The sequence below is a fragment of the Takifugu rubripes genome, chromosome 22 (assembly GCF_901000725.2).
Source record: "Takifugu rubripes chromosome 22, fTakRub1.2, whole genome shotgun sequence".
Taxonomy (NCBI): Eukaryota; Metazoa; Chordata; class Actinopteri; order Tetraodontiformes; family Tetraodontidae; genus Takifugu; species Takifugu rubripes.
The window spans coordinates 6,632,782-6,917,591 of record NC_042306.1 but is presented as its reverse complement, the minus strand read 5'-3'; the positions used below and the strand labels follow the sequence as shown (position 1 = coordinate 6,917,591).

Here is a 284,810-nt window from a genome sequence, read left to right as displayed (position 1 = left end):
TCCACCAGCTCCATATGAAACAAGGATGGTGCCTGGGACTGTGCTCTGGAGATAGGGCATACATGAATGAAGAAAAATATCACCAACTCATGAAAGGTTCATCTGAATTAGTCTGCAAGATAACTACAATTTAACTCCAAGAACCCTTATTTTCATGCAAGACTGCAATTCCAAATATACAGTCACAACACCCTAAGTTAAAAGACAACGGGTAAAGGTTCTGGAGTGGCTAAGTCAAAGCTTAGATCTCAATCCAATCTAAAATTTGTGGATGGATTTAAAAAGAGCTCTTTACTCCACAAGTAAGATTGAGCTGTTTGTGAGGAATAATGTAGAAAAACAGCAGATGATCAGATGTTTCATCCTAACTGAGACAGATCCACACGGACACAATGCTCTAAAATGCAACCAAAGGTGCATCTAACAAATACTGACCAGGAGGGGGTTAATATTTATGCACTCTAGAGCACTGGAAGGTCATGAGTTCAGAAGAGTCTTGATGTAGACTGTTCCAGAGCACATGTGTCAAACTCAGTCCTCGAGGGCCACGATCCTGCCGGGTTTTCTGTCCTACCAGGCTGAAAATGCATTCAGTGAGATGGAAAACCCGGCAGGATCGTGGCCCTTGAGGACTGAGCTTGACATGCCTGTTCCAGAGTGATGAGCACATCAGGTTAAGAAAAGAGGTGGATGAAATGATGCACCCATAATGCCTAATGCCTGCTTGTACAAGCTTGTGGGGCAGTGATATGATCTAGGGTTACTGCAGTTGGTCAGGTCTAAGCAGTGGCGGGCCGTGCATTTCACACCTAGGCCTTCAGTAGTGCTCTGTCTGAATCAATCCAACCCTCAATAACCATTTTATGGCTATAAAACTTCCAACTACAACTGCGACACACATAAAAAAAAATCATCAAAAATGACCTGATAAAATTGCAATATTATTGTGGCGAGTTAGGGTTTTAGGTTGCGGAAGAACTCAGACACAGACTTCCGCCAGCTTATTCTGCAGTTCAACTGCAGAAAAGCGTCACTTTATTAAACACGGAACTGAAGACACATGAACGAAGGAAGGTCTTCAATCACACACATTACCTGGCTTATGGTGTGCAAGTGCAAACAGTAATTAAACAGTAATTAAATACATCAACAACCAGAACTCAATAAATAGAACACTAACATTTAAAGTTGCAAAAGATAACATTTACACCGACCAAAAACAGGGTTAACACAACCTGAACCCACAGACACACTGCCACAAAGCATGCTGGGAATTTCCCACACTGACCCTCCCCAACACGCTAAATTATTTAGGAACATAGCAACATTTTAGTATAATAATCAGGATTTTTGATTTTACTCACCAAAAGTCCTGATTATTTGTACACAAAATCCACCCTCCTTTCTTTCCTCAAGAAGATTTCAATTACTCTGTTGTGCAGATTATCCGTGCGTTTCAGTTCCATCAAGAAGTCCTTTTCTATCGCCATCGAAGCTAATGCTGGAAGTCGAGCCTCTCCTGTCGTATTTCTGGCATAAGTTTTAATTCGCTTTAGGGCTGAGAATGTCCGTTCAACAGAAGCAGTAGACACGGGGATGGTCACCGCCAAACACAGTCTATCAGTCTTTTTAAGATTTCCCTATTTTTCTTCACCTTTTCGCTGTGGAGCTACGTTTCCCTGCGCACTTGCTCGCTCAGCTGTAGATCCATTCTGGTTTCCCCAAAAGTTTTGGAAAGCACAGTTGCTTGTAAGTGTCCGGCAGTGCTTTGATGCCTCGTTGCTGCCTTGGTTAGGCAAGCCAAATTTACAAATTCAGTGTGGCTCCAAACACCATGTCGATCAGTGGCAAGTAACAAGCACTCCCAGCAATACAATTTGCAGCGTTCCTCGGAGCCTGTGAGCCAGGAGTACCGCTCGTAGTTAGCGGACTGAAAGTGGCGGACAAATCCTTTTCCCAGTTGTGACAGGCTTGCTAGCTTCGGAGTTGCCCGAAATTGCTTAACGATGTCAAGCTTTTCTTGAAAAGTCCGTCTCGAAAATGGCTTTGACAGTAAATCAGCGACTAAATCCATTTCTTCATCTACTTCAGCCATTGTGGGTTGACAAAACAGCTATTAAATCAACACAACAATATCTTTGCTTGTGCAGCTCCCTACAGATGCAGTTTGCAAGCTCTGGCTCGTACACTCTCTGACTATCCAATCAAAGCGCGTGAATACGCTGACGTTTCCTACGCCTGCTAGAAGGCCTTGGGGTCGCCAACTCAAAATCTGATTGGTTGAAGCAACAGTTTGATCGACATTTTTTTTATGCTACAGGGCCTGCAGAACTGATTGTGAAGGCCTCCAGGCAGATTTCTCTTACCCTGGCAACAAATAGTGGCTGAAATGTGATTGGTTAAATGCTTGTCTGGAAGCAGCGCAACCAGGGGGCTGGCAATGAAAGGAAGCGGACAGACCATTTGGAATTATTTAATACCTATGGAATTATTTAACACATATTCATGGACAAAATATTATTTGACTGATGTTAATTATATTTTGAAAATATAATTAACATCAGTCTGTGATTCAGATATATTTAGGCCAGCAGAGAAGGCCTTGCAGGCCCTGACAGCCCACCACTGGGTCTAAGTTCAGCAACGATTGAGGTCACATGAGTAACTTTTGATCAAAATCTCTCCTTCAACTCACACATTAAATTAGTCTCTAGAAGTGCCTTTTTTCACTTGAGGAACATCACAAAGATCAGGAAACTGCTGACGCGGCATGATGCTGAAAAGTTAGTCCATGCATTTGTTACTTCCAGGCTGGACTACTGTAACTCTTTGTTATCAGGGTGTCCAAACAACTCTTTAAGAAGCCTCCAGTTGATCCAAAATGCTGCAGCCAGAGTTCTGACAGGTATTGACAAAAGAGATCACATTACTCCTGTACTGGCGTCGCTTCATTGGCTGCCCGTCAAATTTAGAATAATTTTTAAAACCCTTCTTTTGACCTACAAGGTCCTCAGAGGCCTAGCTCCATCCTACCTGGAGGAGCTAGTGATACCTTATCAGCCCAATAGACCGCTCCGCTCTCAGAATGCTGGTCTACTTGTGGTTCCCAGAGTTTCCAGGAGTAGAATGGGGGGCCGAGCATTTAGCTACCAGGCCCCCCTGCTATGGAACCAGCTCCCTGTCCAGGTACGGGAGGCTGACTCCATCGCTACTTTTAAGATCAGACTCAAAACCTACCTCTTTGAAAAAGCTTATTGTTACTAATTCAGTAGTTCCAGTTACTATCATAGACAGACAAATTATCATACTTAGGGGGTCGTCTAATCGTTAGGTCACATCTTAGTTATGCTGTTATAGGCCAAGGCTGCCGGGGTCCGGAAACATGATCACCTGACAGGCCTCTGTCACTCCACTGGGTCATGGTTTCCTCTCCTCTCCTCTCCTTTCCTCTCCTCATCAAGCAGACTAGTTATGCTGATTCTTGTGTAGTTTTTCTGCTTCTCTTCCCCCCCCCCCCTCTGTTTATTTACAGGTATCGCTGCCCTCGGAGCTGCATAATGACCTCCGGCCCCGCTGAAGTGATTGTGCATCATATTTTTTGTGTGTGTTTCTGTGCTCTGTGCCTCTCCTCTCCTCTCCTCTCCTCTCCTCTCCTCTCCTCTCCTCTCCCCCTCCTTCTCCTTTTCCTCTCCCTCTCCTCTTCTTTCCTCTCCTCTTTCCCCTCCTCCTCCTTCTCCTTCTCCTCTCCTCTACCTCCCCTTCACTCTACTTCTCCTCTCCTCTACCCCTCTCCTCTCCTCTCCTACCTATCCTATCCTCTACCTGTCCTCCCCCTTCTCCTCTCTCTTTACCCAGCCGGCCATCAGCAGGAGGGTCCCCCTACATGAGCCTGGTCCTGCTCAAGGTTTCTTCCTGTTAAAGGGGAGTTTTTCCTTGCCACTGTTGCTTGTCTGGGGTCAGGCCCTGGGATTCTGGAAAGCGCCTTGAAACAATTTTGATTGTATAAGACGCTATATAAATAAAGATTGATTGATTGATTGAATATAATGAATGACCAGTGGCCTAATGTACAAAAACGTTGTGTACACACTTTTCCACATTGGTGTGGAAGAGTCAAACCTCAACAGGTTAGTGGGACAGAATGAGCCACTGAAGGGCTGTCACATCCAAACAGACAAACTCAATAGGTTCAAATGGGAAACCACAAAGAACCTCTAGCACCAAACCCAAATCCATCCATCCATCCATCCATTCTCTACTGCTTATCCGGGGTCGGGTCGCGGGGGCAGCAGCCTAAGGAGAGAAGCCCAGACTTCCCTCTCCCCAGCTACCTCAAACCCAACCCAAATCCCATCAGGGAATGTTTGGCTTAATTTCAGGCATTAACCTGGGGACTCCCTTTAGGACTCGCATGGTAAGAGGGTGAGCACCTGGTGTCACTCTATTAAACCTGACAGGCAGAACATGACAAAAAACTTCAGAGCCAAAAAGGTTGTCAACAGCTCCAAAAAGTTGATGTGGAGTCTACATTGCACCAAAGTCCACAACCCTCTCAGATGGAACCTATTTCCAACCTGAGGAAGAAAAACTGTTGACTGGGGATCATAGAATTTCTTTGTAGATTTACACAAAATTCTAGTGCTTGGATGTGCATCAGTGTTTGTGGCAGCGGCAAAGCTGCCTGCTCCCTGGAGCTCACAACGAGAACCCAATCGTCCAGATAAGCTAGTATGCGAACATGTCCGTCTTTGTGCTTCTTTCTCAGCTCAAACTTAGTCTGGATGGCATCGGGTGACTGGCCAAACAAGCCACCTATTGACACAGGTTCATCCAAATAGATAGCCTGGTCTCTCTCTCTGCAACATCATACAGGGTTAGCCACAGGTGCCTATGTGCCACGACCATGGAAGCCATCCCTTTCTGCACAGCGGGATGTGATCCATCGAGATCCTAACCTCATTAAGGAGAGGGACCAATGGATTAGTCGAAGACATAATCTCTCTGAGTTCTGCTGGAGAGCTGGATATGTCTAGACCAGGGGTGGGGAACCCCCGGCCTCCGGGCCATATACGGCCTACGAGACCATTTCTACCGGCCCGCAACGCAATAAGATTTTTATATTTTATATGTGCACTTATACAGTGGGATCGTTCGCTAAACTCTGCGAGCTGCGAGTAGCAGCGGTAGCGTATTTTTGCCTTTCGTATCCTGAAATTTCTTTCGTAACAAGAGGAAATATTTCCCCGTTTTCTGAGATAAAACTTTTCTGAGATTATGTTAGGTCCGAGTCAAGGTCAGGGTCAGTGAACACAGCATGTGATGTACGTAGTGGGCTGGACTGATTGACACGGACGAAAAATGCATAGCGAAACACGGTAAACTCGACGAGTTGAAAGGACAGATGAGTTTGGATATAATTAACGCTGTTCGTCGGAGTTTGGAGGCTCAACAAGCAGCTTTTGCACGACCATGTACCGACAGAGAGAATATTACGCGTGCAAGTTTTGTGGTGAGTGAATTAATAGCCACGAAGCTGAAACCTCACGCCGAAGGAGAGTTCGTGAAGGAGTGCCTCGTAGCCGCCGCTGAGGCACTTGTGCCGGACAAAGTAAAATTGTTTCAAAGCGTGAATTTTTTTTCGTGAATAACTATTGAACTAAGACATACAGTATATTGTTATGATTCCAGTGGCTAACGGTATGTTTTTATGGTCAAGGAATCTAAATATGTAGTCAAAGTATATGTGGGACTAATATTTATGGTGGAAATCACAATATGCCAGGAATTTTTGCGCTTGGCGGAGGTCTGCGCTCTCCGAGTGCTTTCTAGTTGTTATTATTATTGTCTTTATCTTTCTTTCTTTTAATTTATTTTCTTGATTATCTTGTTGTATTGCAGTTTTTGTGAGTAGAGGCCTCGAACAGGCCCTTACAGGTCTCTTGCCTCAACTCTGCACCTCTTTTTTTATTGTTTTGTATGATCATGAAAACATATTTTACTTGTTTGTCATTTTATTCTGTTTTTTTCGTGATTTTATATGCATGTGTGCTAAATAAATAATTCAAACTCAAATGCAGCAATCATGAGACTTAGTAACACAGTGGTTATAGACTTTTTTTTGCATCCCTAGGTATGTGTTCATAATAGTATGGCCCTCGGAGGACTTTATAAAAATTGAAATGGCCCTCGATATGAAAAAGGTTCCCCACCCCTGGTCTAGACCATGCTGACTGTTGGATCAAAATATTTTCGAATATGTCACTGTCGATCCACGTGTTCTTTGAATAAAGACTTTAAGGAGAAAAATGCCAATTTCAAAATGTATTTAGCAAATAAAATCAATTCAAGATACAAATATTACGGAGCTCTGGGCCAGTTCAAAAGCCTACAATAACAAAGTCAATTGTCAGGGCATAAAGTCTGACAGCCTAACTATCCCTTGACCCAGTCTTTTATAGAAACAAATAGGAAAATCACTGATCCTAATCCAGTCCGATGTTGTCCACTTTAAGCCTGACCGTTTCGCCAGATTAAAATTATCTAAACAACGGTGATGTCAAGGAAGGGTCAACTGACTGCGTATCTTTATTACACTTGGTAATGATTGTATTATCCCTAACATCTAAACTAATTCTAAAGTAAAACAGAAACATATACAAAAAAGCAGACAATTCTCTTCATGACGGAGCTCAAAGTACGAGATGTGCTTGCTTGCGACCGGTAGATTTTCTCCAGCTGTGAGGCGGAGAACCTGCAGTGCTTTGATGGGAGTACTGCAGAGCCACTGACACTTTATTATGGGGCGGGGCAAAATACGAGGTCAAGGACACCTCTATGAGTGGAATATTGACCAGACTGGCCTTCTCTTCTCCGTCCAACTCCAAAAACTGCCCACAGCCAGGCACTGTGGTGCAGGTGGACAGTGGTTTGTGCCATGTTGATAGTTCTGGTTCTGGATAGTTCTGGTCTTCAAGTCAGTGAACTTAGGCACGTTTAGAGGGGAGGGAAAGTCCCATGAATTGTGACAGTTTTTGAGCATAAGAACTGAATAATCATAATAATGATCATTGCCTTAAAAAGTGTGAATATAGGTTTTTTCAGCAGGCCAAAATGTGTTGTACCAAGTGAATTGACTGAAAGGGAACCATTGATAATATCAAAAAGGGAATTCTTGAGAGTGATATAATAATTAGTGATAAACAGATCAACAATTAACACACCCACTCTTTGCAATTGCATGAGAGGATACAAAAGTTAACAATAATGGCAGCAGCGATACTATTAGAAGAATAGGACTGGCTCCTCAGCCACTTTAGATTCCCAAGGACAGTCCTCCAGGAATTGTGCGCAGAGCTGAGGCCACACTCTATAAAGGCACCATTACAAGATTTGTTTGTTTAAAGAGAAAGCATTTTCTCAGAATCATTCACAATGTATCTTTGTTGCGCAAATGCAATTAACCAGAATGTTGCAAGGTGTGCTTGACCCACATACGATTCATGGTCGCAATGGGCTAAAAACTGGCACAGTACAGGATGGGTAGCTTATTGGTAACTGAATCATTTAAATGTCCTAAAATTATCATCCCTGACAGGTGCTGAGTGACTTAATGTTTTATGCCTCTACAACAGATGCCACAACAAGCCCCTTAATGTCGCCTTGTTTAAATTATTTATCATTAATCGCACGTGTAAGGTGGTAAAGTGACTTGAGTTTCTATGGCGCACAACTGCATTCATTTACAATAGTGCGTGATCCGTGATAGTGGTGTGTCAAATTCTCAAATGATTTCATTTTGTGCAGAATATAAGATGTCTTCTGTTTCATGGCTTGTTTCCATTGTCCGGTCACGCAGTGAGGGGAATCCCACCCCATTTCTACTCATTTGCATATGTACTTGAGGGTGTGGTGAGGGAAGAGACTGATATTCAAATATGCACTTAATTCCATACTGATTGGGAAGCAACTGTGCTTGGATTTAAATGCACATGCACAGTTTTATACATCTGAATTTGTTTGTGCATAAATATTTTCCTAGATTTCAGATTTAAGTATGAAATCCAAGCATGTCTTTTTAAATGTGGCCTGGTTTGCTGAATTTCTGTGTACCGTATTTTCACGACTATAAGGTGCACCTAAAACACTGAGATTTTCTCAAAAATCAACGGTGTGCCTTATAATATGGTATGCCTTGTGTGTGGACTGAGTTCCAAAATCTGCTGTGCGCCTTTGGTGGGTGCACTACGGTAAACGTCCGCCAATCGATTAGCGGCACACCTACGCGTACGGATCCCCTAAAATGGTGCCGGTCAATCGAGACGCGTATGAATGAGGCTTACTTTAAACTGCACGCCATCGAATATGCGGCTGAAAATGGCAATCGAGCAATCTTAGTGTTTTCGCTTTATGAGGAGGCGGCATCTCTCCATACGCGCAAGGACAACTGTTGCTCAGCGGCTGCCAGCGGATTACCAGGAGAGGGTGGCCGTCTTCTGCACCTACTGCCGCGACAAGATAACCGCGCCCAGCCACATCACCAACATGGATGAGATCCCTCTGACTTTTGACATCCCTTTGACCCACAAAGTGGAGAAAAAGGGACCAGCACGGTGGCGATACGCACAACGGGGCACGAGAAGTCGTCGTTCACCGTGGTTCTCGGCTGCCACGGAAACGGACAGAGCGCTGGATGACGGAAGGCAAACACTCCTTCACAAGGACTACGAGGCAGCGGCGGGCAAGTTATGCCACCATATGCGGGTGGATTGTAGATGCATGGGCTATGATACCGTCTTCATGAATTTTAAGAGCTTTCACAAAATCAACGTTGAACCGGAACCGGTCGGTAAGTCCGATTCAGATGATTATAAGAGGAATTCGGGATGTTGGACATTGAAATAGTGCAGCTGTTTAATTCAGATACAGAAGATGAAAATTTTGATGGTTTTGTGGCAGAAGAATGAACATTTTGTTCAATAAATGTGTCGAAACTCACTGTTTTACTTCCATTGTCATTTTTTACTGTATGTTTCAGCATGCACTTAATAATACGGTGCGCCTTATGTATGTTTCAAATACAGAAATAGCACCCATAACTGAGACTGCGCCTTTTAATACAGTGCGCCTTATGGTCGTGGAAATACGGTATATTTAAAGCAACAAAAGGAAAAATCATCAAAGGGGCTGAATAGTTTTTATAGACACTGTATTAGTCTATCACACACAAAAAAAAACAGAGAAACGGTGGAACACAAGAATTCCATATCATGTATTGTTATGTGTGACTGTGAAAACAGCAATTTTGTGCATGACTGCCACCAACTGACATGGAGTGCACATTAAAAACTTTGTCTCTCAGCCAATTCAAAGTAAAATTCCTCTGTTCCATTGCAACAACCCAAAAAAACCAGTAATGCCATAATCTGCAGAAATAAAGGATTCTTTTTAAACTAGGGACATTTAACATTTCCTCTGGAAAATTTAGGGTTAGTATTGCATATGGCATGCACACACACAAACTACACACGCACAGCAATTCTCACAATGGAAAGCATTTACTTTAGTGGAGTGCTGCAAAGACATTGTAAAAATAAATGCATCCATAGTTAATTAAGAGTCAGTTTGAGCATAATACTTACTAATCAGTAACAAGCAGCATTGTACCCACAAGGCATCTAGACATCCAAACCACTGGAATGAACAAGACTCCACTGCGATGTGACAACTATGGATTCTGACAGAGAAAGTATATGGGTGGATGAATGGCTCTAGATCTTGGTAAATAAATACATTTTAGCATTGTTTGTTGTTGGTATGGGAAAGACAGCAATAAACAGAGACATGCTGCACAACCTTAGTAATTTGACAATGCACTGTAATTACCAGCTTGATTATGTAGGACTCTAACCGTAACACTCTCTTATCACTAATGGATCACTAATATCACTAATTATAAAATCCAACATAAGCACAGCAATCTGTTGCGGTTTTGACGTTTCATAAATTATTTCCTAACTCCTAAAATAATGCCATATACAGGGGATATTATATTTACACAGTCAAACAAAGCTTCTAAACAAACAAAGCTTCTAAACAAAGCCGTTTACAAGACAAAACGGTGGAAGCCACAAGCAAACCTTGTCCAGGTGATAAATGCAAATTCAAAATTAAAAATAACTGTGTGCGTGTGAGCGTGTGCGCGCTGCTGATGGTGCAATGCTAAAGCACCCTCCAAAGCAGCAGCAAGAGCCGAGACATAGATGTATGCTGTATCTGTGTTTCGTCCTGGTGAAAAGCTCTAGAGCAGCTCAGAAGCTGTACCTACTGTAAAAGAAGCACCGCATAAATTATGTATTATGTATCATTTTTACGAATACGCGTTGGCTGGGAGAGTGTAACGAACAATAGCCGTTTTCCACATGACTGGAAACAGGGGAAAAACGGGTCACGAGTGGCCTCGGGGATTGCAGGCCCGATAACACACAGCTGGGATTGTCTGTGGTTCTTACCTTGTCTTGCAGGTGAAGATAACAACGGCTACTCTCGCTCCTGCTATACCGTTAGATCGGTACTTCGCTTCGGCCTAATTGCATCCTGTTGGCCGCCAGCAGCGTCGCTGTCAGTCTTCTGATTGCAAGACAGGAAAATAAGTGCTTCTTATCAGTACTTCACAATAAAAGTCGAAAAACGACTATGCCTGATTATCTGAAACACACGCACTCACTATTTCGGATTAGCAACAAAATCTAAATGGTTTAGGAACCCACTAACATAACAATATGTCCATTCATCTTTTACTACCATTCCTATATCTCCCCAACTAGAATGGTTGTAACATCATACATGTGTTTTGAAGGCCGAAACAGATATTTTCCGGTTATGTTACCTCAATGATGCTAACTTTGACGAACAAAACCAACTGTCGTGTCGACATTAAAACCGTTGATAAATAGATTCAGTCGAACTGGAGTAAATTCTACTTTGCTGCATTTCCCACTAAGAACGTGAACTATTGTCCTGACTAGATGTGTAGCATAGACATTAATTATTTTAATAAACCCGGAAAATGTCTCAATCGTATAAAGAAGAATGGGAAGGACCGTTTATTAAAGGGCCAGCGCAGTCTAGACCAACGGATGGATGGATGGATGGATGGATGGATGGATGGATGGATGGATGGATGGATGGATGGAAAAAATCAGCATGGCTTCACATTACTTTTACACTTTCTATATTCACCTGGCCTGATTACTGGGGGGGTCCCATATACAAAGAATGTTGTCTGTGCGGCCTGCTTTCCCCCACTGTTGCTAGGTAACAGTGTGGGGGGTTGCCCATGTGACAATACCTCTTGCTGTCTGTGGTTCTATATGAAATAACACCATCATTCAGAGGAAAACATAACATGCAGTTATATTGACATCACTTGTACTTTGCCTTTATCTATGTACCACAAACTGATGGATTTCTCCAAACTAGTTGGGCTGCTACATATCAATTCACTGTTGCAACACAGCTTCTTCTGTCTATAAGAGTTACGTTGACACAACGTGGCACTAGATATAATTGTGCACGTCTTTATGTGGACTTCTACCCACATTTCAACAAAGACAGGAGCCACACAAAAAAGTAAACAAAAGGCCAAGGCTGCCATAGTTGTAATGATTGTAGGTATCTCTTGCAAGAAAAACCATGCGATGAGATATAAAGTATGCAATTTATTTGGCCTCAAAAATAATGTTGCATTTGTTTGACCTGAACGTAATTGTAATCAGATACAAAATATGAGTCAGATACGCGCCGTAATTCTTAAAAAAAAGGGTTATGTTTCTTAACACTGATATTCTCTGTGATTCATCCATCTTCACTGATGAATACGTAAGTAAGTAAGAAAGCAAGTAAAGGAAGCAGCAATAAGACAAAGCCAACCCACATCCATCAAGTAGCTCTGGAGCTTTTGCACTGTTAGCAAACACGATGGGAAAATGGAAGCAGAGAGACATACCTATTTGATTGCGGGAAAAAGCAAAAAAAGACCTTATGGGAAGGGACAAGATAACATATTTATCAGGGGATGCACTTGTGATGAGATAAATCTCTCTGTACTCTAGCGCCGTTACCAATCGATTGCGCTATGTTTGATCGGCAATGTCTGGTTCTGGTTTACGTTAACAAGAATCGATTAAATGAAACTGATGACTGTTAGAATTGGTGGCCCTGAACTTTTTGATAGGAAGATAACGGTTTATTATTATTATTATTAGTAGTAGTAGTAGTAGTAGTAGTAGTAGTAGTAGTAGTAGCAGTAGCAGTAGCAGTAGTAGTACCGTATTGGCCCGAATATAAGACGGTGTTTTTTGCGTTGAAACAAGACTGAAAAAGTGGGGGTCGTCTTACATTCGCGGTCTAGACATTATACCCATTCACAACGCTAGATGGCGCCATATATATTTAAAGCGAATGCTGAACTTAACGTCCCAGGCCAAAGCGAACCCCTGTCACGAAGAAGAAAAATAAAAATAGTGGTAGCACGAAGAAGAAAAGTAAAAAATAGCGATAAGAAAGAAAAGAGAAGAAAATAAGAGAAGAGATAACAGAAAATAGAGAAATGTAGCGACAATCTGGAGAAAAGTGGGTCGAATATATAATCATTTGTTTCAGATGTACTGTAATTATTTTCTGTATAAAAATTACATTTGGTGCTCAAAAAGTCTTTTTTCAAACTTGAGTCTTGAAAAAGAGGGGGTCGTCTTATAATCAGGGTCGTCTTATATTCGGGCCAATACGGTAGTAGTTGTTGTTATATTTTTTTCCATGTGGTACACATCCTACCCACTCCGAAATAGTCTCGAAAAACAAAAATAAATAAAAACAATGACCCTAAATAAATCTAAACTAAACAGTTCACTTTTATCAGCCAGACCGGAATTGTTAATAAATTAGTAATAATTAATAAATGCAGAAAACCAAGAAACAAAATAAGAACAACAACATTCAGACGAAGAAGAAACTTAGAATCAAGGACTTTTTTTGAGCATGCATACAATAGCTCCTTTTCATTACCGAGCTTGACATGAATGGAACTCCAGATACAGCTTAATCGACACAGTGTAATTAATTTAAGTAATTTCAATACAAATATAACAAAGCCGCTCAAACTAATTTTTAAGATGGTTAATATTAGTCAAGAGATGAACTACACAGGGATGTTTTTGGATTGTATTTTTACAGTCAGTACAGAGCATATTTTTAGAACTGCAATGCAACAGTTGTCTCTAATCAAGCGTCAAAAAATGAAATAGAAAAAGAACAAGTGGAGAGGACAATCAGAAGCCCTATTGGTTGATTTGTTGTGATTGCGCAGGCACAAAGCACAGAGGTGGTTTACAAATGTGGTAGTTTAATGACCATCCACAAGAGGGCAGAAAATGCTCCTCCAGTCTGTCCTCCAGTCTGAAAGACTTGTCTGAATAGTGGCCATATGGATTGGACTCATGAGATTCACGATGTGAACATGACTCATGCTTTGACTTAGTTTTATACACTTTGTTAGATTTTAATTCAATAGTTTCCAAATCTTCACTGTCATTGTAATGTTTTAACAATAATTTAACAACAATTAACAATCAACAAAACAAATAACAAGTAACAATTTTCTATATAATTTGTAGGAGTATGGTAATAAAAGGCCACAAAACTTTATCCTTCACTATTCTTCCTTGATTTGCATTTTTTCTTTATTCTATATCTTCATGTCAGATTGTTTTTACATGAACATGTCTGTATACGTCAGGAACGGTTAGAGCAAGACTTTGATTATCAGAGAAAGAATGTTTTTCCTGGATGTTTCCTCACACCAGGACAGGGAGGACGTTTTGGTGAAATTCTACACCTCAGGGTTTGGTCAAAGTCTGAATGTGTCCTGATCAGATATCTTGCATTTTTCCATTTCTCACACATCATGTAGAATACCTCATAAAGCAGGACTGCATAAAATACATAAATGAACAATTTTAAGGCTGAATAACATGAATTTTGATTTCTGATAGAGTAATGATTCCTCCCACAAAAGCTTTGCATGTTTGAACAGAAACATTGATACTCACTGAGTTGGTGGGAGTATTGCATTCCTTTGTCATGTCATGGGTACCTCCTGGTACCATGGCAACCATCTCAGTTTGTAGTTCTTGCACTACACATGTGTATAGAGAACATAATAATTATTTATTCTCCATTATTTTCTCATTTTGTATTTGACTGAAAATATAAAGCTAAATACTGAAACAGCATATTTTCAGCATTTAGGTTAGCAGTAAAATGAACATGTCGTTCCTTCAACTACAGTGTCTGTAAAAATGCGTGTTTCAGTAAGGAGGGTATGATTATAATAATTTAAATGAATAAAACTAGGTGTAAATGTATCAAATGTCTAATCATAAAGAAATGCCATAATTTCAATATAGGTGTATGGGGAACCTTAAAAAAAGGTGCTGCGAGGATTCATTGGCCACTGAAAACTGGAACAATGACATATGACAAATCTATCAACCCAGGAAAAAAAGAAAATTTGCCTCAAGATAATTTCTAATTACCACAAATCCCTCAACAGTATTTTCAGGATTATTATAATAATTAGTACCAGTAGTAGTAATAGTCACTTAGACATATGATGGGGACGAGTGTTTTTTCTTTCTCTCTATTAGACCCCATCCCACTACACTGCTTAGGGATATTTTTCCATTTATTAGCATGGTCTTGTACCACAGGTTTTAAGGTAGTTGTAATTAAAAACTTGCAGTTGATGCAGAAGAGTTAACTAACTCCAACCTCCTGCCATCTCTTATTGTCAAATAGCTTCAAGAAAGTGGTTGCCTAGCAATTATGTGATGACCTCCAAAGCAATAGACCTTTTTTGGGATTTTCAGTCAGGATTTAGAGCTCATCATAGTATAGAAACAGCCCTCATGAAAGTCATTAAACACCCTCTTACAACATCAGATAAAGGACTGATGTCTGTTCTTTCCTGTTAACCCTCAGTGCTGCTTTTGACATAGTTGTCCCTCACATTCTCTTAATAAGAATGGAAAAAATACTTGGTATAAAAAGCTCTGCCTTAAACTGGTATAGATCTTAACTATCAGTCTTGTCTCAATTTGTCCACATTAACAGGGCCTGGACGACCAGAAATTTCCTACATTTGAACTCAGATAAAACTGAAATCACATTATGGCCAAAACAGCTAAGGAACATGCCAGGTGGCATTAACCTGTCTCCCAGTACTACTGTAAGGAACCTTGGTCTCTGTTCAATCAGGATTTGTCTTTAGATACCCATATTAAGCAAGTCTCAAAGTCTACATTTTAGTCGCTTTTTTATCACCTGCACATCATTAAAGTTAGGAACTTCCTGTACCAAAGTGATGCAGAAAGATTAGTCAATGCGTCTATTTCCTCCAGGCTGGATGATTGTAATTCAGTTTTATTAGGCTGCCCAAAGAAGTTGTTATAGTCTCTACAACTGGTCCAGAATGCAGCTGCTCAGGTGTTGACTAAAACCAGGAGAAGAGATCACATTAGTCCAACTGCTCAAGGCCCAGAGGCTAAAGGCCCAGACTCCTGGTGCAGAGCCTGTGTTGGAGGTTTTTTTTGTTTGTTTTTTTCAAGACTTGAAGGATACCTTCATACTGTATATTGCTGAAATTAATGTTGATGTTCTCTGTAGATGTAGCATCTACTGCACATCTGTCCATTCCAGGCAGAGGATTCCTCACCTGTGGCATTCAGGTTTCTTCTTTGTCAGTAACTGCATTTTGTTGCTCTGTACCTGTACATGTGCAATAACAATAAAGTTGAATCTAATCTAATCTAATCTAAAGGGTTTAAAGATTTTCCTGACCCAGTTTGAGAGTGCACGACTGTGCAGCTTGTAATGCCCTCTGAAGCAAACAACGTTCCGTTCCGTTCCGTTCCGTTCCGTTCCGTTTTCTCCTGCTTATCTGGATCCGGGTCGTGGGGGCAGCAGCTTCAGGAGGGATGCCCCCAGACAGCCCTCTCCCCGGCTATTTCCATCAGCTCCTCCGGGGGGACCCTCTGGGGGCAAACAACGTGATTTTGAGATCTAAATACAATAAACTTGAACTTGAATTTGACATCCTCTTTGTTGAGCCTTTCTGACCACATAAATCCATGAAAATGTAATGTTGAGATTATAAGAAATATTATATATATTCTCTATGAGAACTGTATAAGAATGTTTTTTGTTTGTTTGTGGACTCATGACATCAGCAGCAGTATGATGAGAATCTCCACAATGGCGCAAAGACATCACTTGGCATTGTTTAGGGTGGGTGGAGATTTAATGAGAACCACATGTTTCTCTCTAATGCAATAGGTCACATCCTGGACATCAAGGGATGGCTTTTAAGGTTTTATAAGGCTTTTAATTTTCGCTTCAACTCATCTGGAGAGGACATTACTTTAGTATGTGTTACATTTAAAGCAGAGAAATTCAAACAGTAAAAAACTTCATCAGCGGGTGGGAACAGATGTGGGAGGGATCAGCAGCCAAAATGAGGCGGAACCCTAAACAGTGCCCCAATATGCTGCTCTCAAGTAACATGACATGAACACTCAAGTAAGCCTCAGAGCAACATTTTCCCACAGCTGCTTTCCCAGTGTCTCAACAAGGTTGGACACCATTTAAATACGAAAAAACATCACGGCAAAGACTTACAGATGGCTTTGAAATGGATACTTCATCTGGGAATATATCTGTCTACTTTGATCATCAGTACTGCAGGTAAGATCAGATAGACAAATAGATGACAGACAGACAGACAGACAGACAGACAGACAGACAGACAGACAGACAGACAGACAGACAGACAGACAGACAGACAGATAGATAATAAATTTAAACAATCCTCTTTCTTTGCTTGTATCAGATCTTTGGATTGTTGCATGTATGTCCACTCAGTAATGTTTCTCAACAAGCTGAGTTTTCACTGAGTAATAAAGGATCAACTCGTAACTACCAAGCCCATGCCCTGAATAACAGAGTGCTATTTAACCCCTTCACGACATCACCGTTCCACTTATTTTTGTTTTTTATTTCAAACACATTCATTGTGAAGTTTATAAGCCTTAAATATTTCCTCATTTTTAATGTATTATTTTCTATTAGCCCTGTCTTTAACCAATGCTTTTACTTACCCCAATCTCAGTCAAGCTGTGACAAAATTTTAAATTTATATTTTACATTTTCCCAGAATGCTCTATTCTGTTCAAATTAAATGGTCTGAGATGTTAATAATGAAGATTTTTATGTAATGATTGTGGATGAGTTCTTTTACCTCTGTTGAGACAGAACACTTATTTCAATGAATGATTTGGTTTACAACATTTCATGAAAAAGTGTGTTTTTAAACAACCAAATTTGTTTTTGTTCAGAATGCAGAAAAGTCTACTGAAATAGAGATGTACAGTCCAAATAGATGATTAAATAGCAGCTATCACTGTAGTCTGTTCTGGAGAAAGAGTTCCATGAGGAGTAATATGCTGAAATCTCAGATTAGAAGATTTAATCCAGAAGAAATTTAGCTAGTACTGCAAATAGGTTATAGTTTAAGCTTTGTGAGACAGAATGTTAAGTTCTTGGTCAAGTTAAAGTGTAATTGTTTTTCTGGTTACAGACTTATTCCATGTGCTTCACCACATCCTTTAAGTTTTCACAAAAACTCATGTTATTGTTGTGTGTTTCCTGGCCATGCAGTGGTGACTCACATTTAGTTTGAAATACTGTCACACCACAGTGATAAATTGTCACACCCCTCCTGGGCTACCACCTTATCGTGGTGGAGGGGTTTGCGTGTCCCAATGATCCTAGGAGCTCCGTTGTCTGGGGCTATATGCCCCTGATAGGGCCACCCATGGCAAACAGGTCCTAGGTGAGGGATCAGACAAAGCGTAGCCCAGGACCCCCTAATGAAGATAACATTGGTCTCATTGGTCTCCCTTGCCCAGATGCTGGTCACCGGGGCCCCCTCCTGGAGCCAGGCCTGGGGGTGGGGCACGTTGGCGAGCGCCTGGTGGCCGGACCTCTGCCCATGAAGTCTGGCCGGGCACAGCCCGAAAAGACAACATGGGACCCCATTCCCGTGGGCTTACCACCTGCAGGAGGGGCCAAAGGGGTCGGGTGCATTGTGTTTTGGGTAGCGGCCGAAGGCAGGGATCTTGGTGGTCTGATCCCCGACTGCATAAACTGGCTCTAGGGACATGGAATGTCACCTCTCTGGTGGGAAGGGAGCCTGAGTTGGTCCGCGAGGTTGAGAAGTTCTGACTAGATATAGTTGGCCTCACCTCGACGCACAGCAAGGGCTTTGGAACCAGTCTTCTCAAGAGGGGTTGGACTCTCTACCACTCTGGAGTTGCCGATGGTGAGAGGCGAAAGGCAGGGGTGGCAATTCTAGTTGCTCCCCAGCTCAGTGCCTGTATATTGGAGTTTACCCCAGTGGATGAGAGGGTAGCCTCCCGTCGCCTTCGGGTGGGGGGACGGATCCTGAGCCTATGGCCCAAACAGCAGTTCAGCGTATCCACCCTTTTTGGAGTCCTTAGAGGGAGTGCTGGAGAGTGCTCCTTCTGGGGGCTCCCTCGTCCTCCTGGGTGACATCAATGTTCACGTTGGCAATGACAGTGTGACCTGGAGAGGTGTGATTGGGAAGAACGGCCCCCCTGATCTGAACCCGAGTAGTGTTTTGTTATTGGACTTCTGTGCTCGTCTCAGATTGTCCATAACAAACACCTTGTTCAGGCATAAAGGTGTCCACATGTGCACTTGGCACCAGGACGCCTTAGGCCGCAGATCGATGATCAACTTTGTGGTTGTGTCATCGGATTTACGGCTGCATGTTCTGGACACTCGGGTGAAGAGAAGGGCGGAGCATTTGCTGTGGTTAATTAAAAGAAAGAAAAAAACAAGATTTTCAAAGGGTTTTAAACTGTTTGAGCGGCTGACGTATGAACAAAATGTTTAATTTCCAGATTTGAACTTGGCACCAAAGGCTGAGAATGTGCAATGGATGTCTTTAGACTTCAAAACTGTCCTCATCTGGTCCCCATCTCCATCCAAATACAGTTACACAGTCAGCTACTTCTAGTAAGTACACACACCCACACGTACACACATCCTTGAACCTCTATCTTTGTAAGGACTTTCATAATGCATTACTGAGCGCCTCACCCTATACCCTAACTGTCTCCACTAATCCCTTGGTGACCCTAACTCCAGCTTTAAAACCAACTCTTAACTCTCAATGTGTTCTTTGAAGTTGTAAGGACCACCCAAAATGTCCTCACTTCTCATAAATGTTCTCGCTTTTGCTAATATAATGACAATTGTGGCACTCACTATGTAGCACGTACAAGAACAAATGCACACACTCACACATACCCAAATATTCATTTCTGATTCACTGTCTAAGATTGTTATTTTATGCTGCTTGTACAAATACATACAATACAAATAGACATAAGCATTCAAAGTTGTAATATCTGAATATGAAAATCATGTTTTTCTGGATTGTTCTTACTACTGCAAGCGATGAAAGGTATTATGAGGACACTCCTGACTGCATCAGATTATCAGAATCAGAATGTGATCTGACCCACTGCCTTCAACCCTTGGACAGGTAGGCACCTTACTTCTGTCACTCAACTTTCTAGACAACATACAATAGGCTACCTATAGAATAATGGTTGAATGAAAAACAATTGACAAAAAAAAATTAAAATGAAATGATGACAACAAGAGGCTTAGCAGAGAAGCATGCAGCAGAAGCTCTTTATTATGCTGGAAACCTGGAATCAAGAATAAGTGAATTCCTGAAAGTCTGTTGGAAGATGTGAATGCGGCACCACAGACAACCCCTGATGAACCATCACTGAACCCTCTTAGCCAAATCATTACAAAGAATTAGACAAAAGTGCCAAATGGAGAAAGTGGCTGATATATATATTATGCATACTTCTCAGTCTTGTTCTCGAGCTCTTGTGAAACCTCATCTATCCCCATCCAAGGAGGATACTGCTCCAACTATAAGTTTAAAACCTATGAAGTACACCCAATTTTTCCAGAAGTGTACACAGGTGTGACTTGTGTGGACTTAAGTTAGCTAGTTATACCACAATGCATTTCACCTCAACCAGCAGCTGCAGCAGCAATGGTGGATAGTGTGTACCAGGGACATCGAAATATGGACTCCAGAAGCACTCCTACATACTGTGAATTTAAGAAATTACTAATTTTTTTTGGTCAATGCAGATGTCTACTTGGTAGGTGGAGAAAATTAATGTTCAGCTTGTTCAATGCAGAACACCCCCGCTGTCCATTGCCTTAATTAAATACCGTATAATCACACCCCCTTAATAACTTGATATATATAATTTTGTAACAGAACCTACTATGCCCGCATTCAAACTGAGCCTGAGACCATGGACAATGAAGACAACCTGGAGGAACTACCTCATACAATTTCACCATCCTTTAACCCCTACAGAGAGAGTAAGAATCAGCATATACACAAATAACTCATAACTCTTATAATGTTATTTTCTAATATGTGTATATATATATTGTGTGTGTGTGATATTAAGAACTATTATGAAAAGGATTTTAAAAAAGCAGCTAAAAGGCAATTTAGCCTTTCTAACATTACTTTATATATGACTATAACTATATCTATAACTGAGCCGATATCACCTTTGAAACTTTTCGATCCCCCCCCCCCCAAAACTGAGATTTTTCATTTTACTTTACATTTATTGTATTAAGTAGATGCCATTAGAAATGCATGTTGATCAAGCTCCCACACTTTTTATAAATTAACTGCAAGCAGATAATGTATGCACAAACAGCAAGATATGTCAAGAATGTCATGGACAAGTTCAAAGTAGAATAAATACATTGTAATTACAAAGTGACTATAAAATGTAGATTTTCAGAAAACTGTTTAGTCCCTTTCTCCATAGTATGTTTATGTTGCTGGTAAAAGTATTTGGATAGTAATGAAATCAGGGAAAACTATTTGTTTCTATAAAATCAGCAAGAATTGCACTTACTTTTCTATATAAAATCTAACAACAAAAATATCGGGTCAAACTTTCAAACAATACTATCTGGCCCTCACTTGCTTATAAAGGAATCACACAAAGAGTTTGCTAACTTGTGAAAATAAATTGTTTATTTTCTTAGAACATATACAAATACAGGGTGGACAGTAACATGACAGGGTGGACCTCGGGCATAGCAGGGTGGACAAATTTTGAAAGGTCATTGAATGGCTTCATTTTGCAATAAATCTAAAAGAAATTATATATATATATATATAAAAAAAAAAAGTACCAGAGGTCCTTTTCCATATCGGGGGAAATTAGCAGGTGAACAGATTGGATTTGATCCATTCTACTGGCACGCAGTAAAAGACCAGAAATAAGCCATTAATGTGGCTTTCTAGCGTTAAACTCTGTACATCATTCTGCACAGTGAAAGTCAAGCATTCAAATGTAGAACAAGACAAAAAAAACTTGTTTTAAGGGGGGATGATTTGAAAAAACAGAATATCACTGAACCTCACTGAGACACATCTCCAAACAGTCTCCATTACTGCAGAGAACCGGCTCAATTCTGTAGTTGCAGACGCCTCAATCTGTACAGAGTGTGTGTTCAGAGCCTGTGGTTCTCGTCTTAGGCAGTCATGATACTAACAGATGTGTTGGATTGCAATACCTCTCATGTGTCACTGCTAATCCGCGTGTTCACTAAATGAAGACTACAAGAAGGAAAATGCCAATTTCAAAATGGATTTAGCAAATAGAATAAATTCAAGATACAAATATTACAGAGCTCCGGGCCAGTTCATAACCCTACAATAACAGAGTCAATTGCCAGGGAATGAAGTCTGACAACCTAACTATCCCTTGACCCAGTCTTTTATAGAAACACATATGTAAATTATTGATGCTAATTCAGTCCAATCCAGTCCTTCTTCTTGGATGACCTCGTCTTCTTCGTCCCGCCTCTTCCAGTCCCATTGGATGCTTACACAGTACTTGTCTGTGTAGATTCTCAATCATCCAGGTCATTGTATCCAAGGTAGTTTTCTATGTCAACTGGACTGGGTTTCTTCTCTTGAAGATATTTCACCTTCTATCCAGAAGGCTTCTTCAGTTCTGCAATCACTGGGGAGAGAGCTTGAAAATATATAGCCGCTGTGGACCATCTGCATGCTAATGATCTGGGTGGTCACCTGAGAGTCGTTAGCAGGGTCGTTGGTCGGGTCGTTCACCTAGTTTCTGTTAAGGTGTCTCCCCTTTGTCTGCTGGATCACATGGTGGTGAGTGGTAGTGAGTGGAAAGTGGACTGCTGAATCCTGACCCGAAGAGGTGGCGAGTCTGTGTTGTGCTATTCTTCTGTGGAGAGGTTGTTTGGTTTCCCCAATGTAGTTCCTTGCATTTCTCCTGGCACTGTATAGCATAAACAACATTACTTTGTTTGGGTCTTGGTGTCTTGTCCTTTGGGTGTACTAACCTCTGTCTGAGAGTGTTGCTGGGTTTGAACTGAACCCAGCTTGAACTGAACTGGTTTTGGTGAAGGCCCAGTCTGGGTAGCCGCATGTTTTGAGAGCTGTCTTAATGTGGTCCTGTTCCTTCTTTCTGCCTTGGGATGTGGTGGGTATATCTCTGGCCCGGTGTTGGAGAGTTGGAGTTGGAGAAACCAAACAACCTCTCCACAGATGGCACAACACAGACGCACCACCTCTTCGGGTCAGGATTCAGCAGTCCACTTACACTTAAAGGAGAGTGGGCACTCCTTTGAGGACAGCCAAGTATGGATACTGGCCAGAGAAGACCGCTGGTTTGAAAGGGGTGTCAAGGAAGCTATCCATGTCAAATTGGAAAAACCATCCTTAAACAGAGGTGGTGGCCTGAGGCACTTCCTATCACCCACATACAATGCAGTCCTCCACTCCTTCCAACAGCAAAACAAACATTCACACCCAGTGACTCACCACCATGTGATCCAGCAGACAAAGGGGAGACACCTCAACAGAAACTAGGTGAACGACCCTGCTAACGACTCTCAGGTGACCACCCAGATCATTAGCATGCAGATGGTCCACAGGGGCTATATATTTTCAAGCTCTCTCCCCAGCGATTTCAGAACTGAAGAAGCCTTCTGGATAGAAGGCGAAACGTCTTCAAGAGAAGAAACCCAGTCCAGTTGACATAGAAAACTACCTTGGATACACAGTCCTTGTTCTCTGTTGTCTCCCAAATGGCCAGTTCAAAGTTCACCTTGCAGAGGAACTTATCAACACCAGTAAACTATGCTGTCACGTTTTACGATGGGGGTTTAACACTTTCCGTCTGACTGTCTCCTCCTGCCTCCAACTGTCTAAACAACAATCATGTCAAGGAAGGGTCAACTGACCTTTATTACACTTACTAAAGATTCTACCATTCCTAACTTCTAAAGTGCTTCTAACTGAAAACAGAAAAATATTTTAGAACACATGGTAACAAGATAAACACAAATTCTCTTCAAATGTCTTCCCAGAGAGTTGGCCAATGGAACTTGGTATGCTTCCTGGGTATGCTTCATTGTCACAACTTACAACACACCACTCTCCAGTGTGCTTTGCCTCAACCATTTCTGGTCTTCTAGGATTATCTGGTGTCTTTCCACATGTTGGGGACTTACAGATGAAACAGAAATATTGGCTAGAGTGACATCTTGAAGGTTCAAACAGGGACAGTCCAAAACACCTTCCTCCCTTTTACACAGACATGAAATATAATTTGGCCAGGTATCGGACTGATAGCTTGGTGGATTTTCATAGTGCCTTTTGTGGCAGGTATTGCAGGTACCTCAGTCTTGGATTCAATATTCCTCTCTGGGATGTAGAACAGCTCGACAGATGTGTCCAGGCTTTTCAGTTTGTCCTACAAGCTCTGGGTATCAGGAATGTCTCCTCCATAGGCTACAATCTGGTCTGCTGATCTCTTGAGGGCCCCACCAACACCATCTGGTGCCCCCTTGTCATGACTAGCCTCAAAGAAATTCCACATTATTTTTTTGAAGCCATACTTGTAGGGTTCTGTTGAGAGGTAGAAGAAATATCCCTTTTGTGGGTACTGTATTGCAGGCTCATCTCCTTTTCATCCCATACCTCGAATAAGACAATTCAAAATGTTCCCTTAAACACGTTAATTGGGAGTCCCGGTTATCTTGGCTTGCCTGATCAATGAGGCTTGTGGATATATTTTTATTAGGTATAGCATGTACTGTTATAAAATGTCTGTAACAGCTGTTGTAATACATGTAACATTATCAGCATGTGGCCTAAACTAAGCAAATGTCCTTCCTTTCATGAACCATGTCCACACTGTCATGGATGGCTTGCTGACAGGGTGGACAATGACAGGGTGGACATTTTTGGCTAATGTTAGCATTTAATGAGCACATGGCGAACCTTCACTTAGCAACATGATTCAATTAGCAAGCAGACTGTACTGTTTAACACATATATTTTGAATTTCTGAAAGGTTTTTATACTAATTGATATTTCACTATGACAGAGCGGACAAGTTAAGCTTGACAACATCTAATTGCACAGCTAATATGATGAAAGTTACAAAAGAGAACTGTAAATACTTAGTCTGCAACTAGCCACTGTTTCAGTCTCCAGTGAAGAAAATCAATCAATCAATCAGGGTCCGGTGATTTTTTTAAAGCAATGTTTTAATTACTGCCACCTAAAGAAGAATTGATCTGATAAAGAATAGTGCTGCTTATCATTGGTAAAACATCCTTCAACAGGTGTGTTGGGATGGGATCTAAAAGACATGTGGTGGTCTTGGATTTCTGAATTAGCAAAGACACTTCTGAAAAATATACAGGGGTGAAGAAGTTTAAGAGCTCGTCAGAGACCCCATATGTTCCTACAGTCAGCACATCTGGTGACGGTCCAGCAGCTGCTGGGATGGCTTGATTAGCTTTTTCTCTGATAGCTAGAACTTTATCAGTGAAAAAGCTCATGAATTCTTCACCACTAAGGGAGGAAGGGATATGTGGATCTGTGGAACACTGGATGGACTTGGTCAATTTTGCCACAATGCTGAAAAGAAATCTGGGATTATTCTGCAATTAAAGAAGAAAAATAAGTTGTCCTAGTCTTACGGTTGGGATATCACTGACAACATCAACGGGTTTCTTAAAGGGGCAGTTAGTCCAAAATGACAGGTTAGACAGTTTAATTATTCTGCTATATTTTCATGATGACTAAATGATTCTGATGACACTAAAAGGTACTTTATAGTCATCTTGAGTCAACTATATCACTATTACACTACTATATGTATAACTGCATGTGATATAATAGCTTTACAGACTAAGAATGCTCACAGTCTTTAGTTATATTTACTGACTGGATAAATTTCCTTTGGCTGGTCACTGGTAAAATTCCAGTATTAGCATCCCTGTTACGTTGAGTACAATGAGATGATTTGGGATTTGGCATAAAAACTGCCCCCCAAACCCACACTTGTACATTTTTGTGTCTTGTCACTCTTCTCCGTAAGTTTAAGCACGGGCCTCTATATTACAGGTAATATCAGTGCTGTGACATTCACTGTGAAGAATGTAAATGAGACCACAGTCCTTGTCAACATCACGGACCCTCTTACCAGCATTTACGAGCAAGGGGAGCAGCTTACCATAAGAGACATTTTAAAGAAAGACCTCCAGTATAAGATCAGCTATTACAAAACTGGAAGTACAGGGAAGGTAATGTGTTCAGCCTTTCAATATCTTAACTGCAACATTTAACATGCTACTATATCAAACAGAATGTAATGCATTTAGTAATGGGTCTGTTTGCTGTATGTTTATCTTTACTGTTTTATCTTTACTCTCCTCCCTCCCATCTTCTCCTCCTGTCTTTGCTCCTTCCTTAACTCTACTTAATTCCTTGTGTTACGGAACAGTTAGGGAGGCCAGGAACCAGACACAGAGTGCAAACAAAAGGTTCTTCATTCACAAAGTATCCAAGGCGACTGAACAAAGTAACAACAAAACTCTGAAAAAGTAACAACTGAAAGGGCGAACAAAAAAAATCACCATCAAAATGGGAAAAACCAACGGGAAAAGAAACAACAGAAAGAAGTGACAAAGCACTGAACAAACTCACTGGGCGAAGGAATAAATGATGCAAAGGGCTAGTAATCATAGGGAGCGTGAGCTTGGTTCAAAAAACACGAACAACAATCCGGCACCGGATGCTAGGAGGGGCGGACTTAGGAAGGTGCTCCTTTATGCACAACGAGCCGCAGGTGCGCTGGAGGCGCAGCGGTCTTCAGAGATCGGCCCGCCCCCGGATGCCGTGCAGAAACCGAACCACAACAGGCGTCCTACCTGGCTTATCCGGGAACCTTCGATAAAAGTCCCACAGCAGTTGCGGGTCCAGGATGAGGGAGCGCCCAATCCAGGAGCGCTCCTCTGGGCCGTACCCCTCCCAGTCGAATAAGTACTGGAACCCCCTCCCCCGCCTGCATACGTCCAGAATCCTGTTGACCGTGTAGGCCGGATGGCCTTCAATGAGACGTGGGGGGGCGGTGGTGGCACAGGAGGCTGGTGGGGGCTTTCAGTTACTGGTTTGAGGAGGGAGACGTGGAACACTGGCTGGACGTTCAGGGAGGCTGGGAGACGGAGTCGAACTGTACTGGGATTGATAATTTTGTCCACGGGATAGGGGCCGATACCTGGGGGCAAGTTTTCTGGACTCCGTCTGGAGGGGGAGGTCACAGGACGAGAGCCACACTTGCTGGCCCACCTGGTAGTTGGGGGCCGGTGCTCGGCGGCGGTCCACCAGACGCCGGTTGCGATCCGCTGTCCTCCCCAGTGCGGCCCGGGTCTCCCGCCACACTCGTGTGATCCGGTGGAACTGGGCGCGGACAGAGCTCGGGAACAACGGAGGTTGGTAACCATGGTTAACCATAAACGATGACAGACCAGTAGCTGAGCTGATGAGGGAGTTGTGGGCGTATTCTATCCAGGGTAAGTGTGAGGCCCAGGAGGACGGGAGGTGGGAGGCCACACAGTGCAGAGAAGACTCCAGACTCTGGTTCGCTCGCTCCGTCTGCCCATTGGACTGAGGATGAAGTAACCGGAAGTGAGGCTGGAGGTGGTTCCCAGGGCCCGGCAGAACGCCTTCCACACCTGCGAGGTGAACTGTGGTCCGCGGTCGGACACGATATCCTGGGGGATTCCATGTAAACGGAAAACATGCTGAATCAGGAGGTTTGACGTCTCCAAGGCGGTGGGAAGTTTGGGGAGGGTGCACGCAGCGACAAAGGTCCGAACGTCTGCTGCCATGGATGGCCACCAGAAGCGCTGCTGGAAGAGGGCCAGTGTGCAGTGAACTCCTGGATGGCAGGCTATCCGGTAGGTGTGCCCCCATGTGAGCACTGACGACCGGGCGGACTGCGGGACAAACAGCCGGCCCGGCGGGCAACCTTCTGGGACCGACTGTCCCTGGAGAGCTCCCCGTACTTCCGCCTCCACCTGCCAGTGGACCTCGCCCAACACACACTCTGGATCAAGGATGGTCTCCTTGGAGGGCTCCCTCTCCTCCAAGGAGAACTGGGGGGAGAGTGCATATGGCTTCGTATTCCGTGAGCCAGGGCGGTAAGTGATGGTGAAGCGGAATCTGCCTAGGAACAAGGCCCAGCAGGCCTGTCGGGAGTTCAGGCGGCGAGCAGTGCGCAGGTAAGCGAGGTTTTTGTGGTCCGTCCACACGATGAAAGGTTGAGTCCCTCCCTCCAGCCAGTGCCTCCACTCCTGCAGAGCCAGGACCACCACCAGGAGTTCCCGGTTCCCCACGTCGTAGTTTGCTTCCGCTGGAGAAAGACGGCGCGAGAAGAAGGCGCAGGGGTGAAGCTTGTTGTCGGTGGGATGGCGCTGGGAGGGGAGAGGACGGCCCCTACTCCAGAGTCCGAGGCATCAACCTCGACCACGAACTGCCGCTCAGGATCTAGGTGTGTAAGGACCAGGGCGTGGACAAACATGTTTTTTAGTCTTTCGAAAGCCTGTTGTTCCACCGGAGACCAGACGAAAGGGAGCTTGGGGGACGTGAGACACGTGAGTGGGGCTGCAAGGTGGCTGTAGCTTTGTATGAATCTTTGATAGAAGTTGGCAAAGCCCAGAAACCGCTGAAGCTGCTTTAGAGTAGTGGGAAGGCTTTCAAGTAGTGGGAAGGGGACAGTCCTTAACTGCTGCCACCTTGGAGGGATCTGCATGAAGCTGTCTCTTTTCGACCACGAAACCCAGAAAACTAATGGACGACACATGGAACTCACATTCCTCCGCTTTCGCATACAACCTGTTCTCCGGTAATCTCAACACTTCTCGTACGTGTCCGGCATGTTCTTCCATCGACCTGGGGGGAGAAAAAAAAAAATAAAAAAAAAATCAGTATATCGTCCAGGTATACGAAAACGGACTTAGTAAGCAAGTCCCACAGTACGTCATTGACCAAGCACTGGAACACGGCGGGAGCATTAGTCAATCCAAAGGGCATCACTAAATATTCAAAATGGCCTAATGGGGTGTTGAATGGTGTTTTCCACTCATCCCCCTCCCTGATTCTGATGAGGTGGTAGGGGTTCCTCAGGTCCAATTTTGTGAACACCGTAGCTGTGTGTAGGGAGCTGAAGGCTGAGTCAATCAAAGGGAGAGGGTACTTGTTTTTCACAGTGATGTCGTTCAGTACGGTATAGTCAATACATGGGCGCAAGGATTTGTCTTTCTTTTCCACAAAGAAAAATCCTGCCCCTACGGGAGACGAGGAGGGGCGAATGAGACCAGCTGCCACTGACTCAGTGATGTATTTTTCCATGGCCTCCGCTCTGGCTTGGCCAGGTGAAAAAGTCTCTTGGTGGGGAGAGTGGCGCCGGGAAGCAAGTCTATGGCGCAGTCGTAAGGTCTGTGGGGAGGTAACGAGGAGGCGGCGGCTTTACTGAAAACCTGCTGCGGGTCATGGTAGTCGGGAGGAACATTAGTTAACATTAGTCTCCTCGGGTGCTGGAGACGGGACTGTGGCTCTGGCTGGCAGAGCTGACTTAAGGCAGTGGGCGTGGCAATGGTTACTCCAGTTGCGGATGGTGGCTATGGACCAATCTATGTAGGGATTGTGGAGCTTAAGCCATGGGATTCCCAGAATGACGGAGTTCAGAGGAGTGGTAATGACATACAGCTCTAGGTGCTCATGGTGGTTGCTGGAGAGGGTTAATCTCAGGGGTTCCGCTTTGCACGTTACTAGCACTAGCAGCTTGCCATCGACTGAGTGCACCTCTTTTGGGGTTGACAGTTCATAGGTGGGGATGCCATGAGAGTTAACAAAGTCTTTGTCAATGAAATTTTCATCAGCACCAGAATCAACTAGCACTTCAGTAGGAACTGAGTGTTCCTGGAGATAGATTGTACCTTGGACTTGGACCCTCGATGTGGAGGAGGAAGAGATACAGCTCAACTTAGTCCCTCCTAGAACTGGTGAAGCCCGCCTTTTGGGTACCTCGGGACAGCGGGAAACAGTGTCTCCGCTGCGCACAGTAGAGACACAGCTGGTCCCACATGCGGCGTTGTCTCTCCGCTGGCGTGAGGCCTGTGATTCCTAACTGCGTGGGCTCGTCTGCTGGTGACGGCGGTCGTTGCTCCTCGGCGTCGTGGATGGCTTCAGGAGATCTCGGGGTGGAGTCAGGTGAGTAAAACTGGGTGCTGGTACGTGCTCTGCATCCCCTGCCGCTCTCTAGCCCTCTCCCTGATCCTATCATCTATGCGGATGGCTAAATCGATGAGGGAGTTGAGAATTGCACTCATCACGAACCGCCAATTCATCCTTTAGTTCCCCCGCCAACCCTTTGAAAAATATGGCCTGCAAAGCTGGATCTCCCCACCCACTCTGCACCGCTAAAATGCAAAAATTTACGACGGAATCGGAAGCAGAATAATTCCCTTGTCGTAGGTCTAGCAGCTGGTTTACAGCCTGCCTTCCCTTTACCTGCCTTCCCAAAAACCTGTTTCATCTACTCTATGAATCTGGGGTAGTCGTTCATTAGTTCCCGATGTTGTGTGGAGCTACGGACCAGGCGGTGGCCTGTCTGGTGAGTAAACTCATAACAAAGGCTATTTTTGCTTGCGGGGTGGATTAAGTGAGAGGCTGCTGAGCGAACACTAACTGGCACTGGTGCAGAAACTGGGAGCATGTCCCTAAATCTCCTGAGTACCTGCCTGGTATGGGGATATAGGGCTCACATGGCTGTGGAGCTGGGTTGATCGGCGGACCGTCGACTGGGCGTGACTCGGCGGTGTTTGGGGTGCGGGGAAGTTGTTCGTCCAGAGCCGCCACCTGTCCGCTGAGTTGGGAGACGCCGGCCGTTATTTGCTGCATGTGCTCCGATAGTTGGCGAAGGGCCGACTCCACCTGGTTCACTCGCGCCGCTTGCGCGGAAAGTGTCTGCTTCCACGTTACGGAACGGTTAAGGGGGCCAGGACCCAGATGCAGAGTGCAAACAAAAGGTTCTTTATTCACAAAGTATCCAAGGCGATTGAACAAAGTAACAACAAAACTCTGAAAAAGTAACAACTGAAAGGGCGAACGAAAAATTACCATCAAAATGGGAAAAACCGACGGGAAAAGAAACAACAGAAAGAAGTGACAAAGCACTGAACAAACTCACTGGGCGAAGGAATAAATGATGCAAAGGGATCGTAATGAGGGGGAGCTCGAGCTTGGTTCAAAAAACACGAACAACAATCCGGCACCGGATGCTAGGAGGGGCGGGCTTAAGTAGATGCTCGTTTATGCGTAACGAGCCGCAGGTGCGCTGGGGGCTCAGCGCTCTTCAGAGATCGGCCCGCCCCCGGATGCCGTGCCGAAACCGAACCACAACACCTTGTGTCTCCCCTGTGTCTAACTGTCCCTGCTCCCCTCCTAGTATATTTAAACCCTCTTCTCCTTCTCTCCTGTCTCAGTTTGTATTTCGTCAGAGTATCCTCATGTCGTGTCCAGTCTGATGAATATTGTTTGGGTTATTGACCTGCCTCTTTTAATCTGCTAGATTGGATTTGTTTCTCCTTTTAGACTGTTTACTGATGTGAACTCTGTTAAGTAAAATTTTAATACTGTTCCATCATTTATTTTGTATTCTATATATTTTCTATTGCACGTCAGCCTGGACAGGCCTACATTAAAGTAATGTAGTTTATGCATTATTATTAGTTAATGTATGTTTTTAAAATGGTATATTTTCTATTTTTGCTTTATTATATTCTTAACGGATCTCTGAAAATAATCAACCAACAGCATCTGTTCCCACTCACTAAATCTAAAATGTTATATTGTAAAGAAAAAAAGCCATTATTATGGATTGAGTTCTGTCCTTGATTTTGTAGATTGTAGCATTTAGAGGTGCAGTAGAGGTTGATGGTTGAATGGTTAAATTCAATATTTCTAGAGAGGCAGATTTGAAAACTTAAATACATGGTTTGTATTGTATAAATTAGCTGACCATCAACATTTTGGGTTTTATGTCAGTACAAATGATACCTTTTTCAACTGTTCTATGATTTAGAAAGATATCATATCCAACACCAGTGAGGCTGTGGTGCCCGATCTAGATCCTGGGCAGAGTTACTGTTTCATGGTGGCAGCATACATCCCCTCCAGACCTAAAGCCAGCCGGCATGGAGCCTTAAGTGGACAGTCCTGTATACGCAGAAAAACAGGTACACTTTTAGCTTTGTATAAAAATATGTGTGTGTGTGTGTGTGTGTGTGTGTGTGTGTGTGTGTGTGTGTGTGTGTGTGTGTGTGTGTGTGTGTGTGTGTGGAGATCATACGTATTTTCTTATTCCTTTTTTCAACACTGCTTTTCTCTGTCCACCCAGAGTTAAGTCCTGAAGCATGGATTGCCATTGTGCTGACTGCCATCACCATCATCATCATTGTAGTAATTGTCCTCTACTGTAAATGCTGCCGAGGAACAAATCAAAATCTCCAAATGACTCAGTCATCTGCACCACTTTAGTGTCTGTCTGTCTGTCTGTCTGTCTGCGTTTTACTGTATGGCATTGTGTTAGTCAGGGGCGCCCTCTGCTTGGCCAGGCATTCTCTTTGCTGCATGCCCTTAGAACAGGTACAGCATGGGTACAACTACAGATCATTTAATATTATACTAATGTGATATAACTAATTTTAAATTAAGTACTTTTAAGGTTTGTCTCCTGTCATTAGTTCTTCTAACATGTTTTTAGTTAAAGTGATAATGCATATTTATCTTCTGACATGACTCAAAATCACTTATTCAAAATAGCTATAACACTAACTGCAGCCTTTAAATATCAAAATTGTAATGTCTGATAAGTTGGTCATAATTTTAAATCACAGGGTGTTAGAGCATGAGCTGCTTCAGATAATAGAGACTAAAGTCAGGAATTCAGCTTTCTACTCTTTTACTGCTATTACTTCTTAAGTAACAGGAATCTACAACTACCTTGTGATTAATCTAACTAAAATATTTCATCCTTTCACAGTGCAAAGACTCAGGTGGGTTCATTCAGTTACCAGTTAGCGGGGGAGGGGGGCACCAATTAAATTAAATAAATAATTATGTTAGGGGCACAAGGAAATAAACATAAAACTAAACATAAAATTGCCTAAATAAAACCATCCAGAAAATTGGTGGCTTCATCAAAGAGGACAGTGTTGCAGTTACTCTAGATAAATCAATATTGAAATAGTCTGTAGAGAACATACTCAGATGCATACATTGTTTTTCTGAAGCAGTAATTCATTATTAAAATTACTCTAGTTGCATTTAATTATGGTTTAATGTTCTCAAAATGTGACAGTGTACAGTATAGAGCAGGGTTTCACAGTGTTTTCATGCAATCATGGCTACATATTAAACAGTATTTAAGAGGTAGGAGTTAACAGAAGCTTATGGGACAGTAAGAACCAATGTTCTTTCACGTACACATTAAATAGAATATACTGTATGCATGTTTCACATAAACTAGACAATTGATGTTGAGGAATTATTGATACAGTGAATATATAATATACATGAATTAAATAAATGTGCACAATCAGCACAAAGACTTAAAATCGTTACCAAAGGAAAGTGACAGCATTTCCACTCTACAGTTCCACTGAATCTGTTTCCACATAAATGCCACTTCATAGACTGCAGCAGTGGCGTTTGTTTCTCATGAAGTTGGTAACTGTATTAAATTAAAGCTGACAGTCATGAACAAGTTAGTTTGCTGGATTAAATCAGTTCACAGTAGGACTGAATGCCAATGTACATACACATTTTCTTTTTCTTTTCTTTCATGGAAAATGGACAGAAGGAAATTATGCAGCTTTGTGTTAAGGGTCTTTGAATATCGACTATTTTATGGCAGCATAATGAGGAGATGATTAAGCCAAATTTATATATATATATATATATAGGAAGGTGATGATATGTTACCTTCTTCACCATTGCAAATATGACTTCAGTGATGTCATAAGAGAGACTGTTATTGCAGCATACTGTTTAAAATTCATCTACCGGTACTTTAGTTTGAATTATGACAACATTTAGTCCAAAAATAGAATTTTTAATTTTATGTATTGTGGTCTTCACTCATGTTTGAAGAGGATGGTGATGTTAATGATGACCTCATTATGCAGAATAAAGTGATGCAACAAATGATCTGGCATAAAAACCACACAGTATTGCTGCAAACTGAGGGACAGAGCTCTATCTAATGCTCTGCACACTGCCAGAGATGATGGAGCAAATCATTTGAATCGGCATTTATGATAAAATATGCATTCGTGCTGTTACAGTTGGAAGATAGCAAAAGCATTACAGTGCTTATAGCTCTCTTCTAAAGGAAAATTTTTACCAGAATCTAAAAAGAGACCTCTGTCAAAGATTTCAATGTTGTTGTATCTTGCATCAACCTTAACCCTTCTGTTAAGCCTAAAACTACAGATTGACAAGACAGCCTTAAAACCACAAAAGCACTATGTAAGTATGCTCTTTATACAGTCATGTAGGAAATAGTTTCTATATGACACTGTTTCCTCAGAGGTATACATTAATATTGTGAATTGGCTCATTTTATCAGATCTCACCAGAATGCCTTTCATTATTTGCAGTTAAAATCCCACATCTCTGAAGAAATTTAGAGAGATTTTTTTAAAATGAAATTTTTATGTTTCACACGCGCCATTTCCCCCACAACAAACAGTTGGGATTCTGATCATGTATCCCACCACAATGACAACCTCTTTTTATTTTGCTATTTTTCTTTTCTTGTCATCCTCTACACATCTTTAATGGGAGTTGCCCTCATGGGAATCCTTGAGCTGTGATAAGCTCTTCTGAAAGAGTTGACGGGAGAAAAATCACTTCAAATCGATGTTCTGAGTCTGGGACTGACCCGGCTCCTTGGCCTAAAATAATGGACAGGATGAAAATAAAGCACATTAAAATGAAAATACCTGTAAATGTTATCTCCTATCCTCCCCCCTCTCCTCTCCTCTCTTCTCCTTTTTTCCTTTCCTTTCCTTTCCTTTCCTTTCCTTTCCTTTCCTTTCCTTTCCTTTTCTTCCTAGTTCTCCAGACCTTTTTCTGTTTTCTGCCCAATCAACCCTATAAACTTTTGTTCATAGCAGATTGTCTTGTTCTTTTTCTTTGAGATATTTTACAGTTTATTTCCAACAGTATTTTGCCATTGTCTGATGAAATAATTTTGCTTATCCACTCAGCTTACTAATATAAACCTTCCGCTATAAACTCTCACCTTTTCAGTGAGAGTTTGAAAAATTTGTATATCAGATCAATACCGAGATATAGTCTCACAGCTTTTTTCAGCACTGTGCACAATAAAGATAATTTAGTCAAGCGACACCAAACTGTATTATGTGTTATGAGATAATCTTTGAACTGAAATCGGATTTGATCTTTTGGCCAGTTTGCATAAAAGGATTATTTCATGGATATTTGGGGACAGGTAAGGTATTTGGCCAGCAGGCCTTTCCCTTTTCACATTTCTTTCTGTTTCACATTTCAGTGGGTTGGATATTACTAATGAATACCTGAATCACCACTTGTGTTTAGTATAATTTTTTAGAAAAGGTAGCCAGGATAGAAGCCTGAAATGTGTGAATATAATCTAATTTAATACGTGTTGATTCCAACTTACCCTGAGTGAAGGCCGTGGAGGCCTCACTGGTCGAATTGGTCGAACAGGTTCAGGTACCGGGCATGCCTGCCTTCTTTCCAGAGGCTCTAGATCATCAGCCACATCAGGGCAGCCAATGTACCCTCCGGCCCCAAATACTGAACCCAGATCCCCTTCTAACAAGTTGTGACTGATGGGAGCATTAGATGTATTAAGGTCTTGGGTTGGAGGTATGGAACTGACATCCATGTGGATGCTGTCAGCAGTATTGGTGTTTGCCCTGTTAGAGTTGCAGATACTGCTATCAAGTCCAAGTCCCAGATGGTCCTTTGAATCCACTTCACTGTCTGAGCTATTACTGGTGGAACTGACACTAACCTTTGATTCCACAACACATTGGTTATTATTTGCTTCAGGAAAAATGTCTTTACTCACGAATTCCAGAACTTCCTGGTTGTCATGGTGTCCCAAACTCAAGACTTCCTTATAATTTTCACAGACTTCTCGGTTGCTGTCACTATGTGAAATGAGAACTTCTGGATTTTCAGCGATGCTGAAATCCTGAAATTCGCTATTAATGTGGCTATCTAAATCGAGCACTTCCTGATTTTCAGGAGAGCAGTTACCGGGTTCAGTTAGTTTATCAATCGTATTATTATCATAAGGTCCCACCACCTCCGGGTTGTCATAACTGCAGAGATCTAATATCTCTTGGTTTTCATAGATTAATTCTACATTGTCCGAACTTGCCATAACTTCCCGATTTCCGTTGCCAAACAAATCCAGCAATTCCTGATCACTTTGGCTACAATTTTCATTCATGTGTTGATCTTTAGGGTTTTGAGCTTCTAGTACTTCCAGTACTCTGTCAAAGGTGCAAATATCCATTTTTTCCAGGTCATTGTGTCCATACAGTTCCAGATCCTCTTGATTTTCTGGCTCAGGGCTAAGCTTAAAGCCATAAGGGTCAGAGTCTTGAGTCATCTCTGTGGAGGTGGTATCAAACACATATGGATGTGGAGAATATGAAAAATCATCTGCATCTGGTTGAGAGGGAGAAGGTTCTGAAACAAAGACTATCTCATTCCCAGAAAATTGTGGGATGAGTTCTTCTTCATCGGGATCTAAGAGTGTGTGATGAGAATGTTCTGGACTGAGTTTAAAACCATATGGATCAAATGATGAATTGGTGGTTTGTTCATAATTCAAATCAATGGTTAGCTCACTGTCCAGCTCACAGCCCGTTTTGATAAAGAGGGTTTCAGACTGTAGTGAGTTTTGAGGAACTGCAGAGTTATCCAGTTCCTCCTCCACATTACAAACCCATTTTGCTCCATTACTGGAATCAGTATCATGTGTTTGTTCGAAGTTGGTCATCCAGGACGGTTCATTGATGACTGGTTCACTGAGAACAGAAACACCACTGAGATCTAGGAGTAGAAAAAAGTTACCAATAATTTAAAAAAAAAATCAGAGGTCAGAATTTGTGGAAGACTATCTGTCAACAACAATTTTTTTGGTGCTCATTTTATTTTTGTAATCCATCTATGTTTGAAAGTGTGAAGCAAAGCAATAATAGAGAAGAAGAGATGAGAAATATACACAGCTGATTGCATTTCATAATGTGTTGTATTGAATTGGAGTCTAATTGGGGCTTGTATGTGCAAGGCAATAACACAAATATTTTGACCCTTATGAAAACAACAATCTTAGTTTCACTGATAAAAATAATGTTGAATATGAGGAAGCCCCTGCATGTCACTCAGACACCAATACATGTAAATAACACTCAATTGCATGTAGAAGGAGGCACAATCTGTTCGGTCTCTCAATTTAAAGTAAAACTATTGTATTATTTGTGTGAAATATTAAAAAACAGATGTGTTTACCTTGTTCTTTCCCTTTGGCATTTCCATCTGTGGATGCCAGACTTTGTTCTTCAATGTCAGATGGAAGGGAGATGGCACTAAGGTCTAACTCATATCCATTAGGGTCTGACTCTACAGAATACTGACCCTGGGACCTCCACTGGTAAATGGGATGTCCTCCAAGTTCCTCTGATGAGCTCTGAATGGGTTTAAATCCATGCGACTCTTCGACTGCACCAATGGTATCCAGGTCCTCGCGGCTGTAGCTGATCTCAATATCACTGTCTTCATCAGGAAATTCAGACTCAAAACACTGTGTTCCTGTTGAGGCTCTGTTTTCAGCACAGGACACACTGGTGTCACCTTCATCACCATTGTTAGCTACTCCTTCATTAGTATGGATGTTCAACGTGGGGAACAAGATGTCTGCTGCAAAAGGATCACTGCCTTTAAATGGATCTGAAGCAAATCCATCTGTAAAACATGGCACATAAACTTTGATTCATTTCCAAGACAGAGATTCCAAGAGAAAAAACAAAGTAACCCATAACCATATTTGTTATAAATGTTTCAGCGATAGTAGCAATATAAGCAGGAGAACCACATAGTATTTAATCAAATTAAAAACAATAAAATGTAAATTGTATGTATCTAATTATATTTATTAGAAATTAAGGATAAAGGATGAAATTTGGATGAGGTTGCTTATATGGAAGAATCACACGTTTTCACTCCCTGTGCTTCAAGACCTGATCGGTGAGAATCAGAAAACACTGTTTTTGCTAAAACAGAACTGCTGATGATGAAGTGCCTACCATTCAGTGCTGTGTAAATTCCGACTGTTACATTCTGTTGCGAGCTTTCAGACTACAGACTGTGCAGCATGTGCTATGAAGGAGGACTGCACAATGGATTTGGAGGATACTGCTACTGTCCCTTGCTACATAAGTACATGCAATGGCAATGGAGTTCCCTCAAAACACTTCAAGAAGCATCGTTCTTAGAGTTATGAAATTAGGGTTACCCACTATACCCTCTTTCTATGGATGGCAACAAAATGTGAGGGAAAAAGTGTATATTAGTGTAATTTTGTGATGATTAGACAGCATCTGACCAATGTATCATTACTTGACCAGTAGGAAAGACAATCAGAGTCAAATCCCATAAAGGTCAACATACCAGGCCAATAAAGCCAATTCTTATTCTGATTCTGGGGCTTAGCCTATCACAGCTGCCTTTGGGCCAGGATACAGAAGCTCAGAGCATGGGGGTCCTTTTGAATCATTTTTTAAAAAAAATTCTAAATAATCACTTATAACACCATCCAATAAAAATAAACAAGAATGTTTTGGATTAAGCTGAGTTGGATTTGGAATGGTTGCACCATCACTACACATAAAGTGTGACAAGAGTTCAGCATATAAACGTCTGTGTTTCGTATTACCCACCAGATGAGTCCGTTTTAGGAAACAAGTCTTCATGGAAGATGTCATCTACAATAAATAAATACATTTCTCTTAAACTAAAAGCTTATTTGGGGGGAAAGGTAGTTTATACTTTGAATTTAATACATACGTTCATTCTGGCAGTGGGGAAAGGGGTCAGCCTGGTAGAAGTCCATGTGGCTGAGAGGATTTGCATTAGTGATGGATTTTTCTTTTACCCCCTCTGTTCCTACTTCATTCGTGAGCTCCCTCTCCTCTGGATCGTCTTCTATGTATGACCTGTCCATCTGGTAAACAAGTTAAACTTTACTGTTGATCAGAATTTCACTCTTTCAGTCAGACACCCAGAAGGTCAGGGATCTTAAGAGACCTATATTGATAGGCACACGCAGTGGTAGATCAAACAAATTATTTAAAAATTGTACTCAAAATTATTTGGTTATTTCACATTCCACAAAGATATTATCACAAATCAATTCAGTGAAAATATGTAAGCATCACTTTATTGGGATGGTGTAATGAGATACCTTAGATGAACTGGACCCACTGTCATCCGCTTCTTCTCTGGTACTTGCCAAGTTGTTTCCAAAAGATGATGCTCTCTGAGAGTCACATCATGAACACAGAGAAAAGACTGAGAATTCCGGTAATTTTTTGAAACTTCAAATGTGGAGTATAATTAACAAAATGTATGGTGAATATATGCTGAACATTCCAAATTAGTCTGGAAATGCATTGCTATTGCTTAAACATTATTCAGCATAAAGGAAACTCCTCAAAACTGCCCAAAGAGACAGACTTAACCATTTACATCAGTCTTACATTTAACTCAGAGAAAAATAATGTTTTCAAAATGCATGCTCATTACCCCAAAGTACTTTCTGATCAGTTGTTGACAGACAGAAGAAATGTTATATCTTTTACATTGTGTTTCTGTGATTTCTTTATGTTTTCTATTTATCCCAAGAGGAGAATTATTCTGTCATAGTAAAGATAGCAGTAGATGTTCTATTATAGGGATCAAAACTCAAATTGTAATTCCCAGTCAAAGCTTTTGCCTCCATCCAGTGTCTACTTGAGGTTTCTGAGGTGCATCTATCCAACTTTAATTTATTTCTAATCAAGACCAAAATCCCAGCAGTCATCTGATGCACATGTTTTTGGATTGAAGAAAGTAGAACATGAAAACTCTCAGCTGAATGGCCTGAGCTATAGTCAAACCCAAAACATTGCTGTTATGTGATTGTACTAACCACTGTACTATCCTATTACCAACTAAATTGATTGATAATAAATTGATTTGATCCATATTAACTTGATATGAGAAGTTTCAAGAAATTATTCACAATTTCACCAAATAATTACCATGATTAGATCAGCATATGCTGGCAGTGACTGGCTTCTTCCCCATGGCCTTATAGGAAGTGAATCATCCTCAGTGGTGTCTGCAGGTGATGCCGACTCATCCAGTTGGCTGTCTGGTGTAACTGCACCTCTCGACAGAGAGCACAGTGTGCGCTCCTCCTACAGAGGAGACATGTCACACCAAACCATTTATGGTTTAAAAGTGGCAGTACCAAGTTATAATGCAGACAATACACACAAAAGTCACCCTCACGGTCTATATACACCTGTACTGTAAATCAAACAGATAACAGGTAGAACGGAGAAACAATTAGCAACCCCATTAAGGAATTATTTTGCAGGTGGTGACTGGAGACTATTTCCTCTCCTTTTGCTTTTTGCCTGATCCTTGCCAAGTTTTGTATTTTTCTAGAGCCCTTGCCAGTACTGGTAGCATGAGGTAGCATGATTTGCAGGAGGTAGCATGATTTGCAGGAGGTCCTCAGGTCCTGCAGTTCCTCCATGGTGGCACTTCTATACGGTATAGGCCATGGCTAGAAGATTTGCAGTACACCAAGAGAGATGGAGAAAGCCACGGGAATGCAAGGAGGAATGAGAAGAGCCAACAAAATGACTTCCATTCTTGTATACGTTTCTGCCCAAACTGTCAGAAACAAAATACCACATGAGCCCAATGCACACAAAAGGCAGCAGTGCACACAACTTGGCACTGTGCCACGTCAAATTGGCAGATTCACCAATGATGCCCTGTTGCAGGTTTGCACTGATGACATATGACAGATGTTCGAGTGACATCTGTGAATGTTTTCTTGCCTGCATCATCCAATAGATTCGCAATGGGTTAGTTATGGTTTGTGTTATATTGTTGAAGGTTCACACAGGCCTCAACATGTTAGCCAGAGATACCCCGACTACTGTTAGAGACCAGGATGAGATCACAGTGGTGCAGTAGCACCCTGGGTTCCTTATGGTATATGGATATGCATGGAGTCATTTGGTTGTAGTGTGGTTCTGTTTGCTCTGTATGCAGGCACCTGGAGACCCTGAAAATCACTAAGCCACGTTATGACCTGCCTTGAGGAAATTTGGATCAGCATGCGATCTCATTTTGTGATGCAATTGTGATTTCCAATGATCACTTACAATATATTTTTGTTTACTTTTAATTTGTTTTGTGATGTCTTTCTGGATTCTATTCATTTCTATGTTAATTTTTCTGTTCTGATACATTTATGTTTTCTTCCTGTCTAGGCTTGACTTTGTCTTCTCTGTCTCTGAATTCTTGCTGCCTGAACTGTCCTAATGTCCATTACCCATGTCTTATTGGTTCTCTCTACTCTCTCTCTCTTTTGCTGTAAATCTTTGCTTTGATTCTCCCCCCCCCCCCCTTCTGTATCCATTTACAGGTATCGCCGCCATCAGAGCTGTATACTGACCTCCGACCCTGCTGACCCACTCAACCAGCAGCTTATTCAATTCAATTTAATTCAATATAATGTATTTTTGTATGTATTTCTATGCTCTATGCCTCTCCTCTCCTCTCCTCTCCTCTCCTCTCCTCTCCTCTCCTCTCCTCTCCTCTCCTCTCCTCTCCTCTCCTCTCCTCTCCTCTCCTCTCCTCTCCTCTCCTCTCCTCTCCTCTCCTCTCCGCTCCTCTCCTACCTATTCTATCCTCTACCTGTCCTCCCCCTTCTCTTCTCTCTCTACCCAGCTGGCCATCAGCAGGAGGGTCCCCCTACATGAGCCTGGTCCTGCTCAGGGTTTCTTCCTGTTAAAGGGGAGTTTTTCCTTGCCACTGTTGCTTGTCTGGGGTTAGGCCCTGGGATTCTGGAAAGCGCCTTGAAACAATTCTGATTGTAAAAGACACTATATAAATAAATAAAGATTGATTGATTGATTGATTGATTGATTGATTGATTGATTGATTGATTGATTGATTGATTGATTGATTGATTGATTGATTGATTGATTGATTGATTGATTGATTGATTGCTTCTCTCTCTCTCACACACACCTGCAGGATCTCCTCATAGGACTCTCTAATAGATTCTTGCAGAGGATCATTCCTTTCTCCAGCCTCGTCCACTTTCCTCTTGGCCTGCTTCACCTCTTCTCTGAGTTTTTTCAGCCTCCACCTTGCTCTGGCAAGTTCCCGCTCATACTCCTCCACTTGGCTCTCCTTTTGCATCTCATCAGCCTGCAGAGACAGAATCTGGAATGACAAGGCAGAGAGGGTGACGATGATGTATCCTGACTTCTACAGTTTAGTGACACATATATAGACATGTTTTGGGTATGTAATCAAACTTTAGTCGATTTCTAATATTTCCAACAGTTTCTCAATTCTCACTATCTGAATTCTTATCACAAAAAGCCACAAAATCTTGTGCACTAAGCACACAAGAAAAAAAAGAACAGAGCAAAATGTGGAAAAAAAGGGGTTATCAAACTACACACCCTGTAGTGGACCATAAAATTGTCAAAAGGATGTGCAATGTCAATAATGATTGCTGAGTTTGATTAGAAATATTTCACAATACATATTTAAGTCCTACAATTAATTAAATGTAGGTAAATGTAAAAGCTTTGAGATGCACAGAGGGTGGATCAGCACCTGTTGACTTTCATTATAGCATAATTGTCTAATTGTCTTTATTTGCTGTATCAGTTTCTCCTTTTGTGTCTCCATTTTAACCAGTGTCTCCTCCAGATCTAGTCGGTCTGATTGCTGCTCCTGGAGGTCCAGTTTCTCCATTGCCAGTGCATTCCCCAGCTCCTACATTCACACACAAAAGTCAAACTGTCATATGTATGTTACACATTATTCTCCTACTCAAACCAGACACACAAATGTTCACTTACAAAAACGTATTAATATTCACACTCATACATGAGACATCACACAAAATAAAAGACGTTACATTCATAATTTAATAAAACAAAGTATGTTCTACTTTCTGTGTGTTTGTCTATCTGTGTGGCTGGCTGTCAGTGGATATTTTAATTTCATTTATTATTATTTTTCAGCCAGGTTTTAGTTTCCACTTAAGAAATTAATTTGTTCAGACGAGCATTTCATAAAATTGTTCAGTTTGACAGTGCACATCTCTTTTATACAGGTAAATGGAGTTCTATGTCTAAATGATGTCGGACATTGACTTTATCTTCTATACAAACCATGTCAAAAATTAAATACTGTGTCAAGGCGACACCACTATATATTTTTATTGGTGGTCTTTCTTGCTACTTTGCATCCTGCTATAAAAGATGCAAAAATACAAAACATATATAAGAAGATAAGGTCATTGTCAAACATAGGTTTAAATAAAATCATTATGTTTCTGTTTGACTTTGTGAGATAAATTATTTCCACCATTCTGAGATCTACATTTATCTATCTCTATGTATCATTGTCTATCTTTATCAAAAATCTTTTCATAAGCTTTCCAATAAAATGTTATTTACCAGGATTTTAGTGTGCCTTTTTGTGTCATTTCACTCTGCCCAGATCAGCACAAAGCAGTAAATTAAAAAAAACACTAACTGGGTATGAGTTCCTAATTTCTCTGGGTGTACACAAGCTTTTAAATTCTTCCACAGATTAGTATTGCAACTCGACCTGGTTTGGTGTTTGGGATCAGTCCAGACCATTCAAGTCCGGAGCATCATTCAAGCTTTGTTTCCTTATAGCAACGTGACATCACAGAAATCATCATGGGAAATGTAGTTTATTCTAAACTGAACTTACATTAATTTGATTTATGTCATTATATTACATTATATTACCATCCAAAAAGAAAAAAAACACAGACATATTTTAAAGCCAAACATAACACACAAAGACAGACACACCAGTGCTAGATGCTGTGGTCTTCTTACTCTGATCTCGGCGGCTTTGGTGATGACCCTTTCATCTGTTTCCACAGCATCAGTTTCCTTTGAAGAAGACCAGCATAGAAAACAGGAGTGTTTAAGAAAGGATGAGAGAGAGCGCTCATTCTTCCAGTCTGCCTTTCCTCCATTTTGTCCTCCTTCCCACATTCCCTCTATTTTTTCCTGCTGCACTGCTGGTTCCTCCATTGCTGATTTCACTAGCTGTCGCTATACTGCAGAGGAGGCGGAGCTGCTTCTATCGTGCATGTACGTGTATTGTGTGTACATGGTGTGCATGGATGTGTGTTAAGTGATGCATCAAGCCCCGGTGTACCAATGAGAGAACAGATGGAGAGGGATGACTCAGATTTTCATTCAACCACAGGAGCATTTATTCTTCTCTAGCAATTTTTTCACAAACCTCTCACTACCGTCCTTGTCACTGTCTTAAAAAACAATATCATGATTCAATTTATGAAATATTTAAACAGGGCTTTTATTTTACAAATTAACTCGGAAACAATTAAATATAGTCAATTAGGAAATAATGCCCCCACATTGCTACCTCAGCTTCCATAAATTATCCCATAAATCTCATACTGTCCGTCCGTCCGTCCATATGTATGTATGTATGTATGTATGTGTGTGTGTGTGTGTGTGTTTGTTTGTTTGTTTTACTGTATATGGCATAAACTATTATTCTCGTTGGGTTTTAATTCCTCCTGTTTCTTTTACATATTTTGTTTTACATTAGGTTCATAATAGGTTCATTTATACACACACACATTTCATTATTTTCATATATATATATATGTCTGTGTGTGTGTGTGTGTGTGTGTGTGTGTGTGTGTGTGTAGGAGCCTAAATACTTTTTCAGTTAATTAATGTTTAAATAATTTCATTTTGTCATGATAAAATTAGTTGCTGTTGAATCTGAGAAAAACGTTTACTTACATTATTTACAAGGGAACAGTTCATATTAATAAGTTATTATTTCATTTATTTGACTCAAATGTGTGTGGAGGATTTTATTTTAAAATTGCGTAAATGCCCTTTAATTACATTTCCGGTCGTTTACATATAAAAGACTGCGTATCATGCAGCGTGGGGTAGTTGTCATGGAGTTGAGCCACAGTTTCTCTCTCGCGCGCTCACTCACTCACTCGCTAGCTAAGTTTTTGCCTTTTAACATTGATTTCCAAGCCAACAGAATTTGTTTGTTTTTTTTGTTTGTCATGCTGGATCTTTTGTATCCTGTTCATTTTTTTGAATAAAACATGAAAACCAAGAAGTCGTTTGGAGTGCTTTTTGTGGACGAGGTGAACGAGAAGAGAGGAGAGCGTCAGGCTCATGGCTTCAACTATTAGGAACCTACTATATAGGTCCCTCCACTTCTTTTCATCCCTTCACTTCTACAACAGATACAGTTTAACATATTTTACAAAAGCTGCATTTAGAAGATTAGGTACAGGAGAATCTTGTGGAATAGAGTAAATAAACTGGAAACATTGATTTAGCAATGGAAAAAAAAGTAATACTAATAATGACCTAAAGGGTGCATAGGTAATGTAAGAAAGTATGGTTTAAAGCACAAAACCCATTTGAACTTAATCAGAGTATCTCATAATAATGGAGCAAAGGAATTAAACCTAAATAGCCTCTTGAGGTTTTTACAACAGCCTAGTAAAAAGCTGTCAGTTTGTCACATCAAAAGCAAGTGGATTCAACTGAATTACAGTGATCATGAAAATATAGGAATTGAGTCAAGTCAATACCTTTCATATTTTGGATTGAAGAATATTAACCACTTACAAATAATCACTGTGGTGTTTATGAGTTAGCATATTGGAACCATTGCAAATAAAGTATAACTACAATATAAGCCATTAGAAGTATGAATAATTTCATAATACCATCAATAATACCATCTGTTAAAATTCTGAAGCTAAAGCTAAAGTTTCATGTAATCAGGGTAGCTAGGGATCTTGGAGTGTATCCCACAGAAACAGGAATTGGATTATGGACTGGTCATGAGTCACATTAGAGTCCCTGATCAACTGATTGGTTTTGCCTTTTGCTGCAGGAAAAACATACAAACACCAATTAGATGGCCCGGAGTTCGGTACAAAGTTGAGATTGTTTTGCTTAAGATCAGAGGATTTTATTGAGATCTTGTTAATTACAGAAAAATCCAACTTAGGTTTGAAGATACAGTTCCAACAATGGTGGAGGAATTTCTGCCAGAGAGGTTCATTTTACAGCTCAACATTCACTCCTTTCTACTCAGAAGGTAAATATTTGTAAAAATGTTGCTAAGTTGTTTCCTGCAGTTTATGCTACTGTAAGGTTGTTGATTTTCAGTCAAATCGTATATTCTGAAGATTTCATGGCTTTTCTATTCATGTGGTACTAATTATTTGGACCTTTGCTGTGTGAAGTGACATTCAAGTAAACATCCCCCAGTTTTACGTTGATGCCCCATACTGTATATAGGGGAGAAAATTCCTATAGCAAAGATTCTGCAGTCAAAAATGAAGATATATCTATGAAAATATTCTACAGTTTCTTCTAAGTAATCTAAAGATTTCAGATTGAGTATCAACTCATTACATGCATTTGATGCAATATGCTGCAGCGCAATAATTTTGGGCTCTGGTGCTCTTGCATTACTGCAGTGCATGTGCTCCAATATATCCAGGAAAGAAGATTTGATCTTAAAAATGGGAATTTGAATAGAATGCTTTTTGTGTGGTCATTTGAATTGCATACCTGAGTAAGACAAGGAGTGTGAAACCACATAATGTTCATGGTGACAGCAAAACACTCACAGCAACATCCAATGGACACATCAAGTTCTCAAATTACCTTCTTTTTAAAAAAAAGGAACCCTTGTATCTTTGCAGGTTATTAAATCAAGTGAAATTTTAGTCTCTCGTCTCATCTTAACTATTTTATCCCCTTTGGGTCATGGGGAGGAACACAATGGGTGAAGGCAGGGTTCACTCCTGGATGACTCTCCAGTTCATCACAGGGCCCTATATGAGCACCTGTGGGTTCAGTACCTTCCTTATGGGTACCTGGGCAATGCTCTGAAGGTGTTCTGACACCTTCCATGTTTTGTCTGCACTGGGGCCCAAGAACTATCTGTTTTTCAGCAAAGTTCCCAATAGAGTGAGCCACTCTAAAATTTTAGTATCTGCATTTACAGACTGATGGCCAATGTCCATTGGGTTTAAATTATTTGAAATATTCTTTTATTACAAACTTGAGTCAGTTCTTGGTTTAGAGGTAGAGCTGTCACTGAGATCACTCAGTCAAAGTTCAAATAACATAAACATGCAGAATACTTGGCACAGGTAAGAAAAAGGTTTAAAAAATCCAACAGACACATGATTTCAAACTGAATCATGAAGACCAAAACAGAATTTAACATGTCAAGTTGGACTTTAATTTAGAATTCTGCAATTTAAAGTTCCTCTCCATAAAGAAATAAATATTTTTGTCCTTTATTACCTCTCAATAAGGCTTTTTGCCAGTTGAATAAAGCAGAAGACTACAGTTGGAAGCAACCACCGTGGTATAAAGATGTACGGTAATGTAGTCCAGTGCGGCTAAATTTTCACTAATATTCCCATAAAGTCCCATACTGTATATTCACAGACAACATATGACAATGGTATTCAGGAACAAACATGTCTCTGAATGGCATGAATCCATTGCTATTCAGAGTCACTGCAGATCATGTTCACCTTTGTGCTCCTCAGCTGAGCCTTTAGCAACTAGTGTCATATTGATGAAGAAAAAACAAATGTGAGTGTGTGCAATGTATACCATTTGCTGTAAGCATGTATACATTTAAAAAAGTGAGTTCAGATCTTTTTTATGCCGGCAGCATTGTTGGTTCCCGTTCAGAATCTGGTCATCTGATGTCCAGTGATGAAAATGTCAACGGGAGCAGTTTGTGTTTCAGTGTTTTTCAGGATCCCACATTGGCAGTCTGTCCACCAACACCTTATGGTTGACACCCACACTGGCCACAAGACCACCTTTATTGACTGGTGTTCCACTAAAGTCAATGTCCTCTCCCTTTAATGTTGTCATTTGCCCTCCTGCAATAACAACAATCATCATAGTTACATGTATAATATGATTAATCCTGAATAATATATTAGTACTGAATGAAGAATGATTTCAAGGTGTACCTGATAAAATTGAAACAATTATCTGGATCATTTATCATTTGAATAGAAATTGATACATGAAATGAATCTACAATTAGGTAAAATAAAGACTTTCTTTTCAATGTGGACCTTAAAACACAAAAAACTACGAAATGTGCACATCAAAATATGAAATGGTAAGCTGTTGCTTTACCCAGGGCACTCAGTAATGCTGCACCAGCACAAATATCCCATTTTTTGATAAAGGTAACGTGGATATAAACATCAGCTTGGTCTACAGACTTTTCTTCATGTGAAGGCATCTCCAAAAGTGACAGAACTTTATATCCTGAGACAAGAATGAAGACCATGGTCAGAAAAGTGACACCACATACTGTAATTTTCCCATGGAATTCTTAATATACTCAAGAGTCACCATGAAACATGTTTAGTTGACCTGGAGAAAAAAGCCTCAGAGAGAGGACCAGTAACTAAGGACCATCTCTGCATTATTCAGACAGAATGACATCAAAGCATAATGCTGCTCCACTGTCAACACAAGTGTTATTCTTTTAATTCTATAGCCATCACTACTAACACACTGCAAACAATAAATTAACAATAAGTGAGTTGTTGCATTTTTGATGTAGATATCTTGAGAATTCCATAAAACCTGTCTACAGACACTTGAGAGCTCTTTACTTACCTGCCCCACCTGCTGGGATGACAGTTGTGTTCCCAAAAGCCTCCTGGATGAAGGTGCTCACCTTTCCAGAGTGGGAACGTGAAACAATTACCTTTGGAGGGTTAACGCTGTATGATGAGCGGCTGCGCATATTTGATCCATGACCTACAAATGCCCAGGCTGGGTAGGAACATATAAGTTCAGCAGATAGTTATTTTTCACTATTTTCATTATTTAAAAAAAATCTACACCATGTATCCCATGTCATATTTGCACAATAAAATTTGTACAATATTAGTTTATTTTTAAGCGGACTCCAAATATGATTTACGGAAAATATAAAAAAATAAGAAAAAGGTTTTAGGTGAGAAAAGGGATCGTTCATGAATTAATAGTCAAAATTGCATGTTTATCAGGCTGACCTTGACTCAGAACCAATCATAGAGTCTAAAAATGTAGGTCGATGACTTCAAATCACAATTGATTAGCACTGGAGTCATTCAGTCAGAAAGAAATATAATTTTAATGGTTGTACAGCTTCTTGCCTGAAGGCAGCAGGGATGGGCTGTAGCCATCCCCCATATCATGAAAATGGATGGATGGATGATTGTTCATCTTAAGAAAATGAGGCAATGAGAACGCACATAAAAACTTTTCCCCTCACATACAAACTCTCTCTTACCAGTGAATCCAGTAAAGGGCTGATGTATCACCCCAATTACAGGTTTACCATTAACAGCCACACAGACCATCGTCGTGACGTACTTTACCAGTTTCTCTGTTAGGAAAAACAATAAAGAGGAACCAAAATGGCAGACACCAAACTGCTGCTGGGCACTCTTGACGGTTCTTTAAACATTACATTGTCATGACCTGCACAACATTTAACATGACAGTTCATCATTGAGGATCAGAATATTTCATTATTCAGATGCATTAATATTTAGAAATTGATGTACAGTGAACTTCAGCGGCTACACACCTGTGTATTCCTGTGTAGCATCCAGGGGGTCAATCCACACAGTGACACTGTTGACAGGAACCAGTTTGCCTCCCTCTATCTTATCAAGAATGTCAGCTGGGATATCCTGGCTCCAGGTGATTTTGTCCACTGTGTTATCATACTCCTCACTGTATACCTGGAAACAAACACTCATGCACACTAAAATGTACTCCTGCACTGAATTGAACAGAAACAGATTATAAAGCTGCTCTCTTCTCGCACAAAAAACCCTTTGAAATTATTCGATCTTATAGAGACTCACTGTAATATCAGGAAAGGTGTTTTTTAATAGGTTAAACATCTTCCTATGAGACTGCAGGTCACCCATGGTCAGAAGCTCAGTGGCTCCCTCCTTCGTCTTCCCCTTTGACTTCTCCTTCAATCCATCTTCTTCTTGAATTGTCTTCACCTGGACAAACAATCTGTGTTATAATCTTCGGACCAAAAACACATTGTGGAAAAATGAAGAGAAATCCTTTAACACAATCTAATTTAACGCTGCAGTTAGAAGCAACTCAATGAAAATGGTAATAAGCCATGGTTTTTATTTGAATATAAATATGTTTAATTTAAAAAGAGCACCTCTTTGCCACCCAGAACTGCAGCCTCCACAGAGACAGCCAGCAGTTCTCTTAGGTCTACATCTCTCCTCTGTCTATAGATACAAAGAAAACAGACAAAAGACAAAATCCAGAAAATAATTATAAGCTAGTGGCACAAATAAGTTATTACTAATGATGAATATGAAAATGACTACTGCAGACCTGCAAAAATAAGCTGACACACACAGTCAATCTTACAGTCAGTCCGAAAAGAGTTAGTTATAACCGTTCAATATTAGTATTGGCATTATATCTAATCATAAATTGGACATTTTGACTGAACACTATGTATGTAGGTTGTACCAGTGAGAATAAATAGTTCGGTCTGACCTGAAAGTCGCCAAGCGGCTGGAGATGACACCGGCGTACAGGTGGTAGATGACACCGACTCCAAGCAGGCAGAACACCGCCACACCAAGCGGTGACAGACGGATGCCCATTGGCGCCATTGAAGTAAAAAAAAAAAAAAAACTCCTTTACTTTCCTGTTGGTAAGCACAAGAATTCAGCCGAGGAGAGCTAAAACGAACGACGTGTCAGCCAAAGTCAACAAAAAAATCTAGAAAAATTAACCAGCTCTCTCCCTTTACAATAATCACAACCTACACATCGAACACGTCACCTTTAAAATACCAGAGCAGCAGCTCGCCTGGTACATCATAAAATCGACTAGTTGGGATCAGAAAAGAACACATCGGCGTTGGGTTCCGTCAGCGTTTATCAACGTATGGCGCTGATATTCAATGAACCAACCACCATATGAATTCAGAAATATACAGATTAACAACCTCTGACAATTTCCCTCTACTAGATTCCTCGAAAAAAGAAGACAGCGTAGAGGAAACTGAACAATCAAACCACTGTTCCTTCGTTCCCTCAACGTGACGTCTACGGCTTGTTTCTCTTCCGGGTCAACACTGAGGAGACAACATGGCTGTGTCCGAAACCACCCCCTATACCCTACATAGTGCACTCAATAGTGTGGACGCCATTTTAAAATAGTGTCCGAATTGTTAGTGTGCATCGCTGTACCCTATGTAGTGCACTCAATGTATCCCACAATGCACTGCGAAAAGTAGTGTACAAGCGAGCGCCCAAACTCGGAAAATGTATGCCATCAGCCATTACGCTATCACGTGATACGGTAAAGGCTGATGGGATATAATTTTAACGTAATTTCCACTGTGCGGTTGGATATATGAAATTTTTGGAAATAAGATTTTTTTTTCAGGAGGGTCCAATATGATCATTAATATGTAAAAAAAATAAATAAATAAAAATCAATCAATCTTTACTGATCCCCCCGCCCCTCACTTAAAATTGTTCTTTGGAATCGTCTGTTCCTCACCAGGCTACAGAATATCAGTAAAAGAATATTTACAAAGATGAAAAGTAGCTCTGGATCCATTTTTTGATGACAAATTAATGGACCTGGCCACTTTTCCCGGCGACCGGTTCATAATTATTATGCGACACCATCGCTGTTTCCGAAACCACACACTCGTTCCCTATTCACTACTCACTACATGGGGGACATGGATTGAGTGAACTACGTAGCGCACTCAATTCAAAGTTAGCTTTCGGACACTACGGCGCACGTGAAATGACGTAATGTTGTCGCATAATAATAACGAACCGGTCGCCGGGAAAAGTGGCCATTTAATTATTATTAAATATTATTAAATATTATTAAAATATTAATGTCAATAATAATAACATAACACTTCCTTATTATCTAAAATAATTAGTGTCCAGTGAAGGAAATGGGCATCAGAGGGCAGGCCCAACGAAGGGCAGTAAAAGAGCTCGCTGCTACAGCAGAGCAAAGCAGTCACTGGCTGTGGTTGAAACGGAGGGACTTATTGTGGGCGGCCAAGTGATCATGTGGTGCCATTGTGCAACACACACACCCAGGTTTGATCAGCCTGTGGTGGGCCAACCTTGGTGGAGGGTGTCTTGTGTTTAAATGGCTGAAACACCTAATGATGCCAAGGCACACAACTGATGATGTGTCGAGCTGGTGACACCACAGAATCATGAGTGCCAATCCTGCTCCATCCAAGTCTTCTTCACTTACCATGAATAGGTCGGGACTCTAACACCTAGTCCTATAGAGAAGTTCGCGCCATGACATGATGGTACATTCTCAAGTATATATATATAAGTAATAAAGGAATTTTACATCACAAAATGACAATTTTTGCTCTAAGATCCAAATGTCAAACTGTAAGTGAGGGAGGGGGGTAAACATTTGATGGTAGATTGATTTCCACATTTATGTTGTTATTTTAAGATGATCATATTGCATCCCTAGTGAAAACAATTGTAAACTACACATTGGGTTCTTGTTTCCGAGAAATTTAATCTAATTTATTAAACAGCACAGTGAAAATTGCCTTTAACACAACAACTTTGTTTTACCTACAGAACGGGCACCCATCACATTATTGTGAACGGTCAACGGTGGCCAAACTCATCGATGTCCTGAACTCACCGTTTGACCATGGCTGGGGTCTGGAAGTGGAGGTTTTAGTCTATCTTTTCTGGCTGGCAAGCGCAACCTCCTATCGTGTGGTGTCAAGGGGATTTTCAATTCCACGGTCCACAGTCTATGACATTGTTCACGGGATGTCAGACAAAGTTCTGTCCCTGAAAAATCGGACCATCAAATTTCCGAGTCTAATAGTCTAAGGGGATTTTCAATTCCACGGTCCACAGTCTATGACATTGTTCATGGGATGTCAGACAAAGTTCTGTCCCTGAAAAATCGGACCATCAAATTTCCGCGTCTAATAGACATTCCAAATATTGCTGCTGGATTTCAGCGCATGTCCGGATCACCGGCTCTTCAAAATGTGGTGGGCAGCATTGACGGGTGCCACATTAGAATCAAGTCCCCAGGTGCACATGCTCACTGTTATTTTAACAGGAAGCTTTTCTACTCCATCCAGCTGCAAGCAGTGTGTGACCCCCAGGGCCTTTTTATAGACATTTCTACTGGCTACCCAGGCTCAGTCCATGACGCGCGAGTCCTGAGAAACAGCCCTCTGTATGTTCAGGGACTGTACCCACCTGAGGGATATTGTATAGTTGGGGATGGTGGCTATCCCTGTATGTCCAGGCCTATAGCATGATGTCTGTTGAACCTAGCTGCCATCATAAAGTCTTTTTTTCTGGCAGGTTCCCCTTAATTTGAATCATTTTTGTGTTCCATTTTTGTAAATAGTTATTAAAAAATCCCAATAGGATAAATGCAATTTCTTTATATGTGTTTGTGTGTTTATGTAAATAGTTTTCTTTTCAAAATCAAAAACTGTATCAATTAAATTTAAACTTTGAATAAAGCATTTGTTATCAACCATACGATGCCAAGAAAGCAATCTTTGATGGAAGTTAACTTGATTTAAACAATTTAACATATTCTTTTTTACATTTTATCTACCAGTTTCTGTAACAGATTTAAAAGTGTCTCCTCCCTGGCTTCCTCTCTTGTTGCCCTTTCCTCGGCCCTCTCCAGCAGCTCCAGAACCCTATCGCACCGCTGGCGCTTGCGTGGTGCCGGCCCTGGTTCCTCCTCCTGTCCCTGACTCTCCATCAGGTCTATCTGAATATGGGGAGCCTGACTCAGAAAAGGAATGGCTCTCCCCCCAGGCTGAGGCAATGAGGCATGGGGGCCGAATCGAGGGCCTGCCACCTATCGCTTCATCCATGAGAGGGAACTATTTCCACTTGTCAGCAGTGACCTCCCCAGATTTAGTGCCAGATCCTGACAGTGGTCTCTGAAGCTCCTACAAATAGGGAATAAGCGAATAATTCAAACAGTAATACAACATTTCCTATAAGTATTAGTCTGTCACATTTAGACTAAATTTAAAGCAATTATTACAAACCTTGTAGGTTTTTTTTAAAGGTTCTCCCACTTGCTGCTCGTGCTGGAGTCAGCATTCCATTCAGGCCAATTTCCCTCAGCACAACTCTACAAATTGGAACAAGGACATAAACAAATTGCAGAAGTCCATCAGTTTAGTTTCTGGATTGTGATCACACCAGATTCCAAGTTACAGCAATAAAATACAGTCATTAATAACATTTTGCCACCACCCACTCCCATCCTGCTGCAGCAGAAAACCTCTTCCCGGAGAAGAGGTGGTCCTTCTCCATCCGGCATCGGATCATCTTACTAATGTCATCATCACTCCCTTAAGAAATCAATTCAAGCCATTAGTCTGCGTTATATTAATATCACTCCTACAGTACCTTAAATTTGCATTTGAAATGCACCGACTCTAGCAAGGTAGAATTAAAGCGGTACGTAATCTAATAAAATGTTTATAGTCGCGCATAAATAAATAAAGGCAAAAACATATTTAAAATGGAGGCCGCAATGTTCCGCTAAAGTGAAAGAATTATACGCTCTAGTAAGATACGTGAAACAAATAGCACATAATAATAATAATAATAACATAATAATACATACATTTGTACGTCATATCTCCTCGTTTACCCGCCATTGACAGATTATCACGTGATACCGTAAAGGCTGATGGGATATATTACCGAGTTTGGGTGCATCGGTCTAATCTACTTCAATCGATTATATTTTGGTTTGATTACTGATGCCTTCAACGAACGTCATTTCTGGGAAGCGTTTCTCGAGTCTTACACAATTGTACTTGAATGGACTGAACAAATTAGCTCTCTGATTAGATACCCGTAAGTAAATCAAGACTGAGAGCACAAGGAAGGATTCTTGACCTTGTAGGAAGTCTGATTCAGTGTTTTAGTGAATCTCTCATGCATTGTATCAGCGGTCCGTGTGTCAGCCAGGTATCTAGTTATCTATCAGTGACCGTTGCCGCAGGTACTTTCATATGACCATTTAAAAAAAATAATCTCTCAGCTGTTCTTCATTCGAAAAAATGACAAGCAGCAGCAAATTCCTGCTTCATCGACTGGTAGTTGCTTGTTATCGCAATCTAAGCTCACATCTGAGATGCAGTGCCAGACCTTGTCCGGAGATCCAGCCGTGCACAGCTCAACTTAGACTCCTGAGCTCCTCCCCCAGTCTCTGCATGGTTCATCCTCAGAACACAGGTATCTGTCATCAGAGCTCAGACTCAATAGGCTTCTTCATGTGACTGCATGTATCTACTGTCATCTGTTGACTTGGGTTTACTGGACCGTACTGATGTGTAAGGGAATCGTGTGTCCTGTAGCAGAACAGCAGCCTGTCCAGGTTCTGTTCCAGCCTCCCACACAATGTCATCTAGGATATGCTGCTTTTAACTAATTCAAGGATGTATGCATGGAAAGTTGATTATTTATTGTTGTTTTGTGTATACTGTATGCTTCACCTTCTGTATCGTGCTGTTTTGTAACGTGTTCTAAAATACTAACTACCCATTTTGAGATCCATGAATCCACCCATCATATATCAGAGCCTGTACGACACACTCTTAGAATTGGTTGTATACCTAATATTTTTACGTTATTTTCTAGTGTTTCTGTATTTTATATTAGAAAATCCTTCTATGAAGCAAACCCATCGTTTACAATGCTATTCTCTGTGTTTTAGGTCCCAACAGTCTGTCATTCAGGAGTCATTCTTGTGGTGAACTGAGATCAGATCATGTGGGAGAGAAGGTCACTCTGTGTGGATGGGTCCAGTACCTCAGGTTTCACTCATCAAACACTGTTTCGCAATGAATTCAGTCACAGGAGTTTAAAACAAAACAAAACCCTCCACCACATTTTAACCCACAATTGTTGGGAAAAAAAAGCATGGAATCAATATATTGATTTCTTTTTTAAATTTGTCATTCTGGCATATTATGGAGAATTTTTGATTGTTTTTTCCCCCAGTGTTACTTAAGAGAACCACATTTGAAAAAAGTTGGTTAGATTGTGTAATTTATGTGTTGCTGTTGCTGGATTTATATGACCTTTTGGTTGGTTGTCTCAGTTCCAAAACTCAGTGGGTGATTTAGAGCTTCTTTCAGTCAGTGTTTTGAACTGGTGGTTTTTGTCATGGCTGATTTTAGTGAACAATTTCTTCCTCAACAGACAGGAGCTGTTCGTCATCCTGCGTGATTTCAGCGGAATGACACAAGTTGTAATCCCTCAGAAGGAAGTAAGCCACATTTCAGCTGCTGCATTCTTACTGGTAAATATGTTTATGTTGTTGATTTTCTGAAATGTTTGTGTGTACCCAGTCTGCTTGGCATTTGAAATCAACACTGTGTGACCTCACAGTAGAGTCTGTCATCAAGGTCACAGGAACTGTCAGATGCCGACCAGAAGGACAGGAGAACAAGGTCTGTTTTTTGTTGTTGCAAGAACATTTAACATTGTTAAATCACACCTTAACTAGGAAGCAAAGCTATGATTGCATTGCATTTGATAGAAAAGGTTTGTTAGCAGTGTTGCTATCTGTCACAATATAGCTCTTGATATGTTGTGGCTTTAAGAAGCCTGCCAAGTTTTTCATGTAAAAAAAAAAAAGAGAGACCAAGAGAACATGTCGAGGATTTTCTTCAGTTAACACAAAGTCAAAATGCTGCTTTTAAGAGTTTAATAAGTCAGTCAGAACACATGCAACAACAGCATGCAGAGAGATCTTTGCCCAATGTAATAAACATGTCCCTTTTATAATGCTTAGTGACTACACCTTTCTCTCAGTACTTTTCCATCTACTTACTTCATCATCACAAGGTTAGCATGATAAACTGTAGCATTTTGAAGGTTGCTGACTTGCACATCTTCATCATTTTTTAAGGAGTCTTTGTTCTACAACTCGTGACACCTCGTACACCTGCACAAGCATCATCAAATGAACTTGCTTGACCTTACTGGTTTAAATGATCTATGCTAAACAAAAATAATTTCTTTTACAGACATGTCAACATGTCAGAACTTTTTCTGGTTGTAATTTAAACAGTTTCATTGGATACAGGGGGTATTCGTTTGAGGAGTGGAATTTCCCTCCCATCTCTGTTTTACCATTGTGTCTATGTGCGAAACACGTGTCCTAGAGGCTCAAAAAGTGCTTTAAAACTTTGTCGGAGACATTGCCATAACTTTGCCGGAGGCATTGCCATAACATTGCCAACATGTCCCCTCACTTCGGCCATTAACTTCAATATTAAATGCAGCAAGGAAAATTGTTCATAACAGAAAAAACTTAGTTTTGAACTCACCGTTTCTCTGAAACACAAGAACTTGGCATTAATTGGAGGGGGGTGAGGATTTTTTTTTATTCCCTCCATATACAGCAATTTACTTCAGAATTAAACCCCAAAATCTCTTGCTCTTCATCTCTTGTGATTTGCTCACTTGAGTCATGTCCACACAAACCAGCTGATGCCAACAGGAGAGATTGAAATTCTGGCGGAGAGCGTCGAGGTGTACAACCTGTGTCAGAAGCTGCCTTTTGAGATAAAAGATTTTGTCAAAGTAGGTTATTTTATATCACATACACACAATGATTAAAGTTTTCTTAGTCCTACCAAATAATGTTTGTGGTTGTACAGAAATCGGAGGCGTTGCGAATGCAGTATCGGTACCTTGATCTAAGGTCATCTCAAATGCAGAGAAACCTCAGGCTGAGATCTCAGGTGGTGATGAAGATGAGAGAGTTCCTCTGTAATATGCATGGTAAGTTTTAATGCCAATTATTAAACAGTCTTACAGCTATCAAATTTGGGTTTTATGAAATTGTCACATGAAAACTCATTTTGATATGTTTTCAGTGCAGTGAATAAAAACAAATATAAACGCCACTATTCTCTCTTTATGTTCACTTTGGCAGGTTTTGTCGATATTGAAACTCCAACATTGTTCAAAAGAACTCCAGGGGTAAGCAGAACCCTTACTCAAACTGATATACGTTAACGAGTAACTGGCTTTCTCTGAATATGATTGAATTCTGTGAACTTCCAGGATTTTCAAGAATAAGCTAGTTTTGCGTGTTGCTCATCAGTTTCCCTCACTAAAGAAGATATTTGTCAAATTTCAAACCCATGACATGAAAGGAATTTGTGTTTCAGGGTGCCAAAGAGTTTGTGGTTCCATCCAGAGAGCCAGGCAGGTTTTACTGTCTGCCTCAGAGTCCACAACAGTTCAAGCAGCTTCTAATGGTAGCTGGCATTGACAGGTGGGGAACAGTCTCTCTAAAATGAAACAGTTGAAATCATGGACATGTATCCATAGACTGATTTACCAGTATATTCTGACAGCACCTTCCCTTCTGGAGCAGTCACATCAGGTTTGCCTTTATTGAGGTGTTTGTATTGAACATAATTGTTTTCTCAAATAACATGCCATTTAACAATTTATTACAAAAAAATGCAGCCAGAGTTCTGACAGGTATTGACAAAAGAGATCACATAACTCCTGTACTGGCGTCGCTTCATTGGCTGCCCGTTAAATTTAGAATAATTTTTAAAACCCTTCTTTTGACCTACAAGGTCCTCAGAGGCCTAGCTCCATCCTTCCTGGAGGAGCTAGTGATACCTTATCAGCCCAATAGACCGCTCCGCTCTCAGAATGCTGGTCTACTTGTGGTTCCCAGAGTTCCTAGGAGTAGAATGGGGGGCCGAGCATTTAGCTACCAGGCCCCCCTGCTATGGAACCAGCTCCCTGTCCAGGTACGGGAGGCTGACTCCATCGCTCCTTTTAAGATCAGACTCAAAACCTACCTCTTTGAAAAAGCTTATTGTTACTAATTCAGTAGTTCCAGTTACTATCATAGACAGACACATTATCATACTTAGGGGGTCGTCTAATCGTTAGGTTAACATCTTAGCTATGCTGTTATAGGCCAAGGCTGCCGGGGTCCGGAAACATGATCACCTGACAGGCCTCTGTCACTCCACTGGGTCATGGTTTCCTCTCCTCCCCTCTCCTTTCCTCTTCTCATCAAGCAGACTAGTTATGCTGATTCTTGTGTAGTTTTTCTGCTCCCCCCTATTTATTTACAGGTATCGCCGCCCTCGGAGCTGCATAATGACCTCCGGCCCCGCTGAAGTGATTGTATATCATATTTTTTGTGTGTGTTTCTGTGCTCTGTGCCTCTCCTCTCCTCTCCTTTCCTCTCCTCTCCTCTCCCCCTCCTTCTCCTTCTCCTTTTCCTCTCCCTCTCCTCTCCCTTCCTCTCCTCTTTCCCCTCCTTCTCCTTCTCCTCTCCTCTACCTCCCCATCACTCTACTTCTCCTCTCCTCTACCCCTCTCCTCTCCTCTCCTCTCCTCTCCTCTCCTCTCCTCTCCTCTCCTCTCCTCTCCTCTCCTCTCCTCTCCTCTCCTACCTATCCTATCCTCTACCTGTCCTCCCCCTTCTCCTCTCTCTTTACCCAGCCGGCCATCAGCAGGAGGGTCCCCCTACATGAGCCTGGTCCTGCTCAAGGTTTCGTCCTGTTAAAGGGTAGTTTTTCGTTGCCACTGTTGCTTGTCGGGGGTCATGCCCTGGGATTCTGGAAAGCGCCTTGAAACAATTTTGATTGTATAAGACGCTATATAAATAAAGATTGATTTGATTTTGAATTGATTACATTAATCTGTCAGTTAGTTAGTGTAAAGTTTGATGGTTGTCACGGTATTAGTATAATGTTCTTAGTTTTTCTGTGGTTGAAGAGTGGATAACGTCCAATTGCAGGAGCAGCAGGCTACAGCCTCTAAATCTGGCTTCATCGGTTGTTATTTATTTAATTCTGTTTCAGATATTTCCAGATTGCTCGGTGCTACAGAGATGAGGGTTCCAAACCGGACCGGCAGCCCGAGTTCACTCAGGTGACACAAACACAAATTGTATTTTTGCCTTTGTGGTTATGATTGTACATTATGAAGCATATGATTATTGATGACAGCTTTGGTACTAGGGTGAAGAAAGCGACTAAAGAAGAATTTATTAGCTGAAGACAATTGCTCTGTGTACCTAATATGGTGCCTTTCTTGTCATTTATGACCACGTAAAGAACCTTACATTACCTTCCCCCACTCGTACCACTAGTAATAGCGCTGGTATACTGCTTAAGTTAAAAAGAACTTAATGAGTGGTAGAAGCAAATTTGCATCTATACTCAAAGTATTTGGTCATCCTTGTGTGACGAGATCTTTCTTTCTTTCTTTCTTTCTTTCTTTCTTTCTTTCTTTCTTTCTTTGTTTCTTTCTTTCTTTCTTTCTTTCTTTCTTTCTTTCTGGTGCAGGAGAACATTTTTATGTATTAGATGGGTCGCTTCCACAGTAATACGTTTTGGGGCTTCATCATGAAGATGCGTAAACAAAATACCTTGCAAGACTACATTTATTATAATGAAAATAATGGGTTTTTATTTGTTTTAGCGAAAAAATAAATAAAGCCTAAATTTAAGTTTTTATTTATTTAACAGATTTCCAATATATTCCGATATATCTGACAGGTGGTCTCATAAATGCATTAAGCAAAGGCCTGACTTTGAACTGATATTTTTTTTGTCATGTTTTGGCTTTTTGTGCTGGCTGGATGTTTGGTTGCATTCTTGACAGAGTTGCTCTCATTGTCTGTAGGTAGACATTGAAATGTCTTTTGTAGAGCAGACGGGCATTATGTCCCTTGTGGAGGGTTTGCTCCAGCACTCCTGGCCTGCAGAATTGGGTCCTATTCATCTTCCTTTCAACACCATGACATTTGAAGAGGCCATGAGGGATTATGGGGTGGATAAACCAGATACCAGATTTGCTATGAAGGTGAGGAATGCAGTGGTTTGAAAGTGCAACAAAACTGTTTACTCTCCTTCCTTCTTGAATTGACTGCAAATTTTACAGTTTTCAGCTTTGCATCATACAATGGTCTTGGTTAAATTTTATAACACAAAATGGTCTATATTATCCCTGAATTTGCTTCCTGTGTCTGTGTGTCCATCCAGCTCATCGACCTTAGTGATATCTTCATGTCCACAGATGTACCGTTCCTCAGGTCAGCACTCAGCCAACCAGGAGGCTATGTTCAGGCAATTTGTGTCCCCAGTGGGGTGGTAAGAACATTTAAAGAGAAAGCCTAAAGCGGCTCTTTATGAGATGGATTATTTTTTCACCTGCTTTGGCACCCAACAGAAACATTTGTCTGGGAACCATCTGAACAAGCTCAAAGAGATGGCAATGACTCAGTTTGGACAAGTAGGTTTTTGATTTGTTCCCTTCTATTTTAGCTGTGTGGATTATATAAAATCTGTGTAAAAGTAATCTCCAGTAAGTTATGCCATTTTTCATGATCTAGAGCTTAGGCCTCTTTTTAAATCAAATCAAATCAATCTTTATTTATATAGCGTCTTTAAGAATCAAAATTGTTTCAAGGCGCTTTTCAGATTCCCAGGGCCTAACCCCAGACAAGCAACAGTGGCAAGGTGATGGCCGGCTGGGAGAAGGAGAAGAGGGAGAATGAGAGGGAGAATGAGAGGGAGAGGGAGAAGGAGAAGGAGAAGGAGAGGGAGGAGAGGACAGGACAGGACGGGCACAGAGAACAGCAACACATACAAAAATACACTATTTATACAGCGGGGCTGGAGGTCATCATGCAGCTCTGAAGGCGGTGATACCTGTAAGTGAATACAGAAGGGGGGGGGGAGAAGCAGAAAAACTACACAAGAATCAGCATAACTAGCCTGCTTGATGAGGAGGCGGAAAGGAGAGGAGAGGAAACCATGACCCAGTGGGGTGACAGAGGCCTGTCAGGTGATCATGATTCCGGACCCTGGCAGCCTTGGCCTATAACAGCATAGCTAAGATGTGACCTAACGATTAGACGACCCCCTAAGTATGATAATTTGTCTATCTATGATAGTAACTGGAACTACAGAATTAGTAACAATAAGCTTTTTCAAAGAGGAAGGTTTTAAGTCTGATCTTAAAAGGAGCGATGGAGTCAGCCTCCCGTACCTGGACAGGGAGCTGGTTCCATAGCAGGGGGGCCTGGTAGCTAAATGCTCGGCCCCCCATTCTACTCCTAAAAACTCTGGGAACCAGAAGTAGACCAGCATTCTGAGAGTGGAGCGGTCTATTGGTTCTGGTAAGGTATCACTAGCTCCTCCAGGTAGGATGGAGCTAGGCCTCTGAGGACCTTGTAGGTCAAAAGAAGGGTTTTAAAAATTATTCTAAATTTAACGGGCAGCCAATGAAGAGACGCCATTACAAGAGTTATGTGATCTCTTTTGTCAATACCTGTCAGAACTCTGGCTGCAGCCTTTTGGATCAGCTGGAGGCTTCTTAAAGAGTTGTTTGGACACCCTGATAATAAAGAATTACAATAGTCCAGCCTGGAAGTAACAAATGCATGGACTAACTTTTCAGCATCATGCCGCGTCAGTAGCTTCCTGATCTTTGTGATGTTTCTTAAGTGAAAAAAGGCACTTCTAGAGACTGTTTTAATGTGTGAGTTGAAGGAGAAAGTTTGGTCAAAAGTTACTCTTAGATTCCTCACAGAGAGACTAGATGTTAATGAGATACCATCTAGAGTGATCATGTGATCTAATCTATCCCTGAGAGGTTCAGGACCAAACACCATGACCTCAGTTTTTCCTGAGTTAAGGAGGAGGAAATTTGAAGACATCCAGGACTTTATGTCTTTAAGACAGGTCTGAAGCTTCACTAACGTCTCTGTCTCCTCTGGTTTCATGGATAATTAAAGCTGAGTGTCATCAGCATAACAATGAAAATTTATCCCATGCTGCCGAATAATGTTCCCTAAGGGAAGCATGTACAATGTGAAGAGGATTGGTCCAAGTACAGAACCTTGAGGAACTCCGTGGCTAACCCTACTGTATGAGGAGGGAACACCATGGACATGGGCAAACTGTTATCTATCACATAAATATGATCTAAACCAGTCTAGTGCTGTCCCTTTAATCCCAATCACATGTTCCAGTCTATGTAACAGGATGCTGTGATCAGCTGTATCAAAAGCAGCACTGAGGTCCAGCAGAACCAGCATAGAGACCAGTTCTTCTGTGCTTTGATAAGCTCTAAAGCCTGACTGAAATATCTCAAACAGGCTGTTTCTCTGCAGGTGCTGCAGTAACTGAGTCACCACCACCTTCTCAAGAACTTTAGAGATAAAACGAAGGTTGGATATTGGCCTATAATTTGCTAATACATCAGGATCCAGTGATGTTTCTTTTAAGCAATGGCTTAATCACTGCCACCTTGTAGGACCGGGGTACATAACCTGTCACTAAAGAACCATTGATCTGGTCCAGGATAGAACTGCCAGTGGTAAAACATCCTTCAACAGGTGTGTTGGGATGGGATCTAAAAGACACGTGGTGGTCTTGGATTTCTGAATGAGCGATGACGCCTCAGAAAAATATATAGGGCTGAAGGAGTTTAAGGGCTCGTTGGAGAACCTGTATGTTCCCACAGTCAGCACGTCTGGTGATGGTCCAGTTGTAGGGCTGGCCTGGTTAGCTTTTTCTCTGATAGCTAGAACTTTATCAGTGAATAAGCTCATGAAGTCTTCACTACTAAGGGAAGAGGGGATATGTGGATCTAAAACACTGTGACTCTTGGTTAATTTGGCCACAGTGCTGAAAAGAAACCTGGGGTTGTTATTATTATCCTCAATTAAAGAAGAAAAATAAGATGTTCTAGCCTTGCGGATGGCCTTTTTGTAAACTAATAGACAGTCTTTCCAGGCTACATGATAGCTGTCTATTTTACAAGAATGTCACTTCTTTTCTCGTCTTTGCACTTTCTGCTTGAGGGTCCTGATATGTGAATTATACCAGGGGCACACCTCCTCTGATTTACTATTTTCTTTTTCAGGGGGGCAACAGAATCAAGCGTGATTCTCAGTTAGGTTGCTGCACCATCAGCAATAGAGTCAACCTCAGCAGGGCTAAGATTATAATGATTGATCACTGGGGAAACACACAGTGGTCCTGGGATTAGCACAGGGATCGTTTCTTCTGAGGGAACACTGACACATGTTCTACCTCAACACCATAAGTCAGAACCAGATCTAGGGTGTGGTTGAAGTTATGAGTTGGTTGGTTTATCTGCTGGAGGAAACCAACTGACTCAAGTAATGAAATGAAGCCATTTCTAAAGCTGTCATTTACAACGTCTGCATGGATATTAAAGTCTCCAATGATAATGACTTTGTCTGTTCTAAGGACCAAGTCAGATAAGAAATGCCTATAGACAACTGAGACTTCTTCGAAGGTTTAGTTTGTCTCTTTGTGTCTCATTGTTTGCTACTCAGGAGCTGAGCCTGGTGCAAGTCAGAGAAAATGGGACACTAAACTCTCCCCTGAAAAAGTTGATTTCTCCAAAAACTACAGCGGAGTTGTTGCAGAGGACTGGCTCCAGACCAGGAGACCTTCTGCTAATAGCAGCTGGGTCCTTACACACTGTGGTGAGAGATTACGTTAGATGAATTCAGATCATTGCTATCTTAGCTCTGCCCCCTAACTCTGCCGTGCCCTCAGCGGACATTGCTGGGTCATCTCCGTCTACAGTCCGCAGAACTGTTGGAATGTTGTGGCGTTTCAGTACGAGATCCTTCAGTCTTTCACTTTCTGTGGGTGGTAGACTTCCCTCTGTTTCTGACCAGTGAACATGAGCCAGAAAATCTGGAGTCAGCCCATCATCCATTTACTGCTCCCCTGCCGGAGGACACACATTTACTGTACACCGAACCACAGAAGGTAGTCACTTCAGCTCTGTTCTTATTATGCTGGTCACATATCATGGAAGTGTTCTGTCGCATTAAGGTTCGGGGCCAACATTATGATCTGGTGCTGAATGGCTGTGAGGTGGGAGGTGGATCCATTCGAATCCACAAGGCATCAGAGCAGCGTTATGTCCTGAAGAACATCCTAAAGGTCAGTTTGTAGGAGATAAAGTACCACCTTGTATCAATCAGTGGGGCCAAGTCTTACAACATGGTTCTGCAGGAGGATCCCACACTTCTGACGCACCTGCTGGAGGCCCTGGATTCAGGAGCACCACCTCACGGAGGCATCGCTTTGGGTGAGCTTAACTCGATCAAGATAATTATGTTTGACAGCAATCTCAGATGAGAAGATCAGACGACTTATTAAAGGATTTGAATCTTCAGGAGGGCTGCCATGTTGCTCTGGTGACATCAAAAATCCCTGCTATTGTGACTTTTTTTCACCTTACTACACACTAGTGAGCACGTCAATCAATCACTTTTTTGGCATCAGATAATATAAAATTGATGGCAAAAATTAAAATCATATATTTGAATTCTATTTGAAATCTTAGTGTTGCCTTTTTTGACTGATTTGTCTGTTTTAGAAAAGCATTTTGCTGTTACACATTGTGGCTCTCATATTTGGTGCTCTGCAAGGATAAGTTTTTGACTAAATTTATTTTCTGTTTGTCCGTTGACTCAGCTGAATTATGCAAAAACACAATGTCCAGTTGCCAGTCCACAGATTCATAGAACAATATTGTTTGGTTTTTACAATATTTTTTAGTTTGAGGTGCTTGTTCCCAATGTGCTTTTTGACAACCAATTTACAGAATGCAGAGAGATTTTGGCTAGATTAGCTGTTAGCTCAGATGAACAGCCCACTGAGAACCAGAACCCTGAAAGAAAGGACGTTGGTATTCAGCACAGTGATCAAGCCATCTGCAGGGCAGATTAAGTGTGCTGTCCTGCCATTAATCCCAGCTGCTCTCATTACTCCTTTGTACTCTTAAGGTTTGGATAGACTGCTCTCCATCATGGTTGCAAGTCAAAGTATCCGTGATGTGATTGCCTTCCCGAAGTCATTCCGTGGCCATGACCTGATGAGCTCCGCCCCCGACTTGATATCAGAGGAGGAGCTGAAGTCCTATCACATTTCTGTCATATGGCCAATGGAGTAAGGAAGGAGTTTGAGGAGGCTGAATGAAGACACCATCAGAAGGTGAAGATGCCTTCAAATGTTTCTATAAATTGAAGGAAAAACAGAGACAGAAGAAATGAAGCTGCATTTTTTTTTAGTGTTGCTGCTAAATGTAAACCAAAATTTGCAGTAAGGTAAAATGAACCCATCAAAAAATAAATGGGGGTCCCAATTCCAGTATGAATAGTAGCCTTATGTGTGTAATATTTCAAATGCCTTGCACCATTTTAAGTCAAGTAATGTTGGTGTACATTTATTTTATGCCAGTCACATAAAGAACAAAGAGCTAATGTCAGTCTTTTTTGATAAATAGCTGTGTCCAGTTTACACACATGTTCGATCTGCTGTGGATTTTAATAGTATTTTTAATTCTGGAATTAATATTCTGTTAGACATTTTAGACCACACGGAGAGATCAACACACCATGCAGCATGGTGGTCCCTTGTGATAATCATTTGGATTTTGCACCACCATTACATGATTGGGTTTAATATGGAATTTTAAAGTTAGGCTGCATGATCAAAATAGAAGGAAACATTTTGAAAGTTTAAAATTGTTTATTAACTGTATTAACACACTTGGAATCATGAACACTTTACCAGGGTAGCCCACCAGGGATCAATGAAGTACTGTATCTTATGCAACGTTAACATTAACATTTGTCCTTGCCTGCATATCATAACTCATGTAAAAACAAAATTCAGTTTTTAAAGGAATCTGAGATGCTGTTCAGTGTTTCTTAACAAGCCATCTGGAAACCCCTTCAGTGTGGCTGAACTTTTACTTTTACAGACTTGTCATTAAGATTTACATCAAAATGAAATGATGATGCAATGGCTCAGTGCACAACAGGAATAATGACAATTGTATTTACAAAAGTATAAATATACATACAAAAACAAAAGAACTTTGAATAAAAGATATATAAATATATATTGCGCAGTCCAAAACCTGAGCCAGTGCCTCACAACAATAAGGCACAGAGGTCCTAATAAGAGCAATCCCGTGTAGGTGGGTGCGGTGTGGAGGGGGGAATGTCAGGGTGTGTTGAGCAGTCTTGTGGCAGAACCGGGCTGTTCTGCTCTGTAGGCTGAGGAACCTCCTCCCAGAGGCCAGCAGCGAGAACAGTCCATGGTGGGGGTGGGAGGAGTCTGTGGTGATGTTTTTGGCCCTTGTCAGACAGCATTTTTTAGCATTGTCCTGGATGGGAGGAAGTGAAGTCCCAATGATTTTCTCCGCTGTCCTCACCACCCTCTGCAGGGACTTCCAGTTAGAGGCGCTACAGGCCCCTGACCAGACAGAGATGCAACTGGTCAGTGAGCTCTCCATAGTTCTCCTGTAGAAGGTCGTGAGAATGGGAGCAGCAGTGGACTCAGGACACAGCCCTGGGGGAAGCCGGGCTCAAGGATATGACATTTGAGACCCTTTTTCCAACCTTCACACACTGAGGTCTGTTAGTGAGGAAATCAAGCAGCCAGTTACACAGGTGGTTGCTGAAACGAAGGGGGGCAGTTTACGTATCATGCTGTGGGATAATAGTATTCCTAAAGTCCAGGAACAGCATCCGCACATGTGCATTTTTCCAGTCCAGATGCTGTAGGCTCTGATGAAGTGCAGAGAAGATGGCATCCTCTGTGGAATGGTTGGGCGATAAGCAAACTGGTATGGTCAACTGTTGAGGGGAGTCTGGAGATGATGCGGTCCTGTACCAGCCTCGCAAACACTTCATGATGGGTGTGAGTGCTACCGGGTGGCAATCATTAGGGAGGAGGTTGTGTTATTTTTTTGGTACCGGTATGATTGTGGCAGTCTTAAAACAGGATGGCACCACAGCCTGGTGCAGTGAGCTGTTGATGTCTGTGAGCACCCCAGCCATTTGGTCAGCACATTCCTTGAGCACCTTTCCTGGTATGTTGTCTGGACCCACTGCTTTCCGGATGTTAACCTTTCTCAGGGTTCTCCGGACGTCAGCTGGGTCCATGCAGATCTGAGCAAGGAACAGATTTTTTTTCCGATGGTGTTGTTTTGCACCTCAAACCTACCAAAGAAGTTGTTTATTTAGTTGAGGAAGCTGATGTTGTCCATTGGAGGGAGGGTGAGGCTTTATAGTCAGTGATTACGTGGATGCCCAGCCACATTCGTCTGGTGTTAGTGGGATCACTGTGGAATCCTGCACTTTTTGCCCATTTGCGTGCTTTGCAGGCTAATGGCCCGGTTCAGGTTGGCTGTAGCTGTTTTCAATGCCTCCATATCACAGGACTTGAAAGCGGTATTCCTTGTTTTCAGCCCGCATTCACCTCACTGGTCATCCAGGGTTTCTCATTGGCCCGTGTGTAGATGTTTTTGATAATTGTAACATCCTCCATGCATTTTTGGATGTACCCAGACACAGACTCAGCATACTCTTGGATGTCTACAGCAGCTGTCTTGAACATGTCCCAGTCTGTGTGCTTGAAACAGTCCTGCAGTGCTTCCACATACGGTCAGAGGGGTTTGAATTCTTTCCGCAGTATCTGAAATTATTATTTAAAAATTGCATTTTGTAATTACTACTTTTATTTGTATTATATCTAAATTTGTGATGACTGGGAACCTTTAAGCTTAAAAAGGGAGGCAAATAACTTTTAACAGGACTGAAGGCCACATGTCCAACTGTCACTGCTTAAACTTTGTCACGCTCGGGGTTAGCTGACCCTCCTACATGTCAAAAAGCTGGGATTTTGTTTTCCTCTTGTTAAAAAAAGAGCCTATTATTCAAATGTACATTTGAATGAACTATTTCAAACTGAGACTTCATATATAAATATTGTTTTAAATGGACATAATAATGGACATAAATGTGATCTGATGATGTTATGAGTCATGGGTATGGCCTCTATAGCACTTGTTGCTGTGGATCAGACCCACTCATCATTCAGAAGGACTTTTGGTCAACTCTTCCTGATCGAACTGGTCCCTGACGTGGCCCTCCCTCCCTCCCTCCCTCCCTCCCTTCCTTCCTTCCTTCCTTCCTTCCTTCCTTCCTTCCTTCCTTCCTTCCTTCCTTCCTTCCTTCCTTCCTTCCTTCCTTGTCACAGTTTAAAATAGTTTCTAGGCGCTTTACAGAATCCCAGGGCCTGACCCCCAACAAGCAACAGTGGCAAGGAAAAACTCCCCTTTAACAGGAAGAAACCTTGAGCAGGACCAGGCTCATATAGGGGGACCCTCCTGCTGATGGTCGGCTAGGTAGAGAGAGAGGAGAAGGGAGAGGACAGGTAGAGGAGAGAATAGGTAGGTAGAGGATAAAATAGGTAGAACATACAGAAATACATTATATTAATTAAAATAAGCTGCCGGTAGAGTCGAGTTGAGTGGGTCAGCATGCAGCTCTGGAGGCAGCGATACCTGTAGATGAATACAGGGGGGAGAGAAGCAGAAAAACTACACAAGAAATAACGCTGGTCTACTTGGTGAGGAGAGGAGAGGACGCCATGACCCAGTGGGGTGAGAGAGGCCTGTCAGGTGATCATGTCTCTGGACCCCGGCAGCCTCGGCCTATAGCAGCGTAACTAAAATGTTAACATAATAATTTGACGACCCCATCAGTATGATAATTTGTCCGTCTATGATAGTAACTGGAACTACAGAATTAGTGATAATAAGCTTTTTCAAAGAGATAGGTGTTAAGTCTAATCTTAAAAGTAGAGATGGAGTCAGCCTCCCGTACCTGGACAGGGAGCTGGTTCCACAGCAGGGAGGCCTGGTAGCTAAATGCTCAGCCCCCCATTCTACCCCTAGAGACTCTGGGGACCACAAGTAGACCAGCATTCTGAGAACCGAGCAGTCTATTTGGATGATAAGGTGTCACTAGCTCCTCCAGGTAGGATGGAGCTAGGCCTCTGAGGACCGTGGTAAAAAAAGAACCGAGCTTTCCCAAACAAAATAATGTTCATGCATGGCAATGCACCATCTCATGCTGCAAGGAATACTTCTGCATCATTGGCTGCTATGGGCATAAAAGAAGAAAAACTCATGGTGTGGCCCCCAATTTCCCCTGATCTCAACCCTATTGAGAACCTTTGGAGCGTCCTTATGCAAGAAGTGTATGAGGGCGGGAGGTAGTTCACATCCAAACAGCAGCTGTGGGAGGCTATTCTAACATCTTGCAAAGAAGTTCAAGCAGAAATCCACCAAAATCTCATAAGTTCAATGGACGCAAGAACTGTGAAGCTCCTATCAAATAAGGGGTCCTATTTTAAAATATAGCTTGCCCTTTTAGGATGTTTTTGATTGAAATAGCTTTGGATTTCAGTAAATATGACCTAATTCTTCTAATTTAACAAATGACAATTTTCAGTTCTTGACAACAATAAAATGTTTTGAAACTCTGTTGTGCGTAATAATTTGGAACAGCAATTCAGTTTTTATTTAAAAAAAAAAAAAAACTTATTGGGAAGTTTGTTCAATAACATTTGAATTGTACTCAAACAGCTGGTAATTTGGAAATGATGATCAATCAATCAATCTTTATTTATATAGCGTCTTTTACAATCAGAATTGTTTCAAGGCGCTTTCCAGAATCCCAGGGCCTAACCCCAGACAAGCAACAGTGGCAAGGAAAAACTCCCCTTTAACAGGAAGAAACCTTGAACATGACTGTCATTTATATTGACACTTTAGGAAAATCAGAGAAAAATATAATTTACATAATTTGGAATGTGGTGTAAATGAGTAATAAAATAATGCAGACACATTTCCCTTGCTCCTGTGACACTGTTCATCAATTGTTTTTTGCCTCCTGTTAGTTTTTCCGTATGGAGGTAAAAATAAAAGTGCAGATACATTTTGTTTGACTGCTGATTTAATGTGATATAACCATTTCTATCTGTACAATAAAGTCTTTCTTTGACACTGAAATGACTTCTGTAACATCACATGACTGACCATACACTTTAGACTATAAGAAACATTTTTAATTCTCAAATCCAGCCCCTCACCAGATTAACTGGCCTACATATCTCAACATTCATTCAATTGTCCGTCACATTGAGCTTCATTTCAAACGCAGGTCTTGAATGTAGAAAAACAATATGTATCATTAAAAAAATGAAACAACAGTCAACTAAAGGAAATGAGTGTAATTGTGCAATTTCAAGCTTGGATTTGCTTTAAACATCTGCGCATGGAGTCATTCAGCATTAGAAAGCTAAGGTTCTAACATGCACATGGTTTTGCCTTTTGTTCCCACCTAGCCCCTGAAATGCTTTATAATGGTGATGGTTCTTCTCAAGTAACACAGGGACCTGAACAATTACAAAAACAAATTACCGGTACTTCATTTTTAATATTAACTGAAACTGCTATTTCTGGAGGGAATGATTGACTTTGTTCATTTCTCATCAATATAAAGACAGTGAAGTCAGCATTCTACTCAAGACTTTTTTTCCCACACCTGAAGCTGCTGAAACATTCTCTGTTGGAGTGTAACAAGTCATTCTTATACGTGCACCAGAGAGCACAGATTTTCTAAACGTCATAAAGCAACAATGTCAAAGTTTGTAGTTTCATTCTGCTTTTGTGATTGTCATCTGGTTCCTTATGTGCAGTAAAATTCAGAGAAAACAAACCCAACCCAATCCAAACAGTCTGGAACCTTCCAGAGTTCATCTGTTCTCTCCTTTCACTGAACATACGTTGACTGCTTAATCCCAACCAGCGATCAAACACAGACTGATCAGAACTCCCATAAGAAAAATGGACTGACTGAATTACATTGAGCAGTGTGAGACTATTTGGATCCACAATGTTTGGAATAGACAGAAAATGAAGGAATAGATTAGAATCATACAGCAGATTACCGACAAAGTGCAAAAACACAGATGAAAAGAAATTTGAATAAACAGGAGACATAATAAGAAAAGACCTGGTGTGTGAATTTTGGTCAACACCTGCAACCAGTACAGATAATTTGACAAAGTAGAAGGAAACACACTGGAATATCCTCTCTCCATTAAATATGGTAATGGCTGGCAATTTCAAAGGTTAACAGTTCCAAACAATATAAGTGCTATTGACATGAAAGTTGATGTGGGAATTAAGTATACATTTAAGGGCCATCAGAAAAGTTAGCTATTTAAGCGTCAATCTCAATGTTTCCTCATATTGGAAACTACAGAATACTGACCGTGAGAGCTTTATTCTCTCTGCTCTCTAGGTCTGGAGTGTAATAGCAACCCCCTCCCCGCTGACATTTACTGAGATCAGAAGAAAACCCACAACAAAAGTTGAGCCCCCGAATTTACCGGTATGTTGAGGTGAGAGAGAGCAGAGACATTACAAAAGTCTCACTGTTAAAATTGTTAATTATTAGTAAGTTATACTCATCACTAAAACATGAAGTCACATTAAAAGAGGAAAACAAAACATCTGCAGCCAGTGTGGAGTTCCATTAATGTCTCACGGGACTTTCTGTGTGACAAGCGCAGTCCAGGTGATTAAAAGGCATGGCAAGATGTTCAGGTCGACAGGTATAAAAACATCAAATATAGTTCCTGTCTTCTGCTGATGTGGTGTGGTACCACGCCGAAGGTGTGAGGAGTACAAAACCAGCCTGCATATTAAAAGCATCTGAAAAAAAAAAAACCCTTTTACTTCAATCAAGCATAGGTCTATGATATATATATATACGGTAATCAGGTATACAATAGAGTCATTTTTACTCACCAGCTTTAAATATGTGACAGACAGGTGATCCAACTTTCAATTTAAAATAGGAATTAAAAAAAACAATATCAATCACGCTTCCGAGTTTTCAGTCGAGGACAAAAAACAAGAATCACGTTGGCCTGATATTTTGGCATTGATCTGACTCATTCACACATAAATAAGTGGTCATAGCATCCACAATATCATTTCCACAGTTTATCCACACAGGGCTACTGTGGTGTGTCTGAACAGTCATCCCAGCTGCTGTCCAGTTTGTGCACAGTACATTTTATCTGTTTGGAAGGAGTGTATGATGTTTATAGTCACACTGGATCCATCCTCTTGTCTCATTTCCCCTCTATCATGTGTTTTTCTTCACGGTCAAGCAGTTCAACATACATTGAATTGATAGCATCAGAATGATTGTGTTTTTCTATTGTCTTACTGTTAAGGTTGTCTGTGTGTAACTGTAAAGTGTGTGAGGTGCAGGCAGCTCTGTGACTCAAAGCTCATGTTCAAGAGTGATGGGAACAAAAAGAATGGCTTTGTTGGAGGTTTATCATATGAACACCAATGCTCTGAAAGGCCACAAAGGCTAAAGAGTCATCAAGGTGGAAGGAGTCCCATCTCTTTACTGGAAAAAAAGGGCTTTTTCACAGCCCATCAACAGGACAGGTCATTTATCAGGAACGACTGGAAGTGTGACAGTAACGGCTAAAAGTCACAGACTTAGAAAAAAGAAGCTTTAGGGTAACCTCCTGTAAGGGTTAGCTAGTATTCACTGTCCATTCTTAACTAAGGTTTTGAAATGAATTCATCAGTTTTAAAAGATCCTATGTAGGCTAGTTTCCCACTTCTCAAGTTCGGTAAAAGTGATCGCCAGCTCCTGGCTGTTATTTAAGACAAGAGATTTCTGGCTCTACAGAGTGGTTCTGCTATAAAGCCTATGCTTTACAGAGAGGGAATTTGAAAGAAAAAATAATTCACTTTTTTTGCCTCTGAAAGCTAAAAGCCCAACTCGCTGGGTAATTCCTTGGTTAGGAGGCAGAGTTTCCTCCTTTGAATAAATTCTGGACCCAGGCGATGGGCGTGGCCTGATGTCAGGAGTCATCATCAGTGTCCTCAATCAAAATTTTGGTGTCACGTGTTTTTGATCTGGAGAAAAGAAAGGAAAATAGTGTTAGAGGTGACATCTTCAGACCGATTTCGACAATGTTTTCTATCTGGACTCAAAACATATCATTTGAAAAAAAGACAAACAAAAATATTTTTGATACAATTTGACACTTTTTTTTCCTCAAACAAGCAAAACAAAGAGCATGGAAACTGAAGCTCCAGCCCGCTACGATCTTTTTCATGAGAACTTGTATAAATAACAAAAAAAATGGCACAACTATTGTTGTTGTTGTTACCATCATCATCTGTAGTTTCTCATGACTAAATGAAGTCAACATGTTGCTGGAAATCAAAACAAATCTAGTCTGTAAGAAAAGTCACACCTAAAATTATTCAAATTGACCAAGTGTGTTCGTTGGTGATCTCTGATTAAGAATTAATTTTGAAGTTAAAGCAAAGTTCTTTAGCAAAGAGACATAAAAAATGTATTCAGGCTGACTTGAAACGCTTATAATGCCCCTCCTGGGCTACCACCTTATCGTGGTGGAGGGGTTTGCGTGTCCCAATGATCCTAGGAGCTCCGTTGTCTGGGGCTATATGCCCCTGGTAGGGCCACCCATGGCAAACAGGTCCTAGGTGAGGGATCAGACAAAGCGTAGCCCAGGACCCCCTAACGAAGATAAATAACATTGGTCTCAAGTTCCCCTTGCCCGGATGCGGGTCACCGGGGCCCCCTCCTGGAGCCAGGCCTGAGGGTGGGGCACATTGGCGAGCGCCTGGTGGCTGGACCTCTGCCCATGGAGTCCGGCCGGGCACAGCCCGAAGAGACAACATGGGACCCCCTTCCCGTGGGCTTACCACCTGCAGGAGGGGCCAAAGGGGTCAGGTGCATTGTGTTTTGGGTAGCGGCCTAAGGCAGGGATCTTGGTGGTCTGATCCCCGACTGCATAAACTGGCTCTAGGGACATGGAATGTCACCTCTCTGGTGGGAAGGGAGCCTGAGTTGGTGCGCGAGGTTGAGAAGTTCTGACTAGATATAGTTGGCCTCACCTCGACGCACAGCAAGGGCTTTGGAACCAGTCTTCTCAAGAGGGGTTGGACTCTCTACCACTCTGGAGTTGCCGATGGTGAGAGCCGTTGCTCCCCAGCTCAGTGCCTGTATATTGGAGTTTACCCCGGTGGATGAGAGGGTAGCCTCCCTTCGCCTTCGGGTGGGGGGACGGATCCTGACTGTTGTTTGTGCCTATGGCCCAAGCAGCAGTTCAGCGTATCCTCCCTTTTTGGAGTCCTTAGATGGAGTGCTGGAGAGTGCTCCTTCTGGGGGCTCCCTTGTCCTCCTGGGTGACTTCAATGCTCACATTGGCAATGACAGTGTGACCTGGAGAGGTGTGTTTGGGAAGAACGGCCCCCCTGATCTGAACCCGAGTGGTGTTTTGTTATTGGATTTCTGTGCTCGTCTCAGATTGTCCATAACAAACACCTTGTTCAGGCATAAAGGCGTCCACGTGCACTTGGCACCAGGACACCTTAGGCCGCAGATTGATGATTGACTTTGTGGTTGTGTCATCGGATTTGCGGCCGTGTGTTCTGGACACTCGGGTGAAGAGAGGGGCGGAGCTGTCAACTGATCACCACCTGGTGGTGAGTTGGCTCCGATGGTGGGAAAGGATGCCGGACAGACCCGGCAGGCCAAAACGTGTTGTGAGGGTCTGCTGGGAACGCCTGGCAGAGTCACTTGTCAGGAGTTTCAACTCACACCTCCGGGAGAGCTTTGACCGTGTCCCGGGGGGGGCGGGGGACATTGAGTCAGCTGTTCCATGTTCCGTGCCTCCATTGTTGAGGCGGTTGACCGGTGCTGTGGCCGCAAGGTGGTTGGTGCCTGTTGTGGCGGCAATGCTCGAACCCGCTGGTGGACACCAGCGGTGAGGGATGCCGTCAAGCTGAAGAAGGAGTCGTATCGGGCCTTACTGGCCTGTGCGACTCCTGAGGCAGCAGATAGGTACCAGCCAAGCGGAGTGCAGCTACGGCTGTTGCCGAGGCAAAGACCCGGGCATGGGAAGAGTTCGGTGAGGCCATGGAGAACGACTTTCGGACGGCCTCGAAAAGGTTCTGGACCACCATCAGGCGTCTGAGGAGGGGGAAGTAGTGCACTGTCAACACTGTGTATAGTGGTGATGGTGTGCTGCTGACCTCAACTCGGGATGTTCATTGTGGATCGGTGGAGGAATACTTTGAGGATCTCCTCAATCCCACCAACACGCCTTCCAGTGAGGAAGTAAGGCCTGAGGACCTGGGGATAGGCTCTCATATCTCCGGGGCTGAAGTTGCCGAGGTAGTCAAAAAACTCCTCGTGGCAAGGCCCCGGGGGTGGATGAGATCTGCCTGGAGTTCCTTAAGGCTCTGGATGTTGTAGGGCTGTCGTGGTTGACTTGACTCTGCAACATCGCGTGGACATCGGGGGCAGTGCCGCTGGATTGGCAGACCCAAGTGGTAATCTTTTTAAGAAGGGGGACCGGAGGGTGTGTTTCAACTATAGGGGGATCACACTCCTCAGCCTCCCTGGTAAGGTCTATTCAGGGGTACTGGAGAGGAGGGTCCGCCGGATAGTCGAACCTGGATTCAGGAGGAGCAATGTGGTTTTCATCCTGGGCGTGGAACGGTCCACATGTGTTTTGTGGACTTGGAGAAGGCATTCTACCGTGTCCCTCGGGGGGTCCTGTGGGGGGTCCTCCGAGAGTATGGGGTGTCGGGCCCGCTGATACGGGCCATCCGCTCCCTGTACGATCGGTGTCAGAGTTTGGTCCGCATTGCTGGCAGTAAGTCGAACTCGTTTCCGGTGAGGGTTGGTCTCCGCCAGGGCTGCCCTTTGTCACCGATTCTGTTCATAATTTTTATGGACAGAATTTCTAGGTGCAGTCATGGTGTTGAGGGGGTCCAGTTTGGTGACCTCAGGATCAGGTCTCTGCTTTTTGCAGATGATGTGGTCCTGTTGGTGTCATCGGCCCATGACCTCCAACTATCACTGGATCGATTCGCCGCCGCATGTGAAGCGGCTGGGATAAAAATCAGCACCTCCAAATCCGAGGCCATGGTTCTCAACCGGAAAAAGGTGGAGTGCCTTCTCCGGGTCAAGGAGGAGATCCTGCCCCAAGTGGAGGAGTTCAAGTACCTCGGGGTCTTGTTCACGAATCAGGGAAGAATGGAGCAGAAGATTGACAGGCGGATCGGTGCGGCGTCCGCAGTAATGAGGACTCTGCACCGGTCCGTAGTGGTGAAGAGAGAGCTGAGCCAAAAGGCGAAGCTCTCGATTTACCGGTCAATCTTCGTTTCTACCCTCACCTATGGTCATGAGCTTTGGGTAATGACTGAAAGAACAAGATCATGGGTACGAGCGGCCGAAATGAGCTTCCTCCGTAGGGTGGCTGGGCTCTCCCTTAGAGATAGGGTGAGAAGCTCTGCCATCCAGGAGGAGCTCGGAGTAGAGCCGCTGCTCCTCCGCGTTGAGAGGAGCCAGATGAGGTGGCTCGGGCATCTAGTTAGGATGCCCCTGGACGCCTCCCTGGTGAGGTGTTCAGGGCATGTCCCTCCGGTAGGAGACCCCCAGGAAGACCCAGGACACATTGGAGAGACTATGTCTCTCGACTGGCCTGGGAACGCCTGGGGATCCCTCCGGATGAGCTGGAAGAGGTAGCTGGGGAGAGGGAAGTCTGGGCTTCTCTTCTTAGGCTGCTGCCCCGCGACCCGACCCCGGATAAGCGGTAGAGGATGGATGGATGGACGCTTATAATGAGGGTTTAGGAGTACACTGCAGACCACCACTGGGGTTTCACTTCTGCAGAGCTTCTATTTAATTTCTGCCATGCAGATTCTCAGAGAAAGTTTAAATAACATACAAAATGTGAAACAGCCAAAGTAGGGAGATGCTAAAATACCAGTGATTCATTTAGATGGAACCGACTGAATTTGTTAGCAGTAAAGTTGCATCCCAAATATGAGCTAAACTGGCGTGGTAAATGTGGTGTATTGATTACTGTTGGATCGCAATACCTCTCGTGTGTCACTGCTAATCCACGTGTTCTTTGAATAAAGACTTCAAGAATGTATTTAGCAAAAAGAACCAATTCCAGATACAAATATTACAGAGCTCCGGGCCAGTTCATAACCCTAAAATAACAGAGTCAATTGCCAGGGCATGAAGTCTGACAACCTAACCATCCCATGACCCAGTCTTTTATAGAAACCCATATATAAATTATTTATGCTAATTCAGTCCAATCCAGTCCTTTTTCTTGAATGACCTCGTCTTCTTCTTCCATACCCATTGGATGCTGGTACAGTCCTTGTTCTCCGTTGTTTTCCCAAATGGCCAGATCAAAGTTCACCTTCTTCCGGCAGATAAGCTTATCAAGACCACTCTGCTGTGCAGTTTTACGATGTATGTTTAACATCTTCAGCCTGACTTCCTCCTGCGATTACAACTGTACAACAATCCTGTCAAGGAAGGGTCACTGATCTTTATTACACTTGCTAATGATTCTACCATTCCTAACTTCTAAAGTACTTCTAAGAGAAGACAGAAACATATGATAGAACACATGATGACAAGATAAACACAAATTCTCTTTAATACCAACCACATATTGAAACTGTTTATTTGGACTGTGTTATCCATTTCGATGAGAGCTCTGTGAGAGTTGTATATAGCGTGCATGCGCATTGCACTTTCCGCCTGGTAGTTGATTGAGTAAACGAAGAAGCAGCACGTCGGTGTCCTGTCTTATCAATACATATCATTGGCGACGAGGATAAATTCTCGTTTTCTTAATGGGGAAGGAGAGACACACGGTGTCAGTACTAGTGAGTACAATGGCCCTGTTTGGAGTAATGGGCGAGTTTAAGCCGGAAAAGGACCCGTGGTCGGCGGACGTGGAGCGGCTAGAACAGTTTTTGTAAGCTAATGACATAGCCGAAGGAAAGAAAGTGGCGACGCTGCTGAGTGTAATGGGCGCAACTACGTACGGACTTTTAAGAAACTTAGCGCAGCCCAATAAGCCAAAAGACAAGACGTTTGAGGAGATAGTGACTGTTTTAAAGGGACATTTTGAGCCAAAGCCGCTGTTGGTAGCAGAAAGGTTCCACTTCAACCGGTGCACCCAAAAAGCTAACCAGCCAGTTGCACAATACGTGGTGGAGTTGAAGCAGTGTGCCGCCAACTGTGAGTTTGGCGCTAACCTGGACGCATCACTACGAGATTGGTTCGTCAGTGGAATGCAGAATGAAGCCTGCCAGAGGAGACTGCTCTCCAAAAATGATCTCACATTTGCCAAAGCATGTGACAACATGGAGACAGCCGACAGAGAGCAACGTCAGTTGAGAGGGATGAAGAGCGAGACTGCGGGAGCTGCCAGTGCCAGCGTCCACAAGGTGAAGCTGCAAGGAGCCAGGAGCTGCTACAAGCGCAAAGGAAAAAAAATCACCATGCAAATGATTGCCATTTCAAAGAGACTAAATGCATTATTGTGAAAAGATAGGACACATCAAAAGGCATGTTGTTCCAAGGCAAGTGCAGAGCGCACACAATCAAGAGGAACTGGTCAGCTAAAGAAAAACACAAAATATGTGACAGCTGAAGAAGATTCAGATCTTGAAATGTTCACTGTTTTGACTGTCAAGTAAAGATGCTAATACCTACAAAGCAACATTCTCATTCAATGATGTAGACTTAGAGATGGAAATTGATACTGGGGCCAGGAAGAGTGTAATTTCCGAGGTAACATACAGGAGGCAGTTTTCACACATGCCATTGGAAAAAGCTAAGGTTAAACTCAGAGCTTACAACGGAGGTCACATACCTATTTTAGGACAGATCACAGCGATAGTGGGCTATCAGGGCCAGTCAGCTGTTTTGCCACTTATTGCCACATTATGTGGTAGAGATTGGTTAAGACAAATTAAGCTGAACTGGGCAGAGATCAAGTATCTAAATGAACCCAAGTGTAGCTCACTTGAGGAGATGCTCAGTAAATATTCTGAGGTGTTTAATAATGAGTTAGGGACACTCAAAGACATTAAAGCCTCAATCATAGTCAAAGCTGATGTGCCTCCTAGATTTTGCAAACACAGGCCCCTCCTCTTTGCAATGAAGGAAAGAGTTAATAAAGAGCTCAAAAGGCTGGAGGAAGCTAACATTATTTCTCCAGTTAAGTATAGTGAGTGGGCAGCACCGATAGTCCCGGTGGAAAAAAAGGATAAGTCACTTCGCCTGTGTGGCGAGTAGAAGGTGTCAGTTAACCAGGCACTTGAAACAGACAGTTACCCCTTACCACATTTAGAGGAGTTTTTAGCAACCCTTAGTGGGGGTAAGATCTTCTCTAAGATGTACTTAGCATCAGCTTATCAGCAACTTTTGCTAGATGATGACTCAAGGAAATACACAACCATTAACACCCACAGGGGACTGTTTGTGTATAATAGGCTTCCTTTTGGTATCAGCTCTACCCCTTCCATCTTCCAGAGCAGGCATGTCAAACTCAGTCCTCGAGGGCCACGATCCTGCCGGGTCTTCTATTCCACTGAATGCATTTTCAGCCACCCTAACCCTAACCCTAACCCTAACCCTAACCCTAACCCACTTTGCCACTCACCTTGGCATGTGATGCTTCTGCATATGGCATTGGAGCAGTGATTCAGCACACCATGCCCAATGGAGAAGAGACCAGTTGCTTATGCTTCCCGCACATTGTCTCCAGCAGAGAAAAAATATTATCAAATATATAAGGAAGCTCTTGGACTGATTTATAGTGTTAAGAAATTTCACCAGTATTTATGGAGTAGACACTTTACTTTAGTGACTGACCATCGCCCCCTGTTGACACTTTTTGGCGAGCACAAGGGTCTACCTACACTGGCTACAGCACGCATTCAACTGTGGGCAATTATATTGTCAGCCTATGACTACAACATTGTCTACTGGAAGTCAGAAGAACACAGTAATGCTGATGGACTCTCCCGTTGCCCTTTACCTGAAACCAGCGACATAGGAACTGCAGCAGCATCAGCAACAGTTCACTCACTGTTGGCAGAGCATCTGCAAGAGGCACTGCTTAACGCTACACAAGTTGCCCGGATGACATGCACTGACAGTGAGCACGCTCGGGTCTACAGGTATGTTATGGAGGGCTGGCCAAGTCAAGTAGAGGGACATTTAACAGTGTTTTTCACAAAAAGAAATGACTTAAGCACCGAGCAAGGTTGTGTCCTATGGAGTCCTTGTACCCCAACAAATGAGAAATGCAGTATTAAAAGAAATTCACTCAGGACACCAATGCATAGTGAAAACCAAAGCTCTTGCTCGCAAGTTTGTGTGGTGGCCAGGGCTCGATTCAGATAAATCTTTATCAATCAATCTTTATTTATATAGCATCTTTTACAATCAAAATTGTTTCAAGGCGCTTTCCAGAATCCCAGGGCCTAACCCCCAACAAGCAACAGTGGCAAGAAAAAACTCCCCTTTAACAGGAAGAAACCTTGAGCAGGACCAGGCTCATGTAGGGGGACCCTCCTGCTGATGGCCGGCTGGGTAGAGAGAGAGAGGAGAGGGGGTAGGACAGGTATCCTGCAAAAGGATTCACATTGACTTTGCCGGACCTTTCCTTAACATGTTCATGATTGTGGTGAATTCTTATACTAAATGGTTGGAAGTGTTTCGTATGTCACAGATCACATCCCAGGCTACAGTTTCTAGGCTGAAAAGACTGTGTGCCTCCTATGGATTGCCTGAACAAATTGTGACAGACAATGCCACCACTTTCACTTCGAAAGAGTTCCAGACCTTTGTTAAGCAGAACGGGATTCTGCACACAACGAGTGCACCAGGTCACCCGGCGACAAATGGTCTGGCGGAGAGATATGTCCAGACATTCAAGACGGGTATGAAAAAACTTGCTAACACACTTGATGAGCTGTGACCCTGTTCCTGTTGCAGTATCGGACAACACCTAACTGCACAACGGGACAGTCCCCTGCTGATCTGTTTTTACACAGGCACGTCCACACAAGGCTGGATTTCCTGAAGCCTCGTGCCACAGCTGAGTCAGGTACAGTGGTTACTGACTCTCAGGTTGATCAGTTTGGTGGTAAGGATGGTGGGGGGTTACAGGGCATTGTTGACTCCACCATACAGTTACCAGAGCCCCCGGAGCCTGAAACTGTGGCTCTGAGGCGCTCAACACGAGTGAGTAAACCACCCGAGAGATACAGGCCTTGAGTCTGTAAACCTACACTGTATACATGATGATGTTCATTGTTTTCCTAATACAGAACACTCATCCTCTATGATGTTAAAGACATAAGGCCAAAATGTTATTTGAGTTTAATGGAAGCTAAATGTTATATCGTGGCATCTGAGAGTTGTTCATTGACTTAAAACAAAGGAAAAAGAAAATTTATGTTATGGTTTTTTCTTTGGTTACTCCCCAGTGATGAGTGAATTTGTTATGTTGGACTTACTTTTGTTGATTGTATTCTCAGCTAAAAATGGGGATAATGTGGTGTATTGATTACCACATAGATAGTATTGAAACTGTTTATTTGGACTGTTGGATCTGTGTTATCCATTTCGATATAAGCTCTGTGAGAGTTGTATATAGCGCGCATGCGCATTGCAATTTCCACCTGGTAGTTGTTTGAGTAAACGAAGAAGCAGCGCGTCGGTGTCCTGTCTTATCAATACATATCAGTAACCCTACAGATTTGTGGATAGTGAACTCACTGAGAGGCGAGCCGTGGCCTACGGAGGCTCATGCTGTAGGTTCTCTTCCAGCTTTTCTTGCCCTGGCGGTTCCTGACTCCATCCTCTTGATCCATCATCTGCTCCAGCAGAGTCTGGTCGTCAGCATTGAGTGGAGCCACACTGATGTCCCTGACTGCCCTGAACTCACCACAGTTGTTCAGGTGCTCATTTTCCAATCGGAAGAAGTTCCAGACAAACCGCCTCGAAGAAAGAGAAAAATATACATTTGGAAATTAATTAATTTAGTACTCCTAATAAGATTTCCTTTTTTTTTTTTTTAATTCCAGCCTAGTTTAAAGTATTGCATTTTTCCATTCATAGTTACTGATCCGTGACTTCTTTACTTATTAAACTATCCTGACTTTCAAAACAACAGTGAAAAATTACTGTACTGTCTATAACCTCAAGATTAATAAGTCTTGAAATGCAGTTGTTCATTTTTTAAACTTTGTTTTAAATCACTCAAGCAAAAAAGCAAGCACCTAATGAGCTCATGAATGACTAAGATTGGAGTACTAATGTCTGAGTGACAAAAACACAACAAATGATATAAATTAACTGCTGAAGTGCTGAAGTACCTGAAGACCTCCATGGGGGCCAGTAAAGTTGCCAGTATGTCTGCCATACCATGAAACTTCACCACTGTGCTCAGGGTGATAGTCAGCGTCCATGAAAACCGTAACAGCACATCCTCCACAATGGCGCTGTAGTAATAGGCCTGCAGGCACACAGAAAGATCTGTTCAAACGGTGTCGTCAGATAGCCTGGTTACATCAAGGTACATTTTCCCCCCAAGACCTTATGTGGATAGACAATCTCCTCTCTCAGAAAGGTGTTCTCCCCTGCATTACGGTCGAACAGACCCCAATCCATCTTCAGATCCCAAATCAAGGTGTAGCATGAACTGACTATGAGACAGCTGATGTATAGGTAGAAGAAAATCTGGGCATCAGCACGGGATTCACCTGAGGAAGACAGCAAACCCAAATGTAGTTTAACCGGCTGATATAGCATCACATTTATAGATTTAACATTAACCTGTAAGCCATTTTTGTGTTTCTCTCAATGTCATTTTTATTTCAAAATCTATTAATATTTTAATGTTTGATCTCTGGCATTTATCTCTGAGCAAAGAAATAATTTATTTGTAAAGGAAAATATGTTTACTATTGTGCATGAGAATGAGTCCTTTGAATGAAATCTGAATTCTGTGATCGACTAATTTCAGGGATTTAGGTCATTGCACCTGTCACAGTTGACTTGCTGCAGAAGTGTAAATTACCTAAGTGTTTGAAATGATCTGGAAGCCTTTCCAGCTTCATCTAAACCAAGAGATCTTGTTTGAAAGCGCTTTTTGGGAAGGCATTGATAATACTGTGCTTTCTAAGTAGTTCTAGTCCACACATCCAAATTCTTGCATTTTAAAAGGTCATTATTTCAAGGGTTCATGTGCTTCTTTCACAACCACGATGAGATTTTTATTGATATTCTAAATAAAGACATGAAAACATAATTTAATCATATTGTATTGTATTTGCTTAATATTTTTGTTTATTTATTTATGGTGGTGCATATGTTTCTAAATCATGGAGTAAGTCTTCAAAATCAAGTCAAAACAAAACAATACAACAGGTGTACTTTACATTAACTGCATATACATTCTAAGGAAACATTCTAATCATGTAATACAGTATTTACCTTTATGTGTGTTGTAAAGGGCAGCGAAGGTGACAACAAAGAAGGAAGTTGAGTATTTCCCAGCATTGACCAGGTGAGGGAAGGCCCGCTTGGAGTCACGATAACGTCGCAGGCATTGGATGAATCGAAACCAGGCAGGGAGACATTGGATCACTGCACGGACCCCATAGGAGTAGGAATTACAAACGTCTCTACCTGCAAAAGTACACAAACACACAAGTTTGCAGTCAACTTTGTTGGCCCTTTAGAATGACTTTGATTCATTCCTTGTTATTTTGCACAGTCTAACAAATACATATTCACCACATGCTCAGGCCATTGCAGTACAGGTGTTATATCACAGGAGTATAAGTACAGTAGTTACTGTATATTACAGATGTTTTGCTTTCTTCACTATAATCCACCTTTCATCATGGGGTGGGTTTTACAGTTTCATGTATTGATTCCCACCTGAACTGCTAATAAGACCGTCATGTTTTTTCCAGTCCAGTTCAAAGCTGTAGAAACATATCATGTATTCAAGGTCCATGAGAACAACCCCCAAAGAATTCAGCTGGTCTGCCAACCAAAAGTCTGCAAAGCCAACGCGATGAAATGGGGCTGTCACCACTCGAAACTAGAAGAGAAGGTACAAACAGTGACCCTGCAAGACTCTTGACAAACATCTAGAACAGATTGTTCACAACACAAAATTCATATTGGTCTTTGAAAAAACTGTAAACCACACATCAGATGTAAGTAGGTGATGTTACCAGAAGTTTGAGCAGCCAGAAGCGGGATTTGTAATAGCAAGTCTTGAAGGGATTGATGAGGAAGAGGAGAAACAGGCCATATAAGGCCAGAGGATTAGCCTGCATGGGTACCAGGATGCTATCACTGAAGAGGCAGGACAGCAGGCTGACACACCACAACACACCCAACAGACCTGCAATCTACACAAACACATTCCTGTAAAACAGATATTTTTCAAACAGAAAAAAACAAGGATTTCAACTCTCATTTAGAAACCATTATTATTCTACACAAAGCTGTAATGAGTGTATAGGTGTATGGGAGAAAGTGTCTCCACACCACAATCTTCCCAAAGTCACAGGGCACACAGAAATATACAGAGCTCTTACAGTCCAAGCATTCACTGGCTGTGTGGTAAGCATTACTGACATAAGTAAACCATCTTTTTCTAACTGCAGACATGATCAAAAACAGCAACAGCAGCTATTAAAGTTACTAATGATCTTCTTATAGCTTCAGTTCATGGACTGGTTTCTATGATGGTTCAGTTGGACCTCAGTGCTGCTTTTGATACAGTTGATCACAGAATCCTGTTACAGAGACTGGAACATATGATTGGGATTAAAGAGACAGTCCTAGACTGGTTTAGATCGTATTTATCAGATACAGTAGATACCAGTTTGCTCATGTCTTCATACAGTAGGGTTAGCCATGGAGTTCCACAAGGTTCTGTACTTGGACTAATCATTTTCACCTTGTACATGCTTCCCTTAGGAAACATTATTCAGCAGCATGGAATAAATTTTCATTGTTATGCTGACGACACTCTGATATATCGATCCATGAAACCAGAGGAGACAGAGCAGTTAGTGAAGCTTCAGACCTGTCTTAAAGACATAAAGTCTTGGATGTCTTCAAATTTCCTTCTCCTTAATTCAGGAAAAACTGAGGTCATGGTATTTGGTCCTGAACCTCTAAGGGATAGATTAGATCACATTATCACTCTGGCTGGTATCTCCTTAGCCTCTAGTCTCTCTGTGAGGGATCTTGGAGTAACTTTTGAACAAAATCTGTCCTTTAACTAACACATCAAAATAGTCTCTAGAAGTGCCTTTCTTCACCTCATAACCATCGCATGAAAAGTTAGTCCATGCATTTGTTACTTCCAGGCTGGACTATTGTAATTCTTTATTATTTATTAACTCTTTAAGAAGCCTCCAGATGATCCAAAATTCTGCAGCCAGAGTTCTGACAGGTATTGACAAAAGAGATCACATAACTCCTGTAATGGCGTCTCTTCATTGGCTGGCCATTAAATTTAAAATAATTTTTAAAATTCTTCTTGTGACCTATAAGGTCCTCAGCGGCCAAGTGCCATCCTACCTGGAGGAGCTAATGACGCCTTATCATCCCAACAGAACGCTCCGCTCTCAGAATGCTGGTTTACTTGTGGTCCCCAGAGTCTTTAAAGGTAGAACGGGGGGCCGTGCATTTAGCCACCAGGCCCCCCTGCTGTGGAACCAGCTCACTGTCCAGGTACGGGAGGCTGACTCCGTCTCTACTTTTAAGATTAGACTTAAAACCTTCCTCTTTGAAAAAGAGGTCACTAATTCTGTAGTTGCAGTTACTATCCAGGACAGACAAATTATCATAATTAGGGGGTCGTCAAATTATTAGGTTAACATCTTAGTTATGCTGCTATAGGCTGAGGCTGCCGGGGTCCAGAAACATGATCACCTGACAGGCCTCTGTCACCCCACTGGGTCAGTCTCCTCATCACTGATCTCCAAGTAGATAAATTATGATGTTATTTCTTGTGTAGTTTCTCTGCTTCTCCCCCCGCCCCTGTTCTCTGTATCCATCTACAGCTCTATATATATTATCACCAGTCTGTCCAGAGGAGTGTACAGACCTCAAAGAGATGTTGGTGGGACAGGTTATTTCTGGGGTTGAGTTCAAATATGAGCACGTGGTTAACTCCTGCTTGTCTCCAGCCATATGTGTTGATGCCTAAAAGACATTAAAAAATTTGCCTACATTTAAAAAGATTAACTGGTTTGAATCAAGAGACCAACATTCACATCCCTCCGTCCCAGAAAGAATATTTATGTTGTTGGCCTTTATGGCAAAATACATGCTAGGCAATGTACATTCTAGAGCCAAAATCCTATATTTCAAATTTTCTTTTACAATGACTTTCATGCCTGAGGATCAGGTGACGGGGAGGGCAATCTGTGAATTATTTCCAGAAAACAATTACTGTTATGTCTCTTTGCTTGTCTTTTTGTGAGTAGTTTGAGCCTGTATTCCTCTACCTAATTCTAGAGGTTGTGAATCACTGAGCAAATGCAAAATACATTCCATACAAACTTTTTTAATGTTGGGCTGAACTTGCAAATAGGAAAATCATTACAAATACCAACAAAGATAAAGACAATGTGTTTATGTAAACATACCCAACAGAAAGAGGAATTCTATTAACAGGAACCCTCCTCTGTAGATTCTGATCATAGGCCAAACATCCTCACTACGGATCATCACAGCTCCTGGTGAAAGAGACAAACTGCTTAATTATTATTGCTGTTGTAAGTATTTTACAACAGCAATAATAATAATAATAATAATAATATTATAGTTGTTGTTATCACTTGAAACATTTTTAATTATTAAGGGTTTCAAAAGTCTAATTAAAATGGTGTATAATTTATTAATTCTTAAAATTAAAAGATAAATATTGTGGCATATAAGTGTTAAAGACCAAGACCAAGATGGCGCCGCACGAGTGGCAGCTTGTTACAGTAGCTCCGAGCATGTTTACATGTTTTAGTGTGCTTTTATTCTTTTTTCGTGCATCCTTTTGTACCAGTAGTCTTTTTATTTTTATTTTTTTTATTTTAGTACTTTTCTGTATTGTGCACCACAGGCTACCGCTGTAACGTGCAATTTCCCCGATGTGGGATCAATAAAGTTTTTTTATCCTTATCCTTATAAAACTGTGATTTATTTTTTTCTTCTGTAAAACTAAATGTGTTCTTTCGTGTTCTGAAATTTTCCAGGAAGCCAAAAAATAGTCATGATGATTAAACACTTTGAATTTGTATTGTGTGTTTAACCTGTAATAACCACTGTGACAAGTAGGACGAGGAATACGCCACAGTAAAGCCCAACTCTGAAGGTGGTCCAAGCAGGAGCTGGCTGAAGTAGAAAAGAAACATAGCCAAAGTTAAAACTGGAGAAAAGAGCATACTAAAACCTGGCATATGCTCAAATCCTGAAAAGTATGTATGCACAAAAACAATTCAGATGTCTGAATCAAAGCACATTTGCTTTGTACCTCCCAATCAGCATGGACTTGGGTACACATATTTGAGTATCAGTCTCCTCCCTCACCACACCCTCAAATACATATGCAAATAAGTAGAAACAGGGTGGGATTCCACTCTCTGCATGATCGAATAACGGAAACAAGCCATTAGTCCCGAAGGCAAGAAGAGGAACTTTACCAAATGAGAGTTTGAAACAATTGTCAATGAGGTTGAGGCACAAAAAATATTCTGTTTGTCACACTGCCTTCTGATATTAATAATAAATGGAAGACAAGTTATATTCTGTACAAAGTTAAATCAGTTTCCATTTGGAAAATAGACACACCACTAACATGAATCATGTCACACTATTGTATGGGAATGCAAACTACATTTTTATGTACGCCTGTTCCAACTGTATATGGGAATTTGTTATACTTGGATGACATTTGGATAGTTCTATCCCACACAGCCGGCATGACTAAGCTCAGTGTCGACTGGCTCAATCCCAATCAGTCAGCCAGCTCTCACTTAAATGGCCCCATATCTAGGAAACCCAGTGTGGTCAGCACCTGTATGGGCACAAGCAGGACTTGGCTCTTCACTGTGTCACACTCCAAGTGTAGCTGCAGTTAATGCTGCACTAAAAGTGTCAATGTTGCCACTGTTGTTAACGATGTTTTAGGCACCATTTCATACACCTTTTATATCCATTCGCAAAGACCTGGAAGACCTTGTTAATTAGTCATCTGTTTATCACTAATGTCAATAGCACTCTGAGGAATGCCCTTTTTGACATTAACAGTTTCCCAGCATCAACACTTAGGGTTGCCAACCATGAAGTTGGCACGCAGCACTGCACATTTGCAGTTATTTCACTTTTAATAATGCTGACGATGAGTGTGGAAAAGTTTTTGTGCGTATATACTCTTTGTACATGGGCCCCAGGACAGGGATGTGGAAACAAGGTTCGCCATTTTATTAGCAAGACTAAAGACATAATAGTTATAATATAGAGTAAATCCTCCCTCCTTAAACTACCTGCTTCAAAACAACAATGTGTCCAAAGAAATTAACTTTAACATAATGCAATTTTTTTAATGCAAATAAATGTAATATTTTATGGCCAACTAAGCTCATCTGAACCCAAAAACAAATTTTTTCTATTCACACGCTCCAGGCATTTTCCTTAAAAAGCTATTATTTTCATATTCTACTTTAATACTAACAATACTACTACTGAGGCAGCAAGGTACCTTTGAGAAAGATAATGAACCCCCAAATGCTCTGCCAGCTTAGTCTGACACTTTTCTTAATGTGTGCTTGTCAAAGTGTGCATTGTATGTTCATTTGTACTGCATGCACTGCGGGTATAGAAACAGTAGTATTTCCTCTGGAGATTGTTCTTCTCCTTCTTACTCTTATATTGGAAGTGTCTTTTGATTTACTTGTTTAATTATGTTAAAAAGAAAACTGTGGGAGACAAAATGTTTTTTGCATTGGAAAATTCATTTTTAAAAAACCAAAAACAATAAAATCTGCCATTGTTTCAACTGTATTGAAACTATTTTACAGTGTATACGTGTGGACAACCTGTGCAGCTCCCAATGGAGGTACTCTGAGCCTCTTCATGGCTCTTTGTCTGTCACCACCTTCCAGTTCAGTTGTGACCAGTGCCTGAAAGAAATTAGTGTCTCATAAACACTTGATTACTACTACTAATACTACTTAGACAATTGCATAGAATAACTATGTTTTACCTCAGTCTCAGATATGAGCTGTGTGATCTTTTTGCAGGTATAAAATGGAGCCACTTCAACATGGGCAACTCTCCAGTCAGCCCCCCTTGATGTTTCCAAAATCTTATCATGCTTCTTCAGAATCTTCCTGAAACCTGTGAAATTCAGGTTCTAAATACACAAAGGCAATATATTTAATTCCAGGACTAAAGTTGTCCGAATGTGTGTCAAAGCAAACAATGTAAATCCATAATATGATTCCTGAATATTTTGTTTTTGGAAAAATGCATATTATCAGCATACTATTGTTCACCTGGTAGTTCTGCAGCAGTATGAGACTGAGGTAGAACTCAGAGAAGGCCAACTGCAGGTCCTTGATGTTTCTGTGTTTGCATCGTTCCTGTTGGGACAAAGCAAATACTGTCCTCCTCCTCCTCAGGCCACGCCCATTTGCCCAGCTCTCCCTCTGGGCGTCCAGAGAGGATTGTAGTTCATTCTGCAGTGTAGCAAACCGCCGCTGAGCTTCAGCCAGCTTTTCTGGTTAGGAAGAGGACAAAAACAATGAAAACGATATGTACAGGATAATAAAGCGCAAAACAGTATTATTTTTTTGTTTTAATTTTGAAAATAAGTATAAATAATATGGATAATTCCTTACTTAGCCACGCAAGAACAATATGGTGTAAACTGATCATCATCAACATTTGCAAAACTTACAAAATTACAGAAATTACACAATTGTTTGTGTGGCTCAATGAAGGGGAAGTATTACCGCTTCATGATACTTTAAATTGGTCATTATTGCAGTCAATCTACTTGCATATCCACAGAAAAGTACTGACTGCAACCAAAGTGCAAATCATGTGAAAGTACCTCCTGTGACAGAAAACTATTCCATTTTATTAAAAAGCTGAAAATTGAAAGAATTTTACAGTTTTCACATGAAAAAGTTCTGGTGTAGACTCATGCATTTGTTGCAGTCATTACCAGAATAGAAAGTGTTGATCTTGGCCAGTTCTTTTTCACATGTCTGGAAGAACTTCTCTTCAAATTTGGCATAGTACCTCTTCACTGTATCTTCATCTGTGACTAAAAAAAATAAAAACACAAATATTCCAGAATAATCCAAAAAAAAAATTAATAAGACGTTATACAGTATCAGTACCTCTCAGAGATGCACACTGACCTCAAGCCACACTAACACGATTCAGCTTTAGGTTAACATAATATACAGTATTTGCAGGTTTGATGTACAGTATGTCTTTGCTTGTCCCCCCCTCTCCACACTGCCCTGGCTCCCTTTTCATCTCCTCTTCCCATCAGGCCATCAGTATAAGGCTTCCACAAAAAATCCTTAATGTTTCTTTCTATTAAAAGACTGATTTGAATGAAAGTATGCAGTAGTGGCTGGAAAAATCACTAATATTTAATGAAAAAAAAGACAATAGCCCCTTAAAGTAATATATAATACAAATATACAAATTTGCCTCAATTTAACACCTTAATTTCTTTTTTAGGTCAAATGAGCTATAGTTTTACAGAATGCAATCTTTTAATTTCCATAAATTTGGATTATGTTCTGTATGGCTTCCTCGATTTTGGTAAAATTAAATTGAAGAATTTGAGGTGAAAACAAGTCTGTCTAACCACTAAAATGTACATTGTCATTGTCACATCAACAACATGCTATCCACAGCTGGGCAGGTGGTTTTGAGTCAGCCACTGCAGACTTGGTGATTCAATTTTCCAGGCCAACTGCTTTTGGGCAAGATGCCAAATTCACTAAAGTAGTGTGTGTGTGTGTGTGTGTGTGTGTGTGTGTGTGTGTGTGTGTGTGTGTGTGTGTGTGTGTTGGGTGAGGCAATCTCCTTATCTCTAAAGTGGAACTTCTCTTTGTCTGCCTATGATGATTATCGCCATGATCATGATGAGATGTCTTTCTCTCTCTTTATATGCTATACATTCCCATCTGCTAGTTGATGTTTCTTTTACCTCCATTTCCTATACAGTGATCCCTCGCTATATCGCGTTTCATCTTTCACGGCTTCGCTGCTTCACGGATTTTTTTTGCGAGTCGTTCATTGCAGTTCTCAAATATAATCGAAGGTGGCATATCCGTTTATAAAAATCTTCTTGCTCAGAAAAAGAAAGAGCGCCAACAACTACCCAAAACAATGTTCTCTCGGAGAAAGACTCCTGCGCCTTCAGTAGAAACAGACGCTACAGCGGAGCGGAGTCAGGACGAAGAGGCACAACTGGGACTGTGAAATACGCGAGTGACAATGTTTCCAACCTTGTATTACTATATTAAAATTATTGTTTTAAACAAATTTTGGGCTTTAAAACAGGTTTTGATTTTTGGTTTCATTCTATAGTTCAGTATTGCATTGTAAAATAATAATAAAAAATAAAGCTGACTACTTCACGGATTTCACTTTTCGCGTGTTATTTTTGGAACGCAACTCCCGCGATAAACGAGGGATCACTGTATTCACACGTATGCATACTGTGCCTATGACAAATCAAACAGCATTTAACAGCAAATAGTGGGGCAAAGAAAGAAACAGCATAAAAGATGTAATTACTGCTAGTAGTCAAGCTAAACAGAATACCAAAAGCATATACATTATATAATAGTTAATATATTTAAATCAAATAAAACAGATGGAACTACTGTCAGGATCCAGACTTTACTGCCACCTTTAAATAGAACCTCTAAGAGAATCTGACTTGTAATTTATAACAATGTAAGGACATCAACAAAACATGGGTTAACAGGCTATAATCTACAGTGATGTTTGTGACATAGAAGTCCACATCATCTGAACTGTGCCATCGCATATATCATTAGTGGGCTCCTGTTAAGTCACAACTCATATCTTATAATACATAATGTCAAAACTGTTAATGTTTAAATGAGAGATGGGATACCCATCATGGAGGAAAATAAATAGTAGAGCCGTTTCACAAAAAAATAGTGTGTTGATTGAAACCAGTGTCTAATGTGAACTAATATTGTTCACACATTCATAACATTATTCAATAAAGCAGTTGTACATCCATTTCCTACCTGCAAACCTTTATGATTTAGGGAAATGTTTCAATGTATCGCTAAAAAACAGTAGTCTATGACACATTGTTAGTCATGCTGTTTTCCACCACTTTGAGAAGACAAAAGGGCCTATCATTACACGATCATAAACAAGGTCTCTGATAACTGGTTTTGAAGCCAGTTTAAGACTTTCTGACACTGTTAGTTTAATTCCTGCTATGGTTGTTAGTGTATCTTTAGACAAAGACTCCTAACTAAGCAATAATAGTAAGAAACAAGAGAGGAACCAATTCAGGGATGTCACCAAGGGTTTCTTGACTGAAGTGAAAGGAAAAGTCATGTGCTTTCAAACTCAAATCAGATCACTGTGTTCAAGGATTAGAATCTAAATTTGATTTAACAAACCAAGTTACAAAAACTTGACAGATGTTTATCCGGTACAGTTAGGAAGATTGTTTGGAGTACTGTTTTTAAAAAAAATATATATATAAATATTATTTCTAACAGGTAAAATTCACCATTTGGCCCTCATTCTATATAACATAGAAATGATCCTAGACCACTACTATATGTGCCATTTTTTCTGTGTATATCACATATATTATTAATGTTAATATGTGTGGCGTTATATTACCTTCTATAGATGGAGCCTGGTCCTGGGCTGCATACAGCATCTCTTTGAAAGCCTGAAGACATTGAGCAGAAATTATGAAATTATTTAAGTATCATGATGGTTGAATGGTCTCAGAAATTTCACTACCATACCATAACCCATGCACACAATTTGTTTCCCATTAATTATAAAGTCTGGCAGAATCAGAGTCACATATTGAAAAACAATCCATCTCAACAACTGTGATACACAAACACAATGAAACATTCAGCAGTTAGACTAAATTAACTAGGAGTTTAACACACCACTTCCATGCTTTCAGTCTGATGATGGGTAGCTGTAATGCATAACAGGTTAAATTGCAAAAATATAGAATTGTTTTAAAAAGGGCATTTCAATACTCAATGATGTAATGTCTTTAGGAATGTACTTAATAATTACTTTAAAATATTTTTTAGATGTATAAAAGTGCAGAGATTACAGAGTAATCCAACAGACACTTTATTTTATCTACAAAATTAAATGAAAATTTAGATTCAGTGGCTGGGAGGGGAAAACTGGTCACAGCTGACAGAACACTGAATGGAGAAAACCTGATGCAGGTAGGAATCCTAATGTTATCCCAAATATCTCTGGACAGACCTGTCCAAGCTGTTCACTGAAGGTCCCCATTGAACCTCACAGCGTCTGAGATGATCTACAGAGAAGAATTGCAGAATATCCTTAAATCCAGAAGATGTCTGCGATGGCCCTTGCTGTGAGCCTATGGTGTTCTGCCCAAGAAAGGTGGAGGCTAAACTGCTGCCAGAGGTCCACTAATATCTAGGTGAAGCTTATTAATACTTATATGAACGCATAAAGAAATAGGTTTTTCATTAACAATGTACAAATTTAAAATATAGTGCATTAAGTGAAGAGTGTTTGGATTAAAATTTTAAAATAAGGCTGCAACACAATGCCAAAAAGTGAAACAGGTTGGAAACTTTGACTGGATTGTAACACAACTACTGCAGAACTGCCCATCTGTCACCCATCCAGCCCTAATGTGCTGACAGAAAATACACTGTTGGAGTATGTGCATTGTATTATGTATTGTCCTCATTATGTGAGTAAACAACCCAAAAGAATGACATATTATATTTTAACACCCATAATAACTGCATCACTGCTGAATAGTCAAAAAACAAAGCTTTGCAAGGAACAAACATGATCATTTATGATCATTTTGTCACTATTGATGAAACACATCATGGGCATGTTAAAAGCAAGTGAAGCAAAGTTCTTGGCGAAAAACCCTGACAAAGGTGAAACATAATGCTTTTCAAAACATGTCCCATAACATGCCAGCATATTTTCGGTGTACATTAGATGGAAATCTTCCTATATCATAGTGACACATCCTGCCATGACCTCAGTGTGTCGCAAACACTGGAGCTGCTGTGAGCTGCCGGTTGAGGTATAAACACAAATGATGATGACACATTGCTGATGTTTTGCTGAGGGTGATTCATATGACCAGTTAAAAACAGGCACCACAAGTGAGCAGGTAGATAACTGAAGGCAGTGCCTCACTAAAGTAAGAAGTTACATCAGTCTTTACAGAAATGTCAAACAATAAGTACAATGCAATCAGACCGAACCTTTAAAATCCGGGCTAGGACTTTCTGAAGTCAAAACATAAAGTGCAGAATATGAGGCCTCGTGCCACCAAAGTCTCTTTGTTGGTTTCACATTCAATGCTAAAATAACAGCATTAACTCATTTAAGTTCTACTTACTTTGAGCAACACATTAACAGAAAACTGAAGTACTTAAGTAACTGCAATGTTGTCTTGTTGTTTAGAACTTGAAAAGCCCTTATTAATATGTTTTTCTTGTTAGTGAAGCAGAAAGACAAACACTGTCAGATTAACACATTTCCTGGGGGTATAACAATAGCAAGGGCTGTTTTAGATGCAATTTACAGGATGTGACAGTCATAGAAAGTATACGTATAAGGTGTCACATAGAGGGGACAGTGCCAACAAGTGAAATGCAGAAAATTCAGTTATCATAGCCGATATGCCATTGCTTAACCACATATTTAACCTCAATGTTGCAGTCTCCAGGGGAAAGCATGATCTTTAGCTCAGCTCAGTGTGGCTCTGTAAAGTTCACAGGCCTGGCTGAACCTGGCCTGACATCTTCACAGCACTGAAAGTAACTGGACCTGAAATCAGATTTACAGCTATGAAAAACAACGAAGTTTCATCTGGACTGCAGGAATAAAAAGGAAAGACCTATGACAGCACAAATAAATAAAGGGGTGGCCAACCAGTCAAAGCCTAAGAGCCACATTTTTTACTAAGTTACCGCAACGAGCCACATCATACACATGGGCACACATGAACGTCCCCTCATCCCTTCCTCACACACACAGACCTCTGCTTAGCCAGATTTATTGTAAATGTCACACACCAACATGATAATGACAGAATTTGACTTCTAAAGACCACAGGCCAGTCACAGTCCACAAACAAAAATATAATAATTAATTCTTTATTTTTTTTCTCTTACTATGCATGTTGCTTAGTGGGACTTCTGGAATTCCTTGCTTTGAGCAATCCTCTTCAAATCTGGCTTGTATTCAGTTGTTGCCACGCGAAGCAATTCTTTCACATGGGTGTCACAACAGATCGATGCTTTGATTTTACGTGTTTCAGGGTAGAAAACACAGACTCGCAGACGTATGTTGACCCAAATATTGACAGTATCTTAAGCACAGCCCGTTTGACATTGGGGTATTTTTCCATTGGCACACTTTTCCAGAACTCAATGGCCCCTTCCCTTAAAGCAGGTTTCAGTTGGTCCTCCTCACAAAGATCGATAATCTCCAACTCAGCTGCAGCCTCATCTGTGACTAGCGGGGCTTTCAAACAGTGCGGCTCCACATTAAATGGGTCAACGAGGAATGCAATTTGTGGCCTTTTCAGTTGTAGATCACGGAACCGGGTCACGAAGCTTTCGTGCAGGTTTTCTCGTTTGGCTGTGCATTTTTTCCCTGCCATTTTGAAGGCGAACTTGACACTAATTGCTTACTCAAAAGATCTTGTCCCTATTGAGAAATTTTGCGGTATTTTCATCTAACGCACATGCGGGTTGGCAAAAGTACCAAGCGAAGCGAACACGCACATTAAAAAACACAAACCCAAACTTCGATATGAACGTTAGAGGCGCATGAAACCAGGCAAAGAGCGGGAGCCGCGGGCTGGCCAGGCCTGGTGTAGAAAGTGTGTGAACACTGTATGATCCACTGATTTGAGAAGCACACTGCAGACTACACTCACTGATAGGCTCACTTAGTGTATGTGCTTATGTCCATGCTTGATGGGTCTTAAACTTTTTTCTTTGTAACACACACTCAGGCATAAATATATGCACGCACGCACGCACACACACACACACACACACATTAATAATAATATTGCGCTTCTCACAGTGCAATGAATAAACCACATACAAGGCGAATCTAAGGAGGATGTGAGAATCAACCTGGGTTTTTATCAGCTGAGCTCCGACTGGCATGCCAGTAGCTAGTAGCCACTAGTAGCTAATTTCCATCAGAAAAAAGAACTTCTGGTGGATTCTGGAGACCCACTGATAAGTTCATTGGCCTGTGCAACAATGGAAAGATGGTGAGGTCAGAGAGCATCATCATTTTGCTTGTTTTTTTCTTTTACTTAACTATTGCTGTATTGTGTGCTTCTTAAGAGATCTATCAGGATCACCTCCAATCTGCTCCTGCAGAAAAACCCAATACGAATGTCACCAAATAGTAATTCAAGGGGTGTAGCTGCATGAAAAAAAAGCCTGCACCCACTTGCTAATTCTGACCTATATAAAAATAATAGCGAAACTTTTGCTGTGTGAAAACATATACCGGTAGTACCAATAAAAGTTCCAACCAATTCAAACATGCCAATGATACTGCCAAAAAAATGTGAATGATCCCAGGGTGTTTTCTGATTAATTTTTATGTTAATCAAGCCGCTACAGAGAAGATAGCTGAAATGTCCCCGTCAATAAAAATCAATCGGACAAAGGGTACAGATTAAGTAATTAACACCAGGTCTTTGTCTAACAGTGACTGTCCAGAATCAGCATGATTGTACCTGTGAGATTCCATCTACCTCAATACTGCATTTTCTGAATAGAAATTACAGCATCAATCAATCTAGAAGAAAGCAACAAACCTGTGACAGGATGTTTTACAAGATAAACCCTTTATAAAAGCAGAAATCGATTTATTGCTCTTTTTTAAAAGGCAATATAAAAAAAACATCCAGGCTAACCACGTTCTTAATGGTCTGAGCATGTAAATAACCAGTTTACTTTAGAACATTTATTATTTAATTTTACAACAAAATTTTACAACGGAACATTAATTAAATTTACAGAAATATTACAATAAACATTTTACAATAGATTTTTTTTTTTTTTTTTACTATCATCGCTTTACGTCCAACTGTACAGAACATAAAAACTAACTTAGGAGTTGCTAAACTGTGCTGGTCACTGTTATCATTTCTTCCGCTTCGAACATCAAAACATCCAAAGCGAGGTGCTAAAAACGTCGAACTCAAATGTCCTTTGCGACGCAAAACCATATTTACATCATGGTAGACTGTCATCGTTATGTCAAATTTCAACCAATTTGAACACTGGTCCTACTTAATATTATACGGCTTTGTCGGTTTGGCAAGGCTAACTAACATTAGGGCTATACATGCTAACGTTGGCAGGTGACGACGTTAACTCAGCTAAGAGACAGCACAGCTAATACACAGCAGGACCCAAAGCCCGCTACCATAACAGACAAGGCAGCTAGGTGACTTAGCTGACAACGCAGGCATTTGCCGGCTCAAAAAATGATGACTCAGTCAGATTCCTTGTCTATATAGACGGCCAAAAACACCCTGCTCTCGTCGGTATAACAGACACTTTTTTGCTAATCGAGTTTGGAGGCTATGAACCGTGGCTTTGTTGCTTCTGCAGCTTCATAATCAACGAAGAGACAAATCCCAAGCAAATAAACGGTCTAATATTGTATAAAGATAAGTAAGTAAGACATGATCAAATATATTCAGGTGATTTCGAGTACACAAGCGTCCTAAAAGCAACCATTTAGCCCATCAACCAGCTAACTGGATGTTTACTACAAAGCTTACCTCGTATTGAATGTACTGCTTTCTCCACTCCGGGGTGATGTGAGCAGAGAGATGCTCCGTGAATTTCATGTTGACAGCTTAGAGGTCGTCTCTGCCCTTCTGTCACCTGGCGATATCAGGTTAAAAAAAAATAAAAGGTTGATTTTTGTCGCACTTCACGAACCTGTACACAGCGAAAATTACGATGACAGATGACCTATTTGTCTTCACGGTAACCTAGCCAACTACCGGCACACATCTACTTCGTTTGACTGTAGAGTCGGCCAAAGTCCAACAGAGTCATATGTTGGCTGTTCGATTCGGTGGAGACCGTAGCATATGACGTAAATAACAGCAAGCTTTAGACAAACAAGCCGCAGCTGGCGTTAGCTCTTTCTGCTATCTTTCACCGTCCTCCTCTCACTCTCCGCCTGCATCCTGCTGCCTCCAGGGACAGTGGGAAATAACAAAACCCGTGAAGGTGACGCGAAAATAAACGTTTACGAAGCGGCTGTCGCATAAACATTGTGTTTCTGCCAGAAGTTAATCTCAAAGGAGGGGCATATCCACTGTGTTGTTTTCTTTGGTCTCTGGTGGGTTTTCATTCAACTTTGAAAAAGAAAAAAATGTTTTTCGTTAAGCGAGGGGTCAAATGGCATATAAAATACATTAGAATTCCTTTTGGGTTTGGTCCAGCCAATTAAAGGCAGGCAGGCAGGCAGGCAGGCAGGCAGGCAGGCAGGCAGGCAGGCAGGCAGGCAGGCAGGCAGGCAGGCAGGCAGGCAGGCAGGCAGGCAGGCAGGCAGGCAGGCAGGCAGGCAGGCAGGCAGGCAGGCAGATAGATAGATAAGATAGACGGTGTGGTGTACTGTATTTACTTTACACTGGTATAAAATGTTTTCTTGGTGCTAGTTCTAAATCTAAATCAAACAGATCGATATTTTCCACAAAACACTTAGTGTTACAGGACTTTACTCCATTGAACATCTCACCTCACTCAACCTCTGCCAGTTTCCAATATTATAACTTAACTTCCCCATAATTGTACGGAATTCCCATTTATGTATTCTGGTAATGGGTTAATCTCACCATTCATGATAGGATCATGAAAGGTTTGTAAACATTTGATTAACATCAAAAAGCTCGATATTGCATTGTCAACTACGGTTGAAGCTAGATATTGCAACCAAGCGCATCTTCACTGTAACCCTTATGTAGTTACAACTATTGGGCATTATTATTTAGAATACGGAATATTCAGGTCAACATATGTAGTTTTAATTAAAATGTTACTCAGGTCTAAATGTGAGTCATTTATTTTTATTCAGTTAAAATTAGTGTGATAGCAACAGAATGAAGTAATTTCAGGTTTCTGTTGGTTTAGTGTACTATGTCAAAGGAATTATGTAGTAGGGGAAGGACCTGAGAAGGGTCTCTGGGATTTGAGGCAAACAGTCAAACATATCAGCAGTTTAGCTTCTATGAATTATAGGATATTCCCAAAGAACATGTTAGAAAATGTTAGATAATAACCCTTTATTGTCATAGTAAAATTGGATGGAGGGTCCGTCCTGCAGTTTCGGCCACTCTTCCACTGTGAATTAGCCTCACCTGTATGCTTATTGAGGATGGGAGAAAAGGAGGGCATTAGGTTTGTTGGTAGGAATCAACTCCAATTAATCTTCTTGTCGAGGGAGTTCTCAACCCTATGCCACTGTGCTGCCCTTCAGTTGTACATATTTAGTTATTTAGTTGCCACAGCGACAGACCTAGTCTCTCCAGCATGAACTGGGTCTGCCTTGGGGCCTTCTCCCAGTGGGACATGCCTGGAACACCTCCATAGGGAGGAGTCCAGGAGACAGCCAAAACAAATGTCCATACCACTGCAGCTGACTCCTCTCGACATGAAGGAGCAGTGGCTCTACTCCAAGCTCCTACCAACTGACTGAGCTTCTCACCCCATCTCTAAGGGAGCGCCCAGCCACCCAGCGGAGGAAACTCAATTTGGCCGCTTGTATCTGTGATCTTCACTTTTTGGTCATTACTCAAAGTTCACGACCATAGGTGAAAGTAGGAGCGTAGATTGACCAGTAAATCGAGAGCTTTGCTATGCAGCTAAGCTTTCTCTCTTTACCATAACAGTCCGGTACACCAACCACATAACTGCAGAGGATCCACCAATCCACCTGTCAATCTCACGCACTAGCTTTTCTTCACTTGTGAACAAGTCCCTGAGATACCTGAACTCCTCCAGATGAGGCAGGACTTCTCCACCAACCTGGAAAGGGTAAACCACCCTTTTCCGGTCGAGAACCATGGCCTCAGATTTGGAGGTACTAATTCTCATCCCAGCTGCTTCGCACTCAACTGCAAACCAGCCAAGTACATGCTGGAGATCCTGATTTGAGAAAGATGATAGGACAACATCATCAGCAAAAAGCAGAGATGAAATCCTGTCGCTCCCAAACTGGACTCCCTCAGGCCCCTGGCTATACCTAGAAATTCTGTCCATAAAGATTATGAACAGAACTGGTGACAAAGGACAGCCCTATCGAACGCCATCATGCACTGAAAACAGTCTGATTTACTGTCGGCAATGCAAACCAAACTCCTGCTTCAGTCACACAAAAACCGAACCAACCCCCCCATCCCTCCATCACACGCACACGCAGAACATCCTGAAGGACACAGTTGAATGCCTTTTCCAGATCAACAAAACACATGTCGACTGGTTGGGCAAACTCCCATGAACCCTCAAGCACCCTAATACAGAGCTGGTTCAGTGGTCCACAGCCAGGACCACATTGTTCCATTTGAATCCAGAGTTCGACTATTGGCCAAATTCTCCTTTCTGGTACCCTGGCGTAGACCTATCCAGGGAGGCTGAGAAGTGTGATCTCCTTAGAGTTGGAACACACCCTCTGGTCTCACATTTTAAAACGAAGTACCACCACCCTGGTCTGCCAGCAGCACTGTTTCCGAATGCCACATGATGTTGCAGAGGAGTGTCAGCCAGGACAGTACTACAACAACCAGGAACTTCAGGTACTCAGGGCAGATCTCATCCACCCCTGACGCCTTACCACCGAAAGGTGTCACGAGACATTGACACGTGAAGTTGTAGAACAAAGACTCCTTAGAAAATAATGAAGATGTACGAGTCAGCAACCTTCAAAATGCTACAGTTTATCATGCTAACCTTGTGACGATGAAGTAAGCAGATGAAAAAGTACTGAGAGAAAGGCGTAGTTGCTAAGCATTATAAAAGGGACATGTTTGTTACATTGGACAGAGATCTCTCTGCATGCTGTTCTTACATGTGTTCCGACTGACTTATTAAACTCTTAAAGCAGCATTCTGACTTTGTGTTAAGTGTTGGATTGCAATACCTCTCGTGTGTCACTGCCAATCCGCGTGTTCTTTAAATGAAGACTTCAAGTAAACAAATGCCAATTTCAAAATGTATTTACAATAAAATTATTTCAAGATACAAATATTACAGAGCTCTGGGCCAGTTCATAACCCTACAAACAACAGAGTCAATTGTCAAGGCATGAAGTCTGACCGCCTAACTATCCCTTGGCCCAGTCTTTTATAGAACAATATATGTAAATTATTGATGCTAATTCAGTCCAATCCAGTCCTTCTTCTTGGATGACCTCATCTTCTTCGTCCCGCCTCATTTGGTGTTGGTGCAGTCCTTCTTCTCCATTATCTTCCCAGATAGCCAGGTCAGAGGTCATTCCTGCCGAGGAACTTATCAACACCAGTAAACTATTCTGTCACGTTTTACGATGGGGGTCTACCACTTTCCTTCTGACTGTCTCCTCCTGGCTCCAACTGTCTAAACAACATTCATGTCAAGGAAGGGTCAACTGACTGCTTATCTTTATTCCACTGATTAAACATTCTACTATTCCTAACTTCTAAAGTGCTTATAACAGAAAACAGAAACATATGGTACAACACATGCTAATAAAATAAAGACAATTCTCTTCATAAGTGACTGAAAAAAATCCTCGACAATGGTCAATTCCCCAATCCTCGACCTTCGGCCCAGGGTTTCCTGTGCCATGTATACTAATTATGCATGAACATGGTGTTTGTGGGGTTGTTTTTTTCTCTTTTCTCTTTTGTCTATTGCTTGTCTAGTAGTTATTTGTTATTTGTCTGCCATGTCTGCCATCGGTGCGGCATCCGCAGTAATGCGGACTCTGCACCGGTCCGTTGTGGTGAAGAGAGAGCTGAGCCAAAAGGCGAAGCTCTCGATTTACCGGTCAATCTTCGTTCCTACCCTCACCTATGGTCATGAGCTTTGGGTAATGACCGAAAGAACAAGATCATGGGTACAAGCGGCCGAAATGAGCTTCCTCCGTAGGGTGGCTGGGCTCTCCCTTAGAGATAGGGTGAGAAGCTCTGCCATCCAGGAGGAGCTCGGAGTAGAGCCGCTGCTCCTCCGCTTTGAGAGGAGCCAGATGAGGTGGCTTGGGCATCTAGTTAGGATGCCTCCTGGACACCTCCCTGGTGAGGTGTTCAGGGCATGTCCCTCCGGTAGGAGGCCCCCGGGAAGACCCAGGACACGTTAGAGAGACTATGTCTCTCAACTGGTCTGGGAACGCCTGGGGACCCCCCCGGAGGAGCTGGTAGAAGTAGCTGGGGAGAGGGAAGTCTGGGCCTCTATGCTTAGGCTGCTGCCCCCGGACCTAACTCTGGATAAGCGGTAGAGGATGGATGGTTGTCTGCCATGTTATAATTGTCTGTCAGGCAGCAGACAAGAACCCAAGAGCGACACCAGAGTTTGGTTGAACACAGCTTTATTATCAGGAACAGAAGGCAGACAGGATATACCAGGGAACAGGCAGAACAGAGTCGTCAGGAGCAGGGAGGGTCGGAACTAGGAAAACAGGCAGGCAGGAAAACGCTGGAGAGTCATGTGGAAACACAGAGGACAATCTAGCAGGGAGGCAGCGAAGCGCAGGGAACTAAAAGGGCTCGTAATTACTGATTCCCCCCTAAGGTGCGCGGAGTGAGCGAGGACACAAGGGCGAGTTCGCCCGCAGCTGTGACAATTGTCTATAATTTAATAGGTTCCCCAGTCAGGTTCAAGATTAATTTATAAAATAAATTCTGAATATTCATCATGGTACAGCATGGGTTTGTCAGACCCATCCTGGACGAAAAAAAACTGTCTGACATATGGGGCATTCAGATGCTGTTTCTGCCTGCCTCACTGCTGGACAGAACAAGGGAGGGAAAAAAACAAAACAAAAAACAACATATTCATCTTTGATGCTCAGGCTTGAACTCTCAGCTCAGCACTTGTCTGGGGGCAGCCTCCTCAATCAATCTTTATTTTTATGGCATTTTTCCTAAAGTTTTGTAACACAAAGTGCCTCACAGAGGTAAAAACAATAAAGAAAAACAAGGAAACAATTTAGGAAATATAAGTTATTTATGGGGTTAATAAAGTATTTCTTCTTCTTCAAGTCATTAGGACAATAAAGAACAGATAATGCCATCCAAGACGTCCACCTGATAGACATAAATCAGAAAGACATTGTAATTATTATATATGTTATTTAACAAGACAGACACCTCTCATATGATTGCTGAACAGTGATTTCATATATCGAGTTTGTTCTTCTTGTCAGTGACTCAATAACTGTGATTAGACTGTAGAACAGCAGCAATGTATCCATCAGCTGACTAAAATACAAAAGCTGAGCTAAGTGAAAACACATTATGCAATATGGCAAACACAAAGTCATATTAAATGAAAGACTAGCAGTTAAACCAAATAGAGGACAGTTGTCAAACTTATCCTTAATTATTATACAACAAAAGGAGTGCAACAGTGTGATGACTGCTGTGTGTACTTTATTTTCCTGAGAGGCAAGATGCTCACACCAGAATGTACTTCAGAACATTTATTCAAACACTTGTAGGCTGGAGTGTGGGCACATTGTTCCAAAGATAAAGTTGGACACTGTGTATTCAGCAATCAAGTGCTTTGTCACATCCATTTGAAGGTTAACATGTTTGTTAATGTCTCAAAAATCACAATATTGGAGTTCATTATTTTATCAATATCATTTAATGCATAATTACGGTACACTTTGTGTTTGACAAAGCCATTATCACAACACTGGTACCAACCTAAATCCCTTTCAGGGACAACTGGGTTCTAGAAGACCTTCCAGCTCTCATTTGTATGGCTGCTTAAAACTGACTAGAAAACTCTATAATTCAAGTACATTTACATTCCTCTGTAATCTCAAAAAATATGAATGTGCTTGTTTTTAATTATTAATGGATTATGTCGACTTGTTAGAGGTGAACGGATTTCATAGCCATACCCACGAAAAGTTTACGAAAGGTAGCTTCATGGAATTTCTGCACCTTATTCATTTTTAAGTGGTTGAAACTGCCTCTGTGTTACCTGGCTGCTCTTTCCATGGAGGTTCTTGAGTTGGTACACACTCACTACTCCACTGCTGTCTCCTACCAAGACACAGTCTGTCTGTGTTGAGAACAGCAGGTTCTTCATGTCCACTGTGGGGGCAGCAGGGTGTATTATAACTGGCTCCAGACTGAAGATCACACAGAGGATCCACAAACACAGTTAGTCTGGGTAAAACAGAGCAACCGACCAACTACACACAGTACCAGCATAAGCCAACTCACATGTTCAAACTCAGGTCCCAGATCTCCAGTTGTCTATTGCTGACAACACCAAACAATGTGGCATGTCTTGGGGACCATTTAATGTCTTCCACAGCACCATGGATGCAAATGAATGTCAACAGAGGATGAAGGTGGTTCTGCTTCCATAGTTGGACTGTACAGTCAGAGGAGCAACTCAGGAATACATCAAGGCTGAATGGAGACCAAGTTACCACATTCACAGCACACTGAGAATGACAAAGTAACGCTGTCAATAAATACTCCATATACTTTATACTGTTAAAGTTAAATGTTTTCAATATTTGTCTTTTGCAAATGATTATTTATTACATTACTTATCTCACAAATGTTTGAGTTATAAGATAATGCCATCACAAGTTTCATTTAAGATCTGTTCAGCACTATTTATTTGTTTTTTAAAACATCTGGAGTTGAGATGCATTAATCACTGTACTACTTGCTACCAGTCTTTCCTGGGACGTTTTTAATGTCTCTCCAGCAGTCTTCTCACCTTTTTATTTCTGTGATTCTGCTCTATTTTTGGCTTTACCCTCTTGCTGCTGTGAATTCAGTCCACCCATAGGGAAACTGTTTTGTCTTTAATAAAGACCCATCTTTGATTAAAATGTTTTATGTGCTGCATTTGTGTGTGTCAAGCCATGACACTGAGGTGAATCAACTAACACAAAATAGGTGCAAATGTGACCATGAATGGGTGTTCCATGTTGACCTGGCGATTTCCCCACGAGGGAAAAAGCAGCTAGAAGTTGGATGGATGTTTTAGCTTTGGAAAACTGAGGTAAAAATAAGCTGTTTTTAAATAGCACAGGCAATTATAACCACCAAGAGAATGAATCATTCCTAAAAAAAAAAAAAAAAAGAAAATCAGGAAGCTTTTTTCCAGAGCTTTTCAAAACAGGGAAACGTGTTGATACACAACACTGGGCTACATTTTGTTGCTCCTTTGTCTACATTCTTTCTTATTGCCTTTACCTATGCCTTGTTCATACTTCCCGGCTACATCTGGATTAAAATATGTAACATCTGGATCTATTATTTTCAGTTGATGTGAAGAACTTTAATTTTAAAGATTTTCTTGAATAAAGGTTGAATAAAGAGTTTGTGAATACTGAAGTAAATTAATTTTATCTGTGATTTAATTCTAAATACAGGATCATCTTTTAGAAAAATGTGGTATGAAAATAGTACATTAACAGCTAATAAACATTTAAACAACATTTAAAGCTAAAAAAAAAAAAGTCAAGACAATGAACTGTAATTAAGAGGGAATAAGTGTCTGGTTAAATCTGTCCAAGATGCACAACAGTAAATTATTTAACTGTAAATCATGGTCTGAAAACTTGAGGACCCTCTAATGAATAAAACAAAATCATGAATTCTAAGAAGTGTTGCATCTAACACAATCAATGTGAGTTAAGAGAAAATGATATTAAACATACATGTTAAGTCCTGAATGTAGTAGTTAAATCAATAAATGTCATTTTCTATGTCATTTTGTATGTTAACACTTACCAAGTGACTCCTGTAAGTCTCCAGGAAGTGTTGAGTGTTAGAACAGGAACACTTATGGATGAGCCCATCCCATGTGCCAATAAGGTAGATATTAGAGTCCTGGGAAATATAACACAGCCCAGTTACCAAGTGCTATTTGTCACAGTAAATGTATTTAAGTTTGGACATTCCATAAAATAAACTGTGTATATAACCTAGATAGGCCACAAAAATTATTCACCCTGCGTGTTTTACAGCTTTTTGAGCACATGTGAAATTCAAGACCCACAGGCCACATCTGGCCTTCAATGCAATAGTATCTTACATCAGCTTTTCAGCTAATTAAGCTTTACCAGGATTTGTTACAAAACGACATTGCACGACATGAAACGACATGATCTGACGTTCCCTTTACCTATAAAATTCTTGAGACAGTGATGGTGACTCAGTTACTTATCAACTACTGAAAAACAGTCTGTTCAAATATTTCACTCAGGTTTTAGGCCTTATCGCAGTATAGAAACTGCACTTGTTAAACTGTACTATGGATAGTCTCAGAGCATCAGACAATGGACTGGTTTCTGGTTCTGCTCGACTGTTCAACTGAAGTGTGTCACTGGGATTAGGCTGGTTCCAAACATATTGATGAAGAAGCCTTGATCTAGTTCAAAGAGTTCTGACAGGATTTTGCAGGAGATCACATGACTCCCATACTGCTTCTCTTCATTGGCTGCCCATAACATTCCAAATACTCCTACAGTGCCAAATTCCATCATGCTGGATCAAGAATGCTGACAGCTCCATATCATTCCAAATACCCACTCCACCCTCAGAGTGCTGGTTTACTTAGGATTAAATCTTAAAAGAATAGTCAGTAATTCTATACCTACACTCATTATAATGGCTAAGCAACAGGATCATCTAACTTTTCTATAAGCCTTGGCTTGTAATAATAATAATAATGCTTACTTCCTTGGTTCATAGTTGCGCATCCACCTTTTCACATTAATAAGTCAGTGTTACTTGTCAAAATTACCATAACAATTTCCTTCCTCTTCCTTTCCATCCTCTCCCTCTGTCTTCATCATGCAACTATCATGCTGTATAGATGAACACTAACCCCACACTGGTCCCACTGTTTTACATACAGTAAAACGATTAAATATGCTGAATGGTGGACGGTGGGAGGTCAGTCTGTTGGGAACTGGGCTGAGAAGCTAAGAGTTCTTAGAGCCCCAGTTCAGAAGATGGAAGATGTTCTGTCAGTAGAGGAAGGTGCCAGAACACCTTCAGAGCACTGCTGAGGTACCCTTGAGCAAGGTACTGAACCCAAAAATGCTTATATAGGGCCCTGCAATGAACTGGCGACTCATCCAGGTGTGGACCGGACCTTTGCCTATTGTGTATCCTCCCTGTGACCCCAAAAGGGATAAAGTGGTCAAGAGGATGAGATGAGATTTGCTGAATGTGGTTGAATGGACAATGTACAGTATGTTGCTGGTTCTCTCCATTTTCTCCCAGCAAAAGTACAGAGCAGCCCTCTCATCAGCCAAGTTTCACCTCTTCAAGTCACCTCTTCAAGTTTCACCTCTTCAAGATCAAAATGTGATTCCTATAGAATCACATTTTGATCCTTGGTAGTCAAAGTCTGTCATAAGACACATATCATTTCTATATGCCTTATGATCCAGGAACTACTGTACACTTAGATTTTATTTCCTTATTTATTGCCCAATGAGGGACCCCCCCACTGAATTGATTTCTGTCTAGAGGAGAAATTTCATCAAACAAAAGGACACATTTCACTTTAGCCCACCAGCATTTCAACATGCATAACTATGGAAACAAACTGAATTACATGGCTCTTGGGGGTGATTAGGACACTCAACTTTCCTCACTACAATTCTGTGGCCATTTGAAGAGGGTTATTTCAAGTGTAAAGTACTTTTCAACAAATAACTTACAACTGGATGGAAATCAAAGGTCAGACCTGGAGTCAGTGATGTCAGAACACAATTTTGTTCACTTTTATCTCCTGTTGTATTCCCAGTAGACTTTTGTGTGTGCAGGACCCTACTGAGCTTCATGAGTTCTGTCACAAAACACACAGCTGCTTTCAAAAGTGAAGTGTCATTTTCAACATAACTACACTTCTTTCATCTGTTTTAAAAATACATGCACAGGTGAACAGTTAAAGTACGGTAAGAAAATAAGATGAGTTAGAACTGAGAGGCTCTAGTACCAACGCAGTCCAGACTACTGCTGCCCTGACTCCACCTGCTGGTTCTGCCATCAGCAGCCACAGAGAACAGAGAGTCTACACAGTCCTTTGTGGAAAAGTCCAAATTCTGATGGCACCACTTCAGCTGCCCTACTGGGCCCATGTGCCTGTTGGGAGATTCACTGGGAGATACACGCATGCGAACACACGCACACACAGAGACAGAGTTAAAATCAGGCTGACACAAGAGGCTACCCAAAATTTGCTTCTAGCACAAACAAAAGTCATCTCATGATGCTATAACCTTTAGGGTATCTTACAGCATTTTGTTTTTGGCCACTGATTCTGACTTGGAGAGCATGAAACCTTCCTTCAAGTGTCTCCTTGGTGTCAGTGGCCAGTAGATATACAGATATACATCCACACAAGTTTTTAAATATGTTACATCTGATAAGCTTCTTGAGCCATAATAGAGTTGCAATTGATCCCTATTCTTCTTCATTTCCTTTCAGCATTGATTTGTGAGAACAGAAGACACCGTAAGAAGATGACCAGTTTTATTGATTTCCTGTATGCTGTGCCTTTGTATTTTTCCAGGTAACATTGGGGTGGTGGAAATTGTGTCAAATAGGAATAAATAAAACAACAAAAATCTGGAAAAAAGCTATTACTGGCTTGTGGTTTATAACACAAGCATGATACTTACCTAGTGCTATAGACACATGACTTTATATCTTGGTTGTGAATATTGTAGATTGCTATAGTGCCATCTAGCATCCCTACAGCCAGCTGACTAGGATTGTTGAAGGAGAAATCTAGGGATGTCACTACACCGTCACACTGGATGATTCGATTGGGAAACTGAAGACAAAACAAATAGCAAATTTTGCATCAGACAACTGGGCTACCAGATTCTATAAGCTAAGGAGGAAATGTTAAAATCTCATATAAAAGTTAAAACATAAACATACTTTAGTGTTTTTGATGGACCAGCAGCACACCAGGCCTGGTTTATGGTGAGTGAAGTCAAAATTGCCATAACCCACTGCCAAAAGATCCTAAAAGAGACATTGTGAAAGAAATTGTAACAGAGTAACAATGATCAGCAGTCTGGAAATGTTCAATATCATTTGTAAGATTTGTACACCTTCCATATTTTGTCTGCACCAGGGCTTGAATTGAGCCCTCCAGTTCTCAGCCCATTCCCCTATAGACTGAGCTGCCATCACCAAATTCATTATAATTTTTTATGATCAAAGTTATGCCTCTTCCTAGTTTGTCCCAGATGTTCATTAATTTGCACATAGAGAAAAAAGATCAACTGAAGATGCAGCCCTCTATACTGTACTGAGCCATTTGTAAAATAGTTAGACCTTTTAGAAATGATGTAGTCTGCCACTTCACCACTGAAAGCTTGTCTATGTGGTGTTTAATGATGGCAATTCAGCTGCAGACTTAATACTCCTTAGTAGGATTCTAAAACCGCAGACACTGACAATATTAGTGTCGACTGCTTTCTTTTGAGGACATTGCTTAGCCCAGTTGAATCCCAGTTGAAGTAGCACATTTATAGGCCATGAACTATTGCCTGTCCTGCACAATTATTGTAAATATGTTACTGCTTTCTTGTCTTTGGGTTCTTTTTATGCTATGGGTGATAAAAAAAAAAAATCAGGACACACTTTTAAAAAAAATGTATGTCATGGGCTGTCAGAACTATAATCCAAATCCATAAAGCACTTTTCACTGATAACGTGAAAACAGACCTTTTCAGTTCATTGTCGATTTTGTGGTTTAGTTTAAACTTTAAAGTTTGTTTTTCCTTTAAAAGAGTTGCACCGTATCAAATGGACTAAATTTCATTCTTCGAGGTCTAGCGGAGAGGAAACAAACTGATGAAGATAGTCACCTTTCATCTGAGATGAGGTGACACATCTATTAGTTTCTTTCAACAGTCCGGTAGACGTCAAAGAACTACTAGAACCAAGATGAATGACAACCTTTATACATTTTTCTTTTTAAAAAAACCCCGAATTATTTAACTGTCTCAGGGAAAGAAGGTCTAAAGTAGAAGAAAACATAGTGGGAGTGAAGGAGTTGAGAGGAGTTGAGGTGTTATTAGATGAGAGTGTATTTGTGTTACTGGGTTTTTCTTGTTCCATGCCATGGTGGTGACACAGCATCCTCTAATCAGCTCACAGTTGAAAACCCAAAGAAGCTTGGCAGCAGGAGGCTCAGGGCTCTCAAAATCCTCTGTCCCCTCTGCCACCTCCACCTTCTCCACCTCTTCCATCTCAATGTCTTGATCTGATAAAATCAGTTTTACTGTCCAATAAAACACTGCAGCATGATTCTTGAAGATATATGTATGTTTGATTTTACCTTTGATAATGGGCAGCAATCTGGAGGAAGCAAACTTGGATTGGAAGGTGTTTGCAAGGATAATCCTTTCCATTAATTTTAAGCAGTTCTGGAAACTCCCTGATGACATAATTGATTGCAGTTCCAACTCAGGGGTCAAAATGGATCCAATCTCTTCCCCAATGGCCGTTGAACTAGTAGCACTTACTAAAGACAAATACAAAAAATCTTACAAATTTACACAAGGAAATTGAAGTGGACCAAAATAAATGCTGACTTTAAGCACAGAACAAAATCAAACCGTCACCAATATGTTTTACCTTCTATAGAAATCAAAGCCACTAAAACTGTCCTGTACCTGTACTAGCAGATCTTGATGCTGAAAGACCCCTCTCTGCAGCTTTAATAGATTCCACAGCAGCCCATTTTGGGTTTACACTGGCCAAACTTTCATGCTGCTCAGCGCTCAACGCATTATATGGGTTGACAGCTGCAGACGAGGAAAAGATGTTAACTCAATGACTGCTAGTTTAATGTAAGATCTTTAGCAATATTATCGAGTGTGCAAAATTGTTTGCTAATGTTGAGGAGTTGCTCTTGGTTATTACCAAATGAAATATGACTTTTATAGTTTATTAAATTAAATTATTGATCATTATGAATTCATAATAGAGGTAAGAACCTATAAATGGGGTCAATAACAAAAAATTTGTCCTGAAATGGATGATTGTTCATCTAAACATTGACATTTAACAGAAATAAGGAACAGTGAGTGACAAATGACATTTGCCTGGCATTGATCAGTGGGGGACCAGAAAAACAAAGCACTGCTCTCAAGTGAAGACTCTGGCCTCAGTTGGAGTTAAATGTGCCTAATTTTGCTCCTTTATTGTAAGTGGTCACACTTGAAAAGCTTGCTTCTTAGACTTTTGATGACCATGCAATGATGCCAAACACTTAGTTTACATGGTCATTGCTTTCAAGCGTAGTATAGTATAGTATAGTATAGTATAGTATAGTATAGTATAGTATAGTATAGTATAGTATAGTATAGTAACCTTTTATCACAGTTTAAAGGGTCTTTATGTATGGGACTGGTATAGTGAAAAGTATTACAATTACCTAAAATATATTTTTGTATTTAACTTGCTAACTTTAAGCACTGACCGTATGTGGTTACAAGATAAATGAATGAAACAACCTTAAGACAGTTGACTCCAAATCAAATCTTGAGACTTACCTGAATCTACGAAAACCACGCAGTCAGTCTGGACCTGCTTATTCTTTACTGGTCCTTTCAATGTCTGTACTGATTCACTGACATACTTGTCAGTGCCACTGCTGCTGTTGCAAACCTCAGCATAATGACTGTTGCACTCTCTGTGAGAACATCAGCCAGTTAAAACCTAGACAGAAGACATTTCTAGAACTTTGTAAATAATAAAATTGATTCCATGATCTCCGGCTTTGCCAATATCTATCACTGAGGTAATAGTGGCTAAATAAATGCTCTAAACAAAGTATTTACCCGTTCTGTTTAGCCCTTTTACCTTTCAATCAAGGTCATCTAAAAAAAAAAAAACATTATCCCTAATATGAAAACTTTTATAATCCATTTTACATATTAATGATACTAGTAATCTCTGAAAGGAGGGAATAAAAAGTGTAGACATAATAGATGGTGTCATAAACATTTCAGCTGTCATTTTCTTAAAATCACTCACAGAACACCTGGTGCATCATCAGAATCCACAGACACACAGGCGCTGCGTATATCTAGCACTGTAATACAGTCTGTCTCTGTGATATTCACGTAAATCTTCTCTTTTAACATGTCTTCTGTCACATCTTCTATCACTGTGTCTGTGTTCTGCCCCAGACCTGTCAACAAAACAAACTCTTAGTAGATTCACTATGCATGATGGTTGGAAGGGGAAGAAGTTTGTGAGCCTTTGCTTTTCAAGTTTTCTGCAACCTCTTTATTAGCAAAAATTATAATAAACAAATATATAGATAAATGGGATTAACCTTGGAAATATGTGGGAATGGGTCGTTTTGAAAGTGGACCATCAGTCATTAGGCTGGTGGATGCCAGTATTGACAGGTTGCTTCCTGCTGACCTGCAAGACAAATTAATTTAAAAATATTGGGAAAAAAATTATGATTATGTTCATGTTCAAAAGCTATTTCAGCAGTTCCGAGGCAGAGAATTCTGCTGCAGAAACTGACTCACAAATGAGTAACTTGCAGAACCACAAGATACTTTATATAGATAAACCCTGATTGACTGAAGCCCTTGTAGAAAATATAAAATATACCACCAATACTGCGACATTTAGTCAATTTGTAGATTTACAGTAAATGACGAACAATGAACAAGACAAACGGATGGGGATCGTTATAATGGGGATCATGATTAATGGAGTGATTCGCAGTGCTCACCGGGAGAAAGGTATGGAGCAGATGCTGTCTCCCGACGTCTCGGACGCTGCTCCCACAGATATCTCATCCAGGAACCTGGAAAACTTGTGGCATTGAACTGCAGCAGCTGAGTGCCTCACTGGGTACAGTGGTTGAGGAGTGATGTCATTTCCATCCTTATCAAATACCTGCAAACATATATTAGATTTCTTCTTCAGATAATTGTAAGGTTAACAATTGGAATTTAAACAATTCCCTTCTTGATATGAGGAAGTTAGACAATTAATCCTGTTGTTGAAATTATTTTTTAATAAAGCAAAGGAAAAAAATATTTTGTATTAATTGGGAACTATTCAAACATAACCCAAAGAAATGTGGTAGTAATTTTGAAAACAGTACAAGTACAGAATATTATGTTAGCTATTTTTAAATTTTGAGGAAAAAACACTAGATGCTTCAGTTTTTGCTACTACCCTGAGGGGTCTCCACAGGGAATTACTGGAAACCCTGTCCTCAACATCCTGAGTTTTCTCACACTAAATAATTATAATGTATTTCTCTTTGGTCTTCCTCTAGACCTCCTGTCTGGTACCAATATATTTGCTGTCCCTTCCCTAAACATGTCCAAACCATCTCAGTCTGACCACTCTGACTTTATCTCTATACATCTAACATGTTCTGTCCATCTGATGTACACATTCTTGATCCTCTTCATCCTCATCACTCCCAAAGAGAACCCCAACATCTTCATCACTGCCACCTCCATTTCTGCCTCCTGTCTTCTACTTGGTGTGTCAGTTTCTAAACAATGGGTGGGTAATCCAGTCTTTGGGGTCCAGATTCAAGCCAGTTTTGTGTCTTACCAGGCAGAAAATCCTTTCACCAAGGGAAATGGGACAGCAGGTCCACCATTGTCTACCTGCTGTAAACCATACAGCATCTCTAGTGCCACTACCATTTTCTACAGTTTAATTATTGCAGACACTTCTATCACACTACTTACCTGAAACTAGTCTTCCAACTTGGTTTCATACACCTCTAAACCTCTTTTTGAACTCTTCATTGCTCTGGACTGTTGACCCTACCTAAAATCCTTCCTCTGCTTGATCTCACCTCCCTGTAACCTCGCCATTCCACCTGGATCCCTCTCATTGACTCACCCATTGTGTTTTGCCTCAGCTAACTTCTATTCTGCACCTTTCTAGGGCCAACTTGCTACATTGTCCTTCACCTAGTGCTTACTAAATCATATCATCTGCAAACATCAGACTGCATGGAGATTCCTGTCTAATCTCACAGTAGCAAAACTTCTGCTGACATTCTGTAGGTCAAGACCATTGGTCTTTGTTAAACAGAACACTGGCTTTTGCGCTGGAACCTGCCTTGACCATACAATTTAGGAGAAAAGTGAACTGTCTAATCTGAGAAATCAAATGAAAAAATGGCAGTAAAACAGACAGATGGGGCTTTTCCCAGGTGAAGATCTTTTTCAACGGATGTTATCTCCTTTTATTCCCTAAATAAGTACTTTAATGTAAAGAATTCAGGAAAGACAAGTATCACGTTATATAAACTTTCTCCAGCAGATGGCGCCCATTTTATTACAGTTGTATCAGCTGATGTCTTGGAGTACGACAGGATTGATCAATTTCCTCCCTGAAAAATTATACTTGATCTGACTAATTGGCATTAATTGATACTAGTACAAAACTCAACAATGAACTAAGTGATTCCACAAAAACTGTGAGTGCCGAGTTCCTCTACTTGTGAGGCATTCATGTATCTCCAGGACATTATTTCACAACACTGTTTGCTCTTCCTGCATTTTGCATTTTAGATGTTACTTTCACGTCTGTATATCCTCCTACGGAGTAGGAAATACCATGACTAACATGTTTTGTGTAACTCACATTTAATGCAGAGGCACATAGAATCGTGTCTTTTGTGTTCAATATTTTACCTTTCTTGGTTTTGTTTTTCTTTTCATAGTTGCTGACTGGTTGACGTTAATTAATACAAATGACACAGATGGCAGTGGTAATACAGTGGCGGGGTAAAAAAATGAATCAAAGCGCTTTTGACCTTTGATCATTTAAAGCTAATCAGCAAAACTTATTTCATCCAATGAAACTCGCAACATAGACAAAGCGCTTGTGCGAGACCTACCCGCACGGCTTGCTGGCTCACGGATTGCGTCACGCTCTTATCCATAAGTGTACTTGCTCTTTCCAGATTCCTGAAACTTTTGTTTGCAGTGCCGATCATGGAGCGTCTTGTACTCTGGTGGAGACCTGACACCGAAACGTTGACAACCCGAGAGGACTTGGAGTGGACACGTAAAGATGTGAAAGAGACTGCATGGGTGTTAATATTGGTCAGCAAGTGAAGTGACGTCCTGTTAATCATATTCCATTTAATCTGGTGGTGGTGTTTTCTTTATTTTCATCGGTCAACATTCCCAACAACCGCTCCGAGCTTTTTTGTTTCGTTTCTCTGTTACCATAGCAACGCCAAACTAAGCGCGCTTGCTTGAAAGCACGTTAGACAAAAACCATAACAATAAAGCTTCCCCAATTTGTCTTTATGTAGTACCACAGCCAGATCATCATAATATTGTGGTCATTTGTTTAAGACTGCAATGGCATAACTGGAATTATTACCAGCCGTTAATTCTAAGAGATGTTGGATCAATATTCTCGAGTGTGTCACTGCCGATCCGCGTGTTCAATGAATGAAGACTGAGGAAAAAAATGCCGATTTCAAAATGTATTTAGCAAATAGAATCCATTCAAGATACAAATATTACAGAGCTCCGGGCCAGTTCAAAACTCTACAACAAAGTCAATTGTCAAGGCATGAAGTCTGACAGCCTAACTATCCCTTGACCCAGTCTTTTATAGAAACAAATAGGCAAATGATTGATGCTAATCCACTCCTATGTTGTCCTCTGATTGAATGACCTCATCTTCTCCTTCCAGTCCCATTGGATGATGGAACGGTCTTTGTTCTATGTTGTTTTTGAACTCCAACCTAGCAAGAAAGCATTTTTGAAGAAAAGAGCCAAATGTTTGTCATATGGCAAGGTTCACATTCTTCTTGCAGACAAAACATCAACACCGCTAAACTATGCCGTCCGGTTTTACGATGGGGCATTTAACACTTTCAGCCTGACCATCTCCACTGACTACAGTCATCCAAACAACAATCATGTCATGGAAGGGTCAACAGACTACTTAACTTTATTACACTTACTAATGATATACTATCCCTAACATCTAAACTAATTCTAATAATAAATAAAAAACAGAAACATATGAAAAAGAAAATTCCCTTCAGTTATCAGCTACTGGAATGACTGATTGCTTTAGAATTATGCACATGTGATCCAATACAGTTAAATCTAAAGTCCAGTGTTAATAGACACTTTAGTGACGCTGCACTTTTTAAAAGTCAATTGAATGAACATTTGTGGTGTTAGCTCAGTCTGATGGGGACTGGGCTAAATCAAGGGTGCTTGTTTCATGCCACAGGGCAGATAAAACATTAAAGGTGTCAGAACACCTTCAGGGTGCTGTCGAGGTGCCCTTAAGCTAGGTACTGAACCCACTGGGCCCTGCAATGAACTGGTGACTCATCCAAGGGTGGACCCTGCCTTATTAGATATTACATTCACAACAGAGAATAACTCTTTAGAACCAGTTCATAGTGTGAGGTAAAGCTACCAGTGTGATGTGGTGGATGGGGAACCTACCAGATTTTCACAACGCACCTAAAACACTGAGATTTTCTCAAAAATCGACGGTGCGCCTTGTATGTGGACTGAGTTCCAAAATCTGCTGTGTGCCTTTGTTAGGTGCGCACTACGGTAAACGCTCCGCCCATTGATTAGCGGCACACCTATGCGTAAGGACCCCCTAAAATGGCGCCGGTCAAGCGACACGCATATGAGCCTTACTTTAAACTACAGGCCATCGAATATGCGGCTGAAAATGGCAATCGAGCAGCTGCAAGACATTTTAATGTAAATGAGTCCATGGTCAGAAAGTGGAGAAAACAAGAAAGTGAACGAAAGTGAGGAAGACGAGTTTCCGCGGGAACAAAGCAAGGTGGCCCGAGCTAGAAGACTGAGTAGAACGGTTGGTTGTGGAACAGCAAAGAACTGGAAGGGGTGTCTCTACTGTCACCATTCGACAAAAGGCCAAAGTGATTGCTGAAGAAATAGACATTGAGCACTTCCAAAGAGGTCCGTCTTGGTGTTTTCGCTTTATGAGGAGGTGGCATCTCTTCATACGCGCAAGGACAACTGTTGCACAGCAGCTTCCCGCAGATTACTAGGAGAGGGTGGCCATCTTCCGCACCTACCGCAGCGACAAGATAACCGCGCCCAGCCACATCTATGAGGCAGCGGCGGGCAGGTTATGCCACCATATGCGGGTGGATTGTAGATGCATGGGCTATGATACCGTCTTCATGTATTGTAAGAGCTTTCACAAAAGCTGGCATCAATGTTGAAGCGGAACCAGTCGGTGAGTCTGATTCAGATGACAAAGAAGAGGAATTCGGGATGTTGGACATTGAAATAGCGCAGCTGTTTAATTCAGATACAGAACATGAAAACTTTGATGGTTTTGTGGCAGAAGAATGAATATTTTGTTCAATAAATGTGTCGAAACTCACTGTTTTACTTCTGTTTTTTACTGTATGTTTTAGTATGTGCCTAATAATACGGTGCGCCTTATGTATGTTTTAAATACAGATATAGCACCCATAACTGAGAGTGCGCCTTTTATTGCAGTGCGCCTTATAGTCGTGAAAATACGGTACTCAAAAAATGTCAGATGTAGACAACCAAACTTGAATGAGGGGACATTTAAAGTTACAGACAAAGACTTAAAAAATCTACAGTAAATCATTCCTTCTGGGAAGTTAATTACTGTAAAAATCAGTCTTTATAGTAAACAGTAATTGATAATATACTGTAGAAATCACAGTAGGAAACATAATACTGTAGAAATTCACAGTATACCCTATTCTACTGTAGTAAATCAAAGTAACATTACCACTACTACAGTTATCTGCAAGTGTGCTATACACAAAAACACGGATTCAGTATCTAATGGAAACAGAAGAGCCGATGGATTAAATTGAACTAAAGTGTGAAGGAAGAAAATATTGCCAAGTAATCATAAATATGCATACGAGTTATGTAGTAAAAGTATTTACTTGTGTTCACTCAGATGCAGCAGTAGCAAAAGCATTAGTAAGAGATAAAGTCATAGATTCAGAATCCCACAGAGAATCTAGAGTGACAATAGTCAATGTGTCAGTAATGTAATTTCACTTATAGCTGAACAAATGCAGGTTGAACTAAATCATTTTGTATATCATACACAATATACAAGGCTGATAGAAAGATAGAGACTCTACAAATGGACAATGATATAAAGTATTTAGATATCCTAACCCTAGAAGATAAATTGGCGTAAACAGAGTGGTTGCATTGCGTGTGCAACAGAGACCACAATTAGGCACCTCACCAATTAAACTTAACCCAGACCTGGAAGTATTAATGGGCATACTCAAAATGTACAAGCCCAATCAGATATTTAACGCTGCACTATGTAACAAATGAAATCAAATGAAATCAACCTTTATTTATATAGCGTGTTTTACAATAAAAAAAACACGTATCCTCAGGAGCGGCTGGAACGACGCAGCCCTCCGGGAGGTGTTCATCCAGGGACTCACTGAGGAACTCAAAGATGAGTTAGCTGCTCGGGAGGAGTCTGGGGACCTGGAGATGCTAATCTGCCTAGCGATCCGGCTGGACAACCGGTTGCAGAAGACACACTGGCAGAGGATTAGTGGACTCCCGGTGAGGAGTTTGGGGAGTTCGTCCTGGTGGAGTGGAGCTGCAACCAAACCGTCAACACTGGTCCCTGATTCACCTCATGAGGACATCGCCGGCAAACCAATGCAGCTGGGACAAACCCAACTCTCCTACACGGAGCGGAAGCATCAGCTGTTGATGAAGGCGTACCTGTATTGTGGCCATGCTGGCCACTTCCTCGCTGATTGCCCGTCCCGGCCCATTTAACACTGCCAGACATGCTCCTCTGGGGCCAGAAATCTGTCTCTGCATCATTCCTCATGGACTATGGCGCAGAAGACAGTTTCATCTGCAAGGACTTGGCCATGCAAGCCCGCATTCCTTGGTCTCAAAGGAGAAGTCCTGGCAAAGATCATGCACCAGACCAAATCCATCACCCTCATCGTCTCCAGGAACCATCGCGAGCAAATCTGCCTGTTCCTTATCCCAGCATCCTCTTCCTCTGGGGTTCTCAGAGCTCCGTGGCTGACACGCCACAACCCCCAGATCAATTGGTCGACCGGGAGACTGGTGAGCTGGAGTGGACCCTGTCATACCAACTGTCTTCGCTCTGCTATCACCCCCACGCCTGGTGGCTCGGACCATGCCCAGGAGAGCCCAGACCTCTCTCTGGTCCCAGCGGAGTACCACGACCTGGGCGCAGCATTCAGTAAACAGCGCGTGATCTCCCTTCCGCCCCATCGCCCGTAGGACTGTGCCATTGATTTACTTCCCGGGCCACCTTGCTGTCGAGCTGCCTGTACAACCTTTCGAGGGCGGAACAGGAGGCCATGGAAAACTACATTGGAGAGTCCCTGGCGTCCGGGTTGATTCGGCCATCTTCCTCCCCGGTAGGAGCCGTTTTCTTTGTGCAGAAGAAAGACGGCTGCGTCACTGCATTCACTAGGGGTCCATCAATGAGATCACTGTCAGGAACAAGTATCTGCTGCCCCTCCTCGATGCTGCAATTGCCCCGCTCCACCGAGCCCAGATCTTCTCTAAGCTCAACCTCTTCTATCATCTGGTGCTGATCCGAGAGTGGGGGCGAATGGAAGACAGCCTTCAATACCCCGTTTTGAGTATCTGGTCATGCCTTTTGGACTCACCAACACTCCCGCCGTCTTCCAGTCGTTCGTGAATGATGCCCTCTACGACATGCTGAACAAATTCCTTTTTGTCACGTTCAGCATGTCCGCCTTGTCCTCCAGCGGCTCCTGGAGAACAGACTGTTTGTGAAGGCAGAGAAGTGCGAGTTCCACACCTCCACCATCTCCTTCCTGGTGTTCATTGTGGTGCGGGGACAGCTCCCCCTGGATCCGGCCAAGGTGAAGGCAGTGATGAAGTGGCCGACTCCCTCCTCCCCTAAAGAGCAGCAACAGTTCCTGGGCTTTACAAATTTCTACCACCACTTCATCCAGGACTACAGCAAGGTGACTGCCCTGCTCACTAAACTCACCTCCACACTGCAGGCTTTCCGCTGGACCCCCAAGGCCGAAGCCGCATTCAGCCAGTTGAAGGGCCTGTTCTCATCTGCCTTTTCATCCTGGCTGTGGTCCAAGTGCTCCTGGCATGGAGGCACTGGCTGGAGTGTGCCGCTCAACCGTTCCTGGTGTGGACCGACCATAAGAATCTCACCTACCTCCGGAACGCCAAGAGGCTTAACTCCCAGCAGGCTCGGTGGGCCCTGTTCCTGTGATGGCTTCGGTTCACACTCACATACCGCCCTGGCTCACACAACCTGAAGCCGGAGGCCCTGTTACGTCAGTTTGCCTCCGATCCTGTTGACGCGTAGCCAGACCCCATCTTACCCTGTTGTAAAATATCGCAAATTGCATTTTATGCTATAGCTATTTTAATTAAAGTAGAGTAGTTTCATGGATAATGTGAGAAGGATCAACTGGGGTAAACGGGGAAACTTTATGTGAGCTTGTTTGTGAAGAGAACAGAATAACAATGTGTGATATCTGTTTGGGTTAGGGCTCTCAAGGCTGTGCACCTGTGTGCAGGCTGAGGGCCGCTTCGATATAGCCAAAATATGTGCAACGTGACTGAGCTGATGTAAACTATGTGACCATGGAAACGCCTTTTACTGTGTCTTGTGCTGAGTTTAATAAAATAACCAACTCTGGTGGGGGGGGGGAGTCTCTCTCCAGGACAGCGCGATCAGCGGACGTGTCTGTGACGGAGCGGAGCTCCCCTTGTACAAGGCTGAAAAGCAACGTTGGCTTCTGGTCTCAATTTGTGGTGAACTTGGTTCGTGCGCCTGTCTGAGTACACTTCTGAAGATTTCGACGTCACCCCCTTCCTACATCCTGTGGGCTGCATCCTGGCAGGTAGGAGAATAGAGTCCAGGAGGCCCAGCAATCAGCCCCGGATCCAGGTGGGGGTCCACCGAACCCGCTGTTCGTCCCGGAGGTGGTGCGTTCCGATTTTATGCAGTGGGCCCACGCCTCAAAGATGACCTGCCACCCGGGACTCAACCGCACACTACAGTTCCTCCAGAAGTGGTTCTGGTGGCCCTCCATGACCCAAGACACCAGGGACTACATACTACATCCCCGTGTGTGCCAGGGGAAAATCCTTCCACCAGCCGCCTGCTGGCCTTCTCCATCCCATGGAGATCTCTCGACGCCCATGGTCGCACATCGCGGTGGACTTTGTCACGGGCCTTCCTCCCAGGGCCTTCCTCCTCCGAGGGTCAGCATGTCATACTGACCGTGGTCGACAGCTTTTCAATAGCAGCACACTTCATTCCCCTCCCAAAGCTCCTGTCAGTAGCAGAGACCAGGGAGCTCCTGGCCCACCTCCACGGGATCCCAAGAGACATCATGTCTGACCGAGGTCCACAGTTCTGCTCTCAAGTGTGGAAGGCCTTCTGCTTGGCGCTGGGAGCTTCGGCCAGCCTGACGTTGGGGTACCATCCACAGCCCAAAGGGCAGGCGGAAAAGACCAACCAGAGCCTGGAGGACGCCCTGAGTCGTGTGGTGGCCCAGAATCCTGACATGGGTAGAGTACGCCCACAACTCCTTGGTCTTGGCATCCACAGGACTGTCCCCCTTCATGGCATCTCTGGGGTACTAACACCTTTGTTCGAGGTCCAGGAGGACGAGGTGGTGGCACCCTCGGTACAGGCCAACCTACGCCGGTGCAGGAGGGTTTGGAGGCTGGTCTGCACTGCACTCTTGTGGGCCTCCCACCACTCACAACGGCACTGGACTCCAGCTCCGACCAATCTGCTGGTTCAGAAAGTCTGGCTGGCCCCCTGAAAAAGAAAAATGCCCCCCTGAAAAAGAAAATAGTAAATCAGAGGAGGTGTGCCCTCTGGTATAATTCATATATCAGGACCCTCAAGCAGAAAGCGTGCAAGACTAGAAATGAAGTGGCATTCTTGTAAAATAGATAGCTATCATGTAGCCTGGAAAGACTGTCTATTAGTTTACAAAAAGGCCCTCTGCAAGGCTAGAAGAGCTTATTTTTCTTCTTTAATTAAGGAAAATAAGAACAAACCCAGGTTTCTTTTCAGCACTGTGGCCAAATTAACCAAGAGTCACAGTGTTTTAGATCCATGTATCCCTTCTTCCCTTAGTGGTGAAGACTTCATGAGCTTCTTCACTGATAAAGTTCTAGCTATCAGAGAAAAGCTAACCAGGCCATCCCAACAACAGGACCATCACCAGATGTGCTGACTGTGGGAACATACAGGTTCTCCAACGAGCCCTTAAACTCCTTCAGCCCTATATATTTTTTTGAGGCGTCATCGCTCATTCAGAAATCCAAGACCACCACGTGTCTTTTAGACCCGATCCCAACACACCTGTTGAAGGATGTTTTACCATTGATAGGCAGTTCTATCCTGGACCAGATCAATGGTTCTTTAGTGACAGGTTATGTACCCCGGTCCTACAAGGTGGCAGTGATTAAGCCATTGCTTAAAAAAACATCACTGGATCCTGATGTATTAGCAAATTATAGGCCAATATCCAACCTTCTTTTTATCTCTAAAGTTCTTGAGAAGGTGGTGGTGACTCAGTTACTGGAGCACCTGCAGAGAAACAGCCTTTTTGAGATGTTTCAGTCAGGCTTTAGAGCTCATCACAGTACAGAAACAGCAATTTTTAAAAGTTACTAATGATCCTCTTATAGCTTCAGATCATGGATTGGTCTCTATGCTGGTTCTGCTGGACCTCAGTGGTGCTTTTGATACAGTTGATCACAGCATCCTATTACAGAGACTGGAGCATATGATTGGGATTAAAGGGACAGCACTAGACTGGTTTAGATCATATTTATCTGATAGATACCAGTTTGCTCATGTCCATGGTGTTCCCTCCTCATACAGTTTTGATCAAAATCTCTCCTTCAACTCACACATTAAATTAGTCTCTAGAAGTGCCTTTTTTCACTTGAGGAACATCTCAAAGATCAGGAAGCTACTGATGCAGCCTGACGCTGAAAAGTTAGTCCATGCATTTGTTACTTCCAGGCTGGACTACTGTAACTCCTTATTATCAGGGTGTCCAAACAACTCTTTAAGAAGCCTCCAGTTGATCCAAAATGCTGCAGCCAGAGTTCTGACAGGTATTGACAAAAGAGATCACATTACTCCTGTACTGGTGTCGCTTCATTGGCTGCCCGTTAAATTTAGAATAACTTTTAAAACCCTTCTTCTGACCTACAAGGTCCTCAGAGGCCTAGCTCCATCCTACCTGGAGGAGCTAGTGATACCCTATCAGCCCAATAGACCGCTCCGCTCTCAGAATGCTGGTCTACTTGTGGTTCCCAGAGTTTCTAGGAGTAGAATGGGGGGCCGAGCATTTAGCTACCAGGCCCCCCTGCTTTGGAACCAGCTCCCTGTCCAGGTACGGGAGGCTGACTCCATCGCTACTTTTAAGATCAGACTCAAATCCTACCTCTTTGAAAAAGCTTACTGTTACTAATTCAGTAGTTCCAGCTACTATCATAGACAGACAAATTATCATACTTAGGGGGTCGTCTAATCGTTAGGTCACATCTTAGTTATGCTGTTATAGGCCAAGGCTGCCGGGGTCCGGAAACATGATCACCTGACAGGCCTCTGTCACACACAATCAAAATTGTTTCAAGGCGCTTTCCAGAATCCCAGGGCCTGACCCCAGACAAGCAACAGTGGCAAGGAAAAACTCCCCTTTAACAGGAAGAAACCTTGAGCAGGACCAGGCTCATGTAGGGGGACCCTCCTGCTGATGGCTGGCTGGGTAAAGAGAGAGGAGAAGGGGGAGGACAGGTAGAGGATAGGATAGGTAGGAGAGGAGAGGAGAGGAGAGGGGTAGAGGAGAGGAGAGGAGAAGTAGAGTGAAGGGGAGGTAGAGGAGAGGAGAAGGAGGAGGAGGGGAAAGAGGAGAGGAAAGGAGAGGAGAGGGAGAGGAAAAGGAGAAGGAGGGGGAGAGGAGAGGAGAGGAGAGGGAGAGGAGAGGCACAGAGCAGAGAAACACACACAAACAATATGATGTACAATCACTTCAGCGGGGCCGGAGGTCATCATGCAGCTCCGAGGGCGGCGATACCTGTAAATAAATAGGGGGGGAGAAGCAGAAAAACTACACAAGAATCAGCATAACTAGTCTGCTTGATGAGGAGAGGAAAGGAGAAGAAAGGAGAGGAGAGGAGAGGAGAGGAGAGGAGAGGAGAGGAGAGGAGAGGAAACCATGACCCAGTGGAGTGACAGAGGCCTGTCAGGTGATCATGTTTCCGGACCCCGGCAGCCTTGGCCTATAACAGCATAACTAAGATGTGACCTAACGATTAGACGACCCCCTAAGTATGATAATTTGTCTGTCTATGATAGTAGCTGGAACTACTGAATTAGTAACAGTAAGCTTTTTCAAAGAGGTAGGTTTTGAGTCTGATCTTAAAAGTAGCGATGGAGTCAGCCTCCCGTACCTGGACAGGGAGCTGGTTCCATAGCAGGGGGGCCTGGTAGCTAAATGCTCGGCCCCCCATTCTACTCCTGGAAACTCTGGGAACCACAAGTAGACCAGCATTCTGAGAGCGGAGCGGTCTATTGGGCTGATAAGGTATCACTAGCTCCTCCAGGTAGGATGGAGCTAGGCCTCTGAGGACCTTGTAGGTCAAAAGAAGGGTTTTAAAAATTATTCTAAATTTAACGGGCAGCCAATGAAGCGACGCCAGTACAGGAGTAATGTGATCTCTTTTGTCAATACCTGTCAGAACTCTGGCTGCAGCATTTTGGATCAACTGGAGGCTTCTTAAAGAGTTGTTTGGACACCCTGATAATAAAGAGTTACAGTAGTCCAGCCTGGAAGTAACAAATGCATGGACTAACTTTTCAGCATCATGCCGCGTCAGCAGTTTCCTGATCTTTGTGATGTTCCTCAAGTGAAAAAAGGCACTTCTAGAGACTAATTTAATGTGTGAGTTGAAGGAGAGATTTTGATCAAAAGTTACTCCTAGATTCCTCACAGAGAGACTAGATGTTAATGAGATACCATCTAGAGTGATCATGTGATCTAATCTATCCCTGAGAGATTCAGGACCAAACACCATGACCTCAGTTTTTCCTGGGTTAAGGAGGAGGAATTTGAAGACATCCAGGACTTTATGTCTTTAAGACAGGTCTGGAGCTTCACTAACTTCTCTGTCTCCTCGGGTTTCATGGATAAATAGAGCTGAGTGTCATCAGCATAACAATGAAAATTTATCCCATGCTGCCGAATAATGTTCCCTAAGGGAAGCATGTACAGTGTGAAGAGGATTGGTCCGAGTACAGAACCTTGAGGAACTCCATGGCTACCCTACTGTATGAGGAGGGAACACCATGGACATGAGCAAACTGGTATCTATCAGATAAGTATGATCTAAACCAGTCTAGTGCTGTCCCTTTAATCCCAATCACATGTTCCAGTCTCTGTAACAGGATGCTGTGATCAACTGTATCAAAAGCAGCACTGAGGTCCAGCAGAACCAGCATAGAGACCAGTCCATGATCGGAAGCTGTGAGAAGATCATTAGTGACTTTAAGAAGTGCTGTTTCTGTGCTGTGGTGAGCTCTAAAGTCTGACTGAAACATCTCAAACAGGCTGTTCCTCTGCAGGTGCTCCAGTAACTGAGTCACCACCACCTTCTCTAGAACTTTAGAGATAAAAGGAAGGTTGGATATTGGCCTATAATTTGCTAAAACATCAGGATCCAGTGATGGTTTTTTAAGCAACGGCTTAATCACTGCCACCTTGTAGGACCGGGGTACATAACCTGTCACTAAAGAACCATTGATCTGGTCCAGGATAGAACTGCCTATCAATGGTAAAACATCCTTCAACAGGTGTGTTGGGATGGGATCTAAAAGACACGTGGTGGTCTTGGATTTCTGAATGAGCGATGACGCCTCAGAAAAATATAGGGCTGAAGGAGCTTAAGGGCTCCTTGGAGACCCTGTATGTTCCAAGTCGGCACATCTGGTGATGGTCCAGTTGTTGGGATGGCCTGGTTAGCTTTCTCTCTGATAGCTAGAACTTTATCAGTGAAGAAGCTCATGAAGTCTTGACCACTCAGGGAAGAAGGGATACGTGGATCTAAAACACTGTGACTCTTAGTTAATTTGGCCACAGTGCTGAAAAGAAACCTGGGGTTGCTCTTATTTTCCTCAATCAAAGAAGAAAAATAAGCTGTTCTAGCCTTGCGAAGGGCCTTTTTGTAAACCAATAGACAGTCTTTCCAGGCTACATGGTAGCTGTCTATTTTACAAGAATGCCACTTCCTTTCCAGTCTTCGCACTTTCTGCTTGAGGGTCCTGATATGTGAATTATACCAGGGGGCACACCTCCTCTGATTTACTATTTTCTTTTTCAGGAGGGCAACAGAATCAAGCGTGATTCTCAGTGAGGTTGCTGCACCTTCAGCAATAGAGTCAACCTCAGCAGGGCTAAGATTATAATGACTGATCCCTGGGGAAACACACGGTGGTCCTGGGATCAGCACAGGGATCACTTCCTTAAACTTAGCTACAGCATTATCTGAAAGACATCTGCTATAGTAAGACTTTGTTCTGAGCATAGAAGAATCCTTAATCATAAATGTAAAAGTGATCAGAGAATGGTCTGACAGGACTGGGTTCTGAGGGAACACTGACACATGTTCTACCTCAACACCATAAGTCAGAACTAGATCTAGGGTGTGGTTAAAGCTATGAGTTGGTTGGTTTATCTGCTGGAGGAAACCAACTGACTCAAGTAATGAAATGAAGCCATTTCTAAAGCTGTCATTTATAACGTCCATATGGATATTAAAGTCTCCAATGATAATGACTTTTTCCGTTCTAAGGACCAAGTCAGATAAGAAATCAGAGAACTCAGACAGGAACTCTGAATGTGGCCCAGCAGGGGGCCGATATACAACTACAAACAGAAGTGGCTTTTCTGTCCTCCAGTTCAGATGAGTGATGCCAAGAGTCAGGCTTTCAAATGAACTGAAGCTATGTTTTGGTCTGGGATTAATTAATAACTTGGAGTGATAGATTGCTGCCACTCCCCCTCCTCGACCAGTAACACGTGGAATATGATAATTAAGATGGGTAGGAGGAGTAGATTCATTTAAGCTCACATACTCCTCCTCCTGAAGCCAGGTCTCAGTAAGACAAAATAAATCAATGTGATGATCCGCTATCAGGTTGTGCACTAACAGGGATTTACACAAAAGAGATCTAATATTTAACAGTCCACACTTAATTGTGATATTAGTTTCTCCAACTTGTGCTTCAGTATTAATTTTAATAAGATTTTGGTGATTGACCGCTCCCCTGCTCTGTGCTTGGTGAACTTTTAACCGTGGAACAGAGACTACCTCTATAGTGTTAAATATGTTATTGTTGGTGGATGAGGGTTCTAAGGAAGCAGCAGAGAGGTGTGTAAGACTACAACTCTGCATCCTGGTCTGGACCCTGGATTGTCAGGTCACTTTGGGTCTAATAAAATTAGCCAGATTACTAGAAATGAGAGAAGCACCATCTCGTGTGGGATGGACACCGTCTCTCCTAATCAGACCAGGTTTTCCCCAAAAGGTGCTCCAATTGTCTATAAAGGCCACCTGGTTTTCGGGGCGACGAAGCGATGACATGCGGCTAAACATCTCATCGCTGGCCAGATTGGGGAGGGGACCAGAGAATGCTACGGAGTCCGACATCGTTTTTGCGTAGTTACACACTGACTCCAAGTTAATTTTAGTGACCTCCGACTGACGAAGCCGGGTGTCGTTGGCTCCGATGTGAGTAATAACTTTACCAAATTTACGATTACGTCTCGCCAGCAGCCATAAATTTGCTTCTATGTCGCCCGCTCTGGCCCCCGGAATGCACCTAACTATGGTCGCTGGAGTCGGCTTCACGTGGCGCAAAACAGAGTCGCCAATTACCAGGGTCGGTTTCTCAGCGGGTGTGTCGCCGAGTGGGGAAAAGCGGTTAGGCACGGGAAGCGGTTGGTGGTGCACCGTGGGCCTTTGTTTGGGGCTACGCTTCCTACGAACCGTCACCCAGCCGCCCTGGCTAGCCGGCTGCTCGGCTGCTGCCGGGGCACGCTAGCTGTAGCTACGCTAGGCGGCTCCGCAGCAGCTAGCTTCTCCTGGCTACTTGACGCAACTCCAGCTAACTCCAAACTGCGGAACCGCGTCTCAAGCTCGCTAAGTCTCGCCTCCATAGCCATAAATAAACTACACTTTCTGCACCTATTCCCTTCACTAAGGGAGGCAGAGGAGTAACTAAACAGTTCGCACGCTGAACAGACAAAGACACCGGGTGAAACAGACGGTGAGGCCATGCTAACGCTAGTGATCGGCGAAGCCCTGTATTTGTTTAATATGGGTTGTTTCTCACTGTTGATATCAGGTGACTAGAATGTCCCAAGTGTTCAAAATTTTAAGTAAAGTGAATACAACACACCAAGTGTTCAATATTAAGTGAATACAACACACCAAGTGTTCAATATTAAGTGAATACGGCACCCCGTGCACAATGCAACCAACGAACGATAGAGGAGACAGGAAGTGACACAATACTCACGCAACCAATCCGTGACAGGACGATAGGGGGTCATGCTCCTCGGAGGCAAATGGTTTCCTCTCCTCTCCTCTCCTCTCCTCTCCTCTCCTCTCCTCTCCTCTCCTCTCCTCTCCTCATCACCAAGTAGACTAGTGATGTTATTTCTTGTGTGTGAATCAACAAAAGACACAGACACAGGTAACCTTGCAAGGGAGAGCGAGCAGCAGTTCACTCTGGAACACCCTCTGTTGCTCTGCTGCTCCTCTGCAGACCTCCTTCCTTTATTCACATCAGCTCATTATCCATGTGGAATTTTCACCTCCTCCCAAGATGCTTTTAAGGTTTCAGATAACAATCTCGCAGTGAATCTGGTGCTCTGGACAAGTGTACTAAATCAAGAGAGGTGAAAAACACTCTGTTTCTTCTTCATGCACTTAGGTAATAAACATACAAATGCACTTAAATGATAACAATGTAATACACTCTTCTACGCTGGAGTTGCTCAGGGTGAGAGATGGAGAGCGGGGGTGGGCTTTTTGCTTGCCCCCAGACTCTCTAGTCCAATGTAGGGGTTCTCGTGGTTGAGCGAAAGGGTTGCTTCCCTGCGCCTTCGGGTCGGGGAACAGGTTCTGACGGTTGTTTGTGCGTATGCACGAAAAAATAGTTCAGAGTACCCGCCCTTTTTGGAGGATCTAGGACGGATGCTGGACAGTGTCCCAACTGGGGACTCCATCGTGCTGCTGGGAGACTTCAACGCTCACGTGGGTAATGACAGCGTGACCTGGAAAGGCGTGATTGGGAGGAACGGTCCGCCCGATCAGAACCAGAGTGGTGTTCAGTTATTGGACTTCTGTGCTAGTCGCAGTTTGGCCATAACTAACACCATGTTCGAAAATAAGGTTGTTCATCGGTGCTCTTGGCACCATGACAGCCTGGGCCGTAGGTCAATGATTGACTTTATAGTCGTGTCAGCTTATCTGCGGCCATATGTTTTGGACACTCGGGTGAAGAGAGGAGCAGAGCTGTCAACTGATCACTACCTGGTGGTGGATCAGGTGGAGGGGGAAGCCACCGCGCGGACCTGGCAGGCCCAAATGCTTAGTGAGGGTCTGTTGGGAACGCTTGGTGGAGGAACCCATCAGGCTGGTCAACTGGTTCAACTCCCACCTCCGACAGACTTTTGATCACGTTCCGAGGGCGGTAGGGGACATTGAGTCGGAATAGGCCATGTTCCGCTCCGCTATTGTTGAGGCGGGAGTCGCGAGCTGTGGCTGCAAGGCCGCTGGTGCTGGTCGTGGCGGTAATCCCCGTACCCAATGGTGGACGCCAGAGGTGAGGGGAGCCGTCAGGCTGAAGAAAGAGGCCTACAGGTCATGGCTGGTCTGTGGGTCTCCGGAAGCAGCTGACCAGTACAGGTTGGCTAAGCGGGTTCGGGCGCGACAGTCGCGGAGGCAAAAACTCAGGCATGGGAGGAGTTTGGTGAGGCTATGGAGGAAGACTTTCGGTCTGCTCTAAGAAGATTCTGGCAAACTGTCCGGCGCCTTAGGCAGGCGGCAACTCGCCCATACCGTGTTAGGTGTGCGTGGGGAGCTGCTGACGTCTCCTGGGGCAATTATCCAGCGGTGGAAGGAATACTTCCAGGAGCTCCTCAATCTTATCAACACGTATCCTCAAGGTGGAACAGAGTCGGATGACCAGGAGGTGGACCATCCAATTTCCAGAGTGGAAGTTGCTGAGGTAGTGAAACAGCTGCCCGGCAGCGGAGCTCAGGGAGCAGATGAGATCTGCCCGGGGTATCTTAACACTAGAAGTCCCAGAGAGAGGCCATTTGTCCTTTTTACCTAGAAAACCCACAAGAGGGCCAATTGGCCCCAAGTCCCCCCTGTGGACACTCATTTTGTTATGGAAATGTGGCTGTTAGTGGCACACGGCCGGAGCCACTTGAACCTGTGTGGGGGAGGGGACATACCTTACAGCTCAGGAGGTTCTTTTGAGAGCAAGCTTTAGTTGTGAGATGGATAAATACCTCAGTGAACATAGCCATAAAGACTTAAACTGGACTATGAGCTGTATGCAGTGAAAAGGATCAACAGGAAGGAAGGGATCAACACACTGACATTTATTGTTAAAAAAACAAAACATATTTACAAAGAATGAAAAAGCAACTTTTTCCCAGTTTTGGTGTGGAGGGTTGTTGCAGAAGTAATTGTTATTTTTGTGCTAAAAATAGTAAAAAAAAAAAAAAGAAACCCAAGCATATTTACAAAGAATGAAAAACCATGCATTATGAGTGAAATACATTTGAGCAGTCACTCACAATCCTGGCACTGCCATTGCTCCTTTCGGCATTTCCCACATGTAAATCGGTAGCAGTCAACACAGCGCACAGTTGCATTATTGTCCTTACATTTAATTTTAGCCTGACACTTGGCTCTTTTTCCTAGTTGTGGTGTGGAGGGTTGTTGCCGAAATAATTTTTCCTTTTGGGCCTTTTTCTTACCCACGTGGGTTTGAGCCAACTCTCTTGCAAGCTCCAGCAGGAAATCCACCCGTCTCTCCTGCCTCCCGGTGCATAACTGATAGAGCATGTGTGCATTCAGTGCTGCCATATCTATCATGTTATAGAACACTGCTACTGGCCAGCGCCGTGTTCCCGCGCGGACAGTGTACTCTCGCACCATCTGGTCCATGACATCGACACCGCACTTTGTTGTGTTGTAGAGTGTGATGGTGTTTGGCTTCTTTTTGGTGGTATCCTGTGTCTGAATCATGCTGTGCATGCTGCTGAGAACATATACTGTACAGTCTTCTTCCGCTTGGGTGCATACACAGTCAGTGTGGCACCAGTGGTTGAAAATACTTGGGTGGTAAATTCATTGCGGTGCATGTGTCTAGTTGACAATGGAATTTCTTGGCGAATCTTGTTGACTGTGCCGAGGATGGTTGTATTCCGGCTAAGTAGTCGTTTTGCAAGTGACAGTGATGTAAAGAAATTGTCCGTGGTAACATTTCTGCCCTCGTCCAGGAATGGTTCCATCAGCCTCATGACTACACTCTCAGACACTCTCTCCCCACGAGGCCAAGTGGGGTCCTTGCCAAGATATGGGAGGATATTGCAGACGTATTTGGTTTTCAAGTCACACGCCACCCAAAACTTGATCCCAAACTTGTCTGGTTTAGATGCAATGTACTGTAGGAAACAGCAGCGAGTCTTGGACGGGAAAAGTTGTTTGTCGATGGTGATGTGTCGACCAGGGATGTAGGATGTGATGCAGTTGGTGACAAACAATCCCCATATGTTCGAAATTGCAGCAAACTTATCGGTCTGTGCTCGCTCGCTGCGGGTGTCTCTGTCATCAAAGCGCAGGTGATGCATGATGTTTTGGAAACGCCCTCGGGACATGGTTTCGATGATATGTGGGCTTCCCAGGTTTTTCGACCAGCAGTCACGGAGTGATGGCACCCTGAAGATTGCCCGCATGATGGTGATGGAAATAAATGCCATTAGTTCAGGGAGGCCCATGAACCAATCCACATGCTCCGTTTGCTTTGCATGTTGAACTGTACAGTCTTGAATGATACCAAGCATGTCCAGAGTGATGAAACACAGGAAGCTCTGAAGACGACTTGTGATTGACCTCCTGGCCTTAGCTGTTGGCTCTCCATCTGCGTTGTATGGCGATGGCGGGGTGAAATGTGGACCCGTTCCCACCTGTTCTTCATGCCATACTGTGCCGTCTTTTGCAGTCTCTGTCACATCACAAGGCCCAAAACGCGCAGCATTAGGTCTGTCTTTAATGCCTGCTGTTACTTCAACTTTATCCAAATCCCAGAGAGACACTTGTCTCCCTAAAATTCCTCTAAAGTCTCCCATTGCCAGCTGCATGCTCTGTGTTAAACTAAAAAGGCCACTTGCCGCCTCCCTCTGCGGGTGGGGGCATCTTACCCACTAAACAATTAATGTGTGTAATAGCAAATGGAACATATACTGGTTCCTGTTTTTTAAATGTAGTTTGTTGGGAGATTTTAGGGCGAACCACCTGACATTCCTCTCTAAATTCATTTTTTCCTAACTTATCTCCGACCTCTTCCTGTCCATTTGATCCTGCTAACCTGTCTCCAAAGTTCCCACACTGTCTCACGTAACTCCTGCAGTTCTTCATCTCTGTCCACATCCAACTGACCACTGTTAATAGTCAAAACTGGCAATTGATATGGGGGTGGGGAAGAGGTAGTAGGTAATGATGGATAAAGAGTGGTGTTAAGTCTCAGTGTATGGTTTGGATCTTCTAATGGAGGCTTCTCGACATTAGGCACTCGTGTAACCCCCCTAGATCTGCAATTGTGCACTGCTGCACATGCCACAGCCACAACATGTATCCTTCGACGCTTATCTTCTAACTCCTTACCCTGTTTTTGCCATGATTTTCCTGCTATCAAACCTAATTTTGGATTATCCAAATGATCTTGTAATCTAGTGTGAATTTCTGACTCCCACTTACACAATGCTTCAGCTAAATTAACCTTCACCTCTGGAGGGGGAAGTATCTTTTGCTTATGAGCTTCATTCCACAACTTTTTTTTATTGCATCCAATTCTCTCTCCGTCCTCTTCTTTCATGCCACTCACCACCTGATCAAGAGTCCACTTCCACTGTTCTTCCACAGACTGGGGATAGGGAGAACATTCTCCCTGATCCCAACACGCTTTGCCACATTCTAGTTCCATCTTTAAATATGCTCCCAAGTGAGATTGAATGTGAATGACTCCAACGGTCAACTCAATGCCTCAGTGAAACAAGCTTCTAGATCAAACTTCGTTGATCCGGTTCCACTCTGGCAGTTAATTCCCAAGGACAAAGAGCCTTTTAATTCACGTTCACTCCATCACTTTTCCAACCCACACAAAAACACAAATCTCGGGCGTCGGGAGTGTCCGTCCCGTCAAATGCGTCCAAGTCCCAACCCAAATCTTTTTTATATACAGTGCACTGTAAAACCTAACCACAACCAAGGAGGACATACTTAGAGACAGACACACCTGCATTAGCGTTCTGGAGACCCAGCACTGAGTGGTAGAACACAAGGAGGTATGTGAACCACATGGACACGCACAAGTCGTTGAAAAAATGACCCACTGCATAACTGAGCCGTCGGAAGACGGACAGAGATCTCTAAATGTCCGACATCCTTTTCGTCTTCCACACTCTTAAAAAGTCGTACCGTGTTTGGAGAGTTACATTGATAGGTGAACATTAGCTTTGTTGACTGTTTCCTCCTCAAAATGTGCACTTCCCCTTCTCAAAGCCGCCTTAGGAGATCATGCGTGTCTGCTTCGGGTCTTTTATGTCATCTTTACTCTCTCAATCACCTGACTGTGACAATGAGTCAACTCGAGGCGGAAACGAGGAAGCTCACTGACGTTTCCCGCAAGCCTGGGACAGAACAACAAAGTTGTTTCTCACACTCCCATCGAGATACATTTACATATATTTTTTTGAATAATCTTCCTAAACCTGCGTAAAACTTCTTTTTCTTGCGTTTCACTGGAACGTCTTATCAATGATGAAATTCAGTCCGATGCCTCAGCTCGACGGTTACGATAACATCTGGCCTGCATTTGTTACTTCCAGGCTGGACTACTGTAACTCTTTATTATCAGGGTGTCCAAACAACTCTTTAAGAAGCCTCCAGTTGATCCAAAATGCTGCAGCCAGAGTTCTGACAGGTATTGACAAAAGAGATCACATTACTCCTGTAATGGCGTCGCTTCATTGGCTGCCCGTTAAATTTAGAATAATTTTTAAAACCCTTCTTTTGACCTACAAGGTCCTCAGAGGCCTAGCTCCATCCTACCTGGAGGAGCTAGTGATACATTACCAGCCCAATAGATCGCTCCGCTCTCAGAATGCTGGTCTACTTGTGGTTCCGAGTTTCTAGGAGTAGAATGGGGGGCCGAGCATTTAGCTACCAGGCCCCCCTGCTATGGAACCAGCTCCCTGTCGAGGTACAGGAGGCTGATTCCATCGCTACTTTTAAGATTAGGCTTAAAACCTACCTCTTTGAAAAAGCTTATTGTTGCTAATTCTGTAGTTCCAGTTACTATTATAGATAGACAAATTATCATACTTAGGGGTCGTCTAATCATTAGGTTAACATCTTAGCTATGCTGTTATAGGCCAAGGCTGCCGGGGTCCGGAAACATGATCACCTGACAGGCCTCTGTCACCCCACTGGGTCATGGTTTCCTCTTCTCTCCTCATCAAGCAGACTAGTTATGCTGATTCTTGTGTAGTTTTCCTGCTTCTCTTCCCCCGCTTTTGTATTCATTTCCAGGTATCGCCGCCTTCGGAGCTGCATGATGACCATGATGACCTCGCTGTATAAATAGTGTATTTTTGTATGTGTTTCTGTGCTCTGTGCCTGTCCTTTCCTCTCATCTCCTCCCTCTCCTCTCTCTCTACCCAGCCGGCCATCAGCAGGAGGGTCCCCCTACATGAGCCTGGTCCTACTCAAGGTTTCTTCCTGTTAAAGGGGAGTTTTTCCTTGCCACTGTTGCTTGTCTGGGGTTAGGCCCTGGGATTCTGGAAAGCGCCTTGAAACATTTTGATTGTAAAAGACGCTATATAAAGATTGATTTGATTTCTGAATCAAAACTGACCTACAGACAGCAGAAGATGACATGCCAAAGACAAAGTGAAAGAGACGTACAATATATTTGACATATTTGTATTTTTCATCTATGTAGCTACGGTTTGACAAGGGAATTTTTTTTTCAGTTCTGGATTTAGAAATTAAATCTTTAACCAATGCAAATAATATAATTTCATTATCAATCATTATTGCAGCTATATGATAGTAATACAATCAATATCATAGCTCCTGCTGCAAACACTGGAACTGTCAAAAACCAATACACAGCACACCATTTTTTGAGTAAACATAACATTTAGCACTAAAAACTGAATATTTTTATTTATTCACATTATGGTGAAGAAAAATCCCTCAATAGCATATTACATCACAAAACCGTGTCTTCTTGAACTGGAGTGCCGTTTTAATTTGTTTACATTTCTTAATAATGTAGAATTATTTATTTACAAATAACAATTTTCTTGTTTTAGTAATAGCTGGAGGACAGACACATTTATGTTCTACAACATGCTTTTGTGCGTCCTGCATTTTCTTGTTAAATGTAAAAATACTACACAACAGCAAAGTAACACACACCACAGTAACAATTGACAAGAAAGAAATAATGGATCACAAAAAATGTGCAAAAATATAAAGTAGTGTGTCCTGATTATTTAAATAATCACACCTATGTTTTATCTAAGGCGCAATCACTAATTCACCTTTATGCATTAACGTCTATGTAAAGCTGTTTTCTAGCAATTCATGCTATGTTGAAGGGAACATCTCATTCCCCTTCATCAATCTACACACAACAGCAATATACAATGGCTTATAAGACAGTGCTTGACAAATAAACAATATTACGATGACACAGGTACATTGAACATGACAGCTCAAAAGCCCTGATTGTTGCAGTTAAAGCAGATGCAAAGAAATAGCATTAAGGACTACGATATAGCAAAAGCACAAGAATAAGAAAAAGGTATAATACATCTTGTCAAGTCCACTTTTTCAGTGGACATATTATAGGACCAGGTACAAGGAACTTAGGTACAACCCATAGAGTATAGTGGATCATTTTACAAACGCTCTCTCACCAATCCAACCTTAATTATATGAAGATTTGTTTCTGTAGTGTGGAATCTGTACCTTCCAGAACAGTCTGTATATAGAGAATAGAAGCAAAGTCATAAATTAGTTCCTGTGCTCTTTCCTGTTTAATAGATACCCAACATAAATAACATAAGCGCTGACAAATGAAGTTATCTGAGATACGTATATTGGGCCACAAATTAACCTTTTTGCCCTAAAGGTGATGCATTAGAAGAAGGAAAAATAAGAAAACATAAGGATCTAGGGGAGTTTGTCAAGGGCCAAACTGCAGCATTTGTGGGGTGTTCCTGGACTGCAGTGTTAAGTATCTATCAAAAGTGGTCCAAGGAACATGGCAAACCATCAATATGATCTGGAGCAGTCACAGCTCTCTGATAAGCTTAGGACGCATAGTCCATTCTAACACAAAAGCTGTTGAGCCTCAGGTTTCTGCAGATATTGATGATCGTTCTAAAAGATCCGTGTATTTTTTAGATGCATCGCTGCAGACCAGTTTTACTTTATATCACATGGATGGCCTGGGAGCTTGTGAGTTACTTATCTGTGGAAAACATAGTACTAGGAGCATCAGCCCTAGCCATTTGGCACCATAGGCAAGTTATATAGTTATTACTGTTTTAATTTATGTATTTTTTGGTTGGCTATGAAGCACTGCCCCCACCAGCAAATGGCACACCTCCACCTAGAGCCAGTCCTGGGAACCGGGATGTATTAAAGTAAGCTAAGTAAGATAGTGTTATGCTTTGGGCCACATTCAACCGGGAAACTATTGGTTCTTCCATCCATGTGAATGTTTCTTTGACACTAACCACCTACAGTAAATAAGTTCCGTTGCAGACCATGTTCACCCTTAATGGAAACAATATTCCCTGATGTCAGTGGCTTCTTTAAGAAGGATAATGTGCCCTACCACAAAGCAAAAGTGGTTCAGAAATGAGATTGTTGGTTTGAGAATTGGCAATTACATGTGTCTATATTTACAAATGGACATATACAGTAGATATCATATATAAGACTGACAGACAACCAGACAGATATCTCACATTTTATGAACAGTCGTAAAATAGCTGCTCATCTGGTCTAAAGCCATAAGCAGTTGCTGGGCGTCCAAATAATGAACTGGTCTGGTCGAACACATCATTGCCGTCACTGAAAAAACAAAGCCGGTAAAAGACACACATCAGAATAGAAGACTATATTCAACTTCAGCAGTGATTAGTACAAGTTCCCTGTAACATCTTTTAGAGAATGTTCATTAAACACAAATGAAAAATCTCCTTAAAAACTACATTATCAATAACAGGGACAATATTGCCAAAGGAACTACTACCATTTTGGCAGAGAGTAGGAAGATTGTGTTTTGTGTCTTTTATTATCAACGTATGGAATTCTGCCACCTACGGTGTTGGAAGGAGTAGGCTTTTAAAAGAAGTTTAAAAAAATATTTTTTTTTGGTTAAAATTGTATTATCCAAAAAATAAAAAATACAACTGATACATGTTGTGTGTCCCTAATAAAAATAGAATTTAAGTCAACAAAATGAATAAGAATCAAGTTGTATGAATTCCTGGTTTAGGGTTTTTGACCAAAAACCAGCTAATACAGAACGACTTTGGCAAATTTCCTAAGAAGAGTTCCGATTGCCTCATCTCTATGGTTTATATTCCATGCATACTTTATCTATATAGGAGCATTCTGCAGCACACAAATATTCTGGAAAACATGAAAAGTCCTACACCCCAACTAGATACCTGTGTCCTCATGGAAAGGGGTTGGGGATATTTATTCCCCCAGAAATTTCAGTGGAAACCCAATCAATATTTTCAAAATCCTGGAAAAATGGAAAAAAAAGTTCCTGTGGTGCAAAAAAGGTATTAAGGACTCAAAGACAAGCTTTTAACTCACCCTCTATGATGCAAGTCCCCATTTTGAGGCAGAATGTCACTGAAGAAATCAGGGCTGACAGATCCATCTGCTGGAGTGATTCCATCTAAAAACAAACATAAATGGTTATCCACCTCAATCCATTTGGATTAATACCAATCCACACAGATGGGCTTCAACTACACAATAATACTACCTACAGTTTGACCTTTATATCATTTATGAGTTCAAATAACAGTTCAGCACATCTGCAGACATAAGTATTTGAAACTATGAAAGTAGAGTGCTTATACATGTGTTATTCATATCTCTGTGGACCCCTGAGATACAATAAGAAGAAAGAGCACTTCAGAAATGGTGAGAAACTGGAAATACACTGTTAAATAATAAAGCTGACAATGCTCTTTATGGGCTAACACATGCATACCTGCACTGTAGAAAAGATCAATTCTATCATCGTTATCATACGGATAAGGATCTGACTCATCCACCTGCCGATTTTCAACCATTTCCAACCACTGATTGTTATGCAAACGAAACTTCTCTCTTTGAATTTTACTGCCCCACTCCTCATCATATTCCTGAAAGATAAAGTAACAGAAGATTGTCGTGATGAAATACACAGCATACATTATTGTATAAGTACTTTCACAACACTAAAACTGACATGTTTGTGGCGGTGCAGAAACTGACAGTATGTTGTCTTCATGTGTCCCAGTGTACATATATGGAGACTCATGATGCCATCTGCTTTTCATTTTGCTCAATGCACTCTGTGGGAATTTTATTTGAGTAGGAAGACCTAGTTACATGGAAGCAATCATGGTTCTCTGATTTGAAACTTATATCCATTTGTCTAATTTTCAAATCCACTTGATAGAGGATAAACTTTAGGTTTACAGTAAATATGAAAAACATGCTCAAATATGATGCTTTTATATTGTTCTCCAAATTGTGTTCCACTTACACCAATAATATCCAGTGTGTTGTCACACACTTTTCTGATCTCTGCATTCTTGTCATGCATCAGATCTATCAGGTAGGCTGGAGCCTCTAGACAAAACTACTAAGGAGAAGAATTTCTAAAAAAAAAAATCAGGATCAAGAATTAAGAAGCAATATTAATACAGCTGTCTCTTGGGATGGCAGCACGTGGCAATTTAGGCAGCATGATGGTAAGGATACGGGTCTCTTTGACGATGACATCTCTTGTAGCTTGATGAAACACCATTTGATAAAAAACGTACACAATCTGACATACAAACTCATCATCTTCCTGTTGGGCTAAAACACAAGAAACAACAGTTACAATTCCTTCATGAGATGTGTAATCTTTTAACAGTCAACGAGTTCAAACTGTGTGTGGATATTATTACGTTTAAATATTGATTGCTCCATTATGATTAGCTACTGTACATAATACACGGTTTCCTTTGGTTGTTTAACTCTGTTTAGCATTTTTACAAACTATAATTAGCACAAGGTGTTTCAAAGGTTTGCAATATTCTGTTTTACCTGCCTGTAGACTCATCCTAACACATAAATAACCTTAACCATTGCAATGCAAGATGACCGACTTAACAGAAATCTCATCATTCTTTTGGAAACAGTAGTAATTTGAGGTAAAATAAACCCTTTATAATTGCACAAAAAAATAAGATAAACTATACTATACCTAAAAGAAGAAATTTTATACCTGCCCAACTTGAGGAAAGGGATTTGTGCAGCACTATGGTTTATGAAAGCATCACAATTTGCTCCTAAAATTTTGTGCAAATAAGCCTATCGCATTAAACATAGCCCACATGCAGTTGAATTCACACACACACACACACACACCCACACGTGTCAATCAGAATATGCTAAACAGAACTCCAGGGAAACGTCACCATTGAGCAGCTCAATAAGAGCAGGGATAATGCCAGATTTTGCCAACATAGTTGCGCAAGTTTTGTCCATCGAAACTGTTCCGATCATTATCACCACTTCCAGCATGAGGTCATCCTCTGCTGAGCCTGAAATACACACAGTATTGCAACAATTCAAATCTCACCAGCAGGAAAATGCAGGACATAACCAGAGTACCCAACAGAAACATGAGAAATAGACATTCTGATTGATGGATGGATCAATCATCTCTCTCTCTCATTTATTGTTTTACACAATGGTAAAATTAGGACCCATATGAGTATCACACAGTAGCTCAGTGAAATACTTTTATATACATACAGTGAAAGACTATTCTATCTAAATACTATTAACAGCAATACCTGGTTTGAGTTTGTCTTTGAGGTATGGTACGAGGTTGTATTCCTTTAGCACCAACTCCCATTCCAGGTCAGGAATGGTAAGGTTGGCCAGTGTCCCCAGACACTCAAGAACCCACATGTCCTCTTTTTCTATAGAAAGCTCTGCTGCCAGATCACCAATATAATCCTGAGGAAAAAAATCCGCCACAGTGCAATAGTAGATATTAATATTACGACATCGACTAAATTAATGCAATGAACATAATGGTAACTATATTTCATCATCTAATTCATCCACTTTAAACCTACTGATGTACTTTTAGAGTGGAGATCAAGTAAAGCGTGTAAAATAATCTGGGTACCTTTTAGGGTTTTTTCCTCCCTTTCTACATCACACATCCATACAGTGTCACATCAAAACAGAATGTTTTGTCTTGCTTGAGATGAATCAGTAATAGCTTGGAAACAAATAATGTTTTAATCAACTGGTAAGAAGGCCTATTTATTAATTTGAATAATGCTTGTTTCTACAATTTATTCTCCATTGCGGGCAGTGTTAACTCAGTCTGTAGGAGACTGGGATGGGGTGTGATAAAATTTGAGGTGTGCTGGTAGCAAGAGGATATCTTCAAAGCAATGCCAAGGTATCCTTGAACAAAGAGGGTCCTGCGATGAGCTGGGGTCCCATCCATAGGCGCACCCTTCTATCGCTCATATGCTACCTGGGATAGGCTCCAGCAACCTCCCTCTGACCCCGCAAGGGAAATGTAACTCACTATGAACAGTGCTTTGGTGGGTCCTTCATGCTGTGAAATGTTTCTGATGATCTTCATAAGTAAGAAGGCTTTTGTCTTCAAAGCTCTCTTCATGAGCATCTTTAACCTATTTCCTACACAATAAAATAAAACAGAATATACATTAAATCAGAATTTTCACTGTTACTAAAACCCAATAGATTTAAAGTTAGCAATCAAAATAGTAAACATAGCAGATACCTTCACACATTTTTTGTGCATTCTTCTTATTTGCAGCCAGGTTAATGCAGATGCAGAGCTCAAGTTCAATCTCTTCCTCGCTGTGCTCAAACAGCATTTGCATTAACTAAACACAAAAAGCACTTGCATTGGTGAAACACAACAACCTAGAATCAGTTCATTGTATGAATTATGTACCTGTTGTATGAAATCAGTGTATCCGAACATGGCCTTAAAGCAGTCATCAATGCTAATGTGATACACAATTTGCATGGCTATCTGATGGTTGTTCTCATCACCTGTAGGCCAACAAAGATGAAATTCAAACATATTTAGCAAGAATAGAAGTGAGAGACAATAGTGATGTGGTTTTATGTTACCGATCAGTGCAACTAATTTCGGCAGTAATCCAACTTCGACCATCTTGGCTCTCAATCCAGAATCAAAAGAGAGGTTAAGCAGTAAACGTAGAATCAAGTTTAACAGGTCTTCATGGTCACAGGGAACGAGATGAGCTAATCGTTCCACAGTGTTGAGTTCAGCCTGTTGAGCAAAGAAAGGACAGAATTAGACATCACTGGCCTAATTACAAAAGAAAGAAATGGTTATTATTCAATTTGTGAGAAAGCAACCATAGCCAAATATTTACTGCAACCTAAAAAATGTAATGGTGGCTCAAACTAAAGCAGTATTACCGGTAAGTATGAAGGCTGGAACAGTTTATCTACATACCCAACAATTTCAACTTTAAGTCAAGAAAATGTGCAACAAGAAAATAAGTAATGAGAAAATAAGTAATCTGTAGTAGTGAAGCCTATTTCCATCTCAACCCCTCACCATGTCATTCTTGTTCTCCAGGAAGACAGAAAGTTTTTTCAGGAACGAGACCACCAGCACCAACAACTCCTCATCATCTCGTTCTAGTATTTTGACAAGAAGGCCAACAATGTTTTTATTTCTCATCTTTAGTTCCGTTCTTGTGTCCTCAGCAAGGTTCAACAGGAGGTAAAGAGATACTTCAAAGAAAATGAGAAGAAAGTGTAGAGAAATGTAAAACTCCCAAAAAATACTAGTTCAGAAATGTTTAAATTAAACATTAAGACAAAAGTGCCCAAGTCAAAATTACCAAAAATATTAGATGAAATGCTCACATCATTGTGCAAAATGTTGCCTGTGAATTTTATATACCGGTACTCATTTTATCCAAGGTGGTTTTCTTTGGCAACTGGACTGTATTTCTTCTCTTTGAAGACATTTCACCTTCTATCCAGAAGGCTTTTTCAGTTCTGAATTCGTTGGGGACAGAGCTTGAAAATATAGCACTTGTGGGCCATTAGTATGCTGATGATCTGGGTGCTCACCTGAGAGTCATTGGTAGGGTCTTTCACCTAGTTTCAGTTGAGGTGTCTCCCCTTTGTCTGTTGGCTCACATGGTGGTGAGTCACCAGGTCTCCTGAAATGGTGTGAACATTTGGTTTGTTGTTGGAAGGAGTGGAGGACTGCATTGTATGTGGGTGATACGAAGTGCCTTGGCCCACCACCTCTGTTTAAGGATGTTTTTTTCAAACCAGCAGTCTACTCTGGCCAGTACCCGTACTTGGCTGTCCTCAAAAGAGTGCCCAATCTCCTTTAAGTGTAAGTGGACTGCTGAGTCCTGAACTGAAGGGGTGGCACATCTGTGTTGTGCCAGTCCTCCACTCCTTCCAACAACAAACCAAATGTTCACACCATTTCAGGAGACCTGGTGACTCACCACCATGTGAGCCAGCAGACAAAGGAGAGACAACTCAACTGAAACTAGGTGAAAGACCCCACCAACGATCCTGCCAGATCATCAGCATGCTGATGGTCCACAAGGGCTATATTTTCAAGCTCTGTCCCCAGCAAGTTCAGAACTGAAGAAACCTTCTGGATAAAAGGCAAAATGTCTTCAAAAGAGAAGAAAAACATTCCAGTTGCCAAAGAAAACTACCTTGGATAACTATGACCAAGATGATTGAGAATCTACACAGACATACTCATTTTAGGCATTACAGTATGTTGTGTGTTTGAGAGTATACCTCTGAGAAGCTGCTCCTGTTTAGCTAAAAGACCTTTGTATTTTTTCAGAGCCAAATCTTGGTCTTTCCTCAGTGAGCTGTTATCTGGAGCGGATTCACGTACACGAAAATGTGTTAAGGCTCATATTTCACATGCCATTTGCATATTTCACATGCCATTTGCATGTGAAATACGTAAAAGATATGTAAAAGTAAAAGAACAAGTGATCAGAAATGTAAATAACAAAAGGATATAAGCCTTGTTTTTCCTGTGCAACTCCTCCTGCCACAAATCATGTCTCTTCAGTTCATGTTCCACCACACTCATGCACAAAGCACCAACTTTATAATGGCTCACGACTCCATGAAACTGAGAAAAACTACAGGAAAGCACAATGATGTAAAAGTACAAAATATAAAGACATTGCAAGCAAGTGTTTACCTGGAAAAACAGAAAAAGATGTAAATGATGATAGTTGCCAGCTCTATACTCTGTTTCCATTCTTCACGCAAGACTCTTGCCAAGGCTCCTAAGGCTGCCTCTGTATACACAGACACACAACATTTCAAAATTATTGACATTATTGATAGGGAAACTGACAAAGGCTGTGATTCGAGGCAACTGGGGGATCGAAACCGCATATGGCATAGTTTTTGTTTTTAATTCCAAACTTACAGTATGTTCATCACATCATCACCCAACATAATTTTTTTCACGTGTCACAGACAATTACCATACTCAAATAAAGCAATATAAATACACTTTAAATTATCTACTCTTGCCCTGTGGTAACTCTTATTTCTAAAAAATATGAAACTGCTAATAAAAGGTTTACTCCAGATTTTTATATATTTACTGCCAATGCAGCTTAGTGCAATACTGTAAGCGCAGGAGGTTATTTTGCAATTTTAGTCTAGATTTTGTTGAAATAATATTTCAAAATATTTTACAAAAAAAGACATTGTCTAACATAGCATATACAATGTTATTCAAAAACATATCTTAACTTCATTATGAAACCAGACAAAAAGGTACTAAGCTGGCAGAACAAGATTAGAACTGCATCTACTGCTTGTCTAAAGCACTATTAATAGGACCATAAATTAGCTTGTTTATGTGGGTATTTCAAAGTTTAAATTATATTCCCCAACAACAGTAAAAAAAATACCATTGTGTAAAAGCTCTTCCAGGTTATCAGGATTGCGAGCAAGTTGCAGAATAAGAGCAGAACCCCTGATCTTCTCTGGGATATCTTCATAGAGCAATTCAACATATTCATCAACTCTAGTGATAACAGCTTCTTCATCCAACTAAAAAGGAAAGCAAAGATTGACACACAAAATTCAGTGATACAATAAATATTCTGCACAACATCAGACTTTGGGCAACCATACAAAATTCCAGAACCATGAGTCTATGCAACATATTTATTCATGCATAATAAAAGTGCTAAAATAATCAGTAAAACTAATTTCAGTAACCGCAAATATACACTGTTTTTCAAATCATAGACATTTAAAATAAATAATGGGATTTTGCAAGACTTAATTTTATGATTTTTACACCATTTTGTGGGCTATGCTGAAGTAAAAAAAATGCTCAATGGCTTATCATTAGTTCAGCTCAAGATCTCAAAAAGAAACATATAATATATCCCTATGTCTTATATATTTTGCAGTGTATATTTGTATAATTGTATAGATTCTAAGCATTAACAACATTAAATTAGCTTGAAATCAAGCATGGTACAGTGATTTTCAGGGATATTTGAAGACTAAAAATGTCAAATAAATGCTAAAAAAAAATTACTAATGAACAGAGTAAGAATTTAAGACAGTACCTCCATCCCATCAAATGGTGTCAACTCTCTGGGTTTGAGTGTTCCTTTTTCTTTTCGCTCAGCTGTTAACAAAAAAGCAAACTAATAAGAGAACAAAAAAGTTCATGGATTCACAGTCTCTGAGACACACGTGTCTTATAAGTTATCCAATTATCTAAAAAGAACTAAGTTGCGCTAGTATTGTAATGCTTGTATTAGGGAAAGCGTACTCCCGACATAAAAATGGAGATTAGAGAAAAAATTGGTTAAAAAGTTTAAAATGTGGTAGAATAACTGTTGCAACTAACCTCTGCATTCCACTGGTGATTTCCTGTTTTGCAAGTAGTAAAGAAGTTGCTCCACCTGGGCCAAACGTGAAGAAGGGATTAGTTTACACTCCTCCACCACTTTCTTGGCCAAAGCTCCCACATCTGTAGTTGAAGAGAGACTTTTCACACGAATACTAGAGGGAAGGAAAAACAGCATTGATCAGTAAAACATAAAGGCCTAAACGATTACATGTAAAGCAAAAGTGACAGGATTACCTGTAAATTCTGGACTATAAGCCGCTACTTTTTTTCTACACTTTAAACACTGCGGCTTATTCTATGGTGCGGCTTATTCATGTTTTTTTTTCGTGGCACCGTAGTAGACCAATAAAATTGTTGAGGTCCAGACAGAGGTCCAATGAAATTGTATGATATGAAATCTAAAATGGCGCTGTCTCAGGCGGCAGCCAGTAGTAGCAGCTCCCTAAACTTAATTGGTCTTTTTTAAATATGTCCAGTGCAGCACGAGAGACAGGAAGACTTTGGATTTACTGTATGCTAATGTCACCAATGCATACACTTCCACAGCACTCCCTCCGCTAGGCAAGTCTGATCACAATCTCGTGCTGCTCTCCCCATCATACATACCTGAGGTTCAGGAGCAACCAGTCACTGTGAGGACTGTTATGAAATGGTCTGATGGTGCCATGGACTGTCTGCGGGATGCCCTAGAGACCACCAACTGGTCTGCTCTCTGTGAACCACATGGTGAGGACCTGGATGGACTGACAGACTGTGTTTCCGACTACAGTGATCCCTCGCTATATCGCGTTTCATCTTTCACGGCTTCGCTGCTTCACGGATTTTTTTTGCGAGTCGTTCATTGCAGTTCTCAAATATAATCAAAGGTGGCATATCCGTTTATATAAATCTTCTTGCTCAGAAAAAGAAAGAGCGCCAACAACTACCCACAACAATGTTCTTCTCTCGGAGAAAGACTCCTGCGCCTTCAGTAGAAACAGACGCTGCAGCGGAGCGGAGTCAGGACGAAGAGGCACAGCTGGGACTGTGAAATACGCGAGTGACAATGTTTCCAACCTTGTATTACTATATTAAAATTATTGTTTTAAACAAATTTTGGGCTTTAAAACAGGTTTTGATTTTTGGTTTCATTCTATAGTTCAGTATTGCATTGTAAAATAATAATAAAAAATAAAGCTGACTACTTCACGGATTTCACTTTTCGCGTGTTATTTTTGGAACGCAACTCCCGCGATAAACGAGGGATCACTGTACATCAAGTTCTGCACTGAGAACTCCGTCCCCACCAAAAAGGTACGCTGTTACCCAAACAACAAACCATGGGTGACAAGTGACCTGAAGGCCCTTTTGAACAAGAAGAAGAGGGCCTTCACTGCTGGGGACCCGGCTGAGCTCAGGAGTGTACAGAAGGAACTGAAACGCAGTCTGAAGGAGAGCAAGGACGCCTACAGGAAGAAGCTGGAGGAGAGACTGGAGAGGAACCAGACCAGGGATGTTTGGAGTGGGATGAGAACAATCACTGGCTTCCAGAAGAAAGGAATACGCTCAGCTGATGGGAACGTGGACCAAGCTAATGAGTTGAACCAGTTTTTCAACAGGTTTGATTCTAGCCCCCCCCCAGCTGTCCCAATATTCCTCTGGATAACAATGGGTCCCCTTCACATCTCCCAAAACCCCTAACACCTCTGCCAACTTCTTCCCCCTCCCCCCTGCTGACACCCTACACGGATTCCAACATGACACCCATCCCCCCAACAGGACTATCCTTCACGTCTGGCCAGGTGAAGAGAGAGCTAAAGAGGCTCAACCAGAGAAAGGCTGCCGGACCGGACGGCATCAGCCCACGAGTGCTGAAGAGCTGCTCCAGGCATCTGTGTGGGATACTGCAGCACCTGTTCAACCAGAGCCTTCATCTTCAGAGGATCCCAGTGCTATGGAAGACATCCTGCCTGGTCCCGGTGCCGAAGAAGACCCATCCTGTGGCACCAAGTGACTACAGGCCAATAGCACTGACCTCCCACATTATGAAGGTCATGGAGCGGCTGGTGCTGTCACACCTCAGACCTCTGGTGAGCCCCTTTCAGGACCCTCTGCAGTTTGCCTATCAGCCCAAGGTGGGGGTTGATGACGCAGTAATATACCTGCTGCAGAGGGCTTACTCCTCCTTGGACAGACTAAACACCACAGTGCGGGTCATGTTCTTCGACTTCTCTTCCGCCTTCAACACCATCCAGCCAAGACTGCTGAGGGCTAAGTTGGAGAACATGCAGATGGATGCTCCCCTTGTTTCTTGGATCGAGGACTACCTGACAGGTCGGCCACAGTTTGTGAGACTGCGAAGCTGTGTGTCCGGCCCCCTGATGAGCAACACAGGAGCTCCCCAAGGAACTGTGCTCTCCCCATTTCTGTTCACCACCTACACAGCTGACTTCCAGTACCACTCTGAGACATGTCATCTCCAGAAGTACTCGGATGACACAGTCATAGTCAGGTGTGTGGAGAATGGACAGGAGGATGAATACAGGGACCTTGTGGAGAGTTTTGTCAGGTGGAGCAGGGAGAACCTTCTGCAGCTCAACGTGACCAAGACAAAGGAGATGGTGGTGGGTTTTAGTAAAAGCAAGTCCCCTCCCTCCCCAGTCTGCATTAGTGGGAAGGATGTGGAAATAGTCCCATCTTACAGGTTCCTGGGTGTCCAGCTGGACAATAAACTGGAGTGGTCCACAAACACCGATGCTGTTTACAAGAAGGCCATGAGCAGACTCTATTTCCTCAGGAGACTCAGGTCCTTCAGTGTTTGCAGCAGGATGCTCCACATGTTCTACCAGTCTGTCATGGCTAGTACCATCTTCTTTGCTGCGGTGTGCTGGGGAGCAGGCATTAAAGCAAAGGATGCCAACAGACTTAACAAACTCATTAAAAAGGCAGGGTCTGTTGTTGGCTGTAGACTGGCAAACTTGGACGAGGTGGTGAGGGACAGGATGGTGTTGAAACTGCGGACAATCATGGAAAATCCCTCCCACCCCCTCCATAACACAGTGGACAAACTGAGAAGCAGCTTCAGCAGCAGACTCCTGCAGCCTCGCTGCTCTAAGGAACGGTACAGGAAGCCCTTCCTGCCGTCCGCCATCAGACTATATAACTCATCCAAACCCAGCCAATAACAATAACTGTGCAATGTTCATGTTGTAATTTTATTTTTATTTATTCTATATTTATGTATATATGCTTATAATGCTTATAATATGTATATATTATATATATATTTATATATGCTTATAATATATGCTGTATATATGCTTATAACGTTCTAATCTTATCTGTATTTATTTATTCTGTTTCTATACTTTGTATAGGATGCTACTATAATTCAATTTCCCCACGGGGATGAATAAAGTACATCTTAATCTTAATGATCAGTCAAGCGCACTATCACAACTATTGTGAAACAGTCATTTTTACTAACCCTCATCAACATGGAAAATACTAAAGAAAAGCATATGATGCGACTTTTAAGTTAAAAGCGATCACTCTGGGGGTTGAAGAAGGAAATCGAGCTGCTGCACGTAATCTTGGCATAAATTACGGTAATCAATGGTGAGAAGGTGGAGACGCCCGCCTGAAGAACTGATCCAAAGAAAAAAGACGACAAAAGCTTTTAGACGTAAACATCGCAGGTGGCCCGAGCTTGAAAACTGCACAAATCAGACGGAAGGCAAAAGCAATCGCCACCGAGATGAAAATAGAAGATTTTAGAGGTGGGCCATCGGGGTGTTTTAGATTGTTCATGGTTTGAGTAAAAAAGCATAAACCACGTAATTTGTGTGTAGCTCATACAAACGTATATTTCAAGGTAGCTGCATTACAGACACCGTTAGAAAAAAAGCATTTACCGGTACAATATATTTGTTTATGTTGCTAAGCGGATTAAATTAAAAGAAAAGTTAAAAAAATCCTGCCGTGATGAAAATTGGATTTAAGGTCTCTGTATAAACATACAAGTGAAAAGAGTGGCTGTTGTTTCTTACCTGTCTGTCACTCGTCTCTTACGGTAATAAAAACAAATAACGGTACTGAATGTTTCGATCTAATTTTTCATATTACTACGTGGGGTACCTGCGGCTTAAAATCCGGTGCGGCTTATATAAGTACAAAATTGATTTTCTTTCTAAAATTAGATTATGCAGCTTTTAATCAGGTGCGCTCTGTAGTCCAGAATTTACGGTAAGTGGAAATTGAAGTAAAACACTGAACTGTGGGGGTGAATGATGTGCTAGAATATACCTTCAGTTATTATATTTCAATTATAGAAAACAGTATCCTAATAGCACATTGAAAAGGATGCGAATTGTGAAAAATAATATACCCACATCTTTTGTCCCTCTTTGCGTTCATCCAGCATATGACCTCCATCTTCTGCCAATATAGAGGCTTCCACCTCATAGTGAACGACTAAGGCCTTTTCAGTGGGATGGACATCCAAACTGCCTGCAGTCACTTTGCTTGGGGAAAAAGTAAATAAAGACACTTGATCAAAGTCCTGAAAGTCATGAAAAAATCAAGGCTGTGCTTTGCAAGGTCTGTATTCTATTGCTAAGAACAATAATAAAAAATATCTACATGAAGGTATTGTTGGTAACTGGACCCGTGGGTGAGCAATAGACTCACAAGCATAACCAAGTTGAACACATGAATTTGTCTTGAGACAAAGGGATGCACTGGAACTCTAAATGTCCCACAATCACAGAGGTGAAATGATTCCTCGAGTAATTCGATTACCTCAATTACAAATAAATAATTGACTAATTTTTTTTCGGTCAGTCCATAACTCCTGCAATCAAGTTTATCCTTTTCCCTCTTCTTACTCTGAAAAATAACTGTCTGGCCCAGACATCTAAATGGGTTTTAAAGTTGAAACTTGCATTTTCAATTCTGTGTATCTGTCTTTCTTTCCCTTGTCTGGGCCGTGGGGGTAGCCCATAGACTGAGCCACTCTCACCATGTCCTCCAAGGGAATCCCAAGGCATTCCCCAGGCAAATAAGACATCTAATCTCTCCAGTGTGTCCTTCATCTGCCATGGCTCTTCTGGATGGACATGCCTGAAACGCCTCTCCATGGAGGCATCCTTGCCAGGGGCCTGAACCTCCTCCACATCTCAACACTGAGGAGTAATGGCTCTACATTGAGCTCATATAAGATGCCCGAGCTCCTCACCCTATCTCCACGGCAGAACCCAAACAATCTACCGAGAAATCTCCTTTCAGCTTCTTGTATTCACAATCTTGTCCCTTCAATCATTAGTCAAAGCTCATGACCACAGGTAAGAGTTGGGAGATAGCTTGACTTAAACAGAGAACCTCAGCTTCTGGCTGAGCTCTGTCTTTAGATTCAGATTCAGATCCTTTATTGTCCCACACGGGGAAATTTACAGTGCAACAGCAGCAAGAGCACTCAGAGAAAAATAAGATAAAATCAAATAGAACAGGATTTGGAATATACAAAGAGGATGTATATTTACAATAATCCAGATAAATGGATACTCGGCCTCTGTGTACCTGTACATAGTACAGAGGGTGAATACAATATACATATCAGAATATATAATATTCAGATTGTGTTAGCGGGTGTTATGTTTATTGTGCAGTCTGAAAGCAGCCGGCAGGAAAGCTCTGCGATACCTCTCCTTCACACAGCGAGGGTGGAGCAGCCGCTCATTGAAGGAGCTGCCCAGTGCTGTCAGGGGGTGGGACGTGTTGTTCAACATGGATGACAGCTTAGCCATTTAGTAACAGTCCATCCACCACATATTCATTTGCACTAATGTTCTGAACATTTTATTTACTTTCTGTATAGTTTTTGTATTTATTTATTCACTCAATTCCATTTTAATGTCATTTTATTCGCATTGGCATTTTTATGTTAATCAGTTATTGTATTATTGTTTTGTATGTTTATTCTCAATGCGTTTTTTATTTTCTTCTGAGAGTAAGTCTATCATCTGTTTTCTTAAAAAAGGCTTGGCATGCAAGATAATGGGAAGAAATAATTTTATACATACACACATATACTGTACATACATACAATATGTGTGTTCGTGCATATAGCTAGAAACTAATAGCTAGCTATCCTTACCGTTTGAGATATCGCGCGTCGTCCTGCATCACCCTTAACTAAATAATTTAAGTTTAACGGAATCAGAATGCTTGCTTCTAAACGCTTACAGGGCTGAAGTCCTTATTACGTTTCTACTGACAGTGTAGTTCTATCGAAGAATAAATGATGGATGCTACGACTGCGGTTGCTCTCCTCCTACTTCCACTGTTCCTGCGTCTTCTTTTTCCTTTCTTTCTTTCCTTCCTTTCTTCTTCTTCTTCTGATTTTTAATGGCGGTTGGCAACCAGTTTGTAGGTGCATTACCGTCACCTTCTGGACTGGAGCGAAATGCCCTAAGCCTAAGGGCTAACTTCTGCTGAGCCCTGTTATATCTAAAAATCGACCTGAAAGCGACATTATCCAAATTTCTCCTCAATAATTCTGTGAGATTACATACTTTAGTTCTTTTAATCATTCCTTTTAGTATGACTCGGTGCCTGGTACCTTGGACAGTAGAATATGACAAGATCAACCATTTCCAGCAACCCACACAGTTCACACTTTCCTCTATCATGCTTCTGTGTTATAAAAAGGACTGCTTCTCCCTTTTCTTCTGTTGCTGCTGCCTCTTGGTTTTTGCATTACTCCCACATTTTGGTAATACTGTAGACATTATGCTTGTCTCATGACACTCTCTTCAAGAAAACTAGAGGCAAATGTGGCTGATGACACTTTCCCTTGATGTTAACATCAAGTTGCTTATTTAGTTCATGTGGCTGTAAATATTCTTTGATAATTTAAATCATTTAATAAATTGCTTCCGTGGCTTTGTTTTTTCTGGGACCTATGTATTGTTTGTATTGCACAACTTACTGTCACTGCCCCTGCACTATTTAGTTTCCTGAATGTTTTTGAGGGTCTTGAATTATTTGCCTCTGATCTGGACAGGCCAACCATCCAGGGGTCAGGGAATATTTTTCTGTACATTTTTCATGGAAAGCCAGTAATGGTCCTTGACTTACTAATGGACTATTCTGAACCTATTCCTCGATTCTCAACAGACCTGTCTATCTTCTACTTGGACAAAGTCCGAAGTATAATAACAGAGAAATAATGCAGAATACAGAAGGATAAAACAGTTGCCCTATGAAACCAAAAAATACTTTGTGACGCTCCCATGATCAGTGAATTACAAGAGAGATGGCAAGCCATATGTCAGGGACCAGATCCATCCATCCATCCATTCTCTACCGCTTATCCGGGGTCGGGTCGCGGGGGCAGCAGCTAAGGAGAGAAGCCCAGACTTCCCTCTCCCCAGCTACTTCTTCTATAAGAACCCAAATGCGACACACGAGTTTGGCTGAACACTGCTTTATTGTCGGACACAGACAACAGACAGGATTCACCGGGGAGTGAGCAGAACAGAATAGTCGGGGACAGGCAAGGTCGAGATCGGGCAGAAGGCAGACAGAGTTTACAGGGGAGCAGGCTAAACAGAATGGTCAGGAACAGGCAAGGTCAGAACCGGGCAGACAGGCAAACAGGAAAACGCTGGCAAGTCATCAGGAACGAATAACGATCTGGCAGAGAGCAGGTGTGTCTCTGGGGTTTAAGATGAGGGCTCATTAGAGTCCTGATGTACAACAGGTGTGCAGGGCGAAGCGGCTCACGGGCATGATTGCCCGCAGCTGTGACACCATATTGTAATGTGGTGGATGTAAACTATGTAACGTTTAGTATAGAAAGTGTAAACATACAATTGTGTTTTTCATGTTGTTTCAGTTGAATCAAGATTAAATGCATAAAATATTTTTTCTTTAAGTTTTTTTTTCTTCAGTTTTGTCAACACACTCCCAGAGAATTGCATAGTAGGACACATTATTATTATTATTATTATTATTATTATTATTAATAATAATAATAATACAAATAATTAATAATAATAATTAAAATAATTATTAATAACAATAATATAATACTAACAATAACAATAATAATAGTAATAGTAATTATTATTATTATTATTATTATTAATAATAATAATGGTAGTAGTTGTCAATATTGTTGAGAATATTGTTATTATTGATTTTCTTTAGTAACACCTGATGTCTCCTTGAATTAAATTTTTTGACACTTCTGGGTTTAGGTTTGATGATAATAGGTTTTTAATAGATGTCATTAGTATTATTTTGGTGTGACTTCCCGCACTTGTTGGACTTTTTATTGACTGGTAAATTAAGAGCTGACTACTTGTTATCTCTCTTCTTGCCAGTTGAACAATATTTCGATCACCTGTGACAGTGAGATACAGGAAATCCGTTCAACCTATGCACATTATTTTGATTGAAGAGCCTAAATTGACCCTACCTATGGGGAAATTTCTCTTCACAATAACAGGTTTTTCCAACAAAATTGTTACGGGGGACTTAAATGATTGTTATACTGATAACATGAATTAATTATAAACACTAAATACAGCTAAAGTGTAATCTATCATTTTAGCACTTGAAAAGAAAACCAATGCTGAATTGCAGAGTCAAAGTCAGAGTGGTAACGATACTGAAAGATGAATAAGAAATAAACTAGAAGAAACCTTAGATAAACAAAAAGTCATTACAGTTATTGTAAAACTAATATAATACTAAAATAAAATCGATATTTAGAAATAAAGCCATGATAGGAAGAATAAAAGAGGGGGAAAGGACAGCTAAGTGATTTCATAAACCAAATCAAAAAAGAAACTCGACAACTGTAGGATTTCTTTCCCTGTGTAAATTCTGACAGTCCACCAGATGGTGGCAGCAATGCATTAAAAACAGGTTTTACTGCCATAGAAAAGAAGAAAGAAGAAGAAAAGGTAGCGCCATAACTTGCCCCTAATTTGTTGTTTTGCTATACTTCAGTGAGAAGATCATATAGTTTTACTTTATGTTTTCTGTAAAGAAAGACATTCGGTGGAGCTAACTGCTGTCATCTGTCAGCGACGTTAGGCTAGGCTATATTATATTATATAGGCTATATTATATATATTTTAACGTTCAGCTGCAATTTGATGTATGTATATCCATACATCTTGTAATTATGATTGTCTTTTATTTTGTTTAAGTTTAAAAAAAAATGTCGTCATTGTCATTATTATCATTAATGCCAACATATTTTTGTGTAGCTGTTTCAGGATGAGAACAAATAAGTCCTATAAACTTGTTTTACACAAGAAAGGCTTTGGTGGCAGCGGTGAGTCGATTTATTTATTTTTTAAGTTTAGATTTTAGTAACCTTGAAAGATTTGCCTTCAAGCCTTTTGTTTATCTACAACAGATGACGAACTGGTTGTGAACCCCAAGGTTTTTCCTCAAGTATGTCTGCGGGATATAATTGAGATAGCCCACCCCACTGATGAATATAGGTGAGCCTGCATTGTTTAAACACAATATTATTTTCCAGTTATTGGTTCTTTGCATTTAAAATCAGCTCTCCCCCACACTCCCCTGATTCCCAGCCCTCTCCTACTTCAAGTCAAAAACCTTAAAGAAGACCTTCAGAAAGGTAAAATATGGGTGTGCTTCAACATTCTTTTACATTACTTATGTGTGCTGTAACTAGGGATAGCATCCCTGGGTAGTGATTATCGGAGCGGAAGATTAAACAAAAATATTACATTAATAAATTTATTATGCATGCTTTAAAACTGGCCTGGTTCTAAGACTGCACACTCACAGTTTTGTTCCATATGCAAAGTACAACACAAAAAATGACCAAAACCAGAGAATGCATTTTTTTCATCATCATAGTACATTTAAGAAAGAAAATTACAACTTGCGCCACATTTTTGAAAAACCCAAATGCTAAATAAAATAAAAATCCTGACCTTTGTGTTATTTGTTTTTACCATCAACAATTAAATTAGGTTGCCCATCTACAGAGTCAAACGCACCCTATCCCTTATTTGTAGTGTCATGACCCTATGCAATACTGATATGAAGCAATCATTAATAATGGGGTTTAGAAAGAAAATAACTAAAATGCTACATTGACATAAATATTGAGAACCTTTGGCATTCTGCCTTATACTCTCTGGGTTTAATTCATAATGATGTAATAGTTACTATTTTAGCATCAGGCTTCAATGTAACAAAGTTTGAAATAAGCGAAATGGTCTGAAAACACCCCAGTATTGTGTGTGTATGAGGTGCCTTTCCTGTATCCACGGTGTTTATCACACTGACAGGTGGGATTACTGTTTCCTGCTGCATGTCTTAGAAAATGTAAATCTTTAGCTCATAGTCTCACTCCATTTTCTATACCAAAATTAATTTGCATACGGTGCAGTTTATAACTGATTGTCATCTGAAACTCTTTTTAACAGTTAAGTTTAATAGAAGGTTCTTAATAGAAGAATATTACAACCTTTCATTTGCTCAATAGCTGCCATCAGTCAGTTACACATGTTAAATATTAACAATTATAATATAAAAATGTAATGTAATGCTTACTTTATGTAAATTGTGCATACAGCATAGTTTACATGCCATAAGTATATTTAACACTGGTAGGCATTTATTAGTATCACAGGAAGACAGTATATTTTGAGATTAAGCATTGCGAGTCCTTCATAATTCCTCAAGTTAATTTATGATTCTTACAATGTTTAATGCAATTATTTTGCATGAAGCTTTTAATTAACATTGCAGTAACACTGTGAATAATTTCAAATGAATTCTGGCAGCTTATTTACACTGCATGTAAAATTGTTGTTCCTTGGTATTTGATGAACACAGTCTGTTGTTTTTGCATAGAGACAATCAGTGTTGACCAGACTGTAGCACAAGCCTTCAAACTACGGGCTTACCAGGATGTCATTGTCAACGTTATCAATCCAAAGGTATGTTCTCTGTGACAAATGTCTTCATATTTAGAAAGAGAATCTCAGTAGAAATTTTCCTTGCAGGATGTAACACTAGACCTGGTGGAACTGACGTTCAAAGATCAATACATTGGCAGAGGAGACATGTGGAGATTAAAAAAGTGTTTGGTAGGTTATTTGTTTAGCATACTGAATTATAAATTATAGTTGGGGAATTATTTTCACCTAATTCTGTCAATTGCAGGTAAGCACCTGTGCTTATGTGACACAGAAGGTGGAATTTGCAGGAATCAGGTACAGAGCTTTTATTTCTTTGTAATAAATTTGTTTTTATTGTAGTGTGTTGCATTGTTGTTGTTGTTGTTGTTGTTTTTGTACATGATGCGGTCTGTTGTGCAGAGCCCAGGCCAGTGAACTGTGGTTAAAGGGTGAAAAAGTGACCTGTGGGTACATCAGTGAGGACACCCGGGTAAAAATGGGTTACATTAAAACCTGCCAGTTTGCTAAATCTCTTTATTTCAGCATTGCTTATTCCTCTTAAATGCTTTTTGAGGCAGGTGGTGTTTCGCTCCACATCTGCCATGGTTTACATCTTTATCCAGATGAGTAGTGAGATGTGGGACTTTGATATTTATGGTAAGTTATAATACTCAATACTTAATTTAACGTATTTGTGTTAGTTTGTCTCAACATTGGTGGGCACCTTTCATATTACTATGGTAACAGGTGATCTCTACTTTGAGAAAGCTGTGAATGGATTCCTCTCTGATCTTTTTGCCAAATGGAAGGTTTGGAAATTTCTTTTTCTTTTTACAAGGGTAGAATGGAATGGAATGCCTATGCCTATTGTGAATATTTGAATATTGCTTTTTATGGTCAATATTTCATTGTAAGTGCTTTCAACAACAGTAATTTCTTGTTAAAATAGGAAAAGAATTGCAGCCATGAGGTGACAGTTGTTCTTTTCTCACGTACATTCTACAATGCCAAAACAGTTGGTAAGTCATTTTTATTGATCATCATCATCATCATTAACAACAACAGTATGATTTACATGAATCCAGTAATTTATAAAAATTTAATTTCCTCAGATGAATTTCCTGAAGTTCTCAGAGGGTCAATTAGGCAGGACCAGGAATGCCGTTTTTTTGAAGACTTTTACAGGTTTTACAGCTATTTTTGGCAAATTTGATTAATTTACAGAGGTATGCCTTATAGTTTTTTCAGCCTTTTTATGTGGTCAGGGTTGTTGCTCAGAATGAGAGGCGTGATGAGTGGATGTCATTGCTGGTCTCTATAAAGAAGCTTTTTGTTAAGTATCCATTGCTGGTGCGGCTTGAAGAAACAGGTAGAGTAATAAACAAATGACTGATGATTTTTCTGGATGTATTTTTCACTGTTTTTTGTCCATTTACTTCAATGACAGATGGTGGCCCGGTTGGTTATAACTCTACTGCAGCTCAAGGAAACTATCTGGAAGCCATTAATCTTTCCTTCAATGGTAAATATAAGTGAAAAAATAAATATGTATATGTATGTAATGTACAGTGCATACATGTATTATATATGTGTGTGTGTGTGTGTGTGTGTGTGTATATATTTTGGGAAGTCCATTTTATATATATATATGTGTGTATATACTGTATGTGTGTGTGTGTATATAGAATTGAGTGACTGGCAGTTATAACTGTCTTCTTCTACAGTGTTTGACAAGCATTACATCAACCGTAACTTTGACCGCACTGGCCAGATGTCGGTGGTCATCACACCTGGGGTTGGAGTGTTTGAAGTTGACCGCCAGCTCATGATTCTTACCAAACAGCGTATGATTGATAATGGTATGTGGCAGTAAAAACGAGTTTCATTTAAATTCACAATGTACACGATGAAGGACAGTTTGCTACTTTTACCTTTGTAGGTATCGGGGTGGACTTGGTGTGTATGGGGGAACAGCCTCTACATGCAGTACCATTATTCAAGGTAAATTACTGCAGGCATGTGTAGCAACGCTCACTTTACTTTCACATAAAATTTTGATTTATTTTTTTGCATTCATTTTAATTTGCATTTTTATATATTTCTGGGATTTTAGTAAAAAAAAAGTCCATTATAGCATTCTCTGAACAACTTTTTGTGACTGCTAGTTTACATCATTTTAAAACTGTCCTGTCCTCGAAACAATTTGGTTTATTTGTAAAAGATCAATGTTGATCTTGTTGTGATACTTCTTTATAGCTGCACAACAGGATGATGGGTGTGGACTCTCATGTAGGAGATGATTATCACCTTCCTCACTGGATCAACCACAGGCAAGGCATTTAGAAATATTTATCTAGGATGATCATATAAATTACATGTGTGACGTATGCACAGATTTGTTTTAATCTTACGTGTATTGTTTGGTCATACCTGCAGCTTCTATACCTCCAAAAGTCAAACCTCTTGTAGCTCCTTCACCCCTCGAATCACAGTGGCTGGACTCAAGGTGCTGGACTATCAGTCTCTCTCTTTACATATATACGTGCATAGATATATGTGTGTGTCCTTGTTACCCTGTTGTTTTATATTTCAAGCTTTTATTTTTATGTCTTTTCTTGTAGCTCACTACAGAGAAGTCCAGATTCAACAAGGACCACAGTAAGTATCGTCCACCTCATTTAACATAGTAATATTATATTCATTTTTAAAATAATATATATTCAAAGTGGCCACAATTATCCCGAGTTTTTCCAATAATGTAACAAATATCAGCATTGGAAATGTTATGTTAGTACCATGAAAAAAACAGTTACCGGTAATCACGTCTGGTTTGCTGAAAGGATTGCGATAGCTACATCAGATATAGCTATCAGATATAGCTCTTTGCCTCGCTTATGGGTCCTGATGTTGGGTTCAGTTTGACTGGACGTCCATTGGTAGAGTAGACACAGTCCCAGTTGTAGTTCCAGTTGTAAATCATTTTTCTAACTGTAAACACTTTGAATTCACTTTATAACCATTTTCAATTTTATATAAATAAAACATATCTTGATTGCCGATCCTCTAAATGCTCTTTTTGAGGAGACATGGCTCACATAAGTACTTGACTAGTGTGGCAATCGATGACAATTTAAGACAAATGAATGCAGAAAACCGTAAAATCCCCAAATGTTAACATACTTTTTCTTTCCTCTGTTCTCCAAACCCTCCCCTTCACAAAACATTCAGCTCTCTGTTCTCCAAAGGACACTGAAAGCAGTCTGCCTATACAGGTGGACTACGATGCCCATGATATCCAGGTGTTCAGATTACCTGGTCCATCACGATTTAAGAGGACTCCTAATTTTAGGTATCAAACTGCTCTGTAATAGATGTCAGTTCTTTCTGGCCAAACCCAAACCCTGGCCTTACTCTGGATCTTGTAAAAAAACATTTTTTGTAAAAATCAAATTTTGTTTCATTCAGGTTAGGGCGAGACAAAGAGATAGGTGGAAGAAAAAGTTTGGGCTCCCTGGAAGTGACTGCATGCATAGGGGTATCCCCCCCTGTTCGGTTTGAAGGTCCTGAAGAGCATAAAAGTGTAACATCAAATGATAGTTTAGGCTCCGTGTCCAATGTGCTGCTCATTCCCCGTCTACCTTCAGCCCAGTATGAAGTTAGCAGTTCCTTGGGATACACGAGCACCAGAGGTGAGGCCTTTACAACTTCACCGGGAATTGATCGGTTGTGTCTCGTGTTAGTTTTTACCTGCTAATTTTTTATTTTGTTCTGGCAGAAATGTTAGAGAAGATGGAGTCACAGAGGGACTCCAGTGCACCAGGAAGATTTACAGTGGGGAGTGCTGAGTCCCCAAGGCACATCCGTCCTGGATGCTACACCCCCCAAAGAGCACTCATCAATCCTTTCACCCCATCAAGGATGCCTATGAAGCTAACCTCCAACCGCCGGCGTTGGATGCACACCTTCCCCATAGGTGAGGAAAGACAGATTTGTTGGAAACAAAGTGATGTTTAATAGACTTAATTTTGTTTATTTTACTGTTATTAGCATTTTGATACGCCTTAGTATTTAAGCCATGACAGTCAAAATACAGGCTCCATGATATAGCAGATTCATCAGTGCCTTTAAACACTTTAAAAGGAATTTGAACTTTGGGAAATACAGGATGTTTCAAAGACATAAAAGGATTCTTAAGAGAGAAAATACAATATTAAGGCCTTTGTTTAAGGAGATCAGACGCCGAAACAATCGCTGCCTGGCACATCTGTTATGAACTACACAATCTGTTAACATGGGTGCCGAAACGAAATGCCTTTGCTTCTTGGCGCTTTGCAGCTATTGTCAGCGCTTCCACATCCAGATTCAGATTCAGATTCAGATTCAGATTCAGATTTACTTATTGCCATTGTTCATGTAGTACACAGTATTACACAAGACAACATAGAGGAGACAATAAACACTAGAATAAGATAAATAAAATAAGACATATATATATATAAATAGTAAGGAATAGGTAATGTGTATTCCTATAATGTGCAAGAGCAGCAGTTAAGTTAAGGTTAGAAGTCCACAGTGCAGGTCAATGCAAAAGTAGTGTATTGTTCATGGGTCCGACTGGCTGCTGTACATGGTGCTTAAGTGATAAGTCACTTGGTGTTCAGCAGCCTGATGGCAGAGGGGAAGAAGCTGTTCATGTAGCGGGAGGTTTTGGTCCGAATGGACCGTAGTCTCCTGCCTGAGGGGAGGGGGGAAAACAGTCCGTGACCAGGGTGGGAAGGGTCGGCCGTGATCCGACCTGCACACCTCCGGGTCCTGGAGATATACAGGTCCTGGATGGATGGAAGCCTGCAGCCGATCACTTTCTCGGCAGCGCGCACGACGCACTGCAGCCTCAGTCTGTCCCTGACGGTGGCGCCAGCATACCACACGGTGATGGAGGAGGTGAGGATGGACTCGATGATGGCCGTATAAAACTGCGCCAACATCCTGGGAGGCAGTTTGAGCTTCCTCAGCTGCGGTAGGAAGAACATCCTTTGCTGGGCCTTCTTGATGAGGGAGCTGATGGTTGGCTCCCACTTAAGGTCCCGGGTGATGGTGCTACCCAGGAAGCGGAAGGAGTCCACAATGGTGATGGGGGAGTCCATGAGGGCAAGGGGGGGCAAAGGGGCTGTGACTTTCCTGAAGTCCACAACGATCTCCACTGTTTTCTGAGCGTTCAGCTTCAGGTTTTTGTGTCCGCACCAGGACACCAGTCGAGCCACCTCCCTCCTGTAGGCAGTCTCGTCGCCATTGAAGATGAGCCCGATGAGGGTGGTGTCATCTGCAAACTTGATCAGCTTGACAGACTGGTGGCTTGAGGTGCAGCAGTTTGTGTACAGGGAGAAGAGCAGGGGGGAAAGTACACAGCCCTGGGGTGATCCAGTGCTGATGGTGATAGAGTCCGAGCCGCACATACTGCCTCCGATCTGTCAGGAAGTGAGTGATCCACCTGCAGAGGGAGTCAGGCACACTAAGCTGGGACAGCTTGTCCTGTTGCAGAGCTGGGCGGATGGTGTTGAACGCAGAGCTGAAGTCCACGAACAGGATCCTCGCGTAGGTTCCCGGGGAGTCCAGGTGCTGCAAGATGGAGTGAAGGGCCAGGTTGACCGCGTCATCCACAGATCTGTTAGCTCTGTAGGCGAACTGCAGTGGATCCAGGAGGGGGGTGGTGATGGACTTGAGGTGTGGCAGGATCAGGCGCTCTAAGGACTTCATGACTACAGAGGTGAACGCCACAGGTCTGTAGTCGTTAAGCCCAGTGATCCGTGGCTTCTTGGGGACAGGGATGATGATTGAAGTTTTGAGGCAGGCTGGCACCTGGCACGACTCCAGGGAGGAGTGGGGGAGGATCCAGAGTGAACCCGGCGTTTAGCCCCTTTCACAATGGACGAAAATAGCATGTTCTTTCAGGTTGACCCTGGTCATTTCTGTTCTGTGAAAGTGTTGTTGTGGCATTTCTTCAAAAATGCGGTTCACCTGCAATATGAGGATGTAAGTCCTTCAGAGACTGATCTCTGAAGCACTTTACTCCATTTTTTCAGTCAAACAAACCAAATGTGTGGCTACGCGATCTTTAATGGATGACGATACATGAAGCACGTCATGCTCGCTAAATTTCACCCATTGTTTATTTACCTATAGCTTGGGTAGTGATATGACACAGCTTTTTATCAATCATGGTAGCTCAGCAGAGGATAAAACCACTGGATAAAAGCACTGCACCACTGTTGTCTCTGCATCCTCCACTGGTGTCAGGAATTTAAGACTTGTACAGACACATTAGTTGCTAACATAAATTTATTTTCAAAGAAAATTACTTGGACATTATTCAGGAATTACTCACTTCTGTAGTAGCCTTATCACTGGAGCAATAAATCCGAAAAAATAGTAATGTTTAAACCTCTCAACAGCTTTCTTGTGTACAGCCTTAGCCAGTGACCATTGGGTTCTTAGTCATGCATTTTTCAGGACTACCGTAGTTCTCACTATTGCTCAGTTTGTTTGGATATTTAAGAATGATGAAGGCATCTCAGAGTTTTGTAGGATGTTCTTCTGACCTCCTTGTGTTTTCTGTTTTTTTTGTTTTTTTTTAAAAACCTGATTGGCACTGACAGCTGTTCTGGACAAGTGTGTGTGTCTTTTGACGTCGAAATCTTGAGAAGTGTACTCAGACAGGCGCACGAACCAAGTTCACCACAAATTGAGACCAGAAGCCAACGTTGCTTTTCAACCTTGTACAAGGGGGGCTCCACTCCGTTACAGACACGTCTGCTGTTGCGCTGTCCCGGAGAGAGTCTCACCCCCCGCCAGAGTTGGTTCTTTTATTAAACTCAGCACAAGACACAGTAAAAGGCGTTTCCATGGTTACAGAGTTTGCATCAACTCAGTCACATTGCACATATTTTGACTATATCGAAGCGGCCCTCAGCCTGCGCAGAGATGCACAGCCTTGAGAGCTCTAACCCAAGCAGATATCACACATTGTTATTCTGTTCTCTTCACAAACACGCTCACATAAAGTTTCCCAGTTTACCCCAGTTGATCCTTCTCACATTATCCATGAAACTACTCTACTTTCCCTCACTTTCCAAATCATGTCGAATCAATTTATTTCACTGCAGTTTACCTCTTAGTAAGACACAGAAACATCTCAAAGATAATCAGGAGAAATAGAAGGCCCACGTACTACATGAAATGATGACACTTGGTTCCACTCCTCTTTGCCAAATCACAATTCCAGATGTCAACCAAAAACACACCAAACAGGCCATTGCCCAAATATGGCCCACAACTGTACATTCTTATTTGGGTCAACATACCATGTGGAATAATGACACTTGAGTGGTCCACACTATTTCCAAGATATGACCCACAGCCAAGTCATAATGCATACATATCAACCAAGAGCTGACCAAATAAGAACTCACTCAAATGGGAGCCACAGTTGGCTCTCAGACTTACCCTGAACAGATTCACAGTGGATGACCTTGTCTAGCCTGCACAGAAGTCACAACCAAAACAAGATAATTTTTAATGTCAAATACTGGTCTGAATTCGTGGCTACATGCAAGCCCCCAAAAACCGTGTTGAATGGTGGCCGGGCAATGTTTCAGTGTTCTTGGGACTCATCTGGGGGTCTAAGATGAATAAACCTGTTAAGAATTGAAGAAATTAACAGACACAAGAAACAACTAATAAGCAGTAAAGGACTACCCTTGAGAAAACCTTTGAAACAAAAAACAAAAGAACAAAAAAAAATTCAGGCAAAATCAGTGGAACAATTGAAAAAAAATGAAAAAGGTGACACGAAAAAAATCAGCCCAGCATCATGGCTTCTTGTTGCCCTTTAAATGGAACATATTGTGCATATTATGCAAACTGACTATTCCATTTCTCTATAATGTGTGTATTTTACATTTTGACATTACCTAGCGTCAGCATAGCAACATGACAATCACTCCACCATAGCAAGTACATCATGGTTGGACAATGAACTATTTTGCAGGTTGTTCAGCAATGCTCTCTGGCTCACATCCAGATTACCCATTGTTAATTATGCCATATTTTGGCCAAAATGGACTAAGTTCATTGATAATAAGTGGAGTGTTAATAAGCGTTTACAGCATTGCTATATGTTTAAACCTAACAGTTTAAACCTAACATTAGGAAACAATAATAATCATGCATCATGATTTAACCTGTTGTTGTGCAAACTGCATAAAAAGATGGAAGGCGGAGTCCATTAAAGACAATGCGTTTATGGGACAGCATTGCAGGTTTTTACCAAAACTGTAGTAAACATGGGGGTGCCATGAGGGCCCAAATTACAATTTCCAATTTTTGAGGATCAAATAAAACTAGGAAGTGCTCTGATAATAATTACATCTATCCACCCCACTTCTTCAACCCCTACATTTTCTGCAGGTCCCTCTGGAGAGGCAATTCAAATCCATCATCAGATGAGACAGAACATGGCTGACCTGCAAGGCCAACAGACAAATCCTGCACATAGCTCAGCTGAGCTGTTGGAACTCGTCTGTCCTGAGGCCACTGGAAGGTCAGACACCAATTCAACAAGTTTTTTTGTTGACTTATTGTAAGCTCATTTTATAAGAATAGGATGGATTCCTTTATTTATCTTTTAAATCTAGAAAAACACTCTCAGGACAAGTGGGAGAAACTGGCCTTTATGTTGGGGGATTGATGGAAGAATTGACTGCAAATCCAGAGAGTAATGGTGGTAAGATGCCTGCTGATGCGATTAGAGTTGTAAATATTAAGTTGTAGTTTTGAGTTTTGAAAATATTTTCCATATAAAATTTGTAACCATTCCATAAGGATGCTTGCATTTTCGTAGGCTCAAAAACATTAAAAAGATTTACCGGTAGTCAAATCTCACACACACACACACACACACACACACACACACTCACAGACACATATACATGCTCAAAAAAATTAGAAGAACACTTCGAAAACACATCAGATCTAAACGGGGGAAAAATTATCTTAAATATGTTTCCTGATTAAAAAAAAGTAGGTGATGTATTAGTAACAAAATAATGCCACAGAATTTGATAGAAATGAAAGTGATCACCCTATAGATGGGGGAAATCAAAGACACCCCAAAAATGAAAGTGAAAAAATGATGCAGCAGACTGGTCCATTTTGCCAAAATGTCATTGTAGCAACTGATTCTCAATAGTAGCAAATGTAGCAAATGATTCTCAATAGTTTGTGTGGCCCCTACGTGCTTGTACACATGCCTGACAACGTTGGGGCATGCTCTTAATGAGACGATGAATGGTGTCCTGAGGGATCTCCTCCCAGATCTGGACCAGGGCATCACTGAGCTCCTGGACAGTCTGAGGATCAACCTGGCGCCGCCAGATGGACCTAAACATAATGTCCCAGAGGTGTTCTATTGGGTTTAGGTCAGGTGAACGTTGAGGCCAGTCAATGGTATCAATTCCTTCATCCTCCAGGAACTGCCTGCATACTCTAGGCACATGAAGTTGGGCATTGTCGTGGACCAGGAGGAACCACTGCACCAGCGTAGGTTCTGACAATGGGTCCAAGGATTTCATCCTGATACCTAATAGCACTCAGGGTGCCATTATCCAACCTGTAGAGGTCTGTGCGTTCCTTCCAGGGATATGCCTCCCCAGGCCATCACTGACCCACCATCAAACTAGTCATGCTGAATGATGTTGCAGGCAGCATAACGTTCTCTACGGCATCTCCAGACCCTTTCACGTCTGTCGCATGTGCTCAGGTTGAACCTGCTCTCATTGGTGAAGAGCACAGGGCGCCAGTGGCGTAGTTGCCAATTCTGGTGGTCTATGGCAAATGCCAATCGAGCTCTACGGTGCCGGGCAGTGAGCACAGGGCCCACTACAGGACGTCGGGCCCTCAGGCCACCCTCATGGAGCCTGTTTCTGATTGTTTGGTCAGAAACATTCACACCAGTGGCCTGCTGGAGGTCATTTTGTAGGGCTCTGGCAGTGCTCATCCTGTTCCTCCTTGCACAAAGGAGCAGATACCAATCCTACTGAGGGTTTAAGGACCTTCTAGGGCCCTGTCCAGCTCTCCTGGAGTAACTACCTGTCTCATGGAATCTCCTCCATGCTCTTAAGACTGTGCTGGGGGACACAGCAAACCTTCTTGCAACAGTACGGCCATCCTGGAGGAGTTGGACTACTTGTGCAACCTCTGTAGCGTCCAGGTACTGCACCATGCTATCAACAGAGATGTTGATCCAAGCCAATAATAACTACAGCAGTAGAAAGTCAGTCAGTAAAAAATCAGCCAAAAGAGATGAGGAAGGAAAAAATATCAGTGGCCTCAACCTGGAAAGCCATTGCTGTTTTGGGGGCTGTCTCATTTTTTCCCCTCTGATGCACCTGCTGTTGATTTCATTAACAACAAAGCAGCAGAAACTGATTAACAACCCCCTCTGCTTCTTAACTGACCAGATCAGTATCCCAGACGTTTGACTGATAGGTTGCTACACTCTGATTAAAAAATGTTATTCTAATTTTTTTGAGCAATATATATGTGTGTGTGTGTGTGTGTGTGTGTGTGTGTGTGTAATTTTTATATAAAAAACTGCAGTGCCATTCCTAAATGCATTGTCTTTAATGGACTCTGCCTTCCATCTTTCTATGCAGTTTGCATAAAAACAGGTTAAACTGATGCATCATTATTATTGTTTCATATATGGTTATGATTATAGTGCTTGTCTGAAAGGGGCTATTGAATATGAACTTATGAACTATGTAGTAGATGTAGTTAAGTTCAATATTTGGGCTGTGCATTTGAAAGACAATAATGAAAATGTGATTGACATTTAGAATTTCACCTTCATAACAAACCCGAGATGAGAAGGGACTTTCAATTTAATAGATTTTTCTATTTGGTGTGATGGCCAGCTCTGGGAAGAGGTTTTACATTTGTTCTTCCAAACCCTTTCCATTTAAGAATGATGTAGACCAAATGATCTCAAATCTATTGAATTTACCACAAGTGGACTAGTCGAGGTCTAGAAACAACTCACAGATGATCAAGAGAATTTCAAGGGCCTCAAAACAAGCATTTATTTCCAAGCATTTATGTAAGTGCAGTGTTTTCGCCTTGCTATGAGGTTAGAATTCTTTCTTTTTGTTGTAAGAATGTAGTCTGAAAATGTTCTGACCACACTTTATATAACACATCAATCTAAACTACAATGCCAAAACTACAATCTCATTGAATTTCAATGGTCTTAATTTATTAATTGTATGCTTGATGGATTTCTTTTTCATTTGGGATTGTATGAAACCTGTACAGGACTTCCAACCCACTGTGCCTCCTTATTTGATGACTGTCCCCTCAGCAGTGCTGACCCAAGTAAGTGCTTCATTTAAATAGACTTGGAACAAAATTGCATTCATGAACATTGTACTGTAGCTGTACCTCAGGGACAGGCTGATTTTGGCAGAATAGGTATGTCATTGAATCAAGGAGGAGCTTTTGAATCTGCACAGGAATATTGAGTGTTGACAGGCAATTTTCTCTTTCTGTCTTCAGTGTGTGCAAATAGAAAATTCTGCATTCATAAAGTCATATGTATAAGATTACACCAAGTCTTTCTACTTTTCCCTTTCTGCTGACTTCTATTTTTTGTTATTTCATGATGAAACACCTTACATTAAAGGAAGAATTGTTTTTGCATCATGCTACAAATTTGAATCAGTCTGATCTATCTTTTTAATACCATCCAGTGAATATGGTGTACATATCTATAAATACTAAAGACAATTTTTGCATGTGCCTATGACTGTTTCTTATCAGGCTGTTTCAGATTTAAAAAAATCTGCATGTTTAATGTGGTGATTCCTTCAGGCTTCTAAATTGTAATACCTAATTTTTCTCCCCTTTCTTCTATTCTCTCTGTATTGTCTTTAACATCTTTATGTTTTCCCTTCATTACGTCTCTGTGCCTTCCCTATTTTTGTGTTTCTCAATCCATTGTATCTACCATTTGCTGTCGAATTTGTGTATACTTGGATGCATGCTTGGATTCATGCGTGTGTTTGATCCTGAAGCCCTCCTGCTGTTTGCACCCTTGACAGTGCCCAGCTTTTGTTGTACAGTGGGGGTGGATTGGAAGTCTTTGACGACACCAGCTTGTCTGCCCCTCACCACGGACTATTTTCCAGATCGCCAAACCCTTCAGAATGATTATACTGAAGGCTGCTATGACCTGCTACCACACAGTGACCTGGACAGGTAGACAAAATGCTGTATTGTTTGAACATTTATAAACTGTTGAAAAATATTGTTGACATGACCACCTGAACAACATACACTCATCGAATACATTATTAGGTACACCTGTTTAATTGAAGATGTGGTCAAAACAACTTGAATAATTCAAACTGAGAATCAGAATGAGGAAGAAATGGGGAAGCCAGACAGGCTGCTCTGAGTATTTCAGAAACTGCTGATCTACTGGTATATTCATACACAACTATTTTACAGGTTTACAGAGCATGGTTCTGAAAATCCATTGAGTGGCAGTTTTGTTGACAAAAATGTAGAATGGGCAGACTGGTTGGAAAAAATAGAAAGGCAACAATAACTTGGTACAATCAAGAAATGCAGAATAACATCTCCGAACACACAACACATCAAACCATGAATAACATGGGCTACAGCAGCAGAAGGCCACACCGGTTGCCACTCCTGTCAGCTCAGAACAGTAAAGTGAGGCTACAATTTGCACATTTCTACCAAGCCCCCAAGTACCAATTGAGTGTTGTTTAAATGCCTACCTGAGCATTGTTGCTGACCATGTCAAACACTTTATGACCACAGTGCACCCATGGTAATGTACCATTTCACAAAGCTCATAATATCTCAAACTTATTTCTGAAATAACACAATGAGTTCACTGTACTCTAAAGGCCTCCACAGTCACCAGATTTCAGTCCCATAAAGCACCTCTGGGATGCGGTGGAATGGGAGATTCACATCATAGATGTGAAGCCAACAAATTTGCAACAGCGGTGTGATGCGATCATGTCCATATAGACAATCTCTGTGCAACACCTTGTTGAAAGTATGCCACGAAGAATTAAGGCAGTTCGGAAGGCAAAAGACGGTCCGACCTTTTACTAGCAATTTAATTTTTAAATGGCCAGTGAACATATATCAAGTTGGCTAAAGATTAATATATTTCTACTTTTTTTTTAGGCGGGAAGAAGAAGCAACTGTAAGAACAGCTTCCGAAGTGTTTGAGGAGTTTATCTGTCAGAGACTGATGCAGGGGTATCAAATCATTGTTCAGACTCATAACAGGAAGCCTCAGCCATCTGTGTCCACACCTCTTGGCAGCAGCCCTCTTTACTCCAGAGGTTCATAAATATTACACTTTTTTTGGTGTATAGAGCAAGGGCACATTGCTTCTCTATTTTTAAATAGAGAATATTTAAGTAATATTTATGTAAGATGTGCCTTTTGAAGTAGTTGAGGGAAAAAAGTACAGTGGTTTTTCTGTTATACGTGGTGGTCACAAATATACCATATATACATATGTGTTCTATCTCCTTGAATGCTTTTAGGCTTGGTTTCCCTGCGTCGAGCAGAAGAGAAGGAGAATGTTTATTGGCTCAGCATGGGCCGTACCTTCCATAAAGTTTGCCTCAAAGACAAAATAATCAGTGTAACTCGCTATTTGCCAAAGTGAGTATATGATATACACACAGGACATGCTTTGCATGTGCTTTTAGAGCACATTATTAACATAGTCCTTGATCTTTTTAACGTCTAAGGTACCCGTGTGAGACTGCTCAGATCCAGTACAGTTACAGCCTTTGTCCATCACACTCAGAGGGTCAATTTGTGTCCTGTTGGGTGGAGTTTGGTCACGAACGGCTGGAAGAATACAAGTGGAACTATCTGGACCAGTACATCTGCTCTGCTGGGTCTGAGGACTTTAGGTAGACACAGTTGTAATATGTTTTATTGCCAATCTTAGATACTTCACTCCTTTCTCTCTCTATAGTTTGATAGACTCTCTAAAGTTTTGGAGGACTCGGTTCTTGCTTCTGCCTGCTGGGGGAGCAAGGCGAATGGCAGATGGTGAAGGGCACTGGGATATTTATGGAGAGGCAGTGGGTACTGCAATGGGCGGATCTGGGGACTGGGTCTTGCTGGACAACTTCATCCGCTTCCTGGAGGGCCTGAACCGCATTCGTCGCCGACATCGCTCGGACAGGATCATTAGAGTAGTATCCACCAATTTTTCTATATCCTCTGACTGTTTGCTCTTTATTGTCCTGCAAATTTTCATAACTCCAAAATGTTGTTTTACTATTTTGTTGTTCTCCATATTTTTACTCACTCGTGGATGTGAATCAAACATTATGATTGTATTTCAATGACAGCTGAATTTCCTAATTATATAAAGTGATATATCGTGATTAAATATACATTACATTGCTGCAATCAGGAATTAGTTTGAGATTATAAAAAACTATTATAGTTTAAGTTGATTAGAAGCCAGAAAAAATGGTAAACAGAATTAATGACAACCATTTAATGCTGTACTGTTTTCATACATTTTGTGCTATTGTTTTTACATATACAGCAAAAGGGGACACCAATGAAAGGCCTGCAGGTTGCTGGTACTCTCCCTTCTTATTCTTCTGAACACATGGCTCCTCCTCAAGGCAAAAAGGGCACATCTGCATTATCAGTCTTACTGGAGATGGAGCAGAAGTGAGTGTCTATTGGTGCCATATTTTACCATATGAGCAATGTTGGTTGGGTAGGATTTATCTCTCCTTCCACTCAGGACACTGGATGAACAGCAGGGAACAAAGCCCTCAACAGCTGTTGCTGACCCCTCTGGTATTGCAACAAATCTCATGTATCTGGACAGTCCTCGCAAGGTGACCAGCTCTTTCATGTATATGCACCAGAATTGACAGTTTAGCTGCAGGCATGAAGATTCTGAAATCAAATATGATTCTGCTTTATGACTATTTTGCGGTCTAGTCTTGGTTGAAAATTGTATTTGTAGGTTTGTTCAAGGGGCCTCTGCTCTTTTTTCTTGCCTTTTATTTGCATTTTCCCCTATTTCTGTGTTCTCTACCTGCTGCTAATCTATGCCTGGTTTACGCTCTTCCTGTATGCTGGCAGGATGGTGGCTTCATTTTGGAATTTATTCGTAGCCCTCATTCTTCCAACACCTATCACTCTCAGGTCAGTAGCATTGTTTAGGGGGAGTATGCATGTTAGCTATGAGGGGACATTTTTGGGGCAAAAGAAAATCTAACATTTTCAAAAGCTGTTTTATCAGTGCAACCAGTGGCAGTTCAAATATGCCAAAATGTTTTAATTTACTATTACTTGATGAGCTGAACCATAGCTGATCATACTCATTTTCGCATGTGTTCTCATTGAGCTTTCTCTGGATATTCTTCACAATGTGAATGTGATTTGAGATATTTGGCTGACTATCTTTCTGCTTTCTGCTGGTACTGAGCATGGAAGTGAGCATGCTTTAAATGGTTTACTTGCATTGCAATCTTGTAACTGCTCTTGTTCAAGAGTAACATGCAATTGCAAGAGTAAAAACAGTGTTCTGCTCACCACAGCCCCTTAGTCGCTTTCAGCTCAATTTCATTTCTGCTGACCACCAGATGCAGCACTTTAAGCAACGAATAGTCCCCATTTGCAGTAATTATACCAACACTGTCACTTGTGAGCCCTGGAGGACCTGAAGGAGACTATGTCTTCCAGTATCATTCCAGGCGCATTTCCTCATTTGCTTCGCTAATAGGCCTACGTATAAAGCTAACTGTCGCTGGTAGTTTCCTGGCTGTCGTCAGTTAGTGCAGCAACCATTTGCCATCCAGGAGCTGCTACAGCACCTTCAGACAATCCCTGCATAGACTGCAGCAACTGTTGAGAATAGGTAGAACATAGAAATACATTATATTAATTAAAATAAGCTGCCGGTAGAGTCGGGTTGGGTGGGTCAGCGGGATCGGAGGTCAGTAGGTCAGTATACAGCTTATGAAGGCGGCGATACCTGTAGATGGATACAGAAGGGGGGGAAGCAGAAAATCTATACAAGAAATAACATCACTAGTCTACTTGGTGAGGAGGAGAGGAGAGGAGACCATGTCAGAGGCCTGTCAGGTGATCATGTTTCTGGCAACCTCGGCCTATAGCAGCATAACTAAGATGTTAACCTAATGATTAGACGACCCCCTAAGTATGATAATTTGTCTCTCTAGGATAGTAACTGGAACTACAGAATTAGTGATAATAAGCTTTTTCAAAGAGGTAGGTTTCTAATCTTAAAAGTAGATATGGAGTCAGCCTCCTGTACCTGGACAGGGAGCAGGTTCCACAGCAGGTGGGCCTGGTAGCTAAATGCTCAGCCCCCCATTCTACCCTAGAGACTCTGGGGACCACAAGTAGACCAGCATTCTGAGAGTGGAGCGGTCTATTTGGATGATAAAGTGTCACTAGCTCCTCTAGGTAGGATGGAGCTAGGCCTCTGAGGACCTTGTAGGTCAGAAGAAGAATTTTAAAAATCATTCTAAATTTAATGGGCAGCCAATGAAGAGACACCAGTACAGGAGTAATGTGATCTCTTTTGTCAATACCTGTCAGAACTCTAGCTGCAGCATTTTGGATCACCTGGAGGCTTCTTAAAGAGTTCTTTGGACACCCTGATAATAAAGAATTACAATAGTCCAGCCTGGAAGTAACAAATGCATGGACTAACTTTTCAGCATCATGCCGCATCAGTAGTTTCCTGATCTTTGCAATGTTTCTCAGGTGGAAAAAAGGCACTTCTAGAGACTAATTTAATGTGTGAGTTGAAGGATGGATTTTGATCAAAAGTTACTCCAAGATAGGGAGATACCATCTAGAGTGATCATGTGATCTAATCTATCCCTGAGAGGTTCAGGACCAAACACCATGACCTCGGTTTTTCCTGAGTTAAGGAGCGGGAAACAAACAACAACAGTCCATTCATTATCATTTAAATTTAGCATATGTTTTGCATAAGATACTTTGTTAACTGCAGGAAATAAATAAGGATTTTTTTTTGTAGTTGACACCCAAATTTCTAAAAAGGAATTACTTTTTCTTTCAAATTTTTACATCGCCTAGGCAAAATTTAAAATGAGGGAAAATGTGCAAAGCTTGCACGTAAACCTGTCTTTTAAAGTTATTATTCCATGAATTTATTTCCCTACACATTATAGGTAATGTGACGATTATGTGTTGCTTTTTGTCCATACTTCTGCAGTGCCACAGATCGGTTAGTTCAGGACAACAGTTTGAACTTCATAGTTACGATTTATTGGTATAATACATCTGTTTGGTATACAAGAACACAGATAAATGGATATAACTACTGTATTGAACAACCCTGTGTTTAGTATAAACTGTTATAATGTATTTTGTATTTTGGAAGATAAATACCTTATTAAAATCAATGTTTTTGGTTCAATTTGTCGAATTGTCAGGTTAAGTGTATAAACTAACCAGGGTAATGAACAAAAGTGGCCGTTGTGTATAGTAAATGAAAACCGAGTACCGAGGCTTTGACATCCAAGTAACCTTACATTTTTCGGTATTTTAAGGAAATAACAGTATAATTGCTTTCTCTGAACTCTGCAGTTGCCTGTTGAAGCCAGTGAAGCGGCGGACAGAGGACTCCAGCCAACAGTTGCACCTGGAGCAGCAGTCCAGCCTGTAGGAGAGCTTGCATCTTGTAGCAACACAGGAGACACCAGGTAACCTTTACTAGGTACTTCATGAGGTGGTAGTATGACAATATAGTTGCTGGGATAATTATTGTGCATGCACAGACAATACAAGCATGTAGTGCAATTATATAATAGTTCAGTTCATGAGTAATACAGAAATCACTATATCCAATTCCCCATAGTATTCAAAAGCTCAAATAATTTAAATATAGCTTTTGAGCAACAATGTAGCTAATAAGAATTATAGTGTTCAACTGCTAAGCAGCTCACTTTAATTTTGCCAATATATGCCACAAATGTGTGTTTTGCTGCATTAATGGAAATTTTATGACCACATTAGCATGTTAAATTTGACATTCTTATAGTATCTCATATACAGCTTCTGTCTATTATACATCATTGATCCTCAGCTGTGTTTGTTATCTTTTGACAGTGGAAATTCTGCAGTGCAGTCGCTTTCTTTGTCATCATCCCCAACACTCATGGAGATCCTGGAGGCTATAAAACATCCAATGTAATATTGGCTGTTTTCTGACTGAATTAATTAATTAACGAAAATTCGGCAGAGCACTGTGCCACCTCAAGTATTCCCTGTTTCTAATAGATTTTCCTTTCTTTATTCTTTTATAGGACAGGTGTACAACTCCTTCCAGAGCAAAGAGGCCTGCCTCTCAATTGCTTTTTTAGTGCGGAGGTGGTTCACTGGCTGATTAACAACGTGGAAGGGGTAACGACACAAGGCATAGCTGTAGATATCATGCAGGTAAGAGGTTCAAGTTGAATATTTGTATAATTTGTACAATTTGCAATTTTATTGTTAAAATCGTAGTATTCAACTTTTACCCACCAATGTGTTGGCTTCCCCTTTTTTACCAGAGTGCATGTGTGTACTCCCGTCCCATATCCACGCTCACCCTCAGAAATTTACAACAAACTGACAACAACTCCACACAATCCTTGTTAATGTTGAAGTATGTTGGGCTAGTTCCTCCAGAAGTCCACAAACATTTCCTTTGTGATCAAATCAAATCAATCTTTATTTATATAGCATCTTTTACAATCAAAATTGTTTCAAGGTGCTTTCCAGAATCCCAGGGCCTAACCCCCAACAAGCATCAGTGGCAAGGAAAAACTCCCCTTTAACAGGAAGGAACCTTGAGCAGGACCAGGCTCATGTAGGGGGACCCTCCTGCTGATGGCCGGCTGGGTAGAGAGAGAGGAGAGGGGGGAGGACAGGTAGATGATAGAATGGAGAGGAGAGGCACAGAGCACAGAAACACATACAAAAATACACCATTTATGCAAGCCGCCAGCCAAGTGGGTCAGTGGGGCCGGAGGTCATCACGCAGCTCTGAAGGCAGCGATACCTGTAAATGAATACAGAAGGGGGGGGGGGAGAAGCAGAAAAACTACACAAGAATCAGCATAACTAGTCTACTTGATGAGGAGAGGAAACGAAACGAAACGAAACGAAACGATGACCCAGTGGGGTGACAGAGGCCTGTCAGGTGATCATGTTTCTGGACCCCGGCAGCCTTGGCCTATAACAGCATAGCTAAGATGTTAACCTAACGATTAGACGTCCCCCTAAGTATGATAATTTGTCTATCTATGATAGTAACTGGAACTACAGAATTAGCAACAATAAGCTTTTTTAAAGAGGTAGATTTTAAGTCTGATCTTAAAAGTAGCGATGGAGTCAGCCTCCCGTACCTGGACAGGGAGCTGGTTCCATAGCAGGGGGGCCTGGTAGCCAAATGCTCGGCCCCCCATTCTACTCCTAGAAACTCTGGGAACCACAAGTAGACCAGCATTCTGAGAGCGGAGCGGTCTATTGGGCTGATAAGTTATCACTAGCTCCTCCAGGTAGGATGGAGCTAGGCCTCTGAGGACCTTGTAGGTCAAAAGAAGGGTTTTAAAAATTATTCTAAATTTAACGGGCAGCCAATGAAGCGACGCCATTACAGGAGTTATGTGATCTCTTTTGTCAATACCTGTTAGAACTTTGGCTGCAGCATTTTGGATCAGCTGGAGGCTTCTTAAAGAGTTGTTTGGACACCCTGATAATAAAGAATTACAATAGTCCAGCCTGGAAGTAACAAAAGCATGAATTAACTTTTCAGCATCATGCCGCGTCAGTAGTTTCCTGATCTTTGTGATGTTCCTCAGGTGAAAAAAGGCACTTCTAGAGACTAATTTAATGTGTGAGTTGAAGGAGAGATTTTGATCAAAAGTTACTCCTAGATTCCTCACAGAGAGACTAGATGTTAATGAGATACCATCTAGAGTGATCGTATGATCTAATCTATCCCTGAGACGTTCAGAACCAAACACCATGACCTCAGTTTTTCCTGGGTTAAGGAGGAGGAAATTTGACATCCAGGACTTTATGTCTTTAAGACAGGTCTGGAGCTTCACTAATTTAAGATTAAGATTAAGATTAAGATGAACTTTATTCATCCCCGTGGGGAAATTGAATTGTAATAGCATCCTATACAAAGTATAGAAACGTAATAAATAACTTCTCTGTCTCCTCTGGTTTCATGAATAAATAAAGCTGAGTGTCATTAGCATAACAATGAAAATGTATCCTATGCTGCTGTATAATGTTCCCTAAGGGAAGCATGTACAAGGTGAAGAGGATTGGTCCAAGTACAGAACCTTGAGGAACTCCATGGCTAACCCTACTATATGAGGAGGGAACACCATGGACATGAGCAAACTGGTATCTATCAGATAAATATGATCTAAACCAGTCTAGTGCTGTCCCTTTAATCCCAATCACATGTTCCAGTCTATGTAACAGGATGCTGTGATCAACTGTATCAAAAGCAGCACAGAGGTCCAGCAGAACCAGCATAGAGACCAGTCCATGAGAAGATCATTAGTAACTTTAAGAAGTGCCATTTCTGTGCTGTGATGAGCTCTAAAGCCTGACTGAAACATCTCAAACAGGCTGTTCCTCTGCAGGTGCTCCAGTAACTGAGTCACCACCACCTTCTCAAGAACTTTAAAGATAAAAGGAAGGTTGGATATTGGCCTATAATTTGCTAATACGTCAGGATCCAGTGATGGTTTTTTAAGCAACAGCTTAATCACTGCCACCTTGTAGGACCGGGGTATATAACCTGACACTAAAGAACCACGCCTCAGAAAAATATATAGGGGTGAAGGAGTTTAAGGACTCGTTGGAGAACCTGTATGTTCCCACAGTCAGCACCTCTGGTCCAGTTGTTGGGATGGCCTGGTTAGCTTTCTCTCTGATAGCTAGAACTTTATCAGTGAAGAAGCTCATGAAGTCTTCACCACTAAGGGAAGAAGGGATACGTGGACCTAAAACACTGTGACTCTTAGTTAATTTGGCTACAGTGCTGAAAAGAAACCTGGGGTTGCTCTGTGTTGGTGTTCCGGACATGTCCCACTGGGAGGCGGCCTCGTGGCCGGCCCAGGACTAGGTGGAGAGATTACATCTCTCACCTGACTTTGGAGCGGCTGGGGGTTCCCCCGGAAGAGTTGTTGGAAGTGGCCGGGGAGAGGGCTGTCTGGGCATCCCTCCTGAAGCTGCTGCCCCCGCGACCTGGATCCGTATAAGCGGCAGAAAATGAAATGAAAACAAAACAAAACGAATGCTTGTAATTATACTTCAGTAAATCTAAAAGATCAGGTAAATCAGGTAAACAGGTAAATCTAAAAGATCTTAAACCACGGCTGTATGTCCAGCTCCCCGTACAATAAAGCAAATAGCTGCAGTTATAAATTTAAAGTGTTTGCTGCATGGAGTCAGTTGAATAATGTACACAGTAAATGCACGTTGTAAATTGGTCGCGCTTCCTTCTTTTATGCATACATTGCTTTTAAATATTGATTTGTAAATCTCAAAGCATTTTGGTCTTTCACTGTGAGAGCAAAAGGTAAAAATTTGCATCATGTAGTTATTGTCTAATTTTTAGTCTTGAAACATTTTTGTAATTTCTGCCCGTCTGTTTATATAGAAAATGTTGGATGAAGGTTTGGTGGCCCATGCTTCTGGAGACATGATGCGTACCTTCATTTATGGATTCTACTGCTACAGGATTGTTGGAGAGAAGGATGGTGAGTAGATTTACCAACACAGACCATATGATAAATTTACACATTAATGGTCACTATACCTGAACACACTACACAGCAATAGTATTCAACACATTTTTCATAATTTTCTTTATTTCTTTCTAAAAGCAATTACAGTAGACTTGCATTAAATGAAAAAATCTCTATCGCTAGCTTTTTCCAAGATTACCATATCTGTTTTTACTCAGAATACCTCCAGACTAATTTCTGTAAATTGTATAAAAAAAAATTATACAGCATACAGCAAATTAAGTAAGATAACAGGAAATAAAGTTAAATAGTGAATGAAGACTTTGTATATCTGATGGATTTCTGCGTTACAAAGCTTTTCCCTGAGGACATCAAGTGAAGCATTGATGGAAAATTAAAAATAAGATTGTCAGGCTTTTATATTTTTTAATGAAATTGTGTTACACTTCAGGATTAACTTTCACGGTGTTAAAATTGCTGTGATTCCTCAAATCAAAAATATTAATTATCTCAAAAATTGTTAACATTTTTTTCTTAAATGAGTCTATATTGTTTTCTGTCCTCTGCAGGTTCAAATTCCCAGCCTCCTTCCACAACAGCAGGGGGCTGGCCTGCAGCAGCTCTGGAGGACTTTGCCCTGTTCCAGGGAAAGTGGTTTGAGGTGGCCTTTGTGGTGGAAGAGCAGCTCCATTGCGATCTCCCAGTTTTTCTCCTGCCCTGGCTCCCCAGCAGGCCGTCCTCCTATGCAAGTAGGCATAGCTCATTCAGCCGCAGTTTTGGAGGACGCAGTCAGGCCGCTGCATTGCTAGGTACAGTCTGCCTACAGCATTCTCCATCATTTATGCGTGTCATTCAGAGGTCAGCATCAGTCATTGTATGGGGTAGTACTGACACATAAAAGGTACATTAAGTTGCATTAAAGATATAATGTTTCGGTGTTCTTTGTCAGGTAAAATTCATAATTCTGCCTGCCTCATTTATCCAGGTAGGCAAAATTATTGAAAATAACTGAAAATTTCACTCACTTCAAATAAATACACTGCTCAAGAAAATAAAGGCACTTTAATCACATTTGTTAGGTTTCCATTAAAAAAATATTTTTGTAAAAAAAATTGATCAAACTGGACAATTTGTTGAGAACAATGTGGTCAGTGGAAACCTGTATAATTAGCATTTAGAAAAGGTAATCAGTAACCACAGGGTAACTAACTAACAAAGGTTAGTTCAAAGGTCTGCTAATGCATGTAAATTTGTTTATTCTAACTAATGGTTAAATAGTAGCATCAAAGCAGTCTTTCAAGCCTTTTTTGCTATGTTAAAAAACATAACATTTCTAATGGAGGCTGTGAACTTCATTTGATTGATCAGCATGTCAGTCTTCACAATAAGTTTTTCTTCTCTCACAGCTGCCACTGTTCCAGAGCAGAAAATGGTCACTCTGGATGTGGATGTGAACAATCGCAGTGACCGGATGGAGTGGTGCAGCTGTTATTACCATGGCAACTTCTTCCTCAACACTGCCTTTGAGATCAAGCTTCACTGGATGGCTGTCACTGCTGCAGTACTCTTTGAGATGGTAAAAGATCAACTGCATATGAAGTTTGTACTGTTTATTTTGACATTTTATTCCCCGACCACTTGTAATTTTGTGGCCTTGTATTTAAAAGAATTCTTGGGATAATGTTAGATCAGGATCACAAGAAGCAGTGCTGAAATTTATGCACTTGTTACCTTAAGGCTTGTTACCTTGTATTACTGTAATTTATTGTTATAAGAATGCCCCAAAAGGTGTGTTTTGTGTTCATAGTTTTCTCACTCTCTAACAGCAAGTATAGCCCCCCTGCTGTATAACCAGTTTAGGTTGTATGCCCAAGGTTTACCTTAAAGTTTTTTTGTCTGATAAAGCTTATAGTTAGTAAGATAGTGTTTTTCATCCTCCTTTTTCGCTTTTTCCATCTTGCCCGAGCTCCTCTTCTTGTCCTCCTCTGCCTGACTAGCTCCCAGCTGGGGAGAACCCTCCAGAGATGAATGTGTGGTGCTTCTGAAGGCTTTCCTTTGTTTTTAAATCGTGATTTCATTTGCTACTGTTGAAAGTGCTTCCTCACAGGACAGATTATATTTTTAACACCTAGACACAAACTTGATTGTAACTGATGTTAAAACAATTGATTAGAATTCACAAAGCTGTTATGCCATAATATTTTAATATGTTTTTTTAACACACAGGTGTAGGAATGGACTACATTTTTAGAGATCTTAGTTTGAATGTTTGAACACCACTAATTCACAACTTGTCATTTTTATTTTATTAGAGTAGCTCATCACTGCAAATTTCTAAAGAAAACAGTATTAATTTTTTCTGTGGTTTTCCTTAAAGAAAAAAGAACATTATATAGTATATACTGAGAGACTGAGAATCCATCAAAAAAAGTGGAAAAAAACAAAAGTATAAGATGGGTGTTCTTCACAGGTTCAGGGCTGGCACAGGAAAGCAGCATCATGTGGCTTCCTCTTGATCCCTGCACTGGAGTTTCCTTTTGCACTAACCTCCTCCCTGTATGGAGATCCCCTCAGAGCCCAGCACTTCATTTCTCTGAACATCCACTGCCTTCTAAAGAATGGCAGTGACAATCTGTTTGAAGGTACAGTAAATGGGTTGATTGTACTGTGGTGGGGCTGACTTGTAAAGGTGTCAAGACCAACCTGTACTTCATTTCTTAGGCTTTGAACCAGAGACCTACTGGGATAGGATGCAGTTCTTTCAGGAGGCCATACTTTACAGGTTGGTGCTGTTTACGGTAACTTGTAGCATGTTATTTTCATGAACAAATCAGTTATTAGCTAAAAGTGAAAAACGCACACTCATTTGTGTATTGCAGAATAGAATAGAACTCTTTGAGATCATTTGACTGAGGGTAAGGGTTAAACTGATGAGAGTGATGACATGCTTCCTGTAGTGTTACTCTGAAAGCCTTTACTTTGGAACAGACGAGGACTGAATGTTGGAGGGCTCTGTTGTTGAATATGACCCTGCCTGTTAAGTGCTCCTTCATTACACTGGCTCAAGGCCTGGTGCTGCAGAAGAGAACAGTGGGGATGTGGGTGCCCAAGAACTTCAATGATTCACCTACACAAATTCTCCCCTGATGAAGAAGGACATTTTATCACTATTTTATCATCAATGATGGTGTCATTTGGGAATGTGTGCAGTTGCCTATGTAGAGCATCGAGGAGGGGGTTTAGCTTACAATCCAAACACTGAGGAGAGCCTCTTTATCTGTCTGTCTGCTTGCCTGTCTAATAATCTTTTTGAAAAGTAAAGTATCATAATTCTGTACCTTAACCAAAACTGTTTCTGTTGAAACATGAATTAATGATGTAAATGTCTCTTCTTAGGTTTGGATTTGTGCATGACAAATTTTCAGTTTCAACCTTTAGTTTCCCTTCGGAGAATAAGCCCCAGTACATCCACATAACAGGTTTGTCATAATGTAAAAATATATATTATAGAAATATATAAAGCAACAAACTTTTGCCTCTTTTGTCAGGTACCGTCTTCTTGCAGCTGCCATACTTCAAGAGGAAGCATTCAAGTGGGCAGCAACGTCGACGCCGGAACTCTACCACTTCGAACAACCAGGGGCTGTTTGGTGGGGAGGAGTGTGTTGGCTACTATTGGGCCTACAACACTATGCTGACCAAGTCCTGGAGGGCAGGCGTGCTTGGGGATGAGAAGCTCGCCGACCGCCTCCTCAGAGACTTCAGCGACTTCTGTGCCAACAAAGACAACAGACTGTTAAACTTCTGGGACAGCTGTCAGGAGAAAATGAACACCAGCACTCCCTGATGTCAACAAATGCTGGTCAAGCCCCATTATGTCTTTGCATGTTTACAACATATAATAAATAGTGGGACATAATTTGCATCATTAAATAGCTTAAGAGTCAAAACTCTGCTCCACTGGTGTATTCTGTACACTTACGCTTAATAATTGAGTACTCTATTTATATATGCAGCATTGACTAAAATAATGTGTGAAGTTAATGTGTTGTTGAGGCAGTGGTAGCTCAGTCTGTAGGGGACTGGACTGAGAAGCAGAATGCTTCTGGTTCAAGCTCCAGTTGCTGGGAAAGTGTGCTGGTAGCAGAAGAGGTACAAGGAGACTGAGAGCACTGCTGAGACACTAATGAGCAAGGTACCAAATTCCTAAATGCCCAGACTGCAATGAGCTGTCCTGTCCACTCATCCAGAGATGTACATTGCCCTCGCCTGCATGCAATGGGTGTAGGCTCCAGCACCCTCACTGCTCCAACACAAGGGAAATGCAGTCAAGAAAAGGAAGAATGCGTTGGTTACCATATAAATGTAGTCACTGTTTATTTCAAAAAGGTTAAATTTTTTCAATTGTAATTAATGTACACATTAAAGGGAGATGGTTCATAACTCGTTTAATATAACATAACATCTTAACTTCAATGACCTGTTTTCTGTCATCTAAATGGAGCAAACTGCCCTCTGGGCAAATCCATTGGTTTGAAAATCTATTTTATACCGTGGTCAGGAGCCATTATCCTCAGATTTGATCTGAACCCCTCTGAAAGAGGAGCGCAGTGTTTTCAACAGCTCCACTGGACTCCTGTGTGCCACTGATAGACTGTCAATGCCATTTTCTCCCTGTACTGCTTTTTTTTTCCTTCCCCATTTCCCAGAGTTGATGACTGTCAGAATCCTGCTCCTCCGACATCCTCTTCTCCTGCCATTTAACCCATTTTGTGGTCTGTGGTTACACATAGCTAGTTTGCACTCATTGCTGATTGGTTTTCAGGACGACTTAAGCGGCCTTTCATTTTTTTTGTCTCTAGCACTCCCCTGGCCTGCAACAGTTGTAGGTCATATTTACTACAACTTAGCATGAGTGTGTGGCCAACAAAAGTATAATTGTTTTTTTTCCCATCATTAACAATTCATACAAGTGATATCAAACTTAGGAATTAGGAATTAGGCTTCCACCTTTCATTATTATTCCATGTCCCCAGAGCTAGATTCTGCAGCTGATGATCAGACTAGTGCAGCTTTGGCCCCTCTCATGGATGTGCAGGTGAATTGAAATTAAATGAATCATTTTTTTAAGGTTGAAGAATTTAAATTAAATTAACTGAAAGCACAAAATATAAAAAATCCAAAGATCTAATTTTTAAGATTTTAATTTGGTTCCCATAAAAAAAGCTGTTCTGATAACATGATTCTGTTATTGACATTCATTTGACATTCCAGTTTAATTACCAGACAGCTTAAAGACCTTTAATCCAAATGCAACTCCTATAATTTCTCAACTGAACTCATTCGGTCAGTGAATAAACAATCAGCTGTGTCAAATATTGCCTCCCATATGGAAATATGGATATTCTGACCAATAACTGAATAATGCTGCTTGTTTTTGACCAATATCATCTTGGCCTATTCTGTAGTTGGAAATGAATTCCTTGGTGTTCAAAATTAGCACAACTATTCCGTCATCAAGCCGAGGGGACATTGTATGAATTATATTCTCTGCCTCCACTTTATTATTTGAAAAGATGTGATGAAGCTGGGAAGTACTCATGTACAGCTTCAACAAAACTTGATCCAAACTGGGCTTTGTTAAAAACAAAAGTGCTTTTTCAGTTCCCGTCTTGTATATGGTAAAGTGTAAACTTTGGAAAAACCTGAGGGTCTGTTTATGTGACAGGTGTTTTAATTGGCACCTTCTTCATTGTTGCAGTTGACTGGAATTCCACCTGGAAATATTGGAGAAAAAACAACAGAATCAGAACAACACCAGTAGAAAATTACTGGTGCTAGAACCTTTTTTTGACAGTATCACCTTTTCAGCACATTCACACAGTGAGAAATAAGAATTATTGCATTTATAGGACCTCAGTCATCTAAACACTTGTGTCCTCCACTGCTCCAAATGAAGATACAACCATTGTGAATGTATGAGGGGGTTCCTGAGTTCTCAGAATATGCTCCTTTGTGGAAATGGACATGGCATTTGCTGCTGTGATATCACCCTAAACCTGGTCACCTGGGTGAGTAGGTGTGATGTGGGTCTGATAGTACATCCATGGCTAAAAATTACCCAAACAAAAATAATTTTGTTGGGCTTCCTCGATGACTGATTTCTGCTAACTACTAAATACTGAACAGAAGAAAGAAGAAACCAAAGTATTTCTATATGCACCAAATAGTGATGTGATTAACCTCTGTATTTAACAAATAATTTACACATTCTAAACACACAAGCCCAGCAGCAGTGGCAGCACTTTACTGCAGCCTGAGGATTGGATGCTTTTTTTCAGCAGCACCCCAGCCCAGGACCCGTTCTGGCATTTGAAGCCTCCAGTTACGAGACCTATTAGTTTCCTGTGAGCCATGTGCTGCCCTACCCTAGTTTATAAACTGTATTTACATTTTTCTGTACATTTGCAAATGTTGCTGTTTTTATGGATGTTTTCTGCAAATATTGTTGTCCTGTGTGTTTAGTTAAGAGAGTGATATCAGGCTTCAGTCAAATAAAGCCAATAAATCCAATTCTGATTCCCAACTTCTTTTCTTTGGTGTGAATGTGCCTATTAACTGTATGTGAATGCCTCACGTGATCTTATCCTTATTGGCCAGATTAGGATCGAGCAGAGGACAAACGTTGCTATGATTCCCACACCTCCTGTCACAATGACCATGATGTAATGATAGAACCAGACACAAGCTGGACAGCATACTGAAGTCCTGAGGAAGACAAAACAGTTGTCAGCACATTACAATAGCACCCTATAACCTCTAACATTCCAAATAAAAGCCATTATGGCATGACATAACATTAGTTTGCTTTTTCAAGGGTATTGTTAACTAGGTGCCTGTTTAATCATTTCACATACTGCTTGGAGTGACATAAATTAGAGGGGGAAGAAAAAAGTTTGTATAAGATACATGCAAAGTGTGCACAGCTGGATTTCATTATTTTTTAGTTCAGGTTTATAGGATAGAAATGTTGACATCATTTTACAATCACGTGAGGTCTGTTCTTTTCTTACTTACTGAGAAGCAGTTAAAGGTTTGAAGTTAACGGTTGACTGGAAGTTGCTTGACAGGAAGTGATATGCTCATATTTAAAGTCTAAAGGGAGTCAGTATCAGCACAAATGAGCAACTCAAAATCTATCAGACAGAAAGCAAAACATTTTAGGAGGGGGTCAAATGACCCATTTGTTCTGGCTGCGGGCTACACAGAAGCTTGGAAGAAAAATATCCAAATTTGCAACATCATATTTGCAGTCTCCCACAAACATGAGTGAAAATGTTTTATGGTCTGATGAAACTGAGGTTTGATGTTTTTGGCCATCATTCCAAAAACCTGTTTTGCACAAAAACCATACTGTACATCAGCCGATGAAAGACTATCTTCATGGAACAACTTTTGCTTTTGTTCTGCTGGAACCAGAACCTTAGTTGTGCTGCTTTTGATAAAGTTGATCATAGCATACTGTTCAAGAGTGGACCATGTAATTGGAATTAGAAGGACATCACTAGACTGTTATAGATCATATTTATGGGGGACATGGATTGAGTGAACAACGTAGTGCACTCAATTTAAAGTTAGTATTCGGACAATGGTCTCATTTACGGCGCACATAAAGTGACGTCATTGTGTCGCATAATAATTATGAACCGGTCGCCGGGAAAAGTGGCCAGGTCCATTTAATTATTTTAACCCATCAGAAATACATTCAGCGGTCATTTTATGAAAATGCAATATTTTACCCTATAATTAACTTTATATAATAAAATGAAATATTAATGTCAATAATAATACAATAATAATTACTTATTACCTAAAATAATTAGTGTCCCCTGACATTTTCAAGCCAAGACGTGATGGCACATTCTCAAGTCATATTCCGCTGGAGTGAAAACATTTAATAAAGCAATTTTTCCATCAAAAAATGGATCCAGAGCTACTTTTCATCTTTGTAAATATTCTTTTACTGAGATTCTGTTGCCTGGTAAGGAACAGACGATTCTGAAGAACAATTTTAAGTGAGGGGCAGGGGGATCAGTAAAGATTGATTGATTTTTTATTTTTTTTTTACACATTTATGTTGTAATATTTTAAGATGATCATATTGGACCCCTACTGAAAAAAATTCTTATTTCCAAAAATTTCATATATCAAACCGCACAGTAGAAATTACGTTAAAAAATGTATCCCATCAGCCTTTACGGTATACTGTAATGGCTGATGGGATACATTTTCCGAGTTAGGGTGCTCGCTTGTACACTACTTTTCGCAGTGCATTGTAGGATACACTGAGTGCACTACATAGGGTACAGCGATGCTCACTAACAATTCGGACACTATTTCAAAATGGCGTCCACACTATTGAGTGCACTATGTAGGGTATAGGGGTTGGTTTCGGAAACAGCCAATCAGTATAACTTTGTATATGCCTCAAGTGGAACCGTTATTCTGCAGCATGGGATCCATTTTCACTGTTGTGATGCTCAACTATATTTATCCATGAAACCAAAGGAAACAGAGTAGCTAGTAAAAGTCCAGGCTTGTCCTAAGGACATAAAGTTTTATCCAAAAGTTTCTTTCTTAAATTGGCCAAAATCAAGGTCATTGTGTGTGGTTCTAAACTTCTCAGTAATAGATTAGATGACATTATTATGCTAGATATCTCTTTAGCTTCCAATCTCTCCATGAGGAATCTCACGGAGAGATTAAATCAAATCAAATCAGCTTATCTTTATTTACATAGCATGTGTTACAATCAAAAGTGTCTCTAAGCCTTCACAGCATCCCAGGGTCTGACCCTCAACACGCAATAGTGGCAAGGAAAAACTCCCCTTTAACAGGAAGAAACCTTGAGCAGGACCAGGCTCATATGGGAGGACACTCCTTTACAAATCAGGCCTGGGCTGTGGAACCAGCTCCCAGTCCAGTTACGGACAGGAAAAAAAAAAAATGATTGCAGTCATCGCAGTTAATTCAATCTTAGCCCGAGCTCAGTGTAAAGAGACATGATCTGACATCAGATAAAAAATACGATATTCTATGAGTTGAAAGTGGCCTTGTGTGTGTGTATGCGTGTGTATGTGTGTGTACTGACCGGCAGGGGTGCAGGGCCTGAATCATCATCACAGCCACTCCGTTACTCAGTTTGTCAGCAAAGCTCATGGACCCATACACAAATGCTCCACTTTGCTGCAGAGCCACAGATGATGTATGATAAATCTTTTTCTCTCTCACTTGCAACATTTACCCGCACGCTCGTATTCTCCTTCCTTACCGTCTGATCTGCAATGAGCTCGGCAGTCATGGCAAGTGATATGACGAGGATGGTGGCTGAACCTGCTCCCAGCAGCACAGCAGCACCATATACCCTCTCCCCCATTTGTTCATCCAACAGTACCCACCCGGAGAAAGTCATGACCAACAGCAGGCCCAGAGCGTAGGTGAACTGCAACAATCAGAGCAAAGATATTTTCGTCTACTGCATTTTCATTTTTGGTTAATATCTTCACTTTCACTAATTCAACAGTGTTTCGAAAGGAATGAGGAGGAAGGAAGAACTTTATTGCCAAGTACGTTTTTACACATACAAGGAATTTGACTTGGTGTTTGTTGCGTGCAGTGCAGACAAAATACCAATAATACAGTAAAATAAGAATAAAGATAAGGAAATATAAAAATAAGCATATTTACAATACAATAAGCATATTTAAAATCCAGTATATGGAAGTGAAAAGTGTCTTGTGCAGGGTGATGGTAGTGCAGTGGAGGAGAATGCATGGTGCTGCTATATTGCAGCGGCCCTATAGAGTCTCTTACTCGGGGAGGTGGCAGGGGCAATGTCTGTGGGGGTCCTGGGCCTGGTTGAGGAGGCCTGTAGCGGTGGGAAAGAAGTTGTTTCGGTGGCGAGAAGTTTTGGTCTTGATGGACTTCAGTCTTCTGCCAGATGGGAGTGGCTCAAAAAATTTAAATCCAGGGTGGGAGGGGTCAGCCCCAATCCTGCCTGCATGACTCAGGGTCCTGGTGTGTACAGGTCCTGAAGAGGGGGCAGGTAGCATCCAATCACCCTCTCTGCAGATCGGCTGACACGTTGCAGTCTGCCTTTGTCCTTGGCAGTGGCTGCATCATACCAGATGGTGATGAGGAGGTGAGGATGGACTCAATGATGGCGGTGTAGAAGTGCATCATCATTGTCCTTGGTAGGTTGAATTTCTTCAGCTGCCGCAAGAAGTAGATCCTCTGTTGAGCTCTTTTGATAAAGGAGCTGATGTTCAGTTCCCACTTAAGGTCCCAGGAGATGAGGGTGCCCGGGAAGCGGTAGGACTCTGCAGTGTTGACTGGGGAGTCAAGTAGGATGGCTGTAAGTGAGGCTGAGTTCTGCCTAAAGTCCACTACCACCTCCACTGTGTTATCTGCATTGAGCAGCAGATTGTTTTCTGTGCACCAGTTCGCCAGGTTATCAATCTCCAGCCTGTAAGCAGACTCATCCCCTCTGGAGATGAGCCCAATGAGGGTGGTGTCGTCCGCAAACTTCAGGAGCTTGACAGACTGGTGAATGGAAGTACAGCTGTTTATATACAGGGAGAAGAGCAGAGGGGAGAGAACACAGCCTTGCGGGGAACCAGTGTTGATGATCAGAGAGTCCGAGGTGTGCTTCCCCAGCCTCACATGTTGCCTCATGTCAGACAGGAAGTCTATGATCCACCTGCAGATGGAGTCTGGTACGCTCAGCCGGGAGAGCTTAACTTCAGTGAGGTGTTGAAGATGTCAGTGAACACTGGAGACCGCTGATCTGCACAGTGCTTCAGGGTGGATGGAGAGACGGAGTCTGGCCCAGCTGCTTTGCGGAGATTCTGCTTGCAGAGGAGCCTGTTGACCTGCCTTTCTGAAACAGACAGTGTGGTCCGCCGGGTAGGTGAGGGGGGCAGGAAGGAATCTCTCATGTAGCAAGTCCTAAAGAGGCCCGAGCCCCTGTTGGGGGAGGAGGAGGAGGATGTGGTGGGCTGGGGTTGGTGAATGGTGTCACAGGGGATGGTGTCAGAACTGTCCCTTTGTCTTTCAAAGCAGCCATAAAACTCATCCAGGTCTCTGGCCCTGCGTGCATTGTTGATGGAGTAGGGGGCTTTGGGCCTGCAGTTGGTCACCTGTCTGAGCCCCTTCCAGACAGATGTAGAGTCGTTGGGTGAGAACTGGTGTTGGAGCTTCTGTTTAACTTCTCTCACCTCCCTGCTAAACCGGTACTTTGTGTCTTTAAACATGTCTTTGTCCCCACTCCTATACGCTTCCTCCTCCAGCCTGAGCCCTCTGAGTTTAGCTGTTAACCAGGGTTTGTCATTGTTGTAACTCAACCCAGTGCGTGTTGGTACTCAGCTATCCTCACAGAAGCTGATGTACGATGTTACAGCATCAGTGTACTCATCCAGACAGTTTGTTCCAGTTCTGAAAACATTCCAGTCCTTACAGTCCAGACACGCCTGCAGAACCTCAACAGCTTCACTGGACCACATGTTTGTTGTACTCATAACAGGTTTACAGAGTTTCAGTTTCTGCCTGTATGTGGGAAGCAGATGGACCATCACATGGTCAGACCGTTCCAGTGCAGCGCGGTAAGCGTTGCTTACTGTGATGTAACAGTGATCCAGAGTGTTCTCCTCTCTGGTTGGGTATTTAATAAATTGTCTGTATTTTGGGAGTCTGTGTGTGAGGTTACCTTTGTTAAAGTAGCCCAAGACAATAACTAAGGCATCCGAATTAGCTCGCTCCAAGCACTGTATTTGGTCCGCGAGCCTGCTCTGCGCCTCCTGCATGTTGGCCTGCGGTGCCACGTCTCCGTGAAGCACATAACAGAAAGATCGCTGTTCTTCCCCAACCATAGCTGAAGTTCGTCCAGTTTGTTGCACAGAGAACGCATGTTGGAGAGAAATATTCCCGGCAGTGGCGTACGATGTTCGCGCTGTCAGAGGCGCACAAGTGTGCCCGCGCATTTCCCTCTCCTGCATCGTCTCCGGCATGCAGAGTGGGCAAAGGTGAGAGCACCTTTGACAAAAATGTCCATTAAAAACCTCTGTGGAGGCTATGAAATCCGGGAAAAGATCTGTGGGAGTTATGGTCCTAATGTTCATGAGCTCATCTCTTGTGAAAACGCTCATGCTGCCGTTGCAGAACACATTATTTACACAAAAACAGTAAAAACAATGTGCAACAAAACACCGATGCAGAACATCCATGGCACCACATTGGAGTGCACCCCATATTGGAGCGTGATCAGCAACAGTGCAAAAATAACTTTTCTCTGGTACCAAATCCTTGCATCCGACATCATATTTTTTTATTTAAACAGTTAATTGTTTTAGCTTAATTGCTACAGTATAACCATGCTGCTATATGAAGCAGAACTGTGCCATTGAGGGTTGAACAATTTGACTAAGAAGTACAAATTTTGACCAAAATTCTGCAGTAACCTCATGACAAAATCTGTCAGATTTACTACTTATTTAATCATATATTACATATTATAGATGTGGTATTGTCACAGCCCTTAAATGCATGTATGCTTGTTTTTTAGGGGCACATATAGTGACAGTTTGGGGACATTAGGCAGAATTTTCCTGAAAGCGTGTGGGCATGGTGATATTTTGGAATTTTTCTCAGCTACTTTCTCCTTAAATACCTCTGTATTCATTACAATCAATTAAGAATGCACAGTGACTACATAATCCAGACGTATTGTTTTTCTTCAACAATCTGTTGAACTGCAGATAAAAGAAATGTAAAAAAAAAAGTTCAGTGAAGTAAAATTGTAATAGAGATTCAAAGTTAAATTTTCACATTAAATGAATCCTCTTTTGACCCTGTTTAATCAGTCCTGCACACTGTGGGGTATAAACAATACTGACTTTGGTTTTTGGTTTTCAGTTCAAATTAATTAATTTTAACTTTTAACAGCTTCCTGATCAGACCTGCCCATCATTCAGGAGGAGTTATAGCTCACTTTATCTTGCAGAACTGCTTTAGTTCTGTCATAGTCTTTGGATGTGGTGTGTTTGGCGTGCAAGTTGTTCTATAGCATCTCTTTAGGGTCGAGCTCTGCACTGTAACAGATTTTGTTTTTATGACGCCATTCTGTTCTGGACTTTGTTATGTTGCAAAACTTCAACAGCATTTCTGCTGATGTACAGACATTCTGCAATTATCCTGAAGCGGTTTTGATACCCTTGTAAATTCATCATCCCTTTAACGAGTGCAGGCTGGCCAGGCCCTGATGCAGCAAAACAGGCCCAAATAAAGTTTACTCCGCCATACTTTATGGTTAGGATGATGTTTTCATGATATGCAGTTGTCCGTTTAGTTTGGATGTAGTGCTGCATGTGCTTTCCAGATAGTCCAGTCTTAGTTTCATTAGTCTACATTTTGCCTCTACTGCTGTAGACTCATGAATGCAGATGCTAGCCAGCTAAAATGACACCTTCAAATCTTTGGCTCTGACTCTTAATTGTTTCTGTACCCCATTCTTGAGTCTTGTATTTGTTTTGGGGGTCATGTTGTCAGCAGGCACACTTATTGATGAAGCGGCCACAGTGTAGTTAAGTATATTTTTAGTAAGTACTATAATATTTTAGGTTCTGTATGATTTTCATGAAATTAAATTCACTTACAGGGTTAATAATCAGATAAATACCTCAAAAAGCAAGTAGAAAATGTTTTTGAGACAGTTTGTACTTACACATTTTCCAATCAGTCTACTGACAGGCTTCATGATAAAGGAGCAGAGGAAGCCACTCAGATACATGACTAATGGGATAGTGGCAATAAACTTCTGTTGGAGCAAAAAGAAGGAGCCAAATGAAGAGATGCTGACCAATGTGATATGACAGGTGAAACTGAAGGTAGTGTTACCTTGTGAAGTCCCAGAGTGTTGATGAGGTACATGGACATGTATGTCTGGGACAGGTTGACAATTAACCTGGTGGTCATGTAGAGTAAGGCCACCTGCAGCCGGGCCACAGTTGACCAGGTAAGACCACAACACCTTTTAGAATTGAATGTAGCTCTTTCCCTTCTTACCTGGTAGAAAGAAGGCTGTCGCAGCCAACACTTCCACTGCAACAGCAAAAGCAGTGTCCGGGATTTAGGGAGCAGGGGCCGACTTGCACTCTGCTCCTCATCCTCCTCCTGCTGCTTCTCCTCCTCTTCCCTCTTGTGCCTCACTTCTTTTGTTTGTCTGCTTTCTGCAGTACCCACGTGGAAGAAGACGGAAAAGACAGCACCAACCCCCAATACAATCAGTGCTAGGTTCTATGGTAAAACACACATGTGCTGGGTTTAACACGGGGTTTATATAGAAGATTAAGACAGAGACAGCACACATGCACAACAGCACTAACATTCTCATCATGTTACCTTGAAGACAGGAGCATCAGCAGGCCCAAGTGCATCATCACTGAGATTATCATTGCCATTCACTCCAGTCAATAGGTGGAATAACAGGTATGCCACTGCATACACTGTGATGTTAGCTATCACTGTAAATGCATACCTGCCCATGTGTACACACATCCACAAAAATGGTTATCTATTTGCTCATTTACATTTAATTATGTTGTCAGTTATGCCAGTTTATGCGTCAAGAGGATGACTCACCTGTATGCAGTGAGCTCAACTCTGGCATGCTCACAAGTCACAAGCTCTGGAATTAAGGCCAGGTGGGAAATTTGGATGGCAGCCCAACCAAACTGGAAGATGATGATGAATGGAATGAAGTAAGTAACGCTGGCCCACTGAGGGGTGATGGAGCTGCAGCCCACACACTCATTAAAAATAAAATTGAAGGAAAGCAGTACACTCAGCGTGCCTGAAAAATGCGTGCACACACACACACGCGCACACACACACACACACACACACACACACACACACACACAGGTTGTAGGAAGTGCCAATTCTCTTTTCTGTTTATAGCCAGTAAAAACATTGATTAATTAGTATTCCTTTAACCTCTGTTTATTCCCAATACTCAATACAGTTTTCACAGAATAAATAATTATAACAACTTACATTATCTAACAACTGCAAAAATATAGAATATATGATTGTTACATTCTGATCTACTATTCAACTTTCTGTAATTTTTTCATTATTGTCGATCAAATGTGGAGTTAGAGAGTAACCAAATCTTTGATCTCATCAAGCAATGAACTCCAAGTTGTGTCATTCCCTTTCTTCTAGATATTTGCTGAATCCCCAGAAATGTCATTTTGCTCTGAATACTGTCTTTTTAAAACACACACACACACACACACTTAGTGGTGAGTTTGGGCTCATAGTCCAAACAATTTCAAATAAAAAGATCAGCCTTTATGAAAGCATCAGCTGATGAACAGTGGTCAGCTGAGTAACAGTATTCTGTGCAGTAGCTTAAAGCCTCTCTTAACATGATTACATAAAAAGATCTGGACTGATGGCATTCAAATCAGAGTACCGGTAATGAATTCAGAGTTTGTGTGACTTACCAACCAAGTGCCATGTTTTGCGTTTCCCATAATTGCCACAGCCAGCAGTTCGGTCAGATTCATAGCCAATGAGAGGGGTGCAAAGAGCATCAGCCACCTGTCCAACCAGTAGCAGCACACCTAAACCATAATGGATGTTTTAGACTCAGGGGTGCTGCGTTAAACCAACATCACACACACTTTGAGGGCTTCACTATTTAAAATTGAGGAAATGCTGAATGACAGCTGCATATCATGTTGTATTCTGTGATGTAGCACATTGTGTAGAATTAAATAAACACACCGTACATTTAACAAGATTACAGATTATAATAATATTTAGATTGTTCTAGTAATTGAATAATTGATCTTTATAATTTAATAGGGAATCTATTGTACGACTCAAAATATAATGGAAGAATGTTAAGACTTAATTGTTATCAATAAATTATATACTAGTAAATTTTTCACATGATGTAATTATTATTTGTGGTCATAAATAAGAATTTTGTAATAAATGACTGTATTAAAATATGTAGAAATGCACCAAATTCCCTATCATGTGTAAATTTAACAAAGATCCAATGGCATTTAATTTATTTGTATTATTTGTACTGTTTGACATTAAAATAAAATATGTATAAATATTAAAATATTTATGAAATATAAAAAGTGTAGATGAAGAAAATGGTCAGACATTTTTAAAAACTTTCTTAGATGATTAGAAAATGTATGACCTATGATTAGACTTTATTTTCTGGTAAAACGCAGACAAAATAGGACAATATTATTGTTGATATTACAATGCTTAACTTAAAAACTTTGGAAATGATCCTAGTAGGTAAGTTACGCAAATATCGTGACCGACATTAACTACATTTAATATTATGCAATTCAATTGTTTAAATCTCTACTTTGATTGTAAACACTAAACACCGAAACCTAACCACAACCAAGAAGGACATACTTAGAGACAGACACACCTGCATTAGCGTTCTGGAGACCCAGCACCGAGTGGTAGAACACAAGGAGGTATGTGAACCACATAGACGCGCACAAGTCGTTGAAAAAATGACCCACTGCATAACTGAGCCGTCGGAAGACGGGCAGAGATCTCTGAACGTCCGACATCCTTTTCGTCTTCCACTCTCAAAAAGCCGTACCGTGTTTGGAGAGCTACATTGATAGGTGAACATTAGCTTTGTTGACTGTTTCCTCCTCAAAATGTGCACTTCCCCTTAGGAGATCATGCGTGTCTGCTTCGTGTCTTTTATGTCATCTTTACTCTCTCAATCACCTGACTGTGACAATGAGTCAACTCGAGGCGGAAACGAGGAAGCTCGCTGACGTTTCTCGCAAGCCTGGGACAGAACAACAAAGTTGTTTCTCACACTCCCGTCGAGATACATTTACATACATTTTTTGAATAATCTTCCTAAACCTGCGTAAAACTTTTTCTTTTTCTTGCGTTTCACTGGAACGTCTTATCAATGATGAAATTCAGTCCGATGCCTCAACTCGATGGTTACGATAACATCTGGCCTGAATATGTAAACAAATGCGTTGCGTCACTTCCTTAGGTGCATACCAATATGAAGCGTATCCTTCTCCAGTACAGATTAGTTCCGGCTTTAATAATACTAAGCTTCTGGCTATACAACTACGTTTGCGCCCTCACATATTACACACACACACCCATGGTGTGTGCATGGTTTAATTATGGGAAACAGCCTTTATTTTGTTGTATTAAATAAACCCACCATTACTGACTGCTCTTTTCCATGTCTTATGACAGCTTTACATGTGCTGCATCAGAGATAATTGAGCATTTTTAATATAATTTCTATTACACAGCACAATCAAAGTTTTCAGACCCTCTTAATTTTTACAGTTGTGCCCCTATGCTAAATTAAAAGGTGGCGACGGTGGTGTCAGGTTTATGCCAATGCAATAAATACAATTTTCAGTAAACTTCATCTGGAAAATAAATCCTGTTTTCACTTACTTTGTTGAGTATATATTGAGAGAACACTCACATTAACAAAACAAAGCATAGGGTGGAGATGAAACAAAATGTCATAAAGGTGAAAATGTCTGACAACTCTGGGTATGCTGAATCAGAACTTTAAAAATGCCAGATGGTGCACAGCCATCTCAAACACCAGCATGTCTCCTGAAAGACTGAAGGGGGGGGGGGGGGGGGGGGGGGGGGGGGGGGGGGGTGAGAATTACCACGTTCTTTCATTCATCAGCAGGTTTGTCTCATCAATAAAAATCACTACCTTTTCATCGGAATTATTCGCACTGTTTAAAAGTTACCTTCATTGGTATTTCTGGTGTAGAAAACACCTCTAATGACATAATGCCCTCATCAGTCTTGTCAAGTGTATATGAATTTTTATGTTTGGTGTTTTTAATTGTGGCACCTGTATTTCAATACAGAATATGAAGAGATTCTTAAAAATATTCTTAAATCCAAGTTTTAAATTACATGAACACACTCAAACTATGAAAACTCAGAACTGTGAAAGAAAAAGCTTCAAACCAAAGTTGTTTTAGTTATTTAAAACAAAAAAAGCATGGCTCTGACATAAACATATTTCAGATTTCCTGACACATGGTGGACGTGATTTTTGAGTCTGATCTATTGCAGTAAACAGACCAGGCTGCTTTTTTAATTGCAGGGGGAATTTAAAAAACAAAACACACACACACACATACATTGTGTGTGTGTGTATATATATTTATATATATATACACACATACACACACACACACACATATATGTATATATACACAATTGGTTATAAACACTGTGCCACAACTGCATCCTTGTGTCTTTGTGTCCATAAGTGTTCCTTATTGTGAACAAGAGAAAGTATGTCAGATTCCTATACTGGTCTTCTGTGAATGACTGGAAGAAAACAGACAGAAAATCTGCCAGTTGACCAAAAAAAATCAGTCATTGTTCCTCAGCAGTTTGATCCACATTAAGTCTCTGGTCCATAATTAAAGCACTACTCTATCCATTTCTATTGTCATTGCAGAGCAACTTTGTCATCACATTCTGCTGCCCAATTGTCCAGCCAATCCTGCTGACCAGAAGCAGACTACAGGACCCTGACAGCAGAGGAAGAGGTTAGATGGGATTAAAGAAGGGTCTTTAATATATGAAGAGGGAGTGTGGTTACACGGAGGGTTGGTTCTCTCTCTGTCCTCATTTGTGTCTCTGGATAGCTTTCCTTTTCCTCCTCTTGAAGAAACAGCAGCACCTACAACACAAGATGAGTCACGCTATTAGATCAAAACACCTAAATGTTATTGAATAATTTGCATCATCAGCTATCTCTAATTTTACTTAATATGCAAGTTTTTTCGAGGCTCCTTTTAAACTGGTCAAGCTAGATGATGTTACAACCAACATACTGTAGCATCCATGGTTTTTACATTCTCTTAATACTGAAAATGCTATCTGTTAAAGTGTGTGAGGAGAATTGAGTTCTCCTATGGTTCCTAGACAGTGAACAGCAGATTATAATGGGCTTTTATAATTTCTGCTGACATAAAGGAGAATACATTTATAAAAAAGTTCAATTGTTGCTCTTTATTTACATTCTCTACATTTTTAAAGTACAAGAGATTTGAATAAATAAAGCCAGGAAAAAATAATCATGTGCAATGTATTCCCTTGCAACCATCTTCCACCACTAAACCTTACTTGGAGTCATCAGCCACTTCCACCTCTACATTAGCTGTGATTGGTGCATTTGAGTGTCCTGCGGTCGGGTCGTCTGTATTTAGCTCACCATTGGTTGAGCTCACCACCTGCAAGAAAAACACAGAGCAAAAGGAGGAGAAATGAATTAGCCCTAATGACACAATTACAGATAAACTTTACTTTAAGTTCCATTCCAAAACATACTTTTAGCCTCTTTTGTTTGTCAACATTCTTTATTTTTCAGTGCAGCAACATTTGCAACTCTGGTTCATGATGTGTGTGGTGCCTTGTTTATTCTACTTTTCTGGTATATATATAATTGCAATGTTGATTGAAAGTACCCCTGAAACAGTGAAAATCCTTCGTATTTTTTACCAAGACTTTCTTATTCTGTTATCACCAGTTTTATACACAAAATGTCAGATTTATGTTTATCAACTGTATGTGCTTATAAAGAAAATGTGTTTTAGTAGCCCCATAACTAGGACAGAATTGGGTGACACACATAAGTGCCCAGGAAAGCAGGTCAAAGAAATGAGATACCCTTGGGAAAACGATTTTGGCCAGCACTTACTAAACAAGAGGGGAAACTGAGCAAACCCAAGAAGTTCCACACAGAGAGGATAGGCCACTAAGAGGATAGGAGATGTCTGAGTACATGAAGAAGAGTCATTTGGGAAGGCTGTATCATTACCTCTAAAGATTACCACGAAGGGAAAGGCTTCTTGACCGAAAACAATCCATATTATCCACACACCCATTATTTCTCAACAAACCAACTAAATCTCCAAACCAACAGAATCTTCTGCCATCAGTCAGAGAGTTAAAGCTGGTTCCATTCCAGCAAACCTGTTTTTATTTACTATGGTGAATTATCAACTGTGAGAGTTGATACAGACACATGTGTGTCTTTCAAATGTATGTCAATCAAGGTGTAGAAACATTTAAAAGATGTTTAAGAGAAATTGAATGTCCCAAGGTCATGCTATGGATAATTTAGCCATTACAATTTTTTAGTTGTTCGTCCTGAACAAATTTTAAAAAAGATTCCTGAAGGTTGGGCTGTATAAAAATAATCTTTTTTGTGATATATTTCCAGATCCGCTTTTCTGAACAATAAGTAGTAATCACTGTGTCAAGATGCAAAAGATAGAACCTCAAAAAGTTGAAAACGCACTTTGGCAATGGTGGTGAAGAAACACTCCCCTTTAGGCATTTAAGTGAACACAGTAAACTCTGACTCTTCTGTAATGTGAAACTGATTTTTATCTCGTTATAATTCAAACATTACTAATTTTTAACACATTAACTTATTTAATAAATTGAAAATAAGATTAAATGCCAGGGATTGTAGAAAAACAGAGATTAAAAAATGAACCTTTTTTTGAGGTTGTTTGAATGCCAGTACTGATGTGACAGTATTAGTAGTTCCCTTTCAGTCGATTCACTCAGTACAACACATTTGTATGGGATATCACGCCCTTGCGTGGGCTACTGAAGAAACCTCTATTCACGCCTTTGAAGGCAAATGAACTGTGGTGATGTATGTGAGGTCTGCCCGCACATATAAATTCCCATCGCCTCGTCATTTTTCAGTTCTTACGCTCTTCACCTCACTAAGAACACCTCCATGAGTCAGGCTAACTGGGTGCTGCTGATTAGCTTTGTCTTAATTAAGGCTACAACCAACTCGACTTTAGCTGAACTGCCCCTGTTGGTGTTAGCCACCTGCTACCCGCAGAGCGCTAATTTCGACTGTGTCTTGGTGTAAAGTTCCATCTCGCTATGAGTTCGGAACCTAAACAGAAAGAAGTCTTCAGTTCGCCCTGTCCTCAGGGATGCGGCTTCTCCCTGCATGAAAAGGATCTCCACGAAACCTGTCCCGTCTGCCTGGGGATTGTCTAAGCCAGGAGTCGTCTGCTCCATGATCCAACCCTTGTGAGACGAGTTAAATTCATGGAGAATGTACTTGATAAGGCAAACGTGGCTCAGCAGGATCCACTTCTTTCCATGTCGAAGGAACTAGCTCCGTCTATGTCCAACGATGAGGAGCCTCTGGTCAGAGACATTGTAGAAAGCTGGACAGACCACATGGAGTTCGCTGACGGGTTACCTGAATACGGACCAGGCACCTCTGACTGTGCTAACCAGCCTTCACAGGGGCTGGACATCTGTCATGACAGCGATGACCTGCTAGACATCGGCCTGGACATACATGGCTTATCGGAGGATGAGCAGGAAGAATTGTCGTCAGATCACTCCAAGTTGACACATCCTTCCTCTTGCTGTGCCGTTGCACAGCTAAAAGCTATCCGTCAAGTGGCCCTCTCCTTTGCCTGCTCAAAAACTTTGTCACGGAACAAACTTCAATGTGGCACAAACCATTGTCTACCCAAGCTATGGACAATTTTGGAATTGGACGGAGGGAGGAAACCGGTCTGGTCAATATTCCACCCATTGAAGCTTGTACTTGGCCCCGTCCCATACTCACAGTGTCATTGGCTCTGCCACACTCCCATCAAAGCACTGCCGGTTCTCCCCCTCACACTTAGAGAAAATTTACCAGTCGCAAGGAAGCACAGTTCGTGCTTTGAGCTCCGTCACTATGTTCTAGACCAGCGGTCACCAACCTTTTCAAAGCTGAGGGCTACCTTAAGATTCCCAAATGGCTTGAGGGCTACCAGCTCAAAACATATGTAGTGAGAGTAAAAAGTATTTGATCCCTTGCTGATTTTGTTGATTTGTCCACTAATAAAGACATGATCATTCTATACTTTTAATGGTAGATGTATTCTAACATGGAGAGACAGAATATCAAAAAGAAAATCAAGAAAATAACTTTAAAGAATTTATTTAAATTTATTTGTTTTTCATTGAGGGAAATAAGTATTTGATCCCCTAGTATGCATTAGGAGTTCTGGCTTTCACAGATCAGTTAGACGCTCCCAAACAACTTGTTACCTGAATTGAAGACACCAGGTCTAACTATTCACCTGTATGTAAGACAACTGTTCACAGAATCAGACAATCAGACAGATTCCAAACTCTCCACCATGGGTAAGACCAAAGAACTCTCTCAGGACCTCAGAGACAGGATTGTTGACCTGCATAAATCGGGAATGGGCTACAAAAACATTAGCAAATTGCTGGGTATTAAAGTAACAACTATTGGTGCAATTGCGAGAATATTTAAGAAGTATAACATGACCATCAATAGACCTCGGTCTGGTGCTCCACAGAAGATTTCACCTCGTGGGGTGGCAATGATCATGAGAACAGTGAGAAATCGGCCTGCAACCACACAGCAGGAGTTAGTGAATGACCTCCAGTCAGCTGGGACCAAAGTCACCAGGAAAACAATTGGCAACACTTTGCGCCGCAATGGATTAAAATCCTGCAGTGCCCGAAAGGTACCCCTGCTTAAGAAGGCACATGTGGAGGCTCGCCTAAAGTATACCAATGATCACCTCAAAGATGCACAAAGTGATTGGGAGAAGGTTCTGTGGTCAGACGAGACCAAAATTGAACTATTTGGCCTAAACTCTACTCGTCATGTGTGGAGGAAGAAAAATGCTGCCTATGATCCCAGGAACACTGTGCCCACCGTCAAGCATGGAGGTGGAAACATTATGTTTTGGGGGTGTTTCTCTGCCAAGGGCACAGGGCTACTTCACCGCATCACTGGGAAGATGGACGGAGCCATGTACCATGCAGTGCTGAGGGACAACCTCCTCCCCTCTGCTAGGAAGCTGAAAATGGGCCGTGGCTGGGTCTTCCAACATGACAACGACCCAAAGCATACAGCAAAGGTGACAAAGGAGTGGCTCAAGAAGAACCATATTAAGGTCATGGAGTGGCCCAGCCAGTCTCCGGACCTCAATCCAATTGAAAATCTATGGAGAGAGCTGAAGGTCCGAGTTGCCAAGTGACAGCCCACCAACCTTAATGATTTAGAGAGGATCTGCAAAGAAGAGTGGGCCAAGATTCCCCCTGATATGTGTGCTAACCTTGTGGTTAACTACAACAAACGTTTGACCGCTGTGCTTGCAAACAATGACTTTGCCACCAAATATTAAGTGCTTTTGGATAGAGGGATCAAATACTTATTACCCTCAATGAAAAACAAATAAATTAAAATAAATTCTTTAAAGTTATTTTCTGGATTTTCTTTTTGACATTCTGTCTCTCCATGTTAGAATACATCTACCATTAAAATTATAGAATGATCATGTCTTTATTAGTGGACAAACCAACAAAATCAGCAAGGGATCAAATACTTTTTACTCTCACTGTATAAACAAATCAAGAAATCAAAAGCATACAATATTCACACAAAAAAACAATAATCATAACTTTAGGACAAGTACTTGTAAATGAATGTATTTATGTTTCATTGTCAAAGTGACATTTATTTTTTGCAAATGAACATTCAACAATTCAACAAAAAACAGAACTCAAATTGTTTCTCCCAATAAATGAGATTGAGCGGTATAATCAATGATGTATTAGCTAGCAAAAGCAGGAATAATTGTCATGCGCAGCCTTGCCTAAGGGCTCGCCTGGATTCAAACCGATAAACTTCCGCACCAAAGTCAGTGGCATAAACCACTGGCCTATCCAGCCTGACATATATTTTTAGAACAAGTCCAGCGAGCGACTGAGAAGGAGCCAACGGGCAACCAGGTGCCCGCAGGCATAGGGTTGGTGACACCTGTTCTAGACATACCAATCCATGTCTCTGGCAGAACTCGGAGAATATGCCTTCAGATAGTCCACTGGTTCCTCTGCTTAATAAAGTTAGGATCGCAACAGATCACGTCCTTCTTGTGTCCTGCTTACAGTGCTCTCCCTGGGGAGAGGGATGGCTTCCACGGTCGTGGCACAGAGGCACCTGTGGTTAGCCCTGTCTGACGTCCCAGAGATTGACTGGGAAATCCATCTGAACGAACCTGTATCGGGTGGTGGCTTGTTTAGTAAATCACTCCATGCCATCCAGACGAAGTATGAGCTGAGGAAGAAGCACACTGAAGCTCTCGGCATCATAATTCCCAGGTGTGATACCAAACCTAAACAGCCTGCTAACCTCTGCAGATCTGTGTTACTGTATCCTCCTAAAAGATCGGCACCAGCTGTGGGGTTGGAGCTTCAGCCAACCAAGAGTTTGTCTGGTGGACACCCACGGCACTCAGCCCCGAAACACCGCTGCCCCTCATATGTTGCCGCTGAAAAGGCCGCACTTTCATTTTGGTCAGAAAAGGAGCCTTGAGAGGTGCTCCGTTTTCCCCATACAGTCTCCCAAGAACAGCATTCTCAATCACACAAATGCCCCAATAAAGGTGCCCATTGTACCAAATGTGCAATTAAGTTCAATAAAGGTTAAATTATTTTCCCAAAAAATAGGAATCACGAACATCAGGGTGGACTGGCAATGCCGCTTCCCACCAGCACGCCAGGGGACGACAGTCCCTCGCCCACAGTACTGCAGGTCAGTCGGCGGGCCATTCACCTCCTTTGGTGGCACGCATGCACAGTCTCACCTTGGGTAGAGAGGACCGTTGCCACAGGCTACCGTGGAGCAATAGTTGTTGTTCCCATTTCGGACACGAACAGAGGCTGGTGCAGCCATTATTGCGTTGTTCCGAAGAAAGGGGGCGGACTCTGTCCTATTCTCGATCGAGTGCTAAACAGATTCCTACAAACTTACAGATTCAAGATGTTAACACTCAGACAGCTGCTGAGTGCTATAAGTCCAGGAGACTGGTTCACAACAATCGATCAACGCTTACTTTCACACAGCAATACACCCAGACCACAGGCAGTTTCTGAGGTTCGCGTTTGAAGGCACAGCCTACGAATACTTTGGTTCTGGCTTTCGGTCTGTCGCTTGTTTCCCACACCTTCACCAAATGTGTTCGGTGTTCGCATATTAGCCTTTCCGGACCATTGGGCTTTAGTTGCGAGCTCCAAGGAGCAGGCAGCTGCGCAGCTGATGCAAACGCTGAAGCACATCCGAGCAATGGGGTTTGAAGTAAATCTTCAAAAAGTTCAATGATCCCCAGTCAACAGATTTCCTTCCTCAGGTTGGAAATATGTTACGTCTTAGGTTGGACACATCTGTCAGAGCACCAGGTGGCAGTGTTTCACCGCTGTCTCTCTCATTTTCAGTTGGGACGTACACTACGTTTCTCAACGATTTTACAGCATGATGGCATCAATGATCACAGTGATACCACCCAGGCTGTTAAAGATGCGAGCTTTTCAACACTATCTCACTGGCTTGTGCCACGTCACCTCCAAATGAAACTGGCGATAACGCCGTCCTGTATGATGATTCTCTTCTCCTGGAGGAAACCTAGGCTGTTATACCTAGGACCCAGCATCGTAGGGGTGTTTTTTCGTAAAGTGGTGTCCACAGATGCATCCCTGACAGAGTGTGTGTGTGTGGGGGGGGGGCACTGTGCGATGGAGAAGCAGTGAGAGGGTTGTGGACTGCGGTGCAATGCAGGATCCACATTTGGAACTGTTGGCAACCTTTTTGGTTCTGAAACATTTCCTTCGTGTTCTGACAGGCTATAATGTTCTGATCAGGACAGACAATACGACAGTGGTTTCTTACAAAAACAGGCAAGGAGGGACTCGTGAACCACGAGGGACTCGTGAATCCCCTCTTGAACCAGTCTCCCTCTCTGTTGCTGTGGTGCAATACTCGGTTCCTGTCTGTCAGAGCTACACATGTTCTGGGTCACTTGAACCTGGGACCAGACCTTCTCTCTAGAGGCAGTCCTCTAGTGAAAGAATGGAGGCTCCACCCATCTGTGGTGGCACAGATATGGAGCTGTTTTGGCATTGTAGAGGTGGATCTGTTTGCCTCCAGTACAAACACCCACTGCCCCCTGTCCTTTTCCATGACGGACTGCAGCCCACTCGTGGGGATGTATGTGGTAGCGCACGTATGGCGCCACACTCTGCTGGAGAGAGTATGCCAACAGGGGCTCTCCCTGATCCTGGTGGCCCCTTGCTGGCTGGCAAAATTGTGGTATGCGGAGAGAATCAGTTTGCTGGCATCCAGGCCCTGGCAACTTCCTCTCCGCAGGGACTTCTCTTCCCAGGCAGGGGGGAAGATTCTTCATCCACGACCGGGACTGTGGCGGCTGCATGCCTACCTGTTGAAAGGTCCCACTTGTTAGCTACTGGTTTATCCCCTAATGTGGTGGCAACGATTGAGTCCAAGGGCATCATCTACTAGAGGCCTTTATGCCTACAAATGGCAGGCATTTGAGAAGTCTGGCCAGGACCAAAATATTCTGTTCCATTAGTGTTCCATTGTGGATGTGTTAACATTCCTTCAGGAACTATTGGATATGGGTCTTTCCTTTTCTACAATTAAGTTCTATTTGGCAGCAATTTCTGCCTGTCATGTCGGGTTTAATGGGGTCACGCCAGGTGCTCACCCTCTGACCATGCGATTCTTAAAGGGAGTCCACTGGTTAAGACCTGTAATTAAGCCCAGCGTTCCCTCATGGGATTTGCCATTGGTGCTAGAGGCTCTTTGTGGTTCCCCTTTTGAGCCTATTGAGTCTGTTGATATGAAGTTTCTTTCTCTTATAACTGCACTTCTTCTTGATCTGACTTCTGCGAAGCAAGTGGGCGATCTTCATGCTTTGTCCATTCATCCCTTATGTACCCAGTTCACTCCGAATGATTTTACGGTTACACTGCGTCCAAATGCAGCTTATCTACCTAGTTTTCGCAACGTCTAATAATTCTATGGTGTTTGAACTTTTGAGTTTCTCTCCTCCTCCGTTTGCTTGTGAAGAGCCCAGGAGGTTGCACTCCTTATGCACTGTGTGTGCATTACAAGGGCAAACCACTGTCCACACAGAGGCTTTCCCGCTGGATTGTGCAGGTTATCTACCTGGTGTACAACAGCAAGGGTCTTCCTTTGCCCCCGGTGTAAGAGCTCATTCAACCAGAGGCATGGTGACCTCATGAGCTTTGTGAGTGACATCTGCTCTGCGGCCAGTTGGTCACTTTTGTACAGTTTTATAATTTCGACGTGACAACCCGTTGGCTCACTCTGTCCTCTCTGCTGGGTCAAGGATACACTAGCGTGTTAAGGTTTTGACTTTGGTTTGGTAGCTACTCTGTCCCATACAAATGTGTCATACCGAGTGAATGAACTGAAAGGGAACAAAATGTTATGGCTCTAACTACTGTTCCCTGAAGGAGAGGAACGAGCTACAACACTAGGTTGCCCCGCCATGAAACTGGGCTCAGTGAAGAGCGGCTATCAAACTGAAAAATGACCGTGGCGATGGGAATTTATATGTGTGGGCGGACCTCACATACATCACCACGGGTCATTTGCCTTAAAAGGGATGAATAGAGGTTTCTTCAGCAGACCACACAAGAGCATGATATCCCATACAAATGTGTTGTACCTCGTTCCTCTCTTTCAAGGAACAGAAGTTAGAGCCATAACATTTCATTTTATGCAGTTTGTACCTGATTTTTGGTCTGAGGGGGTTTCTCTCTGTTGCTTGTCTGAAGTGGAGTCTCAATGGCCATTGGACCAATAGGAGTGGGCTAAACACAGATGATGAAAGGCAGATCAATATGATTTAAGACTTTTGTAGCCACATTTAAATAACACTGCTGTGCAGCTGCGAACAACCCACTCTTTTCTTCTCAAAGACTAATTCCATCACACAAATGTCAACACAAAACTCTTGTTGCTTACAAATTTCTTTAACCAAATAAAGAACTGACGTTCAGTGGCCCTATTGGGATTTTTCCTTTTAGTAATCATTTTGGTTTTATTGATTATTAATAAGGCTGTGTCTACAGCCAAATTGGTACAAAGGTGCCAGATTACTAGGCATTCATATGTAACATTCTAATCCTCATATATGATACAAAGTTTTTAACAGAACTAAACAATTATTCAAAGCCAGGAGTGTCAGATTAAAGCTAGAGGTTCAAGAGATTCCATAAATGCCAAATTAAATAATTAAATATATTTCAGCCATAGAGGCAAAACGATGAGCTTCAGAATGAAGATAATTACAGACCCAACTGGAGCAATAATTTCTTTGTAAGAACTGAAGTGACAAAACCTGAAGTTGCCAGGTGGGATGACCAGGTCTTATCAACATTATTACTACCGTTGTATTTTATAATCAACCCTATTTGTGTTTATCTAACAGGTGATGTATAACATTTGACTTTTGCAAAGCTTGTTCCAAAAGTGAACAGGTTGATAGAGGCAAACTAAATATTAATGTTGTAATTGCAACTGTTAGTAATTACCATTATAGGTAAATTAACATGTATAATACCAAAATGAAGGTAATGCAAAGTTTTTATATCCTGTTTCTGGAAACCTAAAAATAACTGATTTTGTACAGTGTGATGGATGGTGATGGCGATGTGCTGACAAGATGATGTGAAAAGATTTCTATGAGTTACACTAGCACCCTTTTATTGGTACAATTTAGGATTTATGGTCATTTCTCTGATTAGGATCATGGAGAAAATAATTAATCAACAGACAGTTATAAGACACAAAATGGACATTTCACACTAACCAGTGGCTTCCCTGTCCAGTCGTACTGGTAGTCAAAGATGTATCCATTTTTGTCAAACAGGTCTGTGAAGAGCTTCCTCAGATAGTCGTAATCAGGTTTCTCAAAGAAATCAAGCCGTCGCACGTAACGCAAGTATGTGGCCATCTCTTCTGTCCCAAACACAGAAACACACGAGACATGAAGACACACGGTGTTGAACATATGCTAGGCTCAACATACAATGGATCTGTAAACATGGCAGTTTTTAGATAAATCATACCCTTTACTATATTTTTAATTGAAATCATTATAAACATAGGGTCAGTTTACATGATCAATGGTTTTACTAATTAATATAGATTTTAAGGATAAAAATCCCAATTGTCTTAACTAACTAGAAAACACCAGCAAATAACAGCTGATTTAAAAGATTTTGTTTTGAATTGATTTATGAATGAACGCTATCTTGTTGAACGTTAAACATAAGAAATAATCTATGTGGATTTATTTAAAGGATAAATCTTGGTTTCATTTCATTAACATTTGCAGAAACGTGTATTTACATACCTGGGAAGTTTTCACACAGGACCTCGATGGGCGTGTCCCTCTTTGTGTCTCCAATCTTCTGATAGCGCTCTTTCAGTGTGTCAGCCTAATGATGACAAAGAAAAGGGTGAGTTTATTTATAACAACTCCATGCTCAAAAGTCCAACACACTGGGCTGTTTATTTCATGTGTTCAAACCTTAAGTCCTTGCCAGGGTAAGCTACCTCGCAGAAAGTACATGAACATGTGTCCAAGAGCCTCCAGGTCATCACGACGGCTTTGTTCTAAACCCCCCCCCCCCCCCCAAAAAAAACAACACAATAAAACAAACATCACAATAATGACCAATTATTATAAGGACCGATTGCTAACAGCTGGCCAGCTATCAAATTCATCAAGTTGTCCGCAAAATAAACTGTGGCATCTACTTTCACCTTTAATCAAAGGATTATGACAAAGAATAACAACGAAGCACTGAAACTTTAATGCTAATGCAGAATACAAAAATAGATAAAATGCCACCTCCCCACAAATGCTGATGTGCCTTACACCCCCCACATAAACATTGATTTGCACCTTTTCCTAGGTGTGTATTGATGCTCATATATCTAGCAGTTCCAGTCAGGCTCTTGTGTTCTCTGTACGGGATGTGTTTCTTGGTCTCTGGATCAATGTACTCTTTTGCCAGGCCAAAGTCTATGATGTGAATGGTGTGTTGCCTTTTGGAGCCAGGTCGGCCCACCAGGAAGTTCTCAGGTTTCACGTCTCGATAGATCAGACTTCTTGTGTGAACAAACTCCATGCGAGTTATCTAAAGGATAGACAAATGCAGCAGGATGTATAACAATAAAGTCAGGTAAAAAGGTAAGTTAAAGGAAAATCATTCTTTGTACTTACCAGTTGTATGGCTATCATGAGTACAGTCTTCAGAGAGAATGTGCGGTCACACAGATCAAAGAGATCTTCTAAGCTGGGTCCCAGTAGCTCCAGAACCATAGCATTATATTTTCCACATGGTCCAAAGTAAAACACTTGGGGTACCCCATCTGGAATAATCCAAATCAGGATTGAGACACATTTATAATAACTATGCAATAATCTAAGCGTCAGCAACATGGCAAAACTGGAGACAAATTTTCAGCCAAGTTTACATTGACCAATTTATTCTGTTCTTTGAATATTATGAAACCTACAAGGCAAAACAAGTTAATACAGTGGAAACTGGAATTTATCCTCTTTCATCTACGTGAACAGGTAAAAGACATTGGGCCAGATTCACGAAGCGTTCTTACGAACAAATTTGTTCTTAAGTGCCACTTACGAACAGTTGACGAAGATTGTGGCATTCACCAATTTCTTCTTATCCTGGATTTATTCGTAGGTAAGAACAAATCCTACGAACACTCAGGAGTACTCTTGCGCACATTTCAGTGCCGACATGTTGGTATGGTTGGGTTTTCTTCTCTTGTGCAGTTCAATAAAATTCAATATTACAATGATAATTCTGTCATATTTATTTATTTATTTCCTATTTTTGGTGATTTACGGAGAATTTTAAAATTACGTAAATGTGCCAATGACTTAACATTAATCAACCAAATTGGAAACCATGCCAAAACTGTCTTTTTATTTGATTTTATCTTGATTTATTTTATTAGGGGATCGAGGATATGCCCTGGCTCCCTGGTTGTTGACACCACTGACCAACCCTCAGACTCCACAGGAGTTTTATTCAATCAGATGCATGCGCGCAGTCGCTCCACCATTGAACGCACCATCGGCATGTTAAAGGGGCGCTGGATGTGTTTGGACACAGAGCCACAACCCCGTGAGGATGTGCGTCCTGACGCAATGATGGGGCCAGACTGCAGGCACGCGGTTCACGTTCGAGCGCGATTAATTGCCCGTTTGTGAATAAAATGCATTATTGTCACAATCCGAGCACAGCTTTTACACGTTTATTTTTTTTTTACATTCTTATTTTTTTACATTCTCGTTGATTTCTTTAAGCGTGTTGGCTATAGTCATCAGGGTTGAGGCAATTTTATCAAGCGTGTTAGCCATCCTTTCTTGATTGTGCAACACGGCGTCAGAAATCAGGCGTGGAGAGGCAAGCTTTGGGCATTTCGCTTTGGGCATTTGGCTGCTTTTTGCTCCGTCTACAGGGTCCTGCTGCAGTTCCTTTTATGGGCATTAGTGGGCGGTGACTTATGCTAATCGTATGTTAATTAGACTCACCTGGCACGCGCTTTCAACTTACGAACAGATGGCATTCATCAATCTAAGAACACAGCTGCGAACAATTCTGGGGCTTACGAACGCGTTGATGAATCCGACGTAGGGTTTTCTTAAAAAACTTCTTAAGGACAACTTAAGAAAGAATCTAAGAAGATTCGTAAGAACATATTGGTGAATCGGGCCCATTGATTCTACATTTATCTAGTTATGCTGAAAAGGTATAAATGTGTGCATTACATGTAAAATGAGCTAATCTTAAATTAAATGCTTTGTATGGACTCTACATGCTATTGCAGTCACAGGAGACAGGTGCAGCCAAGTGTTCTGTGCATCACTATTAGTGTGAAGTGGAGGAAATAAGTTCAACAATATTCGGGGACATAAAATTCAGCTGCTGTAGTCCTGCAGTGGAGCATGAACCTGCACATGCAGGTGATTTAACTAAAATCACCGGGAGTTGACCTACCTTTGACAAGATCTAAAATGTGTTTAAGATTATATCATTTTGTAAGCATGGTATTGTTCATTCATTGGCTTTGGTAGGATAAAAAGATGCAGTGTCAGTGCGTAGCAACAGAACAAACATGCAATACAAAATAAATTCTCTGCGTTTTGCAACATTTTAACTCTATGCTATTCTAAATCTGGTCCATTAGTGACTGGAATCTGTTTCTTGGCAGGGAGATGAGAGGTGTGATGGTGCTGGATGGTAATGTGCTAGATAGTTACACCTTATCTCAGTGCCATGTGAAACAACATAAACATAGGAGCACAGCGTTATCATTAAGACTTACTGTTACAATTCAGTGAGCTTCTCTGATTTATGATAGGTTTATGCTTTAAGTTTTTAAAGTAACACTCTGTGTCTGTGTACTGATTCACCTGAGCTTCCAAGCTGTTTATAGAAACGATATTCTAAGTGGAGCTGTGGCGCCCGTGACTTGATTGGCTCCTGCAAAACAAAAAGGAATTTTTTTTTTAACTTTGCTTTTGAATGTCCAAAGTTTTTCACAAAGCAAGGCTTGAAGGTTTTCTTACCAATTTAATAGCTACATATTCATTGGTGTACAGGTTCTTTCCTAGTCGCAGCTCTCCGAAGTTCCCACAGCCAATTTTCTTTCCAACTCGAAAGTTTGGTCCAACCATTAAAACCCCAGAGTTGGAACCTGAACCCCGACCAGTGTGTCCTGAACGACTGCCCGTCTTCCCAGACATCCTCTTTACATCCTCGATCTCGCTTTTTCCACCCCCTCCTCCTCCAACTCCCCGCTTGTCAAAGTCCATCAATTTGTGGTAGCCTGGCCTCTCCACGGTGACGCTGATTCCATACAATCAAAACAACTACCAAACAAACTGGCAAGCACCTTGACTGAAATCTCAATTAAACTGTCTGTAATGGAACATATGAAAAAGTATTAGAATGTATTAAAACCACAGCTGATTTGAGATGGATACCCGAATGAGAAATAACTGATCAGAGTAGCAGTAAAATCCTTAAAACCACTAATGGTTATTGGTAGGAAAAACAGAAGGCCACATAAAAGTGGAAAAAAAATGACAGGATGATTGGGTAACACTACAAACCAGACAATATCCCCTTTGTGGGGACCAGGATCACATCTGTCACCATATGCTAATCTGAAGTATAAAAGCTATGGTACCTTCTGTTTCAGTTTATAATTTCTATAAAAATGGGCTCAGAGGTCCCACCTTTTCACATTTGATATCAAGCCATCCCACAGTAAATACATTAATTTAATGAGGTATATCTTAGCTGTTTCGTGTAGTTCCCTGTTCCTGCAAGTGCTGGAATCTGCTCTTGTCCACTATTATGAGAAGGCAGTTTTGGCATCAGAAATAAACTTCAGAAGCAAGACTGGATAAAGATGGGACTCTGGGCTAGAAGGAGAAGTTGTACAGTCCTTTCAAAATGCTGCCTGAAATAAAAACATGATAGACAGAAACAGGAAAAAATTTAGTCTAATCTTCACATTAAAAGAGAAATGCTGGCAATGAGGAAATTTCATGGCAGTTCTTAAAACCAAAGGACAGAGGTGTGGGAGCGTGTATACATTTATGCTGAGGTGCATAAATCAAGTTGTTAGATGTCTGTGTAGAAATCATGTTGTTCTTCCCACATCCAAGATGGCAATTGCAAGATCGTTTTTTTTTCTAATACTTGGATCTCTTACAGAACACTACCTCAGACTGGAGCCCATGGACTTGAAATCCCATGCTGGGTCTCGACTGTAGCCACCTGTTTCTGCTTCGTGAGTTTTTCTGCCTTCAGTAAATAAAGTATTGCCTTCAGTAAATGAAACGCATTACTGAAATCAGAGGTGACATGTCAATTGGATATTATTCAAGGTAATCAGCTTAAAAAATTTGGGGGTTAATTTAGCAGTATGTATTTTACTATATATCTTTAATGGGAAGTGATCTTATTGGCTTTTTAGTATTTATTATTATATGTAGTACCTAAATAGGGACAGAATAGTCCGATAAAGTTTTGAAATCATGCTTCTTCTTCTTCTGCTTCATGCTCAACACAACTGACACCAACACCACTTTGCATCTGTTTCATTGTTCAAGTGACAAAGGCTGACACTGTAATAGGTGAATTCATAATTATTTGATATATATAATTTGAGAATAATATACCCATAAATATGTTGTCTCAACTTTCTGGGGTATCTGATCAAATGTACTATCAAGTTCAAATCAGGCTCTTGGCTGCCACTTAAGGACATTGGGCCAGATTCACGAAGCGTTCTTACGAACAAATTTGTTCTTAAGTCCCACTTACGAACGGTTTACGAAGATTGTGGCATTCACCAATTTCTTCTTATCCTGGATTTATTCGTAGGTAAGAACAAATCCTACGAACACTCAGGAGTACTCTTGCGCACATTTCAGTGCCGACATGTTGGCATGGTTGTGTTTTCTTTTGTGCAGTTCAATAAAATTCAATATTACAATGATAATTCTGTCATATTTATTTATTTATTTGTTTATTTCCTATTTTTGGTGATTTACGGAGAATTTTAAAATTACGTAAATGTGCCAATGACTTAACATTAATCAACCAAATTGGAAACCATGCCAAAACTGTCTTTTTATTTGATTTTATCTTGATTTATTTTATTAGGGGATCGAGGATATGCCCTGGCTCCCTGGTTGTTGACACCACTGACCAACCCTCAGACTCCACAGGAGTTTTATTCAATCAGATGCATGCGCGCAGTCGCTCCACCATTGAACGCACCATCGGCATGTTAAAGGGCCCCTGGATGTGTTTGGACACAGAGCCACAACCCCGTGAGGATGTGCGTCCTGACGCAATGATGGGGCCAGACTGCAGGCACGCGGTTCACGTTCGAGCGCGATTAATTGCCGGTTTGTGAATAAAATGCATTATTGTCACAATCCGAGCACAGCTTTTACACGTTTATTTTTTATACATTCTTCTTTTTTTTTACATTCTCGTTGATTTCTTTAAGCGTGTTGGCTATAGTCATCAGGGTTGAGGCAATTTTATCAAGCGTGTTAGCCATCCTTTCTTGATTGTTCAACACGGCGTCAGAAATCAGGCGTGGAGAGGCAAGCTTTGGGCATTTGGCTGCTTTTTGCTCTGTCTACAGGGTCCTGCTGCAGTTCCTTTTATGGGCATTAGTGGGCGGTGACTTATGCTAATCGTATGTTAATTAGACTCACCTGGCACGCGCTTTCAACTTACGAACAGATGGCATTCATCAATCTAAGAACACAGCTGCGAACAATTCTGGGGCTTACGAACGCGTTGATGAATCCGACGTAGGGTTTTCTTAAAAAACTTCTTAAGGACAACTTAAGAAAGAATCTAAGAAGATTCGTAAGAACATATTGGTGAATCTGGCCCATTGTCTCTAAGCCACTACTGTGTTATCTTGGCTGTGTACTTAGCATCTTGTTGCAAGGTGAACTGTCAGCTCCTTTAAAGATCCTGAGCTCTCAGGTTTTTCTGAAGTATGTTTTCTCTATTCAGCTTTCCACAATCCTGACCAGTCTCCCTGAAAACCAGCCTACAGCCTGATACTGATGCTGATTGTGCAGATCAAGAGGTCTTCGCAGACCAGTTTGACTGGCTTCATCGGGCCCATGTACTGTATCATAATATGTTCCTAAGAATAGTGACTCTATGTTAGTTAATATAAGTATTGAAATATTAAATATTTCATTTTTAATGAACATGCCTGCTCAAAATGGCAATAAGCTCATATATTTTGCAAACTAAGAATATAGGAGGGCAAGGATTATTAAAAAATATGTGAAGAACAATAACCACTAAATCACTCAAGTTGCATTTTAAAAAAAAGAGTCTGAAACCAATTTCATATTAATAACTAACTCCTATGCTGATGTAAATCTGGAAATAGCTTTCATCTTATGTTGTTACTATTATTGAGCAATACTCAAATACAGGCTATCAACACACTGAGGAATAGTTTAGCTTCGTAGTCAGTGTGTTCATTTCAATCACTGTTTGGTGCTGTCTTGGGAAAATGATCAGCACAAATTCAGCAAATTGATAGACATAATCATGCCTGTCTCACCTCTACAGATGGACTTAGCTACATCACTTATTATCCATATCTCAACAGCATTTTAAGTCCAAGGGATTATATAGAAGGAAAATCGATACTAATTTAATCAACTAAGCATACAAAGCTTTAAAATAGAAAATGCATGTCACCAAACGGCTTGCTTTTACCCCCATTAGAGCTAACATTTGCTGAACCGACTGCAGCAGACTTTGACAGTCAAGTATTGACGGTTCAAGCTCACAATACAAGCTTTATTTCTAGCCTAAATTAGCAAGTAACATTCTGTAATATGTTAAAGTACGATGTGAATGCATGTCTAACTTGTAAAGCAGGAAGTTGGGTTTACGCCACAGTAGTTTCTATGTGTTTGGCCTTAATGTTGACTGAGAATGCTAGCATTAAAGAAACGTGTTCGAAAAGAAAAAGTGAAGGAAGTGCAAAAAAGACAAGTAATTGAAGAGAACAATCAAAATTTATCTTATAACGTTGTTCCTGTGGCTTTGTTAAGTTACGTATTACGTTAAAATGGAACTCAATAGAAGGTTACATGCAAGGTTGGCTAAAATGCTACCTAGCATTGTACTAGCTAGTGTCGACTAACGCTAAATTTCTATATATTCACTAAGAAATTCTTAACCGTAGCTGACAAATTTGAGCTAGTTTTTGCGAAGTTAGAAAAATAATACTACTAACCGAAGTTTCTTTCAGTCTCAATTTGTCCAACTAGAAATAAACTACTTTCTTCATGTTTTTTCCGAGCTTATCTGCCCTTTCTGTGACTGTTTGGCTATCCAGCTGAGTAGCCTCGCCACTGATCTCTACACACTTTACGTAAGTAAGTGTACGCAGTGGGCAGTTAGCAGAGAACGTCGGCGTAAACAATTTCGGAAATACCGACAGCATTCTGTGAGAAAAATATTTTTAAAATTCAGCAGCGGGCTCTAGTTTCTGCTGGATGCTGCTGCTAGAATTCCTCTGGGATTCTATCCCTAGGTCTTGGCAGGTTTTTTTTAAACACACTTTACAAGATGTAACATTAAGTGACACAATACAATATTTCTATATTTCTGAAGGCTTTACTTCATATTAATAAAAAAATCGACTCTCAAGTTATGTAGAATGCTACTTGGATAAAAACAGAAACTTTGATAAATCTATTTAAATGTGTTCAGCCTACACGAAATATCAAGAAATAAAAGAAACAAAGGTGTATAGAAAAAGAATTGTATTTTACAGGAACATAAATGGCCTTGCTACAGACCTATAACATTTTGGCAGCACATTTCACACATCCAGTGAAGACAATAGCTATGCACACATTAACACAAAGAACAAAGAGCTCAGTGAGCCTGTGATTTTATGCAATTCATATGAACATGACAGCCAGCCTTAAAAACCTAAATTCTGCAATGTTTTGATTGTCTAGTTCAATTTCCATTCATACCCCCACTTAATCACAAAATTTCTTCAGCTGTCAAACAAGTCTAGCAAAAACAGTTTGAGCTGTATTGTATAATATATAAAAAGATATTATATGAACACTTTTGGATGACTAACAACAAGAAAGTACAAAGAAAGTAGCTGCACTTGCACTGTGTCCAAGATCATTTCCCCCCGTTTAGATCTGATGTTTTTTCAAAGTGTTCCTCTAATTTTTTTGAGCAGTGTACAATGTGCACACCACTTATAACGTCCAAGAACAGATGGATCAGTGCCTGAATAACCTTATTCACAAGATTGTTGTTGCAGACTAGTCATTTGAGCCCCTTTTGACTTGTGGATATGAGAAACGCCTTTTACAAATTTCCATAAAAATCCGATTATTGTCTGATTTCTGGAGTTATCAGATAAGTAAAGTCCGTCAGTGTATACCGCCATACCATAAGGTGGCAGTAATGCGGTTATGTTCGAATTCAGCCTCGAGCAAAAACTAAAACATGGCGGCGTCCTACAAATGTTGAGAAAGTTGCCTAACACCAGCTTTAATGGTTTTGCTGCAGATCTTTAGTAGTAGTAGACGTTTCCAGGATCATTACAGCGTTTCAGGATGGCAGCACCACTGCTGTCCCTTAAGATGTCTGCGGCGGCTGTCAAAGGCTTTTACCCACATGGAGCCCCCTGCAATCTGCTGCCTCGGAGATGCTTCGGGGTCAGTGGTAGGATGTCAGCTAAGAGTGCCCACGAACGACCAAAACCTCGGGAAAGAGTGGAGATCCCCGGCCTCGAGATGATTACCTACGATAAAAGGATGCACTATGTGCCCGGACTCGCAAAGCCGGTTTATAAACGTTGGGAAAGGGACTATAAGGACCCGAGATTTTACGTGTCCCCTCCGGTTCGTGAGATGCCGCTTTACAAAGAAAAACCATGTTATATTTTTAACCAGAGAACAAGCGCACTGGAAGGTAAATATAGCACTAATGTAGAAAAGAAACAGGTATCCTCGGAAACAAATCTCGTCCTCTCTCCCTGATCGTGGTCAAGCTGCGGGAGTGAGTGATTGTTAGGAGTGTTTTTTTCCCCCCAAACGTTTTCTAATTTCTAACCTTTATTGTGTCCTTGTTGGTGTTGAATCACATTGAAGAGCACTTTTCTCTAATTGTTGGTCGTTTGTTTGCTGGTTTTTGGAATTGTTTGGCAGTCACAGCCGCCATGACGGGCATGCCTCTGGGTTGGTTTCACCAACCCAGAGACACGCCGTCAAACCCACTGCTCGGTGTGTCCGTGGAGTGCGGCATGGCTGTGGAGTGAAGTCTGTGAAGTCTGCTTCCAAGATTAACAGCACAGTAGTGTTTTTTATGGACAGCACTGATAAGGCTGATCAACAGTCATCAACAGTGCGCTGATGCTAGTGTTTCCTCTGGCCAACCCCGTTAAGAAGGTGGTGGTTTCGAACATCCTTCCGTTCCTCAAGAACGAGTTACTGCTGCGGGAGCTCAGCCGACATGGACGCATGGTGTTAGACCGTCGTGAGACAGGTTAGTTTTACTTTACTGATGATGTGTTGTTGCAACAGTAATCCTGCTCAGTATGAGAGGAACTGCAGGTTTGGATATTTGGTGTATGTGCTTGGCTGAGGAGCCAATGGTGCGAAGCTACCATCCGTGGGATTATGACTGAACGCCTCTAAGTCAGAATCCCGCCTAGACGCAGCGACACCATAGCGAGGCAGATCTTCGGTTGGTCTCGGGTGTCACTGATGAGATGGATTCCTCTGGGCTGCAAGTCCCCACTGCTGAGACATGTCGTGTCCATGGTTCTCAGCAATAACAAGGAAGAGCTCAATTTGGCTCTTCGCTTCAGAGTGGATGAGTTTGATTACACCGTTTATGACAAGACCGATTCTCTTAAGTGTTTTGGTTGTGGGGAGGGTCATGTGATCCAGTCATCCCCGAATAATGTGGAGGATCGCTGGCCAGTCGATCCGCCCGTCAGCGCAGTGTGGCACGTGCACGATGAGGGCAGTGAGTCCGCGCAAAGCGCACAGAGTGTCACAGTGCTGGGTTGAACAGGCTGGTTTTGCTGGATTAGTTAGAGTTAGAGAACGTTGATGCCAGTTGCAACAATGATGAGTTCCTGTTCCTGGGCGGAGATTTTAATGGCACAAAAAACCCCCAGCTGGACAGGAATCACCCTGAGCCTCACAGGTCATCCTAAAGTACCATCAAAAAGTGTGAAAGCTCATATTGGTACTTTAACACCCAGGTGTTGCACAATAATGCTTTTAAGGATGCTTTCAAAACCCTGTGGAGTAATTTTAAATTGACAAAACATAGTTACGGCTCCACTCAGAAGTGGTGGGATGTTGGGAAGATCCACATCAAACTATTTTGTCTGCAGTACACCCTCAATGCAAGCAGAGACATGGCCAAATCCATGCAGGATCTGGAGAGTGGTGGAGCTCCAACTTTTGGCAGAGTCCACAGGGAGAAGAGAACATACTCAGGCTCTCAAGACAAAATCATCAGCTTTATCTGACCTGCTGGGTGTGGCTGCTCAAGACGCTCTTGTCTGCTTAAGGTTTCAACATATTGCCCCAGATGGATGCCCCCTCTCACTTTTTCTTTGGCCTGCAGTGTAAAAATGGCCAGAGGAGGATGTTGTACTCCCTGAGAGCCGACAATGGACAAGTGCTTGAGTACCCTATTTAGATACCATAGTGGGCGGTGACATACTACAGGGATCTCTACAGGATGGAATGCCGGGAGGAGCCTGAGGTGGAACAGTCCTTCCTGGAAGGTCTACCCCAGGTGGGTGAAGAACACCTGGGGTAGACACCTGCGGGCGTTTGGTTTCAGCCCAGGCTTCATAGCCAGGATCCAGATCTTGTACCAGGGCATTGAGAGTGTGCTGAAGATCAATTTTGGCCTGAGTGCTCCTTTTATTGTTCAGAGGGGGATCGGGCAGGGATGCTCTAGGCTCTATCTACTGAGCCACACCTCTATAAACTGAGAGCGCAGCCAGGGGGGATCTCTCCTGGAGGACAGGGGGGTTAAAGTACTTGGGGATCCACCTTGGTGATCTAGCTTTTTTATCCAAGAATTGGGACGGGGTTTAAAAAAAGTTGAAGAGAGGCTGAAGGGATGGAAATGGCTTCTGGCAAGGATGTCTTTAAAAGGCTGTGTTCTAGTCAATAATAATCTGGTGTCATCCATGCTGTGGCACCAGGCGGATCCAGGCGGTCAGTGTGGATTTTCTCTGGGACCGTCTGTACTGGATAGCAAAGAGTGTCCTTTTTCTGCCAAGGGAGGAAGGATGACTTGGCTTGGTCCACCTGGAGAGCAGTGGAGTGACCGCCAGGCTCCAGTTTGTACAAAGGCTGCTGTGTGGTTCACCGGATCTGGTCTGGAGACCTGTGGCTCAAGCTGTCTTGAGGCGATGTAGTGGACTGGGGTTGGCAGCACCCATGTTTCTAATGGACCTAAGAGTGGTCAGAATGGATGACGTCCCAGGGTGTTATTACAGACTTAAAGCATGGAGGTTGTTTACACAGGGGAAACGGGCCACCTGGAACTCCGTTTTCTGGCTTCTGGAGAAGCTGGTGATCAATGGGACCCATTTCAGGTGTGAGGCAGGATCACAACTGGCACAGAAAATGCGTAAGGCTGGTGTCATAACACTGGGACAGTTGGTGAACATGTGTGGACAATGCAGCAGCACTGGCTCATGAGTTCAGTGAGGGTCCTGAACCAGCTGCTGGAAGGGTGTAAACATCAACTGGCAGCCAGTGAGCTGGAGCTGATAAGTGAGTTCTGTGAAAGATGGAAGCCAGCCAATCATGACGACCCTTTTCCAGATGTGTTGGGGAATGTTCCTGACTTAAAGCTGGTTTTGAAAAACGTGCAACCTGTCGACTTAAGTTCTTTGACAGGAAAACACATGTACAACACACTGGTCAAGGTTCTGAACCAACGCAGCCCAGCAGGCCGAGTTGACACCACATGGCGAATGCAAGTGCCACCTCTAGCCCAGAGGGGCAGGGACCTACAATGGAGGATCCTTCACAGGGCCTTCGCAGTCAACGGGTTTTTATCAAACATTAACCCGAACATCAGTGCTGAGTGCCCATTCTGTGACCACAGAGAGACAGTGTTCCACTGTTTCTCCTAGTGTGGTCGCCTATCTGTGGTTTTCTTGTTGCTCAGTCAGATGTTCTCCCTGCTTAGAGAAGCCTTCTCACAAACTGTCTTTATTCTGGATTTCAGATACAACTTGAGAGAGAAAGCGAAGTGCCAGTTGCTGAACTTCCTTATAATTCAGGCAAAACTGGCCATCTATGTTAGCAGGAGGAACAAGATAGGTGGATCTTGGGACCTGGATCTTCAGACTTCTGTAGGATGGTCAAAGCTCGAATAAAAACGGGTTTTAATTTTTAGAGCGCAACACTCAATATTGATGAGTTCTTAAACTGCTCTTAAGCATGTAGTGCCTCAAACATGACCTGTGTTTGGTGGAGGGCGAGGAGCTGGTCTTTGGAGGTTTCCTCAACTGAATGTTTTTCTTTTTGTCTGGATCATGGTTTTGTTCTTCTAAAAATGGCCTAAATTAAAATGAGTTTTTGAAAAATCTCTCTTTCTCAGGTGTGCGCCAGGCTCTTTGGTTGACTAAAAGTAAACTGATCTCTGGACTACCACCTCAGTTGCTTTCCCTGGCAAACGGTTGTACTAATCAGATTCTGGATCAACATGAACGGGTACAAAATGCCATCAAACATGCTCGTTTCTGGGACACCACAGAGGAACGGCCAGGCAAAAAGAAATACAGGTTTGTTTGTTATTTTGGAATGTTTCTAGTTTCTTAAGGTGGGAAAATAAAGAAATATCACTATAGAGAGCATTTTGATTTTTTCAAGACATTGATTAAAGAACAAGATTTAGAAAGACTGTCTATATTACCTCCCACAGCCATCGTATTGCAGATTAAGAGTTTGGGAATGGTAAATTGAAGGGAGCAAAATAATAAAACCCTGATTTAGAGTGTTCAGGGTCTCACACCGGTCAGAAGTTCACCCACCCAATAGACAAAGCTCCTTGGCACACAGCCAATCCAACACTGAACAGCAATATTTCTGATTTGAACCCAATCCCCCGGTAGAGACTTGAAAATGTTTGTTTATTGATGACCCCTTCCTTGAAAGATGAAGAATGTCAGAATATTCCAAAAGCCAACACTGCTTCAACAATGTACAGAGTCTGGGTCTGAATACTTATGACAGTGAATTATTTTTAGGTTTTTTCATAAATGCAAATATTTCTAAATTCAATTTTCACTTTGTAATTATATGCTACTGAGTGTAGATTGATGAGAGAAAGAAAGAAAGATTGATTGATTGATGTGATTCACCTTTATTCATTATTCTCTCTTTTGTATTCCTCCAGCAACAAGCTTCTCTACAATCTGCTCCATTTGTGTGCAACGCTACAATCTCATCATCCAGGGTTGGGAAGGAGGATTTTTGCTGAGAAGTACTCTCTAGCAGCTACATGGAGCAGAGGTGACCTGCCACAAATCTAAACATTTCAGTGCTATTGTATGAATTTGTATGTATATTAATTTCACAAAGACATCAGATTGTTTTGTTGGAGAAAAAAGGTATTTTTAAAATGTAGATTTGACTTAGTCTTAATTGGATGATTTTAAAAAAACTGTAACTAGCAAATTAATAGTCCAAACTCTCTTTCATGATGATGTGCAAATGCCACCGTTGCATCATCTTACATCATCAGACCAATTTTCAGTTTTGATTGTCTGTGGTCTGTCCTGGTAGCATGAGCCTGCACGTTCGTCAGGTTGTGTAAATCTTCAACAGCCAACAAACCGACAGCAAGGCCAGTACTTATGCCCTTCTGTGCAGAGGAACAGGAGGAGTACTGTCAGGGCTATAGAATAAGCCTGCACTCACTAATTCTGTTCCTGTTTTGAGTAAACTGTCAAACAGATTTTTTGAGGACCTAATATCCTCTACTGTGATTCACGTTGCTTTACAGTGAGACTGTTGTTCGATTCCTTGGAAAAACTACTTGGAGTAAATGCAAGTTTAAGATAATCATTAAAAATGATGGCTCATGATGTCTCACTCCACTAATCATCTTTGTTTATTTATTATTTTTGTTATTTTGCTTCTAATACTAGATAGTAGCACCACATAATGTGAAAATGATCACTTTATTCTCATTAATTAGTGGATTTTTGTGTTTGTGAATCAGGTCAAGATTTGTTCCAGATTAGAGGTCAAAATTGCATCCTACATAACTGCATGGATCCTCTCCCAGAGCTTTCTGGAAATCAGGAAGTAGCTGACACAGAGAATTATGTGCTTGAGACCTTCTACCCTGTTTCTCCGACTATTGATCTGCAGAAAGTGCAAGTATACCAAGAAGAGATGTATTCTACAGGTGAGAATAACCAAATTAAAACAGGCTGATTTAAAGCTCTAAAACATTATGGTGCCACGTTGTCAGGTTTCGCAGTGGACTACGTATACCCTCATCCCCATACATTGTATTTCCTGGAGGGAGTCGATGATGACTGTAAGCTGCAACCAGAGCAGTTCAGAGCCAAGATGCTCATGTTCACATTTGGAAATGCCTTGGCATGTGCACATAAGCTTTACGGGGTAAGGTTATGTTGCTTGTGATGTTGTGTGTGCTAGAAGTTCTCACAGAAATAACTGCCTATTTCTTTGTTTTGTCCCCTTCTGTTGGACTCAGACCCAATCACAGCAGATCTTGGATCGGCCAATTATAGTTCAGGCAGTTGGGACAAATGGCAGAATTTTTCAGTTCCTGGTTTTCCAGCTCAACACAACCAAGCTTGCTGAAGATGATGGCATCAAGAACCAGGTCGTGTTTTGAGCTTTAAATTCTCCTTTGTAACAGTCCTTAACATTGATGTGTGGAAAACAGATTTTCTGTCTGTAATAATGTAATATACTTTTTTCATTAATAATACATATTTTTTTCAATCAGCAGTAGAGTGCTGTTATGTCAGGAAAAATCTGGACAAAGTTTGAGTGTTGATGCTAATGGTTTCAAAATCTTGTGTTCTTTGTGCAGGTGTGGCTGGAAGAAGATATTCAGCTCTATGACTTTGCAAAAGTGCGACCCCTCATCAAAAAAAAGGAAATCATGGTAAAAATCTAAAAATTGATGTTCCTGCTGCTATCAAAATTGGTACATCCACAACACATCCAGATCAATTTGATGCAATTTTTGTAGTGATTTTTAGTTTTTGTAATCAACTTCCTGAAGTTTCTTCTTGATTATAGTGTAGTTTAATATAAAGATTTTTTTTAATCTAAATGCAAGATGTACAAAATACTAAAGAAAACCCAAAAGGTTAAAATACCTCACCACCAGGGGATATTTTGCGATATATTAGGGGTATTCTGCAATATGTTCATAACAAAATACTCTTTTCTTTCTTTTAATCCCACCACAAAATTTACACCATTTTCACCCTAGAACTGGTCAAAGCAACATTACAGTTATAACCAGCCAGCAGATGTCAGACAATAGTCCAATGAAATGACAAGGTAGATGAAGGGGTGATTTTGAACTTTTTTTTCATATATTCTTTGCAGGTTCCAGCTGGTCTATCAGGATACAAACCAGAAACATTCAACAAGTTCCTGGCCTTCTATATACATGGAGCTGTGTAGTCGTCTTTGTGTCACAGCAATGTGATTTACAACATGCTAAAACTGTCCCTGATGTATTTGCCTACTACACAAATCAATCAAGCCATTTTTTCCCCTCAGATCATTCTTATTTTAAGATGGGTATGTGCATCTATTTTGTTGCCCATCTTGACCAGACTGTTTAAAATAAAGAAATTGAACTAAATTGTGTGGCAACTTTTACACATACAAATATAAATGTTCTGGAAGAAAACCTTCTAGCAACTAAATGAAGTTGTACGCAATATATAGAAAAAATTGGCATGAAAAAATCTCATCTGAAATCAATTTATTCTCGTACACCTTTATGCCTTTCACTATATCTGTATTCCCCTTGTCATTAAAAAGGTTTTCTTCCTCTTAAAACCTTTAAGGGAGAATAAGATTAAGGATGATTTTATGCTGATAACATTAGTCAAATCTGATTCAGTTGATCACTCTCTTCCTCATCTTCAGAAGAACTTTCCAGTAATTCCACATACAGTTTTATTTAAAAACGACAAAAAGGGCGACGCCAAAGCATAAAATCACAATGGCACAAAGCTGTCCCAACTTGATGAAAATATTGAGACAAATCAGGACACAACATACAGATGTAAACTTTAGAAAAAGTCAAACAACGTCGCATCTAGAATATTTTACGTACGAATCACAAATTCGTGATCGTGGAGTATACATTTCACAGGTAGAATGTTAATGTTAACCTTTTCTTATTGTGCAGAAATGTATTCTTTGTTTGCACAACTTGGGTCCGAACTCACTCACTACCGCTTGTTCCTCCACTGAGGGTCACTGGAGCCTATCCCAGCACAACAGGCGGGGGCAGGGTACACCCTGGACTGGACGCCAGTCAATCGCAGGGCTAACACATATCGACAAACAACCATTCTCTCTCACACTCACGGGCAATTTTAGAGTTTCCAATTAGCATAATCCCCAATCATGCATGTCTTTGGACTGTGGGAAGAAGCCGGAGTACTCGGAGAGAACCCACGCAGGCACAGGGAGAACATGCAAACTCCACACAGAAAGTCCCCTCAATCCCAATCGGGAATCGAACCCGGGGCCTTTTTGCTGTAAGGCAACAGTGCTAACCACCACACCACTGTACCGCCCTGGGTTCAAACTCTTTGGTACAAATCTGAAGCGGCCAGTAGAAGACTCTTAGAGCCCTCTGCAGGCACTTCATTCCCACTGCAGTGCAGCGATCTGACCTGCTGTCCCTGTATCTGCCTTCAAAAGTCTGACTAAAGCTTACAGCTGCATTTTAATTTTCCTTTAGTGTTTTATTTTTTAATTGATATTAATTATTTATTATCTTAATTGTACTTTTCTATCAATTGTTTCTTGCATGTCTCATTAACGGCTATGATGATTAACTTTCTCCACTACGAGGGTTAATAAATTTGATCTCATTTCATGTTATCTTAAATTCTTAAATTTTTTGATTGTAACTAGGGGTTTGCATACTACCAGTACAAAATTCATAAAATTGACATTGCATATGGTGTAAATTAAATAAATAAAAAATACAACAAATCATTTGTTGCCTTTATTCTATTAAAAGGTATAATACAGTTGGCTCCTGGGCTTTATTATTTAGATACAGTTTATTTGAATTCATAAACAGCATTTAACAAAAATAACCCATAAAGCCCTTTGTTTTATTGATAGATTAAAAATAAAAGGTAAACATTGAATCCAAGAACTCTTTGTGATGTTTATGCTGCCTACTGCTGAGTGCTGCAGAGGCTTAATGACAGCCGGTCAGCTTCATTTGATTGTGGGCTGGAATTCAGATTTTCCCCAGTGATGGTCTCTGAGGTGCAGTGCAGCCTGTTTGCAGTCAGGTATTCCCTGCACGAGCTGAAGATGTTGTAGAATGATGTGGAGAGACCAGCGATGTCTGAGGAGATGTAGGGAAGGACCTCGGGAGATGCCTGGTTATAGTAACTTAACTGGACACAGAATAAAGATTTAACCAGAATGTGCCTCTCTTCATAGCCACAATCTGATGTTTGTGGGGTGAACTGAACTCAGACTATTTATTATACTTTTATGTGCTAATGTTCATGTAATTTTTTTAAACCATTGTAAATAATAAATAGCAGACCTGTTAGTCATGAATGTAGGCAATATGACCTTATTGTCTGTAATATTGCCCAAATGTTGCATTTTACAGGCTTCATAGGGTTACATTCCAATTTATTTTACTATATATATTATGTAATGACTATGTATTTTACAATATACTATGTACTGACCCACTATGTGAGCATTTGGGGTTCATTAGCTTGCTCAAGGGTACCTCATTAGTGCTCTGAAGTTGTCCTTGCATCCCCCCTTGCTACCAGAACACCAACCAAATCTTATCCACAACTTCAGTCCACTGATTCAGTTTCAACCTACATACACTTATAAGAAATGGGGCCTTTTTTGCAAAAATAAAAACAGAACCACTACAATTTTAAAGAAGGAATTAATCTTTAGGGGTGTAGTAAATGGCTTAAGTGCAACTTTAAAATAGAAGAAATAATGCGTTTTACCAGCGACATGTTGTTTTTTGTGTCCTGTATGATAAAGCCAGCACAGAGAACCTCTCCCCTGTTACAGCCTTCAGTGGGGGGGTGAGAGGTCAACAACACAGAGCGCAGAGCGATCACATATGAATCCCTGGAGATAATGGAACAAGCAGAGCCAACTGTAAATCCAGCAGGACAGTCGTGCGTCATGGTCATGCGTTTTTTGTACTGACCCACTCCCACATGGCCTTCTCTTAGATGCTAATAAGATGAAGTCCTGATGAATCCCTTCTCCTGATTTGGCCAAAGAAAGAAAACCAAGTGAACTGGGATGCACTGATGGGGTGACCACATGGTACAAGAAGTCATCATCATCCACCTGGTGAATCAGGTCACATTTCCTAAATTAAGGACATAAAGGTGAGAAACTATGCAAAAACGTGTGGAACAGAAACTATTTCACAATATGAATATATAATATCATCGTGGAAACTTTGGCTTTTTGTGTAAACATATCTTTGTGAGAGGTTATCTCGTCTGGTCTCAACTTCTTAACAGCTTGATCCCTTTCAGGGTCACGGCAAGGATACACAATAGGTGAAGGCAAGGTCGCCAGTTCATTGCAGGGCCCTATATGAGCATTTGTGGGTTCGGTACCTTGCTCAAAGGTACCTCAGCAGGGCTCTGAAGGTGTTCTGGCACGTTTCCCTACTACCGGAACACCTTCCACGTTTTGTCTGAGAACCCTCCACCTCTCAGCCTAGTCCCCAACAGACTGAGCTATCACCGATCCAGGTTATCATAAACAAAACCTAAACAAACACAAAAGGACCGTGCCTCTAAGCATGTCAAGGAGTGATGTAAGGTTGCCAACTTTACATCATCACTAGAAAACACTAAGGGGTTGTGGTACAAAACAACACAGTCACAACAGAAAGACAATGAAAACAGAGACAAGCTGTTCACTCTTTAGGCTTTCAACATGCAACAACAAGATGACCACAAGAGACAAATAAGAATGATGAAATTACTTAAGTCTCAATTCTAAACAGTCAATGACAACAGTGGTGTGTCCCAGCATTACTGATAATATGTGTCCCAGCTTGGCCTGTTGCACAGTTCTGCCAGCAGAGAGAAGGCTGTGTGAGCAGGAACATCCACTTCTGTATCCACTCTGAAGCTCAACATAGTCTTCTCTTCAAGACTGTAAAGACGAACCTAGGGCAGAGGTAAAGGAAGTAGGAAAACAAAAACACTCTCCTCTGCAGACCAAAAAAACATTTTTAAAAGATACCTTGTCCTTCTCGGAGCTAAGGCGCCATTTTTTCCGAGAAGCCAATGTTTTCAGAGTCGAAACATTATTATAGCTCAGATACACCTGAAACAAATAACAAAAAAAAAACAAAAACACACATGTATGGCAATATTTTACTCAACTCAAACTTTTTATAAAATCTTTATAAAACATTAACTAAAGTTCAATTGATGCAATATAGCCAAAACAATTGTCAAAATGTACTTTGAGTAAACATTACCGGTACTTCATTACAATCCCCTGAATACCACCAGTAAAGATCTATCATTTTTATTATCTAAGGTGAACAGTGAAAAAATAAAAAGAACACCACATAATTACATATTACATGTGTATGGAATACTGGTACCATCTTACACAGATAGTCACAATCTTATCAATTCAGAGGACACTGGCACACTGGAACGCCAAATGCCCCACAATCCTCCAGGTGTGAAAACCCAATCCAACAGTCACCTCTGGTTAACTGTGTCATGTGACTCTGAGGTCATCAAGGCATACGAAGGCTCTGTTTGGTCTTTGTACTCTCTCTTATCGGCTTACCTCTCCTTCACTACTCCCAAGGACCCCCAGCTATGGAGCTTCAGCTAACTGTGTCAGCAAAAAGTAGCTACATTGCCCTTCCTCACCACAGCAAGATGAGTGCAGGGGAATGACCAAGATACTGCAAGACAAGTTCAATTAACTACCAAACGGAAGGTTTGCAGGCTAATCTCAGCAACAGTCCACTAGTCCAGCTAAGCTAAGCAAAGACCTTCTAACTAATGTTGTATGTGTGTTGTGTTGTGTTGTGTTGTTTAAGTTGTGATCAGTCTGATGCTCAGGTTATGGTTCAGTTGGTTCTGTCCTATTGTAAAGTTGATGTTAGTTAGAACTGAAGAAGCCTTCTGGATAGAAGGCGAAACGTCTTCAAGAGAAGAAACCCAGTCCAGTTGACAGAGAAAACTACCTTGGATGTTAGTTAAGTTGCAATAAATAGACTAGGGGTCTCTTGCATGCTAAACGAACAATCCTCTCTCTAACGTCATGAAACACACACACCCAGTCCTTATTACATTTCACACATGCACATGACTTCAGCCAGCAAATGGTCAGCCATCTTGGTCGACCTTCTTTGTTCCTGGCTCCTTTTCATGCAAACACAGGCCTGTATAGAAGTACACTGTTGATAGATTGTAAGGTTTAACCTTTGTTGTTAATAGATGTCTTTTAAACGTATCTTCTGTCCACTCTACACTGTCAAGACCTCCAAATCCTTCAAATTTTAGTTGTAGTTAAGTTAATTATTTATCAGTGTGTGTTATGAGATTTTCAGATATCTTTTCTTTTCTCAGAAGGGTGGTGACTAACTTACATAATGATAAATATTTATTTTTGATAATTATTTATGACAACCAAATCCAAATTTAATAGCAGGCAAACACCAAAAGTGTTACCCACACATAAGCCTGCTATAAAACTACCCCAAAACTACCTATCGTAAATTCCAGACATACAATGTCCTGTGGGAAATTTAGCTTCACTTATTCTGGTTCTTAAAATATTAAATGTGTCTCATCAATACCCTGAAGTGTTTGTGGTAACTTCATCTTTCATGAGCTGTTTGAGGCCAGATTCTTCCTGAAGTCAGACAGAAGTGTGTTGGCTCACCTGGTTTCTTGGGTTCCAGGGGACAGACAAAGGTACCTCACACTGCTTTCTTGAAATGATGTACTTTCTGAAAGAACAATAGGGGAGCTGTGTGGAGTTATAATAAATGATCAAATTTCAGAATAACAAGTTCAGCCTGTTTACATTTCTGAATTTGAATTATCAAGTTCAATACCCTCCAATCGCAGTGTAAGCTCCCCAGCCATTGGGTGAAATAAGATTGGCACCTGTTGATTCAAATTTAAATATTTTCCAAGCCACATGTTGTGTTATTTATAACTCATTTATTTAGTGATGGTTTGGTTGCATGATCACGCCACTGTCTCATTTCTTACCACTCACTTCACCTCAGTCGCACAACTGTGTCAGAAAAGCATATTTTGCTCATCGCACCTTTGCTGAAAAAAATGACCAATCTCAGCCTGACCATCTAATCCAGGCATGGGCAAACTACGGCCCGGGGGCCACACGCGGCCCGTTAAACGTTTTAATCCGGCCCGCCAAACTTGAAAAATTCAATGAATAAACCTTGTTAATGTTATATTTTCACTGCAATTCTGGTGTTTTCCCACTAGAAAAAAGACAGTCAGGAGGAGAGTGATGGTGATATCCTGAAGGATAACAGAACTTTCAGTGCTTTAAAATAGAAATGGTTATTAATTTTTTTTAAAAAGGCACATTTTATTCATTTGATTTTAAGTGTTTTAAGACTCATTCCAAAGTCAGATATTTTGTTGTAATGCTTCTCTTCATTTTCATTTGAAATTAAAGCACATGTTTTCTCCATATCCCAAGATGTGTATTTTTTCTCCAATGAGGTGAGGTTACCAAAGCACTCCATCCATCCATCTGCTCCTGGTCCGGCCCCTTTGTCAAATGTTAGAACCCATTGTGGCCCACGAATCAAAATGTTTGCCCACCCCTGATCTAATCAGTACATATCTCCTGATTATGTATCTTTTTTTCTATCTCATAAATACTTTTTGTGCTTCTGCGATACCTCTCTTAGATTTAGTTCAACAAAACTAAAAATGTAACTATACTGTATTATATCTGAAACACATGCTTTACAATAATGTACCTGTCCAATCGAATCTTCTTCCGGGCAATAGCTTCTTGGAACCTCCGCTCACCTTCCTGTAAATTAAATGAAGAAAGATTCTGGTTAATTAGATCATAAAATCAGTAGAAAGACACATTATGACTGTTTTACTGGTATACCTACCTACCTACATATAAAACTTGATTGATGTATTCCACTAACAAACATGCTCATATTCTACTCCACACCAATAAAAAACTCCTGCAGTAACTTTTAGATTGTACACTCTTTGGTGCTGACAAAGGGACAGGATACTTATCTGAAGGAGATAATGAGTGTATTGAAATTTTTAGGATTTTGATGTGTTGTGCTCAATGTGATACACTATATTGTAGAACCCTACATTATAATAAAAAAGTATAGTACCAGAATGACAACCCTTATCAGGACCACAGGAAGTCACATGTAATATTAAGATTTTCAGTTATCATATATGTAAATACCCAGTGTGTAATTTGTCTAATAAATAACAAAATTTTAGGTTTTGATGGATTTCTAACAGACAGACAGATTGATAAATAAACAACATACATACGCTTTTCATGGTTTGGACAGTTTGGCCAACTCACCAATGGTTCAGGTTGAAGCCTAGGTAATGTGCATGGCTTGCCATGGTCATCAAGTACTTCAAAGATCATGAAGGCAGAATTTATGTGTCTGTTGGTTCCCAGATCCTGGTAGGCTTCTGCACGCACCCCCACCTCAATACTGCAGCACAGGATGATGAGGAAACCGTGATCTGATTCCTTGCCATTTTAGTACTCATTCTGAACATTTTTTTTACCTGTCTGTGAAGGCATTGTTGACAATAGCCTTCAAAAGCAGTCTATCTCCTATCTGAGAAGGTCCTCTGAACGTGAACATGTCAATAGTCCGCAATGTTGGATGAGTCTGGCACAGACGACTGCAATTAGAATTACACAAAAAACAGGATGAAGGCACTCTGTCTAAATGTTAACATACAAACTGCTCTGAACAGAGTAACACTTAGTAGCATACAAAAATAAGATTGAACAGTAAAAGTTTTGAGGGGAAATTTTTGGATGTATAAATAATAATAAATAAAATAAATAATTAGTACAATAACAGAGGAAATCTTCTGGAACCCAGTACACCGAAAACACAAATTGCATGACCTATATGAGGCACATCACGTGTAACTGCTTGAAGGCTAGTTTTCCAACATCTTTAAACAGCCAGAGTGAGCAGTAGTAGCCACACACTACCTTGCTGCAATCGTAGCTACATTCACCATCCAGGCCATGATTTGTCCTCCAAAAGTATTTACCTGTTTTCAATTGGGGGAAAAAAAACTATGCTATATCAAAGAGATTACAGCTAGGTCAAGATAGTTGAAATCAGGACATGTCCAAAATCATCCACCTTCTCTTTTAGAAAAATGGATGTCAGTGAGATACCTGATGGTTTGTATGTGGTGGTAAAACCAGCTCAACACTTTCCACCTTGGTCTTCTCTGCTGCCACTGCATTACTGAATTCCACGCTGTCGCCTAACACATACATATTTTTATTGGAGTTCATTAGCCTATTTATTTACAACAACTAAATGAAACAGCCAATCCTTGCAACAGATGTACAGAAATTCCATCAAACATGTCATCATACCTACCCTGCTGGATACACCCATGGGTGAGCAGATCTTTGATGATATCATCATGTAACATCCTGACACGCCTTCGCTCAGCTGCCAGGCTATATTCGAGCTGCTCTTTTTGAGTTTCAGGAACTATAGGCTTTAACAGCACCTGTGGACAATGACACACTTTGTCAGTTCAACTGGCCTCAACGTGGCATCTTGCTCACCTTGCCCTTCACCCTCTATTTCTTCATTGTCTGGAATGTTTAGTTGCTCCTCATTCGCTTTTATTAAATAGCAATAACATAAAACAAATAATTTTATGGATTTGATGGTGAAGCGAGGTGAGTTACAGGCATGTCTCTGTATCATAGAGGTTTCTGGAGCTGCACAAGCACAACTAAGTTGTTGCAGCTCATCCTAGCATTGATAAAGCTACCTTGCTCCAGAAAGAAACCAAGCAGCTTGAATGGCCAGGGTGGCGATGGCATGCAGGAAATGTACTCCAGTCCAAGGTGTGTGGCGCACCACTTACTGCAGGTAAAATTCTGATTTATATCGTCGCTAAGTACATCTAAGTATGATAGTCAGGGGAGGACTACAATTATTGCTGAGTCTGTGCGTCCAAACAAAGATAATGTCATCCATTAATTGTTGGATGGAATCCTACTCTGAAAAGGAGAGGCACTGCTACTGCCCTATCACAACCCATTTGCTTGAAATTAACAATGGCTGCTTAAAGTACAGCATACTTGAATGGATGGAATAACATAGCAACAACATCAACATCAGCAACAACAACAACAACAATAATTTAATAATAATGGTAATGATAATAACAATATTATTATTGTTGTTGTTGTTGTTGTTGTCATTATTATCCTGACACACTTGCTTAAAGCACAGGATAATGGAATGGATAGTTGTTTTTATACTGACAAGCCTACTCTTTAAAATATTTTACCAAATTTTTAAAAGGAGGAGGATTAAATGAACCCTTACCCTTTCTCCTGTTTCTTTGCGCTGAGTAACAAACGTGGCGTAGGCATGGCAGACCTTCCAGTGATGCCCAGAAAATAAGTCCTCGCAGCTAACTTGTATGCCGACCTGAATAAATATGTTGAAAGTTGAAAACACTGTAAAAATATGTGGATGCATGTTTAGACAAATCTCTAATCCTGGGGGATAACTGGCAAGAATAGCTGAAATACTGAACTGTTGTGAGTGTGCGAATGCTAATGTGACAGGAGTATCTCTGACCTCCATGCTGCTGTTGAAGGCTCTGTTGACTTTTGACTTGATGCTCACGACCTGTCCCACTCTAAACAGTGTGAAACGAAGATTTAGATGAGGATGAGGAAGATGATGGATATTCAGGAGGGGTGAACATTCGCTGTTACCTGATTGTGTGTTCAAAGTTGATGTCGTCCATGGAGGCAGTGACACACGGGGACATCGCATGCCTCTCCGCTAATAATAAAGAGTTCAAACACACCCATCACATCCTGTGTGGTTAGTGAGTATTACAACATATGTAGCTGTTGTGAAAACATTTACACACAAATGCAACTTTACCAGAGAGACAAGCCGTGATGTCAATCCATTTAAGGAGCTGCCCCACACAGAGCTCCTGGCGATGGTTACAATGGCACGGCATTATGATCTGGCTCATTTTTACCTCTGTTGGACTATCACTCACTTCTTCTTCTTCTTCTTCCTCTTGTTTCTCTTCCTCATTATTTTTTAAAACTGCAGATTTTCTGGAGGCCATTGATGCTAAATGGGAGAAGACACGAATTTTAGACAACTCTCTGTTCGTGAGAAATAAATAATCAAGATCCAGTTCACGCAAACATTGTTTTAATGTTTCTTTATAGTCAAAAAGACCTTTTTTCCCCCAGGGATTTCCAGAGACAGCTTAAAACTGAGATTTTGGCTTTGCTTATGGGCTGTTGTCATTCACAATGTTTTCCTTTCACTTTCCCCACAGCCTCTCCCACTGTTTATGTCCTACCCTCTCATACAATTTTTACTATTTTGGTGTCTGAACCACATTCATATGAAAGTTTTGTATTCTGAACTGTTACACACTTCTAAAATGCCACAATGGCAACAAAGTAAATTGATGAATAGGCTGCAGTGTTATTAACTTTATTTAAATAATAAAATCTTCAATATTTGGTGAGGCAAATAAAAAAAAAACAACAACAGCAGGACTAAGAGGAAAGCTGAGACATTGACAGTCAGCGGGTGGGGGGCAGAACACACAATTGAGGACATATCAGGGTGCAACATTTCTAATGTATTATAATTACTAGCATAATCTTTATAATATGCATTCTAGTATTAGAAAAGTTAGAATTAAAGTGCTTCATATAATCATTGTAACATGGGCTTAATGACGAAAATAAGGAAAATGCTCCTTCTTCCTTCGCATTCTCCACATTGACATTCCCACGAAATCAGACATGCTTCCTCTTCTGCCTCTTTGTGATAATCTTGTTCAGGCTTGTCTGGGTGACTTGTTTTAAACTGGAATCCTATCAAAATGTCAAATCCTGAAATGTGCCTTTATTTAATTTATTTTCCTGTACTGGACTAACTTGTGGAAAATATCAGAAACATATACGTTTACATGCAGTTTATTTTCTGTAAAATTAACTCCAGTGTTGATATGAAGCTTTACCAAAAAGCCGAACTATTAAATAATGTTACAACAGTTGCTGTGCAATGGCTTCAGACCTAATTTTCCCATAATGTCGAATCGGAAACAAAGTTCAGGTGGCATTAATGCGGGATCATTAACATATTAGAGGCGCCATAAGACTTTATCTCAGCGACGGTCTCTATCAGCGCAGCCAACTTTTAAAAAGTCAACAACTCCGCCGATCATGAATTGCTACTTTGTAAAGTGATAGAATAGAGAAATGTAGGTAGAAAGTGGAGCTCTGCCGACATTGGAAAGATTCCACGCTGACATCTAAACCAGCGAATACGAGCTGTTCGGCTCTAACGCAGCTGCTCGTACCGATGATCAGCTCGATCGGCTCAGAATCAAACACAACAGCAAGGTTTTCTCACCTTTTAAAGTCTACTTACTAGTTTGACAGTCCTGCGGCATGTAAACACTGACAATAATCCAAATTCCGTCATCAATAGGCTTCCGATAATCCTTTTCAAAATAAAAGACGGATTAGGAAAGATTATTTCGAAAACCGACAGCAATGTATGTTTAATCTTGTTGAGAAGAAAATGTACGATTTAGGATTATCAATCCACGTTGTTAGATTAAAATGTGGCTGTTTTGTGTGTTCTATTTTATTCCACTTGAACCATCAGTACGTTATATCCATTATAGATGTTTCATTTCTTTAGTTTACAATTTATACACCTACACACAGAACTCTGTGTCAATCTCTAGACTAGTTCAATCTGTGGATTTGGTGTTAACCTGAGATGGATGGAACATGGCTGAACATTGCTGATTAAGGGACAGTTATGAAGTTAATGTTTTTGCTGCCACGACTGCTGAGATGCAGAAATACTGACAGGCTAAACATGAAAGTTTTACACCCTAGAGGTGGCATAAAGATTTCTTGGGTCACCTCTATATAAGCAAGCTTACTGCAAGCGGTTTAGCTGTCACCAATATTCTAAAAGGCCTATAAAACACACAAGTGGGACAAACGTTCAGCAAACTCTTGAAAGTGTTGTTTGCCATTGGTGGCCTATAGATGTTATGGAACAATCACAGAAATTTTTTTTTTTTTTTTTTAAAGTTTGTGTGTGTGTGTGTTTTGGGGGCTGGGGGGTCTGCTGGCCTAAAAATATGTGAATCACAGACTGATGTTAATTATATTTTCAAAATATAATTAACATCAGTCTGTGATTCATGGACAAAATAATATTTTGTTCATGAATATGTATTAAATAATTCCAAATGGTCTGTCCACTTCCTTTTATTGCTAGCCCCCTGGTTGCGCTGCTTCCAGACGTGTATTTTCATATTCAAGCATTTAACCAATCACATTTCAGCCACTATTGGTTGCCAGGGTCAAAGAAATCTGCCTGGAGGCCTTCACAATCAGTTCTGCGGGCCCTGTAGCATAAAAAAAATGCCGATCAAACTGTTCAAACAATCAGATTTTGAGTTGGCGGCCCCAAGGCCTTCTAGCAGGTGTAGGAAACGTCAGCGTATTCACACGCTTTGATTGGATAGTCAGAGAGTGTACGAGCCAGAGCTAGCAAACTGCATCTGTAGGGAGCTGCACAAGCAAAGATATTGTTGTGTTGATTTAATAGCTGTTTTGTCAACCCACAATGGCTGAAGTAGGAGAAGAAATGGATTTGGTCGCAGATTTACTGTCAAAGCCATTTTCAAGACAGACTTTTTAAGAAAAGCTGGACATCGTTAAGCAAGGTCGGGCAACTCCGAAGCTAGCAAGCCTGTCGCAACAGGGAAAAGGATTTGTCCACCGCTTTCAGTCCACTAACTACGAGCGGTACTCCTGGCTCACAGGCTCCGAGGAACGCTGCAAATTGTATTGCTGGGAGTGCTTGTTATTTGCCCCTGATCGACATGGTGTTTGGAGCCACACTGGATTTGTAAATTTGGCTTGCCTAACCAAGGCAGCAACGAGGCATCAAAGCACTGCCGGACACTTACAAGTGTGAGAAGAATTATTGTTATTGTTGTTATTAGTATTATCTTTAAATGCTATTGTATGTAGATTTTGAGTGTTTGAGGAATGTTGATAGGAAAAGAAGAACATGAGAGTGTCGTAAAAGTGCTGAAGCTGCTTACAATCAAGCTCAGCATCCAGATGTATCCTGTTGGTCAAGATTAGAGAAGTTTGTAAAGATGTCAGAAGACAATGAGTTACGAGATCCTGTTTAGACACCCATTCTGTTTGCACCAATAAAAGAGGTGAGCGAGCAGCAGATGAACGGAGTTGACAGAGGAAGCTTGAACTGCTGTTCGGCTCCCCCTTGCAAGGCACTCTTGTTGTCTGCGTGGTTACTGTGAGTCTAGTGAACGAACAGCGCGGGTGATCAAAACTTCATCCTCACACAAGCAACGGTGCTTTCCAAAACTTTTGAGGAAACCAGAGTGGATCTACAGCTGAGCGAGCAAGTGCGCAGGGGAACAGAGCTCCACAACGAAAAGGTGAAGAAAAATAGGGAAATCTTAAAAAGACTGATAGACTGTGTTTGGCGGTGACCATCCCCGTGTCTACTGCTTCTGTTGAACGGACATTCTCAGCCCTAAAGCGAATTAAAACTTATGCCAGAAATACGACAGGGCAGGCTCGACTTTCAGCATTAGCTTCGATGGCAATAGAAAAGGACTTCTTGATGGAACTGAAACGCACGGATAATCTGCACAACAGAGTAATTGAAATCTTCTTGAGGAAAGAAAGGAGGATGGATTTTGTGTACAAATAATCAGGATTTTTGGTGAGTAAAATCAAAAATCCTGATTATTATACTAAAATGTTGCTATATTCCTAAATAATGTAGCGTGTTGGGGAGGGTCAGTGTGGGAAATTCCCAGCATGCTTTGTGGCAGTGTGTCTGTGGGTTCAGGTTGGTGTTAACCCTGTTTTTGTTCGTTGTAAATGTTATCTTTTGCAACTTTCAATGTTAGTGTTCTATTTATTGAGTTCTGGTTGTTGATGTATTTAATTACTGTTTTAATTACCGTTTGCACTTGCACACATAAGCCAGGTTATGTGTGTGATCGTAGACCTCCCTTCGTTCATGTGTCTTCAGTTCCGTGTTTAATAAAGTGACTCTTTTCTGCAGTTGAACTGCAGAATAAGCTGCCAGAAGTCTGCGTCTGAGTTCTTCCGCAACCTAAAACCCCAACTTGCCACAATATTGAAATTTTATCAGGTTACTTTTGATGCTTTTTTTATGTGTGTCGCAGCTGTACCTGCAGTGGAAGTTTTATAGCCATAAAATAGTTATTGAGGGTTGGATTGATTCAGAATGAGCACTATTGAAGGCCTAGGTGTGAAATGCACGGCCCGCCACTGGTGATTTGTATGTATTTTATTAAATGCTATATACATCTATATGTGCAGATAGATACACACACACACACACACACACAGACAGACAGATTTGCAGCTCTTTCAATCATCATTTATGTAGATTGTTCTCAGCAACTCTTCTTTTACGGCACAAAAAGCCCAACGTTAGATATTTTATTTTTCGGCTTAAAAACAACATGAAGGAAACAGGAGGCTACACAGCAGTTGCAGGAGTGTGTGAATGATTTCAAGTGGTTAATACCCAGTAATCAACACACTGAAGAAATAGTTTACATTAAGCTGCTTTAATCTGTAATTATATAGAAATAACATCATGATAACTGAAAACTGACTGAGATCTAACTGTACACAGACTCCAGCCCTCTAATCACAACATACCGTATTTTCACGACCATAAGGCGCACTGTATTAAAAGGCGCAGTCTCAGTTATGGGTGCTATTTCTGTATTTAAAACATACATAAGGCGCACCGTATTATTAAGCGCATGCTGAAACATACAGTAAAAAATGACAACGGAAGTAAAACAGTGAGTTTCGACACATTTATTGAACAAAATATTCATTCTTCCGCCACAAAACCATCAAAGATTTCATCTTCTGTATCTGAATTAAACAGCTGCACTATTTCAATGTCCCAACATCCTGAATTCCTCTTCTTAATCATCTGAATCAGACTCACCGACCGGTTCCGGTTCAGCGTTGATTTTGTGAAAGTTCTTAAAATACATGAAGACGGTATCATAGCCCATGCGTCTACAATCCACCCGCATATGGTGGCATAACCTGTCCGCCACTGCCTCATAGTCTTTGTGAAGGAGTGTTCGCCTTCCGTCATCCAGCGCTCTGTCCGTTTCCGTGGCAGTCGAGAACCACGGTGAATGACGACTTCCCGTGCCCCATTGTGCATATCGCCACCGTGCTGGTCCCTTTTTCTCCACTGTGTGGGTCAAAGGGATGTCAAAAGTCAGAGGGATCTCATCCATGTTGGTGATGTGGCTGGGCACGGTTATCTTGTCGCGGCAGTAGGTACGGAAGATGGCCACCCTCTCCTGGAAATCCGCTGGCAGCCGCAGCGCAACAGTTGTCCTTGCGCGTATGGAGAGATGCCGCCTCCTCATAAAGCGAAAACACTAAGATTGCTCGATTGCCATTTTCAGCAGCATATTCGATGGCCTGCAGTTTAAAGTAAGCCTCATTCATACGCGTCTCGCTTGACCGGCGCCATTTTAGTGGATCCTTACGCGTAGGTGTGCTGCTAATCAATTGGCGGACGTTTACCGTAGTGCACCCACCAAAGGCGCACAGCAGATTTTGGAACTCAGTCCACACACAAGGCGCACCATATTGTAAGGCACACCGTCGATTTTTGAGAAAATCTCAGTGTTTTAGGTGCGCCTTATAGTCGTGAAAATACAGTATACTAACTCCTAATTTTGCTGATTTGGGGAATAATTATGCAATTACATTCTACAGTATATTTAATGAATTGGCATGGCTGATTCGGTTTTTACTGACATCTGACAGTTAAATTGGACATTAAATCAAAAAAACTATTTATTGTTTTAAATGACCTCTGTTTTTAACACTTGGACATCACATACAGGTTTGTACTGCCTACAAACTGGACCTCAGTATCTTTATATACAGAGGAATCCATTTTACAATTGATTGTGTCCTCTTCCACTAAAACATCATATCTGTCCAACAGTCCTATGAGAGACCTCAGCATTTCCGCTCTCGTTGCTTTTTGAAGCGATGTTGTCTTTATGTGCAGCGCCACCCTCTGAGACAAATGTTTGATTGAAGTTGGAATCGCTGGAGGCCACATGTGCTGCTTCAGGACTAGGGTGACGTAAGGAAACAATGTTTCCACTGCTGACATAAAGTGCTGAAAAACAAAACACGGTAACAAAGCTGATTATCTTAAAAATGCAAAGTTTTTTTCTATACATTTTTTTTTTACATTAATAGTTTTGTTTGAAATTTTTCTACTGAATAAATCAAAAGAGTTTCATATTTCACTGGTCAGAACAAGCACTAGCTGTCTGTTGCTGCTCAAGAAAAGGAATTATGTAACCTTTAATAGGTCAATATGTAGCCAAGTGTACCTGAGCTGGAAACATGCAAGGTACCAATTCTCTCAAAGACCTATCCAACTGTAACATACTGTAGATTTACTGGCTATGTAGGCCTTTTTCACACTCTCCAAACTAGAATTCCTTACAAATCTATTGGAGGAAGGAATGACAAGTACAGCAAATGCAGAAAGAGAAATGAAATAGCTCCACTGTTACCCTCATCCTCGATTTACAGTTAGAAGTTAGAATGGTCAGATTATTCCACAGTTGATTCTACATTCCAAAGTTAAATAATCACACCATATCTTTTGGAAATTTTTAAAAAAAGACTTGTTATAAAGTTTTGAATATGCCACCACATTTTAATCTTGTACCCAATGGATGAAAATACATTACAAAACAATAAAGAAGCTTATATATACACACACCTGTGTATCTGCAGGGGTTGTCAAACTCGCCATACTGATCCAGACAGGCCTGTACAGCTGCTCTTGCTCATAAATTGACTGGAGTATTTTAAGAGTAGCTTCAAGAAGCTGAAGAGTGGGAATTTGAAGGTGTACACCAAGAGGGACATTTGGTCGCTGCCCGAGCAGCTGAAGGAAATACTAGAGTCAAACAACACAAAGGACTATATTTATAAATGGGCACATTTATGGTTCTCAATGCAAGACATGGCATTTTATACTATTAAGATTATTTGTTGTGGTTCTGTTTTTGTGCTGTCACTCAGACTTCTCACCTCCCTCTCTACCTGCAGGAGCGCCATTTAGGGGCGGGCTGATCTCTGGGAGCGCTGAGCCTCTAGCACACCTGCAGCTTGTTCTGCCTAATTAGCTGCCTACTTACGCTCTCCCCTCTTTGTCTCCAGTGTCAGATTGTTCCACATGCTTCAGCACCTAGCTCCAGCTCACAGAGCTCACTAGCCCTTTGCCTCGTGTTATCCCTTGTTGTTCTCCTGAGCAGTAAGTTTTCTCAGTGCCTTGTCTGTCAGGCAGCAGACGAGAACCCAAGAGCAACACCAGAGTTCGGTTGAACACAACTTTATTAACAGGAACTGAAGGCAGGCAGGATATACCGGGGAACAGGCAAAACAGAGTCGTCAGAAACAGGCAGGCAGGAAAACGCTGGAGAGTCATGTGGAACACAGAGGACAATCTGGCAGGGAGGCAGCGTAGCGCAGGGAACTATAAGGGCTCGTAATTACTGATTTGCCACAGAGTGAGCGAGGACACAGGGGCGGGATCGCCCACAGCTGTGACACTTGTCTCTGTTTTCAGCTGTACTTTTTCTCGATGGTTTTTTCCCATTTCATGGTGATTTTTAGTTCGCTTTTCTGTGGCTACTTTCTTAGACCTTTTTGTTGTTACTTTGTTTGTTCCTTCAATCTGGGAACTGTTTTACACTCTGCATTTGGGTCCTGGCCTCCTTAACTCCAACGTAACATTGCTACCATCATTCTTAAACTACATATTAAAAAAGGACCAAATTAAAGAGAAGAATGTAAAAGAAACACAAGACACATTGTTTCTTTTATAGGAACAGTATAAAGAAGACATTAGCCTTATAACAATGTAAATGTATGCTAAGCTAAACCAATGTTTCTATTAAGGACATGATTAAAGGAACAGCAGAGCTGAGTGTTTGCTCTCTTTAGCTGTTTCCTGACTGTGCCTTGTGTGTGCAGGTCTCCTGGAAAATATGTATTGTCTTCCTGTGGCTTGCTTGGAATTTATGGTTGGGGTTAATCAGTCTCTCAATAATAAATTTATTTTGCTTTGTTATCTTGTATGTGGACTCCCTTCTTTGTCACTAACCCTCCCTATTTGTGACGCTTACATTAGCATTAAGCCCTAGTTAGCAAAAACAACAAAAAATGAAATGTGTATTAATCTTGGTCAATTTATTTTTCAGTTTTTTTTAGTAACAAACCTGCAGTGTGAAGACTTCTGAGTCAACTCCAGATGCCTTTACCAAAGGTATTCTAGGCTGAATCCTGTCAGAAGTTACTTGGATGAGTAACATGCCAACTGTGGCATCTGGAAATAGACACACACACACACACACACACACACACACACACAATTAATGTGACTGTCATTTGTCTTAAATTGTGCGTGTGCACGTAAAAACAAATGTGCACCAATTTAGTAGATGAAGAAAGAGGGAGATTACAGTACATACCTGACAGAAAATTGAACAGAGAAGTTTTGTTGGTCACTGTTAACCACTGCACTGCCAGGCTGCTGTGATGTGTATTTGTGGGATGAGAGTTACTGTCTGCATTGTGAACCAGATGCAGAAAGTCCATCAGATCTCCCCCAGGATAAAACCTGATCACACGACCCTGCTCCTCTGTAAACAGGGATCTTAATGTTGATCTACTGATAACAATGTAAAACTTTTGTTTGCCATTAGTCATTTAGCACTTCCATACAGTATTATTACAAATCAGTTTATATCCCCCAAATTTAGGAAGCCTTTCAAATGAGAGGCCAAACATTTTCCAGTCTAGCTAGACCTTTTTGCATTTAAAGCTTTAAAATAAATTTTTAGCACTCTTATGAGGAATTTTAAAATATATGGACATTGAAGGCAAATGGAAATTATATGAAACAAAGCGAGACTCTACCAAAACTTTACTAAGTGGGCCAGTGAGCCAGTCAAGACTTTAAGAGCATATCACATTCTGAAAATTAATTGTGATCTGATCTTACTCTAAATGTGTATTGACAATATGTGCTTAGCTGTGGATCTTTTGCCTAAAGAGGGATTGAAAAATTTGTAAATTCTTTAAAATCGCTTTGTATCCATTTTTTAAGCTTAATGCCGATGTAGATTCTCATTCATTCAGGGAGATGTTTGTTAGTTTTGTGTTACTGTTTGTGCTAATACTGTATGAACCTTTTTATATCTATTCAGTTTAAATTTTTCAGTTTGGCAATCCAACATCTTGTTCACCTATTGTATATATTTAAATGTTTGTAGTAACTTGTTTGTGGACAAAATTTTGGTTGTGCTACTATTTGGTTATTTAAAATGCAATCAACATCAAAGACTGAAGTCGCAAATATTTGAAGCCAAGAAATACTTTGAAAGTAAACATGAAATCTACATCAATCCCTAAAATATAATCTGTGACAGTTTGTGGTTAAATCTATTATTTATACTTATATTTGTCCTTACTTGCAGCTTCTTTAAATTCTGACAGCGTTGGTTCATATATATCATAGTAAACTCTGGTGGGGTGGCTGTTGTCCCGGATAAACAGCAGGTCACTGACGTTTGGGTGAAATGAATCCTGCCATAATGTCAGACTGAACCTAGACAGCAATGACAATGTAAATGCTCTACAGTCGAGAGTCATATGAGTGCTCAGTGTTACAGATTATAAGGATTTTTTTTTACCGTGAAGACAAGCTGAGAAGCCAGCTAATGTGCTGCCAACCGCTGCGGGCCAAAACTGTGTAGATCGGAAATGTCACCTAAACACCCAAGGTGAAGAAATCAGTTTTATCTCCTTCATAATCTTTGATTGCAATACGACTACATCCGGAATTAAAACACATAGTCACAGCAGGTTATACAGTGGTATGAGAAAGTTTTGGCACCCCCTCTGAGGTTGTGTAATAATGGACTCTGACTTCACACAAAATTATCTTGGTGGCATGGCCTTCATTTGCCCATAAGAGCCAAGTGTTAGCTTGGTTTCCAAACACAGATTTTAAGTATTCATAGTATGCAATTGTATGCAATTAAATCAAATGTAAAAAATAGGCTGTGCAAAAATGTGGGAACCCTTGTCATTTTGTTGCTTTGATGGCCTGTAACTAATCATCACAAGATAAATGGACACACAAAGTTGGTTTGGTGAGCTCGTTAAGCCTTGAACTTCATTGACTGGTGCATCCAATAATGACAAAAGGTATTTAAGGTGGCCAAATGCCAGTTCTCATTCTGTTTGATTCTCCTCTAAAGAGCTGCAACATGGGAGCCTCAAAACAACTTTCTGATGATCTCAAAACTAAGATTATCCAGCATTATGGTTTAGGGGAAGGTTACAAAAAGCTGTCCAAAAGATTTCAGCTCTCAGTTTCCACTGTCAGGAACATTGTGAGGAAATGGAAGGCCACAGGCTAAGTTCTTGTTAAGCCCAGAAGTGGTAGGCCAAGAAAAATTGCAAAGAGACAAAGATGAAGGATGGCCAGAATGGTTAAAAACAACCCACAGACCACCTCCGAAGACTTGCAAGGATATCTTGCTGCAGACAGTGTCGCTGTGCATTGGTCAACAATACAGCACAATTTGCACAAGGAAAGGCTGTACGAAAGAGTGATGCAGAAGAAGCCTTTTCTTCACAGTCGCCACAAACTGAGTCGCCTGAGGTATGCAAAAGAACATTTGAACAAGCCAATATCATTTTGGAATAAGATACTGTGGACTGATGCAAAAAAATTGAATTGTTTGGTCACAACAAGAGGCAGAAAAAGAACACAGAATTCGAAGAAAAACACCTTCTTCCCACAGTAAAATTTGGTGGAGGTTCCATCATGCTGTGGGGCTGTGTGGCCAGTGCTGGTACTGGGAATCTTGTTAAAATTGAGGGTTGCATGGATTCCACTCAGTGTCAACAGATTCTTGAGAATAATGTTCAAGAGTCTGTCACAAAGTTGAAGTTGCGCCGGGGATGGGTATTTCAACAAGACAATGACCCAAACCATTGCTCAAAATCTACCCGAGCATTCATGCAGAGGAACAAGTACAATGTTTTGGACTGGCCATCCCAGTCCCCAGATTTGAACATCATCGAGAATCTGTGGAATGACTTGAAGCAGGCTGTCCGTGCTCGGAATCCTGCAAACATCACTGAATTGCAGAGGTTTTGCCAGGTGGAATGGGCAAAATTCCATCATCCAGGATCCAGACACACACAAAAGGAGGCTCTACTAAATACTAATATGATTTTTCTATTAAGGTGCCCAAATTTATGCACGGCCTTTTTTGTTTTGGGCCATATTGCACATTTTCTGTTAACCCAATGAACCTCATTTCACTGCTGAAATATGATTGTGTTCATCAGTTATTTCATATATCAAAATTAAGTCGTGAATTAAAACACCCAATGATTGGTGAATAAAAATAATGCTAATTGTCAAGGGTGCCCAAACTTTCTCATACCACTGTAAATGACCTTTGAATATGTTATGTAGCTTTGTACCACAGTACCATAGCCTTGTGAGATAAAAGAACGTGTTAACTTTGCACTTTGTCCCGCAATAGAGCTTCAGAGTTGATGCAGATCAAGGTCAATTAGACGTCTGGAGCCAAAATAAATGCTCCAAAGTTCCAGAAAATGTATCTTTTCACTTCTGTAGATTTTATATACAGGTTTTATAACATAATATACAGTATATGTATATATATGGTAGTGTGTATGAATGCCATCAATGTGGAACTGAAAGGGACCCAAAAAGGTCCTGTGCCACATCGATGTGCTCTCTCAACCGTTTTCAGCTCAAGTTAGAGTGGGAGACGACATGACCTAGAGCGGAGCAGCAGTAAAATTCTGATCGAAAATCTCTCAAAGAAATAGCCATAACTCTGTCCCGGAATGTCCTACGAGCATAAAAACTACATCCTTTTGTAGCTATGAGCCTCAACTAAGTCCTAAGCATCGCTTTGAGAACATTAAATTAACCAGCACCATGTAAAATGATACAAATAAAAGTGGGGAGAAGGGCTCAGAACTGACAAAACTTTAACTTGTTTCTCTGTCACCGGGTGAGCTAAAATTATGACACATGGATGTATTTCAAAGTCTTGCAGTTCTAACGAGCCCCTTGATAGAATTGGACGGCGTTAAGCGTTCCAAATTGGCATTTGGTTGTGATAGACAGGTGGTTGTGATCATGAATCTGCGTTTGGGGGGGGGGGGTGGAGCTGCTCATAGCCAGTGAGTATGAGAGGGGCTGTTCACTGGCATTGTGTCAGCGCCGAGGCTGCATAAAATGCACTCATTTCAATTGGTGGAGATGGGGGGCAACAGGCAAACATTTACAGGCAAGAGGCAGGGACTGACCCAGTAGGATGACAGGCCTCTGTCATCCTACTGGGTCATGGTCTCTCCTCTCCTCTCCTCTCCTATAACATCAGTGATGTTATTTCTTGTGTAGTTTTTCTGCTCCTCCCTCAATATTCATCTACAGGTAACGCCGCCTTCATAGCTGTATGCTGACCTACTGACCTCCGACCCCGCTGACCCACTGAACTGGACTCTACCGTTTATTTTAATTAATATAATGTATTTCTATTTTCTCTACCTATTCTCTCCTCTACCTGTCCTCCTCCTCTTTCTCTCCTCTCTACCCAGCTGGCCATCAGCAGGAGGGTCTCCCTATATGAGCCTGGTCCTGCTCAAGGTTTCTTCCTGTTAAAGGGGAGTTTTTCCTTGCCACTGTTGCTTGTTGGGGTCAGGCTCTGGTATTCTGTAAAGCGCCTAGAAACAATTCTGATTGTAACAGACACTATATAAATAAAGATTGATTGATTGATTGATTGACAGGCCAGAGGGTGAGGCAAACCCTCACAATTTTTGTGGAATTGTCTAGTCATACTTTCATATTGTGCCATCCAAGATTCATAACAGGTAGGAGCAAATTAAATACACTGATCAATTTAGATTTATCAGATATAGATCATGTTTGTGCTCATCCCTAAACCCACATCCCCACTTAATTATCCTTTACCTTCTGGGGGACATCTCTGATAAGATCATACATGTCTTCCATCATTTGTCTGGTGTAGGTTTTAGTTAACAGTGGAGGAAGATACAATACCTGTAAGAAGCAAAACACTCATCTATGAACTCATTTGAACCACTAACAGTTTTAGTAAAATTTGGTGATTACCAACTGATCTCTGAATTGAACAATAGAGCATGGCACTAAATAACTCCAATTAACAGCAACAACTTTACTTCATACTTTTAAGATCAGACATAGCTATCGTCACCAGTAACATACATAATCATTCATCTATCCCTCTATTAGCAGGATAGTGGGGGGCTGGAGCATATCCCAGCTGCTTCTGGGTAAGAACGGGTTCACACTGTCCAAGCTGCCAACTTATTGCAGGGCCAACACATAGGACAAACACACTCACATTTAACTCAAGTCACCTATTCACTTCTCCCCCAAATGCATATATGTCGACTGTGGGGGAAGTCAGGTGACATTGAGAGAACCCAAAGAGTTATGGGGGGAACATACAAACTTAAATTGAATGGGGAATTTTTGGGAGGCGACATTGATAATCATCGTGACTCTGTACTACATGACCACTTTAAGTGATAGCTGAACTAAAATTGCTGGGGAACTAAGGAAGTATTTCAGGGAAAGCTATTCATTGAGTAAACAGAAAATATAACATACCATCCACCCAGGTGATACAGTCACATCTGGGAATTTTTCCTGAATGAATTGCAGAAATCTATTAAATAAGACAAGTGCTTCATGTTACTATTAGTAATGTTACAAATAATTATGAATGCAAGTCACTACTGCTGCTAAATGCTGTTAAAGCTAATGCTGCATTACTTTATCTACAATCAGCTCTGACTATAATGTTTTCGCTGCCTGGTGTAGATGGGGCCATGTATCTTACATTTGAAAATGTATATTTATTTAAGTTATGATTACTGAACTGATGATGGACCTAAAATCACTGACAATGTAGCAGGCTCACCTTGTCCCGTTAAGAGGAGGCACAAAACCCGGGGTGTTGGGGCCGAGAAGGACGTCTGCATTGATCCACACAGGCCTGTTGATGTTTCTACTCTTGTTCTTTTGATTTAGCACATCCAAAGACAAACCCACAGAGTCCAGAGATTTAAAATCCAACTTCATGGCTGCAGGGTAATGCAAAATAAACATCTGTGCTTCAGTAGAGTCCATGTCAAGAGACATGTACATGTGTATAACTTCAGGGATCAAGAGTGTAACACATCAAGTTCTGCTGAGCCATACTTGAGGCAGAGATAATACTCAAAACACACACAACAAGAGGTACTCTTGCACACAAAAACACACAGGAAAACACTTTCAGCTGAAGAATACAAACACAATTCAACTTAATTGATTTAAACGAATATGGAAAAGCCAGGCAAGCTTTCACACAGGCAATAAACAGCGGCAACTTGCAGTGCATTGACAGATTGGAACCCAACTACAGGGGTTCCAACATCAGGAACATGTGCCCTGGACAGAGACCATCACAGAGCAGCTCTGAGATGTGTCTGTACGTGCAGAAATATTAAAACACTCAACTCACAAAAGCCCCCTGGAGTTGACACATTCCCATGCATCCATCCATCCATCCATCCATCCATTCATCCATCCATCCATCCATCCATCCATCCACCCATCCATCCACCCCTTTATTCTTTAATTATGGCTGGATCCTATCCCAGCTACCTTCAGGCAAGACTAATGTTTTAACATTGCCTAAATAAAATCCAGCCTCATCTTAGTCCTTCAGAGGTCCAATGAACTACCTCAATAACTCCCGCCTAATGGCAGGAACCTCCTTAAAGTACTATGAGCAGTGAGGCAAAACAATCTTTACCTCCCTGCTACCAGACTCCCTGGACGTCCTGATATTTGCATATACCATCACCTGCACATTGCGCTGTCCTAACTAGTGTAGAACACACGTGAGATTGTAGTTCATTGATTCAATGAAGTTCAGAAACTTTGGGCTGGATAGCGCACACTAGGACTGAATACTGATCTCCTTAACATGCAGTGTGGATAAGCACCACAACATCCTCCACATGGCTGCGGCCACACACAACATGACATTGCTGAAAACATGACACCATAGGCCTGATTGCTTATAAAAATGAGACAGCATACAGCAAAAAGGTAACTCTGACATCCTGATGTCAACAAGATAAAGGAGCTGACAGTGGAGTACAGCAAGCAGCAGGCTGGATGACACACACTTTCAGCATCAATGGAATGATGAGCAACTTCAGATTCTTGGAAGTCCATATCACTGATGACCTGACTTGGACTCACATCACCACAAAAATGATGAGGCAGCAACTGTTCTTCCTTTGCAGACTGAGGATCTCAAAATAAAGTCCAAGATCCTCTGCAGCTTCTATAGGTGCACCACTGAGAGCATACTGACTGCTGCATCATTGCCTGGTACAACTAATGCAACCTCATAGAAATCTGTACAGAGGGTGGTAAAAGCTCCCCAGCATAGCACATCACTGCCAGCATATTATACTTCTTGTGGTCTTGTTGTATTTAGGGCTTAAGACCTAAATACCTCCACTGTTTGCTGGTGCAATTACTGTGACAAGGTCAATTAAAATTATGAATCTGAAATAATTTTGTTGGAGATGTGAAATGTTATTCAAAGTGTTAAAGTATACTTTATACTTTTATTTACTCACTCATTTTATGTTTCTCACCTTTTGGAGAGGCCAACACAGCATCCAGCCACTGATCCAGAGTATTATCACTGTAAATGTTGGGAGGGTGAGCCATGATAGGGATTGGTTTTACATTAGGGGTTCCATAACCCTCCAGAGTAACATCAGACTCCAGGATCATAGCATTGCCTTGACACAAAATACACATGAGCATTTAATCAAAAATGACTGAACATAATTAAAGAAATTTAGTTCCTTCTTTTCTCTGACTCTCTGTCTGTACCAATCTACATTTCCCTGGTTCCATAGCTGCACACTGTCCTGTCACCCTACCGACCCCGTCAGACTGTCCAAAACAGTCTCCAACACATTTGCCGATATGATGTATATGTCTATGCTCTTCTCCTCCTCTCCTAGCCATCGGCAGGATAGCCCCAATTATAAGCCTGGGCCTGCTAATCTTTTTTTTGCTTAATAGGAGGGAGTTTTTCTTTTTGTCACTATTATTTTCTCAAACTCTGGGTTTCTACAAAGTGAATATCTTAACAGATTCTATTTACGAAAAAATAGTATTAAATTCTGAAAGGTCTGATAGCCTGTAAAAATAGGTGTTATATAGAGTTATTATTTTAACTGCTATTCATGTACTGGTATCATGTATTATGTAGAATTAGGAATATGTACCATCGTTTGCGTTACTTTATGCAGTGCACATATTACATGTCTTCTCTCCTTTGCTCCACTTTGCTTAGTGTTTCCTCTGTGGGATTCAGCTCATGTTTTGTAAATCATCTTGCAACAGTGAGAATTGTTACTGATACTGTATCTATATCTGATTCTATATCCTGTGCAGATCTCTACTTTTTAAACCCCCTATGCACACTCTCCACTGCTATTTTCTAGACTGATTTCCTGGCTTTGACCCTACTTGTTTCTGACCTGCCTGTCCTGCTCCTGTCCTGGTAATCTGCAAAGTCTTCTGTTTGACCAAGCCTCTTATTGCCCCCTGCCTGTTCCCATTTGCACGAGTTCTTCTCTGAGGATTATCTATGGGACTATAATATTCCTCTGGAACAGGGAGTTTTTTTCATTTTATCTGAATAGAAAAAGTTTGTGTAATATTCAAGGAACTCTAATTTTAAATCTGCAGTTCTGAGTACTTGCATGAACACACAAAAATCAAAAATGACCACAATAATTCTCCACTAAACAATGTACCAAACTGGGGTACTGCTTAATTTTTTTTATTTTTTTTGCAACTAAGACAGAATTTGCCCAGGTGAGTTTACTTGAAAGTGCCTCATTCATTTTGTCCTTGCTGTTGGCTCTATGGAACCAGGTAGCCAATAGGCCATCGCGATTGTTGATCTGGCCAGACAGGATCAGAAAGTCCAGCATGTCTCCATTTGTTGGAAAACACAGGGGTGTTGCTGTTGAAGCTGAATTGATAGGGGAAAAAAAGTTAGTTCCAAGATAATATATATGTATATGTGTATATATATGTATATATATGTGTGTGTGTGTGTGTGTGTGTGTGTGTGTATGTATTTGTTGTATAAGCCGCAGGGGTCCGACCGCGAGAAAAAAGTAGCGGCTTATAGTACAGAAAATACAATACAAAAAATACAAAAATAATTTTATCATGTTTGGTCAAGTACCTGACTTTTTGGTAATGACCACTGCAGTGACAGCACTGACGAGGATGAGGATGAAGAGACCCACACAAACACACATCACGATGAGCCACTGTTTTGTTAGACAACCAAGATAAAATGCACGTTGTGTTGAATTTTCTGACTCTTTATGGTCAGGCTGGTTAGAATGGTGTGTCCTGAAGCAACACAACCAAACATTTAAAAAGTCATCAGGTATGAACTCAGTCGGTATTATAGTCAGCAAATATCATCTTTGATAAGAGTAACATGACTACCACAAACCTGTTTGGCAGTTTCTCAGTAATTCTGGGATCTTCATCCTTTTTCTGATTCGGCTCATTCATCCTCAAGATACCACAGTTCTGTCTCTTCAAAACAATGTTTGCTGAAGGCGCTCACTGGCAGGTTTTTGCCTATCCATTACAGAGGCTTTATCTAAAGAGCATAGATCACAGTGCTCTGATAAGGGACACATGCTCCATCATTTGGTCGTAGGTCATCTTTTTATGGTCCCCCCCAGTGAACAAAGTCCAATTTCTGATAGGGCTTTTGAACATGCCAGTGTATGTTGAACAAAATCATTTAAATTATGTATTTTGCACAACTTAAACTTTACTTTTTATGTAATGTTGTCACAACCTATCTAAACTAAAAAATAAAACTATACATCAAAACAAAACCTCACCTAAGCAAAATGCAAAAATCGCAATCTATCCATCTAGGTGACTGCCTATCTCTCACTTAACAAACCTACTGTGAAGTTCAGAATAATCAACTGGCAATAAAAGTAACTTACTGTAAAAGAAATCACTGGATTGAAACTGTAGGTGTAAACACAGTAATTATAATTTACTGTATTTTATGATAAAATGGTATTTTTGTAACTGAAAAATATAACAGTATTTTTATGTACTGTTTCATTTTTATGGCTCGGAACACCGGTGAGTCCTCAACACGCTGCAGTCCTCCTGGACTCGGAGGACTCGGGAGTCCAGCGCAACACGAACGTGCCCCGAGACACTGAGGGCAGAGGCAGTCCTCCTACAATTTTGTTTTAACTGTAAAATAAAATGTAACCATCACTATGCTATAGTAATAGTGTTATAAATGTAAAAGAAAAATCAAGTACCTCATTTGTGATGAGATAATTAGTGTTTTAACTATATGTGGCGCTCCTGTTACGATACATGGTGGTCGCGGACCCGAACGCAGGCCAGGACACAGTGGTGGAGAGGTCAACAGGCTTTATTTACAGGGGAGGGGAGCACACATTAACAGTCCTCCTGGACCGCATGGGGATCGGGAGGCAGCGTCCGCCCGTCCCAGGTCCATCGGCGAGTCCCCAAACCAGACGCAGTCCCCCTGGACTGCCGGGAACTCGGAACACCGGTGAGTCCTCAACACGCTGCAGTCCTCCTGGACCAGCGAGTACTCGGGAGTCCGGCGCAACACGCTCGCCTCCCGAACGTGCCCCGAGACACTGGCGACAAAGCAGTCCTCCTGGACTGCCGGCGATTAGGAGGCAGTGTCTGCCCCTCCAAGGTCCATCGGCGAGTCCCCAAACCAGACGCAGTCCCCCTGGACTGCCGGGAACTCGGAACACCGGTGAGTCCTCAACACGCTGCAGTCCTCCTGGACTCGGAGGACTCGGGAGTCCGGCGCAACACGAACGTGCCCCGAGACACTGAGGGCAGAGGCAGTCCTCCTAGACTGCAAGGGGAGCAGGGGCGGTCCTCCAGGAGACACAGAACAGGAACGGCCCTCCAGAAAAACCGGGAGCACGGTAATAGGAGCGGCCCTCCAAGGCAACAGGAACACAGGAACAGGAGCCAACACCAAGGAACCCAAACAAGCTCCCACACTAGACCAACGAACAGACTCCCAACACGAACAGACACCCCGGCGCTGACAGGCAGGCACAACCTGCTTAAATAGGCAGCAAGATGTAAATTGCCTACCTGCAGTGCCAGCTGCACCCAATTGTGCTCAACACCACACCCTGCAGGCCAAAGACAGACACAACCCAGAAATCCCAACAGCTCCCACATAATCCACCCGGCAATGCCATCTTGAGGAGAAGCCTCCCCAAGGACGCCAACGCTAAACCCAACCCCTTCAAAGCCCACCGGTCTCTAGGAGTAGAATGGGGGGCCGAGCATTTAGCTACCAGGCCCACCTGCTGTGGAACCAGCTCCCTGTCCAGGTACGGGAGGCTGACTCCATCTCTACTTTTAAGATTAGGCTTAAAACCTACCTCTTAAAAAGCTTATTATCACAAATTCTGTGGTTGCAGTTACTATCATAGACAGACAATTTATCATACTGATCATTAAGTTAACATCTTAGTTATGCTGTTATAGGCCAAGGCTGCCAGGGTCCAGAAACATGATCACCTGACAGGCCTCTGTCACCCCACTTGGAAATGCTCTCCTCTCCTCTCCTCTTCATCATGTAGACTAGTGATGGTATTTCTTGTGTAGTTTTTCTGCCCCCCCCCCTTCTGTATTCATCTACATGTATCACCGCCTTCAGAGCTGCATACTGACCTCCGACTCAACCTGTCCCGACCGGCAACCTACTTTACTAAATATAATGTATTTCTGTATGTACTCTTTGGACTATGTGTGCCTCTGCTCTGCTCTGCTCTGCACCACACCGCACCCAGCCGGCCATCAGCAGGAGGGTCCCCCTACATGAGCCTGGTCCTACTCAAGGTTTCTTCCTGTTAAAGGGGAGCTTTTCCTTGCCACTGTTGCTAAGATTAGAACATAGGCATAGAGATAAAAACAAGAATTATAAGCATATTTAAATAAATATAGAATAATATTAAAATAAGATTAGAACATAAACATTAAACAATTATTTTAATTGAATGGGTTTGGAGGGCACCTGACCTGAAGCATAAATCCAGTCAAGAGAGCACAGCTCTGACAGAAAAGTATGAATTATAGAGTCTAATGGCAGACGGCAGGAATGACTTCCTGTACCGTTCCTTAGAGCAGCGAGGCTGCAGAAGTCTGTTGCTGAAGCTGCTTCTCAGTTTGTCCACTGTGTTATGGAGTGGGTGGGAGGGATTGTCCATGATTGTCCGCACTCTTAACACCATCCTAAAACAAAGGCCCGCGGTGCACCACCAACCGCTTCCCGTGGCTAACCGCTTTTCCCCACTCGGCGACACACCCGCTGAGAAACCGACCCTGGTAATTGGCGACTCTGTTTTGCGCCACGTGAAGCCGACTCCAGCGACCATAGTTAGGTGCATTCCGGGGGCCAGAGCGGGCGACATAGAAGCAAATTTATGGCTGCTGGCGAGACGTAATCGTAAATTTGGTAAAGTTATTATTCACGTCGGAGCCAACGACACCCGGCTTCGTCAGTCGGAGGTCACTAAAATTAACTTGAAGTCGGTGTGTAACTACGCAAAAACGATGTCGGACTCCGTAGCATTCTCTGGTCCCCTCCCCAATCTGGCCAGCGAGGAGATGTTTAGCCGCATGTCATCGCTTCGTCGCTGGCTGTCAGGGTGGTGCCCCGATAACCAGGTGGCCTTTATAGACAATTGGAGCACCTTTTGGGGAAAACCTGGTCTGATTAGGAGAGACGGTGTCCATCCCACGCGAGATGGTGCTTCTCTCATTTCAAGTAATCTGGCTAATTTTATTAGACCCAAAGTGACCTGACAATCCAGGGTCCAGACCAGGATGCAGAGTTGTAGTCTTACACACCTCTCTGCTGCTTCCTTAGAACCCTCATCCACCAACAATAACATATTTAACACTATAGAGGTAGTCTCTGTTCCACGGTTAAAAGTTCACCAAGCACAGAGTGGGGGAGCGGTCAATCACCAAAATCTTATTAAAATTAATCCTGAAGCACAAGTTGCAGAAACTAATATCACAATTAAGTGTGGACTGTTAAATATTAGATCTCTTTTGTGTAAATCCCTGTTAGTGTACGACCTGATAGCGGATCATCACATTGATTTATTTTGTCTTACTGAGACCTGGCTTCAGGAGGAGGAGTATGTGAGCTTAAATGAATCTACTCCTCCTACCCATCTTAATTATCATATTCCACGTGTTACTGGTCGAGGAGGGGGAGTGGCAGCAATCTATCACTCCAAGTTATTAATTAATCCCAGACCAAAACGTAGCTTCAGTTCATTTGAAAGCCTGACTCTTGGCATCACCCATCTGAACTGGAGGACAGAAAAGCCACTTCTGTTTGTAGTTGTATATCGGCCCCCTGCTGGGCCACATTCAGAGTTCCTGTCTGAGTTCTCTGATTTCTTATCTGACTTGGTCCTTAGAACGGAAAAAGTCATTATCATTGGAGACTTTAATATCCATATGGACGTTATAAATGACAGCTTTAGAAATGGCTTCATTTCATTACTTGAGTCAGTTGGTTTCCTCCAGCAGATAAACCAACCAACTCACAGCTTTAACCACACCCTAGATCTAGTTCTGACTTATGGTGTTGAGGTAGAACATGTGTCAGTGTTCCCTCAAAACCCAGTCCTGTCAGACCATTCTTTGATCACTTTTACATTTATGATTAAGGATTCTTCTATGCTCAGAGCTCAGTCTTACTATAGCAGATGTCTTTCAGATAATGCTGTAGCTAAGTTTAAGGAAGTGATCCCTGTGCTGATCCCAGGACCACCGTGTGTTTCCCCAGGGATCAATCATTATAATCTTTACCATTGATAGGCAGTTCTATCCTGGACCAGATCAATGGTTCTTTAGTGTCAGGTTATGTACCCCGGTCCTACAAGGTGGCAGTGATTAAGCCGTTGCTTAAAAAACCATCACTGGATCCCGATGTCTTAGCAAATTATAGGCCAATATCCAACCTTCCTTTTATCTCTAAAGTTCTAGAGAAGGTGGTGGTGACTCAGTTACTGGAGCACCTGCAGAGGAACAGCCTGTTTGAGATGTTTCAGTCAGGCTTTAGAGCTCACCACAGCACAGAAACAGCACTTCTTAAAGTCACTAATGATCTTCTCATAGCTTCCGATCATGGACTGGTCTCTATGCTGGTTCTGCTGGACCTCAGTGCTGCTTTTGATACAGTTGATCACAGCATCCTGTTACAGAGACTGGAACATGTGATTGGGATTAAAGGGACAGCACTAGACTGGTTTAGATCATACTTATCTGATAGATACCAGTTTGCCCATGTCCATGGTGTTCCCTCCTCATACAGTAGGGTTAGCCATGGAGTTCCTCAAGGTTCTGTACTCGGACCAATCCTCTTCACATTGTACATGCTTCCCTTAGGGAACATTATTCGGCAGCATGGGATAAATTTTCATTGTTATGCTGATGACACTCAGCTCTATTTATCCATGAAACCCGAGGAGACAGAGAAGTTAGTGAAGCTCCAGACCTGTCTTAAAGACATAAAGTCCTGGATGTCTTCAAATTTCCTCCTCCTTAACCCAGGAAAAACTGAGGTCATGGTGTTTGGTCCTGAACCTCTCAGGGATAGATTAGATCACATGATCACTCTAGATGGTATCTCATTAACATCTAGTCTCTCTGTGAGGAATCTAGGAGTAACTTTTGATCAAAATCTCTCCTTCAACTCACACATTAAATTAGTCTCTAGAAGTGCCTTTTTTCACTTGAGGAACATCACAAAGATCCGGAAACTGCTGACGCGGCATGATGCTGAAAAGTTAGTCCATGCATTTGTTACTTCCAGGCTGGACTACTGTAACTCCTTATTATCAGGGTGTCCAAACAACTCTTTAAGAAGCCTCCAGTTGATCCAAAATGCTGCAGCCAGAGTTCTGACAGGTATTGACAAAAGAGATCACATTACTCCTGTACTGGCGTCTCTTCATTGGCTGCCCGTTAAATTTAGAATAATTTTTAAAACCCTTCTTTTGACCTACAAGGTCCTCAGAGGCCTAGCTCCATCCTACCTGGAGGAGCTAGTGATACCTTACCAGCCCAATAGACCGCTCCGCTCTCAGAATGCTGGTCTACTTGTGGTTCCCAGAGTTTCCAGGAGTAGAATGGGGGGCCGAGCATTTAGCTACCAGGCCCCCCTGCTATGGAACCATCTCCCTGTCCAGGTACGGGAGGCTGACTCCATCGCTACTTTTAAGATCAGACTCAAAACCTACCTCTTTGAAAAAGCTTATTGTTACTAATTCAGTAGTTCCAGTTTCTATCATAGACAGACAAATTATCATACCTAGGGGTCGTCTAATCATTAGGTTAACATCTTAGCTATGCTGTTATAGGCCAAGGCTGCCGGGGTCCGGAAACATGATCACCTGACAGGCCTCTGTCACTCCACTGGGTCATGGTTTCCTCTCCTTTCCTCTCCTCATCAAGCAAACTAGTTATGCTGATTCTTGTGTAGTTTTTCTGCTTCTCCCCCCCTATTTATTTACAGGTATCGCCGCCCTCAGAGCTGCATAATGACCTCCGGCCCCGCTGAAGTGATTGTGCATCATATTTTTTGTGTGTGTTTCTGTGCTCTGTGCCTCTCCTCTCCCTCTCCCTCTCCCTCTCCTCTCCTCTCCCCCTCCTTCTCCTTTTCCTCTCCCTCTCCTCTTCTTTCCTCTCCTCTTTCCCCTCCTCCTCCTTCTCTCCTCTACCTCCCCTCCACTCTACTTCTCCTCTCCTCTACCCCTCTCCTCTCCTACCTATTCTATCCTCTACCTGTCCTCCCCCTTCTCCTCTCTCTTTACCCAGCCGGCCATCAGCAGGAGGGTCCCCCTACATGAGCCTGGTCCTGCTCAAGGTTTCTTCCTGTTAAAGGGGAGTTTTTCCTTGCCACTGTTGCTTGTCTGGGGTCAGGCCCTGGGATTCTGGAAAGCGCCTTGAAACTATTTTGATTGTATAAGACATTATATAAATAAAGATTGATTGATTGATTGATCCTGTCCCTCACCACCTCATCCCAGTTTGCAGGTTTACAGCCAACAACAGACCCTGCCTTTTTAATGAGTTCGTTAAGTCTGTTGGCATCCTTTGCTTTAATGCCTGCTCCCCAGCACACCACAGCAAAGAAGATCGTACTAGCCATGACAGACTGATAAAACATGTGGAGCATCCTGCTGCATACACTGAAGGACCTCAGTCTCCTGAGGAAGTAGAGTCTGCTCATGGCCTTCTTGTAAACAGCAATTTTTTGTCCAGCTGGACACCCAGCAACTTGTAGGATGGGACTATTTCCACATCTTTCCCACTAATGGGGAGGGTGGGGACTTACTTTTACTGAAATCCACCACCATCTCCTTTGTCTTGGTCACATTGAGCTGCAGGTGGTTCTCCCTGCACCACCTAACAAAACTCTCCACAAGGTCCCTGTATTCCTCCTCTTGTCCATCCACACAGCTGACTATGGCTGTGTCGTTCGAGTACTTCTAGAGGTGACATGACTCAGAGTGGTACTGGAAGTCAGCTGTGTAGGTGGTGAACAGAAAGGGGGACAACACAGTTCCTTGAGGAACCCCTGTGTTGCTCATCAGGGGGTCAGACACACAGCTCCGCAGTCTCACAAACTTTGGTCGACCTGTCAGGTAGTCCTCAATCCAAGAATCAAGAGGAGCATCCATCTGCATGTTCTCTAACTTAGCCCTCAGCAGTCTTGGCTGGATGGTGTTGATGGCAGAAGAGAAGTCAAAGAACATGACCCGCACTGTGGTATTTAGTCTGTCCAAGGAGGAGTAAGCCCTCTGTAGCAAGTATATCACTGCGTCATCAACCCCCACCTTGGGCTGATAGGCAAACTGCATGGGAGGTCTGAGGTGTGACAGCACCAACCGCTGTAATCTTCATAGTCCTTCAAGCAGTTCATAGCATACATGTATCTCTTCACCGTATCGCAGACCCTGTTATCTTCCACCGAACAAAGAGTAAGCATGAACCACTTCTGTTTGGCCCTTTGTTCTTCATTCTGCAGAATTATTTTGTATGGTAAAAGTATCAAACATCATCCATCATCTTTTAACAGTTTTGGTGACCCCAGTGTCCCCTCCTGGACACTAAGGGTCTCTGTGACTTTGCCTCTCAGTTTCTTGCAGGTCCTGGGTGGAGTGATGCACTACATCTGGGTGCTTCCCAGTAAATGGCACAGTCCCTGTCTCTCTCTCTCTGTCTCTCTGTGAGGAGCGTGTCGGCTGTGGGAGTGAGTGATCGATAGAAGTGTTTTTTCCAAACATTTTCTAATTTCTAATTTGTATTGTCACACTGGGTGGTGTTTAGTCATATTGTGGAGCACTTTTCTGTAATTTTGATCATTTGTTCACTGTCTTTTTTTAAATTGTTTGGCAGCCACAGCTGCCATGCCTATCATGGCAGTGCTGCCAGGAGTCTCCGGGTTGGAGAATTTGATTGTGAAATGTAAATTGTATACAAAGGGAGGAAATTGAAATGGCATTTTATTGTGAAATGCAAATTGTGTGTAAAAAAAAAAAGGGTTGAAATGGAAATTTAGGAAGGGTGTGGTTGAGACTGGGAGAGCAGATGAGTCCGTTTGGTTCCTCATTCATTTACAAGGAAACAAAGGTTTAAAGAAGACCAGCGTCAAACGACTGAGGGGGGAACATTCTCAGTCATTCAACTTCTTGCACCAGCTGGAACACATGCTGTGAAGGCACCAAACTCCTGCGGTGCATGCAGCGCGCACCTACTGTAAAGACGTCCTGTGTCCTCAGAGGCGGGCCTTCGACTATATAAGATCAGAACTGTGTACATTTAGTAGAGATAGTCTGCTTTGGAGATTGCTTGGACTCAGCCACAGGTAAGAATCCACACGGCAGCAAAAGATCACGGTGCAATGTGCGGAATGGTCCATCTTTTCCCTCTGGTTTGACCTGTATACACAGGCAAGTCACCAACACGTTTGACTACTGTGTGAACATCTGACTCCCATTTATCAGCCAACTCCTCTGGAAATGTCAGGTTGAGTTCTATGTACCCAAGGTAGGGCACAGCTTCTCTATTGGCTCCTTCTATTTGCAGCTCTACATCCAAAAGTTCTTCCAAGGATTTCAAGGAATGATGGGGCAGGTGAGTCTGGAGGAATGACAGCGGAATGGTGGTGACCTGAGATCCTGTATCTAGCAGACAGTTGACTTTGTGGCCTTCAATGGTGACTTGAGCAGTGCATTTTGTTCCAACCAGCTTTGGTGGCAGAGCGGTGGAAGTGGTATTGGCATTACCACACTTGCTTGCAACTGTCTTTGTTTTTCTGGGGCACTTGATCAATCTTTTAGTCCCTGTTTGCCCTGCAACAGGGGCTGCTAGCAGTTTAACTGCTGGATGCCAGTGTCGCCGTTCTGCTGATCCCATTGCCCTTGTTTCTCTCTAAGCAGTCGTCTCTTTTCCTCAACCAGAAGGGGATTTGGTTCACTCCCACAATTGATTGCAAGGTGAGCGTCTTCGCCGCAGCGGAAACAGTACCATGGGCGGGGCCTGCTGTTCTCCGTTGGCCCTGAACTGGACTGTCTACTCACTCTCTTGTAGGGAGACTCGTGTCGAGCGGTTACGGAGGAATTTCTCGAGAATTCAGGTGATGACATCTGATAACTCTGGGCTTGAGGTGGGAGCACCTGTGCTTGAAGAAGGGCAAGCTGATGTCTCAATGCCTTAATCTCCGTCATTTCTAGGTGGTCACTCTTAGGTTTGTGAGCTGCTTTCCTCATATCAGCGATCTGTGCCTGAATGTCAGCAATCTCTCTTCTTAATGTGGTGAGTTCAGTCGTATCAGAACAGCTGACTTTGGCTTTACGTGGAGCTGCAGTCTGCATGACAGCAACCTGAGCTTGTATCTCATCAAGTTGTTTCTTCAAGACTTCAGTCTCAGTAGCCCCTCTCTCAGGTGTAGCACAACCACAAGTGGTTAACTGTTGTGCTGCAGCTCTCACCTTAGGGGCAGGAGGACTTTGCTTATGTAGTCCAAGGTGTTTTTTCATGCGGTTATGTTTACTTGCCTGTTTGTCTTCCTCTGTTCTGACGAGTAGCACCAGTTCAGCAAAGGAGGGCGGCGCACTAGTTCTTCGTTCCAGCTGAAGATCAGCAATTAATCCATCATTCCAGCAGCCCCGACAGAACTGCTTCAAGAGATAGCGGTTTCGTTCACCCTCTGCGATGCCACATTGTCTGACCACAGCACTTAAAGCAACTTGCAAGCGGTTCAGATAGTCAGAAGGCTTCTCTTCATTGTTCTGCAATGTCCCCATAAACTTGGCCAACAGCTCATCTCCATCCTCAACAGAGCCAGAGACTGAATCTAATAGCTGGAGATACACTGATGCCAGAGCCTGAGGGCTAACATGCTTAATAACATCAGTAGCCGGAGGCAATAAGCTGTCTAAGATCTTGCGTGTTCTGTGCAAGTCAGACATCGAAGGATCCGTCAAGAGTAAGTCAACATTTGCTCTCCAAGTATCATAATCAAGTTCACTGTTTGGGCGAGGAATCTTCCCAGAGAAGGGTCTGAGGCGAAATGAAGAGTGCGTGGGAGACATAGCTTCATTAGCTCGCATGACATGCTGACCAACGACCCGTTGCACAGTTGGGGGATTCACATCATTCATGGTAAGCACTGAATGTGTTGTTGCAGTGGTGTCACCATTACCACTGATCCTGTCTGACAGGGACCCTTGGTTACTAACGTTCGAATTAGCAGCCATGGCAAGTGTTGGTGCGACTGTCAATGCAGCAAGCTGCAACTGATCATCCACGCTGGTAGTCAAGGACATTACTTGTGGACCTCTAGTAGTGACTTCAAGCCTTTGCAAAGCTGCCGTTGATGCTGCTTGGGTGTCACCTCTCAGTCCACTCTGACCACGTCTGGGTGAAGGAGATGGTGGGAACACATCTGGTAAACTTCTGACTATCTCAGGTGAGACAGAGCCAAGCAAAACAGAAGGTTGTTGCATGACCTGCGATGGCGCTTTAACACCCTTGACCTCCTGACCAGTTGCATCATAACTGTCAGTGGGGAGGTTCACACCTCTCCCTGTACTTATCTTCATCAGTTCTTCCTGGAGCACGCTTTCAAATGTCCTCCCACACTGACTGGCAATGGCATGCAATTCTTCAAGATATCCCTTGGTAGCGCTACTGCTAGCTGTGCTAGTGTAAACACCATCTAAGGGACGTACCTTGAACTTAATATTTGCGTCAGTTGAACTCTGACATTCTATTGGCAACATGGGTCTAAGGGTTTGCATTGCAGAGCTATTTGTAAATTCCACAATGGAACATAGATGATATTCTGATTTTGGATCATCAATAACTAGTACTCTGCGGATGGAGCCATAGCATTCTAGGTGTCTCTCAAGCTCCTCATCTACTTCAGTTTGACTTAACCCACTAACAAGAACTGAGTTGTGAACATTTACCCCTTCATTCTTCACTATATCCATTGTATTATACTTAGCTCTTTACTCTTGCCACTCAATGATACTCCACTTTCTCCTGGCTGGCTCGCCAAATTTCTGTAACCAGCCTCAGCCCTCACCGCAATGATATTAACTGGGAGATACAGATATGTTCTTCAGTATATAAATTATTTTGTGGGCCAGTGGTGGCCAGTACACCCTGACCCTAATTGGTCAATTATATCACGTGAACTCCTCGTGTCACCTGGATCTTGCACATCTTTTTTTCTACTTCCACAAAGGCACATTCATCACACTTAAATTAAACAAAATGCCCTTTTTAACAGACTTTAATAAACAAACCTGTGTGGATTGATTTTACCTACTTATTAACATACTTAAGATTTTTAAATCAAAAATATTGCCTATCCCTTCTCCGTAGGATCATTTTAATTGAGCTCCTATTTATTTATTTTTTGCAATAAAATATGAATTTATTTATTCTAACAACTGAGCTATCATTTAAAGTTTAGTAACCTGGATTACATATACACAACTCACCTCACTCACATATCTCACAGAACACACACAGCTCAAATGACATGAACAGCACCCCAATGGACACACAAAGTACAAAAAGGTCTTTGTTGGACATACAGGAGAGGAACAGTTAATGGGACATACAGGAAACTTTTACTGATAATGATAACATTAACGGTGCTCGGGAGGACACAAAAAAACCTCAGTTTTCACACACACATCAACAGCAAAAAACTGAGTTTCTTCAGGTGACCCACAGCACTCCGGACAATGAGCCTGACTGAAGAAGGGAGTGGGCGGGGCAGCTGTTCCTTAGCCGTAGGAGCAGCAACAGTGGGGGGGTGGGGGTCCTCTTCTCCAGAGATTTTGTGCCTCTCTCCTCCTCTGTAGAGGAACCTGTCCAAGACCAATTGTTAAAAATAACCACTGCGTTTGAAAATGTTAAGCTTGTTTTTGTGAATGTGTATGCTCCCACTGCTGGGTTGGACAGGCTGGTTTTGTTAACACTAGAAGTCCCAGAGAGCGGCCATTTGGCCTTTTTACCTAGAAAACCCACAAGACGGCCAATTGGCCCCAAGTCCCCCCTGTGGACACTCATTTTGTTATGGAAATGTGGCTGTTAGTGGCACACGGCCGGAGCCACTTGAACCTGTGTGGGGGAGGGGACATACCTTACAGCTCAGGAGGTTCTTTTGAGAGCAAGCTTTAATTGTGAGATGGATAAATACCTCAGTGAACATAGCCATAAAGACTTAAACTGGACTATCAGCTGTATGCAGTGGAAAGGATCAACAGGAAGGAAGGGATCAACACACTGACATTTATTGTTAAAAAAACAAAACATATTTACAAAGAATGAAAAAGCAACTTTTTCCCAGTTTTGGTGTGGAGGGTTGTTGCAGAAGTAATTGTTATTTTTGTGCTAAAAATAGTAAAAAAGAAAAAGAAACCCAAGCATATTTACAAAGAATGAAAAACCATGCATTGTGAGTGAAATACATTTGAGCAGTCACTCACAATCCTGGCACTGCCATTGCTCCTTTCGGCATTTCCCACATGTAAATCGGTAGCAGTCAACACAGCGCGCAGTTGCATGATTGTCCCTACATTTAATTTTAGCCTGACACTTGGCTCTTTTTCCTAGTTGTGATGTGGAGGGTTGTTGCCGAAATAATTGTTCCTTTTGGGCCTTTTTCTTACCCAAGTGGGTTTGAGCCAACTCTCTTGCAAGCTCCAGCAGGAACTCCACCCGTCTCTCCTGCCTCCCGGTGCATAACTGATAGAGCACGTGTGCATTCAGTGCTGCCATATCTATCATGTTATAGAACACTGCTACTGGCCAGCGCCGTGTTCCTGCGCGGACAGTGTACTCTCGCACCACCTGGTCCATGACATCGACGCCGCACTTTGTTGTGTTGTAGAGTGTGATGGTGTTTGGCTTCTTTTTGGTGGTATCCTGTGTCTGAATCATACTGTGCATGCTGCTGAGAAGAGCTGCTGAAGCGATAGTCCATGTGCACTGAGGTATTTATCCATCAAACAATTGTCTGGTTGCAGTCGATGAGTCGTTATGGTCACATGGGACATTCACAGGTCCACAATTTAGAATAGAATGTGTTTTTGTCTGTGTAGATTCTCAATCATCCAGGTCATTGTATCATTGTAGTTTTCTCTGTCAACTGGACTGGGTTTCTTCTCTTGAAGACATTTCGCCTTCTATCCAGAAGGCTTCTTCAGTTCTGAGTGAATGTGTTTTTATTCCTCATTCTCTGTAAGGTGTGACCCCCTCACCCCACACACTGCCACTAACAGCCTCATTACCATAACAAAATGAGTGATTAGTGTATTCGGGAAAAGTGGTCAGGCCAAATGGCCTCTGTGTGGGTCTTCTACGTAGACAGAAAAATGCTGGGACTTCTAGTGTTAAATGAGGTAGAGAACGTTGTCGCCAGTTGCAACAATGATGAGTTCCTGTTCCTGGGTGGAGATTTTAATTGCACAAAGAACCCCCTGCTGGACAGGAATCACCCTGAATCTCACATGCCATCCAAAAGTACCCTCACAAAGCTGGTGCAGGCTCGTGAGCTGTCTGACTTGTAGCGGTATTTCCATCCGGCTCAGAGACAATTCACCTGGACCCACTCCAGAGAGAACCAGCTCTCACTGGCAAGGTTGGATTGACTCTATTTTTTAGGCACCATATAAATATAGTTAAGAGGGTGTCTATCAGCCTGGTTGGTTTCTCTGATCATGCTATTGTGAGTTGTGTTGTTTATATAAAAATGCAAAATGTGCATATTGGCACTTTAACACAGGAAGAAGAGACCACATTCAGTTCTCAAGGCTAGATCATCAGTTTTAGCCGACCTGCTGGGTGTGGCTGCTCAGGGTGCTCTGGTCCGCTCAAGGTTCCAACACATCGCGCAGATGGATGCTCCCTCTAACTCCGGGGTGGCCAACCAGTCCGAGCCTAAGAGCCACAGTTTTTACTGTGTTACCGCAACGAGCCACATCATACACATGGGCACACATGAACATCACCTCATCCCTTCCTCACACACAGACCTCTGCTTAGCCAGATTTATTGTAAATGTCACACACCAACATGATAATGACAGAATTTGACTTCTACAGACCATGGGCCAGTCATTTTCAACAATGAACATTGTGTGCACTGTCTCACACACACAAACTCTCAATTCAACTAAGTCCACAAACAAAAATATAATAATTAAAATATCTTTTTTTCTCTTACTATGCATATTGCTTAGTGGGACTTCTGGCATTCCTTGCTTTGAACAATCCTCTTCAAATCTGGCTTGTATTCAATTGTTGCCACGCGAAGCAATTCTTTCACATGGGTGTCAGTCAGAACAGATCAATGCTTTGATTTCACATGTTTCAGGGTAGAAAACACAGACTCGCAGACGTATGTTGACCCAAATATTGACAGTATCTTAAGCGCATCCCGTTTGACATTGGGGTATTTTTCCATTGGCACACTTTTCCAGAACTCAGCCAAAACAGGCCCCTTCCCTTAAAGCAGGTTTCAGTTGGTCCTCCTCACAAAGATCGATAATCTCCAACTCAGCTGCAGCCTCATCTGTGACTAGCGGGGCTTTCAAACAGTGCGGTTCCACATTAAAAGGGGCAACGAGGAATGCAATCTGTGGCCTTTTCAGTTGTAGATCACGGAACCGAGTCACGAAGCTTTCGTGCAGGTTTTCTCGTTTGGCTGTGCATTTTTTCCCTGCGATTTTGAAGGCGAACTTGACACTAATTGTTTACTCAAAAGATCTTGTCCCTACTGACTTTGCGGTATTTTCATCTAATGCGCATTTGCGTTTGGCAAAAGTACCGTATTGAACTCAAGCGAAGCGAACACGCACATTAAAAAAAACCACAAACCCAAACTTTGATATGAACGTTAGAGCCGCATGAAACCAGGCAAAGAGCTGCATGCGGCTTGGGAGCCGCGGGTTGGCCAGGCCTGCTCTAACTTTTTCTTTGGCCTGAGGAGGATGATGCACTCCCTGAAGGCCAACAATAAACAAGTGCTTGAGGACCCTATTGCGATTCACCAGTGGGCGGTGATGTACTACCAGGATCTGTACAGGAAGGAATGCCGGGAGGAGCCTGAGATGGAGCAGTTCTTCCTGAACGGTCTACACCAGGTGAGTGAAGAACACAACAGGGAGCTGGATGCTCCCCTGTCCGCTGAGGAACTGACAGCAGCATTGTATGGCCTGGCTGGTGGGAAAGCTCCAGGCATTGATGGGCTTCCAGCAGAGTTTTACAGGGCCTTCTGGCCTGTTCTTGGTGAGGACCTACTGTGTGTCCTCAGGGACAGTCTGAGCCAAGGTTGGCTGCCACTGAGCTGCAGGAGAGCCGTCCTTACACTCCTCCCAAAGAAAGGGGACCTGCGGGACATAAAGAACTGGCGCCCAGTGACCTTACTATGCACCGATTGCAAGCAACTCGGCTGAAAAAGTTGATGGAGAGGGTGATCCATGAGGACCAGATGTACTGTGTGCTCAGCAGGTTAATCTCTGACAATGTTACATCAATTCGAGATATTTTGGACCTCTATGGTTCATTGGGTTGTGAGCTTGGTCTGATTTCTCTGGACCAAGAAAAGGCTTTTGACAGGGTTGAACATGATTACCTGTGGTGGACGCTGTGAGGCTTTGGTTTCAGCCCAGGCTTCATAGCCAGGATCCAGGTCTTGTACCAGGGCATTGAGAGTGTGCTGAAGATCAACAGTGGCCTGAGTGCTCCTTTTATTGTCCAAAGGGGGATCGGGCAGGGCTGCTCAATGTCAGGGATGCTCTACGCTCTGTCTATTGAGCCACTCCTCTGGAAACTGAGAGCACAGCTATCAGGTTTCACCATTTCAGGCTGTCTGAGGCCAGAACGACATTGCTAACCTCTGTAGAATTGTCACTAGTTTTAACAAACTGTCATCAGCAAAGGTTAACTGGAACAAATGTGAAGCCTTGGCAGTGGGTTGAGAACGGTGTAAGCAGCTAACATTACCGGGGGACTCTCCTGGAGGACAGGTGGGGTTAAAGTACTTGGGTATCCACCTTGGTGATGAAGCTTTTATGGCCAAGAATTGGGAGGGGGTTTTGGAAAAAGTTGAAAGGGAGGCTGAAGAGAGTTAAATGGCTTCTTCCAAGGATGTCTTTAAAAGGCCAGGTTCTAGTCATTGTGACGGCCCACTAGGTGGCCTCACGTCTGGGTTTAATATTTGGGATATGGTGTCTTTGGCTGCGCCTGGTCTGGTGTTGTGCTTGGCCTGCAGATGGAGCTGTCTGGACCTGTTTGGGAGGCCACCACTCCAGGTGGGGCTCATTAACCTGATGAACCAGTGATGGCTTAAAAACCCGTGTTCAGGACGGAGATAGGGCTGATCGGGCCGAGGGTCAGCTGCTGCCGAACGAGATTGGAAACCTTGCCGAACGCGTCCACTGGAGAGTGCCAGTCCCGTTGTTAAAGCCTCGTTGGGATTATCCTCGTTGGACTCTGATTATACCCTGTTGCACCCTACTGCTTTCACCGTTACCATTGACTGTTCACTTTACTTTTCAATAAATCCCTTCTTGTTAAAAGTGCTTGGTCTCCCCGTTTATGTTGTGGTCATTCGGAGCCAAGTGGTCATGACATATGGGGGCTCGTCCGGGATACTGAACTTGTCTGCGGAGTGGTGAGTAACTGCCGCAGCCCAATCTATCGATCAGCTGTTTCTTGCTTGTTGGTGCGCCAGCTGAGTTTGTTGGGGAGACCTTTTGGTTTTGGAGCTTTTCCCGTGGTAGGCTGTAGGGCAATTTGCGCTGTTTTTTGTGTTTTTTGTTATTTTAGCTTGTTGTTTTTGCGCTGCTGCCTGGGCTGAAACTCAGCCGTGAGGGACAGTTGTTCAGTCAGAACAGCTGAAACTCAGCGGTATCGAGTTTAAAAATTTTGGCTCTGGGGCAGAGCGTGAAGAGACAGGTGGAGTTTGGTGGGAGGCGTTCGATACGGGAATCGCTTCGTTGATTCATTCATTCATTCATTCATTCATTCGTTCGTTATTCTCGCCCAGCACGCGTCGGCAGGGTTTATGCCACTTATTGTTAATTGATTGCTCGCTGTGCCATGTCTGACCTTGATTTGTTTTTTTCAGCTTCGACTATAGCCGCACTGGGGACCTTCAGTAAGGCCCAGTTATTGGAGGTAGCTGACTACTACCACTTGGAAGTAACAGAGTTAAAGGGGAGAAAGAAACAGGAAGTATTTGATAGCTTGTTAACTTCGTTAATGGAGCTCCAGGTGTTGTCGGACGGGACACACATAGAGAAAGCTACCCCTGCAGGTGCGTCAGTTGTCAGTGAAATGGGAGACCATCATTTGACGTTCGAGCAGCGCAAAGAATTATTACAGTTACAACATGAAACACAAAAGGAGCTGGCTATGCTCAATTTGGAACAAAAGAGACTAGAGTTGAGAACTAAGGAAGAGGAGCGCTTGTTGGAAATGGAACGGATGCGTAATCATCGCGGTGAGCAGGGCAATGTGAATAATATGGTTAAGTTACTGCCTAACTTTAATGAGTGCGATCCAGAGATTTTTTTCTCTTTATTTGAGCATGTCGCAACTGAACGTGGCTGGGGCGTTTCGGATCAGGTAATACTGCTCCAAACTGTCTTAACGGGCAAGGGCCAGGAGGCGTTCATTGCGTTGTCACCTGCGGAGAGAAGGGAGTGAACAGAAGGGAACAGTGAAAAATGCTGTATTAAGAGCATATGAAAGAATTCCTGAACACTATCGACAGAAATTTAGGAATTGGCGAAAAACGGACAAACAAACTTATACGGACGTGGCCAGAACTTGTGAGCCTTTTCAATCGGTGGTGTGTGTCTGTGGGCGCAAATACTTACGAGACATTGACTGATTTATTAATCCTGGAGCAGTTTAGGAACATATTGCCTGAGAGGATTGCAACCTATGTGCAGGAGAATAAAGTAACATCCGCTGCTCAAGCCGCCGTCCTTGCGGACGAATTTGTGTTAACTCACAAACCCTCCCGTGATCGGTCACAATTGGAGTATAGCCGTCCAGATCGTTCTCAACCAGAGTATAGCCGTTTCGGTCGCCGTTTCGTTCCGGGCAATGACGCGCAAAGAGGGCCTTCGAGCAGGCATGGTAATGCAGCCCGCTATCAGGATGATTCGGGTGACAAGTGTCGCTATTGTTTTGAGCCAGGCCATTGGAAAAAGGAATGTCCTTTACTCGCAGCTCGAAATAAAATTCGTTCTGGGAGCACTAAACCAGTGGGATGTGCGGCTCCAGCTAAAATTGATGCCCCCCAACTGAGCGTGAGTCGGTGCGCCCGATCCCAAACATAAATGGCAAAGATATCGCAACTACAACACAACATATCGACTACAGTCCATTTATTACGGAGGGGTTCGTGTCAATTGTGGGCGATGCGAAGAAAGTCCGTGTCCGTATTTTGAGGGACACTGGAGCTTGCGTTAGTTTCATCAGTGAAAAGGTTTTGCCTTTTGATGATGTGTCAGACACGGGAACGAGTGTGCTAATTCGTGGAATTGGTTTAAATTCATTTTCAGTGCCAATACATAAAATTCACTTAAGCTCGGGGTTGGTTGATGGAGTTGTAAATGTAGGTGTCCGTCCTACATTGCCAATTGATGGCGTGGATGTCCTTTTGGGCAACAATCTAGCAGGCGGTCGAGTGTGGCCCGAGCCTGTGCCTCCTATGGTTAAAACTAACCCAGTACCAAACACACAGCAGAACGATTGTTCTACAGCGTTTCCTGAGGTCTTTACAGCGTGCGCAATGACGAGGGCTATGTCTAAAAATCTATCGACACAATCTAGCTCCTCTAACGGAAAATATGTTCCAGTTCTTCCTCCATCACTGTCGCGTGAGAAAGTGAGCCTGGCGCAAAAAGAAGACAAATCTTTGTCCTTTCTGTTTGAGCAAGTGTCCTCAGGCTCTAGTGCAGAGTACGCTATCGATCAAGGTCTCCTGCTACGCAAGTATTCGCCCCCAGGGAAGTCGGATGTGGCAGGTCCGGTGACCCAAGTGGTGATCCCTATAGGGTATCGGGACGTAGTGTTGGAAACTGCGCACGGAGAGGCGTCTGGGCATTTTGGAGTCAATAAAACATATCGGCGAATACTTGAACATTTTTATTGGCCTCGGATAAAACGAGACGTGGCTAAATTTGTGAAGTGTTGCCATGTGTGTCAAATGGCTGGAAAGCAAAATGAAAAAATAGAGCCTGCACCATTACAGCCTATTCCGTCGGTGGTCAAACCATTTCGGCATTTAATTATTGATTGTGTGGGACCGTTGCCGCCGTCAAAGTCGGGTAGCGCTTACCTTTTGACTATCATGTGTCAAGCAACTCGCTATCCTGCGGCCTATCCATTAAGAACAATTACCACCAAAAACGTTCTAAAGGCATTGACACAATTTATGGCCGTATTTGGTATTCCCCGGGTCGTCCAGAGTGACAGGGGGTCAAATTTTACGTCGGCTGCTTTTGCGGATGCACTCCGCCAGTTACGTATTCAGCACAATCTCCGCATTCGTTACACCATCTGGGCTCTATTCATATCGGGTTATGGGGTTCGGTCTTCGGAATGCCCCTAGCACATTCCAACGGCTCATGAACCGAGTGGTCGCTGGGTTGGAGGGATGCGCTGTTTATTTGGATGATGTAATTGTCCATAGTGAGATGTGGGACGATCACATTGCGCGCACGCGCGCGCTCTTTGAGGGATTGGCATCGGCGAACCTCACTCTCAACTTGGCTAAGTGCGAATTCGCAAAAGCTACGGTAACCTACCTAGGCAAAATCGTGGGGCAGGGGGCAGTTCGGCCTGTCAGTGCCAAGGTTGAGGCTATCCATTCCTTTCCTCCTCCTACCACCAAAAAGGAGTTAATCAGGTTTTTGGGAATGGTTGGGTATTACCGGGGGTTTTGCGTGAATTTCTCGACGGTGGTTTCACCATTAACAGATTTGTTAAAAGCGAAATCCGTGTTTGTCTGGTCTCCGGAGTGTCAGTGTGCATTTGAGAATGCAAAATTACTGTTGAGTTCAGCACTGGTTTTGGCTGCGCCGCGATTGAATGACCCATTTCAGCTGCAGGTGGACGCGAGTCATGTCGGGGCCGGTGCGGTGCTTTTACAGGCAGATGGAAATGGAATCGATCGTCCAGTATGCTATTTTTCCCGAAAGTTCAAGAACCATCAGCTGAACTATTCGGTCATTGAAAAAGAAGCATTAGCATTGGTTTGGGCGTTGATGCACTTTGATGTTTATGTGGGCGGGGGTTCCCAAGTAGTGGTCTACTCGGACCATAATCCCCTGACGTTCCTAAACTCATTGCAAAACTCCAATCAAAGGTTGATGCGGTGGTCTTTATTCTTACAGCCTTACAATTTAGTAATTAAACACATTCGTGGGGTGGAGAATGTTATGGCGGACGCTCTCTCCCGAGTTCCGTCCGAGTGAGCCTCGGTTGTTCTGTGTCTGTCTGTCCGCCTATGTCTTTGTTTGTCGCCCTTAAATGTGCTTTCCAGGCGCCGGATAGCTGGACGGCCGACAAGTACGCTTAGGTGAGAGACAGGCCGAATGCTTGGGGTCACGTGAGTTGCAAGGGTGAGGCTGTAATGTTTGAGAGTGTGCATGAGCATGTGTGTATGAAGGTTTCTTTTGGTTAAAATATTTTCTTTTTCGTTTAATGGGTTTTGGTAATTAACTCCCCCTCCTGCTATGGGCCTTTATCTTTTGGGGGGAGGTGTGACGGCCCACTAGGTGGCCTCACGTCTGGGTTTAATATTTGGGATATGGTGTCTTTGGCTGCGCCTGGTCTGGTGTTGTGCTTGGCCTGCAGATGGAGCTGTCTGGACCTGTTTGGGAGGCCACCACTCCAGGTGGGGCTCATTAACCTGATGAACCAGTGATGGCTTAAAAACCCGTGTTCAGGACGGAGATAGGGCTGATCGGGCCGAGGGTCAGCTGCTGCCGAACGAGATTGGAAACCTTGCCGAACGCGTCCACTGGAGAGTGCCAGTCCCGTTGTTAAAGCCTCGTTGGGATTATCCTCGTTGGACTCTGATTATACCCTGTTGCACCCTACTGCTTTCACCGTTACCATTGACTGTTCACTTTACTTTTCAATAAATCCCTTCTTGTTAAAAGTGCTTGGTCTCCCCGTTTATGTTGTGGTCATTCGGAGCCAAGTGGTCATGACATCATTAATAATCTGGTGTCATCTATGCTGTGGCACCACCTGGCATGTGTGGACCCGCCCCCAAACCTGCTGTCCAGGATACAGGCGGTCATGGTGGATTTCTTCTGGGACCGTCTGCACTGGATATCACAGAGTGTCCTTTTTCTGCTGAGGGAGGAAGGAGAACTTGGCTTGGTCCACCTGAAGAGCAGAGGAGCGACATTCAGGTTCCGGTTTGTCCAAAGACTGCTGTGCGGTCCATCGGATCTGGTCTGGAGACCTGTGGCTCTAGCTGTGTTGAGGCGATGTAGTGGACTGGGGTTGGCAGCACCCATATTCTTCTGGAGGAGCCGGTGATCTATGGGGTCCATTTCAGGTGTGAGGCAGGACCACAACTGGACCAGAAAATGCGTGCTGGTGTATTGACACTGAGGCAGTTGGTGAATGTGTGTGGCCCCCGGTTGGACAATGCAGCAGCACTGGCTCGGCACACAGGCGTAAGGTCAGTGAGGGTCCTGAACCAGCTGCTGGGGGGGTGGAGACATCAACTGGCAGCCAGTGAGCTGGAGCTGATAAGCGAGTTCTGCAAAGGACGGAAACCAGCCAATCCTGATGACCCTTTTCCAGATGTGAGGTTAACACCTGTGTTGGGGAATGTTCCTGACTCACAATTGCTCTTGAAAAACGAGCAAGTTGTTGACTTAAGCTCCTCGACAGGGAAGCTTATGTACAACACACTGGTCAAGTTTCTAAACCAACGCAGCCTAACAGCCCGGTTCGACACCAAATGGAGAATGCAACTGGCCCTCACAGAGACTCAGAGGCCAGAGTGGAGGTCCCTGTACAAGCCACCTCTCACCCGGAGGGGCAGGGACCTACAATGGAGGATCCTTCGTAGTAGGAGGGTCTTTGTAGTCAACGGGTTTTTATCGAATATCAACCCGAACATCAGTGCTGAGTGGCCATTCTGTGACCACAGAGAGACATGTTCCACTGTTTCTCCGAGTGTGGTCGCCTCTCTGTGCTGTTCTTGCTGCTCAGTCAGATGTTCTCCCTGCGTGGTGAAGCCTTCTCACAAACTGTCTTTATTCTGGGTTTCAGATACAACAGGAGAGAGAAAGCTAAGTGCAAGCTGCTGAACTTCCTTATAGGTCAGGCAAAACTGACCGTCTACGTTAGCAGGAGAAACAAGATAGGCGGATCTCTGGACTGTGATCTTCAGACTGTCTAGGATGGTCAAAGCTCGAATAAAAATGGACTTTTTTACTGAGCAACGAACAATATTGAGGAGTTTAAGAGCACATGGTGCCTCAAAGATGAACGGTGTCTGGTGGAGGAGGAGGAGCTGGTCTTTGGAGGTCTCATCAACTGACTGTTGTTCTCTTTTTGTCTGGATCATGTTTTTGTTTTTTGTCATAACAAATTAAATTGAGTTTTTGAAAAATAAAAATCTTGTTTTTTTCTCTCGGCTGCTTGCCGTGCTGACAGTCTATGCTTCTGTTCTGTCCTTTTCTAAGTGTTCCTTAAAGCCATTACTTATAGTTTACTCTTTGCTATTGATGATTGTGTTGTTAGTATTGGAGCCGTAATTTGGAATTAAAAAGCACTTTTCTTTTGGATTTACACCTCTCTGGTCTCAACAATTGTTGCAATTAGGAGCTGAATTTTGACAGAATTGGGTTCTTCGAAATAATTTGTTACTCATTTTGGGTGATGATCATATAGTTTTTGCCACACATTGATTGTAAGTAGAATGTGGGCTGTTTGAGTTTAGATCATATGAATTTGAATTTTTTTTATCAGCAGGACTCAGCTACACAGCCATACCTAAAGGAAACCAGGCACTTCTTTGAGGACAGTCAAATAAGGGTACTGTTCATAGAATATCACTGGTTTGAGAGTGGTGTCAAAGAAGCCATCCATGTTAAGTTGGAAAAACAATCCTTAAAAAGAGGTGGTGGACTAATGCACTTCCTGTCACCCACATACAATGCTGTCAATTTTTTTTTTCCCGCCAGAAATCCAAAAGTTCACACCATCTGGTGATTCACCACCATGTGACCTATTATAGGTTGGCTCAGTAATCTCCTTTGGAGCGGAGTGCAATGTGGACTGTAGCCTGGGGGCGGTCTTGGCTCGTGATTGGCTCGGAGTCTACACTTGTCGGCAGAATGTAGACAGCCGAGCCCTCTGATTTGTCCGGAGTCTACACCTGTGAGGCGAGGTGTAGACGGAGAAGCCTTCCGATTGGTCCCAAAGGCGGAAGGCAGGCCCCCGATCCTCCGGGCCAAATAAGAGGGCCACGCGTAAGGGCGTCGGGAATCGGAAATCGACCTGCGAAAATTTGGATTGAGGTAAGTCAGCCCATCAGAGCACAACTGCAGGTAATCCATTAAAAACAAGCTCAAGTTTGAGTATTCAGTGACTAGTGGATAAAGTCGTGTGTTTTCTTATTAGGTGACATATGAGGGATGGCACAAAATGGATTCTGCTCCCAATGGGCTCCCACAGGCTGACGTTGAGTGGCTGAAAGAGGATGAAACCAATGGACTCTTCAAGAGGGCTGCATCCTTTCAGAACAAACATGGAAAGATGAAGTGGAGGAAGGACCTGAAGGATGACAGGATATGGTTTCATCCCCCTGAAGTGCCCGGAGTGGTAGGCAAGACTGTTCCATCAGCGGACTCCTTTTTCCACAGTCGGGTCTTTTTAGGAGACCAGTAGGTGTGTGGCGTTGCCTGCGGTGTCCCAGAGCTGCGTGCCTGGCGCGGGAAAACAAGGGCGCTTTTCTGTACCGTTGCGGTTATTCTCACACAGTCAGACAGATCTGCCACGCGTCTGGTTGGTACTCCATGCTGACCGAGGTCCTGGCCTGTAACGCATGCAGAAAAGCAGCCAAAGACTCAGAGGAGCATGCCATTGGCCGCTTCCTGTACACCACTCTGCTCACACAGTACACTAAACCTGGAAAGATCACAAGCGAGATTTCAGATTTTTTTAAAAATAAAATTAAAATCTGCAGACAAAGTCTAAAATTGAACCTTGTGCTGATGTGTATGCCACCCTCCCCTTCACCAATTTGTCATTTTGAAAATATTACTCTTATTTTCGAGAGTTTCGGCCCGAGGTTTCAATTGCCCCCACCTTGAAGAGAGCTGCCGTCCCCAAAGCTGCTGAGGAAAGCCTTCCTCCTTGCGGAGGCTGAGAACATTACCAAGGGACCTTCCACCCCATACTCCCGGAGCACCCCCCACAGGATGCTCCTGGGGACCCGGTCATAAGCCTTTTCCAAGTCCACAAAACACATGTGGACTGGTTGGGCAAACTCCCAACTTCCCTCAAGCACCCCAGCAAGGGTAAAGAGGTGATCCGTGGTTCCATGACCGGGGCGAAACCCGCATTGTTCCTCCTCGAGCAGAGGTTCAACTATCAGTCTGTGAGAAGAATTATTGTTGTTATTACTATTATCGTTTAAATGCTTGGATGAGTAGATTTAGAGTGTTTAAGGAAGTTTAAGAAAAGGAATGTATGAGTGTTTGAATCAAGTATTGGAGCTGTTGTGTACCCAGCACTGAGAGGTACCGTGTTCAAGGACACGAGGACGTCGTGAAGATAGGAAGAGAAGGAATCGTGAGGTCAGGTTGTGTTGGATCGCGATACCTCCTGTATGTAGCTGCCGATCCGCGTGTTCGTTGAATGAAGACTTCGAGAAGTAAAGTACCAATTTCAAAATGTATTTAACAATAGAATCAATTCCAGACACAAATATTACAGAGCTCCGGGCCAGTTCATAACCCTAGCAACAACAGAGTCAATTGTCAGGGCATGAAGTCTGACAACCTAACTATCCCTTGGCCCAGTCCTTTATAGTCACACACATGCAAATTCACAATGTCCATGCAATCCAATCCAGATCCCCCGCTGAGATGTCCCCGTCTTCTTCCTCCAGTCCCACTTGGTGTTGGTAGAGTTCTTCTCTTCCATTGTTTTCCCAGGTGGCCAGCTCCCATTCTTCATGCAAATGTGATCATCATCAACCCCCTTGATGTCGCATTTACAATGAGTGTTTGACACCCCCTGCCTGACTGACTCCTGAGATAACAATAGAACAAACAACAATCCTGCAACTGAAATGTCTCTGTTTTTAACTACATTTAGTCTACCTTGCCTAACTTCTAAGGGCAGACAGGAACATATGGTGAAACATATAACAACAAGATAAGGACATCAAAGGGAAGACAGGAACATATGGCGAAACACATAACAACAAGATAAAGACAATTCTCATCAGTTGACATAAATCCTGTGTGCACCAAATAAACGAGGTGAGCGAGCAGCAGACGGACGGAGTTGACAGAGGAAGCTTGAACTGCTGCTCAGCTCTCCCATGCAAGGAACTCCTGTTGTTTGCGTGGTTACTCTGAGTCTGGTGAACGAACAGCGCGGGTGATCAAAACTTCACCCTCACAAGTCTAATCCTCTTTTCCAGCACCCTGGCATAGACTTTCCCAGGGAGGCTGAGGAGTGTGATCCCCCTATAGTTGGAACACACCCTCTGGTCCCCACTCTTAAAAATAGGGACCACCACCCCAGTCTGCCAGTCCAAGGGCACTGCCCCCGATGTCCACGCAATGTTGCAGAGGCGTGTCAACCAGGACAGCCCTACAACATCCAGAGCCCTAAAATTAAACAACAGGGAAAGAAAGAGGGGGTGGTGACAGCGCAGGAACAGCTCCTAAAAATGCAGTTAGATGAGGCACGGAAAAACCTCAATGATAAACGAAAGGAAGAGAAACAGATGGTTCAGCAGTTTCCTCGGCAGGTGCAGCCAGATCCATTAGGTCCGCAACAAGATTTTGCTCCGATAAACCCGTATTGGGTCAGTCCTAGGGAAAGCATGTGTGAGAGATGCGGCGAGCAGGGATACGGCTTGATAGGTGGGTATGAGATCAGTGTCATTGCAAAGGTTATGGTCATTGGCAAAGGGACTGTCCATATCACAACTATCCGGAGGTACCAGGTAGTGTTCCATTACCTCATGGAATTTATCACCGGAGCTGATCTCATCTGACACCGTCGAGCCTGTGGGGTTCTCAGGGAGACCGGAGAGACTGCCATTTTCTGTACCATTAGTGACTCATTTTGCTGGACAGACTGTATCACCCCTTTGTGATTTCACCACATTGCCCTATCAACCTGTTGGGACAAGATCTCCTTGTGAGGACAGGAGCAGCTATTCTGTGCGGAGACAAAGGTCTTGTGGTGCAATTTCCAAATGAACTGAAACTGAACTGCTGTATTTCACACCAAGGTGTGAAGGGACAAATGCTGATGAGTCCGACACCCTCTCCAGAACAGGGGGTGTGGGCGGATATTTATTGGGGAAACCTGAGACCTCACCTGGTGTCGGTGTTGTGGCATTGTTTCAGAGCTGGAGGCCCTGACTGTCGATGCTAAGTCCTTTTGCCCTGCCAGTTGATCCCTATCATGTCATCCTATTTTATGACCGTGAGAATAATGAGGTGTATCAGGATGCGTTTAGAGAAAAGTTACAGGGAAATTTCTGGATGATTACATCACTGTGTTTGTGTGTTGGGCCTGAGGGTGTGGCTGCACAGGTTGACCTTACTGCCGAAAAAAATGAGTGGCATGAGATGGCTGAGGAAGCGTGTCCCCACGTTACCCTTGCCATCCATGCTGAACATCAGGCAAAGGACCTTGGTCCTATGATAAAAAGGTTAAAGAGTGTCACAGATTGGACCTCGACTCAGATTCCTGGCTTGTTATATTCTCTTTCAGAAAAGAGTTACAAGATAATGCACACAACTTAAACAGGCACTCACAACAGCTGCACATTTGGTAGTTCCGGATTATAAGGATACCGTATTTTCACAACCATAAGGCGCACCGTATTATAGGGCGCATCTTCAATTAACGACCTATTTTAGAACTATTTTCATACACGCTGGTGTTGTCTGGCATTTCAGTGACAATCCCTGCCTTCCTGAAAGCTCGGACTATGGTCGAGACTGATATATCAGCCCAGGCATTTACGATCCACTGGCAGATAGTGGCGTATGCTGCTCGGCGCTGTCTCCCCGTCTTGGTGAACGTGAGTTCGCCTTCCGTCATCCACCGCTCCCACGCAGTTCGCAGTCTAGCTTTAAATGCCCTGTTGACACCAATATCTAGCGGCTGGAGTTCCTTTGTTAATCCACTTCTTGCTTTGTTTCCTTGGAAGCTCCGTTGAGTCTTCTTTACCTGGCGCAGGTCGTCTTGTTGCTTCCTCCACTTCCGCACCATTGATTCGTTCACGTTAAATTCTCTTGCCGCTGCTCTATTTCCGTGTTCAACTGCGTGACTGATAGCCTTCAGTTTGAACTCTGCGTCGTAAGCGTGTCTCTTGCAAGGAGCCATTTTGGAGTTATTACAGACAGAAATGGTTTGGGACTGAACTAGAATTCCTATTTATCTCTCTTACTGCTGTTACTTCGGCCACGCCTACTGACTACGGTAGCCGCAATTAACCAATATTACCATAATCCTGTTTGCCCGGTTCCGACCTTGCCTGGTCCTGACCATTCTGTTTAGCCTGCTCCCCTGTAAACTCCGTCTGCCTTCTGCCCGATCTCGACCTTGCCTGTCCCCGACTATTCTGTTCTGCTCGCTCCCCGGTGAATCCTCTCTGACCGTCTGTGTCCGACAATAAAGCGGTGTTCAGCCAAACTCGTGTGTCGCATTTGGGTTCTTATCTGGTCCATGACAGTACGATCTGGCCAGTAATTAACCCAGCGCACAACCTGTCCCAGCTGGACTGACTGGAACGGATTGAAGGAATCATTCAGCTGCACAAGGAGGCGGTGGCGGCTGCCGCCGCGGAGACGAAACGCGCCGCGGAGGCGAACCAGCGGGCGCTCACGGAGCTTTCCTATCTGCTCAGCTGACTGTCAGCGCGCCTGAAACCGACGGCGCCTCCCGCTTCTTCTGTATCTGCGTCAGCTCCTGTAATTCTGCAGCAGGACCCCGAACCTCGGGTTGGCGCTATGAGGGTAATCCGGAGTCCTGCGATGCCTTCGTGCTGAATTGCTCCCTGCTGTTTTCCCTGCAGCCCCGCACGTTCACTACTGAGGCAGCCAAGGTAGCGTACACCATTACACATCTCACAGGATGGGCATGGCTCTGGGGAACGGCCGAGTGGGAGCGTCAATCGGAGGCTTGCTCCACCTTCTCCGCGTTTGCTGCCGAGCTCCGCAAGGTGTTCGGGCAGGGGAACTCCCAGTCCTCGGCAGGACGTCGACTGCTGGCGCTCCGCCAGGGAGAGAGGTCCGTGTCGGATTACTCAATTGACTTCCGCACCTTGGCCAGCCCGAGCCAGTGGAGCCCTGCCGCGCTAGTAGATACTTTTCTACATGGATTAGCAGCCCACATTAAGGACGCAATGGTGGCCTACGACGTTCCCAGCTCACTGGATTGACTTAGCAACCCGGGTGGATTTAAGGGTTCAGGCTCATCGGCGGGAGAGGGCTCCGCGGCGACACTTCGCGGAGGCAGGCAAGCTCTCGACGGGAGTTCCTCCTCAGCCTGCAACATCTTCCAGCGAGGAGGAACCCACGCACGTCGCTCACAGGGGAGGCGCGCAGGCGGCGGCGTCTGTTCAACTTGTGCCTCTACTGCGGTGGGCAAGGTCATTTCGTGGCGACCTGTCCAGTAAAAGCCCAGACTCACCAGTAATGGGAATAGTGGTGATCCTATTTCTGCTTCCCCTCAACGACCCCGCCTTTCACTCCAAGTTTGCTTTCTACTTCCTGGGGGACCACAGGACCTAGCTGCCCTTGTTGATTCTGGTGCTGACGCTTGCCTGATCAGCGGAGAAGTGGCTCGGCAGCTGGGTCTTGGCCACGAACCACTGGCATCCACCATCCCAGCCCAAGCGTTGGACGGGCATCACCTGGGGAACATCCATCACCAGACGGGCCCGGTGACGATGCTGCTTCAGGGCAATCACCGGGAGGAGATACGCTTCCACATCCTGGAGGGGACGCACTTCCCCTTGGTCTTGGGCTACCTGTGGCTCTGCTGTCACAACCCACAACTCAACTGGGAGACTGGGGAGATCCTGGAGTGGGGAGCAGACTGTCACCGGTCCTGTCTAGCGCCAGCCCTGAGGGGGACCTTGGCTCCTGACGTTACGCCCCCAGATCTGGTCGGGGTTCCAGAGCAGTACCATGACCTCACCGAGGTGTTAGGAAAAACCCAGGCGACCTCCCTTCCACCGCACCGACCATACGACTGCGCAATTGACCTCCTCCCAGGCACCGCACCACCCAAGGGAAGACTCTACTCCCTATCTGAACCGGAGCGAAGGGCCATGGAGAAGTACATCTCCAGTTCTCTGTCTGCCGGGCTGATCCGGCCGTCGTCCTCTCCCGCAGGTGCGGGGTTCTTCTTTGTGGAGAAAAAAGATAAGTCTCTGCGACCCTGCATCGACTATCGGGGCCTCAACGAAATTACCGTGAAGAACCGGTACCCGCTGCCTCTTGTCGCCTCTGCTTTTGAAGTGCTCCAGGGGGCCACTGTCTTCACAAAATTGGATTTACGGAATGCCTACCACTTGGTTTGCATTCGGGAGGGCGACGAGTGGAACACGGCGTTCAACACCCCAGATGGCCACTACGAGTATCTGGTAACGCCCTTTGGATTAACCAACGCACCGGCCGTCTTTCAGGCCTTAGTTAATGATGTTCTTGGGGACATGTTAGATCGGTTTGTCTTTGTGTACCTGGACGACATCTTAATCTTTTCTAAGGGGCACAAGTATCACGTGCGACATGTGCGGGCAGTACTGCAGTGGCTACTGGACAACCAGCTGTTTGTTAAAGCCAAGAAGTGCCAGTTTCACGCCCCATCAGTGTCCTTCCTCAGATTCATCATTGCGCCGGGGAGCATCCAGATGGAGCCAGGGAAGGTCTCAGCAGTCGCGGACTGGCCACGCCCCGAGTCCCGCAAGCAGCTGCAGCGATTCCTGGGGTTCGCTAATTTCTACCGGCGCTTCATTCGGAATTATAGCTCCGCTGCAGGGCCACTCACGGTGCTTACCAGCACCAAGACGGGGTTTGCTTGGACCCCAGAGGCAGAAGCAGCCTTCTGGGAGCTCAAGAAGCGGTTCACGACTGCCCCATCCTGCAACTGTTAGACCCTAGCTGCCAGTTCGTGGTCGAGGTGGACACCTCCGACACGGGGGTGGGAGCGGTGCTGTCACAGAGGGCTCAGGAGGACCAGAAGCTGCACCCATGCGCGTTCTTCTCCCGCCGCTTGACGCCAGCGGAAAGGAATTACAACGTGGGAAATCGGGAGCTGCTCGCCGTCAATTTGGCACTGGAGGAATGGCGGCACTGGCTGGAGGGTGCTACGCTGCCTTTCATCATGTGGACAGACCACCACAACCTGGAATACATTCGAACAGCCAAGAGGCTGAACTCCTGGCAGGCTCGGTGGTCACTGTTTTTTACCCGGTTTGACTTTACCCTTTCCTACCGCCCAGGGTCCCGCAACGGCAAGGCAGACGCCCTCTCTCGACAGTTTGCAGGGAAGGAGGACCTTGGAGAACATTCTTCCCGCCTCGTGCATCGTGGCAGCAGTAACCTGGGGGATCGAGGAGAGAGTCCGGAGGGCGGCTGTCAATCAACCTGGGCCTAGCGCCTGCCCCAACGACCGGCTCTTCGTGCCTGACTCTCTCAGGGCTGAGGTCCTGGAGTGGGCCCACGCTTCTCGACTGGCCTGCCATCCAGGAGCACATCTGACAGCGGGTCTGCTGAAGCAGAGGTTTTGGTGGCCTTCCCTGGGGAATGATGTCCAGGAGTTCGTCAACGCAGAAAGCACCTGCCGGGCTACTGCAACCTCTGCCGGTTCCTCGTCGACCCTGGACACACATCGCCCTGGACTTCGTCACCGGGCTGGCCCAGTCTGCAGGGAACACTGTCATTCTGACCATCACCGACAGGTTCGGTAAGATGGCTCACTTCGTGCCCCTGCCTAAGCTGCCGTCGGCAAAGGAGACGGCCCAGCTTGTGATCCAGCACGTTTTTCGGCTTTACGAATTACCGGAGAGTGAGGTGTCAAACAGGGGCCCACAGTTTGCCTCTGTCTTTTGGAAAGAGTTCTGCGGGCATCTGGGAGCCACCGCCTGTCTGTCCTTAGGATTCCACCCGCAGACCAACGGCCAGACAGAGAGGATAAATCAGGACCTGGAGATGGACCTCCGGTGCATAGCGACACGGGACCCGGCCACATGGTCGACCTTTCTGGGCTGGGTCGAGTATGCCCACAACTCCCTGATCAGTTC

At 42.1% G+C, this 284,810-nt stretch overlaps 15 protein-coding genes across 51 annotated transcripts in view; 4 read left to right on the top strand and 11 right to left on the bottom strand.

Moving 5' to 3' along the window:
* The window catches only part of fam110b (family with sequence similarity 110 member B), a 22,182-nt gene extending 11,282 nt beyond the window's left edge, over positions 1–10,900 (bottom strand). For 2 of the 4 annotated variants that reach the window (XM_011616335.2, XM_029831056.1), the window contains exon 1: positions 10,509–10,626. The gene's annotated coding sequence lies outside the window, so the exon portion shown is untranslated. Of the gene's footprint in view, positions 1–9,638; positions 9,734–10,508; positions 10,627–10,885 lie in introns of those variants that run through there. The other 2 variants (XM_029831057.1, XM_011616336.2) reach the window with 2 other exon arrangements.
* Positions 10,901–16,595: 5,695 nt separating this feature from the next.
* On the top strand, positions 16,596–36,765 carry LOC101061223 (tissue factor-like). Its single transcript, XM_003975488.3, has 7 exons — positions 16,596–16,797; positions 19,038–19,152; positions 19,595–19,684; positions 20,450–20,556; positions 25,661–25,839; positions 31,683–31,836; positions 31,998–36,765. The coding sequence occupies exons 1-7, from the start codon at positions 16,734–16,736 to the stop codon at positions 32,135–32,137; spliced, it is 849 nt and encodes a 282-aa protein (XP_003975537.1). The 5' UTR covers positions 16,596–16,733; the 3' UTR covers positions 32,138–36,765.
* Positions 36,085–44,107, bottom strand: LOC115247964 (epidermal growth factor receptor substrate 15-like). The gene is made up of 11 exons (XM_029831122.1): positions 43,846–44,107; positions 42,581–42,742; positions 41,981–42,178; positions 39,967–40,125; positions 39,129–39,203; positions 38,732–38,888; positions 38,605–38,649; positions 37,178–37,630; positions 36,515–36,718; positions 36,144–36,274; positions 36,085–36,093 (listed from the first exon to the last, which is right to left on the bottom strand). The coding sequence occupies exons 1-11, from the start codon at positions 44,044–44,046 to the stop codon at positions 36,085–36,087; spliced, it is 1,794 nt and encodes a 597-aa protein (XP_029686982.1). The 5' UTR covers positions 44,047–44,107.
* Positions 44,108–45,978: 1,871 nt separating this feature from the next.
* Positions 45,979–51,222, bottom strand: bpnt2 (3'(2'), 5'-bisphosphate nucleotidase 2). Its single transcript, XM_003975505.3, has 8 exons — positions 50,620–51,222; positions 50,270–50,342; positions 49,950–50,096; positions 49,667–49,823; positions 49,367–49,462; positions 48,706–48,864; positions 48,214–48,348; positions 45,979–47,948 (listed from the first exon to the last, which is right to left on the bottom strand). Exons 1-8 carry the CDS (start codon positions 50,736–50,738, stop codon positions 47,806–47,808), a joined length of 1,029 nt encoding a protein of 342 aa, XP_003975554.1. The 5' UTR covers positions 50,739–51,222; the 3' UTR covers positions 45,979–47,805.
* A 3,949-nt stretch (positions 51,223–55,171) lies between these two features.
* On the top strand, positions 55,172–84,616 carry dars2 (aspartyl-tRNA synthetase 2, mitochondrial). Of its 5 annotated transcripts, none has more exons than XM_029831536.1 (17): positions 55,172–55,382; positions 55,864–55,963; positions 56,352–56,418; positions 56,501–56,602; positions 57,645–57,740; positions 57,818–57,941; positions 58,096–58,142; positions 58,334–58,440; positions 60,002–60,071; positions 60,828–61,007; positions 61,187–61,294; positions 61,374–61,436; positions 64,516–64,668; positions 64,742–65,137; positions 65,210–65,285; positions 65,986–66,193; positions 84,482–84,616. In XM_029831536.1, exons 1-16 carry the CDS (start codon positions 55,208–55,210, stop codon positions 66,150–66,152), a joined length of 2,031 nt encoding a protein of 676 aa, XP_029687396.1. In that variant the 5' UTR covers positions 55,172–55,207; the 3' UTR covers positions 66,153–66,193; positions 84,482–84,616. The 5 variants fall into 5 exon arrangements, with proteins under 5 accessions (XP_029687396.1, XP_003975553.1, XP_029687397.1 ...); XM_003975504.3 differs by lacking the exon at positions 84,482–84,616 and having other exon boundaries at positions 64,742–64,960; positions 65,027–65,137; positions 65,986–66,900; XM_029831537.1 differs by lacking the exon at positions 84,482–84,616 and having other exon boundaries at positions 64,772–65,137; positions 65,986–66,900.
* Positions 70,996–99,709, bottom strand: LOC101080083 (xenotropic and polytropic retrovirus receptor 1 homolog). 3 transcript variants are annotated; one of them, XR_965486.2, is made up of 17 exons: positions 99,110–99,683; positions 93,925–93,976; positions 91,226–91,327; positions 90,552–90,775; positions 90,260–90,409; positions 90,093–90,176; positions 88,308–88,389; positions 87,651–87,740; positions 87,107–87,204; positions 85,215–85,394; positions 84,913–85,078; positions 84,463–84,657; positions 83,563–83,729; positions 83,343–83,482; positions 82,744–82,965; positions 72,876–74,012; positions 70,996–72,779 (listed from the first exon to the last, which is right to left on the bottom strand). XR_965486.2 is itself a non-coding variant. In XM_003975486.3 (16 exons), exons 1-16 carry the CDS (start codon positions 99,176–99,178, stop codon positions 73,958–73,960), a joined length of 2,076 nt encoding a protein of 691 aa, XP_003975535.1. In that variant the 5' UTR covers positions 99,179–99,683; the 3' UTR covers positions 70,996–73,957. The 3 variants fall into 3 exon arrangements, 2 of the variants coding, with proteins under 2 accessions (XP_003975535.1, XP_029687394.1); XM_003975486.3 differs by having other exon boundaries at positions 70,996–74,012; XM_029831534.1 differs by lacking the exons at positions 70,996–72,779; positions 72,876–74,012; positions 83,563–83,729 and having other exon boundaries at positions 82,794–82,965; positions 99,110–99,709.
* A 4,186-nt stretch (positions 99,710–103,895) lies between these two features.
* Positions 103,896–116,554, bottom strand: dnai4 (dynein axonemal intermediate chain 4). Its single transcript, XM_029831661.1, has 16 exons — positions 116,454–116,554; positions 114,309–114,475; positions 113,895–113,986; positions 113,591–113,747; positions 113,107–113,246; positions 112,225–112,356; positions 111,888–112,073; positions 111,649–111,812; positions 110,477–110,563; positions 110,212–110,366; positions 109,527–109,687; positions 109,249–109,376; positions 107,306–107,404; positions 105,773–105,999; positions 105,528–105,678; positions 103,896–104,620 (listed from the first exon to the last, which is right to left on the bottom strand). The coding sequence occupies exons 1-16, from the start codon at positions 116,550–116,552 to the stop codon at positions 104,579–104,581; spliced, it is 2,187 nt and encodes a 728-aa protein (XP_029687521.1). The 5' UTR covers positions 116,553–116,554; the 3' UTR covers positions 103,896–104,578.
* Positions 116,555–132,923: 16,369 nt separating this feature from the next.
* LOC115247986 (uncharacterized) lies at positions 132,924–135,839 on the bottom strand. The gene is made up of 2 exons (XM_029831209.1): positions 135,403–135,839; positions 132,924–133,930 (listed from the first exon to the last, which is right to left on the bottom strand). The coding sequence occupies exon 2, from the start codon at positions 133,767–133,769 to the stop codon at positions 132,948–132,950; it is 822 nt and encodes a 273-aa protein (XP_029687069.1). The 5' UTR covers positions 133,770–133,930; positions 135,403–135,839; the 3' UTR covers positions 132,924–132,947.
* A 1,053-nt stretch (positions 135,840–136,892) lies between these two features.
* Positions 136,893–153,573, bottom strand: LOC101064804 (kinesin-associated protein 3). Of its 5 annotated transcripts, XM_029831123.1 has the most exons (22): positions 153,339–153,573; positions 151,576–151,707; positions 147,203–147,357; positions 146,916–146,977; positions 146,244–146,385; positions 145,517–145,616; positions 145,330–145,454; positions 145,096–145,194; positions 143,873–144,051; positions 143,416–143,578; positions 143,234–143,334; positions 143,057–143,162; positions 142,838–142,950; positions 142,083–142,248; positions 141,702–141,827; positions 140,998–141,096; positions 140,780–140,865; positions 140,506–140,585; positions 140,240–140,393; positions 139,834–139,918; positions 138,972–139,077; positions 136,893–137,977 (listed from the first exon to the last, which is right to left on the bottom strand). In XM_029831123.1, the coding sequence occupies exons 1-22, from the start codon at positions 153,365–153,367 to the stop codon at positions 137,923–137,925; spliced, it is 2,463 nt and encodes an 820-aa protein (XP_029686983.1). In that variant the 5' UTR covers positions 153,368–153,573; the 3' UTR covers positions 136,893–137,922. The 5 variants fall into 5 exon arrangements, 3 of the variants coding, with proteins under 3 accessions (XP_029686983.1, XP_011614632.1, XP_029686984.1); XM_011616330.2 differs by lacking the exon at positions 140,506–140,585 and having other exon boundaries at positions 153,339–153,572; XM_029831124.1 differs by lacking the exons at positions 136,893–137,977; positions 138,972–139,077; positions 139,834–139,918 and having other exon boundaries at positions 140,253–140,393; positions 140,480–140,585.
* A 2,574-nt stretch (positions 153,574–156,147) lies between these two features.
* Positions 156,148–186,614, top strand: depdc5 (DEP domain containing 5, GATOR1 subcomplex subunit). 7 transcript variants are annotated; one of them, XM_029831212.1, is made up of 44 exons: positions 156,148–156,353; positions 156,466–156,533; positions 156,618–156,705; positions 156,799–156,845; positions 158,096–158,181; positions 158,248–158,331; positions 158,408–158,457; positions 158,563–158,632; positions 158,721–158,799; positions 158,890–158,951; positions 159,092–159,161; positions 159,255–159,327; positions 159,408–159,511; positions 159,590–159,664; positions 159,867–160,001; positions 160,082–160,143; positions 160,399–160,472; positions 160,579–160,648; positions 160,764–160,800; positions 161,371–161,491; positions 161,608–161,831; positions 161,918–162,115; positions 166,606–166,738; positions 166,833–166,921; positions 169,510–169,569; positions 170,268–170,451; positions 171,418–171,436; positions 171,512–171,578; positions 171,786–171,906; positions 171,996–172,163; positions 172,229–172,451; positions 172,814–172,944; positions 173,021–173,117; positions 173,368–173,430; positions 175,873–175,988; positions 176,395–176,475; positions 176,592–176,724; positions 179,954–180,053; positions 180,611–180,850; positions 181,448–181,617; positions 182,512–182,683; positions 182,763–182,823; positions 183,438–183,520; positions 183,590–186,614. In XM_029831212.1, exons 2-44 carry the CDS (start codon positions 156,476–156,478, stop codon positions 183,886–183,888), a joined length of 4,677 nt encoding a protein of 1,558 aa, XP_029687072.1. In that variant the 5' UTR covers positions 156,148–156,353; positions 156,466–156,475; the 3' UTR covers positions 183,889–186,614. The 7 variants fall into 7 exon arrangements, with proteins under 7 accessions (XP_029687072.1, XP_011614624.1, XP_029687070.1 ...); XM_011616322.2 differs by having other exon boundaries at positions 156,149–156,353; positions 170,295–170,451; positions 171,418–171,578; XM_029831210.1 differs by having other exon boundaries at positions 156,149–156,353; positions 171,418–171,578.
* Positions 184,482–197,976, bottom strand: LOC101064359 (major facilitator superfamily domain-containing protein 12). 5 transcript variants are annotated; one of them, XM_003975500.3, is made up of 11 exons: positions 196,567–197,976; positions 195,605–195,724; positions 194,736–194,946; positions 194,496–194,631; positions 194,160–194,390; positions 193,992–194,084; positions 193,819–193,911; positions 189,373–189,543; positions 189,193–189,287; positions 186,679–186,809; positions 184,482–185,818 (listed from the first exon to the last, which is right to left on the bottom strand). In XM_003975500.3, the coding sequence occupies exons 1-11, from the start codon at positions 196,712–196,714 to the stop codon at positions 185,775–185,777; spliced, it is 1,473 nt and encodes a 490-aa protein (XP_003975549.1). In that variant the 5' UTR covers positions 196,715–197,976; the 3' UTR covers positions 184,482–185,774. The 5 variants fall into 5 exon arrangements, with proteins under 5 accessions (XP_003975549.1, XP_029687079.1, XP_029687077.1 ...); XM_029831219.1 differs by having other exon boundaries at positions 194,736–194,827; positions 196,567–196,577; XM_029831217.1 differs by lacking the exon at positions 186,679–186,809.
* Positions 197,977–198,133: 157 nt separating this feature from the next.
* LOC101079856 (casein kinase I) lies at positions 198,134–217,075 on the bottom strand. 5 transcript variants are annotated; one of them, XM_003975485.3, is made up of 12 exons: positions 216,928–217,075; positions 212,690–213,588; positions 212,534–212,603; positions 210,311–210,459; positions 209,990–210,224; positions 209,612–209,697; positions 209,435–209,519; positions 208,889–209,037; positions 207,807–207,887; positions 199,302–199,408; positions 198,775–198,855; positions 198,134–198,703 (listed from the first exon to the last, which is right to left on the bottom strand). In XM_003975485.3, exons 2-11 carry the CDS (start codon positions 212,933–212,935, stop codon positions 198,801–198,803), a joined length of 1,263 nt encoding a protein of 420 aa, XP_003975534.1. In that variant the 5' UTR covers positions 212,936–213,588; positions 216,928–217,075; the 3' UTR covers positions 198,134–198,703; positions 198,775–198,800. The 5 variants fall into 5 exon arrangements, with proteins under 5 accessions (XP_003975534.1, XP_011614623.1, XP_011614622.1 ...); XM_011616321.2 differs by having other exon boundaries at positions 198,134–198,855; positions 212,690–213,041; positions 213,427–213,588; XM_011616320.2 differs by having other exon boundaries at positions 198,134–198,855.
* A 1,056-nt stretch (positions 217,076–218,131) lies between these two features.
* mrpl37 (mitochondrial ribosomal protein L37) lies at positions 218,132–225,578 on the top strand. 2 transcript variants are annotated; one of them, XM_003975499.3, is made up of 8 exons: positions 218,132–218,639; positions 222,315–222,498; positions 223,113–223,228; positions 223,941–224,129; positions 224,196–224,350; positions 224,445–224,576; positions 224,790–224,864; positions 225,317–225,578. In XM_003975499.3, exons 1-8 carry the CDS (start codon positions 218,282–218,284, stop codon positions 225,392–225,394), a joined length of 1,287 nt encoding a protein of 428 aa, XP_003975548.1. In that variant the 5' UTR covers positions 218,132–218,281; the 3' UTR covers positions 225,395–225,578. The 2 variants fall into 2 exon arrangements, with proteins under 2 accessions (XP_003975548.1, XP_011614621.1); XM_011616319.2 differs by lacking the exon at positions 218,132–218,639 and adding an exon at positions 218,908–219,212.
* Positions 225,579–226,951: 1,373 nt separating this feature from the next.
* On the bottom strand, positions 226,952–236,792 carry acot11a (acyl-CoA thioesterase 11a). 6 transcript variants are annotated; one of them, XM_029831336.1, is made up of 18 exons: positions 236,697–236,792; positions 235,173–235,373; positions 234,998–235,067; positions 234,858–234,918; positions 234,600–234,704; positions 233,631–233,766; positions 233,420–233,511; positions 233,228–233,289; positions 232,786–232,905; positions 232,571–232,709; positions 231,981–232,036; positions 230,900–230,966; positions 229,229–229,312; positions 229,019–229,152; positions 228,168–228,335; positions 227,959–228,085; positions 227,721–227,843; positions 227,232–227,370 (listed from the first exon to the last, which is right to left on the bottom strand). In XM_029831336.1, the coding sequence occupies exons 1-17, from the start codon at positions 236,716–236,718 to the stop codon at positions 227,760–227,762; spliced, it is 1,728 nt and encodes a 575-aa protein (XP_029687196.1). In that variant the 5' UTR covers positions 236,719–236,792; the 3' UTR covers positions 227,232–227,370; positions 227,721–227,759. The 6 variants fall into 6 exon arrangements, with proteins under 6 accessions (XP_029687194.1, XP_011614617.1, XP_029687195.1 ...); XM_029831334.1 differs by lacking the exon at positions 227,721–227,843 and having other exon boundaries at positions 226,952–227,370; XM_011616315.2 differs by lacking the exon at positions 227,721–227,843 and having other exon boundaries at positions 226,952–227,370; positions 236,679–236,779.
* A 4,274-nt stretch (positions 236,793–241,066) lies between these two features.
* Positions 241,067–253,515, bottom strand: fam151a (family with sequence similarity 151 member A). 4 transcript variants are annotated; one of them, XM_029831699.1, is made up of 13 exons: positions 253,111–253,515; positions 252,832–253,004; positions 252,463–252,612; positions 251,213–251,362; positions 249,475–249,637; positions 249,162–249,219; positions 248,478–248,567; positions 245,140–245,216; positions 244,918–245,054; positions 243,916–244,086; positions 243,664–243,770; positions 242,160–242,339; positions 241,067–241,541 (listed from the first exon to the last, which is right to left on the bottom strand). In XM_029831699.1, the coding sequence occupies exons 1-13, from the start codon at positions 253,170–253,172 to the stop codon at positions 241,233–241,235; spliced, it is 1,827 nt and encodes a 608-aa protein (XP_029687559.1). In that variant the 5' UTR covers positions 253,173–253,515; the 3' UTR covers positions 241,067–241,232. The 4 variants fall into 4 exon arrangements, with proteins under 4 accessions (XP_029687559.1, XP_029687560.1, XP_029687561.1 ...); XM_029831700.1 differs by having other exon boundaries at positions 252,832–252,919; XM_029831701.1 differs by lacking the exon at positions 252,832–253,004 and having other exon boundaries at positions 253,111–253,201.
* Between the last annotated feature and the right edge of the window lie 31,295 nt (positions 253,516–284,810).

Excerpts from the sequence above, each read along its gene's own strand:
- LOC101061223 (XM_003975488.3), top strand. The coding sequence starts at position 16,734 with ATGGCTTTGAAATGGATACTTCATCTGGGAATATATCTGTCTACTTTG. Across the intron at positions 20,557-25,660 it reads CTTTAACCCCTACAGAGAGA|GTAATATCAGTGCTGTGACA; the intron begins GTAAGAATCAGC and ends TCTATATTACAG. Across the intron at positions 31,837-31,997 it reads CTGTATACGCAGAAAAACAG|AGTTAAGTCCTGAAGCATGG; the intron begins GTACACTTTTAG and ends CTGTCCACCCAG.
- LOC115247964 (XM_029831122.1), bottom strand. The coding sequence starts at position 44,046 with ATGGAGGAACCAGCAGTGCAGCAGGAAAAAATAGAGGGAATGTGGGAA. Across the intron at positions 40,126-41,980 it reads CCTATGAGGAGATCCTGCAG|GAGGAGCGCACACTGTGCTC; the intron begins GTGTGTGTGAGA and ends TCTCCTCTGTAG. Across the intron at positions 36,275-36,514 it reads AACGGGCTGTGAGCTGGACA|AGATGACTCAAGACTCTGAC; the intron begins GTGAGCTAACCA and ends CCACCTCCACAG.
- bpnt2 (XM_003975505.3), bottom strand. The coding sequence starts at position 50,738 with ATGGCGCCAATGGGCATCCGTCTGTCACCGCTTGGTGTGGCGGTGTTC. Across the intron at positions 49,824-49,949 it reads ACACCTTTCCTGATATTACA|GTATACAGTGAGGAGTATGA; the intron begins GTGAGTCTCTAT and ends GTTTGTTTCCAG. Across the intron at positions 47,949-48,213 it reads AGCATTACTGAGTGCCCTGG|GAGGGCAAATGACAACATTA; the intron begins GTAAAGCAACAG and ends TTGTTATTGCAG.
- dars2 (XM_029831536.1), top strand. The coding sequence starts at position 55,208 with ATGACAAGCAGCAGCAAATTCCTGCTTCATCGACTGGTAGTTGCTTGT. Across the intron at positions 58,143-58,333 it reads TGTTCAAAAGAACTCCAGGG|GGTGCCAAAGAGTTTGTGGT; the intron begins GTAAGCAGAACC and ends TTTGTGTTTCAG. Across the intron at positions 58,441-60,001 it reads ATGGTAGCTGGCATTGACAG|ATATTTCCAGATTGCTCGGT; the intron begins GTGGGGAACAGT and ends ATTCTGTTTCAG.
- LOC101080083 (XM_003975486.3), bottom strand. The coding sequence starts at position 99,178 with ATGAAATTCACGGAGCATCTCTCTGCTCACATCACCCCGGAGTGGAGA. Across the intron at positions 93,977-99,109 it reads AGCAGTACATTCAATACGAG|GCTTTCAAAGAGATGCTGTA; the intron begins GTAAGCTTTGTA and ends CAATGTCTTCAG. Across the intron at positions 83,483-83,562 it reads AGATTGTCTATCCACATAAG|GCCTATTACTACAGCGCCAT; the intron begins GTCTTGGGGGGA and ends GTGTGCCTGCAG.
- dnai4 (XM_029831661.1), bottom strand. The coding sequence starts at position 116,552 with ATGATCGGCACTGCAAACAAAAGTTTCAGGAATCTGGAAAGAGCAAGT. Across the intron at positions 113,247-113,590 it reads GATGATGCACCAGGTGTTCT|AGAGTGCAACAGTCATTATG; the intron begins GTGAGTGATTTT and ends ATGTTCTCACAG. Across the intron at positions 110,367-110,476 it reads GGTCCATCAAAAACACTAAA|TTTCCCAATCGAATCATCCA; the intron begins GTATGTTTATGT and ends TTTTGTCTTCAG.
- LOC115247986 (XM_029831209.1), bottom strand. The coding sequence starts at position 133,769 with ATGCTTGGTATCATTCAAGACTGTACAGTTCAACATGCAAAGCAAACG.
- LOC101064804 (XM_029831123.1), bottom strand. The coding sequence starts at position 153,367 with ATGCAGGACGACGCGCGATATCTCAAACG. Across the intron at positions 145,195-145,329 it reads GCACAGGAAAAACAAGGCTT|GTGAATCCGCTCCAGATAAC; the intron begins ATATCCTTTTGT and ends ATTTTCGTGTAC. Across the intron at positions 137,978-138,971 it reads TTTACGACTGTTCATAAAAT|ACTGTTCTGGAAGGTACAGA; the intron begins GTGAGATATCTG and ends CTCTATATACAG.
- depdc5 (XM_029831210.1), top strand. The coding sequence starts at position 156,476 with ATGAGAACAAATAAGTCCTATAAACTTGTTTTACACAAGAAAGGCTTT. Across the intron at positions 175,989-176,394 it reads AGCAACACAGGAGACACCAG|TGGAAATTCTGCAGTGCAGT; the intron begins GTAACCTTTACT and ends ATCTTTTGACAG. Across the intron at positions 182,824-183,437 it reads CAGGAGGCCATACTTTACAG|GTTTGGATTTGTGCATGACA; the intron begins GTTGGTGCTGTT and ends GTCTCTTCTTAG.
- LOC101064359 (XM_003975500.3), bottom strand. The coding sequence starts at position 196,714 with ATGTCGGACGTTCAGAGATCTCTGCCCGTCTTCCGACGGCTCAGTTAT. Across the intron at positions 194,947-195,604 it reads CAAAACATGGCACTTGGTTG|GCACGCTGAGTGTACTGCTT; the intron begins GTAAGTCACACA and ends CGCATTTTTCAG. Across the intron at positions 189,544-193,818 it reads GTAGACTGATTGGAAAATGT|TTCACCTACGCTCTGGGCCT; the intron begins GTAAGTACAAAC and ends TGATTGTTGCAG.
- LOC101079856 (XM_011616320.2), bottom strand. The coding sequence starts at position 212,935 with ATGGACTTTGACAAGCGGGGAGTTGGAGGAGGAGGGGGTGGAAAAAGC. Across the intron at positions 209,698-209,989 it reads CAATACACACCTAGGAAAAG|AACAAAGCCGTCGTGATGAC; the intron begins GTGCAAATCAAT and ends GGGGGGGTTTAG. Across the intron at positions 209,038-209,434 it reads CCTGTGTGAAAACTTCCCAG|AAGAGATGGCCACATACTTG; the intron begins GTATGTAAATAC and ends TGTTTGGGACAG.
- mrpl37 (XM_003975499.3), top strand. The coding sequence starts at position 218,282 with ATGGCAGCACCACTGCTGTCCCTTAAGATGTCTGCGGCGGCTGTCAAA. Across the intron at positions 224,351-224,444 it reads GTGCACATAAGCTTTACGGG|ACCCAATCACAGCAGATCTT; the intron begins GTAAGGTTATGT and ends TGTTGGACTCAG. Across the intron at positions 224,577-224,789 it reads ATGATGGCATCAAGAACCAG|GTGTGGCTGGAAGAAGATAT; the intron begins GTCGTGTTTTGA and ends TTCTTTGTGCAG.
- acot11a (XM_029831334.1), bottom strand. The coding sequence starts at position 236,718 with ATGCCGCAGGACTGTCAAACTA. Across the intron at positions 233,767-234,599 it reads GCAAAGAAACAGGAGAAAGG|GTGCTGTTAAAGCCTATAGT; the intron begins GTAAGGGTTCAT and ends CATTGTCCACAG. Across the intron at positions 232,906-233,227 it reads GTAGCTACGATTGCAGCAAG|TCGTCTGTGCCAGACTCATC; the intron begins GTAGTGTGTGGC and ends TTCTAATTGCAG.
- fam151a (XM_029831699.1), bottom strand. The coding sequence starts at position 253,172 with ATGAATGAGCCGAATCAGAAAAAGGATGAAGATCCCAGAATTACTGAG. Across the intron at positions 249,220-249,474 it reads CCTCCTCTTAACGGGACAAG|ATTTCTGCAATTCATTCAGG; the intron begins GTGAGCCTGCTA and ends CTTATTTAATAG. Across the intron at positions 248,568-249,161 it reads CTGTATCACCTGGGTGGATG|GTATTGTATCTTCCTCCACT; the intron begins GTATGTTATATT and ends TGCTTCTTACAG.